Here is a 253,345-nt window from a genome sequence, read left to right on the forward strand (position 1 = left end):
AGCCTATCCTGTGTAAGGCCTAATGGGAGGTCACCGTCCTCAGTCTCAGACTCCTCTGAGCTGCCGTAGTCCACCAGACGGAGAGGGGGAGTAGAGGCCAGGGCAGTTGCACTCCCTGAAGGCAGACATAAGCTGGGCTGCAGACATGGAGCTGGCTCTGGGTCCACGATGGTAACTGATCCTCCAGAATGGCTGGAAGTAGACACGCTTCCACGAGAGGCACACAACGACTGCTGGAGTTCCTCTCTCAGGTTGTCCAATAGTTGATCGTCTTTCTGGCTAATCTTCCAGCTCAGTTTACACCGGTCCGACCCATCTATCTTCTGACAGACCATTCGGAAGCCTTCCCAGTCGTCCCGGAGGTGTTTTAGGTAACGGACAAAGTACTCGAGGAAGCAGGTTTCCGTTGAGATGAGGAAATCGAGGAGAATGCTGTGGTCGAAGGAGATGTTGCGGAGGAGGAAGAGAAAGTGACAGTGGGGGTTGCCGCCGACAACACACACAGCATCAGCTTCCAGGTCAGAGGACACTCTGTAGGAAGACAGACAGAAGAGTCAGACATCTCAAGGACATAATAGGCTTGTTTCCCGGACACAAAATAAGACTAATCCTGGATTTGCCAGCATCTGCATTGAGCATTGTTTTTAGTCCAGTGTCTGAGAAATTGGTCCAATCAGGTTCTCAACCTACTCCTTTATGTGGGTGACTGATCTTAGATAATCAGAGATATCAAAATGTCAGATTTTCATAAGCAGAATCAAACCAACCACTGACAAAACTGCAATTCAGAAATTAATCTAAAAGAAAGCCACACAGAAATACTGCCTTTTGTCCATCAGCCAGTGTTTCAGTATTATAAACCAGCCATTCTACTCTTACTGTTCAGCCATGTTGTCCGGACCTCTGGCAGTCTCTTTGGGGGTACCACGGGGTTCAATTCTTGGGCCGACTCTTTTCACTGTATATATCAACGATATCGCTCTTGCGCGGGTGATTCTTTGATCCACCTCTATGCAGACGACACCATTCTGTATACATCTGGCCCTTCCTTGGACACTGTGTTAACAAACCTCCAAACGAGCTTCAATGCCATACAACACTCATTCCATGGCCTCCAACCGCTCTTAAAATGCTAGTAAAACTAAATGCATGCTTTTCAAACGATCGCTGCCCACACCGGCCCACCCGACTAGCATCACCCAACTAGCATATGTGGACTACTACAAATACCTAGGTGTCTTGCTAGACCTTAAACTCTCCTTCCAGACTCATATTAAGCATCTCCAATCCAAAATGAAATCTCTAATTGGCTTCCTATTTCGCAACAAAGCCTACTTCACTCACACTTCCAAACATACCCTCGTAGAACTGACTATACTACCGATCCTCGACTTCGGCGATGTAATTTACAAAATAACCTCCAACACCCTACTCAGCAAACTGGATGCAGTCTATCACAGTGCCATCTGTTTTGTCACCAAAGCCCCATATACCACCCACCACTGCAACCTGTATGCTCTCGTTGGCTGGCCCTCGCTGCATATTCGTTGCCAGACCCACTGGCTCCAGGTCATCTATACGTCTTTGCTAGGTAAAGCGCCGCCTTATCTCAGCTCACTGGTCACCATAACACCCAACCGTAGCACGTGCTCCAGCAGGTATATCTCAAGGGTCATCCCCAAAGCCAACACCTCCTTTGGCCGCCTTTCCTTCCAGTTCTCTGCTGCCAACGACTGGAATGAATTGCAAAAATCGCTGAAGCTGGAGACTTATATCTCCCTCACTAACTTTAAGTATCAGCTATCTGAGCAGCTGTATACAGCCCATCTGTAAATAACCCATCCAACTACCTACCTCATCCCCATATTGTTTTTATATACTTTTTTTTTGCTCTTTTTCACACCAGCATTTCTACTTGCACATCTATCACTCCAGTGTTAATTTGCTAAATTGTAATTACTTCCCTACTATGGCCTATTTATTTTTTTATTGTGTTATTGACTGTATGTTTGTTTATGTGTAACTCTGTTGTTGTTTTTTGTCGCACTGCTTTGCTTTATCTTGGTCAGGTTACAGTTGTAAATGAGAACTTGTTCTCAACTAGCCACCTGGTTAAATAAAGGTGATCTGGCCTACCTGGTTAAATAAAGGTGATCTGGTCTACCTGGTTAAATAATGGTGTTCTCAACTGGCCACCTGGTTAAATAAAGGTGATCTGGCCTACCTGGTTAAATAAAGGTGATCTGGCCTACCTGGTTAAATAATGTTGATCTGGTCTACCTGGTTAAATAAAGGTGATCTGGCCTACCTGGTTAAATAAAGGTGAAATAAAAAACATAATGAAGGTATGTATTAGGTGGTATGGTACCTGTGATGGAGGTATAGTAGGAGTAAAGCCTTTGCTGCTTCCATCATGTCGTCGTCCTGCTCTCCAAACACCAAGGACACCCAGCAGCAGGAGTGAGATCCCTGCTTCAGCTGGACCCCTCGCTGCCTCAGGAACAGCAGCAACGCACTTAAATAGCCATGGATGCCTATGGTATTACATACACCTGTGGGACCAGAGACAAGTGAATGGTCAAAGTGGGTAGAAGTTGCTTCGATTCCAGATCAGATATTTTCACAGCCATAATGGTTAAGGTTTGGATCTGGGTAGGGTAATCTGATTCTAGACCTGAGGTTAGGGTTCCTGAGGAACTTTTGCCTTGAAAGAGACAATACTTAGAGAAATACTGTTCTTGTGTGTTATGTGTTGGGAAACATTGCCCCCTATTGCATACATCTGTCTAAATTATCGTTCCTGTCATCATGATGTTTTTCTCCTTCTGATTATTTGAGCTTTAGAAACTAGTCATGTTAAAGTTAGACTCAGCGATATGACAGATGCAGAAAGTAAACAGCATAGTGGGTCAATTCCTGCAACAACTTCCACGAGGCTCAACATCGCTGTTTTGGTACCGTGGCGACCAGGCTCAAACAGAGCAAAGCGAACCCGCGCACAGATACTGTGTATGACTGTGTGAGAGAGAATTCCTGCATGTCTCTCTTCTCAATATCTGCGGTGTTGCTCGTGGCAACATCATTTCGCTGAGTCTACCTTTAAGGTAGAATACACATTGTGCCTAGTGTAGATATGGTTAATAACATTTACAAATAGTCCTATGTTACCTTTCCCACCAGCGGATTGGATTTTGTATTCCAGTGACTTGAGCACAACTAGACTAACAGCCCTCAGCATCACATGATCGAACGCATCACTGCTCCCGCCACACGATTGGCCTGTCCCTCCAAAGAAAATGGCCGCCGACTCCACTGGAACACACTGTAACCAATCAGTGTGCACTGCCTGCAACACATCATCAGCCAGTGTAAGAATGTCACTGGTCATGTGATCATCTCCATGCGTTAGGGAGGATGCCTCGCCAAAACCCATGTCCTCGCCTGCCTTCTGAAGGAGAATCCTCTTTAAAAGCAGAAGCACTTGCTTCTTCACAAAGTAGTGGACATGAGAGTCGACTATCCGCAGTAGCGCCGATGCCTGTACGAGGGAGAGCCTTGAGCTGGTGAAACAGACACTGGTGCTGCTTAGTTTGAACCTGGCTGCAGTGAGCACTTCCAGTAAGTCTAGGAGGTTAGTCAGAGTTGTAGCCCAGTCTGCCGTGTTACTACTGGGGTATGACGCAGAGTTCCCATGGCCCAGACTCTCTACAGGGACAAGCTGGGAGTAAGCAGCAGTGAGAGCTGTGTCGAATGTGGCAAGAAGTTTCTCCACAGTCCCTGAGGGGAAAAGAAAGAGAAGGCCCCACTGTGGCTAAAACCAATGTACATTGTATTGACATGGAAGATGCATAGGTAGGTAGAATACAATTACAATGTCAACACTCATAGCCACACTGTAGTTACACTATTCCAGCCTATGTGGCCTAACTACCACGTAAATACATGGTAAATACATAGGATTTGGCACCAAGTGGAACTTATTTGGAGTCAAATAAAAGACACATGTTGGTACAATTGATGGATGAATTGTGTTTCAATACCAGGTTTATATTCTGATGTTTCTTTTAGAACTGCTTTCAGGACAGTGGTAAGTGACCATGTGCATGCATCCAGTTCGTTGCCAGAGCAAGGGTTCTGGAGCACTTGCAAGCACTTCCATTCCCAAATCTGGTTGACTGTATTCTAGTCAAAAAAAAGAGAGAACTGAATGTAAGAATCTGCTTAAATAAAGCCTGGTAGACCTGTGTGTCAATAGGATTTTACAGTATCAGGTGACAGATTTGGGTTCTCTAATGTGAGACTGTCTGATGCACACAGAACTCCAAGAGTTAATTGACTAGTATTCAATATATAGTCATAAATCACACAAGACATGAGAACAATCAGAAAACTCACAAAGCAACGCAGCTCAAAAATAACATAGGAGGATACACTCTTTGCAGCTAGATGAGACAGCAACCTGTCCTTGCAGCAGGCAAGGTGAACCTGTGGGAGGTGGAAACAAAAATGTTATTACTATAAACAAACCCAAAGGACAATACAAATATATTTTCCAATCATATGCAGGAAACCAAACTCACAAGTTTGGACATAAAATCCATATACTGGAATAATACTGTAGAAACATCTTTGAAGTAAAGGTTGGTTTCTTGAGACAGTTGTTGAGATGTCAGTTTGGAGCTTATTTTCTCCACCAGAGTCAACACAAGACAAGCCAGTTCAGTTCCATTTGGGTTTGGAGAATATTTGGAGGACATTAGGAGATCTCTGGACTGGTCCTGATGCTGAGAATGAGAACCATCACTGGCATCAAGAGTCAGTTCACATACACATGTGAACATGGAGGATGCCAACTCATGGCTACTCATTTTGCTGGGTGATGTTCTCGACAATAAACTTCTGTAAGCATCATTTAGGACATGAAATTGTTCATTCATGTTGACACAGCGTTTGGGTTTTCAATGATCACGGGGGTCTTGGCAGTGGTCAATCTGAAAAAAGAAAAAGTAGCAGAGTTTTTCGGATTTTGATTAGATTTCTGCCACGCGATCCACATTCTACACTTTACTAAGCGTGAATAAAATAAATTGCAAGGATGGTATTATACATGTTTTCTGTACACTTTTGTATAACGCAACACTGAATATTAAAATGATATCCCGCCGCAATTAATGTATCTTTTGAAAAAAAAGCATTCTTCGACTTTAGGCCGACCATCTCGAAACAATTGTAAACATCTCTTCCTGTTTGGTTTGCGTTGCATGCTGTGACTTGTAGTGCGATGTATAATGTACAGTTAAATCACTTTAAATGTTGTCATACATCCTAACGCTTCTGGACCGAAAATGACCAATTTAGTCTATATTGTATTTAAAATATCAATTTGTCATTTTCTTTTTTAAAGTATTATCTTAATTTTAGGTTCTGGCTGTAGACAGTGCACCACGTGACTGAACACGGAAGTGTAGCGTGCGATAACATTTAGTAGAAAATTGGAAAGGAGTTCACTCATTCTATTGTGTCAATAATGAGAAGAATTATAGCCATAGAAACCGTTGGCCTACTTTGTTAGAAATCGAGCTAAACAGACTGTTCATAAAGTTTTGCAGAAGGATGCTGATTTGACAGCTCAAATTCCTCGCTCCTTGTGCCTGATTGGCTAAAACAAGCCCGTTGAAATTGGGGGTTCGCATCGGTGGAGAATGGCTAACAAGCCTGCTAGCTTCGTATTTTAAGTAAGAATAATGCATTAATTCATCAAAGCTAGCTAACACCTACCTTGTGTAGTTGAAGTATGGTTGCCTTCTCGAGTCGTGCACATGTTCACATAGCTATTAAATTGTTACAAATGTTTTAAAACTCTGAAATCCAATGCATTCCTAGTAGCTTGAACAACTGGGTAACGATTTAGGCTAATTGCTAACCAGCAGTAGTTGATCGATTAATTTCTTCATTAAAAGGGAATTGTGTATATATAGCAATATATCAGCGCAGTGTACCGTAGTATCATGCCGTAGTTTGTGGGCATGTAGATATATAATTAAAATAAGTCAGAAAGGAGTGGAACAAGTTGAGGTCGCAGTACTAGCTAGCTAACGTTAGCTAACATTCCATTGTTTGAGTGCATAGTTAGCTAACTATTAGCTGGCCAGTGGATACTTGGATAACTAGGTTGCTGTGGATTATTTTTTACTTAAACTTTGTCTGAAATGCATTGTCTAGTCTAGCTTTAAAGAACACCGCTATAGCTACAACATTGCCCTAATTTGGAAGACGAAAGGCAGCAGCCGACCTTCCAATACAGGTAGCAATCTAACTGTTAGCAAGTAAGCTAGCTAACCACTACTAGTTAGCTTTTGTTTGTATCGTATTATAAGCAATTCGCCTACTAGCTTGCTTGTTTTTACATTCAACGTTATCTAGGTAGTTATAGCTGTCATACCGCCATCCCATTTGGATAGAAGCTAGCTGCAGGTATAGCTAACATTACATTTATGTAAAATGTTTAGCTATTCCCATTTCTCATTTGCTGTCATAATGTTATGATTGTCAATGCAGTATGTTTTTTTTAATGCCTTCTATTGAGTAATATAAACTGATGAATGTGAATACTCATTAAATTGTCTTTGTTTTTTTTTCAGAGTCCGTGCTAGCCCACAATCCATTTGAGTGGAGTTCTTATCTGTCTGTCATACTGTTGCGCAAGAGAGACACATGAAAATTGTCTTAACTACATAATCAAGCTTGACAAAAGGTGAACATCTATCTGCTGCTGTTCAGTATGGAATACCATATGGTCCATAAAGTATACAAGTGTTGTGCGCACCTAGAAGTGGTGCTGCGGTGGTCACCAACTCTGGTTCCTGCCAAGCATCAAATAGCCTACCTGTTTCAACTGATCACCGGAGCTGGTGACCACTGTGGTATAGTGCAATGGGGACCCCCAGTTGTCTAACAGATTTCCTCTATTCCACCCGAGCACCCCTCAAGCACTTGGTTCGTTGAATGAGATGTGCTAGAACTAGAATGTGCAACGGCTTTTGATCCCAGCGGAACAGTTGGATTTAGAAAACCTGCTAATGTATAGTCGGCTGATTTATACCAATAACACAAATGTATCCATGATGATGTACTGTTATCAAAACGAAGGCCTAGCTATTTTTTGACTAATAACCCAAATTAAGTGATGCAGCTTACGTGTTTACTGTCTCAACTCTCCAGACAGAGGACTAGGTGTGGATGACCCCTCCCCTTACGAGATGTAACAGGATGCTGAACCATCACTGTAGAAGGAACCCCGAGCTTCAAGAGGAGCTGCAGATACAGGCAAAGACACTTAATACCAAGACGGTCTACTCTACTGTTAGCATTTCCCAATGGTAAATGACTGCTTATGCTAAAGATGAATGCTAATGCTCTTGGCTTGTACTGTCTTTGCTCCAGGCTGCAGTGGCAGCGGGGGATGTGTACACTGTCAGGAAGATGCTGGAGCAAGGCTACTCTCCGAAGATCCGTGATGCCAACGGGTGGACCCTGCTCCACTTCTCCGCTGCCAAGGGGAAGGAGAGATGTGTCCGGGTCTTCCTGGAGCACGGAGGTGAATACGGGGGTCTGGGGTTTTGGTCCACAGGAGGTTGGGCGCACCTTAATTGGATAGGACGGGCTCCTACTAATGGCTGGAGCGGATTCAGTGGGATTGTATCATACACATGGTTTCCATGTGTTGGATTCCATTTGCTCCGTTCCAGCCATTATTTATTTTTATGAGCCGTCCTCCCTTTAGCAGCCTCCTGTGCTGTTGTCACACGTTGAATGCAGTGTTCCGCCTTCTTTCTTTTTTCTTGGCAGAGCTCAAAAAGCCCCCAAGGTTATAGTCAGGGCTAAATTGAAACCAATGGAGGTGAAGTGTTAGTAGAGATGGGTGCTAGGGAAAGACTTTTCACAATTGGCCTGGTGACAAGGTCGATGAAAGGATTTGTCAGAATCCATGTTCACAAAGAAAGGGAGACTAGCAGAGGAAATGGTTGTCACGCATCAAGGGTCTGCCATATGATGCTCCATGCATCCATTCAGTGGCTTTATATCAGTAATCTAATCACATATTTGTTCATAATGATTATCCTTTCACATGTGCTGTTTGTTTAAGATATATTTCATATTGGTGCACCATGACAGTGCAACCTGAATCAAACTCCACCTTTGAATTGTTGGTCTATAGATGGCAGTATATAACCAGTCTGGGAATGGCAGCTGTTTTATCTTCTCCACAGCTTCACTCCCAGGTCATTCTAACATGGTATAGAGGCTGTAGGGTGAAGTTGACCCTAGATGCTGATCTTGGGTCGGTTTTACATTTTCCCCACTAATGGTTAAGGTTAGGACTGGGGAGGGGGAAGCTCATCCTAGATCTGTACCTAGAGGAAACTTTACCCTACAGCAGTTTAACATTATGCTTCTGAGCAGAGTGAAAATCATGTTCATTTTGTGAAATGATGATGGAATAGTGTTGCAGTCATTTATTGTTTTTATTTAATGCTATTCAAATGTCTACAGATTTAGATTCCAAATCATGTAGATGCAGTGATCATTACATCAAGTCCAGGGGGCGCTGTAGACCAAGTCTCTCAGTAACTGTTTTTCTCTGAAGAGCTCATTGGACGAGTCAGGGGTTTATTTTGGATTATGCGCAGAAAAATTGAGACTGTTGAAATGTATGCATAACCAACAAAGCAAGAGAGTATTTTGTTACCCTTGACTTAATTGTCTAAAATAATTTAACGATACGCTAAAAATAATCTCTTTGATGGTCAGTCAAACAGCCTACCTAATGGATTTATGTTGGATAAGAGGGGAGTCAGCCATTTTTAACAAGGCTGTTTGAATGGAAAATTCCCCTCTGGATTTATCCTAGGCCCTAGCAGACACTGACATGGTCATTACCTGCACTCCCGGCCTTGGCTAATTGAAATAGCAGGACTTTAACCCCTGACCCCGCTTTCACACTCTAATGTCTCACTGATGCTAATTGTTCTAATGCTCCAGCATCTGCCTGCCCACTCTTTCCTTTCACACCACAGCAGACTTTAAAGTGGCAATCAGCAGATGAAATAATAGCACAGTGGAATCCCCGCTCCTGTTTTGGTAAAAAGCTGAGAGGTGGGACTGTAACCACCCTCAAATTCATAGACTGAGCTATGGATGCAAGGACTGACCATCCGTCATATCAAAGTATAGTTTAAACCATTTTTTGAGGCTGTGTAGCGATTGTTTACATTTACTTTGTTTACAAACATTGGAGTAAAACAAGCTTATATTATTGGTTCTAATGGGGTGTGATAGTTGAACTGCGCTCATGAGGCGTAAGTTATATTCTTCAAAAATCAATGGAAACATATCATTAATTTGTAAGTTCAGAAATGGATGTAGTAGATTGTCCCTTTAATGTTTTATGCAGCTGTCACTCAATAATCCATCCTCTTGTTTCTCCTCTCTCTCTCACGCTCTGATTGTTATTTGTTAGTGTTTTAACTGAATGTGCCATTTTCTGTTGTAATAAAGAGCCTGTAGAAGACAGTTCCCCTCACCCCCCCTTGTCCCCTGTCTATCTCCCCTGCAGCTGACCCCACAGTAAAGGACTTCATCGGCGGCTTCACGGCGCTCCACTATGCCGCCATGCACGGCCGTGCGCGCATCGCCCGCCTCATGCTGGAGTCGGACTTCCGCAGCGACATCATCAATGCCAAGAGCAACGACGGCTGGACGCCGCTGCATGTGGCTGCCCACTATGGCCGCGACTCTTTCGTGCGGCTCCTCCTTGAGTTCCGCGCCGAGGTGGATCCCCTCAGCGACAAGGGCACCACGCCCCTCCAACTCGCTATCATCCGTGAGCGCTCCAGCTGCGTGAGAATCCTGCTGGACCACAGCGCCAACATCGACATTCAGAATGGCTTCCTGCTGCGCTACGCCGTCATCAAGGGGAATCATTCCTACTGTCGTATGTTCCTGCAGCGGGGTGCGGACACTAACCTGGGTCGCCTCGAGGACGGGCAGACCCCGTTGCACCTATCGGCACTAAGAGACGACGTGCTGTGTGCTCAGATGCTTTACAAGTACGGCGCCGACACCAACACAAGGAACTACGAGGGCCAGACTCCCGTGGCGGTGTCGTCGAGCATGTCGGGCATCAGCCGGCCCTGCCTGGACTTCCTACAGGAGGTCACCAGTAAGTCTTGGGCAGGGAGGGGCACCGTCTGGGGACACTGGGCTGTTAGTAGTACTAGTACCGTATCACTAGTGGATATAAACACTGCTTTTAATATAATGTCATGGCTTGACTGGGACTCAGCGTTTCCCCTAGATTGCTTTATCAGACAGGCAGAAGGATGACGCCCTAAAATGAACATCCGAAGATGAGTTAAATATAATTGCCGATGTATCAATACAACTTAACATGTTCGTTGTTGGTTGTCAACACATTTATACACATCAGACCAGTAAAGTAAATGAGGGCTTTCTATGAGCCTGAACAGAAACATGGAGTCAACACATTTGTACACATCAGACCAGTAAAGTAAATGAGGGCTTTCTATGAGCCTGAACAGAAACATGGAGTCAACACATTTGTGCACATCAGACCAGTAAAGTAAATGAGGGCTTTCTATGAACCTGAACAGAAACATGGAGACAAAACAGGACCGGGTGATGGAAACGCTGCAAGTCCGTTTCAGGAAGTGTTGGAGCGAGATTGTAAGTTGAGAGGAGAAAAAGAACCTCCAGAAACATAGGGACAGGGAGTGTTGTCATGGTTTTATAATGACCAGTCTTCTGTTGGGGGGGCACGATGTTACCTGAAGCAGAAATCATTTTAGAGAGGCACAATGCCCTGCTGCATTCCTCTGTGTTTCTCACTGAACTTTGATATGGAGATATCAAAGAGCTCTGGGCTGCTCCCAAATGGCACCCTATACTGTATATTCCCCATAGGGCTCTGGTCAAAAGTAGTGCACTATGTAGCGAATGGGGTGGCCATTTGGGACGAAGACCTGCTGTGCTATTTCAGACTGACAGCCATGTGAAGTCAGACCCCTCTATTCATTCAGACCGTAGCAAACGATCAGCCAGATCACATATCCCCCCTTATTGATTACACTGACTACCTCAGTGGATGAACCCATCTGCTGCGGCTAGCAGGGCCTTGTTGAAGGATGAATGGCACCCAGCTCTTATGAAGCTCATTGTATATTATGCCATAGATGTATGGTGTTTCCCGTAGGTTGTTTCTCAGGTGGGTTGGTTGGGGAGCAGAGCGTCGGCCCCCTAGCTACATCCAGGGCTGTCGCTGCCAACACTGACATCTCAACTAGATAGATGTAGAGAGATGAAATGGAAACCAGAATGTCTTTTAAAAGTTGAAATACAACCAAACATTATTTCACACTTACCTTGGCTGAAGTTGGTTCACCAACACTGATATTTCACCTGTAGTCTATAAATGATTGAAGCCTTTGGTTTGTAAAGGAGAAGTGTGACTCATCTTCCGTATGGTTTGTCTTTATTTAGAGAGTGTGGAATGTGGATGAAGGGGTAGCCTATAGTTGAAGAGTGGAGAAAGCACTAGCACTGTGCCGCGCTGTCACACCGGTTTGAGATTTTTAAACCAAACCTTTAGTTCAGTTTCACCTGGAGAAAGGAAAGGACAGCTTAGTTCTGGAGACTGCAGAGGGACACAGAGAGGACAGTATGGTTGTGGTGACGGGGAGAGATGAGGACAGTATGGTTGTGGTGACGGACGGGGAGAGACGAGGACAGTATGGTTGTGGTGACGGACGGGGAGAGACGAGGACAGTATGGTTGTGGTGACGGACGGGGAGAGACGAGGACAGTATGGTTGTGGTGACGGACGGGGAGAGACGAGGACAGTATGGTTGTGGTGACGGACGGGGAGAGACGAGGACAGTATGGTTGTGGTGACGGACGGGGAGAGACGAGGACAGTATGGTTGTGGTGACGGACGGGGAGAGACGAGGACAGTATGGTTGTGGTGACGGACGGGGAGAGACGAGGACAGTATGGTTGTGGTGACGGACGGGGAGAGACGAGGACAGTATGGTTGTGGTGACGGACGGGGAGAGACGAGGACAGTATGGTTGTGGTGACGGACGGGGAGAGACGAGGACAGTATGGTTGTGGTGACGGACGGGGAGAGACGAGGACAGTATGGTTGTGGCGACGGACGGGGAGAGACGAGGACAGTATGGTTGTGGTGACGGACGGGGAGAGACGAGGACAGTATGGTTGTGGTGACGGACGGGGAGAGACGAGGACAGTATGGTTGTGGTGACGGACGGGGAGAGATGAGGACAGTATGGTTGTGGTGACGGACGGGGAGAGATGAGGACAGTATGGTTGTGGTGACGGACGGGGACAGTATGGTTGTGGTGACGGACGGGGAGAGACGAGGACAGTATGGTTGTGGTGACGGACGGGGAGAGATGAGGACAGTATGGTTGTGGTGACGGACGGGGAGAGATGAGGACAGTATGGTTGTGGTGACGGACGGGGAGAGATGAGGACAGTATGGTTGTGGTGACGGACGGGGACAGTATGGTTGTGGTGACGGACGGGGACAGTATGGTTGTGGTGACGGACGGGGAGAGACGAGGACAGTATGGTTGTGGTAACGGACGGGGAGAGACGAGGACAGTATGGTTGTGGTGACGGACGGGGAGAGATGAGGACAGTATGGTTGTGGTGACGGACGGGGAGAGATGAGGACAGTATGGTTGTGGTGACGGACGGGGAGAGATGAGGACAGTATGGTTGTGGTGACGGACGGGGACAGTATGGTTGTGGTGACGGACGGGGACAGTATGGTTGTGGTGACGGACGGGGACAGTATGGTTGTGGTGACGGACGGGGACAGTATGGTTGTGGTGACGGACGGGGACAGTATGGTTGTGGTGACGGACGGGGACAGTATGGTTGTGGTGACGGACGGGGACAGTATGGTTGTGGTGACGGACGGGGAGAGATGAGGACAGTATGGTTGTGGTGACGGACGGGGACAGTATGGTTGTGGTGACGGACGGGGACAGTATGGTTGTGGTGACGGACGGGGAGAGACGAGGACAGTATGGTTGGGTCCTGCCCTTGTGTGAGAGATATTTAACATTTTTCTCTAGCCCCATTCGACTGATAACACTCCAGAGCTAGCTTCCTGGATGCTAATAGATTCCTAAACATTTTAAAACTGCCAATAAGAGGGTGTTTGGCCTTGAGCTGCCTGATAATTTGGGAAACATGTTTTGAAAGGCTCATTATTGTCCCATTTCAAGTGTGGAATAATCTAACGTCACAGTGAGAGGGAGCTTACTGACCAGCTGCTTGTTTCACTTTGATTCAGAGTCAAACGTAATGAATCAAAGTAAAAGGAGCAAATTGACACTAGACATGCTTGTCTGACTCACCCTGGCTCTCCTGTAACAGCGGGACATCCAGTCTTCTGTTCACCTTTTACATCCTCAGTCTTTTGTGCAAGATTAGTTATCAAAACGCGCTTAACTTCAACCTTTTATTTCATACACACCATTGGTAGAATGAGCTGTTCTTACTGTCCTTTTGTGGAAAAGGGCGATCTGCTTTGATCTCTTTAACAGATGTGTTGTATCTTTTCAGGACAACCCAGGACCTTGCAAGACATGTGTCGGATAAACATCCGGCATCACATAGGCCTCCAGAGCTTGACGTTTCTGGAGGACCTGCCCATTGCCAAGGTCATGAAAGACTACCTAAAACACAAGTTTGACAATGTGTGATGACAAGAGTTTTGGTTTTTTATATACCACACGAACCAGGCAGACGGAGAACGTCATTCTCTCCTTTCATCAGACTATGCAAGCATTGTGCTACCTTCTGTTGTCTGAAGCCTGGAGGAGGTGCAGGACCAGGTTTTTGTACAACCTCCAGAGGTCACTTTGTAACCTCAGTTAAACACGTTGCCGGATGGAGACGGAGTTTCTTTCTCTCTCGACCGTGTTTTGAACCGCGTTCGCAGCATTACGTCTTTGGATGGACGACTGAATTGGATGGATGGGAACAGGTGGCAATGTTTCAAGTAGGGCTTTGTTTCAATCATGATGAATGGTTGATGAAGTGGTGCAGTCCTACTTCCTGTTGTGGAATAAAGCTTGTTTTGATAGAAATTAGATGACTGGCGATTCGTTGTTGTCATGGTACCCATAATGTATGTCACATGTCAGATTTCAGTCCACATCATGCCAATGATTTTTTTGTGGAGATGAAGTGTTCCTATTAGTTTTCATGAAGACGCCAACATTTCTTTGCTTTGGTAAATCTGGGCAAGTTGAGCACGAGAGAGAAAGGTTTGTCAGACTGACTTATCTGGGCAAGTTGAGCACGAGAGAGAAAGGTTTGTCAGACTGACTTATCTGGGCAAGTTGAGCACGAGAGAGAAAGGTTTGTCAGACCGACTTATCTGGGCAAGTTGAGCACGAGAGAGAAAGGTTTGTCAGACTGACATTCTTTTTTTTTTATGTGTAAAACTTGTTGCAGAATGGGTCAATCTTGTGATACAGCATTTCAAATAATCAGGTTATCAAAACCTCTTCCTATTCAAGTATTATAAAAGCTCAGTGTTGAGTTAACTCAAGCTTGAGTTGGCTAAAGTAGACCCGTTTTGACTAGATTTATTGATTGAAGGATTCACAAGTGAGTGATACCGAGGAGGGTTTTCAGTAGAGGGAAGGCCTGAGTTTTCTACATTTACAGTAGGTGTTCACAAGATGAGTGAGTGATACCGAGGAGGGTTTTCAGTAGAGGGAAGGCCTGAGTTTTCTACATTTACAGTAGGTGTTCACAAGATGAGTGAGTGATACCGAGGAGGGTTTTCAGTAGAGGGAAGGCCTGAGTTTTCTACATTTACAGTAGGTGTTCACAAGATGAGTGAGTGATACCGAGGAGGGTTTTCAGTAGAGGGAAGGCCTGAGTTTTCTACATTTACAGTAGGTGTTCACAAGATGAGTGAGTGATACCGAGGAGGGTTTTCAGTAGAGGGAAGGCCTGAGTTTTCTACATTTACAGTAGGTGTTCACAAGATGAGTGAGTGATACCGAGGAGGGTTTTCAGTAGAGGGAAGGCCTGAGTTTTCTACATTTACAGTAGGTGTTCACAAGATGAGTGAGTGATACCGAGGAGGGTTTTCAGTAGAGGGAAGGCCTGAGTTTTCTACATTTACAGTAGGTGTTCACAAGATGAGTCATCCAGCACGGCTCGGTGAAGTCTGTCTGCAATGGTTACCATGTACAGACATAAACATCGTTTAAAAAAACACATGTAAATAATTGTCATATATGTACAGCAGATATTTTTCTAGAATTATTTAAGCGATGATCTTGTATTAATGTATTGGAGTTTGTTGGATGGTATTGTGTGCTGTTGATGTGACCCATGTATTGTTTTTCTATGTGTATACATGTCTTTTAAGAGTTTTAGAAGAGACGCACGTGTATTTTTTAAACTAAATATTTAGTTTAAACTTTTTACTTTGTGGGAGATGGAACGCGTATTGGGTTAAGAATAAAATAAGTGAATTTGTGTTTAAATGTCAATGGCCCTGTTTTTAAATCACATTTGTTCACATTTTTTCCCATCCCATTTTCCCATCACTTTGATTGTCACTGATATTAATGAATGGTGTTTACATAGATTTTTGCATGATTTCAAAGACAGTATTTGCATAGTTTTTTGGCCGACATTTCAAAGTGATGTCTGCGTTGTAATTCTGAACAGACATAAAGAGGTGGTAGAGGTCTTCCTCTTGCTGATGCAATGTTTTGTTTCATTTGCATCTGGCCTGTGGTCAAACGGCAGTACTCTGCTCCCTTAGATTTGATTTAGATTTGAATTATAAGCGCAGACTTTTCTAAGTCACTTTGAATACTTTTCGACAGCACATTATTCTGTTGCAGAGACTTTAAAACAGGGGTCGGCAACAGGGCTGCGAGCCCTCAGGATTTTCCTTGGTCAAAAAAGACAAATTAACAGGAATTTAGCTAAAAACAAATTTAATTTAGGAAATCAGTTAGTATTTCCATAAATAAATGATTGTGTCTCAAGGTATGAAATTGTACTTGAAAATAACTTTCTTTTTGGGATTAGTTGTGTTCAATTTGCAGTGCACAAATGATTAGAAAAATGTTCTGGTGTTGCCACCATCCGCTCCGACAAAAGTCAGCCCGCGGTTCGAGTTGCCTACCCCTACCTCAACCAACTGGTAGAAATGTTGAAATGCAGGTTGATCCTCATTCCTTAGTTAATGAAAGGAGTTTGTTTTTATTTATATGTGTGTGTGTGTGTGTGTAGTACCAGTCAAAAGTTTGGACATACCTACTCATTCCAGGTCCGTGGGGCGACGCACAATTGGCCTAGCGTCGTCCGTCCGGGTTAGGGAGGGCTCGGCCGGTAGGGATCTCCTTGTCTCATCGCGCACCAGCGACTCCTGTGGCGGGTCGGGCGAAGTGTGCGCTAACCAAGGTTGCCAGGTGCACAGTGTTTCCTCCAACACATTGGTGCGGCTGGCTTCCTGGTTGGATGCGCACTGTGTTAAGAAGCAGTGCGGCTTGGTTGGGTTGTGTATCGGAGGACGCATGACTTTCAACCTTCGTCTCTCCCGAGCCCGTACGGGAGTTGGAGCGATGAGACAAGATAGTAGCTACTAAAAAAACAATTGGACACTATGAAATTGGGGAGAAAAAGGGATAAAATACTTTTTTTTTTTTAAACTATAAAATGACACGTGGTAACCAGAAAAGTGTTACATCTAAATATATTTTATATTCTTCCAAGTAGCCACCCTTTGCCTTGATAACAGCTTTGCACACTTCGTATTCTCTCAGCCAGCTTCATGGAATGCATTTCAACAAGGCATTGCCTTGTTAATTTGTGGAATTTCTTTCCTTCGTGTGTTTGAGCCAGTCAGTTGTGTTGTGACAAGGTAGGGTTGGTATACAGAAGGTTTCTTCAAGTGCAGTTGCAAAAACTATCAAGCGCTATGATGAAACTGGCTCTCATGAGGACCGCCACAGGAAACGAAGACCCAGAGTTACCTCTGCTGTGGTATGATGAAACTGGCTCTCATGAGGACCGCCACAGGAAAGGAAGACCCAGAGTTCCCTCTGCTGCAGAGGATACGTTCTTTAGAGTTACGTGGAGGTGCTTTGCTGGTGACACTGATTTATTTAGAATTCAAGGCACACTTAATCAGCATGGCTACCACAGCATTCAGCAGCGATACGCCATCCCATCTGTTTTGCGCTTAGTGGGACTTTCATTTTTATTTTTCCACAGGACAATGACCCAAAAGCACACCTCCAGGCTGTTTAAGGGCTATTTGACCAAGGAGAATAATGGAGTGCTGCATCAGGTGACCTGGCCTCCACAATCACCCGACCTCAACCCAATTGAGATGGTTTGGGATGAGTCGGACTGCGGAGTGAAGAAAAAGCAGCCAACAAGTGCTCAGCATAGTTGGGAACTCCTTCAAGACTGTTGGAAAAGCATTCCAGGTGAAGCTGGTTGAGAGAATGCCAAGCGTGTGCAAAGCTGTCATCAAGGCAAAGGGTGGCTACTTTGAAGAATCTCAAATATAAAATATATTTTGATTAGTTTAACACTTATTCCACAATGTAGAAAATAGTAAAAAATAAAGAAACTCTTGAATGAGCAGGTGTGTCTAAACGTTTGATTGGTACTGTGTGTATGTGTGTGTATATATATATATATATATATATATATATATATATATATATAAAAACACCGCTTGCTATTGATCAGCATCATAGATATGGACAAGTGTTTTTCTGACCATCTGCTTGACAAGGAAAAACAATGGGCTGGGGTGTATTCATTATGCCAATTCTGTTGCAAAAAGAAACAATACAGGGAGGGACCAAGCTGAATTTGTCCAATTGAAACTCTGGTTTTCACTGTTTGGACTAATGATTACACCCCTGATATTTTAAGCCCATAACTAGCGCCCCAAGGTTTTCCTGGCCAAGTCATGTAGTCAGGAAAAACTATTGGGCCAAATCACAGAATTTAAGCTGACAGGTAGACTAATTCTAGAGTTAGTTTTTAGTTCTGTCATTAGTTGTTCCTCCCACAACCACACTTCAGTTGCATTTCCTGTGGTTTAATGTCCTCTTTCTGATTTTGGATTTTTTTTTAAATTGTATGACGGACTGTTTATATACAGTGAGCAGAGAGAGAGATTGTTGTATGTGATTCACAGCATATCCTGGGTCTTGTTCATTAGGGCATGCAATGGAAAGTTTTTTTAATATGATTTCTGACAGAAACCAAAAATGTGTGTTTCTTATTGGACAAATCCAAGTAGTCCATCCCTGTTTGAGCCCATTTTCTTCAGTCTGGTACGTAATGAACACCACCCTGCATTGTGTGCCTCCACAAGCCTCGGGGGGGGGGGGGGGTCAATACACTCTGGGTCTTTACAGTCAGGGAACAGTTCATACATGTCTTATGTTGTGTTGGGAGTAGGGTGTAGTTGCCCCTAGTCACTGATCTTGGGTCAGTTTTACATTTCGCCCAGTATTGGTTAGGATTTGAAGAGGGGAAGCTGATCCTAGATCTGTACTTAGGGGAAACATCACCCCAAAGCAATATGTTGCAGGGCTAGGAGTTTTACCTGGACAATGGGATCTGACCAGGAAGATACCCAAGGCCCCTGTGTTTTTACCAGCCAGGTTACATGGTTTATGGCCCTCAAACTCAACTCTGGACCTCGAAGCCAGTTCCACTGCTTTTTTTCCCCCATTGTTCCCTTCAAATCATGGACTGATTTAGACCTGGGACACCAGGTGGGTGATTCCCCTCTAATCATGGACTGATTTAGACCTGGGACACCAGGTGGGTGATTCCCATCTAATCAGGGACTGATTTAGACCTGGGACACCAGGTGGGTGATTACCCTCTAATCAGGGACTGATTTAGACCTGGGACACCAGGTGGGTGATTACCCTCTAATCATGGACTGATTTAGACCTGGGACACCAGGTGGGTGATTCCCATCTAATCAGGGACTGATTTAGACCTGGGACACCAGGTGGGTGATTACCCTCTAATCAGGGACTGATTTAGACCTGGGACACCAGGTGGGTGATTCCCCTCTAATCAGGGACTGATTTAGACCTGGGACACCAGGTGGGTGATTCCCATCTAATCAGGGACTGATTTAGACCTGGGACACCAGGTGGGTGATTACCCTCTAATCAGGGACTGATTTAGACCTGGGACACCAGGTGGGTGATTACCCTCTAATCAGGGACTGATTTAGACCTGGGACACCAGGTGGGTGATTACCCTCTAATCAGGGACTGATTTAGACCTGGGACACCAGGTGGGTGATTCCCATCTAATCAGGGATTGATTTAGACCTGGGACACCAGGTGGGGTAGTCCCCTCTAATCAGGGACTGATTTAGACCTGGGACACCAGGTGGGTGCAATGAATTATCAGGTAGAACAGAAAACCAGCAGGCTCTTGACATCGTAGGGTCAGAGTTGAATACCCTGGTCTATGGGATCTGACCAGGAAGATACCTAAAGCCCCACCGAGTTCTTCCCAGTCAGGAGAAACTACTGGTCCCTCCTATGTAGCTCTCTAATGGATATGTCTTCCACAACATCAACTACTGAATGTACATAATATGCAGATTTGTAAATGTAAAAATGTGTGAATAAACAAATGTCATAATATTCTAGTGGTTGTGTTGTCTCTGAAATGGGAGAGAGACAGCTGATAGTACATTCATTTATAGATGGGTTTTGCAATTGTGAAATATCATTGATGATACTGGGGGGGGGATGTTTTGTTTTTATGTGCATTTGTATATAGAAACATCTTTTGTCATTTTGACTATAGAATATGGCTCTACAGTGCAGCTTGTCAAACTATTTTCAACATTAAACATCAATGGAGAACGTAATTGCAGACGGGGCATTTAGTAGTTTGAATGGCAGAAGTGGTATTCCACTCAATCATGTATTTGTTGCTCTATCATGACCACCATCTCTTCCTGACTGTTTCCAGGCTGTAAGAGGAAGACATTGTGTCCTGTCTGTCATGTCCAAGCCTGTTTCAGGTGAGGATTTCCTACTGCTTCATTTCAGATTGTGTGTGTGTGTGTGTTTGTGTGTGTGTGTGTGCACACGCAAGAGGGGAGATTTATAATATCATCGGTCCCTTTCTATTTGACCACACATTCAAATAAATAAGCAGATAATCAGAAACAACTCAATTCTAATAGCTGCATATAGATTTCTAAGAGGGAACACCTGGAATCACCTGAAATTGTCAGCACTCTTTCCTGAGACATGAATCCCTTACTTTACGACGGGTGTTTTTCGCCCTTCATAACCCCATTCCCTCGTTCTCCTTTTCTCCCAGAATGCTGTCTTAAATAAAGTGGTTTCTACTTTGGTCCCGCTGTCCTCACGTCAGGACTCAGGCCAACATTGACTGGCGCAGGGGGTGTGGCCTAATAGCATTTGTGATATATTTATGTCTAACTTTACCAAACATGGAGTACTATCGTTGATCAGATCACAGGTAGCATTACAGGATAACACAATGCCATCCCTCTTTAGCCAAGCAGGCCCACAGACAACAGGAACAATGCTGCCTTTGTAAGGAAACCTATACGTGTCCTTGTCATGTCTACAAAATACTAATCCCTCTTTCCACTCCTCTGCTATCTCATGTCCTTTCTTCTTCCTCTTCTCTCTCCCTCCTCACCTCTTTCCTCTCTCTTCCCTCTCTCTCCCTCCTCACCTCTTTCCTCTCTCTTCCCTCTCTCTCCCTCCTCACCTCTTTCCTCTCTCTCCCTCCTCACCTCTTTCCTCTCGCTTCCCTCTCTCTCCCTCCTCACCTCTTTCCTCTCTCTTCCCTCTCTCTCCTGCCTCACCTCTTTCCTCTCTCTTCCCTCTCTCTCCCTCCTCACCTCTTTCATCTCTCGTCCCTCTCTCTCCCTCCTCACCTCTTTCCTCTCTCTTCCCTCTCACTCCCTCCTCACCTCTTTCCTCTCTCTTCCCTCTCTCTCCCTCCTCACCTCTTTCCTCTCTCTTCCCTCTTTCTCCCTCCTCACCTCTTTGCTCTCTCCTTTCCTCTCTCTTCCCTCTCTCTCCCTCCTCACCTCTTTCCTCTCTCTTCCCTCTCTCCCTCCTCACCTCTTTCCTCTCTCTTCCCTCTCTCTCCCTCCTCACCTCTTTGCTTTCTCCTTTCCTCTCTTCCCTCTCTCCCTCCTCACCTCGTTCCTCTCTCTTCCCTCTCTCCCTCCTCACCTCTTTGCTCTCTCATTTCCTCTCTCTTCCCTCTCTCCCTCCTCACCTCTTTCCTCTCTCTTCCCTCTCTCTCCCTCCTCACCTCTTTGCTCTCTCCATTCCTCTCTCTTCCCTCACTCTCACCCTCCTCACATCTTTCCTCCTCTCTTCTCCTCTCAGGTAGGGTAACTCAGACCGTGCTTTCCTCTCTCTTCCCTCGCTCTCTCCCTCCTCACATCTTTCCTCCTCTCTTCTCCTCTCAGGTAGGGTAACTCAGACCGTGCTTTCCTCTCTCTTCCCTCGCTCTCTCCCTCCTCATATCTTTCCTCCTCTCTTCTCCTCTCAGGTAGGGTAACTCAGACCGTTCTTTCCGCTCTTTGCTCTCTCTCTACCTCTGTGGAAAAGGAAAAACCCAGGAGATAAAACACGAGTCTTTCTCCATGAGGCACTCTGTAAAACAGACTCCCCGACAGATTTGTAGAAGTTCTATTGTCCTATCTTAGATAACAGATATTCAGAGCTGCTGCTAAAATCACTGTCCTCTGCAGCACCAACACAGTCCTGTGTCCAGGCCATTTCAGGACAACTGTGCTAAGATGACCGTATGGGTTATCTCTTTACTGAAATACGTTATTACTTCCCACAAGCTTGACTCGATGCAGTGCCTTGCTTAGAGGATGAGACGTATGGACCATCTATTCACTAACATGCTCTGCTACTCTACAACAACAAATAAAAGAGTCAATTCAATGCAGGATTTACTGACTGTCTGGCACAGAGGTCTTTATTTTTTGCCATTAATCTTCTCAAGTAGGTAGTTACAGCTATGAAAGAAAACAAATACCATTACTGATTTCCCAATATCCCAAGTTGAACTGCAATTACGTGCTTCATCTCTGGTCTCCTAAGCCACTCCGATGTCTTGAATTAATTTCATCCGAGCATTTCTTTCCCTTGATTTCACCCTTTATTTTGTCTGTTACTTAATGTGATTACAAGCTTTAGGAGAAATCCAATATGTGATTTAGAAACAGGCCCCATTTACGTTGCTGGAAGGGTGCCGACACGCCAGAGAGAGGAGGAGGAAGAGAATACAGTATGTTTATTGTGCCGCACGTTAGATCCTGGGAATAACACCCTTTTGGTTCTGCTTCCATTTTGGCGAGAACTGACAGCCGAATTCCTCTGAAATTTGATCCAATGGATATTTATTTATCAATATATAATAACAAAGCAGAGATCAGTTAACAAAGATGTTTGAGCAGAAGTGTAGCAGGGAGTCATAGGCTAACAGTTGTACACAGAAAAACCAGAAGTGTCTATATTGTCCTGTTGCTGCTTAGCTTTACAACCCTTTAGTTTCTTTAACACTGTAAATACTAGAACATTGGCCAACACTGGTGATTGTTGCATTCACTGGTGTAAATTGTTCAAAATCAACTCAGGGTACATTTTTAACTCGTATTAGTTGACTACCGTTGTGTAGGCCGTCATTGTAAATAAGAATTTGTTGTTAAATAAAATCCATGAGTAAAAGGTGTTGAAGCTGACATCTGGGAAACAGCATCACTGCTCCTACAGCACGTCCGTCAGTGGTTTTGTTCTGATGTTGAAACAGAGAGGAGCATCCAGCATCATGCATGTTTTTATTGCAGTATATACGGATGTGGCTGTTTCACCCTACATATCCCATCCAGCATCATGCATGTTTTTATTACAGTATATACGGATGTGGCTGTTTCACCCTACATATCCCATCCAGCATCATGCATGTTTTTATTGCAGTATATACAGATGTGGCTGTTTCACCCTACATATCCCATCCAGCATCATGCATGTTTTTATTGCAGTATATACAGATGTGGCTGTTTCACCCTACATATCCCATCCAGCATCATGCATGTTTTTATTGCAGTATATACGGATGTGGCTGTTTCACCCTACATATCCCATCCAGCATCATGTATGTTTTTATTGCAGTATATACGGATGTGGCTGTTTCACCCTACATATCCCATCCAGCATCATGCATGTTTTTATTGCAGTATATACGGATGTGGCTGTTTCACCCTACATATCCCATCCAGCATCATGCATGTTTTTATTGCAGTATATACGGATGTGGCTGTTTCACCCTACATATCCCATCCAGCATCATGCATGTTTTTATTGCAGTATATACAGATGTGGCTGTTTCACCCTACATATCCCATCCAGCATCATGCATGTTTTTATTGCAGTATATACGGATGTGGCTGTTTCACCCTACATATCCCATCCAGCATCATGCATGTTTTTATTGCAGTATATACGGATGTGGCTGTTTCACCCTACATATCCCATCCAGCATCATGCATGTTTTTATTGCAGTATATACGGATGTGGCTGTTTCACCCTACATATCCCATCCAGCATCATGCATGTTTTTATTGCAGTATATACGGATGTGGCTGTTTCACCCTACATATCCCATCCAGCATCATGTATGTTTTTATTGCAGTATATACGGATGTGGCTGTTTCACCCTACATATCCCATCCAGCATCATGCATGTTTTTATTGCAGTATATACGGATGTGGCTGTTTCACCCTACATATCCCATCCAGCATCATGCATGTTTTTATTGCAGTATATACGGATGTGGCTGTTTCACCCTACATATCCCATCCAGCATCATGCATGTTTTTATTGCAGTATATACGGATGTGGCTGTTTCACCCTACATATCCCATCCAGCATCATGCATGTTTTTATTGCAGTATATACGGATGTGGCTGTTTCACCCTACATATCCCATCCAGCATCATGCATGTTTTTATTGCAGTATATACGGATGTGGCTGTTTCACCCTACATATCCCATCCAGCATCATGCATGTTTTTATTACAGTATATACGGATGTGGCTGTTTCACCCTACATATCCCATCCAGCATCATGCATGTTTTTATTACAGTATATACGGATGTGGCTGTTTCACCCTACATATCCCATCCAGCATCATGCATGTTTTTATTGCAGTATATACGGATGTGGCTGTTTCACCCTACATATCCCATCCAGCATCATGCATGTTTTTATTGCAGTATATACGGATGTGGCTGTTTCACCCTACATATCCCATCCAGCATCATGCATGTTTTTATTACAGTATATACGGATGTGGCTGTTTCACCCTACATATCCCATCCAGCATCATGCATGTTTTTATTACAGTATATACGGATGTGGCTGTTTCACCCTACATATCCCATCCAGCATCATGCATGTTTTTATTACAGTATATACGGATGTGGCTGTTTCACCCTACATATCCCATCCAGCATCATGCATGTTTTTATTACAGTATATACGGATGTGGCTGTTTCACCCTACATATCCCATCCAGCATCATGCATGTTTTTATTGCAGTATATACGGATGTGGCTGTTTCACCCTACATATCCCATCCAGCATCATGCATGTTTTTATTGCAGTATATACGGATGTGGCTGTTTCACCCTACATATCCCATCCAGCATCATGCATGTTTTTATTACAGTATATACGAATGTGGCTGTTTCACCCTACATATCCCATCCAGCATCATGCATGTTTTTATTGCAGTATATACGGATGTGGCTGTTTCACCCTACATATCCCATCCAGCATCATGCATGTTTTTATTACAGTATATACAGATGTGGCTGTTTCACCCTACAAATCCCATCCAGCATCATGCATGTTTTTATTACAGTATATACGGATGTGGCTGTTTCACCCTACATATCCCATCCAGCATCATGCATGTTTTTATTGCAGTATATACGGATGTGGCTGTTTCACCCTACATATCCCATCCAGCATCATGCATGTTTTTATTGCAGTATATACGGATGTGGCTGTTTCACCCTACATATCCCATCCAGCATCATGTATGTTTTTATTGCAGTATATACGGATGTGGCTGTTTCACCCTACATATCCCATCCAGCATCATGCATGTTTTTATTGCAGTATATACGGATGTGGCTGTTTCACCCTACATATCCCATCCAGCATCATGCATGTTTTTATTGCAGTATATACGGATGTGGCAGTTTCACCCTACATATCCCATCCAGCATCATGCATGTTTTTATTGCAGTATATACGGATGTGGCTGTTTCACCCTACATATCCCATCCAGCATCATGCATGTTTTTATTACAGTATATACGGATGTGGCTGTTTCACCCTACATATCCCATCCAGCATCATGCATGTTTTTATTACAGTATATACGGATGTGGCTGTTTCACCCTACATATCCCATCCAGCATCATGCATGTTTTTATTACAGTATATACGGATGTGGCTGTTTCACCCTACATATCCCATCCAGCATCATGCATGTTTTTATTACAGTATATACGGATGTGGCTGTTTCACCGTACATATCCCATCCAGCATCATGCATGTTTTTATTACAGTATATACGGATGTGGCTGTTTCACCCTACATATCCCATCCAGCATCATGCATGTTTTTATTGCAGTATATACGGATGTGGCCGTTTCACCCTACATATCCCATCCAGCATCATGCATGTTTTTATTGCAGTATATACGGATGTGGCTGTTTCACCCTACATATCCCATCCAGCATCATGCATGTTTTTATTGCAGTATATACGGATGTGGCTGTTTCACCCTACATATCCCATCCAGCATCATGCATGTTTTTATTGCAGTATATACGGATGTGGCTGTTTCACCCTACATATCCCATCCAGCATCATGCATGTTTTTATTGCAGTATATACAGATGTGGCTGTTTCACCCTACATATCCCATCCAGCATCATGCATGTTTTTATTGCAGTATATACGGATGTGGCTGTTTCACCCTACATATCCCATCCAGCTTTAAGTAACGTTTTGCAGAATAAACATATAGAGTTGATTATCTTTCAACACTGTAGGGTGTAAACTTCAATTAGTAGTAAGCCTAGATGCAATTGTAGTTTATGTAGAAAAGGTTGTAGTAGTCCTAGTCATGTATAGTCTAATCTGTAGCCTACAGTATTATAGTAGTAGGTGGTGAAAACCACCATCCTCTCTTTCCCTTAGTTGGCGTCGACACTTTATCCCTTTCAGCTGTGTGGAAAGGAAGTCATTACGCAGTCATCACACTTACTCAGTGTATCTTATCTGTTTTTAACTTGTTAAATCCTCCTAACAGAACGACAGGAGAATGCCTAGTTCAGGGCCTACGTGCTGTGGAGTCGGTCTCGATGAATGAAACGCACACTCGTATTCCAGGAAATGAGACGGCATTCCGCAGAGGCGCAGGATTGGCCCTTTTCCATATTGGTCGTTCTCAAGGGACTCTTTATCTTATTGCCTCAATCCAGGAGACATCAGAGTATCAACTGGGTCAGTAATGTGACATTGGGCCGGCCCGCGCTGCTCTGTCGCAAGTTGGCAAAAACAAAGAGTCCCTTCTTGACGGCCACTGTTCCTCTCTTACGGTAAGCAGCTGTTAGGGGCTACATTTTTTCTCAAGTCTTCATTTGGTTGGTGAAAGCTCCCGGCTTGACAGACAGATGCACAGGTTACTGGGGCAGAACGGAGGAGCGAGAGAGGCCATGGAAGGAATGCCCTCCTGCTGGGACAATCTCACATGAGAGCCTTGACACTGCCCAACCCTGTCCCAGTCCAACCCAGGCCTGCTCAGGTTCAGGTTCAGCTTGACCCAGACCTAATCCTAGAACCAGACCCAGACATTCATGTTCATAGACAGGAGTTGTTTTAATTTGCATTGACCTCTATCCAGGTATTTTTTTATTTACAATCTTCCGTCTTGAGAATGAACCATAGTCTTTAATGGGCGTAGTTCAGTGGTCTGTACAGGTGCAGCACACCAGGAGGTGGAGTCGGCTCTGAAAAACATGCAGTAGCATAACAAATAGTATACACATGTCTTCTCTTTAGAAGGACAATGCTAAGCGTTTCACTGAAAGTAGATAATACATGTAGTATCACTTGTTAATACACATTAGAAATAAACGTCTGAAGAAGAGTGGTGGGGGGGCGGGGGGGGGGTTAAACCATTAACATCTACCCCTCACTAGTCTACAGGTGCACCTCCAGCAGCCAGAGAACCATAAGGCTGAGTGGCCTGTCATTAACAGGGGGAGACAGACCTCCCGTCCTGGGCACACAGATGTGTGATTCCAACTGGCACTGGGCCCCCGGTGATACGATGTTAACGGCCGCTGTGTAATGAGAAGGTCAACTGCTCGCACTAAAATAATTAACTGTAAACAGCTTAAGTCAATTAAGAAAATACCTGAGTGCTTTCAATTGAATAACACTTTGTTCCAGAGGGGATTCCTTTGTTTTGGTGTCTTATTATGGAGTCAGTTTCCCCCCTCCTTTATTTTTCCATTTTTCTCGATCTCTTTTCATTTTTGTCCCATCATAGTGGACCAATCATAACCTCGATACATGAAGTCCTCTGAAGGAGAATTCAGCTGTTGACATCAACATTCAGGGCATTCAGAAAGTATTCAGACCTCTTCCCTTTTCCCACATTTTGTTATGTTACAGCCTTATTCTAAAATGTGGTAAATAAAATTAAAATACATCTAAATCAATCTACACACAATACCCCACAATGACAAAGTGAAAACTGGACTAACACAAAAACAACCCTTTAATACAGTTGAGGGTTTGCTTAATTATCTCGACCACAATCCAACCCTGTTTAACTCCTGCCTCTTGACCGCAGGAACCAGTTTCTCCACCTAATGGAACAAAAACAACTGTTTTCCTGTGAGAGGGGAAGTAAATAGAGGGGACACAACAGAGGTAGAAGTAGTGGCATACGCTGAGACTTGTCCCGGCTTCCTCTGGGCACAAATGGCCCTGTTCAATCAAGGATCATTTGCTGTGTGCGATGTAACAATGCCTTGTGCATGTGTTTCGAATCAAGTGTTTCCACTGGCATTCCTATCTTCGTCTCTTGACCTCCTCTCCACGAGAACTCTCCCCTTCTCTTTTTCTATCCCTCTCTGAGTAATAGAATGTGATTTCCTCAATTCCTATTGAAGAGAACCTGACGTGTTCTTTTTTTAGCTCTCCTCTGAGTTTCCCATGCTGGGCCAAGTGCTTTTATTCATGCTTTCTCCTACTTTTACATGACATCTATTTGCAAGCCCCTACATTCCTACACAGAAAAATACATGTGCTTGATTATTCCCCTTTCCGCACAAGTGTGTTTTGTTTGGTCTCGCCAAGCGGGCCCTGACTAAATACCCAGTGACATTAAAATGTGATGGCCTCTAATAAAATACCCTGCATGGAACTGGGGTTGATGGGGTCTGGACCTGGGAGAACGGGGCGAGAGAGGGAGGTAGAGGGTGAGAGAGGGAGGTAGAGGGAGAGGGGGAGAGAGACAGGTAGAGGGGGGGAGAGGGAGGTAGAGGGAGAGAGAGGGAGGTAGAGGGTGAGAGAGGGAGGTAGAGGTAGAGGGGGAGAGAGACAGGTAGGGGAGAGAGGGAGGTAGAGGGAGAGAGGGAGGTAGAGGGTGAGAGAGGGAGGTAGAGGTAGAGGGGGAGAGAGACAGGTAGAGGGGGAGAGAGGGAGGTAGAGGGAGAGAGGGAGGTAGAGGGTGAGAGAGGGAGGTAGAGGTAGAGGGGGAGAGAGACAGGTAGAGGGGGAGAGAGGGAAAGAAAGAGAGGGGGAAGAGAGATACAATCCAGAACAAAAAGAGGGAGAGAGAGTAAGAGCGAGAGATGGAGAGAGTTAAGCAAGAGAAAGCGCAAAAGAAAGAGAGAAAGAGGGAGGGAGAAAGAGAGCGAGGGAAGGAAGGAGAGTTGGATGGCTGTCAGCTGAGTCCTGGGAGCTGTACGACCGGTCAGACAGACCACACTATGAGCAATTATCCAGGACACTCACTCATGCAAGCAGAACGCTTCTTGCTGCACAGCCGGGCAAGGAGAACAGGCCGGCCATACTTGATGGTGAACCAGCCCCTGAGATAGCCCCGGTTTGGGGTTTCCACAATCCACACAAAAGGGCGTATTGATTCCGGATGCATGGAAAAAACACAGTGTTTTTTTGATGGAACGGAGTGTTTCTAGTAGCCTCTGAGATATACCAAAATGGAAGGGGAGAGAAGTTGATATGGTGCTCTGTGTTTTTGAAGTGTGGCTACGCTATTAAGGCATAGTGTTTCTCAGCAGTAATTGACACCCGTGAGTGTGAGTTGTGTGTGCGTGTGTGTGTGTCTTCCTAAAACAGTTCCACATTAAATAAGTGTAGGCCGTCATTGTAAATAACAATTTGTTCTTAACTGACTTGCCTAGTTAAATAAAGGTTAAATAAAAATGAATTCTTCACTATTAAACCCTGGTATGACTGGCATTTGAATACTCCGACAGAGGTAGAACATCTAAAGTTTTAACACTCTTGTTTTTCACAGAGGACATTTCCTTCCCCTCGGGACGTGGCCTATAAGTGAATATTGTGTTTGCTGTACCAGCTCTTTCTACTTGATCTTCATCTCATTTTACACTGCAAAGCTCTGTGCTTTGATCTGCTGAGTTGTCACAGGCAATGTTTTCAGCCCAAAGGCCACCCTATTCCCTAGATAGTGGGCCCTGGATAAAGTAGTGCACTGTATATGGAATAGGATGCCATTGGGGAGGCAGACAATGCCTGTTGTTTTATTTATCAGGTTGTCTTGCTCTTTACACAGCTGTTGGTTTGATAGCTAGCTGTATATTAAATCGAGTCATGCTTTATTCAGGATGGAGATGCACCAAAGTGTAAATCATTTGTAGGCAATTGTGTTTAAAGACCGGGTTGTAAAGTCAAAGCCTGGCAGACATTTAGCCTGTTGGTGCCATCTGATTCCACTGTGTGAACGCAGCCTGTTGGTGCCGTCTGATTCCACTGTGTGAACGCAGCCTGTTGGTGCCGTCTGATTCCACTGTGTGAACGCAGCCTGTTGGTGCCGTCTGATTCCACTGTGTGAACGCAGCCTGTTGGTGCCGTCTGATTCCACTGTGTGAACGCAGCCTGTTGGTGCCATCTGATTCCACTGTGTGAACGCAGCCTGTTGGTGCCATCTGATTCCACTGTGTGAACGCAGCCTGTTGGTGCCGTCTGATTCCACTGTGTGAACGCAGCCTGTTGGTGCCATCTGATTCCACTGTGTGAACGCAGCCTGTTGGTGCCATCTGATTCCACTGTGTGAACGCAGCCTGTTGGTGCCATCTGATTCCACTGTGTGAACGCAGCCTGTTGGTGCCATCTGATGCCACTGTGTGAACGCAGCCTGTTGGTGCCATCTGATTCCACTGTGTGAACGCAGCCTGTTGGTGCCGTCTGATTCCACTGTGTGAACGCAGCCTGTTGGTGCCATCTGATTCCACTGTGTGAACGCAGCCTGTTGGTGCCATCTGATTCCACTGTGTGAACGCAGCCTGTTGGTGCCGTCTGATTCCACTGTGTGAACGCAGCCTGTTGGTGCCATCTGATTCCACTGTGTGAACGCAGCCTGTTGGTGCCATCTGATTCCACTGTGTGAACGCAGCCTGTTGGTGCCATCTGATTCCACTGTGTGAACGCAGCCTGTTGGTGCCATCTGATTCCACTGTGTGAACGCAGCCTGTTGGTGCCATCTGATTCCACTGTGTGAACGCAGCCTGTTGGTGCCATCTGATTCCACTGTGTGAACGCAGCCTGTTGGTGCCATCTGATTCCACTGTGTGAACGCAGCTTGTTGGTGCCGTCTGATTCCACTGTGTGAACGCAGCCTGTTGGTGCCATCTGATTCCACTGTGTGAATGCAGCCTGTTGGTGCCGTCTGATTCCACTGTGTGAACGCAGCCTGTTGGTGCCATCTGATTCCACTGTGTGAACGCAGCCTGTTGGTGCCATCTGATGCCACTGTGTGAACGCAGCCTGTTGGTGCCATCTGATTCCACTGTGTGAACGCAGCCTGTTGGTGCCGTCTGATTCCACTGTGTGAACGCAGCCTGTTGGTGCCATCTGATTCCACTGTGTGAACGCAGCCTGTTGGTGCCGTCTGATTCCACTGTGTGAACGCAGCCTGTTGGTGCCATCTGATTCCACTGTGTGAACGCAGCCTGTTGGTGCCATCTGATTCCACTGTGTGAACGCAGCCTGTTGGTGCCGTCTGATTCCACTGTGTGAACGCAGCCTGTTGGTGCCGTCTGATTCCACTGTGTGAACGCAGCCTGTTGGTGCCATCTGATTCCACTGTGTGAACGCAGCCTGTCTTGACATGAGGATCTTTTTTGTTTTAATTAGTGGCTGTTATTATGGTCTTGGTGCTGTACTGGGTTCTGAAGTATTTATTGGGTATTTACTTACAACAATACCTACATTTGTTCTCCACAGTGTCAGCAACTATAGTACACTGTTCCTGTGTCATTGTAATCCAATCATCCACTTGAGGTGTGTGGTTGACTGAATTATATTCAGAGTTATGGTTCGCATTTATGGTTTATAAATGATGAACCAAGAGGCAGGTTCTTGACACGCACAATAGAAGCTGTCACGTAAAATACATTAAGAGTATCTCTCTCTATCTCTCTCTATCTCTATATCTCTCTCTATCTCTATATCTCTCTCTATCGCTCTCCATATCTCTCTCTATCTCTATATCTCTCTCTATCTCTCTCCATATCTCTCTATATCTCTCTCTATCTCTCTCCATATCTCTCTCTATCTCTATATCTCTCTCTATCTCTATATCTCTCTCTATCGCTCTCTATATCTCTCTCTCTCTATATATATATCTCTCTCTATCTCTCTCTATCACTCTCTCTATATCTCTAACTCTCTCATGGCTCTGCCACAAGAGAAGGTCATCACGGTGAAGATTGGGGTCTAACTTGAATGACATCATGAGATCTCTGTCTCTCTGTACCTTTATAAATGGTCCTAACCTGACAGGAGATCCGTCCGTGAGGAGAAAGGAAGATGATTATTTAACAACCCACAGATTCCCCTAGAAGTGTGTCACCGGCCCATCAACATTTTATTATCCTTAATTCCAAAACCCCACAAGACTCGGTGAGGGTTTCATCTCATAATACTGCATAACTACTCTCCTCTTACACCACTTCTCTTCTTTAATAACAAACATTCATTTACCTTTTCATTATGCTCATGGGGGTAATAATTTAGACCGATTACAAACGTAGCCTTGTTGGTGTAATGACAATGTCAGGCACACTAAAGATGCTTTGTTCCACAAAACTGGTGTTGCTAATATAAAGCACTCCCTCGTTCCCTAGTGTCCCCCACTCCGTGGCCCTCTACCCCTCGATCCCTAGTGTCCCCCACTCCGTGACCCTCCCAGGGCCAAAAGGGAGATGTAAACATTGTTCGGTCATTCAATCCTTCACATTAGGGCCAGTGCTTTTGACAAGAAGCCTTGCATCTCAGGGACAATGCGGACCACGTTCTTCTCTCTCCCCCGAGCGGGGACGTCGGTTCTGACTTCTACCTCATCTGTGATACACTATATCCCAGGCTGCATTTCACCTCAAACAGTCAGCCACTGTAGCCACCAAGCAAGAAGACACATTTAGCGAAAAAGCAAGCCGCGCTCCATTGCTGAAAGATGGAGGGGATGGTAGAACAATTATTAGATAGTTTGTTAACTCGCACTAAACAATTTTTTAAGTCGTTCTGATTTTTCTTTAGCTTTATGCATTTCACCCAAACCACCTGTGGCCACCAAGCAAGATACACTTAGATAAAAGATAAAGGGGAATAGTCAAATAGTGTTATTGTAGCCTATTGTTTGTTGCCTGTAAATTGTGAATATGATTTCAAATTGTGGAAAGCTTTGTCTATGGGTCCATTACTGTTTCCCTAACTCTCTACCATGGTTAGTAACAATTTCATTAAGGTTCTGTGTATAAGCTGCTTGTAAAACATAGTTCTACTGTTTCCCTAACTCTCTACCATGGTTAGTAACAATTTCATTAAGGTTCTGTGTACAAGCTGCTTGTAAAACATAGTTCTACTGTTTCCCTAACTCTCTACCATGGTTAGTAACAATTTCCTTAAGGTTCTGTGTACAAGCTGCTTGTAAAACATAGTTCTACTGTTTCCCTAACTCTCTACCATGGTTAGTAACAATTTCCTTAAGGTTCTGCGTACAAGCTGCTTGTAAAACATAGTTCTACTGTTTCCCTAACTCTCTACCATGGTTAGTAACAATTTCCTTAAGGTTCTGTGTACAAGCTGCTTGTAAAACATAGTTCTACTGTTTCCCTAACTCTCTACCATGGGACTGTCACTGCAAATGGCAATTGTTAAAACCAACACTTTAAGTACAGTATAATGGAAATGACATATCATAGTGTTAAGTGTTTTATAGGCCTATCCCACAGGAGGCTGCTGAGGGGAGAACGGTTCATAATAATGGCCGGAAGGGCCTTTATCATGTGATTTGATCAATCATTTTTTATAAAATGTCCTTTTGTCTTTCTATAAACTATGTAACACCTTGACATATCTTAAGGCTTCGCATGAAATTACCAAGTGAATCATCAAATGAAAAACATAATGAAGAGAGAGTGTAGACTCACCAGAGTGTAGACTCACCAGAGTGTAGACTCACCAGAGTGCAGACTCACCAGAGTGCAGACTCACCAGAGTGTAGACTCACCAGAGTGCAGACTCACCAGAGTGCAGACTCACCCGAGTGCAGACTCACTCGAGTGCAGACTCACCCGAGTGCAGACTCACCCGAGTGCAGACTCACCCGAGTGACGACTCACCCGAGTGACGACTCACCCGAGTGACGACTCACCCGAGTGACGACTCACCAGAGTGCAGACTCACCAGAGTGCAGACTCACCAGAGTGCAGACTCACCAGAGTGCAGACTCACCAGAGTGCAGACTCACCAGAGTGCAGACTCACATTAGCCCGCCTTCAATGAACATTTGACCCAGTAAGAAGTTGTCATGGGTGTTGCATTTTTTGATGGTGTTTTTTATAATGGGGTAACACCAGTGACATGACATTGAGGAACGGCTATTCCCTGTCAAATATTGATATTATTCAGTTGATATTTTAGTTTTTAAAGTAATCCACTAAGTAACTAGAATCATTTCCTTTGTATTATGACATATATTTTTTTACAAATAATATGCCACTAAACCACGACTTCTTATCCAAGGGACAAGCCTTTGTTTTACAATATATAAATACAATTACATATGGTTGATGAAGAAAAAACACACTTAAATGAAAACAAAAACATAGAGTTTGTGTCATTATCTGAGGTTTTGAAGAGGTTTTCCTGGTGGTTAAGGTGAGGGACAGGAAAGACAACATAATAATAATAATAATGACAACAATAATAATAATAATGACAATAATAATAATAATGACAACAACAATAATAATAATAATAATAATAATGACAATAATAATAATAATAATGACAATAATAATAATAATGACAATAATAATAATGACAACAACAATAATAATAATAATAATAATAATGACAATAATAATAATGACAATAATGACAATAATAATAATAATAATAATAATGACAACAATAATAATAATAATGACAATAATAATAATGACAATAATAATGACAATAATAATAATAATAATAATGACAACAACAATAATAATAATAATGACAACAATAATAATAATAATAATAACAATAATAATAATAATAACAATAATAATAACAATAATAATAATAATAATAACAATAATAATAATAATGATGACAACAATAATAATAATAATAATGACAATAATAATAATAATAATAACAATAATAATAATGACAATAATAATAATAATAATGATGACAACAATAATAATAATAATAATGACAACAATAATAATAATAATAACAATAATAATAATAATAATGACAATAATAATAATAATAATGATGACAACAATAATAATAATAATAATGACAACAATAATAATAATAATAACAATAATAATAATAATAATGACAATAATAATAATAATAATGATGACAACAATAATAATAATAATAATGACAATAATAATAATAATAATAACAATAATAATAATGACAATAATAATAATAATAATGATGACAACAATAATAATAATAATAATGACAACAATAATAATAATAATAATAATAACAATAATAATAATAATAATAACAATAATAATAACAATAATAATAATAATAATAACAATAATAATAATAATGATGACAACAATAATAATAATAATAATGACAATAATAATAATAATAATAACAATAATAATAATGACAATAATAATAATAATAATGATGACAACATTAATAATAATAATAATGACAACAATAAAAATTATACGTTGATGGGTGCTTATATTTGTCCGATTTCACACATTTACTAGTGTGTCTTAATTATTCATGTATTTATCTTACTATGTATTCGTCTGTCTGTCTGTCTGTCTGTCTGTCTGTCTGTCTGTCTGTCTGTCTGTCTGTCTGTCTCTGTTGATAATGTATTGTGTTGACTGTTCTGCTGAAGACACTAGCACCGTACACACTCAAGTTGTACAACTTATGTTCAGTGCATTTGGTGCACAACGGTTGTGATACGACAGTCAGTTTTTCAGCAGAAAATTATTAGACAACCTTTGCGTGTGACAACGCACAACGACAACGCACTAAGGTTGTGTGAACTTGTGTGTGCAGGCAAACTCTCTGTGATTTATTACTATATGGATTATTACCTCTTTATAATGGATGCAAGTTTGTTTTGGAAGAGAAAAGGAAACTACCTCCCATTGTCAGAGTTAATGTTAAACATATAGTTGAATGTATAGGTGGGCTTGGAGATTGGTTATCGTGGTGAAATTCACTAAAGCCTTTTGAGCCTTTTGTTGACAGCGTTCAACACCATTACCACGATTACCACAGATAGACATACGGTAGCATTTCAATTTCAATTGCCATAGAATGCAGTTATATTTCAAATAGTTGTACAACTGTTTTGAATCATCTGAATTCAAATGGAATTTTACCTTGAAAAATGTTTTCATACATTTTTAATTGGTCCACTTTTTGATAAAGTCCCACAAAATGATGAATTTCAACATTCACATTTTCAAGATACTGTATATGGCTTTCAGTCTTCCGATGCTTCATATAATCTACACGTTTGCTCTGAGAACTGACTAAATAATTCAAGATGATTTGCTTGTCTGTATATTTGTCTATTTGATCCGTTTTATACTTCTTGGCCAGGTCTACCTTGCAAAATAGGTCTTCTGACATCAATTGTGAATTTCTGGTTAAATAAATGGTAAATATACAGTATATATATATATTTTTTATAAAAATGTAGCCAATTCAATCTAAAGTGCACCTGGTGTGTAAATAAGGTCTCTCTCCACTGCACTACACTGTAGAATGGTCAAACTGGCTCTGGACTGGTGATATGTCATCAAGTGGGAAAGTAATCTACAGACGGAGAGAAACGACGATGATGGATTCTATATCTAAGCTTCCTTTGTTTCACGGTGTTCCTCAATGAGCTTGCAAATTGCTCTGATCTTAAACACAAAGCGCTCTCTCACTCCTTTTAACTGACTGGATAAGCGGCCCGGCGGGACCCCGGCAGGACGATGTGAATCGGTGAGAAACGACAGAGGATAAGAATCTCTTCCCTACATCAAAGGCTGAGTCACCTCTTTCATTCATGTCTACTCTCTTAGAAAAAAATTGTTTGACTGTCCTCATAGGAGAACCCTTTGTAGAACCCTTTTTGGTTCATGTAGGACCCTTTCCACAGAGGGTTCTACATGAAACCCAAAAGGGTTCTATGGGGAACCAAAAAGGGTTCTCCTGTGGGGACAGCTGAAGAACCCTTTTAGAACTCTTTTCTCTTGGTCTATCAGAGGTAACACCTCTCCTTCATTTGCATCTCACTGAGTTTTACCTGTATCATATCTGCTGTTGTATCATATCTGCTGTTGTAATTTGGACACAATCTCCCATTAATTAAAGTTAGAATCCTTAATTGAAACAATAACAAAGTGGCCTCCCCGCCCGTTTGGCTAGGGGATGGGGCTGGAGAAATTCATAGACAGAGCTATGGATGTAAGGACTGACAATCCATTATAACACATGTATAATATTAACGTATTAATGTTTTGAGGCTATACAGTGTTTGTTTACATTTATGTTGTTTACAAACATTGGAATAAAAAAGCATATATTTTAGGTTCAGATTAGGTACAACCTTTGTACTAAGATCATGAGGCATTTATCAGTTATATTTTTGAAGAGTTAATGGGTAAATATAATTTATTTATGTCCAAAAATTAATATAGTGTAGCAATTTAGGTCTCTATCTTTAAGGTTATATATACTCAGTAACAATTCCTGATCAAGTGCATGAACTACAGTCTTTGGGCTAATCCCAAATTGACCCATATACCCTGTGCCCAATGCACTTGATCTAAGGGGATTGGACAGGTGTAAGCAATATGGTAATAGCACTATTTGCATTTAGGGAAGCACATCTTCAGAATTACAGATAACAGTACATTACTTCACACAGTAAAATGTACCCTGTAAAGTTTGATATGAGTGGTTTGTATTTCTAATTCCATAGAATTAGAATGACTTAGTAAATAATACTTTTTTTTGTCATTTAGCAGACACTCTTATGCCGAGCAATTTACAGTAGCAATTAGTGTTAAGTACATTGCAGATTGGCAGATTTTTTTTCTCACCTAGTTGGCTCCGAGGATTCAAACCAGCAACTTTTCGATTACTGGCCCGACACTCTTAACAGCTAGGCTACTTGCAGTGTACCCAGTTTGACACTTGATCTTGCCTTCTGTATTAAATACGATGTCATTGTATGTTCATGGTGGATTCTACTCTCTGCACTATTAGGATGTTGTGCGCCTGTTCCGGCCCGGAGATGTCAGTCAGGTTCATTGTTAACGGAGTATCATAGAAGTTATACAACGTCCTTTAGAAATCACATCATCACATAATAACTTCACACACTATGGCAGTTCATCGTCAAACAATAGGAGAAGCTGATAGCAGGGTCTGTGGGATAGCAGCTCATCATGTATGGGACTTAATATGCCTCTAAAATGGCACCCTATTCCCTTTATAGTGCACTATTTTTTACCAGGGGCACCTTGTCCTCTGGATAAAACTAGTACACTATAAAGCGAATGGGGTGCTTTTTGGGACGCAGTTTCATCTATGACCTGAACTATGGGCTCCATTAATAAAAGGGCTTGTTATTGCCAACGAGAGCTCACTTGATTGCCTAGGCTTTCCTCTCACACATATTTTGCTACTGTAGTACAACCATCTGCCTGAGTTTGTTCTCTCCTTCCCCTCCTGTATATTTTGCAACAAGCGGAGGGAGGGTTCTTTCTCATCGGAGTGCTGAAAAGAGTCATTGTCTGGGCCCCTGAGCACCTGGACAGAGTTATCTCACTGTGGCACTGGCCCTCTCTCTACCTCTCTCTCTTTCTCTCTGCCTCTCTTTCTCTCTACCTCTATTTCTCTCTACCTCTTTTTCTCTCTACCTCTCTCTCTTTTCCTCTCTTTTTCTCTATATCTCTCTCTACCTCACTTTCTCTCTACCTCTCTCTACATCTCTTTCTTTCTACCTCTCTCTCTACCTCTCTCTCTACCCCTCTTTCTCTCTACCTCTCTTTCTCTCTACCTCTCTCTCTACCCCTCTTTCTCTCTACCTCTCTTTCTCTCTACCTCTCTCTCTACCTCTCTTTCTCTCACTGGATTGCTCTCTTCCTCCGCTCCACATGCAGGAAATGCTCTCTCTCCCTCTCTCCAAAAAATATTGTGCAAGTTCAGATAACAGCTCCCTGTTTCATTCCATTTTGCACACGGTTTTATACCACTCCCTGTCTTCTGAACATGAACCTGTATATGTGCTGGGTAGTGGAGATTGGTCAGGTTGCAGGGGTGGTGGATTATCATACTGCAGACTGGCTGTTCATATATTTTCAATTCCAATTGATATATTTCAGTCCCTGGTACAATGATATTGAAATCCGAGGCATCACATAGTATAGACAGGTGTATGATTTAAAATACATTTTGTCAGTTTCACATCTACCTCCGCTCCCCCTCTCCTGAACCCGACTTCACCGGTCTACTAACCACCGTCCCTGGTAACCCTCATTACACATAGCTGGCAACCCATCATTACACACACCTGGCAACCCTCATTACACACACCTGGCAACCCATCATTACACACACCTGGCAACCCATCACTACGCACACCTGGCAACCCTCATTACGCACACCTGACAACCCTCATTACATACACCTGGCAACCCTCATTACATACACCTGGCAACCCTCATTACATACACCAGGCAACCCTCATTACATACACCTGACAACCCTCATTACATACACATGGCAACCCTCATTACACACAGCTGGCAACCCTCATTACGCACACCTGACAACCCTCATTACACACACCTGGCAACCCATCATTGTGCACACCTGGCAACCCTCATTACGCACACCTGGCAACCTATCATTACGCACACCTGGCAACCTATCATTACGCAAACCTGGCAACCCTCATTACGCACAACTGGCAACCCTCATTACACACACCTGGCAACCCTCATTATGCACACCTGCACCCCATCATGAGGCACACCTGGACTCCATCACTACCCTGATTACTTCCCCTTTATCTAGCACTCCTTTGTTTTCACCCACCAGGCAATATCGTTTATGTTTCCATTTTAGACACTTTCTGTTTTGTACTGTTCCATGTCATCATTAAACTCACTAATTGCACTTGCTTCCTGACTCTCTGAGTCTAAGTTACAGTCAGGGTGTCCAAATTCGCTGTGATTATATAATCATATTGCTTAATTTATTCGTAGTCCATTCATATACATTCTTTAGGTCCAGTTTCCCGTACACAGTTAGTCCTGGATTAAAAAGCACTTTCAATGTAGATTCTCCATTGAGTTGACTTGTTATTGCTGGACTAGGCCTAATCTGTGTACGGGAAACTCTCTCACTACATAAGGACAAAAAATTGCCAAAGTGTTTAAATCATATTCATCATAATTAAATGGTTTCATAATTCCTGAATTCATACCTACATTATCTTGTCAATAGTCTCCTATTAACACATGCTGTTACCACAATTAGCTGTCTGGGTGTGTGTTGAGTCTAAGTGGTGTTGAGCTGTGGTGGGGTAAGACTTGACCTCCATTAGAAGGTGTGGAACCCCAATTAACCATCCAACCCTGGAGGAGCACAGCACCTGGCCACACCTTCTCACTACACATCTGGACCATTTCTGGATGTTTTTCACATCACCTATCGCCATCTACCACCAGAGCCATACAACTGTAGTTATTGTGTCAAGTTGTGAAGGAAAATTCTATACATTTTTTATTTAACATTTATTTCACCAGCTAAGATCCATTAAGGTTAAAAACCTATTTTGGGGGACAACCTGGCAAGAAGGAAAAACAGGGACAAAGCAGTGTGTACATAAAATATGACAGAAAAATACAGAATACACACAAAAGACAAAGTGTCACAATTTCCAGATACATTTGAAGATTAGAAACAACTTGCAGCTATCACAAATGGTGTCGTCGATCAGAGTCTTAAAAACAGGCAAGGACACTAACTGCCCTAACTTTAATATCTTTTGAAGCATGTTCCAGGATAACGGGGCATTATGGGAAAACGATTATTTCCCCATCTCAGTTCTAGCCTTAGGAACAGACAAGGACAGCAGCGACTGTGAACAAAGATCTAGTGATGATAATAACAACAATCAACTACAGTACAGTTCAACTATCTTGAGCATTATTGAATGTTATTATAAGATGCCATTGCTAAAAGATGCATTGTTGCCTTGCTTTTGCCACTGTCAGGCTGACCTATGACATATGGTTCCATTGCAAGCCATGCAATTACAACCCATATGGAGTAATCTGTAGGCCTACTTTAGTTCCTTCTTTGCATGGAATTCCTGATTATCATCAATGTCTCCAATCCTGATGCATATCATATCTACATTTCCAGAGCATTTGAAGCCTATTTGCATAAACAATTTAAATAGGATGAGCCCATGACTGCAAAGTACCGCAAGCAAAGCAATGTGTCTCGCAATAACTCATTTAGTCTATAATCTTAACTGATCTGTTTGCTTTCCCTTCTTTGTTTTTAATCTCACTCTCTCTACAGTATCTCTCTCTCTCTCTCCATTCCTGCTATGGCTTTCCTCTTGCTCAGTCTCTCTGGGTCTCTCTCTCTCTCATTAGGAAGTGTTAGAAACTTGCTGAAGTGAGAAATGCACCGGCGAGAGCTCGTTGTCCTCATTAGAACAAGAAGACAAGAAGAGTGACAAGAGGCAACGAAGGGGAAACAATGGCGACAGTGTTTGATTGTCGAGCCCTGAGCCGGTCGACGGCTTTGTCCCCCCGGAGAACAAAAGCATTTGTTTGCATGTGTTCAACTCCATTCAACTTCACCACGTCCAGGTGCAAAAACCAACTTGGCGAAGAACATCACAACTCATCACACCTTTGCACGGCTGATGACCGGCCAGCAGTCTCCCCCAATCCTCCGGCTGTGGCTGATCAAAGCTCTTGTGTTATAATGTAAATAATGTGCGGACAAATGAATTCTCACTCATTACTTGCATGGCTTTGACTGTAAAGACACAGACAATCATTTGGTGGTAGGCCTACAGTAATCTCTCTCTCACACACACACACACATACACACACACACACTGGCGGTGTTAGAATGATTTAATGCCAATCAGGTTTGGTGATGTTGTTTGTGAACTTGATCTTGGGAACCATTTACAGTAACAGTCAAAAGTTTTGACACGCCTACTCATTCAAGGGTTTCTCTTTATTTTGTCTATTTTCTACATTGTAGAATAATACAACTATGAAATAACACATATGGATTCATGTAGTAACCAAAAAAGTGTTAAACAAATCAAAATATATTTTAGATTTTAGATTCTTCAAAGTACACCTGCCAACTTTACCCGGAAGCCAGCCGCACCAATATGTCGGAGGAAACACCATTCAACTGACAACCAAGGTCAGCCTGCAGGCACCCGGCCTGCCACAAGAAGTCACTAGAGAGCAAAGTCGCTAGAGAGAGATGATTCAAGTAAAGCCCTCCACAGCGAAACCCTCCCCAACCCAGACAACGCTGGGCCAATTGTATCCATCCTACGGGACTCCCGGCCTCAGCCGGTTGTGGCACAGCCCAGGAATAAACCTGGGTCTGTAGTAATGCATCTAGCACTGCTATGCAGTGCCTTAGACCACTACGCCACTCGGGACGCCAGCCAAAACTATTTTCTGTGCTTGTTACTGGATACTGGTGCACTTGTAGTCAGAAATACCCTTTTTTGGTTTAGGCAACAATAGGTCTACATTATTTTCTTCATAAAGCATTTCATACTTTGTGGAGCCTACATTACACAATTTTCTTCATAATGCATTTAATACAAACCTCAACTTTTTAGTGTATACTACACCATTTCTTTCATAATGAATTTTATAAAAGGCTATGTGGAACTGTCTTGGCATAATATGGACTTGGTCTTTTTCCAAATAAGGCAATCTTCTGTATACCACCCCTACCTTGTCACAACACAACTGATTGTCTCAAACGCATTAAGAAGGAAATAAACTCCACAAATGAACTTTTAACAAGGCACATCTGTTTTTTTAAATGCATTCCAGGTGACTACCTCATGAAGCTGGTTGAGAGAATGCCAAGAGGGTGCAAAGCCATCATCAAGACAAAGGGTGGCAACTTTGAAGAATCTCAAATATAAAATATATTTTGACTTGTTTAACACTTTTGTGGTTACTACATGATTCCATGTGTTATTTCATAGTTTTGATGTATTCACTATTATTCTAAAATGTAGAAAACAGTAAAATAAAGAAAAACTCTTGAATGAGTGGGTGTGTCCAAACTTTTGACTGGTACTGTGTAACCCCTACCTTGAGTTCAGTCTTCGCCAATGAGAAACAAGAGGGCCCTGGCTTCATTAGATCAGAACAGGATGGATCAACACTGATTCATATTACTGAATTGCATCCTAAAAAATTATAGTTGTGTTTTGCTGCATAACACACTTACATTATTTGTTGACCCATATTTTTTATTTTATGATATTAGGGATCCCCATTAGCTGCTGCCAAGGCAACAGCTACTCTTCCTGGGGTCCAAACATATTAAGTATTTAGTCAGCCACCATTTGTGCAAGTTCTCCCACTTAAAAAGATGATAGAGGCCTGTAATTTTCATCATAGGTACACTTCAACTATGACAGACAAAATGAGAAAAAAATCCAGAAAATCACATTGTAGGATTTTTAATTAATTTATTAGCAAATTATGGTGGAAAATAAGTATTTGGTCACCTACAAACAAGCAAGATTTCTGGCTCTCACAGACCTGTAACTTCTTCTTTAAGAGGCTCCTCTGTCCTCCACTCGTTACCTGTATTAATAGCACCTGTTTGAACTTGTTATCAGTATAAAAGACACCTGTCCACAACCTCAAACAGTCACACTCCAAACTCCACTATGGCCAAGACCAAAGAGCTGTCAAAGGACACCAGAAACAAAATTGTAGACCTGCACCATGCTGGGAAGACTGAATCTGCAATAGGTAAGCAGCTTGGTTTGAAGAAATCAACTGTGGGAGCAATTATTAGGAAATGGAAGACATACGAGACCACTAATAATCTCCCTCGATCTGGGGCTCCACGCAAGATCTCACCCCGTGGGGTCAAAATGATCACAAGAACAGTAAGCAAAAATCCCAGAACCTCACGGGGGGACATAGTGAATGACCTGCAGAGAGCTGGGACCAAAGTAACAAAGCCTACCATCAGTAACACACTACGCCGCCAGGGATTCAAATCCTGCAGTGCCAGACGTGTCCCCCTGCTTAAGCCAGTACATGTCCAGGCCCGTCTGAAGTTTGCTAGAGAGCATTTGGATGATCCAGAAGAAGATTGGGAGAATGTCATATGGTCAGATGAAACCAAAATATAACTTTTTGGTAAAAACTCAACTCGTCGTGTTTGGAGGACAAAGAATGCTGAGTTGCATCCAAAGAACACCATACCTACTGTGAAGCATGGGGTGGAAACATCATGCTTTGGGGCTGTTTTTCTGCAAAGGGACCAGGACGACTGATCCGTGTAAAGGAAAGAATGAATGGGGCCATGTAGCGTGAGATTTTGAGTGAAAACCTCCTTCCATCAGCAAGGGCATTGAAGATAAAACGTGGCTGGGTCTTTCAGCATGACAATGATCCCAAACACACCACCCGGGCAACGAAGGAGTGGCTTCGTAAGAAGCATTTCAAGGTCCTGGAGTGGCCTAGCCAGTCTCCAGACCTCAACCCCATCTTTGGAGGGAGTTGAAAGTCCATGTTGCCCAGCAACAGCCCCAAAACATCACTGCTCTAGAGGAGATCTGCATGGAGGAATGGGCCAAAATACCAGCAACAGTGTGTGAAAACCTTGTGAAGACTTACAGAAAACGTTTGACCTCTGTCATTGCCAACAAAGGGTATATAACAAAGTATTGAGATAAACTTTTGTTATTGACCAAATACTTATTTTCCACCATAATTTGCACATAAATTCATTACAAATGCTACAATATTATTTTCTGGATTTTTTTCTTCTCATTTTGTCTGTCATAGTTGAAGTGTACCTATGATGAAAATTACAGGCCTCTCTCATCTTTTTAAGTTGGAGAACTTGCACAATTGGTGGCTGACTAAATACTTTTTTGCCCTACTGTATATTATACATAAAACAAAATTTAAAACAGTACATCATATAAAACTGTCACACCACCACATATACACAATACAAAATATATGATACCACCATACAACAATATTACAATGTATGTGTGTAGAGTGTGCGTGCTAGCGCCCGTGTGTCTATGTCTGTCTGTACCTGTGTGTGTATCTCTTCACAGTCCCCGCTGTTCCATAAGCTGTATTTGTATCTGTTTTTTAAATCTGAATCTACTGTTTACATCAGTTACCTGATGTGGAATAGAGTTCCATGTAGCCATGGCTTTATGAAGTACTGTGCACCTCCCATAGTCTGTTCTGGATTTGAGGATTGTAAAGAGACCTCTGGTGGCATGTCTTTTTGTCACGCCCTGACCGTAGAGATCCTTTTATTCTCTATGTTTGTTTGGTCAGGGTGTGACTCGGGTGGGAAACTCTATGTTCTTTGTTTCTATGTTTTGGCCGGGTATGGTTCTCAATCAAGGACAACTGTCTATCGTTGTCTCTGATTGGGAATCATACTTAGGCAGCTTTTTTTCCTTTTGTATTTGTGGGTAGTTGTCTTTGTTAGTGGCCTGTATATCCCTAGTAAGCTTCACGTTCGTTTTTGTTGTTTCTTGTTTTGTTGGCGACGTTTATAATAAAGAAAAATGTACGTTGACCACGCTGCACCTTGGTCATTTTCAAGACGACGTCCGTGACACTTGTGGGGTATGCATGGGTGTCCGAGCTATGAGCTAGTAGTTTAAACAGCCACCTTGGTGAATTCAGCTTGTTAACACCTCTTACAAAAACAAGTAGTGATGAAGTCAATCTCTCCTCCACTTTAAGCCAGGGGAGATTTACATGCATATCATTCATGTAAGCTCTCTGTATACATTTAAGGGCCAGCCGCGCTGCCCTGTTCTGAGCCAATTGCAAGTACCTCTTTGTGGCACCTGACCACACAACTGAACAGTAGTCCAGGTGCAACAAAATTAGAGCCTGTAGGACCTGCCTTGTTGACAGTGTTGTCAAGAAGGAAACATTGAGCTTTATTATGGACAGACTTCTCCCCATCTTAACTACTATTGTATCAACATGTTTTGACCATAACAGTTAACAATCCAGGGTTACTCCAAGCTGTTGTAGTCACCTCAACTTGCTCAAGTTCCACATTACTCATTGCACTATTTAGTTGAGGTTTATGGTTTCGTGAATGATTTGTCCAAATACAATGCTTTTCATAAAAAAAATATTTAGGACTAACTTATTCCTTGCCACCCATTCTGAAACTAACTGCAGCTCTTTTTAAGTGTTGCAGTCATTTCAGTTTGTCACGACTTCCGCCGAAGTCGGCTCCTCTCCTTGTTCGGGCGGCGTTCGGCAGTCGACGTCACCGGTCTTCTAGCCATCGCCGCTCCACTTTTAATTGTTCCATGTCTTGTTTCCCCGCACACCTGGTTTACATTCCCTAATCACACTACATATATATTCCCTCTGTCCCCCCCCCCCCCATGTCTTTGTGTGGAATTGTTTTGTTACATGTTTTGTGTGACGCGCCAGGCTGTTTTTTCCCCGGGTACCGTGTTTAACCCGAAGTATGTTTAATCGTTAAACATTTGCATCATTGTGACTGTTGTCGCGCTTTTCACTTTTGCCATTGGTTGGAGGTTTTTTGACACAGTTGCGTCCGTCTGTTGTTGCTTCTGCCAAATAAAGTGTGCGCCTGATCACAACTCTCTGTTCTCCTGCACCTGACTTCTATACCAGTAGCGCACAACCTGACACAGTCGCTGTAATAGATGATGTATACAGTGTTGAGTCATTCGCATACATAGACACACAGGCTTTACTCAAAGTAATCAAAAAGTAAGGGGCCTAAACAGCTGCCCTGGGGAATTCCTGATTCTACTTGGTTTATGTTGGAGAGGCTTCCATTAAAGTGTGTCTGTTAGACAGGTAACTCTTTATCCACAATATAGCAGGGGGTGTAAAGCCATAACACAAGTTTTTTCATTAGCAGACTATGATCGATAACGTCAAAAGCCGTACTGAAGTCTATCAAAACAGCTCCCACAATCATTTATCATCAACTTCTCTTAGCCAATCATCAGTAATTTGTGTAAGTATTGTGCGTGTTGAATGTCCTTGCCTATAAGCGTGCTGATAGTCTGTTGTTAATTTGTTTACAGTATTTACAGTATTGTATCTTGTATCTTGTCAAACACCATTTTTCCCCAAAGTTTACACAAGCTTTACTTGAGCCAAGCTTTACTATTATTGGGTAGTGGAATGACTTTTTTTCCCTCCAGGCCTGAGGACACCCACTTTCAGGTGGGCTTAGATTGAAGATATGGCAAATAGGAATGGCAATATCATCCACTATTATATATATATATTTTTTACCTCTTTTTCTCCCAAATTTTGTGGTATCCAATTAGTAGTAGTTATTGTCTTGTTTCATCGCTGCAACTACTGTACGGACACCGGGAGAGGCGAAGGTCGAGAGCCATGTGTCCTCAGAAACCCAACCAAGGCACACTTCTTCTTGACACAACGCACATACAACCCGGAAGCCAACCGCACCAATGTGTCAGAGGAAACACCGTACACCTAGCGACCTGGTCAGCGTGCACTGCACCTGGACCGCCACAGGAGTCGCTAGTGTGCGATGAGACAAGGATATCCCTGCCGGCCAAACCCTCCCTGAACCCGGACGGCACTGGGACAATTGTGCGTCGCCCCATGAGCCCCCGGTCGCGGCCGGCCTGGGCTCGAACCCAGAATCTCTGGTGGCACAGATGCAGTGCCTTAGACCACTGCGCCACACGGGAGGCCTATCCTCAATTTTTTTACTTCCAATTTTCAATTTCAGGTTATTAGATGTATAAGTTTCAGTAACAAAAGAACACCATGGTTATAATAACACTTTAAACAGGTAATTTAACACTGATAAATTAACGTATGTAAATTGGACAGTCACGGAGGATTTTCGCTGAATAAATGGTCAGGACATACTGTAGCACTTTCTATTCAGCTTCAGGCTACTTTGATGTAAGGCTTGACAACACCTGTAGTAACTACCTCTATCCGTCACACCCATTGTTGCTTATCCATTGATCACAAGATATACAGTTGAAGTCTGAAGTTTACATACACTTAGGTTGGAGTCATTAAAACTCATTTTTCAACCACTCCACAAATTTCTTGTTAACAAACTATAGTTTTGGCAAGTCAGTTAGGACATCTAGGCTAATTGATATAATTTGAGTCAATTGGAGGTGTACCTGTGGATGTATTTCAAGGCCTACCTTCAAACTCAGTACATCTTTGTTTGACATCATGGGAAAATCAAAATAAATCAGCCAATACCTCATAAAAAAAATTGTAGACCTCCACAAGTCTGGTTCATCCTTGGGAATAATTTCCAAATGCCTGAAGGTACCACGTTCATCTGTACAAACAATAGTAAGCAAGTATAAACACCATGGGACCACGCAGCCGTCATACCGCTCAGGAAGGAGATGCATTCTGTCTCCTAGAGATGAACGTACTTTGGTGCGAAAAGTGCAAATCAATCCCAAAACAACAGCAAAGGACCTTGTGAAGATACTGGAGGAAACAGGTAGAAAAGTATCTATATCCACAGCAAAAACGAGTCCTATATCGACAAAACCTGAAAGGCCCCTCAGCAAGGAAGAAGCCACTGCTCCAAAACCGCCATAAAAAAGCCAGACTTCGATTTTCAACTGCACATGGGGACAAAGATCGTACTTTTTGGAGAAATGTCCTCTGGTCTGATGAAACTAAAATAGAACTGTTTGGCCATAATGACCATCATTATGTTTGGAGGAAAAAGGGGGAGGCTTGCAAGCCGAAGAACACCATCCCAACTGTGAAGCACGAGGGTGGCAGCATCATGTTGTGGGGTTGCTTTGCTGCAGGAGGGACTGGTGCACTTCACAAAATAGATGGCATCATGAGGGAGGAAAATTATGTGGATATATTGAAGCAACATCTCAAGACATCAGTCAGGAAGTGAAAGCTTGGTCGCAAATAGCTCTTTCAAATGGACAATGACCCCAAGCATACTTACAAAGTTGTGGCAAAATGGCTTAAGGACAACAAAGTCAATATATTGGAGTGGCCATCACAAAGCCCTGACCTCAATCCTATAGAAAATGTGTGGGTAGAACTGATAAAGCATGTGCGAGCAAGGAGGCCTACAAACCTGACTCAGTTACACCAGCTCTGTCAGGAGGAATGGGCCAAAATTCACCCAACTTATTGTGGGAAGCTTGTGGAAAGCTACCAGAAGCGATTGGCACAAGTTAAACAATTTAAAGGCAATGCTACCAAATACTAATTGAGTGTATGTAAACTTCTGACGCACTGGGAATGTGATGAAAAAAATAAAAGCTGAAATAAATCCTTATCTCTACTATTATTCTGACATTTCACATTGTTAAAATAAAGTGGTGATCCTAACTGACCTAAGACAGGGAATTTTTCAGGAATTGTGAAGAACTGAGTTTAAATGTATTTGGCTAAGGTGTATGTAAACTTCCGACTTCAACTGTATCAACTGTATCAATGTAATTACACCCAACACAATGTTGAAAACCAGAATGCTTCCTAACACTAGATCACATAACTAGACGTGAGCTGAATGTGATCCCAACGCTGCCACCAATACAACAGAAGAAAGTGAAAGCTGCAACAGGGACTCTAACCAGGGCTCATTCGTGGCAAAGTCAACTCTAAGGGCTGCTACCATGAAAGCCTAGTAGGCCTCGGGCAGAGGCAGTAGGCCTACAATGCTGGCATATGCCTTGTTACAATAGCCTGAGTATATAACATGATTGACACGACCGTAATAATAATCATTAAACAGCCTTGGACGTGTCATAAGTGTATGCCAACATAATTCATTATTTTACATTAACCTGTTTAACTGCATTGATATGGCTTAATTGATAAAAGTCCAGACTCGTTATAGACGCAAATACCATGCAGTTGATTCAGGGGGATTTAAACAATTTTTTTTTTTTAGGTCTTCTTTTTCCCCACCTTTGTTGATGAATTCATTTCCCATTATGAAAATGTATCCCCATTCCCCAATCAAATACCTTCATCATATCACCCTTTTTGTTGTTGTTGACAAATACAGCTTTTAACTCCAATTTGGCAACACTTATAAAATCCGACATAGCACCAGTATCCCAAAGTATTAAGCAAAAACATATTATATTATAAGTATTTCGGGTGACAATCTGGTTGATTAACAATATTGGGTTGTTAACATGTTTTTTAAAAATATGTATATAAATAAATGTGGGACACAAAAAAGGCAGTGTGGAGCACCATTTGCCCAAAATGCATTGCTCCAATAACTTTTAAAAGATTGTTCTGAAGTTTTCCCCCAAAACTGTTTTTTTTTAAATCTACGAACGAAGTCACACAAAAATGTGTGTTATATTCCTACGAATTAAGTCTCACAAAAATGTATGTATTTTCACACGAATTAAGCCACACAAAAACGCACAAAATCTGCTGAAATACTTTTTGTACATATTTGCACGAATTGTGTGTTGGAAATGTATACACTTGAACGTACTGCTGTCCGTGTTCTACAATTTTTCCATCTGTAGTCTAAAAGCATCCACAGTAATTAGCATCCATTTGACACCTTGCACTTTCCCCAATAAATAAGTTGACACGCAAAAATTGTACCTGCCGCACCTGTCCTTGGAGTAGCCGACCGTCAATATAAAAGCGTATGTCATTATATCTTTATCCTGTTACGTTAAGCATTCCTATTAAAAACAATATTCCAGGAGGCTTTTGGTTTATGATTCCATGCTGCAGATACTGGGGCCTGATATTTTGATAAGGGCAGAGTTGGGTTACCCTCAGCTGCTCTGGGGAGCTGGCGAGAGAGAGAGAGAGGGAGGATTTTCGCATTCTTATAAAGACCGCTGGATGCGCTTGTAGTGCTCAGTAGACAGTAGACAGACACACAGAGAGAATACAGTTGTGGCAGGACTGGACCGGTAACGCAGAATGGCTCAGAACGGAACAACAGAGAACGGGGTGACCGGGGCGAATGGCGATGGGAGCCCTCCCATGCCTTTTCCCCAGCCCGTCAAAGTGCAAGAGATACGCCACACCAAGGTGAGACGCACGTCTTATTAAGTAACATAGCAGCAATCACTGAATAGTGAAAATGTAATGTGAAAAAAAATATTAAGCCGAAACATCTGAAACACCAGTATGCACAAACAACTGTTTAACTGTTTTGAACTATATATATAGTACTACTGCATTGTTGGGAAAGAGCATTCAAGAAAATAATTTCATGGGCTAGTTAGTGCACGTACTGTACTAGTTAGTGCACGTGACCATAAAAACGTGAAACTTGAGTGTAAGGTATAAGGTATAATATAATGTCATGGTACATGTTTAAGACATCATAAACCAGGGGAGGTGAATTCCGTCAAGTTATTGTAATGCATGTTAGTCTGTAGCCTGTGCACAGGCTAGAGGTGGTGGTGTGCCTGTTGGTGTGCTATCCATGTCTTCATATTGGAGTTGGATCCAAAAGACTGCGTTCAAAATATATTTGAAAAACAAAAAACACACTTGAGTTATGCTCCTGTGTTATATTGCTTACTGATCGTAGCCTAATGAACAGGTGCGTTGTAAAACAGTCTTTTTTTTAAACAGCTCTTTCTTTGTGTCCAACAGATTTTTATCAACAATGAGTGGCACACCTCTCTCAAAGGAAAGACGTTTCAGACCTTCAATCCTGCAACAGGTGTCAAAATCTGTGAAGTGGAAGAAGCAGACAAAGTATGTACCTAAAACATACATTCATGTTTGATTAGGCCAATGTCTTAATTACTAAGTTGACTTGAGGAAATAAGGAATGTTTGCTAAATCAAATGAACAGAATTGTATTACTACTACTGCAGTGATCCTGTCTTCTCTCTTCATCTGGTTCTGATTGGGTTCCAGGGACTGCAGGGGGTCTGCCAAAATATATAGATATATATACGTTTTTTCTCCATTGTTTTTATGGATATCGCTAGCAACAACAGAATAAACACATTTTTAATTACATACCTACAGTAGAAAATAGGATAATATTTTAACTTTATTTGCCAACTCCTAATATTGAGCAAATTACACTCATTGGAGCTGATACACTGGCTGGAGTGTCTGACATAGGCTTTGAAAAAGCACCAGTCAATAGGCTACCTGTCAATAGTCTACCTGTCAGTAGGCTACCAGTCAATAAGCTACCTGTCAAAAGGCTACGAGTCAATAAGCTACCTGTCAATAGGCTACCAATCAATAGGTTACCAGTCAATAAGCTACCTGTCAATAGGCTACCTGTCAATAAGCTACCTGTCAATAGGCTACCAATCAATAGGTTACCAGTCAATAGGCTACCTGTCAATAGGCTACCTGTCAATAGGCTACCAGTCAATAAGCTACCAGTCAATAGGCTACCAGTCAATAGGCTACCAGTCAATAGGCTACCAGTCAGTAGGCTATCTGTCAATAGGCTAAAAGTGTGGCAAATGCCGTTCACTGCTGGTTAGCTTTCTTGACTTGGACATGTCTGCTAAGACATGGCTAACCTTAGTTTAAACAGCTAAAACTCTTAGCGAAAATCTGTTTGGAGTTACTACCTTTCTAGCTAATAGTCTGTTAAAGACTACACTTCCTCTTCCAATTATAATGTGGGGAGGTCAAAATAATTAAAAGTATTTACCAAATCTATTAATTTTAAAATGTTGATTACTTCTCATTATTATTATTTAACTAGGCAAGTCAGTTAAGAACAAATTCTTATTTTCAATGACGGATTAGAAACGGTGGGTTAACTGCCTGTTCAGGAGCAGAACAGCAGATATTTACCTTATCAGCTCGGGGATTTGATCTTGCAACCTTCCGGTTACTAGTCCAACGCTCTACCTGTCGCCCAAGACATGAAATAAATGTTTTTGCTAACGTATGATGGGGGTCCCTGGGTCGCCAGTTTACCTGGGAGGGGATCCCTGGGTCGCCAGCTTACCTGGGAGGGGGTCCCTGGGTCGCCAGTTTACCTGGGAGGGGGTCCCTGGGTCGCCAGTTTACCTGGGAGGGGGTCCCTGGGTCGCCAGTTTACCTGGGAGGGGGTCCCTGGGTCGCCAGTTTACCTGGGAGGGGGCCCTGCGTCGCCAGTTTACCTGGGAGGGGGTCCCTGGGTCGCCAGTTTACCTGGGAGGGGGTCCCTGGGTCGCCAGTTTACCTGGGAGGGGGTCCCTGGGTCGCCAGTTTACCTGGGAGGGGGCCCTGCGTCGCCAGTTTACCTGGGAGGGGGTCCCTGGGTCGCCAGTTTACCTGGGAGGGGGCCCTGGGTCGCCAGTTTACCTGGGAGGGGGTCCCTGGGTCGCCAGTTTACCTGGGAGGGGGTCCCTGGTCAATTAAAGGTTGAAGACCTTTGATCTTGGCCTACATGTTTAATTTCCTTTTACATAGCCTTTAAAACCAAGAGAGTGACTGTCTATCAACTCAATGTCAAGGTCTTTTATTAGGCTACAGACAAAAATACATTTTTGTGAATTAATTAGGCCTATCAATTATCATTAGCCTGCTCATAATTGTAACTTATGCAAAACAATATTACCCATATAAATGTTTTAGGTGGGTTGTCAGTTGTCTGTGTGAAAGCTGTTGATGTGTACCTGCAGGCAGATGTGGACAAGGCTGTTAAGGCTGCCAGAGCGGCCAGCCAGAGGGGCTCGCCGTGGCGAAGGATGGACGTGTCAAGCCGGGGGCGACTCCTGCACAAGCTCGCTGACCTGATGGAGAGGGACCGGGCACTGCTAGCGGTAAGCTGTGGATGTAACGGCCTACTAACCTTATTTGTCTTTAGACTGTAGAAGGCTACAACTAGCAGCCTATTGGTAAACTTGACATCTGTCACCTGCGTTGTGAAGGTAGCCTATCATCTAGTTTGGGTGTCCAGAAAGAATTGACAGCAGCAGCGCAGTGCGCAATGCACCAGACGCTGAAGGTGCATGATCTGTGATTGAAAATCTTTTCCATGCTAGTATGTCGCGACTCGAGTAATATATATTTTTCAGTTCTACACTTGTTGCTATATAATCCCCACACAACCTTGACATTCATTCTAATATTGTTGGTGAGTGTCTGTGTGCCTGTGTGTGTCACAAGATTAAAAAAAAGTTTAACTGACATGGAATTGTATTGACAGTGGACTAATGGACAAAATACCAAAATATAGTTTTGGAGTGTAGTATTACTTTAACCTAAAAAAATAGAACAGCCTTTTGTCAATAATCAAATCATTTCCATACAAAGCATCTATCAAAAACATATGTTTAAGTTGATATAGACTGACCAGGTGAATCCAGGTGAAAGCTACTGTATGATCCCTCATTGATGTTACTTAAATCCACTTCAATCAGTGTAGATGAAGGGGAGGAGACCGGTTAAATGAGTTTTAAGCCTTGAGAAAATTGAGATATGGGTTGTGATTGTGTGCCATTCAGAGGGTGAATGGGCAAGACACAAGATTTAAGTGCCTTTGAACGGGACATGGTAGTAGGTGCCAGGTGGGTGCAACTGAATATTAGGAAGGTGTTCGTAATGTTTGGTATATTCATTGTATAGATGAGTTAGAACAATGTTTTGGCCAACTTAAAATGTGAGGCTTATGCAACACTTATCATTTGGTGGGTGTTTATATTTCTCCTATTTCACATATCTGCAAGTGTCTATTAATACGCATGCATGAATGTGTTTTCTGCATACCGATATCCCAACTCTCCCTGAGAGAGGGTCTGCCATAATTAACAGCAACCCCTGGAGCTATTAGGGTTAAGTGTCTTGCTCCAGGCCACATCAACAGATTTGCGGCTCAAGGATTTGAACTAGCAACTTTTTAGTTATTGGCCCAACGTTGAAAAACACAAGGCTACCTGCAGCCACTTCTCCAAAAAGTTGGGTCAACTCAAAAAGGCTGTGGAACTAATGTAGTTACTAAAAGATCTTGAGTTGGGCCACCTTGGATTATTTTAGACAGTGTAAATCAGATATTACAGTGGTGGGTGATCCAAGCCCAGTTCCAATGCCTTCTCACGTGTTCCAATGCCTTTTCAATTGAGTTTCCAGATTGCATTAGGAGTCAGATTTGTAAATGAAACATTACAGATGAGAGTGAAGTCATATTATGGGATTGCATGTGGCTGCTAATTGAAAACATGTTTTGGGAGGGCTGCTTGTGCTGGGGTATCACTAATTACGCTAATCCCTGTTCTGTTTGTGGGGGAAATAAAGACCAGATTTAGCATTTAGCTCAATGAATAGATACAGGAGAAATCTATTGGTGTTCTAGCTCTGTGGCAGTGCTTCGTCTCTCATTATCTGTCCATTTGTAGTGGGTTGAATTAGATCTTATTGGTCAGATAGCCTACATATGTCATTTTGGGGCCGCACTTGATCTGGTTCTCCCATAGAGATAGATAGAGGACTCTAGTGCCCAAAAGTCTGATTTAGTATTGGCAGTGTCATTGAGGCCTTTCACCATTTTGAAGTAGCCAAATCGGTGGGAATTCCAATGGGTTAAGGAAGGAACACAAAATTATGTAGCAGATCCGCACTCAAAAAGGAGATTCAAGGTTTCTTTATAGTATTTTGTTAATTCGGGGGAGGTAGATAGACAAACATTTCGGCCTTCCTAAGCCTTCGCCAGTGTAATTCACAAGGATCACATAATTCCATCAGGGTCATCAGGAGGGATCAGCTAATGAACTATACTTGTAAGCAAACATTCTGCAGGTGGCAGTAAATCGCCAGCTTTGACTTGATACCTGTTCAGACAACACACTCCAGGTGACAGTATGCAGCCTTTCAGTTTGATTAACAACTCATAGAAGTAGTACTAGAAGAAAATTGACTACTTCAAAATGGAGATGCCAGTGCGCTCACAGATGCCATAATAGGACTGATACAAAGTCCTCTATCATTTTCTATTGGTTCTCCCAAACCCCAAGGTAAATCAAGCGCACCTCAAATACTTTCAAGTAGGCTTATTTTAAAGTATTTGACGTGTGTATTTGCCCCAGGTTTTTAGTAAACACTTGACTTGTGTCTCCCTTGAGACAGTCAATCAGAGAACTTGAGTATCATAGCACCGTATAAGTGTACAAATCATGTTTGACACAGTGGGTCTCACCATACAATATTTTTCTCTTCCCCAACACATTCGGCATAGTGGTTTCAAGCAGCTTGTGTCTGTCAAAGAGTTTAGTAACTTACGTACAGTCGCTTTTTGAAATATTGTCAAACGCACGACGTCATGGATTGCTTTTGTCGAGGTTTTTGTCCACCCCTCTGCTCTATAGAAATGATTGTTCATCTAGATTTGAAAAACATTTGATACGACATTCAGATTCAGATGGATGTGTTGTATTTTCTGGTCATCTAATGTTCCAGCTCACTGCAGCCATGGCTACACAGAGAGACAACCGTGCTAGCGATGTCAGCGGTGCCGAACCCTGGCCTCTCCTCAGCCTCCTATTAGCATTATTATTATTAGCATTATTACTTTTCTTTCTGAACCCATGAACTCCCACAGCATATTCACTTCTTGGCGCACGTCGAGGGCATAAAACCTTGTTTTGTAGCAACCAAGGGGTTGATGGTGCTGTGCTTGCAGCCGACTGAGTACAAGATGACAGAAACGCTCAAAATAGATTTTTGAGAACATATATTATTAGTTATTTTTTGTTCCACAACAGCTATTTTATTCTCCTATTGAGATGATTCTGCCTCAGGTTCCCCAGAAGTTAGGATAGCCTGCATTAACGTGTCCTTAATGCACTATGTTCAATGTTTCTGATTCTTTTTTTACAGACTATGGAGACTATAGACACTGGGAAGCCATTCCTTCATTCTTTCTTCATTGATCTGGACGGCAGCATCAAAACCCTTAGATACTATGCCGGTTGGGCCGACAAGATACATGGCAAAACCATGCCTGTAGGTAAGTGTCTCTGTGCTGCTTTAAAACCTTTTAGATTGCCAGGCTACTACTTTCACCTACAGGTATAGTGCATTATGATTTGTTAAATGCACGTAGGCTTACAACCCCTTATAACGTCTCATTATCATCTCGTAATAATCCAGTTATTACCATTTCATACATTTATAATACAACAACATTTCCAAACAGTGTTATTATATGCTTATCACAGGTAATAATGCATTATAACAGCCAGCTTTTATTAAAGTATTTCCCAAAAAGGTCCATGACCTGTCAATCTGATCAAGCTGTTTCTCAACAATCACTTGTCTCTCTCCTTTGTGGCTTAATGGCTCACATAGACTTTCTGTCCACTATATGATTAGCCCACTGGTTCCGCCCAGTCGTCAAGAAACAAGTTAATTAGCGGTCGAGTCACTCAGCCAATCCATCAATTGTCCACAGCCCTGGGTGGCATCTCGTCCGTCCTCTTAATAGTTCCCCCTATCGCAGTGTCAAAAACCATCCTCGGCCGCCACGGCAGGACGTCAGATAGACAAAACAGGCTTCCCTATTTCCTCCTGATTAGATTCCAATGGGGCAGTTGAGAGACGAAAGGCTGGCGAGGACAAAGGAAGAGGAAGAGGGGGCTGATGGTAATCAGCGAGGTGCAACAGTCTGTGTCGGGATTAGCTGAGAATCAGACACTCCAGATCAGTGCCTGATCAACGCCTCTGAGTTAGCCCCCCTCTCCTCTCCTCTCTCCTCTCTCCTATCCCCTCTCTTCTCTCTACTCTCTTCTCCCCTCCTCTCCTCCCCTCTCTCCTCTCCTCTTCTCTCTCCTCTCTTCTCCCCTCCTCTCCTCTCACCTCTCCCCTCTCTCCTCTCCTCTCCTCTCCTCTCCTCTCCTCTCCTCTCCTCTCCTCTCCTCTCGTCCCTTCTGTGTCCTCTCCTTTATCCTCTTCCCGCTCTCTGTCTCAGGAGCAAGTCACTGACTTAGATCATTATTTTCCTCTGGTAGATATCTGCAAGGCCCTCTCTCCTCTATCAGCATTTGTCAGTAGCAACTCCCAGACTAAGATGACTATCCCCTGGTATAATAGTCTGTATACAGTCACTCTTCTACCTGTCAGGAACAACTCCCAGACTAAGATGACTGTCCCCTGGTATAATAGTCTGTATACAGTCACTCCTCTACCTGTCAGGAACAACTCCCAGACTAAGATGACTATCCCCTGGTATAATAGTCTGTATACAGTCACTCCTCTACCTGCCAGTAGCAACTTGGTGACTTATAAACAGCTCTGGGCCCGGAGTCTGGTCGAGCAGGTAACGCTCTCACCTTTAGAACCATATATATACCCCCTGAGATGGGGCTGCTGGTTCGATCCCCACATCAGCCCTACATATTTCTGCTCTCTCTACTCTGTCTCTCTACTCCTAACCTGTCATGAAAATAATACAAATACGAAAGGAGTTTGGAATTCCTCTCTCCTTAAAAAAAACACACACAAAAAAACGCTCTGGGCCTAAATAAGCAAAGGTGCACTGCTCAAAAGTAGTGCACTACATGGGGAATAGGGTGCCATTTGGGACACAGCCTAATTCTCTCTACTCTACTGTATGTCCCATGTCCACTCCCCTGGCTATGGAAATGGAACCGTTGATAAGCTGTAAAGTGTGGGATGAGTGGGCTCACCCAGGACACAGGGAGATAATTGGTCCTGGGTGTGTAGCAGTCTGTCTGGCTGTAATCACCACATACATCAATAAAAGAAACAAGACAAGGTCACGGAGTGAGAGTGTCAGATTGAACCCATTATCTAGGCTATCAGCTGGGCTTTTGACATGTCCGTGTGTGGAGGTGGAGGGGGATCATGCAAAATGTCACGGAAGGAAGTAAGGTGCCAAAAGTAGAGCACTATATCGGGAATAGGGTGTCATTAAGGCAGCATTGGAGTCAGTAAGTTGTTCCCGCTAGTTGCTATGTCAGAAGGATGGACCTTAGTTGCACAGATACTGTGGTACAGTAGTGAAAAAGGATTTTGGAATGTCTTGTGTTGGTGTAAGTTCATGTTACTGTGCAGTATTATACATGTATTTTTAAAATAGACCGTTTCCTGTCTGTGTTTTATGGCGGCCTACCTTGGAGTTGTGCTGTTAGAGTTGAGGGCACTAAACACTTTGGTTGCACCGCAGTAGACTATCGGTGGAACAATTGCTGCAACGCATGTGCAACATGGCACACTAACATGTTGTAACCACAGTTGTTGGTGCAGGGTTTTAACAAAGCTTTCAGTACCCGCAACACCCCAAGTAAGTACATTCTGCTGAACAGAGTAGTTTAAGGTCAACTCTATCGCATAAACATTCCAACTTAACTTATTTATAGTTCAACTGTATTTACCCTAAAAAAAGCCAGTTGACTGCTACAGAGAACGAGGAGGGTGGGACATTGCAGCAATTAAATGGAGGGGGGGGGGGGGGGGGGGTGTTAGAGATGGGGGACGCTTTTAATTGCCCCTCCATTCCAAGAAGGTCAAGGGTGACATTTCACTCTGAACAATAGAGGAGGAGCAGGGCACAGGGACTTTTAGAACGGGCAGAGGAGGAGCAGGGCACAGGGACTTTTAGAACGGGCAGAGGAGGAGCAGGGCACAGGGACTTTTAGAACGGGCAGAGGAGGAGCAGGGCACAGGGACTTTTAGAACGGGCAGAGGAGGAGCAGGGCACAGGGACTTTTAGAACTGGCAGAGGAGGAGCGGCAAAATGACTGTGTGCTCCCCATTTATATGGAGAGGAGATTTTTGACCATCATTCGAAAATGCAAATGCAAAATAAATGGGAAAGGATGCCACATTTAAATAGACTGTAAACTAAATAAATGAGAAAGGATGCCACATTTAAACAGACTGTAAACTAAATAAATGAGAAAGGATGCCACATTTAAACAGACTGTAAACTAAATAAATGAGAAAGGATGCCACATTTAAACAGACTGTAAACTAAATAAATGAGAAAGGATGCCACATTTAAACAGACTGTAAACTAAATAAATGAGAAAGGATGCCACATTTAAACAGACTGTAAACTAAATAAATGAGAAAGGATGCCACATTTAAACAGACTGTAAACTAAATAAATGGGAAAGGATGCCACATTTAAACAGACTGTAAACTAAATAAATGAGAAAGGATGCCACATTTAAACAGACTGTAAACTAAATAAATGAGAAAGGATGCCACATTTAAACAGACTGTAAACTAAATAAATGAGAAAGGATGCCACATTTAAACAGACTGTAAACTAAATAAATGGGAAAGGATGCCACATTTAAACAGACTGTAAACTAAATAAATGAGAAAGGATGCCACATTTAAACAGACTGTAAACTAAATAAATGAGAAAGGATGCCACATTTAAACAGACTGTAAACTAAATGAATGAGAAAGGATGCCACATTTAAACAGACTGTAAACTAAATAAATGAGAAAGGATGCCACATTTAAACAGACTGTAAACTAAATAAATGAGAAAGGATGCCGCATTTAAACAGACTGTAAACTAAATAAATGAGAAAGGATGCCACATTTAAACAGACTGTAAACTAAATAAATGAGAAAGGATGCCACATTTAAAAAGACTGTAAACTAAATAAATGAGAAAGGATGCCACATTTAAACAGACTGTAAACTAAATAAATGAGAAAGGATGCCACATTTAAACAGACTGTAAACTAAATAAATGAGAAAGGATGCCACATTTAAACAGACTGTAAACTAAATAAATGAGAAAGGATGCCACATTTAAACAGACTGTAAACTAAATAAATGAGAAAGGATGCCACATTTAAACAGACTGTAAACTAAATAAATGAGAAAGGATGCCACATTTAAACAGACTGTAAACTAAATAAATGAGAAAGGATGCCACATTTAAACAGACTGTAAACTAAATAAATGAGAAAGGATGCCACATTTAAACAGACTGTAAACTAAATAAATGAGAAAGGATGCCACATTTAAAAAGACTGTAAACTAAATAAATGAGAAAGGATGCCACATTTAAACAGACTGTAAACTAAATAAATGAGAAAGGATGCCACATTTAAACAGACTGTAAACTAAATAAATGAGAAAGGATGCCACATTTAAACAGACTGTAAACTAAATAAATGAGAAAGGATGCCACATTTAAACAGACTGTAAACTAAATAAATGAGAAAGGATGCCACATTTAAACAGACTGTAAACTAAATAAATGAGAAAGGATGCCACATTTAAACAGACTGTAAACTAAATGAATGAGAAAGGATGACACATTTAAACAGACTGTAAACTAAATAAATGAGAAAGGATGCCACATTTAAACAGACTGTAAACTAAATAAATGAGAAAGGATGCCACATTTAAACAGACTGTAAACTAAATAAATGAGAAAGGATGCCACATTTAAACAGACTGTAAACTAAATAAATGAGAAAGGATGCCACATTTAAACAGACTGTAAACTAAATGAATGAGAAAGGATGACACATTTAAACAGACTGTAAACTAAATAAATGAGAAAGGATGCCACATTTAAACAGACTGTAAACTAAATAAATGAGAAAGGATGCCACATTTAAACAGACTGTAAACTAAATAAATGAGAAAGGATGCCACATTTAAACAGACTGTAAACTAAATAAATGAGAAAGGATGCCACATTTAAACAGACTGTAAACTAAATAAATGAGAAAGGATGCCACATTTAAACAGACTGTAAACTAAATAAATGAGAAAGGATGCCACATTTAAACAGACTGTAAACTAAATAAATGAGAAAGGATGCCACATTTAAACAGACTGTAAACTAAATAAATGGGAAAGGATGCCACATTTAAACAGACTGTAAACTAAATAAATGAGAAAGGATGCCACATTTAAACAGACTGTAAACTAAATAAATGAGAAAGGATGCCACATTTAAAAAGACTGTAAACTAAATAAATGAGAAAGGATGCCACATTTAAAAAGACTGTAAACTAAATAAATGAGAAAGGATGCCACATTTAAACAGACTGTAAACTAAATGAATGAGAAAGGATGCCACATTTAAACAGACTGTAAACTAAATAAATGAGAAAGGATGCCACATTTAAACAGACTGTAAACTAAATGAATGAGAAAGGATGCCACATTTAAACAGACTGTAAACTAAATAAATGAGAAAGGATGCCACATTTAAATAGACTGTAAACTAAATAAATGAGAAAGGATGCCACATTTAAACAGACTGTAAACTAAATAAATGAGAAAGGATGCCACATTTAAACAGACTGTAAACTAAATAAATGAGAAAGGATGCCACATTTAAACAGACTGTAAACTAAATAAATGAGAAAGGATGCCACATTTAAACAGACTGTAAACTAAATAAATGAGAAAGGATGCCACATTTAAACAGACTGTAAACTAAATAAATGAGAAAGGATGCCACATTTAAACAGACTGTAAACTAAATAAATGAGAAAGGATGCCATGGAGAGAGATTGATAATGAGCCTCTCGTTGTTGTGTTGTTGTTTCTCCAGATGACACGTTCATGTGTTTCACCAGACATGAGCCCGTAGGTGTGTGTGGAGCCATCATCCCAGTAAGTAGGACCAGTGTTTTGTGTTTGTGTTTGTGACTGTAATAATTATACATGTAGAATCTGCTGGCAGGATGTGCACAAGTAATAAACACATACTACAGCTGTACTACAGCTAAACACAATGACCTGGCAAATAGAAGTGGTCAATTTCACCTACATTGACTGAAAAATGCATGCGCACACACACACGCACCCACCCAACGACCAGAGGTGTACAGTGCAGTGAGTTTACCTTCACTGTATCAGAATCCCCACAGACGATAGCCATGGGACCCAGATACAGTACAGGCCTACACACACACACGCACCCACCCAACGACCAGAGGTGTACAGTGCAGTGAGTTTACCTTCACTGTATCAGAATCCCCACAGACGATAGCCATGGGACCCAGATACAGTACAGGCCTACACACACACACGCACCCACCCAACGACCAGAGGTGTACAGTGCAGTGAGTTTACCTTCACTGTATCAGAATCCCCACAGACGATAGCCATGGGACACAGATACAGTACAGGCCTACACACACACACACCCACCCAACGACCAGGGGTGTACAGTGCAGTGAGTTTACCTTCACTGTATCAGAATCCCCACAGACGATAGCCATGGGACACAGATACAGTACAGGCCTACACACACACACGCACCCACCGACCAGGGGTGTACAGTACAGCAGACTGTTGGAGATTTACAATCGTGATGGATGAACGTCATGTTGGAACCAAAACTCTCCTTTATTCTAAAGACAAGGGAGAATGTTATCGTGCATGCATGTGTGCGTGCGTGCGTGCGTGCTTGCATGCGTGCTTGCGTGTGTGTGTGTGTGTGTGCCAAACACAAGAGCCGTTCCTCATGCTTTTAACTGTCAGTGCTGTCACCCCAAAAAACATATTATTCTGTGCCTCAGCTCCAAGGGCATTACGTGTCCCTGGCACATACAGAAATATAACTCTTAGCATGCGTGTTGACAGTCATAGATCAGTGGAGCTGCAGCAATAACGAGATAGTTAAATCAGGTTACGCCCCAAATGGCACCCTAGTACCTACATAGTGCACTACTTTTGACTGAGCACTATAGGCTGTAGTACACTATATAGGGAATAGGGTGTCATTTGGAATGCATTAGAATAAATTATCCCATTATATTCTCAGGTAACATCTTTCTTGAAAGTGAATTTTGAGGTAAATGCAACTTTATTTGGAATGCTACAAAAATGAAGCTTTGAGTTTGGATTGGTTTAAAAAAAAAAACTGCATTTTACCTAAGGTTCTAACTTCAACTCCATCTGAGGGTGAAATAAAATCTGGGACATGGACTGGAAATGTAATCCTAATCTCTACCTTTCTTCACAAAGCATTCTCTCTCTTAATCCAACTGAAGTATACCGTTACAGGAACATGACTGTTTACAACTATACATTAAGGTCCCAAATGGCACCCTGCGCCCTATATAAGGCACTACTTATGACCAGGGCCCCCCACTATATGGCAAATAGGGTGTCATTTAGGATGCTCCCTTACAGATCCAAAAACACATCCATATTTCCTTTTTGATGATATTAAGGTCAGATAGCTTGGGGTGGGATGGTGATCCATGTGGGTTAGAGTAAAGGCTATCACATTGCACCGTGTTCACTAGAGTCTAGACCAGACTGGGGTATCATTTCTATTCCTACATTTTGACTGACTGAATGCGGCCGATGGGCTTTCTCTGCTAGCATAAGTATATATCTTCTTATGTTGCTCCGGCAACAAAGGAACAAGCAGGCTGTTGTTCCACTTGGGAGATTATATCATCAAAATGAAATTTATACTGAAGGACGTCGTGTAATTACTAAAAGCACCACTGGCACTCACGCAGACCATGAGTCATCGCTTAGGAAAAACAGGAAGCTTGTTTTTAGGGTTACACATCCCAAAAAATCCCTAATTGTGGCGGGCTGTATCCAAAGCATTGTAAAAGTTAACCATGCTTAAACAGTAAACATTAGGATTCTTACACGTGTTTGCTGTCTAATTTGTGTTTGAGGGTCCGGTTATTTGTTCATTTCTTTCATTAAGTTCTCTGTAGGGAGAAGAACAGGGCAGAGAGAAGAGAGGTTTTTGAAGCAGATTGTTTGAATCATCACTTTATAGAATGACAGCACAACGGTCTTGATTTGCTCTCTAATCAAATCATCACAGTACATCTCTGTACTGAAAGAGATATATCTTGAAAACTTAGCTGCTGACATGCAACAAATAAAGGCATCATATTAACACTGGACTAATGAAGAAAATACTAAAATATCGTTTTTGAGTGAACTATCCCTTTAAGTGTTCAACCTGCCTGTCAAATATACACTTGTTTTGTGTCTCCTAGTGGAACTTCCCCCTGCTGATGTTCATGTGGAAGGTGGCCCCGGCGCTGTGCTGTGGTAACACTGTGGTCATCAAGCCAGCCGAGCAGACCCCTCTCACAGCCCTGCACGTAGGATCTCTCATCAAAGAGGTGAGAGAAACTTTTAAGAAGAACAGGGGCCTCCAACTCCGTTGCTGAAGAGCTATACTGGGTGAGCATGGTGCAGACTGAAGGGGCTGTGATTGGTTGATTATTTGGAATGGTCAGGTGTGCCAGTGTTGGATTGGTTGATTATTTGGAACAGTCAGGTGTGTCAGTGTTGGATTGGTTGATTATTTGGAACAGTCAGGTGTGTCAGTGTTAGATTGGTTGATTATTTGGAACAGTCAGGTGTGTCAGTGTTGGATTGGTTGATTATTTGGAACAGTCAGGTGTGTCAGCGTTAGATTGGTTGATTATTTGGAACAGTCAGGTGTGTCAGTGTTAGATTGGTTGATTATTTGGAACAGTCAGGTGTGTCAGCGTTAGATTGGTTGATTATTTGGAACAGTCAGGTGTGTCAGTGTTAGATTGGTTGATTATTTGGAACAGTCAGGTGTGTCAGTGTTGGATTGGTTGATTGTTTGGAACAGTCAGGTGTGTCAGCGTTAGATTGGTTGATTATTTGGAACAGTCAGGTGTGTCAGTGTTAGATTGGTTGATTATTTGGAACAGTCAGGTGTGTCAGCGTTAGATTGGTTGATTATTTGGAACAGTCAGGTGTGTCAGTGTTAGATTGGTTGATTATTTGGAACAGTCAGGTGTGTCAGCGTTAGATTGGTTGATTATTTGGAACAGTCAGGTGTGTCAGTGTTAGATTAGTTGATTATTTGGAACAGTCAGGTGTGTCAGTGTTAGATTGGTTGATTATTTGGAACAGTCAGGTGTGTCAGTGTTAGATTGGTTGATTATTTGGAACAGTCAGGTGTGTCAGCGTTAGATTGGTTGATTATTTGGAACAGTCAGGTGTGTCAGTGTTAGATTGGTTGATTATTTGGAACAGTCAGGTGTGTCAGTGTTAGATTGGTTGATTATTTGGAACAGTCAGGTGTGTCAGTGTTAGATTGGTTGATTATTTGGAACAGTCAGGTGTGTCAGTGTTAGATTGGTTGATTATTTGGAACAGTCAGGTGTGTCAGTGTTAGATTGGTTGATTATTTGGAACAGTCAGGTGTGTCAGTGTTACATTAGTTGATTATTTGGAACAGTCAGGTGTGTCAGTGTTAGATTGGTTGATTGTTTGGAACAGTCAGGTGTGTCAGTGTTAGATTGGTTGATTATTTGGAACAGTCAGGTGTGTCAGCGTTAGATTGGTTGATTATTTGGAACAGTCAGGTGTGTCAGTGTTAGATTGGTTGATTATTTGGAACAGTCAGGTGTGTCAGTGTTAGATTGGTTGATTATTTGGAACAGTCAGGTGTGTCAGTGTTACATTAGTTGATTATTTGGAACAGTCAGGTGTGTCAGTGTTAGATTGGTTGATTGTTTGGAACAGTCAGGTGTGTCAGTGTTGGATTGAAAGTAAAGCCGGCACTCTCTGTAGCTCTCCATGATCGGATTTGGAGAATCTTGCATTGCAATGAAGAGAGATATTATATTATTATATATTATATAACTATATAACTATCCTTTATAACTGGACAGAAAAACAACAGGCGGCAGGGTAGTTAGAGCAGGGTAGTTAGAGCGTTGGACTAGTAACTGGAAGGTTGCAAGTTCAAACCCCCGAGCTGACAAGGTACAAATCTGTCGCTCTGCCCCTGAACAGGCAGTTAACCCACTGTTCCTAGGCCGTCATTGAAAATAAGAATTTGTTCTTAACTGACTTGCCTAGTTAAATAAATAAAAAATCTATTGGTCCTCCTCAGGACACATTGACTATTACGTCTGTCGCCCAGGAGACTCACCTGAGGTCAAACTATAGACCCTTCTCCTATCCTTTCCTTTCCTTCCTTCTGTCCTGTCCTTTTCCTCCCTCCCTCTCATCTCTCCTCATCCTCTCCTTTCCTGTTCTGTCCTGTATTGTCCTTTTCCTCTCCTCTCCTCTCCTCTCCTCTCCTCTCCTCTCCTCTCCTCTCCTTTTCGCTCCTCTATTACAAACATCTTGATCTTTCCCTTTACTCTGCTCCTCATGTCGGGGCTCAGGAGAGCAAATATCAATGTCTTCAGCGTAGATCCTACATCAAAGGCAGGGGATTACCCCACCAATACTGTGTGTGTGTGTGTGTGTGTGTGTGTGTGTGTGTGTGTGTGTGTGTGTGTGTGTGTGTGTGTGTGTGTGTGTGTGTGTGTGTGTGTGTGTGTACAGTATGAAATGAGACTGTAGTAGTGCCTCGCAGGTCATGAGACGTTTGGTTTCAAACCTATTTGGCTTCTCTTACCGGCCATTAGTCCAAATGATCCCGGGCTGTTTTATACCCAGAGGAAAGCCCTGGTCTTATGTGATTAGACCAGTTCGCTTTTATCATGTCGACGGTAATGATTTTGAAAGGGAAAGAGTTCTGCTTCTAATCATTGGGTATATGAGAGTTGTTCAGCCAATCAAAGACGACACTGGAAATTGAATAGAAAAAAATACTTATTTATTATATATATATAAAATAAAAAGCACCAGAGTAACTCTCTCATACTCACACACTGTGCTCCTTAAAGGGACATTTCACTCTTAAATGAAAGTTTGTCCTATATTTCCAGACCTTGAGAGTAGTCCAATGTTAAGGTGAAACCATGTCCCACAACATGGGTTTTGTGTGTAGATCCTGATAACTTTGATTTAAAAGTGTAATGTATCTTTAACTCATCCATGTTGACTGGGTTAAGAAGTAGCGAGTAGCGTACCTTATTCCCTTGCACATGGTTCTGATCACTAACATTGGTCGTCGGGTTGCCATGATAGGCCGGTTTCCCCCCCGGAGTGGTGAACATCGTGCCAGGGTTCGGCCCCACAGCAGGTGCAGCCATTGCTAGCCACATGGGCATCGACAAAGTGGCGTTCACGGGTTCTACAGAGGTACGTGCATGTTTGGAAGTATGCATAATGCTGGAAGCGACTGGCAAACTGGTTGGAGGATTGTTTTTTTTTTGGAACTGTTCAGTATTTATTCCAAAATGAACATACCTGGGTTCAAGTAGTATTTTTCTTTCAAATAGTCTGCCTGGAGTGTCAGATGGGTGGGGTTTGCACTTTTGGGACTAGTTTGTGTGTTCCATTGTGCCAGACAAGCTCAATCAAGTGCAGCTAAAGTATCCAAAGGAAACAAATACTATTTGAACCCAAGGCTGAAAATAAATTATTTTTCAGAGCCAAGAGGGGTACAGGATTGTAAAAGAAACACACTAAAATGTTCAGAAATATACTGAGGGTTTTATAATAAATGTCACATTTATTTGACACTTGTTTAAAAATGTTGGTATCTCTCTCATTTCGGCATGCAGTACATGTATTCATTAACAATCTGTCTCACCGATACCAGTCCCTCGGGCCCTATCAAATCCCAATGTACATTTAAAAAGAGTATTTGTTTGAACTGAATTTGCCATATGACACATTGTTATATGACTTCCCCCTGTGATCCGTCCTCGCCCTGTTTGTCTCCCCAGGTAGGCCAGTTGATCAAAGAGGCCGCAGCAAAGAGTAATCTGAAAAGAGTGACCCTGGAGCTGGGTGGGAAGAACCCCTGCATTGTCTTTGCTGACTCGGACTGTAAGTGATGTGGTTTCTGTCTCTCTATTAAACCAACAAGGCAGAGAGAGAGAACAAAGACAGCAGCTCTGCTCGGCGCAGAGGAAAGGCCTTTCACACAGTGTGTGTGATCAACAGTGTGCTTGTAAGCAATAGAGATGGAGACTGATTGCGAACTGTGTGATGGTTATCATGACGGACATTGTATCATCGTGGCTCCTAGCCTATCCAACATATCAACAATATAATATGATAACCCAGCGGGCTAAACTGGTTGCAATGACGTCTTTACAACGTCTCTGAAAACGTCGTGGTCAGGTTGTATACAGGTTGTAAAGAGACAGGGTTTCTTTTAAATGTGTTTGTGACCAGAAAAATACATGTTTACCTGGCTCTAATCTTGTTATCTGACGTCTCTACGACCAGAAACCAAGTTTACAACCAGAAAATTATGCCATTATCATGCCAAATCTTGCCCTCAGGGAAGATCTGGCCAATTGTTATGTTATTACTCTGAGGGACTCTTAGGCATTTGGCGACAGCCTTCGTCAACATCTATCCTATGTTCACTAACAGTGCAGTTGGCAGTGGAGGAGACCCAAAAGGGAGCCTTCTTCAACCAGGGCCAGTGCTGCACGGCCGCGTCGCGTGTCTTCGTGGAGGAACAGGTCTATGAGGAGTTTGTACGCCGCAGCGTCGAGAGTGCCAAGAGTATCGTCATAGGAGACCCCCTGGACCCACGTACATCACATGGACCACAGGTGTCTCTTCTCTCCTCTCCCCCTCTCTTCACTCTTCTCTCTTCTCTCCTCTCCTCCTCTCTTCTCTCTTCTCTCCTCCTCTCCCCCTCTCTTCTCTCTTCTCTCTTCTCTCCTCTCCCCCTCTCTTCTCTCTTCTCTCCTCCTCTCTTCTCTCTTATCTCTTCTCTCCTCCTCTCTTCTCTCTTCTCTCTTCTCTCTTCTCTCCTCCTCTCCCCCTCTCTTCTCTCTTCTCTCCTCCTCTCTTCTCTCTTCTCTCCTCTCCTCCTCTCTTCTCTCTTCTCTCCTCCTCTCCCCCTATCTTCTCTCTTCTCTCCTCTCCCCCTCTCTTCTCTCTTCTCTCCTCCTCTCTTCTCTCTTCTCTCTTCTCTCCTCCTCTCTTCTCTCTTCTCTCTTCTCTCCTCCTCTCCCCCTCTCTTCTCTCTTCTCTCTTCTCTCCTCTCCCCCTCTCTTCTCTCTTCTCTCCTCCTCTCTTCTCTCTTCTCTCTTCTCTCCTCCTCTCTTCTCTCTTCTCTCTTCTCTCTTCTCTCCTCCTCTCCCCCTCTCTTCTCTCTTCTCTCCTCTTCTCTTCTCTCTTCTCTCTTCTCTCCTCTCCTCCTCTCTTCTCTCTTCTCTCCTCCTCTCCCCCTCTCTTCTCTCTTCTCTCTTCTCTCCTCTCCCCCTCTCTTCTCTCTTCTCTCCTCCTCTCTTCTCTCTTCTCTCTTCTCTCCTCCTCTCTTCTCTCTTCTCTCTTCTCTCCTCTCCCCCTCTCTTCTCTCTTCTCTCCTCCTCTCTTCTCTCTTCTCTCCTCCTCCTCTCTTCTCTCTTCTCTCTTCTCTCCTCCTCTCCCCCTCTCTTCTCTCTTCTCTCTTCTCTCTTCTCTCCTCCTCTCCCCCTCTTCTCTCTTCTCTCCTCTCCCCCTATATTCTCTCTTCTCTCCTCCTCTCTTCTCTCTTCTCTTTTCTCTCCTCCTCTCCCCCTCTCTTCTCTCCTCCTCTCCCCCCTCCCCCCTCTCTTCTCTCCTCCTCTCCCCCCTCCCCCCTCTCTTCTCTCCTCCTCTCCCCCTCTCGTCTCTTTTCTCTCCTCCTCTCCCTCCTCTCTTCTCTCTTCTCTCCTCCTCTCCCCCCTCTTGTCTCCTTTCTCTCCTCCTCTCCCGCTCTTGTCTCTTTTCTCTCCTCCTCTCCCGCTCTTGTTTCTTTTCTCTCCTCCTCTCCCCCCTCACGTCTCTCTTCTCTCCTCCTCTCCCCCCTCTCGTCTCTCTTCTCTCCTCCTCTCCCCCTCTCGTCTCTTTTCTCTCCTCCTCTCCCCTCCTCGTCTCTTTTCCCTCCTCCTCTCCCGCTCTTGTCTCTTTTCTCTCCTCCTCTCCCCCTCTTCTCTTTTCTCTCCTCCTCTCCCCCTCCCCCCTCTCTTCTCTCCTCCTCTCCCCCTCTCGTCTCTTTTCTCTCCTCCTCTCCCCCCTCTCGTCTCTCTTCTCTCCTCCTCTCCCCCCTCTCGTCTCTCTTCTCTCCTCCTCTCCCGCTCTCGTCTCTTTTCTCTCCTCCTCTCCCCCTCCCCCCTCTATTCTCTCCTCCTCTCCCCCTCTCGTCTCTTTTCTCTCCTCCTCTCCCCCCTCTCGTCTCTCTTCTCTCCTCCTCTCCCCCCTCTCGTCTCTCTTCTCTCCTCCTCTCCCCCTCTCGTCTCTTTTCTCTCCTCCTCTCCCCTCCTCGTCTCTTTTCCCTCCTCCTCTCCCCCTCTTGTCTCTTTTCTCTCCTCCTCTCCCCCTCTCGTCTCTTTTCTCTCCTCCTCTCCCGCTCTTGTTTCTTTTCTCTCCTCCTCTCCCCCTCTCTTCTCTTTTCTCTCCTCCTCTCCCCCTCTCTTCTCTCCTCCTCTCCCCCCTCCCCCCTCCCCCCTCTCTTCTCTCCTCCTCTCCCCCCTCCCCCCTCTCTTCTCTCCTCCTCTCCCCCTCTCGTCTCTTTTCTCTCCTCCTCTCCCTCCTCTCTTCTCTCTTCTCTCCTCCTCTCCCCCCTCTTGTCTCCTTTCTCTCCTCCTCTCCCGCTCTTGTCTCTTTTCTCTCCTCCTCTCCCGCTCTTGTTTCTTTTCTCTCCTCCTCTCCCCCCTCACGTCTCTCTTCTCTCCTCCTCTCCCCCCTCTCGTCTCTCTTCTCTCCTCCTATCCCCCTCTCGTCTCTTTTCTCTCCTCCTCTCCCCTCCTCGTCTCTTTTCCCTCCTCCTCTCCCGCTCTTGTCTCTTTTCTCTCCTCCTCTCCCCCTCTTCTCTTTTCTCTCCTCCTCTCCCCCTCCCCCCTCTCTTCTCTCCTCCTCTCCCCCTCTCGTCTCTTTTCTCTCCTCCTCTCCCCCCTCTCGTCTCTCTTCTCTCCTCCTCTCCCCCCTCTCGTCTCTCTTCTCTCCTCCTCTCCCGCTCTCGTCTCTTTTCTCTCCTCCTCTCCCCCTCCCCCCTCTATTCTCTCCTCCTCTCCCCCTCTCGTCTCTTTTCTCTCCTCCTCTCCCCCCTCTCGTCTCTCTTCTCTCCTCCTCTCCCCCCTCTCGTCTCTCTTCTCTCCTCCTCTCCCCCTCTCGTCTCTTTTCTCTCCTCCTCTCCCCTCCTCGTCTCTTTTCCCTCCTCCTCTCCCCCTCTTGTCTCTTTTCTCTCCTCCTCTCCCCCTCTCGTCTCTTTTCTCTCCTCCTCTCCCGCTCTTGTTTCTTTTCTCTCCTCCTCTCCCCCCTCTTGTCTCCTTTCTCTCCTCCTCTCCCGCTCTTGTCTCTTTTCTCTCCTCCTCTCCCGCTCTTGTTTCTTTTCTCTCCTCCTCTCCCCCCTCTCGTCTCTTTTCCCTCCTCCTCTCCCCCTCTTGTCTCTTTTCTCTCCTCTCCCCCTCTCGTCTCTCTTCTCTCCTCCTCTCCCCCTCTCGTCTCTTTTCTCTCCTCCTCTCCCCTCGTCTCTTTTCCCTCCTCCTCTCCCCCTCTTGTCTCTTTTCTCTCCTCCTCTCCCCCTCTTGTCTCTTTTCCCTCCTCCTCTCCCCCCTCTCGTCTCTCTTCTCTCCTCCTCTCCCCCTCTCGTCTCTTTTCTCTCCTCCTCTCCCCTCCTCGTCTCTTTTCCCTCCTCCTCTCCCCCTCTTCTCTTTTCCCTCCTCCTCTCCCGCTCTTGTCTCTTTTCTCTCCTCCTCTCCCGCTCTTGTTTCTTTTCTCTCCTCCTCTCCCCCCTCTCGTCTCTCTTCTCTCCTCCTCTCCCCCCTCTCGTCTCTCTTCTCTCCTCCTCTCCCGCTCTTGTCTCTTTTCTCTCCTCCTCTCCCCCTCTTCTCTTTTCTCTCCTCCTCTCCCCCTCCCCCCTCTCTTCTCTCCTCCTCTCCCCCTCTCGTCTCTTTTCTCTCCTCCTCTCCCCCCTCTCGTCTCTTTTCCCTCCTCCTCTCCCGCTCTTGTCTCTTTTCTCTCCTCCTCTCCCCCTCTTGTCTCTTTTCTCTCCTCTCCCCCTCTCGTCTCTCTTCTCTCCTCCTCTCCCCCTCTCGTCTCTTTTCTCTCCTCTTCTCCCCCTCTCGTCTCTTTTCTCTCCTCCTCTCCCCCTCTCGTCTCTTTTCTCTCCTCTTCTCCCCCTCTCGTCTCTTTTCTCTCCTCCTCTCCCCTCCTCGTCTCTTTTCTCTCCTCCTCTCCCCCCTCGTCTCTTTTCTCTCCTCTTCTCCCCCTCTCGTCTCTTTTCTCTCCTCCTCTCCCTCTCTCGTCTCTTTTCTCTCCTCCTCTCCCCCCTCTCTTCTCTTCTCTTTATTTTCTTCTGGCGCCTCTCAGACAGGTGTTTGGATAGCAGAGCAGACACAGTTTGTCAGAAAGTCTCCACTGACACAGAGCAAGCCGTCCAAACTCCACAACCCTTAGTCATTGTGCCTGTGATACCGCCAGTAGAAATAAATCTCAAATTTGTCAACTTACAGCAAAATGCTCAAATATGGGGCAACAGACAGTATACAGTATTCAATACCAATACCAGATCAATGTGGAGCTATATACAGGAAGTACCAGTACCAGATCAATGTGGAGCTATATACAGGAAGTACCAGTACCAGATCAATGTGGAGCTATATACAGGGAGTAGCAGATCAATGTGAGGCTATATACAAGGAGTACCAGTAGAGGTAGATATGTACATAAAGGCAGGGTAAAGTGACTAGGCATCAGAATAGATAATAAGAGTAAAATTAAGAACAGAGTAACTGCAGCATGTGTATACATGTGTATATATAGTCTAGTGAGTGTGTATATAGTGTATATATATATAGTCTAGTGAGTGTGTATACGGTGTGTATATATAGTCTAGTGAGTGTGTATATGGTGTGTATATATAGTCTAGTGAGTGTGTATATATAGTCTAGTGAGTGTGTATATTTAGTCTAGTGAGTGTGTATATATAGTCTAGTGAGTGTGTATACGGTGTGTGTATATGTAGTCTAGTGAGTGTGTATATATAGTCTTGTGAGTGTGTATATATAGTCTAGTGAGTGTATATATAGTCTAGTGAGTGTGTATATATAGTCTAGTGAGTGTGTATATAGTCTAGTGAGTGTGTATATATAGTCTAGTGAGTGTGTATATATAGTCTAGTGAGTGTGTATATATAGTCTAGTGAGTGTGTATATATAGTCTAGTGAGTGTGTATATAGTGTGTATATATAGTCTAGTGAGTGTGTATATATAGTCTAGTGAGTGCATATATAGTCTAGTGAGTGTGTATATATAGTCTAGTGAGTGTGTATATATAGTCTAGTGAGTGTGTATCTAGTGTGTTTATATAGTCTATTGATTGTGTATACAGTGTGTGTATATATAGTCTAGTGAGTGTGTATATATATAGTCTAGTGAGGGTGTATATATAGTCTAGTGAGTGTGTATATATAGTCTAGTGAGTGTGTATATATATAGTCTAGTGAGGGTGTATATATAGTCTAGTGAGTGTGTATATATATAATCTAGTGAGGGTGTATATATAGTCTAGTGAGTGTGTATATATAGTCTAGTGAGTGTGTATACTGTGTGTATATATAGTCTAGTGAGTGTGTATATATATAGTCTAGTGAGGGTGTATATATAGTCTAGTGAGTGTGTATATATATAATCTAGTGAGGGTGTATATATAGTCTAGTGAGTGTGTATATATAGTCTAGTGAGTGTGTATACTGTGTGTATATATAGTCTAGTGAGTGTGTATATATATAGTCTAGTGAGTGTGTATACTGTGTGTATATATTGTCTAGTGAGTGTGTATACTGTCTGTGTATATAGTCTAGTGAGTGTGTATACTGTGTGTATATAGTCTAGTGAGTGTGTATACTGTGTGTATATATTGTCTAGTGAGTGTGTATACTGTGTGTATATATTGTCTAGTGAGTGTGTATACTGTCTGTGTATATAGTCTAGTGAGTGTGTATATATAGTCTAGTGAGTGTGTATATATAGTCTAGCGAGTGTGTATATATATTGTCTAGTGAGTGTGTATATATAGTCTAGTGAGTGTGTATATAAAGTCTAGTGAGTGTGTATATATAGTCTAGTGAGTGTGTATATATACAGTGCCTTGCGAAAGTATTCGGCCCCCTTGAACTTTGCGACTTTTTGCCACATTTCAGGCTTCAAACATAAAGATATAAAACTGTATTTTTTTGTGAAGAATCAACAACAAGTGGGACACAATCATGAAGTGGAACAACATTTATTGGATATTTCAAACATTTTTAACAAATCAAAAACTGCAAAATTGGGCGTGCAAAATTATTCCGAATACTTTCGCAAGGCACTGTAGTCTAGTGAGTGTGTATATAGTGTGTATATATAGTCTAGTGAGTGTGTATATATTGTCTAGTGAGTGTGTATACGGTGTGTATATATAGTCTAGTGAGTGTGTATATATAGTCTAGTGAGTGTGTATATATAGTCTAGCGAGTGTGTATATATATTGTCTAGTGAGTGTGTATATATAGTCTAGTGAGTGTGTATATAAAGTCTAGTGAGTGTGTATACGGTGTGTGTATATAGTCTAGTGAGTGTGCATATGGTCAGTGCAAGACAGAGTCAGTGCAGATAGTTTGGGAACCATTAGTTGACTATTTAGCAGTCTGGCTATTCAGCAATGTTATGGTTTTGGGGTTGAAGCTGCCTTGGAGCCGATTGGTCCGAGAGCCGATGCTCGGGTACCGTTTGCCGGATGGTAGCAGAGTGAGCAGTCTATGGCTTGGGTGGTTGGAGTCTTTGGTAATTATTCACGATTAGATCAGTTCCCAACTTTGGACCAAATCCTACAGATGTAGGAGCTTCATTTGAGCCAGTTTGCTACGGCAGGGAAATAATCCTGCAGCAACAGGAAATGTGAATTATAATGTGGATTTGGTTAATGGACATTTTTGTAGGGGGTTGACACATTTTTCGTAAGGGCAAATCAAGTCTGACATTTCTAAGTGGAAATTACAAACTTTAGAAGCCTTTTTAAAACTCCAAAAGTTTGCATTTCCTGTGGTGCAGGAAAATTCTCAGTAACAAAAAAGTGATCAAATAAAGATCCTATATCTGTAACTTGAGAGCTCTGTGCTTAGCTCAGATATTCATGTAAGTCATGCAGTGAAGTCAATCCAATATTATCTTAAGTTAACCGTGCAGGCCACAATTTAGGATTCAGTCCTTTACTTTTAGTCTACAGCTGACAGCATGAGAAGATGTGGGACAGTTACAGAACGTATCCTTCAGGTCTTGTCTGACAGAAACGTAGTTTCCATTACGCCGGTGGTTATCAGCTATCAGTATGGGTTCACTAAAGATCACTTGTGGTGGGAGCAGAAAATCTCCCATTATTTTTCTAGCTGTTCTTTCTTTTGCTCCTGTGCCAACTTTGGATGTGTGTAAATGAATACTCCCTTTATAGCCATTACTTTACCTTTTGTGTAATGACATCACCCTGCCTGCCTCCAACTCCAACTCCCTCCCTCCCTCCCTCCCTCCCTCCCTCCCTCCCTCCCTCCCTCCCTCCCTCCCTCCCTCCCTCCCTCCCTCCCTCATCTCCTCTCCTCTCCTCTCATCTCCTATCTTCCCCTGTTCCTCCAGATTGACCAGAAGCAGTTTGATAAGATACTGGAGTTGATTGACAGCGGGAAGAAGGAGGGAGCCAAACTGGAGTGTGGGGGCGTGGCCATGGAGGACACAGGCCTCTACATCCAGCCCACCGTATTCTCCCATGTCAAGGACCACATGCGCATCGCCAAGGAAGAGGTGAGAGATCCAAATTCTGATCTATGGTCAGTTTTGTGATTTTCTTGTCAGATGGTTAAGGTTAGGATTGGGGGATGATGCTTCCGTCCACCCAACGCTGCCTGAAGAAGACTCTAACAGTCGAAACCTGTCCTGATATTAATTATAAACTGGGTGGTTCGAGTCCTGAATGTTGATTGCCTGACAGCCGTGGTACTGTATATCAGACCGTATACCACTGGTATGACAAAATCTTTATTTTTACTGCTCTGATTACATTGTTAACCAGTGTATAGTAGCAATAAGGCACCTCGGGTGTTTGTGAGATATGGCCAATATACTACGGCTAAGGGCTGTATCGAGGCACTCCGCGTTGCTTCGTGTGTAAGAACAGCCCTTAGCCGTGGTATATATACCACACTCCCTCTGACCTTATTGCTTAAATATACCACAGGCAGATCATTCTGTTCTCTGTATATAATACCTGTAAATAGTCACCTGAACTTTTTCTGCATCGTACTGTGTCTTTGTTCTGTGATTGGAGGAAGGAAAGCTGATCCTAGATCTGTGATCTGTGTCTATGGGAAACTTCTACCCAGAGCTAGGGGTTTCTAATGTTGGCTTTACAGTGATTTCATTCATAAAAATGAGAACGCCACCACTGGTCCAGGCAGTTTTGTTGTATACCACTGCCATCTTCTGGTGGTGTGGTTGAAGTGCAGGTTCAGACAACTGTATATCTATGGTTCAAACAAGGTCATAGTCACGGAAATGGATGGAGGGCGCTTCTTTACATCTGTGGCATAATGGCTTCTGTGACAGCATGGCCAGCGCCATGTAGATCTTTCTCCAATTGAAAGTAGTCAATTTATTCTTGTTTTTCTTCTATGAGTCGGTAGACAAACTGAAAGTGTGTACACTGCCACCTAGTGTGTGTTTTCTAAACAGGCATAAAGCCATGGTTGGTGATTTAATGCCGCCTGCCATTCATTGGCTGATCCCTCCTGCTGACCTGGATAGAATTCTGCCATCCTTCCTTAACCCATAGAAAGGTCCACCCAATTGACTACTTTAAAATGGTAAAAGTGCTCAATGGATCTGCCCATGCTAATACTGGCTTTGTGGTATTAGAGCTGTCTATCCAAGTCTATGGTCATGGTAAAGCAGGATCATATCATAGAAATACATAGAGGACTCTAGTGGCCAAAAGCCGTTTTAGCATGGGCAGCGCTATTGAGGACTTTCACCATTTTTATGTAGTCAATTGGGTGGGACTTCCTATGGGTTAAGGAATGATCACATAATTCCATCCAGGTCATCAGGAGGGATCAGTAAATTAATTATAATCGTGAAAAAACATTCCATTACTATAGGTGGCAGTAAATTGCCAACCTTGGCTTTATATCTGTTCAAACAACACACTGCAGGTGAAAAGATGTCGCCGAAGAACATGGCTGACGTTTTATATTCTCCCAACCAATTGTGATATTTATAGCCTCGTTATTGTTATTCTTATTGTGTTACTTTTTATTCTTATTTTTTACTTTAGTCTATTTGGTAAATATTGTCTTAACTCTTCTTGAACTGCACTGTTGGTTGAGGGCTTGTAAGTAAGCATTTCACGGTAAGGTCTACATTTGTTGTATTCGGCACATGTGACTAATAAAGTTTGATTTGATTGGATTTGAAGTATGTAGCCTTTTAGTTTGTTTACCAACTCATCAAATTAGTAGCAGAAGAAAATGTACTACTTAAAAATGGAGATGGCCTCAATGGCACTACCCATGCCCCCACATGCCCCCATGCCCCCACATGCCCCACAGACCAATTGTGGCAGATGCAATGTTACATCCTATACATATCTCTATGGGTTGTATTCACTAGACACCAAACGGAAGAAAATGGACTGACACAGGGAGGAACCTGAACCTGTCAAATAACAAACGCTTGTGTTTTTTATTATTAATACCACCCAAGGCTGTTCTGATTGGTGCTGATTGATCCTACAGACATTTATTTGGACACAACACAACATTGACATGGTTCAGCAGTGAAGTCATTGCATTTTTTAATATAACATTTTCTTCACATTATTCATCAAATCCAAGTCAATCTAAATTGGGCGTTGAACTGACATCTGTGGCCTGTGAGGCTTTGCTTTATCCTTCTCCTGCTGACCATGGCCTGTTTGATTACATAACAAACCTACCTGTCTCTCCTCCTTGAGGTAATCACTGATCCAACAAACTGATAGGTGTAAGCAATTACCAATTACCAGCCATGTCACATCAGGGATTTCTTCAAAGGAGGGCAGTAGGAAGGATGCATTTGAACAGGGCATGTAATCTTCTCCATGACCCCATCCAGATCTTCGGCCCGGTCCAGTGTATATTCCGATTCAAGAGCCAGCAGGAGGCCATAGAGAGAGCCAACAGTACGGAGTACGGCTTGGCTTCTGCCGTGTTCACACGCAATCTGGACCGGGCTCTCTCTGTGTCTGCCGCCCTGGAGACTGGCACTGTCTGGTAGGTTACTGTTAACTCCTGAACAATGGTACCTTGCTAGTATCACTACATATGACTACAGCAACAACTATTAGCTGCTACTATTCCCATCCTAACAATTCAATACTAGTACTAATATCCAAAATAGTGTAAGGATGAGAACTGGATGCTAGTGATTGATTAGTAATGTCTGACAAGTTCCTATAAATACTGTAGGTTAGTCCCATAGAGATAGATAGAGCACTCATCTTTGTATCTGTTACAGAATGGGCAGCGCCATTGAGGCTATCTTCATTTTAAAGTAGTCAATTTGGTTCTTTCCGATTGGCTGAACCCTCCTGATGACCCGGTTGGACATGACTCCAACAGGGTCACCAGGAGGGATCAGCCAATGAAGTTGGAATTGCCAACCAGTTGACTACATTCAAATGGTGGAAGCCCTCAATGGCGCCTCTATAATTCTCTATGGTTAGTCCTCTCTCCTGCAGACAGACTAGTTGACATAATGCTCGTTACAACCACTACTACTACCACTACTACTACTACTAATAATAATAATATTACTGCTACCACTTCTACTACTATTACTACTGTTACCATTGGCCCAAAGCCAACCACTACTCCTTACCATTACTACTTTATTATTCATTTACTCCATGTGCTGCTAACTACTACTTTCTACAGTACAACTTCTATTAGCATTTTACCCATGTACTCCCTATTCACTCTGACTCCGTATCCCCTACTTATACCTCTTCATGTGAGAACGCAGCTGTAGCTGCACCTTGTGGCCACAAGATAGAGCCGGGTAGATAGGTAGGTATCCCAGATGAAGCTCCTCTGTGTGGCAGTGAGAGAAGGACAAGGAGTGGGAGAGAAAAAGGAAGAAATGTTTTTATTTCACCTTTATTTAACTAGGTAGGCTAGTTGAGAACAAGTTCTCATTTGCAACTGCGACCTGGCCAAGATAAAGCAAAGCAATTTGACACATACAACAACAGAGTTACACATGGAGTAAAACAAACATACAGTCAATAATACAGTAGAAAAATAAGTCTATATACAATGTGAGCAAATGGGGTGAGATAAGGGAGGTAAAGGCAAAAAAAGGCTATGGTGCGAGGTAAATACAATATAGCAAGTAAAACACTGGAATGGTAGATCTGCACTGTAATCTGTACTGTCCTTAAACCAACAGGGTTTCCTGAGTGATCATAGACCTCAGTCTGAACGTTTATGTTACGTCATGGCAGGAGGGTAGGACCATCAGAACATGAGGTTTGGGCCACATTAGGATTGTACAAATTAAGGTTATGACACTGGATGGGTATGACATGCTATCGCTTCCCTGGTTAATTCTGGGATGGAACTGAAGTTACTGTAAACAAATACATGACTCTGCTTATTCTCCTCTCTCTCTCTCTCTCTCTGTCTGTCTCTCTTTCTCTCTCTCTGTCTGTCTCTCTCTGTCTCACTGTCTATCTCTCTTTCTTACTGTCTCGCAGTCTGTCTGTCTGTCTCTCTCTCTCACTCTGTCTCACTTTCTGTCTTTAAATCTTTTTATTTCACCTTTATTTAACCAGGTAGGCCAGTTGAGAACACCTTTATTTAACCAGGTAGGCTAGTTGAGAACAAGTTCTCATTTACAACTGCGACCTGGCCAAGATAAAGCATAGCAATTCGACACATACAACAAGACAGAATTACACATGGAATAAACAAAACATACAGTCAATAATACAGTAGAAAAAAAGAACAAAGTCTATATACAGTGAGTGCAAATGAGGTAAGATAAGGGAGTTAAGGCAATAAATAGGCCACGGTGGCGAAGTAATTACAATATAGCAATTAAACACTGGAATGGTAGATGTGCAGAAGATGAATGTGCAAGTAGAGATACTGGGGTGCAAAGGAGCAAGATAAATAAATAAATAAATACAGTATGGGGATGAGGTAGATAGATGGGCTGTTTACAGATGGGCTATGTACAGGTGCAGTGATCTGTGAGCTGCTCTGACAACTGGTGCTTAAAGCTAGTGAGGGAGATATGAGTCTCCAGCTTCAGTGATTTTTGCAGTTCGTTCCAGTCATTGGCAGCAGAGAACTGGAAGGAAAGGTGACCAAAGGAGGAATTGACTTTGGGGGTGACCAGTGAGATATACCTGCTGGAGCACGTGCTACGAGTAGGTGCTGCTATGGTGACCAGTGAGCTGAGATAAGGCGGGGCTTTACCTAGCAGAGACTTGTAGATAGCCTGTAGCCAGTGGGTTTGGCGACGAGTATGAAGCGAGGGCCAACCAACGAGAGCGTACAGGTCGCAGTGGTGGGTAGTATATGGGGCTTTGGTGACAAAACGGATGGCACTGTGATAGACTGCATCCAATTTGTTGAGTAGAGTGTTGGAGGCTATTTTATAGATGACATCGCCGAAGTCGAGTATCGGTAGGATGGTCAGTTTTACGAGGGTATGTTTGGCAGCATGAGTGAAGGATGCTTTGTTGCGATATAGGAAGCCGATTCTAGATTTAATTTTGGATTGGAGATGCTTAATGTGAGTCTGGAAGGGCAGTGATCGATTGAATAGCATGCATTTAGTTTTACCTGCATATAAGAGCAGTTGGGGGCCATGGAAGGAGAGTTGTATGGCATTGAAGATCGTCTGGAGGTTCGTTAACACAGTACCCAAAGAGGGGCCAGAAGTATACAGAATGGTGTCGTCTGCGTAGAGGTGGATCAGAGAATCACCAGCAGCAAGAGTGACGTCATTGATGTACACTGAGAAGAGTCGGCCCGAGAATTGAACCCTGTGTCTCCCCCATAGAGACTGCCAGAGGTCCGGACAACAGGCCTTGTGATTTGACACACTGAACTCTATCAGAGAAGTAGTTGGTGAACCAGGCGAGGCAATCATTTGAGAAACCAAGGCGGTCGAGTCTGCCATGCCAATGTGGTGATTGACAGAGTAAAAAGCCTTGGCCAGGTCGATGAATACGGCTGCACAGTAATGTCTCTTATCGATGGCGGTTATGATATCGTTTAGGACCTTGAGTGTGGCTGAGGTGCACCCATGACCAGCATAGCGAAGAAGGTACGTTGGGATTTGAAATGGTCGGTAATCTGTTTGTTAACTTGGCTTTCGAAGACCTTAGAAAGACAGGGTAGGATAGATATAGGTCTGTAGCAGTTTGGGTCTAGATTGTCACCCCCTTTGAAGAGGGGGATGACCGCGGCAGCTTTCCAATCTTTGGGAATCTCAGACGATACGAAAGATAGTTTGAACAGGCTAGTAATAGGGGTTGCAACAATTTCGGCAGATAATTTTAGAAAGAGAACAGTGTTTCCTAACCTCAGAGCAGTGGGCAGCTGGGAGGAGGTGCTCTTATTCTCCATGAACTTTACAGTGTCCCAGAACTGTTTTGAGTTTGTACTACAGGATGCAAATTTCTGTTTGAAAAAGCTAGCCTTAGCTTTCCTAACTGCCTGTGTATATTTGTTCCTAACTTCCGTGAAAAGTTGCATAACACGGGGGCTATTCGATGCTAATGCAGAACGCCACAGGATGTTTTTGTGCTGGTCAAGGGCAGACAGGTCTGGAGTGAACCAAGGACTTTATCTATTCCTGGTTCTAAATATTTTGAATGGGGCATGCTTATTTAAGATGGTGAGGAAGGCACTTTTTAAAGAATAGCCAGACATCCTCTACTGATGGGATGAGTTCAATGTCATTCCAGGATACCCCGGCCAGGTCGATTAGCAAGGCCTGCTCGCAGGAGTGTTTTAGGGAGCGTTTGACAGTGATGAGGGGTGGTTGTTTGATCGCAGACCCATTACGGATGCAGGCAATGAGGCAGTGATCGCTGAGATCTTGATTGAAAACAGCAGAGGTGTATTTGGAGGGCGAGTTAGTTAGGATGATATCTATTAGGGTGCCGGTGTTTACGGATTTGGGGTTGTACCTGGTAGGTTCATTTATAATTTGTGTAAGATTGAGGGCAACAAGCTTAGATTGTAGGATGGCCGGGGTGTTAAGCATGTCCCAGTTTAGGTCACCTAGTAGCACGAGTTCAGAAGATAGATGGGGGGGGGGCAATCAATTCACATATGGTGTCAAGGGCACAGCTGGAGGCAGAGGGTGGTCTATAGCAAGCGGCAACGGTGAGAGACTTGTTTCTGGAAAGGTGAGTTTTTAGAAGTAGAAGCTCGAATTGTTTGGGTACAGACCTGGATAGTAAGACAGAACTCTGCAGGCTATCTTTGCAGTAGATTGCAACACCACCCCCTTTGGCAGTTCTATCTTGGCGGAAAATGTTATAGTTAGGAATGGAGATTTCAGGGTTTTTGGTAGTTTTCCTAAGCCAGGATTCAAACATGGCTAAGACACCCGGGTTGGCAGAGTGTGCTAAAGCAGTGAGTAAAACAAACTTAGGGGGTAGGCTTCTAATGGTAACATGCATGAAACCAAGGCTTTTACGGTTACAGAAGTCAAGAAATGAGAGCACCTGGGGAGTGGGAGTGGAGCTAGGCACTGCAGGACCTGGATTAACCTCTCCATCACCAGAGGAACAGAGGAGAAGTAGGATAAGGGTACAGCTGAAGGCTATACGAACTGACTGTCTAGCATGTTCGGAACAGAGAGTAAAAGGAGCAGGTTTCTGGGCAAGATAGCATAGATTCAAGGCATAGTGTACATACAAAGGTAAGGTAGGATGTGAGTACATTGGAGGTAAACCTAGGCATTGAGTAATGATGAGAGAGATATAGACTCTAGAGATGTTAAAAACCAGGTGATGTCATCGCATATGTAGGAGGTGGAACAACATGGTTGGTTAAGGCATATTGAGCAGGGCTAGAGGCTCTACAGTGAAATAAGACAGTAATCACTAACCAGGACAGTAATGGACGAGGCATATTGATATTAGAAAGAGGCATACATAGCCAAGTGAACATATGGGTCCAGTGAGTGGTTGGGCTTCTACTCCCGTACCGGCAGTAGAAGGGGTCCGGATATTGTAGCCCAGGAGTGGGCTTCGGTGGTAGCCCAGGAGCCCTAGCCGGGCTAGCTTCAGGCTAATTTGTGCTTGCTCCGGGATGGAAACGCTAGCCAGGAGTAGTCACCCGTGATTGCGATTAGCTTGTTGCGAAGATCCAGATGAAAAGGTTCAGAGTTTGCGGAAGGAATCCGGGGATAGAAAAATAGGTCCGTTATGCTCTCTCACTCTCTCTCACTTTCTGTCTCTCTCTCTCTCAGGGTAAACTGCTATAACGCCCTCCATGCCCAGGCACCATTCGGAGGATACAAAATGTCAGGCAATGGACGAGAGCTGTAAGTCACTTCTCTTCAACACTATGTGTGATGGTTTGGGTTTACTAGTTTGTTTACCCACACATTTTGCACATTTTTAACACAATGTGAATGATTAGAACAATACAAATGATTTAGTATTTATTAACCTTTGTATTTTGATTCCTCAGGGGTGAGTATGCATTGGCAGAGTACTCTGAGGTGAAAGCTGTGACCATCAAACTGACTGAGGCACTGTGAGGGACACAGGAGAGACCACAAACCACTACTAGAGCCCAGCCCAGCACTACTCTGTCATCAACTCAGGCTGTGTCCCAACACTCTGAAGCCACTCCCTTTCATCATCTTCTTGTCTCCTTTCATTTATCACCTTTGGTCATAAAGAGTTTGATTTGTGCGTTTGCTGTGCTCAAATCCTATTCAACGCCTATTTCACCTATCACTCAAAGTCATAAGGTGAAAAAGCCAAGGAAAGGACGCCATCGAAGGGTGTTGGGACACTGGAGTGGCTTGAAGTGGCTTTCTTTCCTTGGCAAATTAAAGGAAACAAGGTAGAGGTGGCCAATCTGGAAGTGAATTGGGACGCAGCAAAACCCTATTAGCGTTTCAGACCCTCCCACAGCTCTATTGCTCCAGGGATGTATTCATAGGAACCAATTGGAAGCAAATGGGACGAAATGGGAGGGACCTACCTGAATTTGTCCAATAGAAATTGCTACGGTTCGCAACACTTTACACTAGTGAATACACCCCAGCCTTTTACAATACCACAGCACTTCAGAGCTTCACTAATAATAACAAATAAAAAAATGTGTTTCTTAATTTGGGGTTTTCTGATATGAATGTTCTTCTCTCATTTTGAGGAGCATTTTCTCCCTTTTCAAATGGTGGAATGAATTTTAATTCCCGTTCCAAACAAGGTAACGTTTACCTCTATTTTTAACTTTCTAATGCCCAGAAGAAAGACATGTTTTTAATCCACTACAATAACAATATATAGGTCTAGTACTGTACTAGCAAACCTTAACTGGCATTTTAACACTTTTAAACACTTTACATTGCATTGCATTTGGATCTGTGTACAATATCTTTCAGAGTTGCTCATCTATAAGGTCTTGACCAGCGTGGCAACATTCTGCTAACTTTACTACAATTCCCAGGTTTCACAGAAATACTGGTCAGATTCAGGGATTGATGGAAAACCTGGGAATTGTCTGAAAGTGAACAGAATTTTGCAGCACTAGTCTTGACTCCTGAGTACTGTTATTAACATATTGTTATGTCTTGGGTGACGATACCCCTGATGATTTTTGTATGCTTTGTGGTTTTATTGAACTAAATGTAGGAAGTTTTGCAAATGGTTTGATGTAATGTATTTCTTTGCAATACATATGGGGCTGGTTTCCCAAACTAAAACAACATTTCAATGGAGATTCTCATTTGAGATTTGTGTTTAATCCAAGCACTCGGGTTAATCTGTGTCTGGGAAACCGGAGCCTAATTCCATAAAGTAAAACCTGGGGCTTGTGTCCTATTGGTGTTTTTAATGGTATAACAATGCTACTGAAAACTGCCATTATGTTGAAAATACAAGTCATTTGGACTCCAGTAATGTCTCCAATGGGAGGTAAACCATTCCTTGTCACAATATGCACCATATGTGAGATGTTACAATGTATAACAAACCACAAGGAAACAAGTCATTCTGTTTGTTTCATTTGCTAGACTCTCACTTTTTATATGGATATTTAAATACACATTTTAAATAAAAGGAAATGGAATGTGTTTGTGATTCGTTTGGATTTTCATGTCATACAGATAAGATTGTAACACCTCTTGGAGAAAAGCAGTTTCTTGGAATATGGTTACCAGCAACTGCTAGTTAAAAAGGGCAAGTATTTGTTTTATTTAAATGAAGGATTCTGTCTGTCTATCCATTCTAATTTCCTTTTAGAAGTCATTGAGTGCTGCTGTATCAAATTCCATTACAGTCCAAGGCTAAATATACCACATTTATTGACAGTTCAGAATTATCACCAAGAAAACAGAAAATACAGAGTGAAACATTTTCCTAGACAAAGTTATCAAATAGCAGAAATGCTTTCAACTAGTTTGACCTCACTCACTCACTCTCACACACACACACACACACACACAGGTTTTGCATGACACTAGTATGGATTGGCTGGCTTTAGGACCACTGCACTGTTGGTTAAGGGCTTGTAAGTAAGCAGTAGACTTGTTGTATTCGGCGCATGTGACAAATTTTGATTTGATTTGCTCCGCATTATGAATGCCCTGACTTTTGCAGAGGCCATATCACCTTAAATGCTGCACGGCCAATGCAGACATCGGATTGACCAGAGTGGCAGTTTGCTTTGCCAGTCAGTCCTTCTGTGTCACTTTCAGAAAGTAGAGACCGCACCAGTTTGCGTTGCCAATCAGCCGTTAAGGCAGTGAGCTGATTCATGCTTTGCCAGTCAGTCGTTAAGGCAGTGAGCTGATTCATGCTTTGCCAGTCAGTCGTTAAGGCAGTGAGCTGATTCATGCTTTGCCAGTCAGCCGTTAAGGCAGTGAGCTGATTCATGCTTTGCCAGTCAGTCGTTAAGGCAGTGAGCTGATTCATGCTTTGCCAGTCAGTCGTTAAGGCGGTGAGCTGATTCATGCTTTGCCAGTCAGTCGTTAAGGCAGTGAGCTGATTCATGCTTTGCCAGTCAGTCGTTAAGGCAGTGAGCTGATTCATGCTTTGCCAGTCAGCCGTTAAGGCAGTGAGCTGATTCATGCTTTGCCAGTCAGTCGTTAAGGCAGTGAGCTGATTCATGCTTTGCCAGTCAGTCGTTAAGGCAGTGAGCTGATTCATGCTTTGCCAGTCAGTCGTTAAGGCAGTGAGCTGATTCATTTGATGTCAGCACTTTGAACTCGGCCTTGTAAACTTTGTTGTAATCCGATAGACTTTTTGATGACCATTTGAAACCAAAAGTTATTTTATTGCTAGAACAATAAAGGCTGTGATAGCTGTAGGTCTAATTGATATGTTCATTCATTTACCCAGTAGGCTAGAGCAATTTTGATTTCATGTATTGGTATGAAAATAAACACAGAGCATTTCCCCAAAATACACGTTTTTTGGCTTCAAATACAATAACAATGGTTGTCTTTTCTTACTATAGACCTATTTGATCATCATGCTCTGCCTGCATCTCTAATCCCCATCTGTAGCATACCTGTATCTGGTAGAATACATTTACACCTTTCTCTCTCCATCAGTCTTGCTTGTCCATCTTCCTCAATATTTCAACAGATCAATCTTTCTGTCAAAACGTCATTAAATATTGGTAAGTTATTTAGCTATAGTGTAGATGTAGGACTGTTTCTTTACTAATTACACAGACAGTGCCACTACTGCAATAATATCAGACAGAGAGAGACAAGCTGGCAGAGGGGGAAATGTGAGAGCCGCCCCTTTTGTAGGCTGCTATGTTGCAATCAATATTCTCGGTGCCGTCTTGTTTAAACAAAATGTTTCAATATTCTCCGAGCAGCCTCGTTCGTTGATACAATGTTTAAATGTTCTCCGAGCCACCTTGGTGATACAATGCTTCAATATTCGCAGAATGTTTCCTTCCCTGGTGAATAATGCAGACAGGCAAATGCTAAAATTAGCGGGAAGCGCATGAGCTAATGCCGGCGGGAAGCACAGGAGACACTGACACTGTCATAGTTCACTGTGTGCACCGGTCCACAAGGGTGGCTTCATATAGCCTATAGCAGGAGATTGGCAAACTTTTTCACGTGGAGTGCCAATTTACAATTGATCCTACCATTTCTAAAGATCTGCATGATGACTTTCATAAGCACTGCAGGCTGCCTAACTGTGCCTCAAAAAAAGTCTAACTGCCAACAACTAACTAATTACAATGAACAGAAACATGTAATGTGTTGGTTCAGTGTTTCATGAGCTGAAATAAAATATCCCAGAAATGTTCCATATGCACAAAAAGCTTATTTCTCTCAAATTTGGTGCACAATTTGTTTACATTGCTGTTAGTGAGCATTTCCCCTTTGCCAAGATAAGCCATCCTGACAGGACTGGCATATCAAGAATATGATTCAACCGCATGATCATTACACAGCTGCACCTTGTGCTGGGGACAATAAAAGGCCACTCTAAAATGTGCAGTTTTGTCACACAACACAATGCCACAAATGTCTCAAGTTTGGAGGGAGTGTGCAATTCGCATGCTGACTGCAACATTGTCCACCAGAGCTGTTGCCAGATAATTGAATGTTAATTTCTCTACCATAAGCCGCATTCAACATCATTTTAGAGATTTTTGCAATACATCCAACTGGCCTCACAACCACAGACCATGTGTATGGCTTTGTGTGGGCGAGCAGTTTGCTGATGTCAATATTGTGAACAGAGTGCCCCATGGTGGCGGTGGGGTTACGGTATGGGCAGGAATAAGAAACGGGACAACAAACACAATTACATTTTATTGATTGCAACTTGACTGAACAGAGATTCCGTGACAAGATTCTGAGGCCCATTGTCGTGCCATTCATCCGCTGCCATCACCTCATGTTTCAGCATGATAATGCACAGCCCCATGTCGCAAGGATCTGTACACAATTCCTGGAACCTGAAAATGTCCCAGTTCTTCCATGGCCTGCATACTCACCAGACATGTCACCCATTAAGCATGTTTAGGATGCTCTGTATCAAAGTGTATGACAGCATGTTCCAGTTCCAGCCAATATCCAGCAACTTTGCTCAGCCATTGTAGAGGAGTGGGACAACATTCCATAGGCCACAATCAACAGCCTATTCAATGTGTTGCGCTGCATTAGGCAAACAGTGGTCACATCAGATACTGATTGGTTTTCTGATCCACTCCCTTATATTTTGAAAGATATCTGTGACCAACAGATGCATATCTGTATTCCCAGTCATGTGAAATCCATAATTGAGGGCCAAGTGAATGTATTTCAATTGACTGATTTCTTTATATGAACTGTAACTCGGTAAAATCTTGTAAATTGTTTCATGTTGCTTTTATATTTTTGTTCAGTATGTATAGTTGGCTAATAGACAGAGGCGCTGTCCATTCAGCACCATGCCACGGAGCTCCACTAAACCTACCTGTACGGAGACGCCGTCCATTCTGCGGTTCTGAATCACGGGCACGGACTTAACTCACTTTAAAAAGTAATGTGTAGATTTTCCTTTTGTATTTCGTGATTTTCGTCATTCTTTGGTCGAGTTTGTTTGTCTTCATGCGTCCTTGTCGATTGTAGGCCTGATGTAGGCTATTATACATTTGATTTCAATGCCTGTCTAGGATTTATCTGTCGTAGTTGGTATTAGTGGTCAGCTGTTTTATACCGTGCTTCCTTTCACCTTGATGTCCGCATTTGAAGTTGGGATGGTTGTGACTTGATAGCGTGTATTATGCATCTATTTCATGTTCACTGTTTGCGCGATTCCACAAGTAAATTAGTCAATTCATGATAAGGTTGAGTAGTGGTTGACATTGTAGCCTACACGCAGTTCCACATTCCTTTAAAACAAATATTGCAATGATAATTAATGCCTGGGGTAATTTGTATGAGTTTTAGCTGTTCTCCAAAATAGCATTTTAGAGTTGAAAAAGTAAGTATAAATGCAGTAAATGAGCTTCAACCATAGGTTTAGCAGAACTAATGCAACTAGTACAGTAGCATACAGTCATTGTACAGTAGGCTATTCCCATTTCCGGGTTATGAGACAGACAGCGTGGTAGGCAGCATCACAGGCTGGAAGTGTTTGGTTTGATGAAATCAGGAAGTTGACGTTTTTCCTTTGCAATCCGTGCTTGTGTGTGTTCCTTCGGCTATTTTGTCTTCGGTTAAACTTTCACTTGTGGATGTACCGAAGTTTAGCCTGTTCAATGCTTTAGAAGCGCAAAATCAGTACCATTCGACAGTGCTTGAACACTGCGGACAATGCGGTGAGTAAATATTCCTTATCAACCACACTCATTAACGAGCAACAAGTGCGCACGTTTCGCAAACAAATGTGTCTACTTGCTGTCACTGGACGCACGTTTGGCACGTTTCAGAGTTTATAAGCCTAATAAAGTCAACTTGTTAAAGAATCAAGACCATGCACACAGTGTGTGGTTTTAAAGATGTGGCATCTGTAAACCAAAGTGAATTAACTGAAGTGTCGTGTGTGTTCAAGGCCGTCAAAAATAGTAACGTTTCTGTTTTTATAGTTCTGGCTGTAGACTAGTGTGTGTTCAAGGCCGTAAGAAATAGTAACGTCTCTGTTTTTATAGTTCTGGCTGTAGACTAGTGTGTGTTCAAGGCCGTAAGAAATAGTAACGTCTCTGTTTTTATAGTTCTGGCTGTAGACTAGTGTGTGTTCAAGGCCGTAAGAAATAGTAACGTCTCTGTTTTTATAGTTCTGGCTGTAGACTAGTGTGCGTTTTACACAGAGATAATTTAAAAATACAAATTCACTAAATTAGGCAACTGTGTCTGGGTGGGTATAATTTGTGGAACGGGGTGGGTATAATTTGTGGAACGGGGTGGGTATAATTTGTGGAACGGGGTGGGTATAATTTGTGGAACGGGGTGGGTATAATTTGTGGAACGGGGTGGGTATAATTTGTGGAACGGGGTGGGTATAATTTGCGGAACGGGGTGGGTATAATTTGCGGAACGGGGTGGGTATAATTTGCGGAACGGGGTGGGTATAATTTGTGGAACGGGGTGGGTATAATTTGTGGAACGGGGTGGGTATAATTTGCGGAACGGGGTGGGTATAATTTGTGGAACGGGGTGGGTATAATTTGTGGAACGGGGTGGGTATAATTTGCGGAACGGGGTGGGTATAATTTGCGGAACGGGGTGGGTATAATTTGCGGAACGGGGTGGGTATAATTTGCGGAACGGGGTGGGTATAATTTGCGGAACGGGGTGGGTATAATTTGCGGAACGGGGTGGGTATAATTTGCGGAACGGGGTGGGTATAATTTGTGGAACGGGGTGGGTATAATTTGTGGAACTGGGTGGGTATAATTTGTGGAACGTTCCAACAGGAATCTGTTCCAAGAGCTTTGTAAAGTACAAGGATGTCAACAAACAACCCATTCAAAGTAGCACGATCACTTCACATAGCTGTTTATTGTATATGGGTCTGAAACAATAACACGAGAAGTCATAAAAGTTGTAGTATAAAGCTTCTCGTACTAGACACAAGTACATTATTCTAATTAAGGCATCTCGACAACTATAGTTGTAAATGTTGGGTGGCAATTTGTGTATCCATTAACTTGTTGTTATGCAATGTGAGTGTGTGACTGCTTTCACTTTCTCTAGATCAAACCTATGTCTGGCTGCCTGCATGACTGGCTGTGTTTCGCAGGGATCTGACTAATGGCCTCTCCCTCTGTCCTCCCTCCTACCACAGCCCATCTCTGACCAGTGTCTTCCACCACACCAGTGACTCAGACTGGGACCAGTCCCACTGACCACCACCACCCTGTGCTGGTGCTAGTTCAGTCCTGCCCTGCTGTGGAGGAGGAGGCATGTCCTACTGGTCAGTCGGCCTCTCCAAGGCCACTGGAGACACACAGAGCAACAACATGGAGGAACAAGAGAAACACGATCTTGAACAAGATGGTGAGAGAATTCACTTTTACTGTATTGTACTTATCTCAGTCTTTTCCTTATTCCTTACATTGGAGGAGAATGTCCAAGGTCCCATCAGACCTTTAGAGAAGGATATGAGTAGAAAGAATGCAAGGAATCAAGGAAAGGCGGCTTGATAATGAGCCATAGGCTGGTTAATGTGTTTTCCCTGGTTGTGGTTAGTACTGGAACATTCTTTGTGTGTCTGTTTCCAGTTCAACCCTCTGCCAAAGTCCTGTGTCACTGTGTCTTGTTGCAGTTCCGCTGACAATGTAGCATTGTTCAATACATGACCAGTGTGGCTCTCAGGATACTGGTGAAACATAGAGATACTGTATCTGTGTGTGTGTGTGTGTGTGTGTGTGGTGGCAGCAGCACTACTGTATCCTATGTTACTACTGAAGTCACTGCAGCACTGTCTGAAACAACAACACCACTGGGTTCAGTCAAGTGGTGGCAGCAGCACTACTGTATCCTATGTTACTACTGAAGTCACTGCAGCACTGTCTGAAACAACAACACCACTGGGTTCAGTCAAGAGGTGGCAGCAGCACTACTGTATCCTATGTTACTACTGAAGTCACTGCAGCACCGTCTGAAACAACAACACCACTGGGTTGGTGGCAGCAGCACTACTGTATCCTATGTTACTACTGAAGTCACTGCAGCACTGTCTGAAACAACAACACCACTGGGTTCAGTCAAGTGGTGGCAGCAGCACTACTGTATCCTATGTTACTACTGAAGTCACTGCAGTACTGTCTGAAACAACAACACCACTGGGTTCAGTCAAGTGGTGGCAGCAGCACTACTGTATCCTATGTTACTACTGAAGTCACTGCAGCACTGTCTGAAACAACAACACCACTGGGTTCAGTCAAGTGGTGGCAGCAGCACTACTGTATCCTATGTTACTACTGAAGTCACTGCAGCACCGTCTGAAACAACAACACCACTGGGTTCAGTCAAGAGGTGGCAGCAGCACTACTGTATCCTATGTTACTACTGAAGTCACTGCAGCACCGTCTGAAACAACAACACCACTGGGTTCAGTCAAGAGGTGGCAGCAGCACTACTGTATCCTATGTTACTACTGAAGTCACTGCAGCACCGTCTGAAACAACAACACCACTGGGTTGGTGGCAGCAGCACTACTGTATCCTATGTTACTACTGAAGTCACTGCAGCACTGTCTGAAACAACAACACCACTGGGTTCAGTCAAGAGGTGGCAGCAGCACTACTGTATCCTATGTTACTACTGAAGTCACTGCAGCACCGTCTGAAACAACAACACCACTGGGTTGGTGGCAGCAGCACTACTGTATCCTATGTTACTACTGAAGTCACTGCAGCACCGTCTGAAACAACAACACCACTGGGTTGGTGGCAGCAGCACTACTGTATCCTATGTTACTACTGAAGTCACTGCAGCACCGTCTGAAACAACAACACCACTGGGTTGGTGGCAGCAGCACTACTGTATCCTATGTTACTACTGAAGTCACTGTAGCACTGTCTGAAACAACAACACCACTGGGTTCAGTCAAGTGGTGGCAGCAGCACTACTGTATCCTATGTTACTACTGAAGTCACTGCAGCACTGTCTGAAACAACAACACCACTGGGTTCAGTCAAGTGGTGGCAGCAGCACTACTGTATCCTATGTTACTACTGAAGTCACTGCAGCACTGTCTGAAACAACAACACCACTGGGTTCAGTCAAGTGGTGGCAGCAGCACTACTGTATCCTATGTTACTACTGAAGTCACTGCAGCACCGTCTGAAACAACAACACCACTGGGTTGGTGGCAGCAGCACTACTGTATCCTATGTTACTACTGAAGTCACTGCAGCACCGTCTGAAACAACAACACCACTGGGTTCAGTCAAGTGGTGGCAGCAGCACTACTGTATCCTATGTTACTACTGAAGTCACTGCAGCACTGTCTGAAACAACAACACCACTGGGTTCAGTCAAGTGGTGGCAGCAGCACTACTGTATCCTATGTTACTACTGAAGTCACTGCAGCACTGTCTGAAACAACAACACCACTGGGTTCAGTCAAGTGGTGGCAGCAGCACTACTGTATCCTATGTTACTACTGAAGTCACTGCAGCACTGTCTGAAACAACAACACCACTGGGTTCAGTCAAGTGGTGGCAGCAGCACTACTGTATCCTATGTTACTACTGAAGTCACTGCAGCACCGTCTGAAACAACAACACCACTGGGTTCAGTCAAGTGGTGGCAGCAGCACTACTGTATCCTATGTTACTACTGAAGTCATTGCAGCACCGTCTGAAATGACCTTTTATAGTTATGGGCCCTGGTCAAAAGTAGGGCACTATCCGTAGGGAATAGGGTGCCATTTTGGACGGACACTACGTAAATATACTGTAGATGCTTTAGAAAGGCTCTGTGGAAGAATTGACACCTCCATGTTTTCATTCAGAAGGGCATTTTCTCGTCTCATAACATGTTTTTAAATCATATTGATTGTGGAATTTGAAACTTTGACATTTAGATGGTTCATAAAATTGCTTGTTTGTCGGTGATGTGTGGAACAGCAAAATCAGTGTCTAGAAGGGCAACTGTGTCTTACTCAGTACCAGTGGCAGGTGTGATAGACCACATATAGGTTGTGAGAGTATGAAAAATGGCGTGTGTGAGAGAGCGAATGAAAAAGCATGTGTGAGAGAGACAGAAACTTTTACTCTTCCTCTCTCTCTCTCCCCTTTCTCTCTCTTCCTCTCTCTCTCTCTCTTCCACTCCTCTCTCTCCCCTTTCTCTCTCTCCCTCTCTCTCTCTGTCTCCCACTCCCCTTTCTCTCTCCCTATCTCTGCCTCTTCTACTCCCCCCTCTCTCTCTCTCTCCCACTCCCCCCTCTCTCTCTCTCTCTCCCACTCCCCCCTCTCTCTCTCTCTCTCTCCCACTCCCCCCTCTCTCTCTCTCTCTCTCTCTCTCTCTCTGTCCCACTCCCCCCTCTCTCTCTCTCTCTCCCACTCTTCCACTCCTCTCTCTCTCGCTCTCTTTTCCACTCCCATTTTTCTCTCTTTCCCCCTTTCAATTCAATTGAATTTATTGACATGGCAAGTTCATTATTACTTACATTGTCAAAGTATACATATCGAAAAATAAATATATATTTGTATATATAAAATATATATATTTATAAATAAATAAATGTGGGATCAACAGTAATAGTGGTAGTGGACATGGGACTCCTCTCTCTCTCTCTGTCTTCCACTCCTCTTTCTCTCTCTCCTCTCTCTCTCGCTCTCCTCTTTCTCTCTCTCTCTCTGTCTTCCACTCCTCTTTGTCTCTCTCGCTCTCCTCTTTCTCTCTCTCTCTCTCTCTCTCTCTCTCTCTCTCTCTCTCTCTCTCTCTCTCGCTCTGTCTCTCTTCCACTCTCCTCTCTCTCTCCCACTCCCCTTCTCTCTCCCTCTCTTTCTCTCTCTTCCACTCCCCTTTCTCTCTTTCTCTTCCACTCCCCTTTCTCTCTCCCTCTCCCATGTCTCTCTCTCTCTTCCACCCCTTTCTCTCTCTCCCTCTCTCTCTGTCTCTCTCCCACTCCCCTTTCTCTGTCTCTCTCCGTCTCTCTTTTCCTCTCCCTCTCGCTCCCTCTCTCTCTGTCTCTCTCCCACTCCCCTTTCTCTCTCCGTCTCTCTTTTCCTCTCCCTCTCTCTCCCTCTCTCTCGGTCTCTCTCCCACTCCCCTTGCTCTGTCTCTCTCTCCCACTCCCCTTGCTCTGTCTCTCTCCCACTCCCCTTTCTCTCTCTCCCTCTCTCTCTGTCTCTCTCCCACTCCCCTTGCTCTGTCTCTCTCCCACTCCCCTTTCTCTCTCTCCCTCTCTCTCTGTCTCTCTCCCACTCCCCTGTCTCTCTCTCTGTCTCTCTCCCACTCCCCTGTCTCTCTCTCCCTCTCTCTGTCTCTCTCCCTCTTTCTCTCTCTGTCTCTCTCTCTCTCTCTCTCTCTCTCTCCCTCTCTCTCTCTCTCTCCCTCTCTCTCTGTCTCTCTCCCACTCCCCTTTCTCTGTCTCTCTCCATCTCTCTTTTCCTCTCTGTGAGGCTGTGTGCTAAGTGAAGTCTATCCCGGGAGAAGCAGGCAGAGAAGAGAGGTGGAGGGTTGGGTTACACTCTGCAGGGATGGGTGGTGGGGTAGAGATCGATAGGGGATAAAGACTGAGAGGCAGAGACATATCATCATTACCTTTCCTTTAGGACACTCCGGGAGGAGGGAGGGAGGGAGGGAGGGATGGAGACTGGTGGCTGGGGCCGCCCCCCCCCTCCTCTCTGACACTAGCTCTGAGTGCAGCCAGCTAGCCAGCCAGCCACAGCCAGGGAGGTAGAAGGAGGGATGCAGAGAGAGCCATCGGCCATGCAGACAGGCTAGAGAGAGGCTCCTTGGATGCATAACACACTACAGAGGGAAAGGCTGTATGAGAAAAGAAACAAGCGATCTGAATGCCATGGGGAGATGGGAGACTAGAGAAGGGTCCAGTCTCATAGTATGAACAGGTATGCTACAGGACATGTGGCTGATGCCCTAGCCCAGAGTAAAACTGCTCACTGTAGTCACTGTGTAGCTGATGTAGCTAGCTGGGTGAATATAGTCTTGTTTACAGTCTGGAGCATATGTACAGGGCATGTTGTTGTACGTGTGGCTAAAGCTAATGCTACATCAGATTAGTGGTAAATCTGTGGGTTTAATGTACTTTAGCTGTGATTGACGCTACTGTGAGCCTGTAGGATCTGAATGTTTACCTGTGCAGCTGTGTGTACTGTGGGCTAGTAGAGGAATGTTTTTAATTCAGAGAGAGATGGGGACCCTGAAGATTTAATTTTCACTCTGACTGACTGGGTTTCGGAAAATCTATTTTTATGCTTGTGGCTATACACTGTGACTATACACTGTGACTATACACTGTGACTATACACTGTGACTATACACTGTGACTATACACTTTGTGGCTATACACTTTGTGACTATACACTTTGTGGCTATACACTTTGTGACTATACACTTTGTGACTATACACTTTGTGACTATACACTTTGTGGCTATACACTTTGTGGCTATACACTTTGTGACTATACACTTTGTGACTATACACTTTGTGACTATACACTTTGTGACTATACACTGTGACTATACACTTTGTGGCTATACACTTTGTGACTATACACTTTGTGACTATACACTTTGTGACTATACACTTTGTGGCTATACACTTTGTGGCTATACACTTTGTGGCTATACACTTTGTGACTATACACTTTGTGACTATACACTTTGTGGCTATACACTTTGTGACTATACACTTTGTGACTATACACTTTGTGACTATACACTTTGTGGCTATACACTTTGTGACTATACACTGTGACTATACACTTTGACTATACACTTTGTGACTATACACTTTGTGACTATACACTTTGTGACTATACACTTTGTGGCTATACACTTTGTGACTATACACTGTGACTATACACTTTGTGGCTATACACTTTGTGACTATACACTTTGTGACTATACACTTTGTGACTATACACTTTGTGGCTATACACTTTGTGGCTATACACTTTGTGACTATACACTTTGTGGCTATACACTTTGTGGCTACACACTTTGTGACTATACACTTTGTGGCTATACACTTTGTGGCTATACACTGTGACTATACACTGTGACTATACACTTTGTGGCTATACACTTTGTGACTATACACTGTGACTATACACTGTGACTATACACTTTGTGACTATACACTTTGTGACTATACACTGTGACTATACACTTTGTGGCTATACACTTTGTGACTATACACTTTGTGGCTATACACTTTGTGACTATACACTTTGTGACTATACACTTTGTGACTATACACTTTGTGACTATACACTTTGTGACTATACACTGTGACTATACACTTTGTGGCTATACACTTTGTGACTATACACTTTGTGACTATACACTGTGACTATACACTTTGTGGCTATACACTGTGACTATACACTTTGTGACTATACACTGTGACTATACACTTTGTGGCTATACACTTTGTGACTATACACTTTGTGACTATACACTTTGTGACTATACACTGTGACTATACACTTTGTGGCTATACACTTTGTGACTATACACTTTGTGACTATACACTGTGACTATACACTGTGACTATACACTGTGACTATACACTTTGACTATACACTTTGTGACTATACACTTTGTGACTATACACTTTGTGGCTATACACTTTGTGACTATACACTTTGTGACTATACACTTTGACTATACACTTTGTGGCTATACACTTTGTGACTATACACTTTGTGACTATACACTTTGTGACTATACACTTTGTGGCTATACACTTTGTGGCTATACACTTTGTGACTATACACTTTGACTATACACTTTGTGGCTATACACTTTGTGACTATACACTTTGTGGCTATACACTTTGTGGCTATACACTGTGACTATACACTGTGACTATACACTTTGTGACTATACACTTTGTGGCTATACACTTTGTGACTATACACTTTGTGACTATACACTTTGTGACTATACACTTTGTGACTATACACTTTGTGACTATACACTTTGTGACTATACACTTTGTGGCTATACACTTTGTGACTATACACTTTGTGACTATACACTTTGTGGCTATACACTTTGTGGCTATACACTTTGTGACTATACACTTTGTGACTATACACTTTGTGGCTATACACTTTGTGACTATACACTTTGTGGCTATACACTTTGTGACTATACACTTTGTGGCTATACAGTTTGTGGCTATACACTTTGTGACTATACACTTTGTGACTATACACTTTGTGGCTATACACTTTGTGACTATACACTTTGTGGCTATACACTTTGTGGCTATACACTTTGTGGCTATACACTTTGTGGCTATACACTTTGTGACTATACACTTTGTGACTATACACTTTGTGGCTATACACTTTGTGACTATACACTTTGTGGCTATACACTTTGACTATACACTTTGTGACTATACACTTTGTGACTATACACTTTGTGACTATACACTTTGTGACTATACACTTTGTGGCTATACACTTTGTGACTATACACTTTGTGACTATACACTTTGTGACTATACACTTTGTGGCTATACACTTTGTGACTATACACTTTGTGACTATACACTGTGACTATACACTTTGTGGCTATACACTTTGTGGCTATACACTTTGACTATACACTTTGTGACTATACACTTTGTGACTATACACTTTGTGGCTATACACTTTGTGACTATACACTTTGTGACTATACACTTTGTGGCTATACACTTTGTGACTATACACTTTGACTATACACTTTGTGACTATACACTTTGACTATACACTTTGTGACTATACACTTTGTGGCTATACACTTTGTGACTATACACTTTGTGACTATACACTTTGTGACTTTACACTTTGTGGCTATACACTTTGTGACTATACACTTTGTGACTATACACTTTGTGGCTATACACTTTGTGACTATACACTTTGTGACTATACACTTTGTGACTATACACTTTGTGACTATACACTTTGTGGCTATACACTTTGTGACTATACACTTTGTGACTATACACTTTGTGACTATACACTTTGTGGCTATACACTTTGTGACTATACACTTTGTGGCTATACACTTTGTGACTATACACTTTGTGACTATACACTTTGTGGCTATACACTTTGTGACTATACACTTTGTGACTATACACTTTTTGACTATACACTTTGTGGCTATACACTTTGTGACTATACACTTTGTGGCTATACACTTTGTGACTATACACTTTGTGACTATACACTTTGTGGCTATACACTTTGTGACTATACACTGTGACTATACACTGTGACTATACACTTTGTGACTATACACTGTGACTATACACTGTGACTATACACTTTGTGACTATACACTGTGACTATACACTTTGTGACTATACACTGTGACTATACACTGTGACTATACACTTTGTGACTATACACTTTGTGACTATACACTTTGTGACTATACACTTTGTGACTATACACTTTGTGGCTATACACTTTGTGACTATACACTTTGACTATACACTTTGTGGCTATACACTTTGTGACTATACACTGTGACTATACACTTTGTGGCTATACACTTTGTGACTATACACTGTGACTATACACTTTGTGGCTATACACTTTGTGACTATACACTTTGTGACTATACACTTTGTGACTATACACTTTGTGGCTATACACTTTGTGACTATACACTTTGTGACTATACACTTTGACTATACACTTTGTGGCTATACACTTTGTGACTATACACTTTGTGACTATACACTTTGACTATACACTTTGTGGCTATACACTTTGTGACTATACACTTTGTGACTATACACTTTGTGACTATACACTTTGTGGCTATACACTTTGTGACTATACACTTTGTGACTATACACTTTGACTATACACTTTGTGGCTATACACTTTGTGACTATACACTTTGTGACTATACACTTTGACTATACACTTTGTGGCTATACACTTTGTGACTATACACTTTGTGACTATACACTTTGACTATACACTTTGTGGCTATACACTTTGTGGCTATACACTTTGTGACTATACACTTTGTGACTATACACTTTGTGACTATACACTTTGTGGCTATACACTTTGTGACTATACACTTTGTGGCTATACACTTTGTGACTATACACTGTGACTATACACTTTGTGGCTATACACTTTGTGACTATACACTGTGACTATACACTTTGTGACTATACACTTTGTGGCTATACACTTTGTGACTATACACTTTGTGACTATACACTTTGTGACTATACACTTTGTGACTATACACTTTGACTATACACTTTGTGGCTATACACTTTGTGACTATACACTGTGACTATACACTTTGTGGCTATACACTTTGACTATACACTTTGACTATACACTTTGTGACTATACACTTTGTGACTATACACTTTGTGGCTATACACTTTGTGACTATACACTTTGTGACTATACACTTTGTGGCTATACACTTTGTGACTATACACTTTGTGACTATACACTTTGTGGCTATACACTTTGACTATACACTTTGTGACTATACACTTTGTGACTATACACTTTGTGACTATACACTTTGTGACTATACACTTTGTGACTATACACGTTGTGGCTATACACTTTGTGACTATACACTTTGTGACTATACACTTTGTGGCTATACACTTTGTGGCTATACACTTTGTGACTATACACTTTGTGACTATACACTTTGACTATACACTTTGTGGCTATACACTTTGTGACTATACACTTTGACTATACACTTTGTGGCTATACACTTTGTGACTATACACTTTGACTATACACTTTGTGGCTATACACTTTGTGACTATACACTGTGACTATACACTTTGTGGCTATACACTTTGTGACTATACACTTTGTGGCTATACACTTTGTGACTATACACTTTGTGACTATACACTTTGACTATACACTTTGTGGCTATACACTTTGTGACTATACACTGTGACTATACACTTTGTGGCTATACACTTTGTGACTATACACTTTGTGGCTATACACTTTGTGACTATACACTTTGTGACTATACACTTTGACTATACACTGTGACTATACACTTTGTGGCTATACACTTTGTGACTATACACTTTGTGACTATACACTTTGTGACTATACACTTTGTGGCTATACACTTTGTGGCTATACACTTTGTGACTATACACTTTGTGACTATACACTTTGTGACTATACACTTTGTGGCTATACACTTTGTGACTATACACTTTGTGGCTATACACTTTGTGACTATACACTGTGACTATACACTTTGTGGCTATACACTTTGTGACTATACACTGTGACTATACACTTTGTGACTATACACTTTGTGACTATACACTTTGTGGCTATACACTTTGACTATACACTTTGTGACTATACACTTTGTGACTATACACTTTGTGACTATACACTTTGTGGCTATACACTTTGTGACTATACACTTTGTGACTATACACTTTGTGACTATACACTTTGTGACTATACACACTATACACTTTGTCACTATACACTTTGTGACTATACACTTTGTGACTATACACTTTGTGACTATACACTTTGTGACTATACACTTTGTGGCTATACACTTTGTGGCTATACACTGTGACTATACACTTTGTGGCTATACACTTTGTGACTATACACTTTGTGACTATACACTTTGTGACTATACACTTTGTGACTATACACTTTGTGACTATACACTTTGTGGCTATACACTTTGTGACTATACACTTTGTGACTATACACTTTGTGACTATACACTTTGTGACTATACACTTTGTGGCTATACACTTTGTGACTATACACTTTGTGGCTATACACTTTGTGACTATACACTTTGTGACTATACACTTTGTGGCTATACACTTTGTGACTATACACTTTGTGGCTATACAGTTTGTGGCTATACACTTTGTGACTATACACTTTGTGACTATACACTTTGTGGCTATACACTTTGTGACTATACACTTTGTGGCTATACACTTTGTGGCTATACACTTTGTGACTATACACTTTGTGACTATACACTTTGTGACTATACACTTTGTGACTATACACTTTGTGGCTATACACTTTGTGACTATACACTTTGTGACTATACACTTTGTGACTATACACTTTGTGACTATACACTTTGTGGCTATACACTTTGTGACTATACACTTTGTGACTATACACTTTGTGACTATACACTTTGTGGCTATACACTTTGTGACTATACACTTTGTGACTATACACTTTGTGGCTATACACTTTGTGACTATACACTGTGACTATACACTTTGTGGCTATACACTTTGTGACTATACACTTTGTGGCTATACACTTTGTGACTATACACTGTGACTATACACTTTGTGGCTATACACTTTGACTATACACTGTGACTATACACTTTGTGGCTATACACTTTGTGACTATACACTTTGTGACTATACACTTTGTGACTATACACTTTGACTATACACTTTGTGGCTATACACTTTGTGACTATACACTTTGTGACTATACACTTTGACTATACACTTTGTGGCTATACACTTTGTGACTATACACTTTGTGACTATACACTTTGTGGCTATACACTTTGTGACTATACACTTTGTGGCTATACACTTTGTGACTATACACTGTGACTATACACTTTGTGGCTATACACTTTGACTATACACTGTGACTATACACTTTGTGGCTATACACTTTGTGACTATACACTGTGACTATACACTTTGTGGCTATACACTTTGTGACTATACACTTTGTGGCTATACACTTTGTGACTATACACTTTGTGACTATACACTTTGTGACTATACACTTTGTGGCTATACACTTTGTGACTATACACTTTGTGACTATACACTTTGTGGCTATACACTTTGTGACTATACACTTTGTGACTATACACTTTGTGACTATACACTTTGACTATACACTTTGTGACTATACACTTTGTGGCTATACACTTTGTGACTATACACTTTGTGACTATACACTTTGTGACTATACACTTTGTGGCTATACACTTTGTGACTATACACTTTGTGGCTATACACTTTGTGACTATACACTTTGTGACTATACACTTTGTGACTATACACTTTGACTATACACTTTGTGACTATACACTTTGTGGCTATACACTTTGTGACTATACACTTTGTGACTATACACTTTGACTATACACTTTGTGACTATACACTTTGACTATACACTTTGTGGCTATACACTTTGTGACTATACACTTTGTGACTATACACTTTGTGACTATACACTTTGTGGCTATACACTTTGTGACTATACACTTTGTGGCTATACACTTTGTGACTATACACTTTGTGACTATACACTTTGTGGCTATACACTTTGTGACTATACACTGTGACTATACACTGTGACTATACACTTTGTGACTATACACTGTGACTATACACTGTGACTATACACTTTGTGACTATACACTGTGACTATACACTGTGACTATACACTTTGTGACTATACACTGTGACTATACACTGTGACTATACACTTTGTGACTATACACTTTGTGACTATACACTTTGTGACTATACACTTTGTGACTATACACTTTGTGACTATACACTTTGTGGCTATACACTTTGTGACTATACACTTTGACTATACACTTTGTGGCTATACACTTTGTGACTATACACTGTGACTATACACTTTGTGGCTATACACTTTGTGACTATACACTGTGACTATACACTTTGTGGCTATACACTTTGTGACTATACACTTTGTGACTATACACTTTGTGACTATACACTTTGTGACTATACACTTTGTGACTATACACTTTGACTATACACTTTGTGACTATACACTTTGTGACTATACACTTTGTGACTATACACTTTGACTATACACTTTGTGGCTATACACTTTGTGACTATACACTTTGTGACTATACACTTTGACTATACACTTTGTGGCTATACACTTTGTGGCTATACACTTTGTGACTATACACTTTGTGACTATACACTTTGTGACTATACACTTTGTGGCTATACACTTTGTGACTATACACTTTGTGGCTATACACTTTGTGACTATACACTGTGACTATACACTTTGTGGCTATACACTTTGTGACTATACACTGTGACTATACACTTTGTGACTATACACTTTGTGGCTATACACTTTGTGACTATACACTTTGTGACTATACACTTTGTGACTATACACTTTGTGACTATACACTTTGACTATGCACTTTGTGGCTATACACTTTGTGACTATACACTGTGACTATACACTTTGTGGCTATACACTTTGTGACTATACACTTTGACTATACACTTTGTGGCTATACACTTTGTGACTATACACTTTGTGACTATACACTTTGTGACTATACACTTTGTGACTATACACTTTGTGGCTATACACTTTGTGGCTATACACTTTGTGACTATACACTTTGTGACTATACACTTTGTGGCTATACACTTTGACTATACACTTTGTGACTATACACTTTGTGACTATACACTTTGACTATACACTTTGTGGCTATACACTTTGTGGCTATACACTTTGTGACTATACACTTTGTGACTATACACTTTGTGGCTATACACTTTGTGACTATACACTTTGACTATACACTTTGTGACTATACACTTTGTGACTATACACTTTGTGGCTATACACTTTGTGACTATACACTTTGTGACTATACACTTTGTGACTATACACTTTGTGGCTATACACTTTGTGACTATACACTTTGTGACTATACACTTTGTGACTATACACTTTGTGACTATACACTTTGTGGCTATACACTTTGTGACTATACACTTTGTGACTATACACTTTGTGGCTATACACTTTGTGACTATACACTGTGACTATACACTTTGTGGCTATACACTTTGTGACTATACACTTTGTGACTATACACTTTGTGACTATACACTTTGACTATACACTTTGTGGCTATACACTTTGTGACTATACACTTTGTGACTATACACTTTGACTATACACTTTGTGGCTATACACTTTGTGGCTATACACTTTGTGACTATACACTGTGACTATACACTTTGTGGCTATACACTTTGACTATACACTGTGACTATACACTTTGTGGCTATACACTTTGTGACTATACACTGTGACTATACACTTTGTGGCTATACACTTTGTGACTATACACTTTGTGGCTATACACTTTGTGACTATACACTTTGTGACTATACACTTTGTGACTATACACTTTGTGGCTATACACTTTGTGACTATACACTGTGACTATACACTTTGTGGCTATACACTTTGACTATACACTGTGACTATACACTTTGTGGCTATACACTTTGTGACTATACACTGTGACTATACACTTTGTGGCTATACACTTTGTGACTATACACTTTGTGGCTATACACTTTGTGACTATACACTTTGTGACTATACACTTTGTGACTATACACTTTGTGGCTATACACTTTGTGACTATACACTTTGTGACTATACACTTTGTGGCTATACACTTTGTGACTATACACTTTGTGACTATACACTTTGTGGCTATACACTTTGTGACTATACACTTTGTGGCTATACACTTTGTGACTATACACTTTGTGACTATACACTTTGTGACTATACACTTTGTGGCTATACACTTTGTGACTATACACTTTGTGACTATACACTGTGACTATACACTTTGTGGCTATACACTTTGTGGCTATACACTTTGACTATAACTTTGTGACTATACACTTTGTGGCTATACACTTTGTGACTATACACTTTGTGACTATACACTTTGTGGCTATACACTTTGTGACTATACACTTTGTGACTATACACTTTGTGACTATACACTTTGACTATACACTTTGTGGCTATACACTTTGTGACTATACACTGTGACTATACACTTTGTGGCTATACACTTTGTGACTATACACTGTGACTATACACTTTGTGACTATACACTTTGTGGCTATACACTTTGTGACTATACACTTTGTGACTATACACTTTGTGACTATACACTTTGTGACTATACACTTTGACTATGCACTTTGTGGCTATACACTTTGTGACTATACACTGTGACTATACACTTTGTGGCTATACACTTTGTGACTATACACTTTGACTATACACTTTGTGGCTATACACTTTGTGACTATACACTTTGTGACTATACACTTTGTGACTATACACTTTGTGACTATACACTTTGTGGCTATACACTTTGTGACTATACACTTTGTGGCTATACACTTTGTGACTATACACTTTGTGACTATACACTTTGTGGCTATACACTTTGTGGCTATACACTTTGTGACTATACACTTTGTGACTATACACTTTGTGGCTATACACTTTGTGACTATACACTTTGTGGCTATACACTTTGTGACTATACACTTTGTGGCTATACAGTTTGTGGCTATACACTTTGTGACTATACACTTTGTGACTATACACTTTGTGGCTATACACTTTGTGACTATACACTTTGTGGCTATACACTTTGTGGCTATACACTTTGTGGCTATACACTTTGTGGCTATACACTTTGTGACTATACACTTTGTGACTATACACTTTGTGGCTATACACTTTGTGACTATACACTTTGTGGCTATACACTTTGACTATACACTTTGTGACTATACACTTTGTGACTATACACTTTGTGACTATACACTTTGTGACTATACACTTTGTGGCTATACACTTTGTGACTATACACTTTGTGACTATACACTTTGTGACTATACACTTTGTGGCTATACACTTTGTGACTATACACTTTGTGACTATACACTGTGACTATACACTTTGTGGCTATACACTTTGTGGCTATACACTTTGACTATACACTTTGTGACTATACACTTTGTGACTATACACTTTGTGGCTATACACTTTGTGACTATACACTTTGTGACTATACACTTTGTGGCTATACACTTTGTGACTATACACTTTGACTATACACTTTGTGACTATACACTTTGACTATACACTTTGTGACTATACACTTTGTGGCTATACACTTTGTGACTATACACTTTGTGACTATACACTTTGTGACTTTACACTTTGTGGCTATACACTTTGTGACTATACACTTTGTGACTATACACTTTGTGGCTATACACTTTGTGACTATACACTTTGTGACTATACACTTTGTGACTATACACTTTGTGACTATACACTTTGTGGCTATACACTTTGTGACTATACACTTTGTGACTATACACTTTGTGACTATACACTTTGTGGCTATACACTTTGTGACTATACACTTTGTGGCTATACACTTTGTGACTATACACTTTGTGACTATACACTTTGTGGCTATACACTTTGTGACTATACACTTTGTGACTATACACTTTTTGACTATACACTTTGTGGCTATACACTTTGTGACTATACACTTTGTGGCTATACACTTTGTGACTATACACTTTGTGACTATACACTTTGTGGCTATACACTTTGTGACTATACACTGTGACTATACACTGTGACTATACACTTTGTGACTATACACTGTGACTATACACTGTGACTATACACTTTGTGACTATACACTGTGACTATACACTTTGTGACTATACACTGTGACTATACACTGTGACTATACACTTTGTGACTATACACTTTGTGACTATACACTTTGTGACTATACACTTTGTGACTATACACTTTGTGGCTATACACTTTGTGACTATACACTTTGACTATACACTTTGTGGCTATACACTTTGTGACTATACACTGTGACTATACACTTTGTGGCTATACACTTTGTGACTATACACTGTGACTATACACTTTGTGGCTATACACTTTGTGACTATACACTTTGTGACTATACACTTTGTGACTATACACTTTGTGGCTATACACTTTGTGACTATACACTTTGTGACTATACACTTTGACTATACACTTTGTGGCTATACACTTTGTGACTATACACTTTGTGACTATACACTTTGACTATACACTTTGTGGCTATACACTTTGTGACTATACACTTTGTGACTATACACTTTGTGACTATACACTTTGTGACTATACACTTTGTGACTATACACTTTGTGACTATACACTTTGGACTATACACTTTGTGGCTATACACTTGTGACTATACACTTTGTGGACTATACACTTTGTGACTATACACTTTGTGGACTATACACTTTGTGACTATACACTTTGTGACTATACACTTTGTGACTATACACTTTGTGGCTATACACTTTGTGACTATACACTTTGTGACTATACACTTTGTGACTATACACTTTGTGACTATACACTTTGTGGCTATACACTTTGTGACTATACACTTTGTGGCTATACACTTTGTGACTATACACTTTGTGACTATACACTTTGTGGCTATACACTTTGTGACTATACACTTTGTGGCTATACAGTTGTGGCTATACACTTTGTGACTATACACTTTGTGACTATACACTTTGTGGCTATACACTTTGTGACTATACACTTTGTGGCTATACACTTTGTGGCTATACACTTTGTGACTATACACTTTGTGACTATACACTTTGTGACTATACACTTTGTGACTATACACTTTGTGGCTATACACTTTGTGACTATACACTTTGTGACTATACACTTTGTGACTATACACTTTGTGACTATACACTTTGTGGCTATACACTTTGTGACTATACACTTTGTGACTATACACTTTGTGACTATACACTTTGTGGCTATACACTTTGTGACTATACACTTTGTGACTATACACTTTGTGGCTATACACTTTGTGACTATACACTGTGACTATACACTTTGTGGCTATACACTTTGTGACTATACACTTTGTGGCTATACACTTTGTGACTATACACTGTGACTATACACTTTGTGGCTATACACTTTGACTATACACTGTGACTATACACTTTGTGGCTATACACTTTGTGACTATACACTTTGTGACTATACACTTTGTGACTATACACTTTGACTATACACTTTGTGGCTATACACTTTGTGACTATACACTTTGTGACTATACACTTTGACTATACACTTTGTGGCTATACACTTTGTGACTATACACTTTGTGACTATACACTTTGTGGCTATACACTTTGTGACTATACACTTTGTGGCTATACACTTTGTGACTATACACTGTGACTATACACTTTGTGGCTATACACTTTGACTATACACTGTGACTATACACTTTGTGGCTATACACTTTGTGACTATACACTGTGACTATACACTTTGTGGCTATACACTTTGTGACTATACACTTTGTGGCTATACACTTTGTGACTATACACTTTGTGACTATACACTTTGTGACTATACACTTTGTGGCTATACACTTTGTGACTATACACTTTGTGACTATACACTTTGTGGCTATACACTTTGTGACTATACACTTTGTGACTATACACTTTGTGACTATACACTTTGACTATACACTTTGTGACTATACACTTTGTGGCTATACACTTTGTGACTATACACTTTGTGACTATACACTTTGTGACTATACACTTTGTGGCTATACACTTTGTGACTATACACTTTGTGGCTATACACTTTGTGACTATACACTTTGTGACTATACACTTTGTGACTATACACTTTGACTATACACTTTGTGACTATACACTTTGTGGCTATACACTTTGTGACTATACACTTTGTGACTATACACTTTGACTATACACTTTGTGACTATACACTTTGACTATACACTTTGTGGCTATACACTTTGTGACTATACACTTTGTGACTATACACTTTGTGACTATACACTTTGTGGCTATACACTTTGTGACTATACACTTTGTGGCTATACACTTTGTGACTATACACTTTGTGACTATACACTTTGTGGCTATACACTTTGTGACTATACACTGTGACTATACACTGTGACTATACACTTTGTGACTATACACTGTGACTATACACTGTGACTATACACTTTGTGACTATACACTGTGACTATACACTGTGACTATACACTTTGTGACTATACACTGTGACTATACACTGTGACTATACACTTTGTGACTATACACTTTGTGACTATACACTTTGTGACTATACACTTTGTGACTATACACTTTGTGACTATACACTTTGTGGCTATACACTTTGTGACTATACACTTTGACTATACACTTTGTGGCTATACACTTTGTGACTATACACTGTGACTATACACTTTGTGGCTATACACTTTGTGACTATACACTGTGACTATACACTTTGTGGCTATACACTTTGTGACTATACACTTTGTGACTATACACTTTGTGACTATACACTTTGTGACTATACACTTTGTGACTATACACTTTGACTATACACTTTGTGACTATACACTTTGTGACTATACACTTTGTGACTATACACTTTGACTATACACTTTGTGGCTATACACTTTGTGACTATACACTTTGTGACTATACACTTTGACTATACACTTTGTGGCTATACACTTTGTGGCTATACACTTTGTGACTATACACTTTGTGACTATACACTTTGTGACTATACACTTTGTGGCTATACACTTTGTGACTATACACTTTGTGGCTATACACTTTGTGACTATACACTGTGACTATACACTTTGTGGCTATACACTTTGTGACTATACACTGTGACTATACACTTTGTGACTATACACTTTGTGGCTATACACTTTGTGACTATACACTTTGTGACTATACACTTTGTGACTATACACTTTGTGACTATACACTTTGACTATGCACTTTGTGGCTATACACTTTGTGACTATACACTGTGACTATACACTTTGTGGCTATACACTTTGTGACTATACACTTTGACTATACACTTTGTGGCTATACACTTTGTGACTATACACTTTGTGACTATACACTTTGTGACTATACACTTTGTGACTATACACTTTGTGGCTATACACTTTGTGGCTATACACTTTGTGACTATACACTTTGTGACTATACACTTTGTGGCTATACACTTTGACTATACACTTTGTGACTATACACTTTGTGACTATACACTTTGACTATACACTTTGTGGCTATACACTTTGTGGCTATACACTTTGTGACTATACACTTTGTGACTATACACTTTGTGGCTATACACTTTGTGACTATACACTTTGACTATACACTTTGTGACTATACACTTTGTGACTATACACTTTGTGGCTATACACTTTGTGACTATACACTTTGTGACTATACACTTTGTGACTATACACTTTGTGGCTATACACTTTGTGACTATACACTTTGTGACTATACACTTTGTGACTATACACTTTGTGACTATACACTTTGTGGCTATACACTTTGTGACTATACACTTTGTGACTATACACTTTGTGGCTATACACTTTGTGACTATACACTGTGACTATACACTTTGTGGCTATACACTTTGTGACTATACACTTTGTGACTATACACTTTGTGACTATACACTTTGACTATACACTTTGTGGCTATACACTTTGTGACTATACACTTTGTGACTATACACTTTGACTATACACTTTGTGGCTATACACTTTGTGGCTATACACTTTGTGACTATACACTGTGACTATACACTTTGTGGCTATACACTTTGACTATACACTGTGACTATACACTTTGTGGCTATACACTTTGTGACTATACACTGTGACTATACACTTTGTGGCTATACACTTTGTGACTATACACTTTGTGGCTATACACTTTGTGACTATACACTTTGTGACTATACACTTTGTGACTATACACTTTGTGGCTATACACTTTGTGACTATACACTGTGACTATACACTTTGTGGCTATACACTTTGACTATACACTGTGACTATACACTTTGTGGCTATACACTTTGTGACTATACACTGTGACTATACACTTTGTGGCTATACACTTTGTGACTATACACTTTGTGGCTATACACTTTGTGACTATACACTTTGTGACTATACACTTTGTGACTATACACTTTGTGGCTATACACTTTGTGACTATACACTTTGTGACTATACACTTTGTGGCTATACACTTTGTGACTATACACTTTGTGACTATACACTTTGTGGCTATACACTTTGTGACTATACACTTTGTGGCTATACACTTTGTGACTATACACTTTGTGACTATACACTTTGTGACTATACACTTTGTGGCTATACACTTTGTGACTATACACTTTGTGACTATACACTGTGACTATACACTTTGTGGCTATACACTTTGTGGCTATACACTTTGACTATAACTTTGTGACTATACACTTTGTGGCTATACACTTTGTGACTATACACTTTGTGACTATACACTTTGTGGCTATACACTTTGTGACTATACACTTTGTGACTATACACTTTGTGACTATACACTTTGACTATACACTTTGTGGCTATACACTTTGTGACTATACACTGTGACTATACACTTTGTGGCTATACACTTTGTGACTATACACTGTGACTATACACTTTGTGACTATACACTTTGTGGCTATACACTTTGTGACTATACACTTTGTGACTATACACTTTGTGACTATACACTTTGTGACTATACACTTTGACTATGCACTTTGTGGCTATACACTTTGTGACTATACACTGTGACTATACACTTTGTGGCTATACACTTTGTGACTATACACTTTGTGGCTATACACTTTGTGACTATACACTTTGTGACTATACACTTTGTGACTATACACTTTGTGACTATACACTTTGTGGCTATACACTTTGTGACTATACACTTTGTGACTATACACTTTGTGGCTATACACTTTGACTATACACTTTGTGACTATACACTTTGTGACTATACACTTTGTGACTATACACTTTGTGGCTATACACTTTGTGACTATACACTTTGTGACTATACACTTTGTGGCTATACACTTTGTGACTATACACTTTGACTATACACTTTGTGACTATACACTTTGTGACTATACACTTTGTGGCTATACACTTTGTGACTATACACTTTGTGACTATACACTTTGTGACTATACACTTTGTGACTATACACTTTGTGGCTATACACTTTGTGACTATACACTTTGTGACTATACACTTTGTGACTATACACTTTGTGGCTATACACTTTGTGACTATACACTTTGTGACTATACACTTTGTGGCTATACACTTTGTGACTATACACTGTGACTATACACTTTGTGGCTATACACTTTGTGACTATACACTTTGTGACTATACACTTTGTGACTATACACTTTGACTATACACTTTGTGGCTATACACTTTGTGACTATACACTTTGTGACTATACACTTTGACTATACACTTTGTGGCTATACACTTTGTGGCTATACACTTTGTGACTATACACTGTGACTATACACTTTGTGGCTATACACTTTGACTATACACTGTGACTATACACTTTGTGGCTATACACTTTGTGACTATACACTGTGACTATACACTTTGTGGCTATACACTTTGTGACTATACACTTTGTGGCTATACACTTTGTGACTATACACTTTGTGACTATACACTTTGTGACTATACACTTTGTGGCTATACACTTTGTGACTATACACTGTGACTATACACTTTGTGGCTATACACTTTGACTATACACTGTGACTATACACTTTGTGGCTATACACTTTGTGACTATACACTGTGACTATACACTTTGTGGCTATACACTTTGTGACTATACACTTTGTGGCTATACACTTTGTGACTATACACTTTGTGACTATACACTTTGTGACTATACACTTTGTGGCTATACACTTTGTGACTATACACTTTGTGACTATACACTTTGTGGCTATACACTTTGTGACTATACACTTTGTGACTATACACTTTGTGACTATACACTTTGTGGCTATACACTTTGTGACTATACACTTTGTGGCTATACACTTTGTGACTATACACTTTGTGACTATACACTTTGTGACTATACACTTTGTGGCTATACACTTTGTGACTATACACTTTGTGACTATACACTGTGACTATACACTTTGTGACTATACACTTTGTGGCTATACACTTTGTGGCTATACACTTTGACTATAACATTGTGACTATACACTTTGTGGCTATACACTTTGTGACTATACACTTTGTGACTATACACTTTGTGGCTATACACTTTGTGACTATACACTTTGTGACTATACACTTTGTGACTATACACTTTGACTATACACTTTGTGACTATACACTTTGTGGCTATACACTTTGTGACTATACACTTTGTGACTATACACTTTGTGACTATACACTTTGTGGCTATACACTTTGTGACTATACACTTTGTGGCTATACACTTTGTGACTATACACTTTGTGACTATACACTTTGACTATACACTTTGTGACTATACACTTTGTGGCTATACACTTTGTGACTATACACTTTGTGACTATACACTTTGACTATACACTTTGTGACTATACACTTTGACTATACACTTTGTGGCTATACACTTTGTGACTATACACTTTGTGACTATACACTTTGTGACTATACACTTTGTGGCTATACACTTTGTGACTATACACTTTGTGGCTATACACTTTGTGACTATACACTTTGTGACTATACACTTTGTGGCTATACACTTTGTGACTATACACTGTGACTATACACTGTGACTATACACTTTGTGACTATACACTGTGACTATACACTGTGACTATACACTTTGTGACTATACACTGTGACTATACACTGTGACTATACACTTTGTGACTATACACTGTGACTATACACTGTGACTATACACTTTGTGACTATACACTTTGTGACTATACACTTTGTGACTATACACTTTGTGACTATACACTTTGTGGCTATACACTTTGTGACTATACACTTTGACTATACACTTTGTGGCTATACACTTTGTGACTATACACTGTGACTATACACTTTGTGGCTATACACTTTGTGACTATACACTGTGACTATACACTTTGTGGCTATACACTTTGTGACTATACACTTTGTGACTATACACTTTGTGACTATACACTTTGTGACTATACACTTTGTGACTATACACTTTGACTATACACTTTGTGGCTATACACTTTGTGACTATACACTTTGTGACTATACACTTTGACTATACACTTTGTGGCTATACACTTTGTGACTATACACTTTGTGACTATACACTTTGACTATACACTTTGTGGCTATACACTTTGTGGCTATACACTTTGTGACTATACACTTTGTGACTATACACTTTGTGACTATACACTTTGTGGCTATACACTTTGTGACTATACACTTTGTGGTTATACACTTTGTGACTATACACTGTGACTATACACTTTGTGGCTATACACTTTGTGACTATACACTGTGACTATACACTTTGTGACTATACACTTTGTGGCTATACACTTTGTGACTATACACTTTGTGACTATACACTTTGTGACTATACACTTTGACTATGCACTTTGTGGCTATACACTTTGTGACTATACACTGTGACTATACACTTTGTGGCTATACACTTTGTGACTATACACTTTGACTATACACTTTGTGACTATACACTTTGTGACTATACACTTTGTGGCTATACACTTTGTGACTATACACTTTGTGACTATACACTTTGTGACTATACACTTTGTGGCTATACACTTTGTGACTATACACTTTGTGACTATACACTTTGTGGCTATACACTTTGTGACTATACACTTTGTGACTATACACTTTGTGACTATACACTTTGTGACTATACACTTTGTGGCTATACACTTTGTGGCTATACACTTTGTGACTATACACTTTGACTATACACTTTGTGACTATACACTTTGACTATACACTTTGTGGCTATACACTTTGTGACTATACACTTTGACTATACACTTCGTGGCTATACACTTTGTGACTATACACTTTGACTATACACTTTGTGGCTATACACTTTGTGACTATACACTGTGACTATACACTTTGTGGCTATACACTTTGTGACTATACACTGTGACTATACACTTTGTGGCTATACACTTTGTGACTATACACTTTGTGACTATACACTTTGACTATACACTGTGACTATACACTTTGTGGCTATACACTTTGTGACTATACACTTTGTGACTATACACTTTGACTATACACTTTGTGGCTATACACTTTGTGGCTATACACTTTGTGACTATACACTTTGTGACTATACACTTTGTGACTATACACTTTGTGGCTATACACTTTGTGACTATACACTGTGACTATACACTTTGTGGCTATACACTTTGTGACTATACACTTTGTGACTATACACTTTGTGGCTATACACTTTGTGACTATACACTTTGTGACTATACACTTTGTGACTATACACTTTGTGGCTATACACTTTGTGACTATACACTTTGTGGCTATACACTTTGTGACTATACACTTTGTGACTATACACTTTGTGACTATACACTTTGTGACTATACACACTATACACTTTGTGACTATACACTTTGTGACTATACACTTTGTGACTATACACTTTGTGACTATACACTTTGTGACTATACACTTTGTGGCTATACACTTTGTGGCTATACACTGTGACTATACACTGTGGCTATACACTTTGTGACTATACACTTTGTGACTATACACTTTGTGGCTATACACTTTGTGACTATACACTTTGACTATACACTTTGTGGCTATACACTTTGTGACTATACACTTTGTGACTATACACTTTGTGACTATACACTTTGTGGCTATACACTTTGTGACTATACACTTTGTGGCTATACACTTTGTGACTATACACTTTGTGGCTATACAGTTTGTGGCTATACACTTTGTGACTATACACTTTGTGGCTATACACTTTGTGGCTATACACTTTGTGACTATACACTTTGTGGCTATACACTTTGTGGCTATACACTTTGTGGCTATACACTTTGTGACTATACACTTTGTGACTATACACTTTGTGACTATACACTTTGTGACTATACACTTTGTGGCTATACACTTTGTGACTATACACTTTGTGACTATACACTTTGTGACTATACACTTTGTGGCTATACACTTTGTGACTATACACTTTGTGACTATACACTTTGTGGCTATACACTTTGTGACTATACACTTTGTGACTATACACTTTGTGGCTATACACTTTGTGAATATACACTGTGACTATACACTTTGTGGCTATACACTTTGTGACTATACACTTTGTGGCTATACACTTTGTGACTATACACTGTGACTATACACTTTGTGGCTATACACTTTGTGACTATACACTGTGACTATACACTTTGTGACTATACACTTTGTGACTATACACTTTGTGACTATACACTTTGACTATACACTTTGTGGCTATACACTTTGTGACTATACACTTTGTGGCTATACACTTTGTGACTATACACTTTGTGACTATACACTTTGTGACTATACACTTTGTGGCTATACACTTTGTGACTATACACTTTGTGACTATACACTTTGTGGCTATACACTTTGTGACTATACACTTTGTGACTATACACTTTGTGACTATACACTTTGTGACTATACACTTTGTGGCTATACACTTTGTGACTATACACTTTGTGACTATACACTTTGTGACTATACACTTTGTGACTATACACTTTGACTATACACTTTGTGACTATACACTTTGTGACTATACACTTTGACTATACACTTTGTGACTATACACTTTGTGACTATACACTTTGTGGCTATACACTTTGTGACTATACACTTTGACTATACACTTTGTGACTATACACTTTGTGACTATACACTTTGTGACTATACACTTTGTGGCTATACACTTTGTGGCTATACACTTTGTGACTATACACTTTGTGGCTATACACTTTGTGACTATACACTTTGTGACTATACACTTTGTGACTATACACTTTGTGACTATACACTTTGTGACTATACACTTTGTGGCTATACACTTTGTGGCTATACACTTTGTGACTATACACTTTGTGACTATACACTTTGTGGCTATACACTTTGTGACTATACACTTTGACTATACACTTTGTGACTATACACTTTGTGACTATACACTTTGTGACTATACACTTTGTGGCTATACACTTTGTGGCTATACACTTTGTGGCTATACACTTTGTGACTATACACTTTGTGACTATACACTTTGTGGCTATACACTTTGTGGCTATACACTTTGTGGCTATACACTTTGTGACTATACACTTTGTGGCTATACACTTTGACCCGTTGATTGATTGTTTGATTTAATATTTGGCATTGGGGGGGGGAATATATACATCCCTATATTGGGGTCGGGTTCATTTTCAAGAGTGGTGACACTTTAGTAACATGTTGGTATTTCACTTTACTCCCTGAATTGACTGAGTTGAAAAGGAATCCCCCCCAACCCTGCTACCTGTATAGATACACTATTTAACTTGGATCTAAAGTGCAAGGCTTTTAGATAGAATGACAGTAAGTGGCAGATGTTTGTCAGAATTCAGCCAGTGTTGGGTAGATCATTGATTTGACTTGATTAAATCACTGACTAGTTCATCAGTATTACAGTGTGAAGTGTTGCTGTTGTTGAATCTCCAGGCTTAATTGAAGGTATCAACGACACTGAAACAACCGTTTTTCATCTATTCTAGAGTCGGTGCTGAGCCCGTCACATATGAACTAACTAGGTTATTGTACGTAGACTAGTAGGCTACAGCATTTTTAAACAAGACATTGAAGGCCTGATGGGAGTGTTTGGGTTCTTGATAGAAAATCAAGGTGTCCTCTAAAATACTTATGAGACATGGAAATCTTTCCATGGTGCTGGAACTGTAGCTCTCAAAAGAAACATCTCCATATGTTGATTATCTTGTTCTTTATTGATCATCAATGCCATTGGGCACCTTTGCCCTTTGTGTATTGATGGTGCCTTAAATTGTCATCTCTACATTACACTCTGACAGTTCCAGGTTTCCCTTCAGAAAGACTTGATTTATCTCAATGGGGCTTCCTGGTTAAATACTGTATCTTAGTAATACATCCCAGTGGTACAGGGATGTATGAGAGACTACATCATAAACTCCTGTTCTGACTTAATAACGGACATGAATGTGACGGATCTTATGGGGTTTATACCTTTAAACCTACCTACCTCAGGGGGGGAACAAGGGCAGAAGGGTGGAGGAAAATCTTTTGAAATGGAATGCAGCCCAGGATGGCTCCCCTCCTGTCCAATCACAGAAATTAAATGATTAAGGATCCTGCTACACAGAATGAGCCAATCAATCAGCAGATTACTGAGATTGCTGTCACTCTGCAGACAATGCATCCCTATAGTAATGACAGACACACACTGATCCAATGACCAGCCCTGTCTCTATGGGGGCGATTGTATCGCATGTCCCTGTGCATCCACGGTGACTTATTCAAATGCAATTCATCTTCATTGAGACAGGAAGTCCCTTTGCTTAACACCTCTTCAATGCAGTAAAGGTGAGATTTCCTTCAACTATAATCCACATTTGTTGAAAAGCGCCACATTTCTCCCCAGCGCCTTTTATGTTGATGAAACTAAAGAGAAGAGCATCCGTAAAATATATTCTGCTGTTCTGTCACGCTATGATGTCAGAAGGGAAAAAACTGTGTTCACGGTTTCAAGTCATCTGTTCCTTTTTTCAGTTTCCTAAAGGGACGTGTCAGTTTCACCTAATAGGTCACTTTAACGAAGAGTAGAGTTGAGACACTGCCTGATCCAATACCCAATCTACTAACTAGGGTTACAACATTCACATCACTTTCCCCAAATTCACAGGGTTTTCAGAAATACTAGTTGGAGGATTTTGTATTTTCTGCATATACCCTTCTGATTCTGGGAATCTTTTTACAGGGATTTGTGGAGAACCTGGGAGTTTTGGAAAAGCTACCATCGTTTTGCAAGTCTACCTATACGTTCCTATATGGGTCAGCTTGTGTCATACACAGACACTAATATATCTGTATCTGTGACGTCATAGGCCTACATCTTCACCTATCAGGAAACATTCTGCACATTGTGATGTGATATTATGGGACACATCCCCACACGGATAACACATTTAGCTGGAGGAGGTGGAGAGGTGCGCTAGCTATTCTTGTGTTTACTGTTGGTGATGGACACATTTAGGAGGGGGAGGACTCTTCCTTGTTGTTCTGTCTATCAGATGGACACATTTAGGAGGGGAAGGACTCTTCCTTGTTGTTCTGTCTATCAGATGGACACATTTAGGAGGGGGAGGACTCTTCCTTGTTGTTCTGTCTATCAGATGGACAGATTTAGTAGGGGGAGGACTCTTCCTTGTTGTTCTGTCTATCAGATGGACAGATTTAGTAGGGGGAGGACTCTTCCTTGTTGTTCTGTCTATCAGATGGACAGATTTAGGAGGGGAAGGACTCTTCCTTGTTGTTCTGTCTATCAGATGGACAGATTTAGGAGGGGGAGGACTCTTCCTTGTTGTTCTGTCTATCAGATGGACAGATTTAGGAGGGGAAGGACTCTTCCTTGTTGTTCTGTCTATCAGATGGACAGATTTAGGAGGGGGAGGACTCTTCCTTGTTGTTCTGTCTATCAGATGGACAGATTTAGGAGGGGAAGGACTCTTCCTTGTTGTTCTGTCTATCAGATGGACAGATTTAGGAGGGGGAGGACTCTTCCTTGTTGTTCTGTCTATCAGATGGACAGATTTAGGAGGGGAAGGACTCTTCCTTGTTGTTCTGTCTATCAGATGGACAGATTTAGTAGGGGGAGGACTCTTCCTTGTTGTTCTGTCTATCAGATGGACAGATTTAGTAGGGGGAGGACTCTTCCTTGTTGTTCTGTCTATCAGATGGACAGATTTAGTAGGGGGAGGACTCTTCCTTGTTGTTCTGTCTATCAGATGGACAGATTTAGTAGGGGGAGGACTCTTCCTTGTTGTTCTGTCTATCAGATGGACAGATTTAGGAGGGGGAGGACTCTTCCTTGTTGTTCTGTCTATCAGATGGACAGATTTAGGAGGGGGAGGACTCTTCCTTGTTGTTCTGTCTATCAGATGGACAGATTTAGTAGGGGAAGGACTCTTCCTTGTTGTTCTGTCTATCAGATGGACAGATTTAGGAGGGGAAGGACTCTTCCTTGTTGTTCTGTCTATCAGATGGACAGATTTAGTAGGGGAAGGACTCTTCCTTGTTGTTCTGTCTATCAGATGGACAGATTTAGGAGGGGAAGGACTCTTCCTTGTTGTTCTGTCTATCAGATGGACAGATTTAGTAGGGGGAGGACTCTTCCTTGTTGTTCTGTCTATCAGATGGACAGATTTAGTAGGGGGAGGACTCTTCCTTGTTGTTCTGTCTATCAGATGGACAGATTTAGTAGGGGGAGGACTCTTCCTTGTTGTTCTGTCTATCAGATGGACAGATTTAGTAGGGGGAGGACTCTTCCTTGTTGTTCTGTCTATCAGATGGACAGATTTAGTAGGGGGAGGACTCTTCCTTGTTGTTCTGTCTATCAGATGGACAGATTTAGGAGGGGAAGGACTCTTCCTTGTTGTTCTGTCTATCAGATGGACAGATTTAGGAGGGGGAGGACTCTTCCTTGTTGTTCTGTCTATCAGATGGACAGATTTAGGAGGGGAAGGACTCTTCCTTGTTGTTCTGTCTATCAGATGGACAGATTTAGGAGGGGGAGGACTCTTCCTTGTTGTTCTGTCTATCAGATGGACAGATTTAGTAGGGGGAGGACTCTTCCTTGTTGTTCTGTCTATCAGATGGACAGATTTAGTAGGGGGAGGACTCTTCCTTGTTGTTCTGTCTATCAGATGGACAGATTTAGTAGGGGGAGGACTCTTCCTTGTTGTTCTGTCTATCAGATGGACAGATTTAGTAGGGGGAGGACTCTTCCTTGTTGTTCTGTCTATCAGATGGACAGATTTAGGAGGGGGAGGACTCTTCCTTGTTGTTCTGTCTATCAGATGGACAGATTTAGGAGGGGAAGGACTCTTCCTTGTTGTTCTGTCTATCAGATGGACAGATTTAGGAGGGGGAGGACTCTTCCTTGTTGTTCTGTCTATCAGATGGACAGATTTAGTAGGGGGAGGACTCTTCCTTGTTGTTCTGTCTATCAGATGGACAGATTTAGTAGGGGGAGGACTCTTCCTTGTTGTTCTGTCTATCAGATGGACAGATTTAGGAGGGGAAGGACTCTTCCTTGTTGTTCTGTCTATCAGATGGACAGATTTAGGAGGGGAAGGACTCTTCCTTGTTGTTCTGTCTATCAGATGGACAGATTTAGGAGGGGGAGGACTCTTCCTTGTTGTTCTGTCTATCAGATGGACAGATTTAGTAGGGGGAGGACTCTTCCTTGTTGTTCTGTCTATCAGATGGACACATTTAGGAGGGGAAGGACTCTTCCTTGTTGTTCTGTCTATCAGATGGACACATTTAGGAGGGGGAGGACTCTTCCTTGTTGTTCTGTCTATCAGATGGACAGATTTAGGAGGGGGAGGACTCTTCCTTGTTGTTCTGTCTATCAGATGGACAGATTTAGTAGGGGGAGGACTCTTCCTTGTTGTTCTGTCTATCAGATGGACACATTTAGGAGGGGAAGGACTCTTCCTTGTTGTTCTGTCTATCAGATGGACACATTTAGGAGGGGGAGGACTCTTCCTTGTTGTTCTGTCTATCAGATGGACACATTTAGGAGGGGAAGGACTCTTCCTTGTTGTTCTGTCTATCAGATGGACAGATTTAGTAGGGGGAGGACTCTTCCTTGTTGTTCTGTCTATCAGATGGACAGATTTAGGAGGGGAAGGACTCTTCCTTGTTGTTCTGTCTATCAGATGGACACATTTAGGAGGGGAAAGAGGGAGAGCACTCTGCTTGTTGTGCCGTCTGATCTGTGCTCTGCTTTGCCCTTCAAGGTCTCTTCACACACACAGACTGGCCAGGAAGACGGTATTGACGCATTGGGGTGCAGGCAGGTCTAATGGCTACAGTCCCTCTGGCTTTCTCATACAGCCTTTATAGCCCAGTCAGACTCTCACCATATTAATTATACATACATGTAGCAGCAGCAGCAGGCCCACTTCAGAGGGCTGCAGAGATGCTCAGGACTGCAGAGACGCTCAGGGCTGCAGAGATGCTCAGGGCTGCAGAGACGCTCAGGGCTGCAGAGACGCTCAGGGCTGCAGAGACGCTCAGGGCTGCATAGACGCTCAGGGCTGCAGAGACTCTCAGGGCTGCAGAGACTCTCAGGGCTGCAGAGACGCTCAGGGCTGCAGAGACGCTCAGGGCTGCAGAGACGCTCAGGGCTGCAGAGACGCTCAGGGCTGCAGAGACGCTCAGGGCTGCAGAGACCCGCATGGTTTGTTTGAAGGGACCCGCATGGTTGGTTTGAAGGGACCCGCATGGTTGGTTTGAAGGGACCCGCATGGTTGGTTTGAAGGGACCCGCATCGTTTGAAGGAACCCGCACGGTTACAGGGACGAGGGACCCGCACGGTTACAGGGACGAGGGACCCGCACGGTTACAGGGACCCGCACGGTTACAGGGACCCGCACGTTTACAGGGACGCGCACGGTTACAGGGACGCGCACGGTTTGAAGGGACCCGCACGTTTTGAAGGGACCCGCACGGTTACAGGGACGCGCACGGTTACAGGGACCCGCACGTTTTGAAGGGACCCGCACGATTTGAAGGGACCCGCACGGTTACAGGGACCCGCACGGTTACAGGGACCCGCACGTTTACAGGGACGCGCACGGTTTGAAGGGACCCGCACGGTTTGAAGGGAAAGACATGGCTACAGTCTCTGAGTCTCTATATTAGATCACACACAGGAATTGATCTTCTCAAGATAACCTCAGAATCCCATACATACATGCATACATACATACATACATACATACATACATACATACATACAGAAGACCCCATATTGACGAGTGATGTTTTCAATGCAAAGCCTAAAGAAAGGATTGATAGTGGCCACCTCACAGGTTCTGGAGAAGAGAGAGGGGGAATAGGTATATTGGGAAAAAGTGTCATCCCAGTGGTAGAATAAGGAGCCAGCATCAGACTTGATGAGTACTTCTCTGTTGTGTTGTAAGTGGATTCAAACCAATCCAGGGTTGTGTATATTAGGGCACACAATGGGAAAAACAATGAGTGTTTCTTATTGGACAAGTCCATGTAATCCCTCCCTGTTTCAGTCTGTTTTCCTCTTGTGCCTAATTAACACGATTCATGCCTAGTCCTTTAAGGTCACCAACTCAGGTCAACTATAATCTATATATACTATAATCTATAGATACCAGGGCTGGGATTGATTCAATTTCAGTGCATAGGATGAATGGACATGTTTAAATTGCCCATTGTTTTTCTATGTGGATTGTTCACCCCATGAACTGACCCACTGTGTGTATGAAGACCAGCATACTCAAGTGATGTTCAATCAGGGCTTGTGAGAATCTAGGTAGGATTTACCACCTGCTCTAAAGCTCTGGTTGATGACAGACATTATTACCACACTGAAACCACTGAAGTGAAGTAATACTGACCTGTGTTGAGATATCAGTTCACTCTTTCCAAAGGATGATACATCCCAGGTTTATTCATTAGTGCAAACTGATGTTTCGGAATGAACATGAGAGCTTCTTATTGTGTGTGTGTGTGTGTGTGTGTGTGTTCACTCCAAACTCCAACACTAGTCCAGTATCCAGAGAGAGAGAGAGACTGCATTCTTTAGCAGGGTGACCTATTTCTTACTTGCCACCGGTGCTCTGTGCACGCCTACTACCCCAATATTCTGTTACTGTGTTAGACTGCAGCTGGTCTGATCTAATGGAAGTATGTTCCGTTTCTCCTCTCTTCTGTCTCCTCTCTTCTGTCTCCTCTCTTCTGTCTTCTCTCTTCTGTCTCCTCTCTTCTGTCTCCTCTCTTCTGTCTCCTCTCTTCTGTTCTCTTCTATTCTGTTATCTTCTCTTCTGTCTCCTCTCCTCTCTTCTGTCTCCTCTCTTCTGTCTCCTCTCCTCTCTTCTGTCTGCTCCTCTCTTCTCTGTTCCTTCTCCTCTCTTCTGTTCTCTTCTATTCTGTTATCTTCTCTTCCTCTGTCCTTCTCTCCCCAGGTTCTTTGGCAGTGGAGGACATGGGAGCCAAGGCGTCTGCGATGGCCAGCGGTGGAGCCTCCTCTCTGGGTCCGTCTCCAACCCTGGAGAACATCCAGGCAGCGTACGGGGAAGGGGAGAGCAGCAGGGCCCGGGAGCTGATCCAGCAAGCCTGCTGTGTGGAGTGTAGTGCAGCTAGTCCTCGGCTGGAGGGGGTGAGTGGAACAGAGGGGGCGAGTGGAACAGAGGGGGCGAGTGGAACAGAGGGGGCGAGTGGAACAGAGAGAGACAGACCTGTCTCGAAAATAATACACGCATGCACACGCACACAAAATCCAAGACGGATCTGTCTCACATACACACCTTCATATCCTTGCACGCACAAACATTGTCACACACACACTAAATGAGAGCGCTTGCCATGTGGAGGCCGTTGTGTTTCTAGCCTAATGCAGATATGTGCTGTATAATGTGTGATGTGTGTTACAGAGATTGTTTTGGTGTGACTGTAACCATCTAATGTGTCATATGCTCCTGGTGTGGGACAACAACATGTTTACATTCATTTACGTGTGTGTGTGTGTATTTACATGTCACTGTGTGTGTGTGTATTTACATGTCACTGTGTGTGTGTGTGTATTTACATGTCACTGTGTGTGTGTGTGTATTTACATGTCACTGTGTGTGTGTGTGTATTTACATGTCACTGTGAGTGTGTGTGTGTATTTACATGTCACTGTGTGTGTGTATATTTACATGTCACTGTGTGTGTGTATATTTACATGTCACTGTGTGTGTGTGTGTGTATTTACATGTCACTGTGTGTGTGTGTGTGTGTATTTACATGTCACTGTGTGTGTGTATTTACATGTCACTGTGTGTGTGTGTGTGTATTTACATGTCACTGTGTGTATATTTACATGTCACTGTGTGTGTGTGTGTGTGTATTTACATGTCACTGTGTGTGTGTGTGTGTATTTACATGTCACTGTGTGTGTGTGTGTATTTACATGTCACTGTGTGTGTGTTGACATGTCACTGTGTGTGTGTGTGTGTGTGTGTATTTACATGTCACTGTGTGTGTGTTGACATGTCACTGTGTGTGTGTATTTACATGTCACTGTGTGTGTGTGTGTATTTACATGTCACTGTGTGTGTGTGTGTGTGTGTGTGTGTATTTACATGTCACTGTGTGTGTGTGTGTTGACATGTCACTGTGTGTGTATTGACATGTCACTGTGTGTGTGTGTGTAAATACACACACACACACTGTGTGTGTGTGTGTATTTACATGTCACTGTGTGTGTGTGTGTGTGTATTTACATGTCACTGTGTGTGTGTATTTACATGTCACTGTGTGTGTGTTGACATGTCACTGTGTGTGTGTATTTACATGTCACTGTGTGTGTGTGTATTTACATGTCACTGTGTGTGTGTGTGTGTGTGTATTTACATGTCACTGTGTGTGTGTGTATTTACATGTCACTGTGTGTGTGTTGACATGTCACTGTGTGTGTGTGTGTATTTACATGTCACTGTGTGTGTGTTGACATGTGTGTGTGTGTGTATTTACATGTCACTGTGTGTGTGTGTGTGTGTGTGTATTTACATGTCACTGTGTGTGTGTTAGTGTGTGTATTTACATCACTATCACTGTCACTGTGTGTGTGTTGACATGTCACTGTGTGTGTGTGTGTGTGTAAATACACACACACACACTGTGTGTGTGTGTGTATTTACATGTCACTGTGTGTGTGTGTGTGTGTGTGTGTGTGAGTTTATTTACATGTCACTGTGTGTGTGTGTGTGTGTATTTACATGTCACTGTGTGTGTGTATTTACATGTCACTGTGTGTGTGTGTGTGTATATTTACATGTCACTGTGTGTGTGTTGACATGTCACTGTGTGTGTGTGTGTGTGTGTGTGTTTACATGTCACTGTGTGTGTGTTGACATGTCACTGTGTGTGTGTGTGTGTGTGTGTGTGTGTGTGTGTATTTACATGTCACTGTGTGTGTTGACATGTCACTGTGTGTGTATTTACATGTCACTGTGTGTGTGTGTATTTACATGTCACTGTGTGTGTGTGTGTGTGTGTGTGTGTGTGTGTGTGTGTGTGTGTGTGTGTGTGTGTGTGTGTGTGTGTGTGTGTGTGTGTGTGTGTGTGTGTGTGTGTGTGTGTGTATTTACATGTCACTGTGTGTGTGTGTTGACATGTCACTGTGTGTATGTGTGTGTGTGTGTATTTACATGACACTGTGTGTGTGTATTTACATGTCACTGTGTGTGTGTGTATTTACATGTCACTGTGTGTGTGTGTGTGTGTGTGTGTGTATTTACATGTCACTGTGTGTGTGTGTGTATTTACATGTCAGTGTGTTTGTGTGTTTACATGTCACTGTGTGTGTGTGCGTGTGTGTTTACATGTCACTGTGTGTGTGTTTTACATGTCACTGTGTGTGTTGACATGTCACTGTGTGTGTGTGTGTGTGTGTGTATTTACATGTCACTGTGTGTGTGTGTGTGTGTATTTACATGTCACTGTGTGTGTGTGTTGACATGTCACTGTTTGTGTGTGAATAAGAGATGTGTAAGGTTGCATCATGGTATGTTGTTGATCAGTCCTACTGCCCCTCATGGTCCTACAGCCCCTCATGGTCCTACAGCCCCTCATGGTCCTACTGCCCCTCATGGTCCTACAGCCCCTCATGGTCCTACAGCCCCTCATGGTCCTACAGCCCCTCATGGTCCTACAGCCCCTCATGGTCCTACAGCCCCTCATGGTCCTACTGCCCCCCATGGTCCTACAGCCCCTCATGGTCCTACAGCCCCTCATGGTCCTACAGCCCCTCATGGTCATACAGCCCCTCATGGTCATACAGCCCCTCATGGTCATACAGCCCCTCATGGTCCTACAGCCCCTCATGGTCCTACAGCCCCTCATGGTCCTACAGCCCCTCATGGTCCTATAGCCCCTCATGGTCCTACAGCCCCTCATGGTCCTACAGCCCCTCATGGTCCTACAGCCCCTCATGGTCCTACAGCCCCTCATGGTTCTACAGCCCCTCATGGTTCAACACCACTGAAGTCCCACTGCCTTGACATAAAGACAGCAACACCCCACATGTCTGTGGCTTTGACTTGGTCCTGTACTGTGTGTGTGTGAGTTTAATTTGCTGCTGTAGTTGTTGATGTTAGATAGGGGTGTTATCTAAAGACTGTGTGATTGTGTGAATGTGTGTGTGTTCTCTGAGTGGTACTCTAGTTATGTGATAGTTTGTTGATATTCTAGAGTGGGTGTACTGCGCTTGTTGTTTTGGAGTGGATCCCAGCCTGCCAGACACAGTGTCAGGAGACAAGTGGCCTAGTTCTGCCTTTCTCTCTCCTGCCTCTCCATAAGCACTATGAAATACTCCCTTCAATACAGAACCAGTTCAAGTACTGATTCCATGTTTCTTTATTACCTCTGTTCTACTGACACATCACTTATTTACGTAGATTACAGTAATCTCATTACTGTATGGATCATTATGGGACAGTAATCTCATTACTGTATGGATCGTTATGGGACAGTAATCTCATTACTGTATGGATCATTATGGGACAGTAATCTCATTACTGTATGGATCATTATGGGACAGTAATCTCATTACTTTATGGATCATTATGGGACAGTAATCTCATTACTGTATGGATCGTTATGGGACAGTAATCTCATTACTGTATGGATCATTATGGGACAGTCATCTCATTACTGTATGGATCGTTATGGGACAGTAATCTCATTACTGTATGGATCATTATGGGACAGTCATCTCATTACTGTATGGATCGTTATGGGACAGTAATCTCATTACTTTATGGATCATTATGGGACAGTAATCTCATTACTGTATGGATCATTATGGGACAGTAATCTCATTACTGTATGGATCGTTATGGGACAGTAATCTCATTACTGTATGGATCGTTATGGGACAGTAATCTCATTACTTTATGGATCGTTATGGGACAGTAATCTCATTACTGTATGGATCATTATGGGACAGTAATCTCATTACTGTATGGATCATTATGGGACAGTAATCTCATTACTTTATGGATCATTATGGGACAGTAATCTCATTACTGTATGGATCGTTATGGGACAGTAATCTCATTTCTGTATGGATCATTATGGGACAGTCATCTCATTACTGTATGGATCGTTATGGGACAGTCATCTCATTACTGTATGGATCATTATGGGACAGTAATCTCATTACTGTATGGATCATTATGGGACAGTAATCTCATTACTGTATGGATCGTTATGGGACAGTAATCTCATTTCTGTATGGATCATTATGGGACAGTCATCTCATTACTGTATGGATCGTTATGGGACAGTCATCTCATTACTGTATGGATCATTATGGGACAGTAATCTCATTACTGTATGGATCATTATGGGACAGTAATCTCATTACTGTATGGATCGTTATGGGACAGTAATCTTGCGTGTGTGTGTATGTGTGCATACGGTAGGTTCCAAACACCCATGCTGCCAAACCCACTTCTCCTTTCCTAGAGTGTTCAGTGTTGCCCTTGGTTACCTTTATCTGCTTGTCTTCCTGTCATTCAGGAATAGATTTGATGTGGGGCTCACAGTAACTTAACATTTGACACACCAGCATATGTTCCGGCTATTATCGGACGAGTTCAGCTAGTACCGCCAGGTTTCACTGTGTTTCAATACGTTTTCTCCCTAATGAATACAACCCAGTTACTGCCATGTTCCTGAGAACTGGTTATACAGGTTGACTGGAGATGTGGAGACCCAGTTACTGCCATGTTCCTGAGAACTGGTAATACAGGTTGACTGGAGATGTGGAGACCCAGTTACTGCCATGTTCCTGAGAACTGGTAATACAGGTTGACTGGAGATGTGGAGACCCAGTTACTGCCATGTTCCTGAGAACTGGTAATACAGGTTGACTGGAGATGTAGAGACCCAGTTACTGCCATGTTCCTGAGAACTGGTAATACAGGTTGACTGGAGATGTGGAGACCCAGTTACTGCCATGTTCCTGAGAACTGGTAATACAGGTTGACTGGAGATATAGAGACCCAGTTACTGCCATGTTCCTGAGAACTGGTAATACAGGTTGACTGGAGATATAGAGACCCAGTTACTGCCATGTTCCTGAGTACTGGTAATACAGGTTGACTGGAGATATAGAGACCCAGTTACTGCCATGTTCCTGAGAACTGGTAATACAGGTTGACTAGAGATGTGGAGACCCAGTTACTGCCATGTTCCTGAGAACTGGTAATACAGGTCGACTGGAGATGTGGAGACCCAGTTACTGCCATGTTCCTGAGAACTGGTAATACAGGTTGACTAGAGATGTGGAGACCCAGTTACTGCCATGTTCCTGAGAACTGGTAATACAGGTTGACTGGAGATGTGGAGACCCAGTTACTGCCATGTTCCTGAGAACTGGTAATACAGGTTGACTAGAGATGATGTTAAATTCATACATGCCTATAAAACAATTGTGTGTCAGATTGAAAAAGCAGAACTGTTTTTTTTAGTTGGCATCTGTTCTTGTACCCTAAAATACCCCGACGCTTGATTCATACTGCTACTTTTAGGCTTCCTCACAACGTCGGCCAGTGGTAACCAGGAATTATAGATGAACGAGGTCTGTGTGCTTGAAAGCAGCTTGTCAACTCTCTCCAGGGCTTAAAAAGCCTTTAAGTAAGAAGTAGGGCAACACAACAGTGTGCAGAGTGCATGGTGCCCAAAGGAATGGAAAAGTATTCCGTTGGTCGATACAGTTAATATATATCAACATTTCAAACAGTTACCCTGCCATCCAGTGCTTGTCTACAATACAATCACAAAGCTCAGCATTGGAACTGTCTGAGGTTTCTGTGGAATGAGAGCAGAGACCAGGTCCAACTCTGGTCCTAGAGAACAACAGTCAGTGAGCACAGTATTCTATTAGTCGACTGGTCAATTGTTTGGTCATTTGGCTGTTGATCGGCCAGAGATTGTTTTAGTCAAGCAGTAACATGTATGAGAAGAGAAGAAAAAATGTGTCCACTAAAATAACATAACATTTATCAGAAATACAGTGTAGACATTGTTAATGTTAGGCGCACAGAGGCCCATTATCAGCAACCATCACTCCTGTGTTCCAATGCCACGTTGTGTTAGCTAATCCAAGTTTTTCATTTTAGAAGGCTAATTGATCATTAGAAAACCCTTTTGCAATTATGTTCGCACAGCTGAAAACTGTTGTGCTGATTAAAGAAGCAATAAAACTGTCCTTCTTTAGACTAGTTGAGTATCTGGAGCATCAGCATTTGTGGGTTTGATTGCAGGCTCAAAATGGCCAGAAACAAATACTTTCTTTTGAAACTCGTCAGTCTATTCTTGTTCTGAGAAATGAAGGCTATTCCATGTGAGAAATTGCCAAGAAACTGGAGATCTCATACAACGCTGTGTACTACTCCCTTCACAGAACAGCTCGAAGCTGTTGTCCTGTGAGCCGTCTATCACGCAAGCTGTTGTCCTGTGAGCTGCCTATCACGCAAGCTGTTGACTCTCAGAAACTGTTCTTCTGATTCTGTTGTGGCTTTGGGTCTGTGTGACTCAATTGCGGCGCCTTCAGAGGCATGCAAAGGCCAAATCCAGCGCTGTACCCCGTCGCCATGCGCTTTCCACATGTTGTAACAATGCAGTGGGTTCTGTGTCTGCATTGACACGGTTGATTGACAGTAGGTGGAGGCGGCACATCCTGTAGAAAACACAAACTCACTTCCTTGACAACAGCTCTTGTGCTTCGTGGAGCAGTGCAGAAGTATGAACGCCCCGACTCCTGCTGAGGCCGTCACAGCGTAAATGCTGCATGGCCAATGCAGCGCCCAGATGTACATGCACTTCTCTCTACAGAATGCGCTCTCTCCCGCCAATTTGTGCACATTCATTGTTTCATCAATTCATTGTGTGAATTGTTTGCGTTTGTTAGTTTATATCACTTCTCCATTTACATATCACCAGTAGTACAATGACCGTAAATGAATATAATGTCTCATCTACCATGTCTGTTCATTTGGTTATGGTCATTTCTGTTAATGCATTCAATATTATTATTCCAGTCTTCCTGTTCTCATTGTTGGTGTGGACACATTGTTTGCAGATGCACAACCTATGCTGCTACACTTGTGAGATACAAGTTTTGGTTTATTTCATTCCATTTACAAGTTTTGTCAATTTAGTCATTGTCTTTTGTTCGGAGCGCTGCTGTCAATGTTGAGTAAGGACGCTCACGCATAGAAGTAGGCCTATACGCTACCTGGCCTGATTATACATAGAAGTAGGCCTATAGGCTACCTGGCCTGATTATACATAGAAGTAGGCCTATAGGCTACCTGGCCTGATTATACATAGACGTAGGCCTATAGGCTACCTGGCCTGATTAAACATAGAAGTAGGCCTATAGGCTACCTGGCCTGATTATACATAGAAGTAGGCCTATAGGCTACCTGGCCTGATTATACATAGACGTAGGCCTATAGGCTACCTGGCCTGATTATACATAGAAGTAGGCCTATAGGCTACCTGGCCTGATTAAACATAGAAGTAGGCCTATAGGCTACCTGGCCTGATTATACATAGAAGTAGGCCTATAGGCTACCTGGCCTGATTATACATAGAAGTAGGCCTATAGGCTACCTGGCCTGATTATACATAGAAGTAGGCCTATAGGCTACCTGGCCTGTGCGCAAATGTATATAAATGTGTCCATTTGGGGATCTGATAGTATTTCTGATTGGCTTAACGCACCACCACGAATGACCTGTGGAGCTTCTCAAAGTGAAGTTTTCTTCACCTTAAACAACAAGCAAACAAAGTCTGTTTTTATATTATTGTGAATTACAATAGTTCCTTAATGTATTTGAAAAGTCTTTCCAGCTCTCTCCCTTTCAATAACCACTCAGCGTGAAAGGGAACAATGTCCTGCTCTGATCCAGTGGAAACGGCATAAAATAGGCCTACCTGATTACATCTTATCAGTGCTTGACTTGGACTCAAATAGGTTCGGGTACTCATTTTGTGTGCTGGTACTGTTTGGCTTTATGTAGGCTATTTTTACATAGTTGGCAATGGCAATAGAATAATTTTGATTAAACATGACAATGATTTTGAGATATGAAGATATTATAAATTAAATGAAACTGCTTCACGAAAATGTGTTTATGAAAAACATAACTGGCACGCAGATCGGTAGAAATGGTAAGATAAATCGGCATTCCACATGAGAAAGGTTGCCGAGTCCTCCTGCAGCCTATTACCGGCAACTTCAGGAGAGTAACGGCATAATCTGCGAAAGCCAGCAGGAGCGGGAGGAGAATAGTTGGGTCAGGTTAAGGTCTTCTGGTTATCTAGATCTCTGGTGCCCTCTTGAGGCATTTCTTATTTCATCAAACCGTAAGCTTAAAGCATCAGACAAACTCAATACATATAGTTGATTTTATTAAAACACGTAGGGTGTGTCTATAAATGGAAAAATACAGGCTTAAAATTTTGACAAATCGATTGGTCAAAAGAACAAACAACTTTCGGTCAACCAATATTTTTCTTTAATTGAGGACAGCCCTAATTCTATTTCAGCCAAGCACTAACACCTTATCCAGGTGTTGTAGAGGTAGCCTCGTTCCATACTGGATGTGTTGTGGCTAACTCATCTATTGGTCGCCTCGTTCCATACTGGATGTGCTGTGGCTAACTCATCTATTGGTCGCCTCGTTCCATACTGGATGTGTTGTGGCTAACTCATCTATTGGTCGCCTCGTTCCATACTGGATGTGTTGCGGCTAACTCATCTATTGGTCGTACATTGATTGCCCACCTGATGGTGCCATTACATCAACTTTGATGCTCATGTTCTTACCTGGTTGCAGACATTGTTGCCAACATATATTCAGTGAGAATAGCTATTAGCTCCTTGATTTGTCACTAGATGCCATTTTGCTGTTGCTGCAACGAAGTCACAGCACCAATTTGCTGCAGAATTGAGTGGGAAAAGTTACTAAATGCAATCAAAACCATAGTAACCCTTGGTGTCAAAACTTCCTTAAAGGTAGTTTTCAATTCCAATCAATTCAGAAACAACACCAAATTCCAATTCCAAATGTTCCTAATTGAAAAACATTGAAGAGAATTGGAATTTCAGTGTACTTCCTGGATTGACTGTGATTGAAATTAAATGTCCCCCTGCTCCCAACTGTACAGCATGACAGTGAATGAAGAGTTGGCTACAGATCAGCTAAGTGGAGCCTATGGTAGAGGTGGAGAGGTGGACTTGAACAAAACTTGACTATCTGCTAATATACTAACTTGTCCTATTCCCGTCCCTTCCTCAGCTGCGTCTCCTGTGTGTGGCCACCCAGCATGGTGATGCGGAGAGCGTGAGTTACCTCCTCCATGAGGCCCGTGTGCCCCTGCCCCTGGAGCCATCAGAGGGAAACCCCGCCATCCTGGCTGCACACTATGGACATGTCAGCCTGGTCAGAGAGCTGCTCGACTCAGTACCAGGTGACAATGCTGTGTGTGTGTGTGTGTGTGTGTGTGTGTGTGTGTGTGTGTGTGTGTGTGTGTGTGTGTGTGTGTGACATTTTCCACCTGTGTTTGTGTAGTAGTTAATCGATAGTAACAGATTGCATGTATTGTTTTGAAAGTGTGTGTGTGTGTGTAGTAATCATAGTTAGTAGATGATAAACAGATTGCATGTCTCTCTCAGGTCCGTGTGTCCACAGAGATCTGCTGAACTGGATGTTGGTGTCGGCGTGCCAACAGGGTCACCTGGAGGTGGTTAGAATGTTGGTGCAGGGTTACCATGCCGACGCTGAGGACTGTGCCATCCACCAGGAGGAGTTTGCTGTCATCACGGGGCTGCCTCTCTACGCTGCTGCACGCGCAGGTAGACAGCAAGACACACACTGCACATATACTCCACATACTGTACATGTGCACACATACACTAACGTTCAAAAGTTTGGCTTCACTTAGAAATGTCCTTGTTTTTGCAAGATAAGCACATTAAAATGACATAAAATTGATCAGAAATACAGTGTAGACATTGTTAATGTTGTAAATGACTATTGTAGCTCGAAACGGCTGATTTTTAATGGAATATCTACATCTGCGTACAGAGGCCCATTATCAGCAACCATCACTCCTGTGTTCCAATGGCACATTACTGGCCATTTTGAGCCTGTAATCAAACCCACAAATGCTGATGCTCCAGATACTCAACTAGTCTAAAGAAGGCCAGTTTTATTGCTTCTTTAATTAGTACAACAGTTTTCAGCTGTGCTAACATAATTGCAAAAGGGTTTTGATGATCAATTAGCCTTTTAAAATGATAAACTTGGATTAGCTAACACAACGTGCCATTGGAACACAGGAGGGATGGTTGCTGATAATGGGCCTCTGTACGCAGATGTAGATATTCCATTAAAAATCAGCCGTTTCCAGCTACAATAGTCATTTACAACATTAACAATGTCTACACTGCATTTCTGATCAATTTGATGTTATTTTAATGGACAAAAAAATGTGCTTTTCTTTCAATTACAAAACAAGGACATTTCTTAGTGACCCCAAACTTTTGAACGATAGTGTGTATATACCTACACACACAAACGAACACAGCCTACAAATACCTCACACATAAACCACACACACACACACGCCTCACACATAAACCACACACACACAAGCCTCACACATAAACCCCACACACACACATGCCTCACACATAAACCACACACACACACACGCCTCACACATAAACCACACACACACACACAAGCCTCACACATAAACCCCACACACACACATGCCTCACACATAAACCACACACACACACGCCTCACACATAAACCACACACACGCCTCACACATAAACCACACACACAAAGTAGAGAACACAGTCAAGTATAGAAGTTTGCACTGTATCTTGCGTTTTTAGTTTTTTGTAAAAATGATTTCTCGCATTATTGGATGTTACTGCACTGTTGGAACTAGGAACACCAGCATTTTGCTACACCCACAATAACCTCTGCTAAATATGTGTATGTGACCAATAGAAGTTGATTAGATTTGATGTACGCTTACATATTAACCACTTCGGACCAAATGTTAGAGTTAGACATTCCTACTGTGGTGTGTTGTCAGGCTGAAAACAGCAGACGGGGATTTCCTCCTACTCTACTGTGTCTCCAATTCAACCTCCAATCCAACTCACTTCCTTATTCTGGCTTTATGATGTAGTGTAGGATCAGCTTCCCCTACGCTTAACCATTAGAGTGGAAGATGCAAAACTCACTCAAAATCAGTGTCTAGGAGCAACTTCAGCCTACTCTGGGCATATTGGTGGAGAGATGAGGAGCACTTCCTGTTATCTTAGACCAGGGGTCTGTTCAGAACGTCCGGACATCTAACTGTGTTCTATGTAGGTAATGAGGAGATAGCTAGATTCCTGCTGCAGAATGGCGCTGGGCTGTCCTCCTACACCCTGATGGATTATCCAGCCTTCAGCAGACTGCTCGTTGAACAACGACTGGTAGAAGAAGCAGACACGCACACAGAACCAGCGGGAGAAAAGGTAACTGAGGGGAGGTGTGTGTGTGTCTGCGTTTGTTTGTCTGCTTTTGTGCGTTTGTGTGTCTGCGTTTGCCTGCGTTTATGTGTGTGTGTTTGTGTTTGTGTTTGTGTGTCTCCATTGTGTGTCTGCGTTTGTTTGTCTGCTTTTGTGCGTTTGTGTGTCTGCGTTTGCCTGCGTTTATGTGTGTGTGTGTGTGTGTGTGTGTGTGTGTTTGTGTGTCTCCATTGTGTGTCTGTGTATGTATGTATTTTTCTCTCTGTGAATGTGTTATGTTTTACCCCGTGTGTTGGTCAGGCCAGGTGTGTGTGTGTGTGTGTGTTGTGCACCATAAAAGCGTCAGCCAACATGTTGTTTCCTCTCTCCCCCTCTAGCTACTATGTGGCCGTTGGTCAGGTCTGAAGCTGCCGTGGTTGGAGCTGGACTGGTTGATGGACGTGTCGTCCCGTATCTCCCACCTGGACCTGTCCTGTAACAGCCTCAGCTCCCTGCCCTCCGTGGTTCCCTGGGGGCTCATACAGCTCCGGACCCTAGACCTCTCCAGCAACTTGTTCAAAGAGCTGCCCACAGCACAGAGCTCACAGGAGATCATCTGCTCCAGGTGCTGCTCCACTTTCACAGATAGGTTGTAGATGTGTAGGTGCAGATACACACACACACATAAACAGGGTATGGTTAGAAAGGTTAACATCTCCTCCATTACAGTAAAATAATATAAATGTGTGTTTCAGTCTCCAGGTTTAACATCTCCTCCATTACAGTAAAATAATGTCTCAATGTGTTTCAGTCTCCAGGTTAACGTCTCCTCCATTACAGTAAAATAATATAAATGTGTGTTTCAGTCTCCAGGTTTAACATCTCCTCCATTACAGTAAAATAATGTCTCAATGTGTTTCAGTCTCCAGGTTAACGTCTCCTCCATTACAGTAAAATAATATAAATGTGTGTTTCAGTCTCCAGGTTTAACATCTCCTCCATTACAGTAAAATAATGTCTCAATGTGTTTCAGTCTCCAGGTTAACGTCTCCTCCATTACAGTAAAATAATGTCTCAATGTGTTTCAGTCTCCAGGTTTAACATCTCCTCCATTACAGTAAAATAATGTCTCAATGTGTTTCAGTCTCCAGGTTAACATCTCCTCCATTACAGTAAAATAATGTCTCAATGTGATTCAGTCTCCAGGTTAACGTCTCCTCCATTACAGTAAAATAATGTCTCAATGTGTTTCAGTGTCCAGGTTAACGTCTCCTCCTTTACAGTAAAATAATGTCTCAATGTGTTTCAGTGTCCAGGTTAACGTCTCCTCCTTTACAGTAAAATAATGTCTCAATGTGTTTCAGTGTCCAGGTTAACGTCTCCTCCATTACAGTAAAATAATGTCTCAGTGTGTTTCAGTCTCCAGGTTAACATCTCCTCCATTACAGTAAAATAATGTCTCAATGTGTTTCAGTCTCCAGGTTAACGTCTCCTCCATTACAGTAAAATAATGTCTCAATGTGTTTCAGTCTCCATGTTAACGTCTCCTCCATTACAGTAAAATAATGTCTCAGTGTGTTTCAGTCTCCAGGTTAACATCTCCTCCATTACAGTAAAATAATGTCTCAATGTGTTTCAGTCTCCAGGTTAACGTCTCCTCCATTACAGTAAAATAATGTCTCAATGTGTTTCAGTGTCCAGGTTAACGTCTCCTCCATTACAGTAAAATAATGTCTCAATGTGTTTCAGTGTCCAGGTTAACGTCTCCTCCATTACAGTAAAATAATGTCTCAATGTGTTTCAGTGTCCAGGTTAACGTCTCCTCCATTACAGTAAAATAATGTCTCAATGTGTTTCAGTGTCCAGGTTAACGTCTCCTCCATTACAGTAAAATAATGTCTCAATGTGTTTCAGTCTCCAGGTTAACATCTCCTCCATTACAGTAAAATAATGTCTCAATGTGTTTCAGTGTCCAGGTTAACATCTCCTCCTTTACAGTAAAATAATGTCTCAATGTGTTTCAGTCTCCAGGTTTAACATCTCCTCCATTACAGTAAAATAATGTCTCAATGTGTTTCAGTCTCCATGTTAACGTCTCCTCCATTACAGTAAAATAATGTCTCAATGTGTTTCAGTGTCCAGGTTAACGTCTCCTCCATTACAGTAAAATAATGTCTCAATGTGTTTCAGTCTCCAGGTTAACGTCTCCTCCATTACAGTAAAATAATGTCTCAATGTGTTTCAGTCTCCAGGTTAACGTCTCCTCCATTACAGTAAAATAATGTCTCAATGTGTTTCAGTCTCCAGGTTAACGTCTCCTCCATTACAGTAAAATAATGTCTCAATGTGTTTCAGTCTCCAGGTTAACGTCTCCTCCATTACAGTAAAATAATGTCTCAATGTGTTTCAGTGTCCATACGACCCATTCTTGTTGGTCCAAGAAGTGATTTTTAGTATTTTTTGCTGTGAGTGGCAGGGAGAGGGGATCTGTGTGTGTAAAGAGGGGAAGCGAGAGGTTTCATATATCAGCCAGCCCTAGCGCGCGCACACACACACAACCCCCCTTTGGGAACACACAATTCAGTCTCATTCAAAATACTATTTTCCTTAACCTGAAAACCTAACCTTAACCTAGCTGCTAACCCTAAAGCTAACCTTAACCCTTAACCTAGCTGCTAACCCTAAACCTAACCTTAACCCTTAACCTAGCTGCTAACCCTAAACCTAACCTTAACCACCCTAGAAATAGCATTTGACTAACAAAATGTCCCCAGTTGGTTGTTTTGTTAGTTTACTATTCTAGTTAAACAGGTTCACTGCAGTGTGTACAGTGTACACACACATTTACACTGACTATACCAAACATTAGGAACACCTTCCTAATATGGAGTTGCACCCTCCCATTTTGCCCTCAGAACAGCCTCAATTCGTTGGGGACATGGACTCTACAAGGTGTCGTTCCACGGGGATGCTGGTCCATGTTGACTCTAATGCTTCCCACAGTTGTGTCAAGTTGGATGTCCTTTGGGTGGTGGACCATTCCTGATACACATGGGAAACTGTTGAGCGTGAAATACCCAGAAGCATTGCAGTTTTTGACACAAACCAGTGTGCCTGACATCTACTACATATCCTGTTCAAAGGCACTTACATGTTATGTCTTGCCCAGTCACCCTCTGAATGGCACACATACACACTCCATGTCTCAACTGTCTCAAGGCTTAAAGATCCTTCTTTACCCTGTCTCCTCCCCTTCATCTACACCTACTTGAAATGGATCAATAAGGGACCATATCTTTCACCTGGGTTCACCTGGTCAGTCTGCCATGGAAAGAGATCTTCATGTTTTGTCCACTCTGTGTATCTAATATATGTAGTCTGCTGTTCTGCTGATCTCTGTTGTATTGTTAACCTCAGCATCTCACTTAATCTTGACGTGTGTGTGTGTGTGTGTGTGTGTGTGTGTGTTCGTTCTCTGCTCCTGTCCTACTGTAGACTTCACCAGGTGAATCTGTCTCAGAATGAGTTGACCAGCTTGCCGTCCGGACTGCTCCATCTCACCAAAGTCCAGAGGCTCTCTGCTGCTAAGAACAAGCTCACCTCCCTGTTTGACATTCCTAATGGTATGATCCACCGCATGTCAGAGTGGTCTTTGCTCTTTGTCACAAATGTATATCAGTATGTTCTTAGAAGGGTTCTGAGGATTTTATTCTGATCTCAAATTGTTTCTCTGCTATCTATTTTGTCTTTATTTGTTAATGTGAAGCACATTGTATTGCTACCTTGTACAAAATGTTATGGTTTCTACAAATGAAGATTGATGAATGAATTGATTGCCCTCTTCTGTTCCTCCTCAGGTACTAACTGGATAGGTCTGCGTAAGCTGGAGGAGCTGGATGTGTCTGACAACTGTCTGACCAGTCTTCCCTCTGCTGTTCTTCACTCTTTCAAATCCCTCACTTCCCTCAAAGTCTGCCGGAACAGACTCACCAGCTTCCCTGACCCCTGGGCCTGCCCTCTGGTAGGCAGACACTACACTAGACACTACGGCCTTGTTCCATTTGGAACCCTAGCACCTTCTTTTAGGTCCTACCCTGTTTAGTGTTCTTCTCAAAGATATCTATTCATTGTATCTCTATGGTTCCCCTGGTAGGAATAAACTAGGGCCTGGTTCCTTTTGGTTCCCTAGCACCTTCCTGTATCTCCTGTCCCCTTTTAAATGCTCAGTTCTGAAAGGACTGGATTGGTGAGAGGAATATAGTGGAAGCTCCAATGGAGAGCTGGGTAGAACCATCATACTAGTTGCTTACACCTATCCAGTCCTTCTAGATTTGTGGCCATTGTTGGCGTAGAGGCAAGAAGGTACTAGGTATTGAAATGGAAAGTGGTCATGTCTTTTAAATCATACAGATTCCTCTCAGCGACTCTTCACCACCTCCTTTGCCCTCTTGTATTCAGAACTTGAGTGATGGTTTTGAAACATCTTCTGGATGTTGTGAGTGATTGATTGGTGATTCCCCCCTCTGTAGAAGCACTGTCGAGCCTCATCCAACGCCATCGAGAGTCTTCCCAATACCATCTCCATCTTCTGGAGAACTCAGCTGCAGGAGCTGGATTTCTCAGACAACGTCATCAAGGAGCTGCCCTCCTATATATTCGAGCTGGAGGTAAGGTTGGGTAGCACTAGCATTGTTTGGCCTAGGCTTCAGCTCACTGGGCTAACAGGGTTTTGAGTTGCACATGTAATTAAGGTTCAATATTTGGGCAGTCTGATGCGCAATATTATGCGCAACTCGAAACCCTGTTAGCCCACTGAGCTAAAGCCTAGGCCAAAGCAGCTTAACAACACTGGGAGCAGTGCTTCATACATGGTAGTTCATGACTGAGTCCGTTTGGGCCTGGCTAGAAACATTGGATTTGTTGACTTGATGGGTCTAACCTAAATAAGCCTCCCTAAACCTCCATAAGCTTTACTGTATTTGGGCGACCAGACCAAATTCACATAGAAATGTGCGTTATAGATCTCACTCATTAAAAGCAAGTCTAAGAAGCTGTAGTTCTATTTATGCTATTTATATGCTTCCAATTATTAAGTAAAAAATGTTGGGTTATTGAAAATATATTTCACAGCAGTTTAGATGGTACAATGATTCTATACTCTGATTTGTTTTGTCACATAAACTGAAATTAGGCAAACTATTAGAATTTTAGCAATGAGGAAATGGCTGAGGGATCTCTGCATATTGAACCTTTTTAAGTGGGGCGGCAGAGTAACCTAGTGGTTAGAGCATTGGACTAGTAACCGGTTGCAAGTTCAAATCCCCAGGCAGACAAGGTACAAATCTGTCGTTCTGCCCCCCCACTAGGCCGTCATTGAAAATAAGAATTTGTTCTTAACTGACTTGCCTAGTTAAATAAAGGTAAAATATATATATTTTTAAAGTAACCACTCAGAAGATGAGGATTTCTGTATTAAACCTGTAGTTTACCCAATGACCTCAAGGTGGCACTGCTGTACTACTCTGCAGTCAGTGAACCCCAACTGAAACAATGATTCAAATCAAATCAAAATCCAATGTTACTAGTCACATGCTGCCGAATACAACATTTCACCTTACAGTGAAATGCTTACTTACGAGCCCCTAACCAACAATGAAGTTTAAAAAATATGAATAAGAAATAAGTAACAAGTAATTAAAGAGCAGCAGTAAAAACAATAGCGAGACTATATACAGGGGTGTACCGGTACAGAGTCAATGTGCGGGGGCACCGGTTAGTTGAGGTAATATATACGTAGGTATATGTAGGTAGAGTTATTAAAGTGACTATGCATAGTTGATAACAATAGCAGTGGTGTAAAAGGGGGGGGGGGGGGGGGGGCAATGCAAATAGTCTGCGTGACCATTTGAATAGATGATCAGGAGTCTTATGGCTTGGGGGTAGAAGTTGTTTAGAAGCCTCTTGGATCTAGACTTGGCGCTCTGGTACCGCTTGCTGTGTGGTAGCAGAGAGAATAATCTATGACTAGGGTGATCTATGTCTATTTTTAGGGCCTTCCTCTGACACCGCCTGGTATAGGTCCTGGATGGCAGAAAGCCTGGCCCCAGTGATGTACTGGGCCGTAGGCACTACGGTGCCTTGCGGTCAGAGGCCGAGCAGTTACCATACCAGGCAGTGATGCAACCAGTCAGGATGCTCTCGATGGTGCAGCTGTGCAATCTTTTGAGGATCAGAGGACCCATGCCAAATCATTTCAGTCTCCTGAGGTGGAATAGGTTTTGTTGTGTCCTTTTCACGACTATCTTGATGTGATCGGTCCATGTTAGTTTGCTGTTGTGGACACCAAGGGACATGACACTCTCAACCTGCTCCACTACAGCCCCGTCGATGAGAATGGGGGCGTGATCGGTCCATGTTAGTTTGCTGTTGTGGACACCAAGGGACATGACACTCTCAACCTGCTCCGCTACAGCCCCGTTGATGAGAATGGGGGCGTGATCGGTCCATGTTAGTTTGCTGTTGTGGACACCAAGGGACATGACACTCTCAACCTGCTCCGCTACAGCCCCGTTGATGAGAATGGGGGCGTGATCGGTCCATGTTAGTTTGCTGTTGTGGACACCAAGGGACATGACACTCTCAACCTGCTCCACTACAGCCCCGTCGATGAGAATGGGGGCGTGATCGGTCCATGTTAGTTTGCTGTTGTGGACACCAAGGGACATGACACTCTCAACCTGCTCCACTACAGCCCCGTCGATGAGAATGGGGGTGTGATCGGTCCATGTTAGTTTGCTGTTGTGGACACCAAGGGACATGACACTCTCAACCTGCTCCACTACAGCCCCGTCGATGAGAATGGGGGCGTGATCGGTCCTCTTTTTCCTGTAGTCCACAATCATCTCCTTTGCATCGATCACGTTGAGGGAGAGGTTGTTGTCCTGGCACCACACGGCTAGGTCTCTGACCTCCTCCCTATAGGCTGTCTCGTCTGTGATCAGGCCTACCACTGCAGTCATGAGTGAACAGGGAGTACAGGAGGGGGTCCAGGTACAGAGGGAGGTGTTTAGTCTCAGGGTTCTTTGCTTATTGATGAGCTTTGAGGGCACTATGGTGTTGAACGCTGAGCTGTAGTCAATGAATAGCATTCTCACATAGGTGTTCCTTTTGTCCAGGTGGGAAAGGGCAGTGTGAAGTGCAATAGAGATTGCATCATCTGTGGATCTGTTGGGGCGGTATTCAAATTGGAGTGGGTCTAGGGTTTCTGGGATAAAGGGGTTGATATTTCTTTTTTTTAATTTGACCTTTATTTAACCAGGTGGCCAGTTGAGAACAAGTTCTCATTTACATCTGCGACCTGGCCAAGATAAAGCAAAGCAGTGCGACAAAAACAACAACACAGAGTTACACATGGGATAAACAAACGTACAGTCAATAACACAATAGAATGTGAGCCATGACCAGCCTTTCAAAGCACTTCATGTCTACAGACGTGAGTCCTACGGGTCGGTAGTGTCGTGTCTTTGGCATCATTAAAATGGAAGACTGTTATTTTATCAAATCAATTTTCTGTAATTATTATTATGTGATTAAACTAATCATGTAAATGTAATTAACTAGCAAGTCGGGGCACCAAGGAAAATCTTCAGATGACAAATATATATATACATTTTCAGATATTTTAAAATCTGATCAATTAGTCTTCTAATGAATGAATTATTCTTTACCTCATATTAGTCTCATTCCAAACGTCATAAATTGTTGGTTATCTGCACGAACCCAGCCTTCACTATGAATCATCCATACATCAATTGTCTTAATCATTTATTTACTAATTAACTAAATAATCACAGAAATGCACAAACAAACAAGCAAACAGTAGATGTTTACAAGGAAATGATAGGGAATGTTCCCTAGTGGGCTAAACCGATATGGCAGCTTGGTTGGTTAAGGGAAGTGGGTGTGGACTGAGAAGGCCGGGAAAGACCAGAGTCACTACACAGTTGATAATTATTATAATTGAAATGTTAATCCTTTGCACATGAACGCTCACTCATTCGGGAATAATTGCAATCAATATATATATTTACGCTCAGTGTGTCGTCGGGATCTCTGTTGGAATCGTCCTTCTTTCTGTTGGAAAGTTCCAAGTCTCTCTCTCTCCCATGAAGTCTTTTGTTTTTAGAATGGATACTACAGAGTCCCATTCAGAAATGTTCTTATAGAATAGATCTTTCGGCGGTTGTCGGTCTTTGCATTGTTGACACAAATTCTAGCTGCAGACTAGTAATTATCGAAGATTTGCTCTTATTCTGTCCGTATCGATAGTCTCAGAGTTGAACCATTTCCACCAGTGTAGCCAATGCTCCACGTGGTTTGGTTAGGAATTCAACAATTGAGGAATGCATGGTCTCTACTCAAACCTTAGCCCTCTCGGTAATCAAGGTACGCTTGGTCTGAAGTGGGCTTCTCCAGGTGGGGGTTATATTCGGAACAGCAGAAAAGGCTGTCCCATGATGCCAGATCAATGTCTGTGCTCATGGGGCGGGCAAATGACTTAGTTCACTTTAAAGGGAATTGGATTCTCTTTCATTAAACAGTTTAAAATCACATTACATAATTTCACAAATAGTTTCATCTTTACTCATTCATTTTATATAATAATAAAAAAATATATATTTATTTTATTTTTTTAAATTTTACCCCCCTTTTCTCCCCAATTTCGTGGTATCCAATTGTTTTAGTAGCTACTATCTTGTCTCATCGCTACAACTCCCATATGGGCTCGGGAGAGACGAAGGTCGAAAGTCATGCGTCCTCCGATACACAACCCAACCAAGCTGCACTGCTTCTTAACACAGCGCGCAACCAACCAGGAAGCCAGCCACACCAATGTGTCAGAGGAAACACCGTGCATCTGGCAACATTGGTTAGCGCGCACTGTGTCCGACCCGCCACGGGAGTGGCTGGTGCGCGATGAGACAAGGATATCCCTACCGGCCAAACCCTCCCTAACTCGGTCGATGCTAGGCCAATTGTGCGTCACCCCACGGACCTCCCGGTCGCGGCCGGTTGCGACAGAGCCTGGGCACGAACCCAGAGTCTCTGGTGGCACTGCGCCACCCGGGAGGCCATAACGGAGACTCTTGTATTAACAGAGTTATGGTAATGTGGCTGTATTGTCTCTCATGAGGTCACAAACATTAAACAAAATGGACCGGTTGTAGCTGGATTCTCCACCGACCGTTTACACATTCTCCAAAACATGGATATTGTTCAGTTCTCAAGTTCTGTGCGGTAAAAGAAGTTTCTTTGTTCTACTGTGAACCCACTCTCTATATACTGCATGGCTGGGCGGGGAAGAGAGTCTCCTCATGGAATTTACGACCTGAGATAACAGAGCCTGGGTGTAGGGGGAAGAGAGAGGTGGTGAGAGAGAGGGGGATGGTACTCGCTATACCCAAAGAGGGCCACGTCATGACAGTAGTCATTTAGGCAGGTTACCTTTGTGTTTTTGGGCACAGGGACTATGGTGGTCTGCTTAAAACGTGTTGGCATTACAGACTCGGACAGGGAGAGGTTGAAAATGTCAGTGAAGACACTTGCCAGTTGGTCAGTGCATGCTTGCAGTACACGTCCTGGTGATCCATCTGGCCCTGCGGCCTTGTGAATGTTGACCTGTTTAAAGGTCTTACTCACATCTGCTGCAGAGAGCGTGATCACACAGTCTTCCATAACAGCTGGTGCTCTCGTGCATGTTTCAGTGTTATTTGCCTCGAAGTGAGCATAGAAGTAGGTTAGCTCATCTGGTAGGCTTATGTCACTGTGCAGCTCTTGGCTGTGCTTCCCTTTTGTAATCTGTAATAGTTTGCAAGCCCTGCCACATCCGACGAGCGTCAGAGCCGGTGTAGTACGATACGATCTTTGTCCTGTATTGACGCTTTGCCTCTTTGATGGTTCGTTGGAGGGCATAGTGGGATTTCTTATGAGCTTAGAGTCCCTCTCCTTGAAAGCGGCAGCTCTAGCCTTTAGCTCAGTGCGGCTGTTGCAGGGAATCCATGGCTTCTGGTTGGGATATGTACGTATGGTCACTGTGGGGACGACGTCATCGATGCACTTATTGATGAAGCCATTGATTGTTGTGGGGTACTCCTCAATGCCATCGGAGGAATCCCTGAACATATTCCAGTCTGTGCTAGCAAAACAGACCTGTAACTTAGTATCTGCTTCATCTGACCACTTTTTATTCACTGGTGCTGGTCACTGGTGCTTCCTGCTTAAATTTTTGCTTGTAAGCAGGAATCGGGAGGATAGAATTATGGTCAGATTTCCCAAATGGAGGGCGAGGGAGAGCTTTGTATGTATGCATATACAGTGCCTTGCGAAAGTATTCGGCCCCCTTGAACTTTGCGACCTTTTGCCACATTTCAGGCTTCAAACATAAAGATATAAAACTGTATTTTTTTGTGAAGAATCAACAACAAGTGGGACACAATCATGAAGTGGAACGACATTTATTGGATATTTCAAACTTTTTTAACAAATCAAAAACTGAAAAATTGGGCGTGCAAAATTATTCAGCCCCCTTAAGTTAATACTTTGTAGCGCCACCTTTTGCTGCGATTACAGCTGTAAGTCGCTTGGGGTATGTCTCTATCAGTTTTGCACATCGAGAGACTGACATTTTTTCCCATTCCTCCTTGCAAAACAGCTCGAGCTCAGTGAGGTTGGATGGAGAGCATTTGTGAACAGCAGTTTTCAGTTCTTTCCACAGATTCTCGATTGGATTCAGGTCTGGACTTTGACTTGGCCATTCTAACACCTGGATATGTTTATTTTTGAACCATTCCATTGTAGATTTTGCTTTATGTTTTGGATCATTGTCTTGTTGGAAGACAAATCTCCGTCCCAGTCTCAGGTCTTTTGCAGACTCCATCAGGTTTTCTTCCAGAATGGTCCTGTATTTGGCTCTATCCATCTTCCCATCAATTTGAACCATCTTCCCTGTCCCTGCTGAAGAAAAGCAGGCCCAAACCATGATGCTGCCACCACCATGTTTGACAGTGGGGATGGTGTGTTCAGCTGTGTTGCTTTTATGCCAAACATAACGTTTTGCAATGTTGCCAAAAAGTTCAATTTTGGTTTCATCTGACCAGAGCACCTTCTTCCACATGTTTGGTGTGTCTCCCAGGTGGCTTGTGGCAAACTTTAAACAACACTTTTTATGGATATCTTTAAGAAATGGCTTTCCTCTTGCCACTCTTCCATAAAGGCCAGATTTGTGCAATATACGACTGATTGTTGTCCTATGGACAGAGTCTCCCACCTCAGCTGTAGATCTCTGCAGTTCATCCAGAGTGATCATGGGCCTCTTGGCTGCATCTCTGATCAGTCTTCTCCTTGTATGAGCTGAAAGTTTAGAGGGACGGCCAGGTCTTGGTAGATTTGCAGTGGTCTGATACTCCTTCCATTTCAATAGTATCGCTTGCACAGTGCTCAGTGCACAGCGGACCTGCCTGGTGTGTTCCTTGTTATTCATGATGCTCTCTGCGCTTTTAACGGACCTCTGAGACTATCACAGTGCAGGTGCATTTATACGGAGACCTGATTACACACAGGTGGATTGTATTTATCATCATTAGTCATTTAGGTCAACATTGGATCATTCAGAGATCCTCACTGAACTTCTGGAGAGAGTTTGCTGCACTGAAAGTAAAGGGGCTGAATAATTTTGCACGCCCAATTTTTCAGTTTTTGATTTGTTCAAAAAGTTTTAAATATCCAATAAATGTCGTTCCACCTCATGATTGTGTCCCACTTGTTGTTGATTCTTCACAAAAAATACAGTTTTATATCTTTATGTTTGAAGCCTGAAATGTGGCAAAAGGTCGCAAAGTTCAAGGGGGCCGAATACTTTCGCAAGGCACTGTATGTGTGTGTGGACTAAACGTGGTCCAGAGTTTTTTTGTTGTTGTTTTTTCCCTCTGGTTGCATATTTAACATGCTGATAGAAATTTGGTAAGACTGATTTAAGTTTCCCTGCATTAAAGTCCCCGGGCTAATAGGACCGCCGCCTCTGGATGAGCGTTTTCCTGTTTGCTTATGGTGGAATACAGCTCATTCAGTGCAGTCTTAGTGTGTTAGTCTGTGGCGGTATTTAGACAGCTACGAAAAATACAAAAATATATATCGTACATCAGCTATTTACAAAAATACATAGTCCGCCGCCCCTTGTCTTACCAGACGCCGCTGTTCTATCCTGCCGATACAGCGTATAACCAGTATGTTGATAATATCTTCATTCAGCCACGACTCCGTGAAGCATAAGATATTACAGTTTTGAATGTCCCGTTGGTAGTTTAATCTTCCGCATAGGTCATCGATTTATTCTCCAAAGATTGCACGTTTTCTAGCAGAATGGAAGGCAGTGGGGGTTTATTCGATCGCCTACTAATTCTCAGAAGGCAGCCCGCCCTCCGGCCCCTTTTTCTCCGCCTTCTCTTCACGCAAATGACGGGGATCTGGGCCTGTTCCCGGGAAAGCAGTGTGTCATTCACGTCAGGCTCGACTTGTTAAAGGAAAAAAAGGATTCTGATAGTGTGTGGTGAGTATTTGCAGTTCTGATGTCTAGAAGTTATTTTCGGTCATAAGAGATGGTAGCAGCAATATTATGTACAAAATAAGTTTAAAAAGTTACAAACAATGTAAAGAAACTAACAAAAAAACACAATTTGGTTAGGAATACGTAAAACATCAACCTTGTTCTCAGCGTTAGTACGATGAATCACGGTACGCTTGATTAGGTTTTAAAGATATTAGCGTAACAGTAATAATGAATGGAAACGGATGTTAAGTTTAATTTAGGTTCCTGAATTCCGAGGAGAACGATGGAGTGTTTCATTTACCTCAGGAATGCTATGGGCTTTATGAAGCAATTTTCCAAATATTTGTGAAGGAATTAATGCAAGATTGTTGATTATAGTGGCATTTGCGGTGTTTTATTAGAATAGAATAGAGGAAGAGAAACAGAAGAGTGAGAGAGTGAAGAGAGAGAGTGACGCCAACGGTAGACAGGGAAATGGGGACACTAGATGTAAATTAAGTTGTCATGACCACAGGCCATGCTTTGGTGACACTCTGTCTCTTTCTCCCTCTTTCCCTCCCTCCCCCTTTCTCTCCCTATCTTTCTCTCCCTCCTCCTCTCCCACTCATTCTCTTCATCAGGCCCTGGTCTCTCTCAGACTGGGTAGGAATCAGATCTCCACTCTCCCGGCACCCAACAAGTGGAAATGCTCTCTGCTCAGAACCCTTGACCTCTCCAGGAACCATCTGGGCAAGTAGGTGAAAGGTCATACATCTTACCACTCACACTTAGGCCCCGTCCAGAAACAACTACTAGCCCCTAGAAACTTGTTTAGATCTAAAGGTGCTAGATACTGAGTTCTGCCTGTGGCTATGGAGCCCTGACCTGTTCACCGGACGTGCTACCTGTCCCAGACCTGCTGTTTTCAACTCTCTAGAGACAGCAGGAGTGGTAGAGATGCTCTTAATGATTGGCTATGAAAAGTCAACTGACATTTACTCCTGAGGTGCTGACTTGCTGCACCCTCGACAACTACTGTGATTATTATTATTTGACCATGCTGGTCATTTATGAACATTTGAACATCTTGGCCATGTTCTGTTATAATCTCCACCCGGCACAGCCAGAAGAGGACTGGCCACCCCTCATAGCCTGGTTCCTCTCTAGGTTTCTTCCTAGGTTTTGGCCTTTCTAGGGAGTTTTTCCTAGCCACCGTGCTTCTACACCTGCATTGCTTACTGTTTGGGGTTTTAGGCTGGGTTTCTGTACAGCACTTTGTGACATCAGCTGATGTAAGAAGGGCTTTATAAATACATTTGATTTGATTAGATTCAATGGGATAGGAGTTGTTTCTGGTTGGGTTCTAAGTGTCTAGGGTCTAGGGGCTAGGAGTTGTTTCTGGACGGGGTTTAAGTGTCTAGGGCCTAGGAGTTGTTTCTGGACACGGCCTTAACCTCTTACTTTTAATATTTTCCTCTCACTTCAAGGCCTGGTTCCATTTTTAACTCTAGCTTCCTCCTTACCCTAGTCCATAACGTTTTGGTGTTAGCAACGTTGGGTACTATGGATTAATGAAGGTAATATGGTAGAGGTAGGACTTGGGGGGAGGGGTAGGACTTGGGGGAAGGGGTAGGGGAAGGGGTAGGACTTGGGGGAAGGGGCAAACTACTGTAATGGTACCTGGGGCTATATGCATCAAGCGTCTCAGAGTAGGACTCCCGATCTAGGATCAGGTCCCGCCCTATCTTTATTCAGGCCCCTAATCTTATTCATTATAATCTCAAAGGAAAAACTGATCCTAGATGAGCACTTTTCAGCTGACATGGTAAACAATAAAAAATACAACCAAGAATGCATGAATGTGATGGAAGTTGGAACCGTTTTGTTTCAGGACTGAGGAGGGACCCAAAACCAGGAGGCTGGCCTTCCTGACCACATGGCACCGGAGAGACCCGGACCCAGGTACTGGTTCCGGACTCATGTGGACTGGCGCTGTTGACTGTAGTGTTACTTTAGTGGTCTAACATGGACTGGACTTTTAAACTTGACATGACTGGACTGAACCATAGTGGTCTGTAGTGAACTGGACTTAAACTGGACTAGACCCATCTGTCGTGGTTTGTAATGAACTGTAGTGAACTGGACTGAACTGATCTGTCGTGGTTTGTAATGAACTGTAGTGAACTGGACTGAACCGATCTGTCGTGGTTTGTAATGAACTGTAGTGAACTGGACTGAACCGATCTGTAGTGGTCTGTAACAGGACTGGAGTGTAACTGGATCTGTGGCAGTCTGTACTGGGACTGTGGCAGTCTGTACTGGATCTGTGGCAGTCTGTACTGGATCTGTGGCAGTCTGTACTGGGTCTGTGGCAGTCTGTACTGGATCTGTGGCAGTCTGTACTGGATCTGTGGCAGTCTGTACTGGGTCTGTGGCAGTCTGTACTGGATCTGTGGCAGTCTGTACTGGGACTGTGGCAGTCTGTACTGGATCTGTGGCAGTCTGTACTGGGACTGTGGCAGTCTGTACTGGATCTGTGGCAGTCTGTACTGGATCTGTGGCAGTCTGTACTGGGTCTGTGGCAGTCTGTACTGGATCTGTGGCAGTCTGTACTGGGACTGTGGCAGTCTGTACTGGATCTGTGGCAGTCTGTACTGGGTCTGTGGCAGTCTGTACTGGGTCTGTGGCAGTCTGTACTGGGTCTGTGGCAGTCTGTACTGGGTCTGTGGCAGTCTGTACTGGGTCTGTGGCAGTCTGTACTGTGACTGTGGCAGTCTGTACTGGGACTGTGGCAGTCTGTACTGGGACTGTGGCAGTCTGTACTGGGACTGTGGCAGTCTGTACTGGATCTGTGGCAGTCTGTACTGGGACTGTGGCAGTCTGTACTGGGACTGTGGCAGTCTGTACTGGGACTGTGGCAGTCTGTACTGGGACTGTGGCAGTCTGTACTGGGACTGTGGCAGTCTGTACTGGGACTTTGGCAGTCTGTACTGGGACTGTGGCAGTCTGTACTGGATCTGTGGCAGTCTGTACTGGGTCTGTGGCAGTCTGTACTGGGACTGTGGCAGTCTGTACTGGGACTGTGGCAGTCTGTACTGGGTCTGTGGCAGTCTGTACTGGATCTGTGGCAGTCTGTACTGGGTCTGTGGCAGTCTGTACTGGGTCTGTGGCAGTCTGTACTGGGACTGTGGCAGTCTGTACTGGGACTGTGGCAGTCTGTACTGGGTCTGTGGCAGTCTGTACTGGGACTGTGGCAGTCTGTACTGGGACTGTGGTAGAATAATTACTTTGTTGGTTGTCTGGTCAGATTCTCATTCTGCCAGTTGTGGCATGGACAGAGTTGAATAAACAGCCTATATGAGCAGTGATGCTGGTCACATTTGGGTCCAAAGCCCTTGCTCATGTGGTTTGGAAACCCCTCTATGCCTCTCATCACGGTCATCTGGACCACACAGTCTTAACCCAGTCGTGCTCTTTCACTCTCTTTTCTCTCTCTCCCTCCATATCTCTCTTTTCTCTCTCTCCCTCCATATCTCTCTCTTTTCTCTCTCTCTCTACCTCCATATCTCTCTATTTTCTCTCTCACTCTTCCTCCATATCTCTCTTTTTTCTCTCACTCTCTCCCTCCATCTCTCTTTTCTCTCTCTCTCTCCCTCCATATCTCTTTTCTCTCTCACTCTCTCCCTCCATATCTCTCTTCTCTCTCTCCCTCCATATCTCTCTCTTTTCTCTCTCTCCCTCCATATCTCTCTTTTCTCTCTCTCCCTCCATATCTCTCTTTTCTCTCTCTCCCTCCATATCTCTCTCTTTTCTCTCTCTCCCTCCATATCTCTCTCTGTTCTCTCTCTCCCTCCATATCTCTCTCTTTTCTCTCACTCTCTCCCTCCATATCTCTCTTTTCTCTCTCTCTCCCTCCATATCTCTTTCTCTCTCTCCCTCCATATCTCTCTTTTCTCTCTCTCCCTCCATATCTCTCTTTTCTCTCTCTCCCTCCATATCTCTCTCTTTTCGCTCTCTCCCTCCATATCTCTCTTTTCTCTCTCTCCCTCCATATCTCTCTTTCTCTCCCCCTTCTCTGACCGCTCCAGCAATTAGTAACCCCATACTGTACATCCTGATCCTGCAGTGACTGCTGATGGTCATTGACCGTGAGAGTGTGTGTGTGTGTGTGTGTGTGTGTGTGTGTGTGTGCATGTGCCTTTCCCCTGCTTGACAGTATGCCCAATCGAGTTTCCAGTAATTTTGCGGGATGCTTTGGAAGTGCTTTCCTTGAACGACAACCAGCTGGAGTGTGTGCCCCAGTCCGTGTGTGGCCTGAGAAACCTCATGGAGCTCTACCTCTCCAAGTAAGTGCCCCAAGCCTCATCACACAAGCCTCCTTTCCTTGTCTCTTTTCCCTGTCTCCTATCAATCTCACCCAGCTCTTTCACCACATAATTTCTCTAGTTACGTCCCTAGACTGACTATACTTTTCTTGTCTCCTCATCTGCTTTCCTCACCAAGCTCTCATCCCAATTTAAGTGCCCTAGACTTAGTCCCAATCTCCTTAACTCCCCATATTTCCTGGTCCCTTTCCTCCATAACTTCCTTATACTGAGGTGGGACACAACAGCTGAAAACTAACATGGGGGTCTCAGATGTGTTTGTGCCGTCTGGTAAATCCTGTGGTCACCAACCTAGCTGAACACCTGTAGACATCAACGTAGACATCTGTCCATTCCTGTCATCACACACTGCTAATAAAAAAGCAAAGGAGACAAGGAAAGGAAGCATTTTAGAGTATTTATTACACAGCCCCACTCTCTGGTTGTCCTGTCCAGTCCTTCCTGTTGTGAACTGATTTGGAGGCAGCTGTTGCCAGCTGTTTTCTGTGGGTCACCAGGGTCACTGTTCTCTGTCCACTTCTCACAGTCTTCCAGACTGGAGGCTCCAACAGGAATACACGGGCTATGTCCAAAACGACACCCTATTCCCTACATAGTGCACTACTTTTGACCAGAGACCTATGGGCGTCCCAATGGGCCCTGGTCCAAAGTAGTGCACTATGTAGAGTCTGGTTGTGGCCCAGAGTGTGATGTGGAGGTTTAGCTGGAGATCCTCTTTCCCACTCAGACGTTGTTTTGTTGTCATCCAGTCCTGTGTAATATCGGTCATGGTAGTCCAGGCTAGACTAGTGAATAGAGTTAGTTCTCATCCAGAACAATAAGGCGATGGTCTCACCTTTAGCCTTCTGCCATATGCTTGTTTTCCCAGACACATGATGACTAGTCAGTCTTCCATGGAATAATACCCATTGAAAGTGGTTCTTAGCCCAACATGATGACCAGTCAGTCCTCCATGGAGTAATACCCATTGAAAGTGGTTCTTAGCCCAACATGATGACCAGTCAGTCCTCCATGGAGTAATACCCATTGAAAGTGGTTCTTAGCCCAACATGATGACTAGTCAGTCTTCCATGGAATAATACCCATTGAAAGTGGTTCTTAGCCCAACATGATGACTAGTCAGTCCTCCATGGAATAATACCCATTGAAAGTGGTTCTTAGCCCAACATGATGACTAGTCAGTCCTCCATGGAATAATACCCATTGAAGTGGTTCTTAGCCCAACATGATGACTAGTCAGTCCTCCATGGAATAATACCCATTGAAAGTGGTTCTTAGCCCAACATGATGACCAGTCAGTCTTCCATGGAATAATACCCATTGAAGTGGTTCTTAGCCCAACATGATGACTAGTCAGTCCTCCATGGAATAATACCCATTGAAAGTGGTTCTTAGCCCAACATGATGACCAGTCAGTCTTCCATGGAATAATACCCATTGAAGTGGTTCTTAGCCCAACATGATGACCAGTCAGTCTTCCATGGAATAATACCCATTGAAGTGGTTCTTAGCCCAACATGATGACCAGTCAGTCTTCCATGGAATAATACCCATTGAAGTGGTTCTTAGCCCAACATGATGACCAGTCAGTCTTCCATGGAATAATACCCATTGAAGTGGTTCTTAGCCCAACATGATGACCAGTCAGTCTTCCATGGAATAATACCCATTGAAAGTGGTTCTTAGCCCAACATGATGACCAGTCAGTCCTCCATGGAATAATACCCATTGAAAGTGGTTCTTAGCCCAAGACTAGGTTTAATCTGTGTCCAGGAAACCGGCCCATTATTCCATTATTTAATTTCTCCCAATGTTTCTCTATGTTCACTTATTCACAAAGCAATAGGACATGTTGAGGATGAGAAACACCCTATCCCATTAGCATTCCCCTATGTTTTCAGAGATCATATGATGTAAACTGTTACGAATCCCTTTTGGCCCGACAGTCTAGGGGGGATGGTAATGAGACCCGTAACATAACTCATGCAAATTATAATTGTGACAAAGTAAAAGTGAGAAGGAAATAACCACGACAACTGAAATCTACCGTCAAACTCAGGGTTTATTAATAAACACACGGTAATGGGGGGAGCAGGAAAAGGGGCTGAGCTGGACCCAAGGAAAGAAACAATAAGTATACAAAAACACCCCTAAGCTAGACTAGCCTACTTTAACAACAGCTAACTAACTAACCAAAAATACAGTGGGTGGTCCGCCCAGTTCTAACTAGTGTATTTAACAAAGTTCACCTACGGGTAGTGTATGCCCATGGGCGACTTGTCTTGGTTCCCCCTTTTCCCACCAGCAAACAAACAAACACCATAACCAAAACAATACTCACAGGTGATGACAAAGTGCTATGGAGGTGCTCAAACAAAAGAGAGGTTAATTAATACACAGAGAGCGAGTGAAACACAGAGGTCTACCAACATGGCATTTACAAAGAGATTGAGCTCCAGAGCAAACAAATGATGGGGTTTTTAAACCATGGGGAAGGAACTGTGATAGGGTAGGAAACAGGAGGAGGTGTGTCTTCAGATTGATGATTGATTGTTGACTGATTGGGGAGTGATGATTTTCACCTGTGAGGGGAGAAGGAGAGAAAAGAAACACACACACACAGGATACACACACAGGATACTTGTATCCGTAACATAAACGCATGAACATTCACCCATCAAACTCGTCCTCTGGCTCCCCTGATCTGAGAACAGTAACACAGGTATCCTTGTATGTATAGTACCTAACTCCATCTCTCTCTCCCCTGATCTGAGAACAGTAACACAGGTATCCTTGTATGTATAGTACCTAACTCCATCTCTCTCTCCCCTGATCTGAGAACAGTAACACAGGTATCCTTGTATGTATAGTACCTAACTCCATCTCTCTCCCCTGATCTGAGAACAGTAATCCAGGTATTCGGGAGCTTCCAGCTGAGTTGGGGCAGCTCTCTAACCTGTGGCAGTTGGACATTGAGGACCTCAACATCACTAATGTTCCCCAGGACATCAGGAAAGAAGGTAAAGTACCACCACACTGTGTGTGTGTGGGTGTGGGGGTGGGTGGGTGGGTGGGCGGGTGGTGTTTGTTTTTTAATCGTGTCTCACTGTTCCCCGGGTCAGATGACGGGGATGTGGATTAAGGCAGCCGTCAGCACCTCTCTGATTCAGAGGGGTTGAGTTAAATGCGGGAGACACATTTCAGTTGAATGCATTAATTTGTACAACTGACTAGGTATCTCCCTTTCTCAGGTCCAGCATCAGTGCTGTCCTTCCTCCGAGCCCACCTACGGAAGGCGGAGCCCTGTAAGCTGCTGAAGCTTCTTGTGATTGGTCCTCCTCGACAGGGAAAGACAGCCCTCCTGGGGGCGTTGCAGACGGGCAGGACCTCCCCTTTCTCCCCTGCAGAACGAAACATCAGCACAGCTACTTGGGAACTGGACCGACCCAATGGGGTTAAAGCTAGCGTAAGAGAACACACACATGCATACAGAATACACGCACACGCCCAAGGTACTTCCATCAACTATTTGCTCTGGGGTGGGAAGACCATACTCAATCAATACATATTTTATTTTAAATTAATTAGGAACATTTTCTTTAATTTTTCTTTCACTTTGTAGAGTAAGTTGTGTAGACCGGTAGGACAAAAATCCATTTGAGTCCATTTATAAGATAATATTTTAAGGCAACAAAATCAAATGTGAAGCTGAGCCTGGCTGCCAGTTTGTTTTGAGCCTGGCTGCCAGTTTGTTTTGAGCCTGGCTGCCAGTTTGTTTTGAGCCTGGCTGCCAGTTTGTTTTGAGCCTGGCTGCCAGTTTGTTTTGAGCCTGGCTGCCAGTTTGTTTTGAGCCTGGCTGCCAGTTTGTTTTGATTCTGGCTGCCAGTTTGTTTTGATTCTGGCTGCCAGTTTGTTTTGATTCTGGCTGCCAGTTTGTTTTGATTCTGGCTGCCAGTTTGTTTTGATTCTGGCTGCCAGTTTGTTTTGATTCTGGCTGCCAGTTTGTTTTGATTCTGGCTGCCAGTTTGTTTTGATTCTGGCTGCCAGTTTGTTTTGAGCCTGGCTGCCAGTTTGTTTTGAGCCTGGCTGACAGTTTGTTTTGAGCCTGGCTGACAGTTTGTTTTGAGCCTGGCTGCCAGTGTGTTTTGAGCCTGGCTGCCAGTGTGTTTTGAGCCTGGCTGACAGTGTGTTTTGAGCCTGGCTGACAGTTTGTTTTGAGCCTGGCTGACAGTTTGTTTTGAGCCTGGCTGACAGTTTGTTTTGAGCCTGGCTGCCAGTTTGTTTTGAGCCTGGCTGGCAGTTTGTTTTGAGCCTGGCTGCCAGTCTGTTTTGAGCCTGGCGTGTGTGTGTGGCTGCCAGTCTGTTTTTAGCCTGGGATGGCTACTACGATTATGTCATGTTATAAAGGAACACAAAGGCGGTCATGTTGACCCATTCCTAATCTTGGAAACCCAGAAATAAAATCTGGTGTAATTACGTCAGATGCTCGATTAGGATACCATTTATTTTACGTCGGTCCAAGAGAGATTAACCCTCATCTTGACACAATATTACATCACAACTCCTCCTGTATAGACGTAGGGGTGGAACTGAGGCAGAAGGAGTAGGAATCACATCTCCTCCTGTATAGACGTAGGGGTGGAACTGAGGCAGAAGGAGTAGGAATCACATCTCCTCCTGTATAGACGTAGGGGTGGAACTGAGGCAGAAGGAGTAGGAATCACATCTCCTCCTGTATAGACGTAGGGGTGGAACTGAGGCAGAAGGAGTAGGAATCACATCTCCTCCTGTATAGGCGTAGGGGTGGAACTGAGGCAGAAGGAGTAGGAATTGCATCTCCAAAATATTCATTTTTTTTCAGTCAGTCATTCAACTAAGGTAGGTTTTGACTGTGGTATCATTTTGTAGTCATTTGTTTTGGAGTGTTATACATGTAATGCTTCTTGTTTTAATTCCACCACCGTAACAGGCGGACTCCGTGGCGTTCAACGTGTGGGACATCGGCGGTCCGGCCAACATGTCCACGGTCAACCAGTGTTTCTTCACGGACAAGGCCTTGTACGTAGTCATATGGAACCTAGCTCTGGGAGAGGAGGCTGTAGCCAGTCTACAGTCCTGGCTGCTTAACATTGAGGTGAGGCAGAAAACATGTTAGTCACACTTCAGTGCCATTTAGTTTCTTCTTTTTATTAAAGAAAGACATTCAAAACATATTGACTTTAATTAGACAGTTGGAAATAGAGGGAGAGGCAGGCTAGTGGGAGAACAGTAGGATTGAACCCTGGCCTCTGGTGGGGAGAAGTATATTCTACTGAATGGGAACATACCTGCTCACCCAAAGCCTCTTCATGATTATATTTTCAATTATAAATTTTTTCAATTCCTTAAATGATTTGACCTGAATTGACTCCACTATCTTTTCATGGCTACAACATCTGTCTGTCAATATTCTATACAAATAATTCATTTTATTTTATAGGTGTTATACAACAATGGTAAAAAGTACTTGAGAGAATAAAAGAGCCTCAATCGTATTTTTTCAAATGACTCTGACAGGCGTCAGGGTTTTAACTACAAAGGTCATGTCTATTTCCACTGTGGGAAGGAACGGTAGACGTAGCGGTGGAACTGAGGCAGAAGGACGTGGATGAGTCGTCCGGTCTGGCCACAATGACCTCTGGGATTCTAAATGTCAAATCTGTAGAAGTAAAACATAAAGAAAACTGACTATAACACCTTCATAGCCTGGAAATGACTGTGTCCTCATTCTCCACCTTTCTGAAAACTGACTATAACACCTTCATAGCCTGGAAATGACTGTGTCCTCATTCTCCACCTTTCTGAAAACTGGCCATGACACCTTCATAGCCTGGAAATGACTGTGTCCTCATTCTCCACCTTTCTGAAAACTGACTATAACACCTTCATAGCCTGGAAATGCCTGTGTCCTCATTCTCCACCTTTCTGAAAACTGACCATGACACCTTCATAGCCTGGAAATGACTGTGTCCTCATTCTCCACCTTTCTGAAAACTGACTATAACACCTTCATAGCCTGGAAATGACTGTGTCCTCATTCTCCACCTTTCTGAAAACTGACTATAACACCTTCATAGCCTGGAAATGACTGTGTCCTCATTCTCCACCTTTCTGAAAACTGTCCATGACACCTTCATAGCCTGGAAATGACTGTGTCCTCATTCTCCACCTTTCTGAAAACTGACCATGACACCTTCAAAGCCTGGAAATGACTGTGTCCTCATTCTCCACCTTTCTGAAAACTGACCATGACACCTTCATAGCCTGGAAATGACTGTGTCCTCATTCTCCACCTTTCTGAAAACTGGCCATGACACCTTCATAGCCTTCATAAACATGACACCTTCATAGCCTGGAAATGACTGTGTCCTCATTCTCCACCTTTCTGAAAACTGACTATAACACCTTCATAGCCTGGAAATGACTGTGTCCTCATTCTCCACCTTTCTGAAAACTGGCCATAACACCTTCATAGCCTGGAAATGACTGTGTCCTCATTCTCCACCTTTCTGAAAACTGACTATAACACCTTCATAGCCTGGAAATGACTGTGTCCTCATTCTCCACCTTTCTGAAAACTGACTATAACACCTTCATAGCCTGGAAATGACTGTGTCCTCATTCTCCACCTTTCTGAAAACTGACCATAAAACCTTCCTAGCCTGGAAATGACTGTGGCCTCATTCTCCACCTTTCTTTCCCTTCATCAGTTTAAAATGGACTGATCAAATCAAATTGTATTTGTCAAATGCGCCGAATACAACAGGTATTCTGTGAAATGCTTACTTACAAGCCTTAACAAACAATGCAGTTTTACTAAATAAAATAAAATAAAAAATAAAGAGCAACAATACAATGACACACACACTGTTGTAGGAAATATAGTGGAAACTCACTTACACAATACAATGACACACACACTGTTGTAGGAAATATAGTGGAAACTCACTTACACAATACAATGACACACACACTGTTGTAGGAAATATAGTGGAAACTCACTTACACAATACAATGACACACACACTGTTGTAGGAAATATAGTGGAAACTCACTGACACAATACAATGACACACACACTGTTGTAGGAAATATAGTGGAAACTCACTTACACAATACAATGACACACACTGTTGTAGGAAATATAGTGGAAACTCACTTACACAATACAATGACACACACACTGTTGTAGGAAATATAGTGGAAACTCACTTACACAATACAATGACTCCACACTGTTGTAGGAAATATAGTGGAAACTCACTTACACAATACAATGACACACACACTGTTGTAGGAAATATAGTGGAAACTCACTTACACAATACAATGACACACACACTGTTGTAGGAAATATAGTGGAAACTCACTTACACAATACAATGACTCCACACTGTTGTAGGAAATATAGTGGAAACTCACTTACACAATACAATGACACACACACTGTTGTAGGAAATATAGTGGAAACTCACTTACACAATACAATGACACACACACTGTTGTAGGAAATATAGTGGAAACTCACTTACACAATACAATGACACACACACTGTTGTAGGAAATATAGTGGAAACTCACTTACACAATACAATGACACACACTGTTGTAGGAAATATAGTGGAAACTCACTTACACAATCCAATGACTCACACACTGTTGTAGGAAATATAGTGGAAACTCACTTACACAATACAATGACACACACACTGTTGTAGGAAATATAGTGGAAACTCACTTACACAATACAATGACACACACACTGTTGTAGGAAATATAGTGGAAACTCACTTACACAATACAATGACACACACACTGTTGTAGGAAATATAGTGGAAACTCACTTACACAATACAATGACACACACACTGTTGTAGGAAATATAGTGGAAACTCACTGACACAATACAATGACACACACTGTTGTAGGAAATATAGTGGAAACTCACTTACACAATACAATGACACACACACACTGTTGTAGGAAATATAGTGGAAACTCACTGACACAATACAATGACACACACACACTGTTGTAGGAAATATAGTGGAAACTCACTTACACAATACAATGACACACACACTGTTGTAGGAAATATAGTGGAAACTCACTTACACAATACAATGACACAGACACTGTTGTAGGAAATATAATGGAAACTCACTTACACAATACAATGACACACACTGTTGTAGGAAATATAGTGGAAACTCACTTACACAATACAATGACACACACACTGTTGTAGGAAATATAGTGGAAACTTACTTACACAATCCAATGACTCCACAGAAGAATTGATTTAGATAAACAATCACGTTATAATACTTTATTACTGAACCCCAAAAAATATATTGTCAAAGTCAGTGTGTTTTATTTATTCAGATGAAAATCCCACCAGCTACTGGCTGAGAGGGAGATCAGGGTGAAGTACTGGGCCACAGGGTCAGAGCAGTTATTAGGGGTCATTCCCTACAGAGCCTTCAGAAAGAATTCATACTCCTAGACTTATTCCACATTTCATTGTGTTACAGCCTGAATTCAAAAGGATGAAATAGATGTGTTTCTCACCCATCTATAGACCATACCCCATAATGAAACATGGTTTTCAATTTTTTTTGTGCAAATGTATTGAAATTGAGAAATATCTAATCTACATAAGTATTCACACCCCTTTGTTGTGACACTCCACATTGAGCTCAGGTGCATCCAATTTCCTTTGATCATCCTTAGGATGTCACTACAACTTGATGAGATTCAGTCTAACACAACAAAATGTAGAATACGTCTGTGTGAATACGTTTTAAAAGGCATTGTATATGACCTCTGAAGTTGAACTTTTGACCTGTAGGCGCGTGCCCCTAACTCTGCGGTGGTGGTGGTGGGCACCCACCTGGACCTGATCGACACCAAGTTCCGTACAGAGCGGGTGGCCACTCTGAGGGCCTACATCCTGGCACTATGCAGGTCTCCATCAGGCGCCAGGGCCAGTGGCTACCCAGACATCACCTGGAAACACATGCAGTGAGTCATACACAGAGACCGTAGGACACACACACAGTCTCTCTCACACACACACACACACACACACACACACACACACACACACACACACACACACACACACACACACACACACACACACACACACAGTCTTACACACACACACACAGTCTCACACACACACACAGTCTCTCTCACACACACACACACACAGACACACACTCACACACACACACAGTCACCACACACACACACAGTCACCACACACACACACAGTCACCACACACACACACACACAAAACACACACAAACCAAAACACGCACACAGTCAGGTTACCGCACACACAGTTTCGATTGGTATGAAAGCGCGTGTGTGTGTGTGTGTGTGTGTGTGTGTCTGACTGTGTGTGTGTGTCTGACTGTGTGTGTGTGTGTCTGATTGTGTGTGTGTCTGACTGTGTGTGTGTGTCTGACTGTGTGTGTGTGTGTATATCTGACTCTGTGTGTGTGTGTGTGTGTGTGTGTATATCTGACTGTGTGTGTGTGTGTGTGTATATATCTGACTCTGTGTGTGTGTGTGTATATGTGTGTCTGTGTGTGTATATCTAACTCTGTGTGTGTGTATATCTAACTCTGTGTGTGTGTATATCTGACTGTGTGTGTGTATTCAGTGAGGTATCGTGTAAGACCCAGGAGGGTCTGGATGGTCTGAAGAGGTTGATCTTCCAGGTGGCCTGCTACATGAAGGACAACAGCAGCAGTTCAGCTAGCGGACATAAGCTACTGGGCAGACTGGTAAGTGTGTGTGTGTGTGTGTGTGTTTGTGCACGTGTGTGCATGCATGCTTATGTATAAAGCTCTTCTGTGGGTAACCTGATGCGTTATAACCTCTCTATGAACCCTCTATAACCCTTCATAGATCCCAAAGAGCTACCTTACACTGCAGCAAGCGGTGCTAGATGAGAGGGGTCGGCGGGACACAGAAGACGAGGTCCAGTACCTGACAGACGCACAGCTGGACCTCGTCATAGAGCAGAACCCAGGAAGTGACATCAGAGACTACGAGGACCTGCAGACCGGTGCCAAACCCCTCTCCTTTTTCAGCATTATTTATTTTTCTACATTTCATTAAAGGCCCAGTTCAGTCAAAATGTGATTTTCCTGTGTTTTATATATATTTCCACGCTATGAGGTTGGAATAATACTGTGAAATTGTGAAAAAGATGATAATGCTCTATTAGTATAAGAGCTGAAATTTCTGACAGTTTTGGTGGGGTGGAGTTTTGGCCTTCCATGGTGACATCACCATGCGGTAAATTAGTTAATAGACCAATAAGAAAGAGATTTCCAAACCTCTCTCCCAATAACAGCAAATGTCAGTTCGCCCCTCCCCACTCAGACCACTTCCAGACATTCCTAGCTAAATTCTTGCAGGAGAAATTGCCCTTTGCTAAGAAGCTGTTTCTCTTTCTTTTTGACCGTTTTAATTGAAACAATCGCTGTGAGGTAGGAACATTTCATTAGTCCATTGTTGACATACACAGTTACACATTCTGTTCAGGTTGGCTTTCTCATCCTTTTACATATTATGTAGACCAGGGGCCACTAACCTCGGTCCCCTTGGAGAGGTACAACTAACCCTCCTGGTTGAACTAACTATATCATATCATTGTCCAGACTATTATATAAAATGTTCCTGATGAACGTATTCCTCTTAATTTTCCCTCCCTCCATCTTGACTGTTTTAGTCATTTTTATAGTGCTACTGATCTGAATTGCTGCATTGTTGGGAAAGAGAAAGAAAGGCATTTCACTGTACTTGTGCAAGTGACAATAAGAACTTGAAACTTGATCTCTTCTCTCCCTCTCTCCTTCCCTCGTGCCTCTCTCCAGCCATCAGCTTCCTGATCGAGACAGGCACCATCCTCCACTTCCCAGACACCAGTCACGGCCTGTGTACCCTCTACTTCCTCTGTCCCGTGTGGCTGTCGGACTGTCTGGAGCGGATCATCCACCTGAAGAGCTCCCGATCGGTGGCCTGGAACGGGGTGATCCGAGCGGAGGATCTGCGCATGCTCCTGGTGGGAACGGGCTTCACCCAGCAGACGGAGGAGCAGTACTTCCAGTTTCTGGCCAAGTTTGAGATTGCTCTGCCTGTGGCCAGCGATAGGTAGGGACGGGCCGTTCTCTGAGCTGGGCCCTGGGCCATGTTCAGCAGAGCATAACATTGTGGACCGTTCAGATGGAACTGTGTTATGTAGAACAAGCCTGCCTCTGATTTGTAGAATAAGGAATCAAGTCAGCTCTGTTCATGACATTTCTATCTGCATCATTCCACTACGTTTGCTTACAGAACTTGGCCCAGCGACATGGAGACTGATTCTCAGATATGATGTGCACTATCGTGCTGACCCGAACTGAACTGTTCAGGCTCGTACTTTCTTTTCACAATGCACTTTGTAGCACGGCTTATCTCTCTGAAAGCAAACAGAACTGACCCTATAACATATCTCATATATCTGCCCCACCTCGTTCCCCTTATGGACATCCATAACTACCTCTGTCCTGCTCCTCCTACACCGTTACCTCCTCCCCCACCTCCTGTCTCCTAAACCTGCTATGGACATTCATGGTTTCCTTATATTCCTCCTGTACATTTAACTCTACCTTTTGTCCTCCTCTACAGTTACCTCCTCCCCCACCTCCTGTCTCCTAAACCGGCTATGGACATTCATGGTTTCCTTATATTCCTCCTGTACATTTAACTCTACCTTTTGTCCTCCTCTACAGTTACCTCCTCCCCCACCTCCTGTCTCCTAAACCTGCTATGGACATTCATGGTCTCCTTATATTCCTCCTGTACATTTAACTCTACCTTTTGTCCTCCTCTACAGTTACCTCCTCCCCCACCTCCTGTCTCCTAAACCTGCTATGGACATTCATGGTCTCCTTATATTCCTCCTGTACATTTAACTCTACCTTTTGTCCTCCTCTACAGTTACCTCCTCCCCCACCTCCTGTCTCCTAAACCTGCTATGGACATTCATGGTCTCCTTATATTCCTCCTGTACATTTAACTCTACCTTTTGTCCTCCTCCTACACCGTTACCTCCTCCCCCACCTCCTTCCTCCTAAACCTGCTATGGACATTCATGGTCTCCTTATATTCCTCCTGTACATTTAACTCTACCTTTTGTCCCTCCTCTACAGTTACCTCCTCCCCCACCTCCTTCCTCCTAAGCCTGCTATGGACATCCACGGCTTCCGTCAAGAGACCGCCAACTCCATCCAGCGCCTCTTCAAGATGAGCTTCGTGCCGGCGGGATTCTGGGAACGCTTCATCGCCCGCATGCTCATCAGCCTCAACGAGATGGACCTCCAGGTAACAGGGTTTCACACCCACTCCTGCATGGGCAGTTTAACAGGGTTTCCCGGTGACACCCGCAGGGGCATTGAAAAGACTGTATAGAAGAGTGTAGAACTCAGTCCATTACTTTTGAAAAGATGTGCTACCTGGATTATGCTAGTTGATATTTATGTTACTGTCTGATGCCAGTTATGTAAATAAATGGAGGATATTCACAAGACTGAGTATATAGCATATGTATTTATGCTCTTCAATAAAACGTTTTTCTAACCTATACTATATTCAATAGGTTTTGTAACATTATGGTGGGGGCAGGCAAAAGACACAATGCAAGACAACTGTATCTGTTGTGCTCACAGGCTTGTACCTATTCTTAAAATGATTCCTTTCTGTGTCGTCCTCGTCCTTTGAGCCTAAGAGTAATGCTAAGGGTTCTCTGTGTCGTCCTCGTCCTTTGAGCCTAAGAGTAATGCTAAGAGTTCTCTCTGTGTCGTCCTCGTCCTTTGAGCCTAAGAGTAATGCTAAGGGTTCTCTGTGTCGTCCTCGTCCTTTGAGCCTAAGAGGAATGCAAAGGGTTCTCTGTCCTTTGAGCCTAAGAGGAATGCTAAGAGTTCTCTCTGTGTCGTCCTCGTCCTTTGAGCCTAAGAGTAATGCTAAGAGTTCTCTCTGTGTCGTCCTCGTCCTTTGAGCCTAAGAGTAATGCTAAGAGTTCTCTCTGTGTCATCCTAGTCCTTTGAGCCTAAGAGTAATGCTAAGAGTTCTCTCTGTGTCGTCCTTGTGGTTTGAGCCTAAGAGTAATGCTAAGAGTTCTCTCTGTGTCGTCCTCGTCCTTTGAGCCTAAGAGGAATGCTAAGAGTTCTCTCTGTGCCGTCCTAGTCTTTGAGCCTAAGAGGAATGCTAAGAGTTCTCTCTGTGTCGTCCTAGTCCTTTGAGCCTAAGAGGAATGCTAAGAGTGAGCGGAGGAGGACCACGGTGATCTACAGTTTTGCGGGAACAGGTAGCCAACAGAGGCACCGCTGTAGCACCTTCAGAGTCCGCCGCAGTCAGACCATCTACTGGAGAGAGGGACTACTGGTCACCTTTGATGGAGGGTATCTAAGGTGAGGGACTAAGGGTACACTGTGGTAACTTACTTGAAATGCATGTGTGTGACTCGAATGTTCAAGCAAATCTCCCATTGACACCAATGCATAATGTTTGAGTTAGGATTTGTCTAACCTCGTCCACAGGCTATTGTGCACGGTGCATATAAGCCTGGGATTTCAACAATTCAAAGTTGGCCTTAGTGGGAGTGACCATAGAATTCTATGGCAGTGACCTACTGAGTCAAGTATTTGTCATCATATAATTTTAACGAGTCACACCACTGCGAGCCGTGGGGAGGGTTAGGGGGAAGGTGTTGTGGGAGATGATTGGTTGATAAATTAAGCCGATTTAAGCCAATACCTATGCGCCGGGAGTTTCTCCCGGTCTTTCTGTATTGGCTAATGAAGGCCAAGTTTGACGCGTTAGTCTTCGCTCATTTGGGCGAAAGTGTCTGGGAACGAGATTAGGATTTGGCCCACTGTTAAGTAAATAAATACTGTATTCTTTACTGTATAGCACCTTTTCACAAACACGTGCTCTGTACAACAAGCTGTAGATTTCTCATCCGGCAGGAAGCGTGCCAAACCACAGCCTTTCTCCACCCCAGACCCGGCTAAACGAGCAGGCCTAATTAATCAAACCCAGAGCTGGCTCAGCATTGCATACAGGGCTAATTAGCCAAGCCAGGCACTTAATGATGAGTCTTTAAAAAATGCCTTCAGTACCTTCAGCAGCGCCATCAGGTTCTTCAGAGGGACACTTTCAAGTAACCTTTATAGAACAAAGAACCTTAGGAGAACAAATAACCTTTAGGGAACAAATAACCTTTATAGAACAAATAACTTTTATAGAACAAAGCACCTTTAGAGAACCAAGCACCTTTAGAGAACCAAGCACCTTTAGAGAACCAAGCACCTTTAGAGAACCAAGCACCTTTAGAGACTCAAGCACCTTTAGAGAACCAAGCACCTTTAGAGAACCAAGCACCTTTAGAGAACCAAGCACCTTTAGAGAACCAAGCACCTTTAGAGAACACATCTGGGAATATGAAGAGAGTGTGGGGATTCTCAACTCCTTTCTTCTACGTTGCATTTTTTTGTGTTAACATTTGTATTATTATGTTATCAACTTAATTGTTTACGTTGTCGCATTTTGAGTTCACTAAGGACCTGTTTCCTGGGCACGGATTAAAGGGGAAGTTCAGTAGCTTACAACTTTATGTCAGAAATATCTTCACCCTGAAAGTAGTTTTGAAGCCAGGATGTAATCAATGGTCCGGCTTAAACCACCACCACAAATTTCAGCTAACTTTAGCTGGCCCATAGAATACTTTCCGAGTAGTCATCAAGTAGTAAAATCCTGAACTTCCCCTTTAAGCCAACTACTAGTCATTGACTAAAAAGCATAATGGAGAATCTCCAAGTGATTTTTTTGTCCAGGAATAGGCTTGTCTGGGTCTGAGAAACCAGCCCTACAGGAAGTATGTTACAGTTGCACAGGATTTCATTTGAAGATCAACTTGAGGTCATCTGCAAACCTCAAGCCCTCTGTTAAATTGAAAAGCAGACTGGGGGCGACATTTTAGTAGCGTAAAAGCATTGTGTAAAGTGCAAATATGACCATAAACCTAATTATAATCCCTTGGCAGTGTGGAATCGACTGATGTCAACTGGAAGAGGAAGAAAAGCGGGGGCATCAAGATCATTTGCCAATCAGAGACCAGGGATTTTTCAGCCATGGCCTTCATTACGGACCATGTCAATTCCCTCATCGAACAGTGGTTCCCTGGTGAGGTTTCTCTCTCTTTTGATTCAAAGGGCTTTATTGGCATGGGGAACATATGTTTACATTGCCAAAGCAAGTGAAATGGATAATAAATTAAAACATTTAAAAACAATAACAAATTAACAGTAAACGTTATACATAAAAGTTTCAAAGGAATAGAGACCGTTGTCTCTGTCTATCTGTCTCTCTGCTTCCCCTAACTCAGCATGACAGTCAAAGTCAGTCATATTTCCTGCTGCTCAATCGTCATGTTAATTAAAATAGCAGATTGTGTCTTTTTAATGCTGCTTTAACACAGTGGAGTGTTTATGATTCAGTCATTAGTCCACATTAAACTCCTGATGCTACTTCTAGATTACCTCTCAAATCACAGCACTTAGCAGACTGGTCAGCATGGTGGGTGTGTTGTGATCTGTGTGTGTGCATTCATATTTATGTTTTGGATCCCCGCTCAGCTGGGGCCACTCGTATGAAAATGTGTGCATGACTGTAAATCACTTTGGATAAAAACGTTTGCTAAATGGGATATTTCATGATATATTATTTGTGTTTCTGTAGTGTAGGTGCTGGATGACTGAGTAATTAACGTTGATTGGGGATTTGTTTACACTCGCATGCATGAGTCATTCAGCATGTCTATATTTACATGGGCACAAGGCCCAACTGGGGATTCAAACGTGTCAGATTAATGGAAATGGTATTCACACACGGAAAGTTTTCTCAAGTTAATTAGGATTCAGTCTATGTTGATGTGCGCCTGTCTCTGTGCGCCTGTCTCTGTGCGCCTGTCTCTGTGTGCACAGTGTACTCCTTTGTATCCTCTTTCTTTTTATAAAATAAGATCATCAATTATTTTCCATAAAGGGGAAGTTTGATTGCACCAATACATACACCATCAGTAAATACACAGTAAATACACAGTACTTACACAAAAAGCAACACCTCTTCAATGACTTCAACTTCATGTTGAATGCTGGACTCAGTCAGGATCTTTGTCACGTGTGCTCCCTCTCCGGCCTCTAGGTCACCAGGCTGCTCGTTAAGGCGCACACCTGTCACCAGTGTTATTTGCATAATGACACTCACCTGGACTCCATCACCTCCTTGATTACCTGCCCTTTATATGTCACTCCCTTTGGTTTCTTCCCCAGTCGTCATTGTTCCTGTTTCATGTCGGTGCGCTGTTTGTGTTTCTTGTTTTGTTCATTTATTAATTAAATGTATTCACTCCCTGAACTTGCTTCCCGCCTCTCAGCGTACATCGCTTCACTACCGCCAGACCAGACTCCACGAGACCATTTCTGTATCTCAGTGTTATCTGTCCTCCTGTAGGCCTTACGGCCAGACTCCACCAGACCATGTGACTTTCTGTATCTCTCTGTGTCATCTGTCCTCCTTTAGCCTTGACGGCCAGTGAGAGTGATGGGACCCGATTGATTGAGCAGTACGCCCCCTGTCCCCAGTGTTCCTCCATGAGCAGACAGAACCAGGGGCCTGGGGATCTGGGGGAACCCCCAACCAGGGGGACTGCAGCTGGGAGAAGAGGAGGAGAAGGTAGGGTGGGCCAATATACAGTCAACTTCTGATGGAATAGATAGGGGCTATTGCAAAAGTTTAAATTAAACACCATCAATGCGGACATTAAGCACTAAAACAATGATTTGCTTTAGTGAAAGCATACCCTTATAATGTGTTATTACTTGTTATAAGCATGCATGATAAATGACCAGAAGATGGCGCCGACAGAGGGCTGCCTCGCTTCTAGTCCTTAGGATACTTTTCAGTTTTTTTTTTTTTTTATGGATTATTTCTTACATTGTTAGCCTGGAAAATCGTAAGTGTTATTACATACAGCCGAGAAGAACTATTGGATATCAGAGCGACGTCAACTTACCAGCACTACGACCAGGAATACGACTTTCCCAAAGTGGAACCTTTGTCCGAACCACCCAGGGCATTTGAGCTGATTCCAGAGGCCAACCCAAAACAACGCTGCCGAAGAAGAGGTAGGCGGAGCAATCTTCACGTCAGACTTCAGACGCCCGCACACCACCCACCGCTTCCGAGTATATTACTCGCTAATGTCCAGTCTCTAGATAACAAGGTATACGAAATTAGGGCAAGGGTTGCTTTCCAGAGAGACATCAGGGATTGTAACATTCTCTTGTTTCACGGAAACATGGCTGTCTCGGGATATGCTGTCGGAGTCAGTACAGCCACCTGGAATCTTTGTGCGTCGCGTCGACAGGAATAAACATCTCTCCGGGAAGAAGGGCAAGGGTGTATGTTTCATGATTAACAACTCATGGTGTAATTGTAACAACATACAGGAACTCAAGTCCTTTTGTTCACCTGACCTAGAATTCCTTACAATCAAATGCAGACCGTATTATCTCCCAAGAGAATTTACTGTCACAGCCGTATATATAACCCCTCAAGCCGATACCACGACAGCCCTCAAGGAACTTCACTGGACTTTATGCAAACTGGAAACCATATATCCTGAGGCTGCAGTTATTGTAGCTGGGGATTTTAACAAAGCAAATTTGAGAACTACCTAAATTCTACCAACATATTGACTGTAGCACTAGCGCTGGAAAAACACTGGATCACTGCTACTCTAACTTCCGCAATGCATACAAGGCCCGCCCCCACCATCCCCCGCCCTCCTTTCGACAAATTTGACCACGACTCCATTTTGCTCCTGCCGTCCTATAGTCAGAAACTCAAACAGGATGTACCCGCGCTAAGGACTATTCAACGCTGGTCTGACCAATCAGAATCCACGGACTGGGATATGTTCCTGGTAGCCTCAGAGAATAATACCGACGTATACGCTGATTCGGTGAGTGAGGAGTGGTAGTGGCATACTGTGACTATTAATACCTACCCTAACCAGAAACTGTGGAGAGATGGCGGAACCACCGCATTTAACCATGGAAAGGTGACTAGGAATATGGCCAAATACAAAAAGTGTAGTTATTCCCTCCGCAAGGCAATCATTCAAGTGAAATGTCAGTATAGAGACAAAGTGGAGTCGCAATTCAACGGCTCAGACATGAGACGTATGTGGCAGGGTCTACAGACAATCAGACATGAGATGTATGTGGCAGGGAATACAGACAATCAGACATGAGACGTATGTGGCAGGGAATACAGACAATCAGACATGAGACGTATGTGTCAGGGAATACAGACAATCAGACATGAGACGTATGTGGCAGGGTCTACAGACAATCAGACATGAGACGTATGTGGCAGGGAATACAGACAATCAGACATGAGACGTATGTGGCAGGGAATACAGACAATCAGACATGAGACGTATGTGGCAAGGAATACAGACAATCAGACATGAGACGTATGTGGCAGGGAATACAGACAATCAGACATGAGACGTATGTGGCAGGGAATACAGACAATCAGACATGAGACGTATGTGGCAGGGAATACAGACAATCAGACATGAGACGTATGTGGCAGGGAATACAGACAATCAGACATGAGACGTATGTGGCAGGGAATACAGACAATCAGACATGAGACGTATGTGGCAGGGAATACAGACAATCAGACATGAGACGTATGTGGCAGGGACTACAGACAATCAGACATGAGACGTATGTGGCAGGGAATACAGACAATCAGACATGAGACGTATGTGGCAGGGAATACAGACAATCAGACATGAGACGTATGTGGCAGGGAATACAGACAATCAGACATGAGACGTATGTGGCAGGGAATACAGACAATCAGACATGAGACGTATGTGGCAGGGTCTACAGACAATCAGACATGAGACGTATGTGGCAGGGAATACAGACAATCAGACATGAGACGTATGTGGCAGGGAATACAGACAATCAGACATGAGACGTATGTGGCAGGGAATACAGACAATCAGACATGAGACGTATGTGGCAGGGAATACAGACAATCAGACATGAGACGTATGTGGCAGGGAATACAGACAATCAGACATGAGACGTATGTGGCAGGGAATACAGACAATCAGACATGAGACGTATGTGGCAGGGAATACAGACAATCAGACATGAGACGTATGTGGCAGGGAATATAGACAATCAGACATGAGACGTATGTGGCAGGGAATACAGACAATCAGACATGAGACGTATGTGGCAGGGTCTACAGACAATCAGACATGAGACATATGTGGCAGGGAATACAGACAATCAGACATGAGACGTATGTGGCAGGGAATACAGACAATCAGACATGAGACGTATGTGGCAGGGAATACAGACAATCAGACATGAGACGTATGTGGCAGGGCATACAGACAATCAGACATGAGACGTATGTGGCAGGGACTACAGACAATCAGACATGAGACGTATGTGGCAGGGAATACAGACAATCAGACATGAGACGTATGTGGCAGGGAATACAGACAATCAGACATGAGACGTATGTGGCAGGGAATACAGACAATCAGACATGAGACGTATGTGGCAGGGTCTACAGACAATCAGACATGAGACGTATGTGGCAGGGAATACAGACAATCAGACATGAGACGTATGTGGCAGGGAATACAGACAATCAGACATGAGACGTATGTGGCAGGGAATACAGACAATCAGACATGAGACGTATGTGGCAGGGAATACAGACAATCAGACATGAGACGTATGTGGCAGGGAATACAGACAATCAGACATGAGACGTATGTGGCAGGGAATACAGACAATCAGACATGAGACGTATGTGGCAGGGAATACAGACAATCAGACATGAGACGTATGTGGCAGGGAATACAGACAATCAGACATGAGACGTATGTGGCAGGGAATACAGACAATCAGACATGAGACGTATGTGGCAGGGAATATAGACAATCAGACATGAGACGTATGTGGCAGGGAATACAGACAATCAGACATGAGACGTATGTGGCAGGGTCTACAGACAATCAGACATGAGACATATGTGGCAGGGAATACAGACAATCAGACATGAGACGTATGTGGCAGGGAATACAGACAATTAGACATGAGACGTATGTGGCAGGGTCTACAGACAATCAGACATGAGACGTATGTGGCAGGGAATACAGACAATCAGACATGAGACGTATGTGGCAGGGAATACAGACAATCAGACATGAGACGTATGTGGCAGGGAATACAGACAATCAGACATGAGACGTATGTGGCAGGGAATACAGACAATCAGACATGAGACGTATGTGGCAGGGAATACAGACAATCAGACATGAGACGTATGTGGCAGGGTCTACAGACAATCAGACATGAGACGTATGTGGCAAGGAATACAGACAATCAGACATGAGACGTATGTGGCAGGGAATACAGACAATCAGACATGAGACGTATGTGGCAGGGAATACAGACAATTAGACATGAGACGTATGTGGCAGGGAATACAGACAATCAGACATGAGACGTATGTGGCAGGGTCTACAGACAATCAGACATGAGACGTATGTGGCAAGGAATACAGACAATCAGACATGAGACGTATGTGGCAGGGAATACAGACAATCAGACATGAGACGTATGTGGCAGGGAATACAGACAATTAGACATGAGACGTATGTGGCAGGGTCTACAGACAATCAGACATGAGACGTATGTGGCAGGGAATACAGACAATCAGACATGAGACGTATGTGGCAGGGAATACAGACAATCAGACATGAGACGTATGTGGCAGGGTCTACAGACAATCAGACATGAGACGTATGTGGCAGGGTCTACAGACAATCAGACATGAGACGTATGTGGCAGGGAATACAGACAATCAGACATGAGACGTATGTGGCAGGGAATACAGACAATCAGACATGAGACGTATGTGGCAGGGAATACAGACAATCAGACATGAGACGTATGTGGCAGGGAATACAGACAATCAGACATGAGACGTATGTGGCAGGGTCTACAGACAATCACGGACTACAAAAGGAAAACCAGCCACGTTAAGGACACCGATGTCTTGCTTCCTGTAAAACTAAACACCACCTTTGCCCGCTTTGAGGATAATACAGTGCCACTGACGTGACCCGCTACCAAGGACTGTGGACTTTCCTTCTCCATGACCGACGTCAGACATTTAAATGTGTTAACCCTCGCAGGGCTGCCGGCCCAGACAGCATCCCTAGCTGCATACTCAGAGCATGCACAGACCAGCTGGCTGGTGTGTTTACAGACATATTCAATCTCTCCCTATCCCACATGCTTCAAGATGGCCACCATTGTTCCTGTACTCAGGAAGGCAAAGGTAACGGAAACTAAATGACTATCGCCCCATAGCACTCACTTCTGTCATCATGAAGTGCTTTGAGAGACTAGTCAAGGATCATATCATCTCCACCTTACCTGTCACCCTAGACCCACTTCAATAGGTCCACAGACGATACAATTGCCACCACACTGCCCTAACCCATCTGGACAAGAGGAATACCTATGTAAGAATGCTGTTCATTGACTATAGCTCAGCATTCAACACCATAGTACCCTCCAAGCTCATCATTAAGCTTGAAGCCCTGGGTCTCAACCCCGTCCTGTGCATTTGGGTCCTGGACTTCCTGACGGGCCGCACCCAGGTGGTGAAGGTAGGAAACAGCATCAACACTTTGCTGACCCTCAACACTGGGACAAGGGTGTGTGCTCAGCCCCCTCCAGTATTCCTTGTTCACCCATGACTGCCTGGCCTTGCACGCCTGCAGACGACACAACAGTAGTAGGCTTGATTACCAACAATGACGAGACGGCCTACAGGGACGAGGTGAGGGGTCTGGGAGTGTTGTGTCAGGAAAACAACCTTTCACTCAACGTCAACAAAACTAAGGAGATGATCGTTGACTTCAGGAAACAGCAGAGGGAGCACCCCCCTATCCACATCGACGGGACAGCAGTGGAGAAGGTGGAAAGTTTTAAGTTACTCGGCGTACACGTCACGGACAAACTGAAATGGTCCTCCCACACAGTGTGATGAAGGCGGCACATGGCAACTGCACCGCCCACAACCACAAGGCTCTCCAGAGGGAGGTGCGGTCTGCACAACGCATCCCCGGGGGCAAACTACCTGCCCTCCAGGACACCTACAGCACCCGATATCACAGGAAGGCCAAAAAGATCATCAAGGACAACAATCACCCATTACTGCCTGTTCACCCTACTACCATCCAGAAGGCGAGGTCAGTACGGGGGCATCAAAGCTGGGACAGAGAGACTGAAAAACAGCTTCTATCTCAAGGCCATTAGACTGTTAAACAGCCATCACTACTTTAATTAATGGATCACTAGTCACTTTAATAATGCCACTTTAATGATGTTTACATATCTTACCATGCTCATCTCATATGTGTATACTGTATTTGATACCTTCTATTGCATCTTGCCTATGCCACTCTGTCATTGCTCATCCATATTTTAAAATGTATATATTCTTATTCCATTCCTTTACTTAGATTTGTGTGTATAAGGTAGTTGTTGTGGAATCGTTAGATTACATGTTAGATATTGCTGCACTGTCATAACTAGAAGCACAAGCATTTCACTACACTCGCAATAACATCTGCTAACCCATGTGTATGTGACCAATAAAATGTGATTTCATTTGAAATCAACCTATAATATTGTTTTTGTAATGGGACTGCTGTTAAACAGAGTTTGCACTCTGAAGTCAACTTTATCTTTTGGTCTGATTATCCCACCGCTAGGCAGAGAAAAAGGCGGAGGAAGAGGAGGGCACTTTTTCAACATGGAGGACTGTGTGATCGCTGCCATGGGCCAGGAGTACATAGTGTGTCCCCAGCACACCAACCAGCCTGTGCCCCTTCAGGAGCTGGTCCCAGAGCTTTTCATGACCGACTTCCCCTCACGGTAACCTCTCACCTTTCCCCCTGACCCTTGACCTCTAAACCCTGACCTGTTGACCTATTAGCGCTGCGCGACTGTCCCCCCCTATATAGATGCTGTATCCCAATTCTCCTCCCTTCGCCTGAAGTGTGCACTTGCTCTACCCGTCATGGACATATAAGGATTGGTGTAACTATTGGCTATCAAATCCAATCGCACACTCAGCCAGACTCAGTGTAACTTCACAAGACAGTGAGCCTGAGGAAGGCACGGCACAGATGGGCTAATCTTCTTCACATAGGGGTGAATCATGTCTTTCACTTAAGTCACATTTTCTCTTAGTCATTCATTGACGTCAATGGGAGACTAGTTTAAATGTATTCTCAAGTTGAAGTTAGGATGCCTGACGATTTGTAGATCAGTCATTCTGTGCTGAGCTTGGCTAGAACCGATTCTCTCCAACATGCTATCAAACTTGCGCTCGCACACACACACACCCTCTGAACCACAAACCTCTTATCCCTAACCTTTGGCCCATCATCTGTCACTTTTGACCCTTCACCTGTCACCCACACTCAGGCTGAGCTTTTGGTTATAACTGGGATAGATGGCTCTATTTAGTCAATAGGGACAACAAAAGATTGCCCTTGCACTGGGAGAAAACATTTGTTTGGTTGATTGTTCATTTGTTTCACTCACTTAATGCTCACATTACTGACTAAAATGAAGCCAGGCCATTCTCACAGCACAAAAACACAGGATGTGTCCCAAATGGTACCCTATTCCCTATGTGGTGCTCTACCTCTGACCGGGGCCCATAGTGCTCTACCTCTGACCAGGGCCCATAGTGCTCCACCTCTGACCAGGGCCCATAGTGCTCTACCTCTGACCAGGGCCCATAGTGCTCTACCTCTGACCAGGGCCCATAGTGCTCTACCTCTGACCAGGGCCCATAGTGCTCTATCTCTGACCAGGGCCCATAGTGCCGTACTTCTGACCAGGGCCCATAGTGCTGTACCTCTGACCAGGGCCCATAGTGCACTACCTCTGACCAGGGCCCATAGTGCACTACCTCTGACCAGGGCCCATAGTGCTCTACCTCTGACCAGTAGTATTGTGTAGTACAGGGCCTTGTGGTTGTGGTGTCCTCCTGTAGTATTGTGTAGTACAGGGCCTTGTGGTTGTGGTGTCCTCCTGTAGTATTGTGTAGTACAGGGCCTTGTGGTTGTGGTGTCCTCCTGTAGTATTGTGTAGTACAGGGCCTTGTGGTTGTGGTGTCCTCCTGTAGTATTGTGTAGTACAGGGCCTTGCGGTTGTGGTGTCCTCCTGTAGTAATGTGTAGTACAGGGCCTTGTGGTTTCCTGCTGTGTTGATAGGAGTGTAGGAGTCTCCTTAGGCTCCTCACTGACAGGACTGTGACATGTACAGTATGGAACACACTGCAGACATAGATACGCTGTACACACACACTCGTATACAGAGGTACAGCAATCCTGCGCACGCTCACACACACACACACACACACACACACAGCTCTTCAAGGGTTTGGCTGCGTAATGAGTTTCAGTTGATTTCTCAACAGTGACCGCATCCGTTGATGTATTGTTTACCCTTAAGGCTAACCACACACACACACACACACACACACACACACACACACACACACACACACACACACACACAGTGCTTGAGGGTTGATTATCTCTGTGAAATACTACAGGCCGCTGTCGTATTTACTGTTCATGGGGCAACAATCACTCCCAAATATTTCTGATATCAGGAAACACATTTTAGTGCTGCTCTAAGAATAGAGAGATATTGACTAAATAATCACTTCCTCAAACACTGGTGCCACGAGTTGACATCAGCTAACACCACAGCTATGTAGACACACACACAGGAACGTGCACGCAAACATGGACACAGAACATACACACACAGGAACGCGCTCAAATGCTCTGCTGTGTGACTCTGCTGAAATGCAATTTAAAACATGTTTGAGATTAAATTGACCCTGAATAATGTTTCCCCCAGCCTTACATTCACATATGGGCCCTAGCAGGAAGTCAGCTCCAGGATAGATGGTCAACTCTGAGCAGTTGTGTCCCAAATGGCACTCTCTTCCCTATGTAGTGCACTACTTTTGACTGGCTTCCTGCCCAAATGAGTGCATTAAATAGGGAAGGGGTAGCCATTTGAGACACAGATTTGTGTTCATGATATGAAGAGGAAGCTAATAAGGACTTAGGAATGTTGCTATGGCGACTATAGCTTCAGCCCTATAGCAGAATGCAATACATAGAATCCTTTGTTGGACGTGTATGTTGCAGGTAGAGTTGAGGTTGGGATCAGGGAGGTAGCTGTAGTAATGTATGGTGCAGGTAGAGTTGAGGTTGGAATCAGGGAGGTAGCTGTAGTAATGTATGGTGCAGGTAGAGTTGAGGTTGGGATAAGGGAGGTAGCTGTAGTAATGTATGGTGCAGGTAGAGTTGAGGTTGGGATCAGGGAGGTAGCTGTAATAATGTATGGTGCAGGTAGAGTTGAGGTTGGGATCAGGGAGGTAGCTGTAATAATGTATGGTGCAGGTAGAGTTGAGGTTGGGATAAGGGAGGTAGCTGTAGTAATGTATGGTGCAGGTAGAGTTGAGGTTGGGATCAGGGAGGTAGCTGTAATAATGTATGGTGCAGGTAGAGTTGAGGTTGGGATCAGGGAGGTAGCTGTAATAATGTATGGTGCAGGTAGAGTTGAGGTTGGGATAAGGGAGGTAGCTGTAGTAATGTATGGTGCAGGTAGAGTTGAGGTTGGAATCAGGGAGGTAGCTGTAGTAATGTATGGTGCAGGTAGAGTTGAGGTTGGGATAAGGGAGGTAGCTGTAGTAATGTATGGTGCAGGTAGAGTTGAGGTTGGGATCAGGGAGGTAGCTGTAGTAATGTATGGTGCAGGTAGAGTTGAGGTTGGGATCAGGGAGGTAGCTGTAGTAATGTATGGTGCAGGTAGAGTTGAGGTTGGGATCAGGGAGGTAGCTGTAGTAATGTATGGTGCAGGTAGAGTTGAGGTTGGGATCAGGGAGGTAGCTGTAATAATGTATGGTGCAGGTAGAGTTGAGGTTGGGATCAGGGAGGTAGCTGTAGTAATGTATGGTGCAGGTAGAGTTGAGGTTGGGATCAGGGAGGTAGCTGTAGTAATGTATGGTGCATGTGTTGACGTCCAGGAGGTAGAGTTGGGATCAGGGAGGTAGCTGTAGTAATGTATGGTGCAGGTAGAGTTGAGGTTGGGATCAGGGAGGTAGCTGTAGTAATGTATGGTGCAGGTAGAGTTGAGGTTGGGATCAGGGAGGTAGCTGTAGTAATGTATGGTGCAGGTAGAGTTGAGGTTGGGATCAGGGAGGTAGCTGTAGTAATGTATGGTGCAGGTAGAGTTGAGGTTGGGATCAGGGAGGTAGCTGTAGTAATGTATGGTGCAGGTAGAGTTGAGGTTGGGATCAGGGAGGTAGCTGTAGTAATGTATGGTGCAGGTAGAGTTGAGGTTGGGATCAGGGAGGTAGCTGTAGTAATGTATGGTGCAGGTAGAGTTGAGGTTGGGATCAGGGAGGTAGCTGTAGTAATGTATGGTGCAGGTAGAGTTGAGGTTGGGATCAGGGAGGTAGCTGTAGTAATGTATGGTGCAGGTAGAGTTGAGGTTGGGATCAGGGAGGTAGCTGTAGTAATGTATGGTGCAGGTAGAGTTGAGGTTGGGATCAGGGAGGTAGCTGTAGTAATGTATGGTGCAGGTAGAGTTGAGGTTGGGATCAGGGAGGTAGCTGTAGTAATGTATGGTGCAGGTAGAGTTGAGGTTGGGATCAGGGAGGTAGCTGTAGTAATGTATGGTGCAGGTAGAGTTGAGGTTGGGATAAGGGAGGTAGCTGTAGTAATGTATGGTGCAGGTAGAGTTGAGGTTGGGATCAGGGAGGTAGCTGTAGTAATGTATGGTGCAGGTAGAGTTGAGGTTGGAATCAGGGAGGTAGCTGTAGTAATGTATGGTGCAGGTAGAGTTGAGGTTGGGATAAGGGAGGTAGCTGTAGTAATGTATGGTGCAGGTAGAGTTGAGGTTGGGATAAGGGAGGTAGCTGTAGTAATGTATGGTGCAGGTAGAGTTGAGGTTGGGATCAGGGAGGTAGCTGTAGTAATGTATGGTGCAGGTAGAGTTGAGGTTGGGATAAGGGAGGTAGCTGTAGTAATGTATGGTGCAGGTAGAGTTGAGGTTGGGATAAGGGAGGTAGCTGTAGTAATGTATGGTGCAGGTAGAGTTGAGGTTGGGATCAGGGAGGTAGCTGTAATAATGTATGGTGCAGGTAGAGTTGAGGTTGGGATCAGGGAGGTAGCTGTAATAATGTATGGTGCAGGTAGAGTTGAGGTTGGAATCAGGGAGGTAGCTGTAATAATGTATGGTGCAGGTAGAGTTGAGGTTGGGATTAGGGAGGTAGCATGTTAAAAACATTTAATGAGCAAGCCTTCCTTCTTCTTGGATATTTTCACTGGTATTGTTAACAAACACGCCCACATAAAGAAAATGAGAATTAAAAACAGGTTCGGCCCCTGGTTCGACCGTGATCTGGAGTTATTCCACCACAAGAATTGAATTTGGTGAAAGGCTCTGCACACACATACTCAGGCTGACTGGCTATAGTTCAGGCAAATGATTAATAAGTGCACTCAGGCTATCCGGAAGACCAAAGTGAATTACTTCAAGGAGCAGTTCTCTCTCTGTGGGTCTAATCCCAAGAAGTTCTGGAAAACAGTTAAAGACCTGGAGAATAAACCCTCCTCCTCACAGATGCCCATGTCCCTTAATGTTGATGATGTGGTTGTTACTGACAAGAAGCACATGGCTGAGTTCTTTAATCACCACTTCATTAAGTCGGGATTCCTATTTGACACAGCCATGAGTCCTTACCCGTCCAACATTTCCTCATCTCCCACCCTTTCTAATGCAACTAGTCCCAATGCTCCTCCCTCTCTTCCCCTGCCCCGCTACAAAGTTTCTCCCTGCAGTCGGTCACTGAGTCTGAGGTGCTAAGGGAGCTCCTTAAACTTGACCCCCAAAAAACATCTGGGTCAGATGGTTCATATCCTTTCTTCTTTAAGGTTGCAGCCCCTATCATCGCCAAGCCTATCTCCAACCTTTTTAACCTGTCTCTCCTCTTGGGGGAGGTTCCCAGTGCTTGGAAGGCAGCCACGGTGCATCCTTTATTTAAAAGGGAGATCAAGCTGATCCTAACTGTTCTAGGTCAATTTCTATTTTGCCCTGTGTATCAAAAGTGTTGGAAACTGACTGGCTTCATTGATGTCTATAGTATTCTCTCTGGTATGCATTCACGTTTCCGCTCAGGTTATGGATGTGTCACTACATCCTTAAAGGTCATAAATTATGTCTCTGAGGGGTCTTTGGCCTGGTTTGCTAACTACCTCTCTCAAAGAGTGCAGTGTATAAAGTCAGAACATCTGCTGTCTCAGCCACTGCCTGTCACCAAGGGAGTTTATTTATTTATTTATTTAACCTTTATTTAAAGAGGAGCGACCCAGGGATGTGTGTGCTTTGGGGACCTTTAACAGAATGTGACTGGCAGAACACAAGGGAGTACCCCAAGGTTCGATCCTAGGCCCCACGCTCTTCTCAATTTACATCAACAATATAGTTCAGGCAGTAAGAAGCTCTCTCATCCATTTATATGCAGATGATACAGTCTTATACTCAGCTGGCCCCTCCCCGGATTTTGTGTAAAATGCTCTACAACAAAGCTTTCTTAGTGTCCAACAAGCTTTCTCTGCCCTTACCTTTGTTTTGGAGGTGTTCAGAACAAGGTTAATGTGGTTTGGTAAGAAGAATGCCCCTCTCCCCACTGGTGTGATTACTACCTCTGAGGGTTTAGAGCTTGAGGTAGTCACCTCATACAAGTACTTGGAAGTATGGCTAGACGGTACACTGTCCTTCTCTCAGCACATATCAAAGCTGCAGGATAAGGTTAAATCTAGACTTGGTTTCCTCTATCGTAATCGCTCCTCTTTCACCTCAGCTGCCAAACTAACCCTGATTCAGATGACCATCCTATCCATGCTAGATTACGGAGACGTAATTTATAGATCGGTAGGTAAGGGTGCTCTCGAGCGGCTAGATGTTCTTTACCATTCGGCCATCAGATTTGCCACCAATGCTCCTTATAGGACACATCACTGCACTCTATACTCAACTGTAAACTGGTCATCTCAATGTACCCGTCACAAGACCCACTGGTTGATGCTTATTTATAAAACCCTCTTAGGCCTCACTCCCCCCTATCTGAGATATCTACTGCAGCCCTCATCCTCCACATACAACACCCGTTCTACCAGCCACATTCTGTTAAAGGTCCCCAAAGCACACACATCCCTGGGTCGCTCCTCTTTTCAGTTCGCTGCAGCTAGTGACTGGAACGAGCTGCAACAAACACTCAAACTTTTATCTCCATCTCTTCATTCAAAGATACAATCATGGACACTCTTACTGACAGTTGTGGCTGCTTCACGTGATGTATTGTAGTCTCTACCTTCTTGCCCTTTGTGCTGTTGTCTGTGCCCTAAAATGTTTGTACCATGTTTTGTGCTGCTACCATGTTGTACTACTACCATGTTGCTGCCATGTTGTGTTGCTACCATGTTGTTGTCATGTTGTGTTGCTACCATGCTGTGTTGTCATGTGTTGCTGCCGTGCAATTTTGTTGTCTTTAGGTCTCTCTTTATGTAGTGTTGTGGTGACGTGATTTGTGGTTTTTGTGCTATATTTTTATTTGTAATCCCAGCTCCCTTCCCCGCAGGAGGCCTTTTGCCTTTTGGTAGGCCGTCATTGTTGATAAGAATTTATTCTTAACTGACTTGCCTAATGTAGTTTAAAAAAATAACTGCTGAAAGATGGTGATTACATTAGTGATGGATAGTGAGGCTTTGTGTGTACTGTATGGGGTATACATAGTATCATGTACTCTATGAGGTATACATAGTATCATGTACTCTATGAGGTATACATAGTATCATGTACTGTATGGTGTTTTTGTGTTATATTGGTTGTTTCTGTAGAAGAACCAGCTGGAGTGTGTTTATAAAGTTTGTGTGTGTGAAATGCATAACATAATACTGTGTGTGTGTGTGTGTGTGTGTGTGTGTGTGTGTGTGTGTAGGTTGTTCCTAGAGAAGGCCCAGTTGGAGTGTAGTGAGGAGGAGAGTGATATCCTGGGCCAGGGGGGCAGTGGAACTATCATCTATAGAGCCTGTTACCGTGGCCAACCAGTCGCCATCAAACGCTTTCACTTCAAGAAGTGCAGGCAGCAGACCATCAGCAGTGGTACAGGTAACACACACACACATTCCCTTGGAGTCACACACACATGTAAACAGTGAACACACACACAGGTATATTTGCATACCGTTAAAGGTTTTACAATAGAAAATAAAGAAGTAACTTGCAGGTAGGTGGACATTGTAGAAAGGTCCAGTTCTTCTATGATCTAAGATGCACTTCATGGCCAAAAGTATGTGGACAGCGGCTCGTCAAACATCTCATTCTAAAATCATGGGTATTAATATTTTTTTTAAATTTTCTGCTCTAACACCACTCTTCTAGGAAGGCTGTTCACTAGATATTGGAATATTGCTGCAGGGACTTGCTTCCATTCAGACACGAGCATTAGTGAGGTCAGGCGCTAATGTTGCGTGATTAGGCCTGGCTTGAAGTCGGCGTTCCAATTCATTCCACAGGTGTTCGATGGTGTTGAGGACAGGGTCATGCTGGAACAGGAAATGGCCTTCCCCAGACTGTTGCCACAAAGTTGGAAGCACAGAATCATCTAGATTAGAATGTCATTGTATGCTGTAGCGTTATGATTTCCCTTGACTGGAACTAAAGGGGCCCGAACCATGAAAAACAGGCACTATGCATTCTCTTGGCATCCGCCAAACCCATATTCGTCCGTCAGATTGTCAGATGGCGAAGGGTGATTCATCACTCCAGAGAACGTGTTTCCACAGCTCCAGAGTCCAATGGCGGCGAGCTTTACTCCTCTCCAGCCGACGCATGGCATTGCGCATGGTGATCTTAGGTTTGTGTGCGGCCGCTCGGCCATGGAAACCCATTTCATGAAGCTCCCGACGAACAGTTATTGTGTTGACGTTGCTTCCAGAGGCAGTTTGGTACTCGGTAGTGAGTGTTGCAACCGAGGACAGACCATTTTTACTTCCTACGCGCTTCAGCACTCCGCGGTCCTGTTCTGTGAGCTTGTGTGGTCTACCACTTCACGCCTGAACCATTGTTGCTCGTAGATGTTTCCACTTCACAACAACAGCACTTACAGTTGACCAGGGCAACTCTAACAGGGCAGAAATTTGGTCAACTGACTTGTTGGAAAGATGGCATCCTATGACGGTGCCACGTTGAAAGTCAATGAGCTCATCAGTAAGGCCATTATACTGCCAATGTTTGTCTAAGGTGATTGCATGGCTGTGTGCTAGATTTTATACACCGGTCAGCAATGGGTGTGCAGTGGTGTCCACATAGTTTTGGCCATGTAGTGTATACCTACTATCGCCAGCTTTGAACAAATGGAACTGTAGTGTTGTGTGTGTGTGTGGATATCCTTGAGTTATCGTCTCTCTCTTTAAGGGCCTTGTTGATGGAACGATATTGCAGCTCTTAATCCTGATATCTATTTTCTCATCCTGACACTGTTCTCTTCTCTCTTCCCTCTCTCTCTCCTCCCCGCTCTCACCTCCCCTCTCTTCTCCCCTCTCTCTTCTCTCATCTCTCTTCTCCTCCCCTCTTCTCCCCTCTCTCTTCTCCTCCCCTCTTCTCCCCTCTCTCCTCCCCTCTCTTCTCCCCTCTCTTCTCCCCTCTCTCCTCCCCTCTCTCTTCTCCTCCCCTCTCTCTTCTCCCCTCTCTCTTCTCTCCTCTCTCATCTCCCCTGTCTCTTCTCCTCCCCTCTCTTCTCCCCTCTCTCTTCTCCCCTCTCTCTTCTCCCCTCTCTCTCCTCCCCTCTCTCTTCTCCTCCCTCTCTTCTCCCCTCTCTCTTCTCCCCTCTCTCTTCTCTCCTCTCTCTTCTCCTCCCCTCTCTTCTCCCCTCTCTCTTCTCCTCCCCTCTCTTCTCCCCTCTCTCCTCCCCTCTCTATCCTCCCCTCTCTCTTCTCCCCTCTCTCTTCCCCTCTTTTTACGCCTTCCTGCTCTCTCTCTCTTCCATCACCTCTTCATCTTCTGTCTCCTCTCTTTGTTTCCTTCTGTCTTCTCTGTATCCCTGACAGTGATAAAAGCTTTCTCTCTGCAGGCTCTGACGATTCCTCATGATCTTCTCTTCCCATCTGTTCATCCCTCTCATCCCCTGTCCCTTTCTCTTCCCATCTCATTTCTGCTCCTGTCTTTTCTATCTCCCCAGGCTGTGATAAGGACTGTCTGTGTGTATCCCAAATGACTCCCTATTCAGAGCCCTATGGGCCCTGGTCTGACCTAGTGCACTGTAAAGGTACTAGGGTTCCATTTGGGACACCCCTCTCTCTTCAGGATAAGCATCATCATCATCATCTATCACCCTGGTGCTGCTCTCCTCCCTCCTCTCCTCCCTCCTCTCCTCACTCCACTCCTCTCCTCCCTCCTTTCCTCAATCCTATCCTCCCCCCTTTCCTCAATCCTCTCCTCCCTCTTCTCCTCCCTCTTCTTCTCCCTCTTCTCCCTCTTCTCCTGCCTCCTCCCTCCTCTCCTCCCTCCCCTCCTGCCTCCTCCCTCCTCTCCTCTCTCCCCTCCTGCCTCCTCTCCTCCCTCCCCTCCTGCCTCCTCTCCTCCCTCCCCTCCTGCCTCCTCTCCTGCCTCTTCTCCTCTCTCCTCCCTCCCCTTCTGCCTCCTCTCCTCACACTTCTCCTCCCTCCTCTCTCCCTCCCCTCCTGCGTCCTCTCCTGCCTCCTCTCCTCCCTCCCTCCTGCCTCCTCTCCTCACTCCCCTCCTGCCTCCTCTCCTCCCTCCTCTCCTCCTTCACCTCCTGCCTCCTCTCCTGCCTCTTCTCCTCTCTCCTCTCTCCTCCCTCCCCTTCTGCCTCTTCTCCTCTCTCCTCCCTCCCGTTCTGCCTCCTCTCCTCACTCTTCTCCTCCCTCCCCTCCTGCCTCCTCTCCTGCCTCCTCTCCTCCCTCCCCTCCTGCCTCCTCTCCTCCCTCCCCTCCTGCCTCCTCTCCTCCCTCCTCTCCTCCCTCCCCTCCTGCCTCCTCTCCTGCCTCTTCTCCTCTCTCCTCCCTCCCGTTCTGCCTCCTCTCCTCACTCTTCTCCTCCCTCCCCTCCTCCCTCCCCTCCTGCCTCCTCTCCTCCCTCCCCTCCTGCCTCCTCTCCTCCCTCCCCTCCTGCCTCCTCTCCTCCCTCCCCTCCTGCCTCCTCTCCTCACTCTTCTCCTCCCTCCTCTCCCCCCTCCCCTCCTGCCTCCTCTCCTCCCTCCCCTCCTACCTCCCTTCCTCTCTCCTCACTCTTCTCCTACCTCCCCTCCTCTCTCCTCCCTCCTCTCTCCTCCCTCCCCTCCTACCTCCCCTCCTCTCTCCTCACTCTTCTCCTACCTCCCCTCCTCTCTCCTCCCTCCCCTCCTACTTCCCCTCCTCTCTCCTCCCCTCCTACCTCCCCTCCTCCCTCCCCTCCTCCCTCCTTTCCTCCCTCCCCTCCTGCCTCCTCTCCTGCCTCCTCTCCTGCCTATTCTCCTCACTCCTCTCATCCCTTTTCTCCTGTCTCCTTTCGTTTTTCTCTGCCTTGTCCATAGCAGAGGCTGAATCATCTCTTTCTCTCTCTTCTATCTCATCTTTTCTTTCCCCTTCTCTTGTCTTCTTGTCCCTTAGACAGCCTTTTCTCTCACATTCCTGTATCTTGTACTTGTACTGACATTATCATGCTTATTGTCTACCCTCATTGGCCCTGCTGTATCAATATACCATGACTTTAAGACTTTTTTTGTGCTCATGAAAAGCGCATACAAACTTTAACACGGATTTGATTGTCTGCTCAAGCTACTGAACGTTTATTAAATATTGAAATTATTGAAAATAATTGCCCACCAGAAGATTTCTGTGATATGAAAACATTTTGCTGCTCACGATTGACACAATGGGACTCATTTATCAGAATATTAGGATTGCTTGGGTTGTGTGGACACGTTATCTAAACTGTGACGTTACACAAACGCCTCTGCCACACGTTGGCAAAACTCTGAAAGGTTGCAGACTTTCTCTGTTAGGAAAACAGCAATTGACCAACCACGTCTGGCAACACTGAGAACGCTTACACTTCTTCTGTTAGGAAAATCATTTTGCTTATCACTTGTTGCCAAATAACAGTAACCCAATGTATTGTAACGTCCTCCCAGCTGGTTGCAGCTCCAGCTCTCGTCTGTCTCCATGTTTAGGGGGAATTGTGTTGAGTTCATAGCCAATGGAGATCTGTGATAGGGTGACATCACCAGGGACTCCTAACTGTTACGACATCCTGCTCCATGGAATAAGGAAATGCTGACTCCTCATTTCTGTGTTCTGCCAGTCAGCACATTTTGTTTGTAAAATGTCAGTCCATTTACGAGTGTGTGTGTGTGTGTGTGTGTGTGTGTGTGTGTGTGTGTGTGTGTGTGTGTGTGTGTGTGTGTGTGTGTGTGTGTGTGTGATACAATCAATGTGATCGAGGCCAAATGGTTTAATGTCCCAGGGACAGGAGATGCTCAGTAAGCACTTTTATTTCCCTATTGTTTACAATTGAATTACGTTCTGGTTGTATCAGTCAAGCGGTAAAATTCAATCAACAGCCCCCCCCCCCCCCCCCCCCTCATTCCACAGCTTTCGAAAGAGATCCCACCCCCTATCTTTGCCAAACTGAAAAAGTGCACACCGCCACCTACTGTGCTGGACTGTGTATAGTCTGAGCAGGTATAAAGCCAGGGTTGTCACCTACTGTGCTGGACTGTGTATAGTCTGAGCAGGTATAAAGCCAGGGTTGTCACCTACTGTGCTGGACTGTGTATAGTCTGAGCAGGTATAAAGCCAGGGTTGTCACCTACAGTGCTGGACTGTGTAGAGTCTGAGCAGGTATAAAGCCAGGGTTGTCACATACTGTGCTGGAGTGTGTATAGTCAGAGCAGGTATAAAGCCAGGGTTGTCACCTACTGTGCTGGAGTGTGTAGAGTCTGAGCAGGTATAAAGCCAGGGTTGTCACCTACAGTGCTGGACTGTGTATTGTCTGAGCAGGTATAAAGCCAGGGTTGTCACCTACTGTGCTGGACTGTGTAGAGTCTGAGCAGGTATAAAGCCAGGGTTGTCACCTACTGTGCTGTACTGTGTATAGTCTGAGCAGGTATAAAGCCAGGGTTGTCACCTACTGTGCTGGACTGTGTAGAGTCTGAGCAGGTATAAAGCCAGGGTTGTCACCTACTGTGCTGGACTGTGTATAGTCTGAGCAGGTATAAAGCCAGGGTTGTCACCTACTGTGCTGGACTGTGTATAGTCTGAGCAGGTATAAAGCCAGGGTTGTCACCTACTGTGCTGGACTGTGTATTGTCTGAGCTGGTATAAAGCCAGGGTTGTCTGGACTGTGTATTGTCTGAGCAGGTATAAAGCCAGGGTTGTCACCTACAGTGTTGGACTGTGTATAGTCTGAGCAGGTATAAAGCCAGGGTTGTCACCTACTGTGCTGTACTGTGTAGAGTCTGAGCAGGTATAAAGCCAGGGTTGTCTGGACTGTGTATTGTCTGAGCAGGTATAAAGCCAGGGTTGTCACCTACAGTGCTGGACTGTGTATAGTCTGAGCAGGTATAAAGCCAGGGTTGTCACCTACAGTGCTGGACTGTGTATTGTCTGAGCAGGTATAAAGCCAGGGTTGTCACCTACTGTGCTGGAGTGTGTATAGTCTGAGCAGGTATAAAGCCAGGGTTGTCTGGACTGTGTATTGTCTGAGCAGGTATAAAGCCAGGGTTGTCACCTACAGTGCTGGACTGTGTATAGTCTGAGCAGGTATAAAGCCAGGGTTGTCTGGACTGTGTATTGTCTGAGCAGGTATAAAGCCAGGGTTGTCACCTACAGTGCTGGAGTGTGTATAGTCTGAGCAGGTATAAAGCCAGGGTTGTCACCTACAGTGCTGGACTGTGTATAGTCTGAGCAGGTATAAAGCCAGGGTTGTCACCTACAGTGCTGGACTGTGTATTGTCTGAGCAGGTATAAAGCCAGGGTTGTCACCTACTGTGCTGGGCTGTTTGCTCAGGTCAGGAGTAGCCTATAATTAATTGGCTGATCCCTCCTGCAGACCAGGATAGAATTCTGCAATCCAGTTGACTACTTTAAAATGGTGAAACCCATAAGGGTGCTGCCAATGTTAAAACGGGCTTTGTGGCAAGGGTTCACTCATAAAGGCCTCCTAAAGGCCAGATGAGGGGTTCACTCATAAAGGCCAGACGAGGGGTTCACTCAGTAAGGCCTCCTAAAGGCCAGATGAGGGGTTCACTCAGTAAGGCCTCCTAAAGGCCAGATGAGGGGTTCACTCATAAAGGCCTTCTAAAGGCCAGACGAGGGGTTCACTCATAAAGGCCTCCTAAAGGCTAGACGAGGGGTTCACTCATAAAGGCTAGACGAGGGGTTCACTCATAAAGGCCTCCTAAAAGCCAGACGAGGGGTTCACTCATAAAAGCCAGACGAGGGGTTCACTCATAAAGGCCTCCTATAGGCTAGACGAGGGGTTCACTCATAAAGGCTAGACGAGGGGTTCACTCATAAAGGCTAGACGAGGGGTTCACTCATAAAGGCCTCCTAAAAGCCAGACGAGGGGTTCACTCATAAAAGCCAGACGAGGGGTTCACTCATAAAGGCCTCCTATAGGCCAGACGAGGGGTTCACTCATAAAGGCTAGACCAGGGGTTCACTCATAAAGGTCAGACCAGGGGTTCACTCATAAAGGCTAGACCAGGGGTTCACTCATAAAGGCTAGACGAGGGGTTCACTCATAAAGGCTAGACCAGGGGTTCACTCATAAAGGCCTCCTAAAGGCCAGACGAGGTGTTCACTCATAAAGGCCTCCTAAAGGCTAGACGAGGGGTTCACTCAGCAGGGTGATAGATGGTGATGCTATCTGGATCCTCCATAATGCTTCTTATAAATGGATTTGTCACAATGTGTTACCCAGCAGCTTAGATCTAAGCCACAAAGTGCCAGCAGATCATACAGCCATTCCCTTGGTAAGAAGAGATCATAAGTAATGAGATTAAAGAGGCATCATCTGAAATGAAGCCCCCTTAAGGAAGCAAGGCGAACTGCAACAACGCAGCCTGAATTCAAACAACTCTCCCCCCTCCCCCGCAACCTCAGGGGAGACTTGCTTTTGAGTCTCTTACTTTCAGTTCTGTCCACAAGCTTCACACAGCTGAAAATACTATGTATTGTTATTGAAAAGACATTTGGCAGCGGTTTAGATGGTACATAAACTGAAATTAAGCGACCAATGTAGGGTTTTACCAACCAGGAAATGGCAGCCTTTACCAACCAGGAAATGGCAGCCTTTACCAACCAGGGTGCAGCCTTCCAATTTGACAACAAAAGACAGACCAGCTTTGGTTGAAAAATAGGAAGGCTGCACCATAAGAATGCAAATATGTATCAGAATGCATTTATTATTTTCTACATACATCACTTTGTTTATATTGTGAAACACTTATCATTCCACACTTAAGGCAGACATATTAAGGACATTTTCTAAAATGACAATGCTAAACCTCCACCCATACACACAACCATGTTGAAATAGCAGCCCATTGAGGTGTGTGTGGGTATATCCTGTGTTCATACAGGCGTTACAGAGGGGAGATTTGTGCAGTTTAGCACAAACGTGACCGGAGAGGAGAGTAGAGTACACACTAGTATATCCCATGTCTCCAGAGACCATTATCTACATGTAATTCCAAACAACATTATCCAAACGTTATCCTTTCCTTTCTCTGATGGAGAGGACGTTGGGCAAACGTTATCCTTTAACCTCTCTGTCTGATGTGACAGAACAGTGATATACTGCAGGAGTAAAGTCAGACCATCCATCTCCCCAGTCCTCTCTCTCTCTCCTACCACCATCTCTCTCGCTTCCAGCCCTCTCCCTCTCTTTTGTCTCTCTGTCTTTCCCATTCCTCTTTCTCTTTTCTCCCCCTCTCGCTCACTCTCCCACGCTCTCTCTTTTCTATCTCTCTCCCGCTCTCTCTTTTCTCCTTCTCCCTCTCTCTCTCTCTCTCACTCTGTCCATCCCCACTTTCTGAGGTCAATCCCCAAGGTGATCTGAAATAACCCTGCTGATCTGACTAGACCAAGGGGTCAAGCTCTATTGTTCCAGTCTAGTGACTCTAGACCAGGTCGGACACTCTGCACTGTAGTGGTAAAGAGAGTTTATTAGCCTCCAAAGAGCCATTTGCTTTGCAGCAAGTGGTCAAAAGCCATACAGACATCACACTGTATATGTAACAGTATATCTTCCTTTCCTGTCTGCTCCGAGCTGGGTGTGAACCAGGGGTCTGCTATGCTGTATGTAGGCTGGTGTAGAGCAGGGGTCAACAGGCCATAACCGGCCAGCAAACTGATTTAAATCTGTAAAATCACCAGGAATTCAACAAAAATATATATATATTTAGGCAATCTGTTCACAAGTATTCCCACGAATTAAAAAGAGACATGTAAAAAAATATATATATGTATTTTTGGGCTTAGTTGTGGTCAGTTTGCAGTGTTCAAATTCTTATGATTATTTTCCATCCTCCCGACCATTCGCTCTGACAAAAATCGTCCTGTTGCTGAATCTAGTTTCCAACCCCTGGTGTGGAGGTTGAGTACAGCGCTGTCGAAAGCAGAAACCTAATACTTCTCATTAGCCTTTATGGAAAGAGAGAGGGACCCCGGCACAGCAGGCACCTGTAACCAAAACCATTAACACACTCGTGTCAACACACACACACATGTCAACACACATACAGTGCCTTGCGAAAGTATTCGGCCCCCTTGAACTTTGCGACCTTTTGCCACATTTCAGGCTTCAAACATAGAGATATAAAACTGTATTTTTTTGTGAAGAATCAACAACAAGTGGGACACAATCATGAAGTGGAACGACATTTATTGGATATTTCAAACTTTTTTAACAAATCAAAAACTGAAAAATTGGGCGTGCAAAATTATTCAGCCCCTTTACTTTCAGTGCAGCAAACTCTCTCCAGAAGTTCAGTGAGTATCTCTGAATGATCCAATGTTGACCTAAATGACTAATGATGATAAATACAATCCACCTGTGTGTAATCAAGTCTTCGTATAAATGCACCTGCACTGTGATAGTCTCAGAGGTCCGTTAAAAGCGCAGAGAGCATCATGAAGAACAAGGAACACACCAGGCATGTCCGAGATACTGTTGTGAAGAAGTTTAAAGCCAGATTTGGATACAAAAAGATTTCCCAAGCTTTAAACATCCCAAGGAGCACTGTGCAAGCGATAATATTGAAATGGAAGGAGTATCAGACCACTGCAAATCTACCAAGACCTGGCCGTCCCTCTAAACTTTCAGCTCATACAAGGAGAAGACTGATCAGAGATGCAGCCAAGAGGCCCATGATCACTCTGGATGAACTGCAGAGATCTACAGCTGAGGTGGGAGACTCTGTACATAGGACAACAATCAGTCGTATATTGCACAAATCTGGCCTTTATGGAAGAGTGGCAAGAAGAAAGCCATTTCTTAAAGATATCCATAAAAAGTGTTGTTTAAAGTTTGCCACAAGCCACCTGGGAGACACACCAAACATGTGGAAGAAGGTGCTCTGGTCAGATGAAACCAAAATTGAACTTTTTGGCAACAATGCAAAACGTTATGTTTGGCGTAAAAGCAACACAGCTCATCACCCTGAACACACCATCCCCACTGTCAAACATGGTGGTGGCAGCATCATGGTTTGGGCCTGCTTTTCTTCAGCAGGGACAGGGAAGATGGTTAAAATTGATGGGAAGATGGATGGAGCCAAATACAGGACCATTCTGGAAGAAAACCTGATGGAGTCTGCAAAAGACCTGAGACTGGGACGGAGATTTGTCTTCCAACAAGACAATGATCCAAAACATAAAGCAAAATCTACAATGGAATGGTTCAAAAATAAACATATCCAGGTGTTAGAATGGCCAAGTCAAAGTCCAGACCTGAATCCAATCGAGAATCTGTGGAAAGAACTGAAAACTGCTGTTCACAAATGCTCTCCATCCAACCTCACTGAGCTCGAGCTGCTTTGCAAGGAGGAATGGGAAAAAATGTCAGTCTCTCGATGTGCAAAACTGATAGAGACATACCCCAAGCGACTTACAGCTGTAATCGCAGCAAAAGGTGGCACTACAAAGTATTAACTTAAGGGGGCTGAATAATTTTGCACGCCCAATTTTTCAGTTTTTGATTTGTTAAAAAAGTTTGAAATATCCAATAAATGTCGTTCCACTTCATGATTGTGTCCCACTTGTTGTTGATTCTTCACAAAAAAATACAGTTTTATATCTTTATGTTTGAAGCCTCAAATGTGGCAAAAGGTCGCAAAGTTCAAGGGGGCCGAATACTTTCACAAGGCACTGTATATATATATATACACACACGTGAACACACGTCAACACATACACACATGTTAACACATACACACACATCTATGTATTAATGGGCTATCACTTTTTTGGTAAACAGCTGAGGAATGGGTCTGGAGAAATATAACCACTCATGTTATAAGTGATTCTTGAGCAATGTAAATGGTTATATTTCCTAGATTTTTGTCCAAAAAGGGATGTACCAATCCCAGATGTTCCCTGTTAGAGGCCACAACAGCCCCTCTCTCTAGGCCAGCCCCATTAACAAGGCTAGGGGTGTATATCTGCCCCCAGTAACTGGAACCATGGTTTTCATGGGGTTTTGTAAGCTCTGCCCATATCTAGAGCCACACAGAGGGACTATATGAATACTTTTACAAATCGATCTGTCAATTATGATTTTAAGCAGCATTTACGTTTCAAAGTGGATCTTTATGTTTTGACTCCAGCCACCCGTCATAGACTGTTCTCTCTGCTACCACACCCAAGTCATAGACTGTTCTCTCTGCTACCACACCCAAGTCATAGACTGTTCTCTCTGCTACCACACCCAAGTCATAGACTGTTCTCTCTGCTACCACACCCAAGTCATAGACTGTTCTCTCTGCTACCACACCCAAGTCATAGACTGTTCTCTCTGCTACCACACCCAAGTCATAGACTGTTCTCTCTGCTACCACACCCAAGTCATAGACTGTTCTCTCTGCTACCACACACAAGTCATAGACTGTTCTCTCTGCTACCACACCAAAGTCATAGACTGTTCTCTCTGCTACCACACCCAAGTCATAGACTGTTCTCTCTGCTACCACACCCAAGTCATAGACTGTTCTCTCTGCTACCACACCCAAGTCATAGACTGTTCTCTCTGCTACCACACCCAAGTCATAGACTGTTCTCTCTGCTACCACACCCAAGTCATAGACTGTTCTCTCTGCTACCACACCCAAGTCATAGACTGTTCTCTCTGCTACCACACGGCAAGCGGTACCGGAGCACCACGTCTAGGACCAAAAGGCTCCTTAACATCTTCTACCCCCAAGCCATAAGACTGCTGAACAGCTTATCAAATGGCTACCCAGACTATTTGCATTGACCCCCCCCCCCCCTCCCTTTTTTTAATGCTGCTGTTACTCTGCTGTTACCGTTTATTATCTATACATAGTCACTTTACCCCTACCTACATGTACATATTACCTCAATGACCTCGACTAACTTGTACCCCCACACATTGACTCAATACCAGTACCCCCTGTATATAGCCTGCTTATTGTTATTTTATTGTTGCTCTTTCATTTTTTTCTTTAGTTTATTTTTCTTAAAAGTGAATTTTTGTTTAAGGGCTGGTAAGATTTTGGTGCATATAACAAATACAATGTGATTTGATGTGTGACTTATCTTTCCTCTCCTCCCTTCCTGACCCCCCCCCCCCCCCTCTCCTCACCCCCCTCCCCTCCTCCTCTCCTGACCCACACCCCCCTTCTCCTCTCCTGACACCCCTTCTCCTCTCCTGACCCCCCCTTCTCCTCTCCTGACCCCCCTTCTCCTCTCCTGACCCCCCTTCTCCTCTCCTGACCCCACCCCCTCTCCTTACCTCACTCCCCTCCTCCTCTCCTCTCCTGACCCCACCCCACCCCCCTCTCCTCACCCCCCTCCCCTCCTCCTCTCCTGACCCCACCCCCCTCTCCTCACCCCCCTCCACTCCTCCTCTCCTGACCCCACCCCCCTCTCCTCAACCCCCTCCCCTCCTCCTCTCCTGACCCCACACCCCTCTCCTCACCCCACTCCCCTCCTCCTCTCCTTTCCTCTCCTGACCCCACCCCCCTCTCCTCACCCCCCTCCCCTCCTCCTCTCCTGACCCCACCCCCCTCTCCTCACCCCACTCCCCTCCTCCTCTCCTTTCCTCTCCTGACCCCACCTCACCCCCCCTCCCCTCCTCCTCTCCTGACCCCACCCCCCTCTCCTCACAACCCTCCCGTCCCTCCACCAGACACCATGATGAAGCATTTTCAGTCCATGGACGCGTGCCGGAGCTTCTCAGAGTTCCGCCAGGAGGCCAGCATGCTCCACTCCCTACAGCACCCGTGCATCGTGCTGCTGGTGGGAATCAGTATTCACCCGCTCTGCTTCGCCCTGCAGCTGGCTCCCCTGGGCAGCCTCAACATTGTGCTGGAGGACAGACATAAAGGTATGAAGAAGTAGAAAGGGAGAGAGACAAATCAAATGTATTTATAAAGCCCTTCGTACATCAGCTGATATCTCAAAGTGCTGTACAGAAACCCAGCCTAAAACCCCAAACAGCAAGCAATGCAGGTGTAGAAGCACGGTGGCTAGGAAAAACTCCCTAGAAAGGCCAAAACCTAGGAAGAAACCTAGAGAGGAACCAGGCTATGTGGGGTGGCCAGTCCTCTTCTGGCTGTGCCGGGTGGAGATTATAACAGAACATGGCCAAGATGTTCAAATCTTCATAAATGACCAGCATGGTCGAATAATAATAAGGCAGAACAGTTGAAACTGGAGCAGCAGCACGGCCAGGTGGACTGGGGACAGCAAGGAGTCATCATGTCAGGTAGTCCTGGGGCATGGTCCTAGGGCTCAGGTCCTCCGAGAGAGAGAAAGAAAGAGAGAATTAGAGAGAGCATATGTGGGGTGGCCAGTCCTCTTCTGGCTGTGCCGGGTGGAGATTATAACAGAACATGGCCAAGATGTTCAAATGTTCATAAATGACCAGCATGGTCAAATAATAATAAGGCAGAACAGTTGAAACAAGAGCATGACAGACTGACACGCCAGACAGGGAGAGAGACAGACTGACACGCCAGACAGGCAGACAGGGAGAGAGAGAGATATCCCTAATGCTGAGAATCTTCTCTACACAAGTTATGAAAACATTTTAAACTTGCCCTTTTAACTCCACCCCCCCTCCCCATCAGGCTCCAGGTACATGCCCCTGGGTCACATGCTCACCTTCAAGGCAGCCTATCAGATTGCAGCAGGGCTGGCCTACCTGCACAGGAAGAACATCATCTTCTGTGACCTCAAGTCAGACAACATCCTGGTGTGGTCCCTAGAGGTAGGTGATTAGTATGAAGGGCAGAATTACAAATCGACCCCTAGCCACTATGTCTGGGCCATTCAATTCCAGTCCTGGAAAGCCTAAACACTTCAGTTTGTTGTGTTTTTACCTGGTAGTTAAATGCACTCCCCTGGTGTCCCAGGTCTGAATCAGTCCCTGATGAGAAGGAGAGGATGAAAACCAGAAGTGTTTTGGCCCACCCAGTAGTAACGATAGTGTTGTATAATCCTTCTTGGTCTCATCCTAGGTGTGTGACCCGGTGAATATCAAGCTGTCAGACTATGGCATCTCGCGCCAGTCCTTCCACGAGGGGGCACTGGGTGTGGAGGGCACGCCGGGCTACCAGGCCCCCGAGATACGCCCAGGCATCGTTTATGATGAGAAGGTAGATGATAAGAAGGTCTATGGTGGCAGGTAACCTAGTGGTTAAGAGCGTTGGGCCAGTGGGGCCTCCCGGGTGGTGCAGTCTAAGGTACTGCATCGCAGTGCTAGCTGTGCCACCAGAGACTCTGGGTTCGAGCTCAGGCTCTGTCGCAGCCGGCCGCGACCGGGAGGTCCATGGGGCGACACACAATTGGCCTAGCGTCGTCCGGGTTAGGGAGGGTTTGGCCGGTAGGGATATTCTTGTCTCATCGCGCACTAGCGACTCCTGTGGCGGGCCAGGCGTGTTTCCTCCGACACATTGGTGTGGCTGGCTTCCGGGTTGGATGCGCGCTGTGTTAAGAAGCAGTGCAGCTTGGTTGGGTTGTTTCGGAGGACGCATGGCTTTCAACCTTCGTCTCTCCCGAGCCCGTACGGGAGTTGTAGCGATGAGACAAGACTGTAACTACTAACAATTGGATACCACGAAATTGCGGAGAAAAAGGGGGTACATTTTTTCCATTTTTTTAAAAGAGCCTTGGGCCAGTAACCGAAAGGTCGCTGGTTCGAATACCTGAGCTGACTAGGTGAATTATCTGTCAAGGTGCTCTTGAGCAAGGCACTTAACCCTAATTGCTCCTGAAAGTCGCTCTGGATAAGAGCGTCTGCTAAATAACTAGAATGTCAATGTGAAATGTAAGGTAGTTGTGCCTCCTACACCTGGGGTCAACTACATACATATATTGCAATAGAGACTACAATCTTCAAACTGTCTTTATTGGTTCTATAGGTTGTTGTTTTAGTATAACATACAACTGTATACCTATTTATGTCTGTGTGGTGCTATTTTTATATAGTTTATTTTACCTTTATTTAACTAGGCAAGTCAGTTAAGAACAAATTCTTATTTTCAATGACGGCCTAGGAACAGTGGGTTAACTGCCTTGTTCAGCTCAGGGATTTGATCTTGCAACCTTTCAGTTACTAGTCCAATGCTCTAACCACTAGGCTACCTGCCGTATGTGGTAACTGTGCTGACCAACATTTCCTTGGATTTAGGCTAGTGCTATTGACTGTATTAGGGTAATGTTACTGACTGTATCATTTAGGGTAATGTTACTGACTGTATCATTTAGGGTAATGTTAATGACTGTATCATTTAGGGTAATGTTACTAACTGTATCATTTAGGGTAAAGTTACTGACTGTATCATTTAGGGTAACGGTACTGACTGTATCATTTAAGGTAATATTACTGACTAACATTTAGGGTAATGTTAATGACTAACATTTAGGGTAATGTTACTGACTGCATCATGTAGGGTAATGTTCATGACTAACATTTAGGGTAATATTACTGATTGTATCATTTAGGGTAATGTTAATGACTAACATTTAGGGTAATATTACTGACTGTATCATTTGGGGTAATGTTAATGACTATCATTTAGGGTGATGTTAATGACTATCATTTAGGGTAATGTTAATGACTATCATTTAGGGTGATGTTAATGACTAACATTTAGGGTGATGTTAATGACTATGATTTAGGGTAATGTTAATGACTATCATTTAGGGTAATGTTAATGACTATCATTTGGGGTAATGTTAATGACTATCATTTAGGGTGATGTTAATGACTATCATTTAGGGTAATGTTAATGACTACCATTTAGGGTACTGTTAATGCCTAACGTTTAGGGTAATGTTCATGACTAACATTTAGGGTAATATTACTAACCGTATCATTTAGGGTAATGTTACTAACTGTATCATTTAGGGTAACGGTACTGACTGTATCATTTAGGGTAACGGTACTGACTGTATCATTTAGGGTAACGGTACTGACTGTATCATTTAGGGTAATATTACTAACTGTATCATTTAGGGTAACGGTACTGACTGTATCATTTAGGGTAATATTACTAACTGTATCATTTAGGGTAACGGTACTGACTATCATTTAGGGTAATGTTACTGACTGTATCATTTAGGGTAACGGTACTAACTGTATCATTTAGGGTAACGGTACTGACTGTATCATTTAGGGTAACGGTACTGACTGTATCATTTAGGGTAACGGTACTGACTGTATCATTTAGGGTAACGGTACTGACTGTATCATTTAGGGTAATATTACTAACTGTATAATTTAGGGTAACGGTACTGACTGTATCATTTAGGGTAATGTTACTGACTGTATCATTTAGGGTAACGGTACTGACTGTATCATTTAGGGTAACGGTACTGACTGTATCATTTAGGGTAACGGTACTGACTGTATCATTTAGGGTAACGGTACTGAATATCATTGTCATGGGGTGTGTAACTGGTGGCAGGGAAGTCAAACACAGGAGAGCAGAACTGGGTAAATAGCTGGAGCTGTTTAATGTACATAACTACCGACATACAAAAACACATGGGCACAAAACCCATAATGCACCAGTCACAAATAAGCACACATACTTACAATAAACAATTCCCGACAAGGACATGGGGGAAACAGAGGGAACATATACAACATGTAATTAGGGAATTGGAACCAGGTGAGTGCGACAACCAGACAAAACAAATGGAACATGAAAAATAGATCGATGATGTCTAGAAGACCGGCGATGTCGACCGCCGAACACTGCCCGAACAAGGAGAGGAACCCACTTCGGAAGAAGTCGTGACAATCATTTAGGTATTCCCAAACTGGGGTACGCGCAATGCCGTCGGGGGTACGCCAAATAAGCGAAATAACAACACAACTTTCAAATTCAGGTAGCCTAGTCAAATAATTAACATCCAATCACATTAACCGTTATTCTCTCGCAGGAATTCCACTAACGGTCCATATGTAGCCAAACGTAGCTGCTACTCATTTCCGTTTGCTCGAAAATGTATAAATAATTTGAGTAGTAAGACATGTATAAAAGCAACAGATACCATTAAAAAGCAGGGGCTAGAAGTGTCTTATATCGTGAGCTACTGAGTAGCAAGAACAGGCAAGCCCCATACTATTGTGGAGGACTTCATTCTTCCTGCTACCACAGATGTGGTTGGGACAATACTGGGGGAAAAGGCCCAAAAACTATACAGACAATGCCTTCATCCAACAACACTGTTTCACGACGCATCAGTGACATGGCAGCAGATCTTTTGAAACAATTACTGCTTTGCATACAAGCCAGTGAATTCTGTAGAAAAGATGGATGACTCAACAGACGTGGCGGGCCTGGCAGAGCTCCTGGTATATGTCCGTTACTTTTATGGGAGGTCAATTAAGGAAGACATCCTCTTCTGCAAACCACTAGAAACCAGGACAACAGGGGATGATATTTTTAAAGTACTGGACAGCTTTGTGACATCAAATGGACTCTGGTGGTCAAGATGTGTTGGAATCTGTACTGATGGCGCAAAAGCCATGACAGGGAGACATAGTGGAGTGGTAACGCGTGTGCAAGCAGTTGCTCCCGACGCCACTTGATTACACTGCAGCATCCACCGAGAGGCTCTTTCTGCCAAGGGAATGCCTGACAGCTTGAAATACATTTTGGACACTACAGTGAAAATGGTTAACTTTTTAAAGCAAAGCCCCTGAACTCTCGTGTATTTTCTGCATTATGCAATGATATAGGCAGCGACCATGTAACGCTTTTACAACATACAGAAGTGTGCTGGTTATCAAGGGGCAATGTATTGACACATTTTTTTAAATTGAGAGACTAGCTTAAAGTTTTCTCTACTGACCATAATTTTCACTTGTGTGACCGCTTGCATGATGACGAGTTTCTCACACTACTGGCCTATCTGGGTGATGTTTTTTCTCGCCTGAATGATCTGTATCTAGCATTACAGGGACTCTCCGCAACTATATTCAATGTGCGGGACAAAATTGATTAAGAGCTTGGAGCTCTTCTCTGTCTGCATTAACAAGGACAATACACAGGTCTTTCCATCATTGTATGATTTTTTTTGTGTGCAAATGTACTCAAGCTTACGGACAATGTCAAGTGTGATATAGCGAAGCACCTGAGTGAGTTGGGTGAGCAATTACGCAGGTACTTTCCTGAAACAGATGACACAAACAACTGGATTTGTTATCCCTTTCATGCTCTGACTCCAGTCCACTAACCAAGAGCCTCATCCAAATTGCAACAAGCGGTTCTGTGAAAATGTTATTTAATCTACTGGCAGATTTCTGGATTGGGCTGCGCTCAGAGTATTCTGCCTTGGCAAATCACACTGTTAAGACTCTGATGCCCTTTGCAACCACGTACCTATGTGAGAGTGGATTCTCGGCCCTCACTAGCCTGAAAACTAAATACAGGCACAGACTGTGTGTGGAAGATATTTAAGTCTGAGACTCTCCAATACAACCCAACATTGCAGAGTTATGTTCATCCTTTCAAGCACACCCTTTTCATTAACCTGTGGTGAGTTATTCACAATTTTCTATGACTGTATCGTGTAGGGTAACTGTACTGACTATCGTTTAGGGTAACGGTACTGACTATCGTTTAGGGTAACTGTACTGACTGTATCGTTTAGGGTAACTGTACTGACTATCGTTTAGGGTAACTGTACTGACTGTATCGTTTAGGGTAACTGTACTGACTGTATCGTTTAGGGTAACTGTACTGACTGTATCGTTTAGGGTAACTGTACTGACTATCGTTTAGGGTAACTGTACTGACTATCGTTTAGGGTAACTGTACTGACTATCGTTTAGGGTAACTGTACTGACTGTATCGTTTAGGGTAACTGTACTGACTGTATCGTTTAGGGTAACGGTACTGACTGTATCGTTTAGGGTAACGGTACTGACTGTATCGTTTAGGGTAACTGTACTGACTGTATCGTTTAGGGTAACTGTACTGACTATCGTTTAGGGTAACTGTACTGGCTGTATCGTTTAGGGTAACTGTACTGACTGTATAGTTTAGGGTAACTGTACTGGCTGTATCGTTTAGGGTAACTGTACTGACTGTATAGTTTAGGGTAACTGTACTGACTGTATCGTTTAGGGTAACTGTATTGACTGTATCCTTTAGGGGAACGGTACTGACTGTATCATTTGCTGTAACATAACTGACTTATATTGACATTATTTATTTAATTCCATGCAGTATCTATATACACTGAGTGTACAAAACATTCAGAACATCTTCCTAATATTGAGTTGCACCTCCCCATCAGTTTTTTGCTCTCAGAACATCCTCAATTTGTCAGGGCATGGACTCTACAAGGTGTCGACGCGTTCCACAGGGATGCTGGTCCATGTTGACTTCAAGTTTTCTGGATGTCTTTTGGTGGTTGACCATTCTTGATGAACACGGGAAACTGTTGAACGTGAAAAACCCAGCAGCATTGCAGTTCTGTTACAAACCAGTTTCCCTGGCACCTACTACCATACCCTGTTCAAAGACACTTAAATATTTTGTCTTGCCCATTCACCCTCTGAATAACACACATACACAATCCATGCCTCAATTGTCTAAAGGCTTAAAAATCCTTATTTAACCTGTCTCCTCCCCTTCGTCTACACTGATTGAAGTGGATTTAACAAGTGACATCAATAAGGGATCATAGTATTCACCTAGATTCACCTGGTCAGTCTATGTCATGGAAGGAGCAGGTGTTCCTAATGTTTAGTCCACTCAGTGTACACCTATATAATTAGTAGGTCCCTACGTTACACCATATACAGTGCCTTGCGAAAGTATTCGGCCCCCTTGAACTTTGCGACCTTTTGCCACATTTCAGGCTTCAAACATAAAGATATAAAACTGTATTTTTTTGTGAAGAATCAACAACAAGTGGGACACAATCATGAAGTGGAACAACATTTATTGGATATTACAAACTTTTTTAACAAATCAAAAACTGAAAAATTGGGCGTGCAAAATTATTCAGCCCCCTTAAGTTAATACTTTGTAGCGCCACCTTTTGCTGCGATTACAGCTGTAAGTCGCTTGGGGTATGTCTATCAGTTTTGCACATTGAGAGACTGAATTTTTTCCCCATTCCTCCTTGCAAAACAACTCGAGCTCAGTGAGGTTGGATGGAGAGCATTTGTGAACAGCAGTTTTCAGTTCTTTCCACAGATTCTCGATTGGATTCAGGTCTGGACTTTGACTTGGCCATTCTAACACCTGGATATGTTTATTTTTGAACCATTCCATTGTAGATTTTGCTTTATGTTTTGGATTATTGTCTTGTTGGAAGACAAATCTCCGTCCCAGTCTCAGGTCTTTTGCAGACTCCATCAGGTTTTCTTCCAGAATGGTCCTGTATTTGGCTCCATCCATCTTCCCATCAATTTTAACCATCTTCCCTGTCCCTGCTGAAGAAAAGCAGGCCCAAACCATGATGCTGCCACCACCATGTTTGACAGTGGGTATGGTGTGTTCAGGGTGATGAGCTGTGTTGCTTTTACGCCAAACATAACGTTTTGCATTGTTGCCAAAAAGTTCAATTTTGGTTTCATCTGACCAGAGCACCTTCTTCCACATGTTTGGTGTGTCTCCCAGGTGGCTTGTGGCAAACTTTAAACAACACTTTTTATGGATATCTTTAAGAAATGGCTTTCTTCTTGCCACTCTTCCATAAAGGCCAGATTTGTGCAATATACGACTGATTGTTGTCCTATGGACAGAGTCTCCCACCTCAGCTGTAGATCTCTGCAGTTCATCCAGAGTGATCATGGGCCTCTTGGCTGCATCTTTGATCAGTCTTCTCCTTGTATGAGCTGAAAGTTTAGAGGGACGGCCAGGCCTTGGTAGAATTGCAGTGGTCTGATACTCCTTCCATTTCAATATTATCGCTTGCACAGTGCTCCTTGGGATGTTTAAAGCTTGGGAAATCTTTTTGAATCCAAATCCGGCTTTAAACTTCTTCACAACAGTATCCGGACCTGCCTGGTGTGTTCCTTGTTCTTCATGATGCTCTCTGCGCTTTTAACGGACCTCTGAGACTATCACAGTGCAGGTGCATTTATACGAAGACTTGATTACACACAGGTGGATTGTATTTATCATCATTAGTCATTTAGGTCAACATTGGATCATTCAGAGATCCTCACTGAACTTCTGGAGAGAGTTTGCTGCACTGAAAGTAAAGGGGCTGAAAAATTTTGCACGCCCAATTTTTCAGTTTTTTATTGTTAAAAAAATTTGAAATATCCAATAAATGTCGTTCCACTTCATGATTGTGTCCCACTTGTTGTTGATTCTTCACAAAAAAATACAGTTTTATATCTTTATGTTTGAAGCCTGAAATGTGGCAAAAGGTCGCAAAGTTCAAGGGGGCCGAATACTTTCGCAAGGCACTGTACATATCCTGTTTTATGAGGGTATGTGGTCCTCAGAGAAAATGAGTTTTTATGGATTTATGGGAAGATGGCTGTGTTATTATGACAGGTCACTTCCTCTTTTGGGCATGTCACTTTAGTGTCTGATTAGTAACGTGTGTCTGATTAGTAACGTAACGTGTGTCTGATTAGTAACGTAACGTGTGTCTGATTAGTAACGTGTGTCTGATTAGTAACGTGTGTCTGATTAGTAACGTGTGTCTGATTAGGAACGTAACGTGTGTCTGATTAGGAACGTGTGTCTGATTAGGAACGTGTGTCTGATTAGGAACGTGTGTCTGATTAGGAACGTGTGTCTGATTAGTAACGTGTGTCTGATTAGTAACGTAACGTGTGTCTGATTAGGAACGTGTGTCTGATTAGTAACGTAACGTGTGTCTGATTAGTAACGTAACGTGTGTCTGATTAGTAACATGTCTGATTTAGTAACGTGTGTCTGATTAGTAACGTGTGTCTGATTTAGTAACGTGTGTCTAATTAGTAACGTGTGTCTGATTAGTAACGTGTGTCTGACTAGTAACGTGTGTCTGACTAGTAACGTGTGTCTGATTAGTAACGTGTGTCTGACTAGTAACGTGTGTCTGACTAGTAACGTGTGTCTGATTAGTAACGTGTGTCTGACTAGTAACGTGTGTCTGATTAGTAACGTGTGTCTGATTAGTAACGTGTGTCTGATTAGTAACGTGTGTCTGATTAGTAACGTGTGTCTGATTTAGGAACGTGTGTCTGATTTAGGAACGTGTGTCTGATTTAGGAACGTGTGTCTGATTAGGAACGTGTGTCTGATTAGGAACGTGTGTCTGATTAGGAACATGTGTCTGATTTAGGAACGTGTGTCTGATTTAGTAACGTGTGTCTGATTAGTAACGTGTGTCTGACTAGTAACGTGTGTCTGACTAGTAACGTGTGTCTGACTAGTAACGTGTGTCTGACTAGTAACGTGTGTCTGACTAGTAACGTGTGTCTGATTAGGAACGTGTGTCTGATTAGTAACGTGTGTCTGACTAGTAACGTGTGTCTGATTAGTAACGTGTGTCTGATTTAGTAAAGTGTGTCTGATTAGTAACGTCTGTCTGATTTAGTAACGTGTGTCTGATTAGTAACGTGTGTCTGATTTAGTAACGTGTGTCTGATTTAGTAACGTGTGTCTGATTAGGAACGTGTGTCTGATTTAGTAACGTGTCTGACTAGTAACGTGTGTCTGATTTAGTAACGTGTCTGATTAGTAACGTGTGTCTGATTAGTAACGCGTGTCTGATTAGTAACGTGTGTCTGATTAGTAACGTGTGTCTGATTAGTAACGCGTGTCTGATTAGGAACGTGTGTCTGATTAGTAACGTGTGTCTGATTAGTAACGTGTCTGATTTAGTAACGTATCTCACTAATAACGTGTGTCTGATTTAGTAACGTGTCTGATTAGTAACGTGTGTCTGATTAGTAACGTGTCTGATTTAGTAACGTGTCTGATTAGTTACGTGTGTCTGATTAGTAACGTGTGTCTGATTAGTAACGTGTGTCTGATTAGTAACGTGTGTCTGATTAGTAACGTGTGTCTGATTAGTAACGTGTGTCTGATTAGTAACGTGTGTCTGACTAGTAACGTGTGTCTGATTAGTAACGTGTGTCTGATTAGTAACGTGTGTCTGACTAGTAACGTGTGTCTGATTAGTAACGTGTGTCTGATTTAGTAACGTGTGTCTGACTAGTAACGTGTGTCTGACTAGTAACGTGTGTCTGACTAGTAACGTGTGTCTGATTAGGAACGTGTGTCTGATTAGTAACGTGTGTCTGATTAGTAACGTGTGTCTGACTAGTAACGTGTGTCTGATTAGTAACGTGTGTCTGATTAGTAACGTGTGTCTGATTTAGGAACGTGTGTCTGATTTAGGAACGTGTGTCTGATTAGGAACGTGTGTCTGATTAGGAACGTGTGTCTGATTAGGAACATGTGTCTGATTTAGGAACGTGTGTCTGATTTAGTAACGTGTGTCTGATTAGTAACGTGTGTCTGACTAGTAACGTGTGTCTGACTAGTAACGTGTGTCTGACTAGTAACGTGTGTCTGACTAGTAACGTGTGTCTGACTAGTAACGTGTGTCTGATTAGGAACGTGTGTCTGATTAGTAACGTGTGTCTGACTAGTAACGTGTGTCTGATTAGTAACGTGTGTCTGATTTAGTAAAGTGTGTCTGATTAGTAACGTCTGTCTGATTTAGTAACGTGTGTCTGATTAGTAACGTGTGTCTGATTTAGTAACGTGTGTCTGATTTAGTAACGTGTGTCTGATTAGGAACGTGTGTCTGATTTAGTAACGTGTCTGACTAGTAACGTGTGTCTGATTTAGTAACGTGTCTGATTAGTAACGTGTGTCTGATTAGTAACGCGTGTCTGATTAGTAACGTGTGTCTGATTAGTAACGTGTGTCTGATTAGTAACGCGTGTCTGATTAGGAACGTGTGTCTGATTAGTAACGTGTGTCTGATTAGTAACGTGTCTGATTTAGTAACGTATCTCACTAATAACGTGTGTCTGATTTAGTAACGTGTCTGATTAGTAACGTGTGTCTGATTAGTAACGTGTCTGATTTAGTAACGTGTCTGATTAGTTACGTGTGTCTGATTAGTAACGTGTGTCTGATTAGTAACGTGTGTCTGATTAGTAACGTGTGTCTGATTAGTAACGTGTGTCTGATTAGTAACGTGTGTCTGATTAGTAACGTGTGTCTGACTAGTAACGTGTGTCTGATTAGTAACGTGTGTCTGATTAGTAACGTGTGTCTGACTAGTAACGTGTGTCTGATTAGTAACGTGTGTCTGATTTAGTAACGTGTGTCTGACTAGTAACGTGTGTCTGACTAGTAACGTGTGTCTGACTAGTAACGTGTGTCTGATTAGGAACGTGTGTCTGATTAGTAACGTGTGTCTGACTAGTAACGTGTGTCTGACTAGTAACGTGTGTCTGATTAGTAACGTGTGTCTGATTAGTAACGTGTGTCTGATTTAGGAACGTGTGTCTGATTTAGGAACGTGTGTCTGATTAGGAACGTGTGTCTGATTAGGAACGTGTGTCTGATTAGGAACATGTGTCTGATTTAGGAACGTGTGTCTGATTTAGTAACGTGTGTCTGATTAGTAACGTGTGTCTGACTAGTAACGTGTGTCTGACTAGTAACGTGTGTCTGACTAGTAACGTGTGTCTGACTAGTAACGTGTGTCTGACTAGTAACGTGTGTCTGATTAGGAACGTGTGTCTGATTAGTAACGTGTGTCTGACTAGTAACGTGTGTCTGATTAGTAACGTGTGTCTGATTTAGTAAAGTGTGTCTGATTAGTAACGTCTGTCTGATTTAGTAACGTGTGTCTGATTAGTAACGTGTGTCTGATTTAGTAACGTGTGTCTGATTTAGTAACGTGTGTCTGATTAGGAACGTGTGTCTGATTTAGTAACGTGTCTGACTAGTAACGTGTGTCTGATTTAGTAACGTGTCTGATTAGTAACGTGTGTCTGATTAGTAACGCGTGTCTGATTAGTAACGTGTGTCTGATTAGTAACGTGTGTCTGATTAGTAACGCGTGTCTGATTAGGAACGTGTGTCTGATTAGTAACGTGTGTCTGATTAGTAACGTGTCTGATTTAGTAACGTATCTCACTAATAACGTGTGTCTGATTTAGTAACGTGTCTGATTAGTAACGTGTGTCTGATTAGTAACGTGTCTGATTTAGTAACGTGTCTGATTAGTTACGTGTGTCTGATTAGTAACGTGTGTCTGATTAGTAACGTGTGTCTGATTAGTAACGTGTGTCTGATTAGTAACGTGTGTCTGACTAGTAACGTGTGTCTGATTAGTAACGTGTGTCTGATTAGTAACGTGTGTCTGACTAGTAACGTGTGTCTGATTAGTAACGTGTGTCTGATTTAGTAACGTGTGTCTGACTAGTAACGTGTGTCTGACTAGTAACGTGTGTCTGACTAGTAACGTGTGTCTGATTAGGAACGTGTGTCTGATTAGTAACGTGTGTCTGATTAGTAACGTGTGTCTGACTAGTAACGTGTGTCTGATTAGTAACGTGTGTCTGATTAGTAACGTGTGTCTGATTAGTAACGTGTGTCTGATTAGTAACGTGTGTCTGATTTAGTAACGTGTGTCTGACTAGTAACGTGTGTCTGACTAGTAACGTGTGTCTGACTAGTAACGTGTGTCTGATTAGTAACGTGTGTCTGATTAGTAACGTGTGTCTGATTAGTAACGTGTGTCTGACTAGTAACGTGTGTCTGATTATTAACGTGTGTCTGATTAGTAACGTGTGTCTGACTAGGAACGTGTGTCTGACTAGGAACGTGTGTCTGATTAGGAACGTGTGTCTGATTAGGAACGTGTGTCTGACTGGTAATGTGTGTCTGACTAGTAACGTGTGTCTGATTAGTAACGTGTGTCTGACTAGTAACGTGTGTCTGACTAGTAACGTGTCTGACTAGTAACGTGTGTCTGATTAGTAACGTGTGTCTGATTAGTAACGTGTGTCTGACTAGTAACGTGTGTCTGACTAGTAACGTGTGTCTGACTAGTAACGTGTCTGACTAGTAACGTGTGTCTGATTAGTAACGTGTGTCTGATTAGTAACGTGTCTGACTAGTAACGTGTGTCTGATTAGTAACGTGTGTCTGACTAGTAACGTGTCTGACTAGTAACGTGTCTGACTAGTAACGTGTGTCTGACTAGTAACGTGTGTCTGACTAGTAACGCGTGTCTGACTAGTAACGTGTGTCTGACTAGTAACGTGTCTGACTAGTAACGTGTGTCTGATTAGTAACGTGTGTCTGACTAGTAACGTGTCTGACTAGTAACGTGTGTCTGATTAGTAACGTGTGTCTGATTAGTAACGTGTGTCTGACTAGTAACGTGTCTGATTAGTAACGTGTGTCTGATTAGTAACGTGTGTCTGATTAGTAACGTGTGTCTGATTAGTAACGTGTGTCTGATTTAGTAACGTGTGTCTGATTTAGTAACGTGTGTCTGATTTAGTAACGTGTGTCTGATTTAGTAACGTGTGTCTGATTAGTAACGTGTGTCTGATTAGCAACGTGTGTCTGATTAGTAACGTGTGTCTGATTAGTAACGTGTGTCTGATTTAGTAACGTGTGTCTGATTAGTAACCTGTGTCTGATTAGTAACCTGTGTCTGATTTAGTAACGTGTGTCTGATTTAGTAACGTGTGTCTGACTAGTAACCTGTGTCTGATTTAGTAACGTGTGTCTGACTAGTAACCTGTGTCTGACTAGTAACCTGTGTCTGACTAGTAACCTGTGTCTGATTAGCAACGTGTGTCTGATTAGTAACGTGTGTCTGATTTAGTAACGTGTGTCTGATTTAGTAACGTGTGTCTGATTTAGTAACGTGTGTCTGATTTAGTAACGTGTGTCTGATTTAGTAACGTGTGTCTGATTTAGTAACGTGTGTCTGATTTAGTAACGTGTGTCTGATTTAGTAACGTGTGTGCTGCTGTAAGTGAAATGTAAGGAGATGTGTGTGCGTGTGTTTTACTGTGCAGGATGTCTGGGTACTATATTTTTAAACTATGTGTCCGTAGAGCATGTAGGCATCCATTCCCTAATGCCTGTATGACTGTACTGGACGTACATTCATGTCCCATAGCCTACCCGTCTGAGGTGAAGTGTTCCCGTAAATGCCAGGTTTCTTGTGGAATATATTCTATAGTGTCCTGGAATTTACTCAACTTGCCCTCTGTGTTGGTTAAGTGAAATGGGCAATTAGCTCCTGCTTTTTCTGCTCATTAGCCAATCATCTCTCGTCCTGATATTAATTATCCAATTAACTCTCCCTCTGTGGTTCCTCACCAGGCAATCGACTCCCACTCTGATATGTATTAGTCAACCATGAATTAGCCAACTACGGTATGAAGCCAACCAACCAACTCTGTCTCTGTGTATTTTAATCCTATGGGCTTTTATGTCCTCATTTTAATGAGCCTTTCCAACATGGCTGTCTACCATCTCTGGGCTCCACTCTCTCTAGGGGGTCTAGGCTGGCTTAGCAGGGCTTTTAAGTGGTTTGACACACACACACACACACACATACACACACACACTGGTTTGACTGTTTTTCTAGGGGGTTAAATCTCCTTTAACCCTCCAACTCAATTGAGCATCCTCTCAAAGGGAAGTGAGAGGTGTCTTTAAACCATCACGTCAATACTCTGACTCTGTTCTGCTGTTAAACCCTCACGTCTATACTCTGACCCTGTTCTGCTGTTCTCAGCCAATCATGTCCCTCCTGCCATACTTTAATCCTTTTTGGATTCCTCTTTGATTTAACTTCAAATGAGGTTTCAGGATGTAGTTATTGTAATGCTGCAAGAAGAGATGGAGAGGAAGGAGAGATTGACCATAATGGAAAGACTGAGAGATGGAGAAAGAGAGTGACTAAAATGGAAAGACTGAGAGATGGAGAAAGAGCGAGAGAGAGAGATGGAGAAAGAGCGAGAGAGAGAGATGGCGAGAGTAAAATGGGACGACAGAGAGATGGAATACCAGACATTCTGTGTACTTAACTAATCTATAAACAGGGTATACATAAATAGTGTGTAATATAATAGTATAATATTTAACAACCCATATTTTATTTGGCGACATTGGATTTCCCCTTTCATACCAATGATAGAGATTGATGACAGACGAGGCCTTATAAAAATGTACCATAGAGAATATACCACGGCCTTACCTGTAGCCTCTCTGACCCCGAGGACCACGGCCTTACCTATAGCCTCTCTGACCCCGAGGACCACTGCCTTACCTGTAGCCTCTCTGACCCCGAGGACCACTGTCTTACCTGTAGCCTCTCTGACCCCGAGGACCACGGCCTTACCTGTAGCCTCTCTGACCCCGAGGACCACGGCCTTACCTGTAGCCTCTCTGACCCCGAGGACCACGGCCTTACCTGTAGCCTCTCTGACCCCGAGGACCACGGCCTAACCTGTAGCCTCTCTGACCCCGAGGACCACGGATGTTGAGGATTCTCAGAATAGTTGCCAAGTGATGTCGTTGTGGCGAGGAGCCAGGACTGCTCCCGTAACGCTAACAGAGCGTGGAAACTCACCACTCGGTGCATTTTGGCCCTATCTGTCTGCGCTGTGTTAAATAAACCCTGGGAAGAAAGCCACAGTGGGCTGTTCATCTCAAGCTCATGGCCATTCATAGAAAGGAATTCAACTTGGACTGTTTCTTGGACTGAAAATATGCTGTTTTGTGTTCCATCACCAAGCTGAATGGCCTTCATAGATAACATTAGAGTCTGACTATTACAATGGGATGACTGGTGTGTGTGTGTGTGTGTGTGTGTGTGTGTGTGTGTGTGTGTGTGTGTGTGTGTGTGTGTGTGTGTGTGTGTGTGTGTGTGTGCGCGTGCGTTTCAATTCAATTGAAGAAGCTTTATTGGCATGGAAACGTACATTACCAAAGCAATTAAATCAATATAGATATTTATACACTGAGTGTACAAACCATCCAGAACACCTTCCTAATATTGAGTTGCACCCCCTTTTGTGCTCAGACAGCCTCAATTCGTCGGAGGATGGACTACAAGGTGTGGAAAGCATTCCACAGAGATGCTGGCCCATTTTGACTCCAATGCTTCCCACAGTTGTGTCACATTGGTTGGATGTCTTTTGGATAATGGACCATTTTTTATTTGACCTTTATTTAACCAGGTAGGCTAGTTGAGAACACCTTTTTTTAACCAGGTAGGCTAGTTGAGAACACCTTTATTTTACCAGGTAGGCTAGTTGAGAACACCTTTATTTAACCAGGTAGGCTAGTTGAGAACACCTTTATTTAACCAGGTAGGCTAGTTGAGAACAAGTTCTCATTTACAACTGTGACCTGGCTAAGATAAAGCATAGCAGTGCGACACAAACAACAACACAAGAGTTACACATGAAATAAACAAACATACAGTCAATAACACAATAGAAATGTCTATATACAGTGTGTGCAAATGAGGTGAGGTAAGGCAATAAATTGATTCTTGATACACCAAGGAAACTGTTGTGTGAAAAACCCAGCAGTGTTGCAGTTCTTGACACAAACCGGTGTGACCTGGCACCTACTACCACCCTGTCCAAAGGCACTTAGATGTTTTGTCTTGCCCATTCACCGTCTGAATGGCACACTTACACAAAGAGCAGGTATTCTTAATGTTATGTACACTGTGGATAACATATTAAATCAATCTCTCTCTCTCACTCTCTCTCTCTCTCTCACTCTCTCTCTCTCTCTCTCTCTCACTCTCTCACTCTCTCACTCTCTCACTCTCTCTCTCTCTCTCTCTCTCTCACACACTCACTCAGGTGGATATGTTCTCGTATGGGATGGTTGTGTATGAGTTGCTGTCAGGTTGTAGGCCTGCGTTGGGCCAGCACCAGCTCCAGATAGCTAAGAAGCTGTCTAAAGGGATCCGCCCCACCCTGGGAAACCCAGAGGAAGTCCAGTTCCACTGTCTGCATGGCCTGATGATCGAGTGCTGGGACACTAAGCCTGAGAAGGTGAGGGGCTATGGGCTGGGACACTAAGCCTGAGAAGGTGAGGGTCTGTGGGCTGGGACACTAAGCCTGAGAAGGTGAGGGGCTGTGGGCTGGGACACTAAGCCTGAGAAGGTGAGGGGCTGTGGGCTGGAACACTAAGCCTGACAAGGTGAGGGTCTGTGGGCTGGGACACTAAGCCTGAGAAGGTGAGGGGCTGTGGGCTGGGACACTAAGCCTGAGAAGGTGAGGGTCTGTGGGCTGGGACACTAAGCCTGAGAAGGTGAGGGGCTGTGGGCTGGGACACTAAGCCTGAGAAGGTGAGGGTCTGTGGGCTGGGACACTAAGCCTGAGAAGGTGAGGGTCTGTGGGCTGGGACACTAAGCCTGAGAAGGTGAGGGTCTGTGGGCTGGAACACTAAGCCTGAGAAGGTGAGGGGCTGTGGGCTGGGACACTAAGCCTGAGAAGGTGAGGGTCTGTGGGCTGGGACACTAAGCCTGAGAAGGTGAGGGTCTGTGGGCTGGGACACTAAGCCTGAGAAGGTGAGGGTCTGTGGGCTGGGACACTAAGCCTGAGAAGGTCAGGGGCTGTGGGCTGGGACACTAAGCCTGAGAAGGTGAGGGGCTGTGGGCTGGGACACTAAGCCTGAGAAGGTGAGGGTCTGTGGGCTGGGACACTAAGCCTGAGAAGGTGAGGGTCTGTGGGCTGGGACACTAAGCCTGAGAAGGTGAGGGTCTGTGGGCTGGGACACTAAGCCTGAGAAGGTGAGGGTCTGTGGGCTGGGACACTAAGCCTGAGAAGGTGAGGGTCTGTGGGCTGGGACACTAAGCCTGAGAAGGTGAGGGTCTGTGGGCTGGGACACTAAGCCTGAGAAGGTGAGGGTCTGTGGGCTGGGACACTAAGCCTGAGAAGGTGAGGGTCTGTGGGCTGGGACACTAAGCCTGAGAAGGTGAGGGTCTGTGGGCTGGGACACTAAGCCTGAGAAGGTGAGGGGCTGTGGGCTGGGACACTAAGCCTGAGAAGGTGAGGGGCTGTGGGCTGGGACACTAAGCCTGAGAAGGTGAGGGTCTGTGGGCTGGGACACTAAGCCTGAGAAGGTGAGGGTCTGTGGGCTGGGACACTAAGCCTGAGAAGGTGAGGGTCTGTGGGCTGGGACGCCAATACACTATTCACACTAGTGAGCCAAGCTGTGCTGGCTTGAATATGCTCGTCGAACATCTCATTCTAAAATCATGGGCCTTAATATAGAGTTGGTCCCCCCCTTTGCTGCTATAACAGCCTCCACTCTTCTGGGAAGGCTTTACTATGGAGTTGGTCCCCCCTTTGCTGCGATAACAGCCTCCACTCTTCTGGGAAGGCTTTACTATGGAGTTGGTCCCCCCTTTGCTGCGATAACAGCCTCCACTCTTCTGGGAAGGCTTTCCACTAGATGTTGGAACATTGCTGTGGGGATTTGCTTCCATTCAGCTATAAGAGCATTAGTGAGGTCGGGCACTGATGTTGGGTGATTAGGCCTGACTTGAAGTCGGCATTCCAATTCATCCAAAGGTGTTCGATGGGGTTGTGGTCAGGGCTCTGTGCAGGCCAGTCAAGTTCTTCCACACCGATCTCGAAAACCACTTTGTGCACAGGGGCATTGTCATGCTGTTGCCACAAAGTTGGAAACACAGAATCATCTAGAATGTCATTGTATGCTGTAGCGTTAAGATTTCCTTTCACTGGAACTAAGGGGCCTAGCCCGAACCATGAAAAACAGCCCCAGACATTATTTCTCCTACACCAAACTTTACAGTTGGCACTATGCATTCGGGCAGGTAGCGTTCTCCTGGCATCCGCCAAATCCATATTCGTCCGTCAGATTGTCAGATGGTGACTCGTGATTCATCACTCCGAAGAATGCGTTTCCACTGCTCCAGAGTTTACACCACTCCAGCCGACGCGTGGCATGGTGATCTTAGACTTGTGTGCGGCTGCTCGACCATGGAAACCCATTTCATGAACCTCCTAAAGAACAGCTCTTGCGCTGATGTTGCTTCCAGAGGCAGTTTGGAACTCAGTAGTGAGTGTTGCAACTGAGGACAGACTATTTTTACGCGCTACACGCTTTAGCACTCTGCGGTCCTGTTCTGTGAGGTTGCGTGGCCTACCACTTCACAGCTGAGCCGTTGTTGCTCCTAGACGTTTCCATTTCACAATAACAGCACTTACAGTTGCCCGGGGCTGCTCTAGCAAGGCAGAAATGGACTTGTTGGAAAGGTGGTATCCTTTGACGGTGCCACATTGAAAGTCACTGAGCTCTTCAGTAAGGCCATTCTACTGCCAATGTTTCCCTATGGAGATTGCATGGCTGTGTACTGGATTTTGTACATCTGTCAGTAATGGGGTTGGCTGAAATAGCCGCATCCACTAATTTGAAGGGGTGTTCACATTCATTTTTATATACAGTATCGTATATCTTTGGGGCGGCAGGGTAGCCTAGTGGTTAGAGCGTTGGACTAGTAACCAAAAGGTGGCAAGTTCAAATCCCCGAGCTGACAAGGTACAAATCTGTCGTTCTGCCCCTGAACAGGCAGTTAACCCACTGTTCCTAGGCCGTCATTGAAAATAAGAATTTGTTCTTAACTGACTTGCCTAGTTAAATAAAGGTCAAATAAATCTCTCTCTATTATGCATGGGAATACTGATTTACATTTTCAAAATGGGGCTTGGGGCTGATTTGGTGTTTTTACAGTCTTTTATGTCCATCATTCTTTTTGCTAAGATAAAATCACCAATCCACTGGCCACCAATTGGGGAACCCTGGATTACAGTATGACATAGTGACTGTGTGTCTCTCTCTTGATCCAGAGGCCCCTGGCCATGCAGTGTGTGAGGCAGATGCAGGAGCCCAGTTTCCCATGTCTGAAGTACCTGCTGGCCTGTGACACACACTCCCAGCTCTTCCTGTCCCACTTGCAGGGACACAGCGCTGTGTTCTGGGACGGGGACAAGGACGACAGGTTGGTTTCTCTTTTTGTTGATTTCTGGCCCAAAAAGTGTCAGTGTAGACTTCCTGAGGATCTGAGGGTGTATTTCAGCTGCTTATGCTTGGACTGTCTCATAAAGAGCAGTGGAGGCAGAACACACTCACTCACATACATACTGTGCACATACCTCTCTGAGAGTAACACACTCACTCACATACATACTGTGCACATACCTCTCTGAGAGTAACACACTCACTCACATACATACTGTGCACATACCTCTCTGAGAGTAACACACTCACTCACATACATACTGTGCACATACCTCTCTGAGAGTAACACACACACACACTCCTGTCTCATAAAGAGCAGTGGAGGCAGAACACACTCACTCACATACATACTGTGCACATACCTCTCTGAGAGTAACACACACACACACACATACATACTCTGAACATACCTCTCTGAGGGTAACACACACATACATACTGTGCACATACCTCTCTGAGAGTAACACACACACACACATACATACTGTGCACATACCTCTCTGAGAGTAACACACACACACACTCCTGTCTCATAAAGAGCAGTGGAGGCAGAACACACACACACACATACATACTGTGCACATACCTCTCTGAGAGTAACACACACACACTCCTGTCCTGAAATAAAGCTCCCAGGTGGAAAGTAATTGCTTTAGTGTTGCTCTCCCCCTGTGTGTGACTGTGTGTGCTTTGGGAAGGGAGATAATCTCACCACGATAAAGGCAGCTTTCATCGCTCCATACAGGTGGTGCTAATGACTGCTATTGCCTGCAGCTGTCCTGCTGTTAACCCCATAGATATCCTTTGTAATTCTAATACCCCCTCATAGAGGTATTGCGCCAGGGCTTCCAGCATGGGAACCGACCATGAGAATGACATGATAATTGTCAGCAGGTACTACTCCGCCAGGGGAAGAAGGAGAAAGATTGAATACTGTCCTAACTCTGTGTCAGGGTAACACGGTTAAATGGTGTGTATTGTCTCGGTATGACTTGTTGGACTACTGTGTGTGTGTGTGTGTGTGTGTGTGTGTGTGTGTGTGTGTGTGTGTTCTAGAAACTCTGCAATAGTGAATGTGTGTTGTCTTATAGGAACTACAGTGTGGTAGGGAATGTGTGTTGTCCTATAGGAACTACAGTGTGGTAGGGAATGTGTGTTGTCCTATAGGAACTACAGTGTGGTAGGGAATGTGTGTTGTCCTATAGGAACTACAGTGTGATAGTGAATGTGTGTTGTCCTATAGGAACTACAGTGTGGTAGGGAATGTGTGTTGTCCTATAGGAACTACAGTGTGATAGTGAATGTGTGTTGTCTTATAGGAACTACAGTGTGGTAGTGAATGTGTGTTGTCCTATAGGAACTACAGTGTGATAGTGAATGTGTGTTGTCCTATAGGAACTACAGTGTGGTAGTGAATGTGTGTTGTCCTATAGGAACTACAGTGTGGTAGTGAATGTGTGTTGTCCTATAGGAACTACAGTGTGGTAGTGAATGTGTGTTGTCCTATAGGAACTACAGTGTGATAGTGAATGTGTGTTGTCCTATAGGAACTACAGTGTGGTAGTGAATGTGTGTTGTCTTATAGGAACTACAGTGTGGTAGTGAATGTGTGTTGTCCTATAGGAACTACAGTGTGGTGAACGTAGAGACGGGTCAGGTAGAGGTGAAGAGGATGCCGTGTCCAGGAACCAGGCTGAGCTGTCAGATGAAGATGGATAACACCTTATGGACCGCCACAGAGGTTGGCCAAACAATCACTAACACTGGGGTTGGAGTTGGCCAAACAATCACTAACACTGGGTTTCCTATGGACATTAGAATAGAATACTTATACTTATTCATACATGTTCTTTGCATCTGACAGTTTACTTAAATATGAATTTACATAAACTCTGGGGGTGGGGTTGGCCAAACTATCCTTAACACTGGATTTACATTGCAAGTTTACAGTTTACATAGCCCTCTGTCGCAATGGAACTCAGCATGACATAAAACCTCAGACGTAAAGCCATAAGCCTTCTTAGGTGGATTTCGTAATGTAATCAATGTACATGTTGACACCATGTCAGTACAATTGCTCTCACCATACCATAAGTATGTTCCTCTCTAGTCTAACCTGTGGCTTTGACTTTGTAGTGTGTAGGCTCAGGCTGAGTTGTGTTGCTGTCATGTTACCTGGTGAGGCAGTATAAAGTCTAGTGATAACATGTATGGGGAGTGTCATTGGGAACAGCCAAGAATACACGGGTACTTATGGAATTAGGGTACATGTTAAAGAATAGATGGGGGTTTATATCCAAAATGATCATTGTCAATATTTTTTAAGTATTGCTCTGCCCATGAAATGGAAGCTTATAACATTATCCACCTTGAGTAGATTATGTATATCTGTATACATTTAGTTTCTGTAAGTGTGTGATCGTGCGTGTACTGTACCAATCAAAAGTTTGGACAAACTTACTCATTCAAGGGTTTTTCTTTATTTTTACTATTTTCTACATTGTAGAATAATACTAAAGACATCAACACAATGAAATAACACATGGAATCATGTAGTAACCAAAAAAGTGTTGAACAAATCAAAATATGTTTTAGATTTTAGATTCTTCAAAGTAGCCACCCTTTGCCTTGTTGACAGCTTTGCACACTCTTGGCATTCTCTCAACCAAAGCTGTCATCAAGGCAAAGGGTGGCTACTTTGAAGAATCTCAAATATATAATGTATTTTGACAAATACATTTAAACTCAGTTTTTCACAATTCCTGACATTTAATCTTAGTAAAAAATTGCCCTGTCTTAGGTCAGTTAGGATCGCCACTTTATTTTAAGAATGTGAAATGTCAGAATAATAGTAGAGAGAATGATTTATTTCAGCTTTTATTTCTTTCATCACATTCCCAGTGGGTCAGACATTTACATACACTCAATTAGTATTTGGTAGCATTGCCTTTAAATTGTTTAACTTGGATCAAACGTTTTAGGTGAATTTTGGTCCATTCCTCCTGACAGAGCTGGTGTAACTGAGTCAGGTTTGTAGGCCTCCTTGCTCGCAAACGCTTTTTCAGTTCTGCCCATACATTTTCTATAGGATTGAGGTCAGGGCTTTGTGATGGCCACTCCAATACCTTGACTGTGTTGTCTTTAAGCCATTTTTCCACAACTTGGGAAGTATGCTTGGGGTCATTGTCCATTTGGAAGACCCATTTGTGACCAAGCTTTAACTTCCTGACTGATGTCTTGAGATGTTGCGTCAATATATCCACATCAATTTTCCCCTCCTCATGATGCCATCTATTTTGTGAAGTGCACCAGTCCCTCCTGCAGCAAGCACCCCCACAACATGATACTGTCTCCTCTATGCTTCACAGTTGGGATGGTGTTCTTCAGCTTGCAAGCCTCCCCCTTTTTCCTCCAAACATAATGATGGTCATTATGGCCAAACAGTTCTATTTTTCTTTCATCAGGCCAGAGGACATTTCTCAAAAAAGTACGATATTTGTCCCCATGTGCAGTTGCAAACCGTAATCTGTCTTTTTTATGGCGGTTTTTGAGCAGTGGCTTCTTCCTTGCTGAGCAGCCTTTCAGGTTATATCGATATAGGACTTGTTTTACTGTGGATATAGATACTTTTGTACCTGTTTCCTCCAGCATCTTCACAAGGTCCTTTGCTGTTGTTCTCAGATTGATTTGTACTTTTTGCACCAAAGTACGTTCATCTCTAGGAGACAACGCGTCTCCTTCCTGAGCAGTATGACAGCTGGTTGGTCCCATGGTGTTTATACTTGCCTACTATTGTTTGTACAGATGAACGTAGTACCTTCAGGCATTTGTAAATTGCTCCCAAGGATGAACCAGACTTGTGGAGGTCTTACAATCTTTTCTGAGGTCTTGGCTGATTTCTTTTGATTTCTTTTGATTTGATGTCAAGCAAAGAGGCACTGAGTTTACATCCACAGGTACACCTCCAATTGACTCAAATTATGTCATTTAGCCTCTCAGAAGCTTCTAAAGCCATGACATAATTTTCTGGAATTTTCCAAGCTGTTTAAAGGCACAGTCAACTTAGTTTATGTAAACTTCTGACCCACTGGAATTGTGATACAGTGAATTATAAGTGAAATAATCTGTCTGTAAACAATTCTTGGAAAAATTACTTGTGTTATGCACAAAGTAGATGTCCTAACTGACTTGCCAAAACTATAGTTTGTTAACAAGAAATGTGTGGAGTGGTTAAAAAAACAAGTTTTAATGACACCAACCTAAGTGTATGTAAACCTCCGACTTCAACTGTACATACATGTGTGTGTGTATTTACGTGTGTGTGTGTGTGTGTGTTCTAGGAGCAGGAAGTGTTCATCTACAGTCTAAAGGAGATGTGTCCACTGAGCCAGCCCCAGAAACAGATCTACTGTCCTGCTATAGTCACCTGTCTTTTCCCCGTGCCCGCCAGAGACCAGGTAACTCTCCTGTTGTCACCTGTCTGTTCCCCGTGCCGGCCAAAGACCAGGTAACTCTCCTGTTGTCACCTGTCTGTTTCCCTTGCCCACCAGAGACCAGGTAACTGTCCTGTCCTACTGTTGCCAACTGTCTGTTCCCCGTGCCCGCCAGAGACCATGTAACATACTGTTCACTACTGCCCTGTATGGTTGTCATGATACCAGTATCACAATAATACCATACTCGATTTTCCATGGCGAACACATGAAGCAGACTACTATTTGCTCCTTTAGGAACCTTTCATACAATATTGTGTATAGCTTAGAAAATAAACACATTTGACTCTGGGTGATAACATAATGCTCTTTGTTTCCAAAATTAGGATTGTTTTCCTTTAGAATTGAAATCCGCATCATGTTTTGTTTCCTTGCTACCAGACTTATCGCGATACTGCTACCGTGACAACCCTATCTCAAACCATCTCCTAGACCAGTAGTTCCCGAACCGGTCCACCAGTAACCCCAACAATACACATTGTTGTTGTAGCCCCAGACAACCATACATGATTACACGGATCTCTGTGAGAAAGAATTATGGGAACCCAACCCATCGTTGTTCCGTCATCTACTAAACCCCAATGTAACTCTGATACACTGGATAGTCGGTGTTCTCTTATCTCTGTACTGTAAAGTGTTTATACAGTAACAGAACAGCAGTTGATAATAATACCATCTAACTGCCTTCCAAACCAGCCTGACTGTTTTCACCGTTTGTAGGGGTTTATTAGCGTTCTGACCATCATTAACTAACACCGCTACTGTGGTAAAAGAGGTTTTACGGTCCTCTTAACAGTAGAAATGCCAGTCTTTTTGATGTCAACATTCAAACAGTATAAATCCATTTAATATATGCATCCCGAAAAATGTTCCTTTGGTTGTGTTTATAAAGGTAACATTAGAATACAAATGTGTATATTTTTTAACAAACATAATAGCATTTTCATTGGTATATGTTACTGTAGCCTATTTGTAAAAAGAAAACGAAAAACCGCTAACCACACCCATTATAATTTCATTTTGGCAGGTCTAAAGAAACATTGAAATAAGAAAATGTACATCAAAAGAGCAGAACATATGATGTGTTTTATTATGTTACTAGTCTGTGCTTACTGGCCTGGGTTGTATGCTGCCTCGTGTTCATGTGTGGACTGCATGGACGTGGTTACTCTTGGTAAAAGTGAGATATATTATTTTTACCCCCTTTTCTCCCCAATTTCATGGTATCCAATTGTTAGTAGTTACTATCTTGTCTCATCGCTACAACTCCCGTACGGGCTCGGGAGAGACGAAGGTCGAAAGTCATGCGTCCTCCGATACACAACCAAGCCGCTCTGCTTCTTAGCCGCACCAATGTGTCGGAGGAAACACCGTGCACCTGGTTAGCGTGCACTGCGCCCGGCCCGCCACTCTGGAATGATTGTTCATTTCCAATACAATCTCTTAGTTGTGGTCATTTGCGGTGCACAGATCATTGTAATAATGTTCTGCCTCCCCGACCATCCGACTGACTAAAATGGGCCAGTGGCTGAATCTAGTTGTCTGCTGTAGGGGGATTTTAAAAAGACACTTTTTGTTGCTCCGTTTCCCTCTGTATCAAGTCCAAGCTGCACTAGTCCATCTCTTCATATACAATTTGACTATTGTTAATATTGTCACCCAACAGACTATTGTCCATTTAATCTTGTGTTTAGACTAACTCTATTATTATGTGTAAAATGTATTTCATTATAGTATAGGTGTAGTTTAGATGGGCCATCAGCTGTGCTGTGTTAAATATACTTATTTAGGAAAAGTCAATGGCCAAGTCATTTCAAAGTGTAAATTAGTTTTGTGTCAACATGACGCTTTCAGTGCTTCTAGTGAGCACTGCCTTTTTACAGGAGCACTGCCTGTTTGCCCCCACACCTCCCCTTCACCCCCCTCTCCCTAGACCCTCAGCTGTTTGAAGTGTCCTGTGGCTGGGGTAGTCCAGGTGTTGAGGCTGACCTAGTGGAGCCTGCTGTCTGTCTGGGGATAAGGAGCTAAAGGCTCTCTCACATTATACCTGCAAGGCACTTTGATTTGCTTGCCTCGAAGAAGGGGCGCAGAAGTGTTGGATAGTTCCGTTTGTTTGAACTTTGACAGAAGCAACACCCCCAAAGTACCATAGCTCTATCTAACATATTTCTGACACGTCGGCTGTTCAGGGTGTTACACTGCAGACGTGGAGCCCCCTCTGATCTTTCCCTCCTTCCCAGAAACCCATCCTCCACTGAAGTCAGCTGTACAGGTAGAACAGTCCTGCTGTAGGACAACAGTAGAACAACCGCTGGTAGTTGCTAGGGGGACTGCGAGGTTGTGGGAGGAACAACTCTGGGGAAAACATTCTACAGTGACACTTAGGCGCTGACCTGGTTGTATGACATGTAAATATGTGTTGGGAATGACGAACGCTATCAAATGCATATTTACACTTAAATTAGAAGACCGTACAGTAGATTGATTTACTGGTTGTATTATTTACTGCAGCAGTGCAGTCTTTTTACTGCCCCGCTCTCTATTTTAACTTAGTAAACAAGAATGTTTTCACCTCCGTTCATGCTTTTCATCTAGTCTTCAGTCTTTATCGAGGTTGGGATGTGTTGTTGATATCTTTACTATCTCTGTCTCTCTCTCCCTCTCCACGTCCCTTCAACCACTCTCCATTCCGTATACACCCCCCCAACCTAACATTCTGGTCTCCTCCCACCCAAGCAGACCCAGGCGTGTGTCTTCATGGGGATGTCAGACGGTCTGGTGGCAGTGTACTCTCTAATGGATGACATGCCTGTAGAAGGAGAGACCTACCTGTGTTCTCACACCCTCAATATGACCATGTTTGGGATGGAGGACTCTGACCCCAGACAGAGACCCTACCCAGTCAGGAGCATGGTCCTGGTCCACAGTGGATCCCAGGTTGGAATAGATATATCAATATGCCGATATATCAAAATGTATCTATTTATCTATCTAGATATTCTGATATATTTCAATATACCTGTATACCACAATGTCCAATGATGAAATAGTAAATCATTGTATACAGTAGTGAAATACCGGTAACCTCATTACAATGTTACAGGGTTAAACTCTGGTAATATGAATGGTTATCATAAAGTGTAAATCTTATCTCCACCTTGCTCTTCCTCCCAGCTGTGGTACTCCCATGGTCCAGGCCTGCTGGTGATCGACTGCCGGACCCTCCAGGCGGTGCATCGTCTGGACCCCTACGACCCACCATCCTCCATACAGGCCCTGGCATCCAGCCCCTGTCTGTGGGGGGATGAGGCGGTGTGGACCCTGGACGACCACACCAACACCCTGCAGCTGTACCACGCTGCCACCTACCAGCTCTGTGCCACGTACAGGTGTGTGAGACGTGGGTGGGTGGGGTGAGGTAGTGTTAGACTAATGGGTAGAACACAGCTATAAGATACACTGATGGTAGGTAGGACACATCTATAAGATACGCCGGTGATAGGTAGAAGACAGCTATAAGATACACTGATGGTAGGTAGGACACATCTATAAGATACGCTTGTGGTAGGTAGGACACAGCTATAGGATACGCTGGTGGTAGGTAGGACACAGCTATAAGATACGCTGGTGGTAGGTAGGACACAGCTATAAGATACGCTTGTGGTAGGTAGGACACAGCTATAAGATACGCTTGTGGTAGGTAGGACACAGCTATAAGATACGCTTGTGGTAGGTAGGACACAGCTATAGGATACGCTGGTGTTATTAGGACGCAGCTATAAGATACGCTGGTGGTAGGTAGGACACAGCTATAATATACGCTTGTGGTAGGTAGGACACAGCTATAAGATACGCTTGTGGTAGGTAGGACACATCTATAGGATACGCTGGTGGTAGGTAGGACACATCTATAGGATACGCTGGTGGTAGGTAGGACACAGCTATAGGATACGCTGGTGGTAGGTAGGACACAGCTATAAGATACGCTGGTGGTAGGTAGGACACAGCTATAAGATACGCTTGTGGTAGGTAGGACACATCTATAAGATACGCTTGTGGTAGGTAGGACACAGCTATAAGATACGCTGGTGGTAGGTAGGACACATCTATAAGATACGCTTGTGGTAGGTAGGACACATCTATAAGATACGCTGGTGGTAGGTAGGACACATCTATAAGATACGCTTGTGGTAGGTAGGACACATCTATAAGATACGCTGGTGGTAGGTAGGACACATCTATAAGATACGCTTGTGGTAGGTAGGACACATCTATAAGATACGCTGGTGGTAGGTAGGACACAGCTATAAGATACGCTGGTGGTAGGTAGGACACAGCTATAGGATACGCTGGTGGTAGGTAGGACACAGCTATAAGATACGCTGGTGGTAGGTAGGACACAGTTATAAGATACGCTGGTGGTAGGTAGGACACAGTTATAGGATACACTGGTGGTAGGTAGGACACAGCTATAGGATACGCTGGTGGTAGGTAGGACACAGCTATAAGATACGCTTGTGGTAGGTAGGACACATCTATAAGATACGCTTGTGGTAGGTAGGACACATCTATAGGATACGCTGGTGGTAGGTAGGACACATCTATAAGATACGCTTGTGGTAGGTAGGACACATCTATAGGATACGCTGGTGGTAGGTAGGACACAGCTATAGGATACGCTGGTGGTAGGTAGGACACAGTTATAGGATACACTGGTGGTAGGTAGGACACAGCTATAGGATACGCTGGTGGTAGGTAGGACACAGCTATAAGATACGCTTGTGGTAGGTAGGACACAGCTATAGGATACGCTGGTGGTAGGTAGGACACAGCTATAAGATACGCTGGTGGTAGGTAGGACACAGCAATAGGATACGCTGGTGGTAGGTAGGACACATCTATAATATACGCTGGTGGTAGGTAGGACACAGCTATAAGATACGCTGGTGGTAGGTAGGACACAGCTATAATATACGCTGGTGGTAGGTAGGACACATCTATAATATACGCTGGTGGTAGGTAGGACACAGCTATAATATACGCTGGTGGTAGGTAGGACACATCTATAATATACGCTGGTGGTAGGTAGGACACATCTATAAGATACGCTGGTGGTAGGTAGGACACATCTATAATATACGCTGGTGGTAGGTAGGACACAGCTATAATATACGCTGGTGGTAGGTAGGACACAGCCACCTTTACTGGCTCAAATAGCTGACCAAACAGCCTGTTACCAACCCTTAGTAAACTTTTGGGAATAATTGTGTTTGGCCAGATATAATGCTATTTTACAGTGAACTAATTGACAACACACTTTCAGTAGGACATTCAACAAGCACAGCACTTACACAAATGACTGTGTAAGTGCTGTGCTGGTCGGCTGAGAGAAATTGATGATAAAAAGATTGTGTTGTTAGACTTCAGTGCAGCTTTTGACATTATCGATCATAGTCTGCTGCCGGAAAATGTTATGTGTTGTGGCTTTACACCCCCTGCTATGTTGTGGATAAAGATGTACCTGTCTAACAAAACACAAAGGGTGTTCTTCAATGGAAGCCTTTCCAACATAATCCAGGTAGAATTAGAAATTCCCCAGGGCAGCTGTCTAGGCCCCTTACTTTTTTCAATCTTTACTAATGACATGAATAAAGCCAGTGTGTCTATGTATGTGGATGAATCAACACTATACATGTCAGCTATTAGTTTCAGAGTGGTTGACAAGGAATACATTTGTCGTAAATATTTCTAAAACTAAAAGCATTGTATTTGGGACAAATCATTCACTAAACCTCAACTAAACCTTGTAATAAATCATGTGGAAATTGAGCAAGTTGGGGGGACTAAACTAATACTGGATTGTAAACTGTCATAGTCAAAACATATTGATACAACAGTAGCTAAGATGGAGACATTCATAACAGCACTATCAACAAGGTAGGTCCTACAGGCCCTAGTGTTGTCGCACCTGGACTACTGTTCAGTCATGTGGCCAGGTGTCACAAAGAGGGACTTAGGAAAATTGCAATTGGCTCAGAACAGGGCAGCACGTCCCTTGGATGTACACAGAGAGCTAATATTATGTACACAGAGAGCTAATATTAATAATATGCATGTCAATCTCTCCTGGCTCAAAGTGGAGGAGACATTGACTTCATCATTACTTGTATTTGTGAGAGGTATGTTGAATGCACCGAGCTGTCTGTTTGAACTACTGGCACACAGCTCGGACACCCATGCATACCCCACAAGACATGCCACCAGAGGTCTCTTCACAGTCCCCAAGTCCAGAACAGACTATGGGAGGCGCACAGTACATTGTTAGTACTACATAGAGCCATGACGTCATGGAACTCTATTCCACATCATGTAATTGATGCCAGCAGTGATAAAAAAAAAAACAGATACAAATATATTATGGAACAGCGGGGACTGTGAAGCAACATAAACATAGCCAAAGACACATGCATACACACACATGATAAAATACGCACTATAGACACACATACACATGGATTTAGAACTGTAGATATGTGCTTGTGGTGGAGTCGGGGGCTGAGGGCACACAGTGTGTTGTGAAATCTGTGAATGTATTGTCATATTTTTTAAATTGTATAAACTGGACCCCAGGAAGAGTCAGCAGCTAATAGGGATCCATAATAAATACAAATACACAGCCAAGACACAATTTCACTATGCAGCAGACCATGTGACCAATACATACACATAATACAAATGTAATTTCGTCATTCCAGCTGTGGAGACGCCAACCCTCTCCGGGACGTGTTCACTGTACAGCGACCTGCAGGGGTTACCATGGCTACTAGTCCTGACCTTGACTCAAAGAGGAAGAGTCTAGATGAAGAGGAGGAGGAATGTCCTAATGACAAAGTGACGCTGATCTACAGCGAGGAGGCGGGAACTCAGATCATCCAGCACCAGGATTCGCTGACGGACTACTGCTCCATGTCCTCTGACTCCACCCCTTCGCTGGGATTTGACCGATCCGGCCCCTTGTCAGAGCCGCTGGGATTGGAAAGATCCAGTTCCTGCGCGCTCAGCTCATTGGCTAGTTCCAGCAGTATTCCTTTTTCCACTGAGGAGGAAGACAGGCCTCAGGATCACCCAGACGACCCTGACCCTGTGGTGAACTCTGACCCCACCATAACCTTTACCACCACTCCCCCCCACCTGCAGGCCCTGACTGTGCTGGCTGTCAATGGAACCCTTTGGATCCCCAGGTACCCACAATGCTACACACACAAACCCAGCATGTCACACTGTCTTACAACAGACTTTTTTGCAGTCAAGAAAAGATTGCTGTACCATATTTAGGTGGTTCCTGACGTTAACACTCCTCCAGGCGTTGTGAGATCTGATACTGCAACATTTCCATCTGGTCTGTCTGGTCCTACTCCAATCTGTTTTTGATGTAAGCACTAGTTGTGTTTCCATAGCTCGGGCTGACACTAAAGACGTGAAGAGCAGAATCAACAACCACTGAAATATCTGAACGGTTCCTTTTGTGAAGGAAAAGTTTTTTTAGAAAAGGCCCAAATGGCCCAGTCTGGATCCAGGTCAGGGTCTTTTTCTGGCCCAGAGTAGACTTGTTTTGGGCCAGGCTTCAGAGGGTGAAACACTAAGGTCTATGTCTTTAGGCCAAACACTGTGGTAAAGTCTTATGGTGGAAATATGCCAACAGATGGGACTTAGGTCTGTCCTCAAATCACAATTTAGAGTTTTGAATAAGGTTTGTTATTTACAAAATACTATTCAACTAACCAAGTATGTCAAACATAAAAATAAAAAATGTGCAAAGTGACCATGATAGCTACCGTTAGTTGTTGTGCTAGTCAGCTATAGCTTGTTCTCTATCTAACTTTCTAGTTAATGGTGAGCCAATATATTTTATCATGGCTTTGTCTTGTCCCTCTGCAGCAGACACGTTTTGGGCTTCTTTGTCATTATTGAGCCAATACTCGAATCAGCAAGAAGTGATTTGAATCAGAGTATAATTAGAATCTATGAGTATAATCTACGTGGTCAGCCCCACTGAAACAGTACCTATTTGACTCTGCCAAGAACAGATCTTTAGTCACTACTGTGTTGTGTTCCAGGAGTGGTGGTGACGTGATGGTGATCGAGGTCCAGCGGCAGACAGGACAGCTCAGGGGGCGTGTCATCGCTGTGCTCTGCCCCCCTGGAACTTCCTCTTACGGGTGAGGTCATATCCTGTCAGGAAGGCTGTTTCTCAATAGTCTAAAGGGACAGTTTGAGATGCATCCATTCTTTTTGATAGACAGTGAGGTGTGTAGACTGTCTGTCCAATCAGCTTCCACTATGCTGATGGAACAGCCAGTTACAAATCCACTCCTAGCCCCACTCCCTAGACAATGCTTTTAAATCTGAGAAGTCTGGATAGGTTTTGTGAATATGGTAATAGCCCTCCCTTGCCCTCTGATAGGCTAGATCAGGGCTGCTGCCTTGGAGCGCTACCGTCCTGCAGGGTTTCAGTCCAACCATTATTTAGCACGCCGTAGTTTATTAGCTGCTTACCAAGACCTTAACTAGCTGAATCAGGTATGTCAGGTTAGTGCTGGACTGAGACCTACAGGACGGTATATCTCCAGCAAGAGGGTTGAGCAGCACTGGCCTCAATGATATTTCCTTTGGAATCCATAGGATGTACCCAATCCATAGGATGTACCCAATCCATAGGATGTATCCATAGGATGTACCCAATTGTAGAGTCTACCGTATGGGTTGATGCTCTAAAGCAGGTATCCCATTCCTATCCTTCGAAGGCCACAGTGTCTGTTGACGACAGCTTCTCCTTCAGTAGTAGCCTTTACATCCTGCCGAGCAGAGCCGTACTGGGCTGGCCTGGTTACGTATCCACCATAGTAGCTGTAACCCAGCTGGAAAAGACTGTCTGAGCCAGCACAGTTCCGTTGGGGTCGGCACGATAGTGTAAGATATTATACACCTTTGGCCTTAATGGCAAAGGTGTATAATTACCCCCGTGTATTTACCATAAACGCCTCATTTGGGGATTTTGCGGTATTGTACAATACTTTCTGTTGCTCTTTTTTTTTTCTTTTTTTTTTTTAAACTCTGTTTATTAAGTTTTGAACATACACACACAGACAAGACAAAGCAATATAAATAATATACTAATAATATACAAAAAAAAATACAATTAAAAAAATAGCTTTACAGATACCATACTTTAGACAAGTTAAACACACCAGGCAGAAGGCTACAGAGGTTAAAGGGCAATCTATAGTACAGGGACAGAGCAAACACCTCACCATTGTTCCTGTAAACAGTCAAGGGATAAGGGTGGAGAAATGCAACCACCCACAGACAGTCATGGCCACAGACCGACCATCCACTGGACAAAAAAAAAAGTTTACAATGCTTTAAAATAAAAAAATAAAAATGATTATTCATGTAGGCGTGAACAAAATGTAAAAATAACTGGGAAAAACAAGCTCACACTTCAGTCTCTGCCTGGGCAAGATGAACAAGGCATCTGCGGATCACAATCAATAAGCACATGAACCTTAATACCCCCCCCCCCCCCCCAGCAAAAACACAGAGAGAAGCTCCTCCAACCCTCAAGTCACAGACTTATTTTAGTATTAATTGGAATGCCATCAGAGGATGGACTGTTTAAAGTAAGACCGGAATGGAGACCAAGCCTCATCAAACAGTTTGGGGTTCCCACGTGAATTGAATTAAAAAATGTCTAGTTTCAGAGAGCACAACACATCCCTCACCCAATATTTATAAGATGGGGGAGCTGCCATTTTCCAGTTCTGTAGTATTAGCCGTCTAGCTAAAAGAGTTGTATAAGCAACAGTGTCCGACTGGATTCTTGATAGGGGGGTACCCATGGGCAGTACTCCAAAAAGGGCTGTAAGGGGAGACGGGTCTATAACAGTGTCATACATATCAGAGAAACATTTAAATATTAATTCCCAGAAAGCTGACAGTTTATGACAGCCCCAAAACATATGCAACAGTGTGGCTGGTTCCACCTTACATCTGACACAGGTAGGATCAAAATCAGATAATATTCTTCCAAGTTTGGCCCCCTGACCAGTGGATACGGTGAACCACCTTGAATTGAATGAGGCTGTGTCTAGTGCTAAAAGAGGACGAGTGCACCCTGCGCAGCACAGATTCCCAGGCGTCTTCCCCAAGTTCCTCCCCCAAATCTTTTTCCCATCGAGTCTTTAAAGGCACCAGAGAAGGGTTCTGTAGGTCATGAATGATTGCATATACATCTGAAATTGCGTCTCTAGGAAGCTTGTTCAGCTCCAAGATGCTCTCTATAGCTGTATTCGCAGGCCTATTGGGAAATCCAGGTGTGTTAGCCCTGACAAAGTTTCTAGTCTGGAGATAGTGGAAAAAGTGGGATTGGGGGAGATTGAACTTTTCCTGCAGCTGAGAAAAAGAGGCAAATGTATCATCAAAGAATAATTGGGCTAGCGAGGAGAGGCCTAGTGAGTGCCAAATGCCAAAAGCCCCATCATTCAAAGATGGAGGAAATAAAATGCTCTGATTGATTGGGCCTGATAGAGAAAAGCCTCGGAGGTTAAAGGCTAAACGGAACTGATTCCAAATTTTAAGAGAATGCTTTACAATTGGGTTGGCACACCTTTTGCCTAGGGACACTGGGAGAGACGAGCACAGCACAGAGGAAAGTGCTGCAGGTTTACACGATTCAGACTCCATCTGGGCCCAGAGTGGTCTAGGGCCAGTAGAATCAGTCTGCAGCCAGTACAGAACGGCTCTGAAATTTGCAGCCCAGTAGTATGTCTGAAAATTTGGTAAAGCTAAACCCCCCAATGACCTAGGCTTCTGTGAATGTTTTCTACCAATCCGTGGTACCTTGCCATCCCAAATAAAATGCATGAATGTTTGATCCAGTGAAATAAAAAAAGATTTTGGAATAAAAATGGGTAAACATTGAAATAAATATAAAAATTTGGGCAACACATTCATTTTAATGACATTAATCCTTCCGATAAGAGAAAGGGGTAGCGAATTCCAAAAAGTAAAAGATTGTTTCAATCTGTCTGCTAGAGCAACAAAGTTTTCCTGAAACAAATTTTAATATTTCCTTGTCACTTTTACTCCCAAGTAGGTGAATTGATCCCGGACAATCCTAAACTGAGAACTTGTGAAAGAGCACTTTAAAGCAGCCTTGTTTACCGGAAAAAGCTCACTCTTGCCTAGATTCAGCTTGTACCCTGAGATTGATCCAAACTTTTTAAGAACAGATAGGGCACGTGGCAATGAGGTATCGGGGTTGGAGATAAACAAAAGGAGGTCGTCAGCATATAGCGAGACTTTCTGCTCCCAGCCCGCCCTGATTATGCCTTGAATGGCATCATTAGAGCGTAGTGCAATGGCGAGAGGCTCGATTGCCAAAGCAAACAACAAGGGGGAGAGTGGGCAACCCTGTCTGGATCCGCGGTGCAAGGGAAAATAGTCAGAGGACTATTAGTTATTAGTCCGTACCGAAGCCATGGGGGAAAAATAAATAATCTTTATCCACGCAATGAATTTGGGGCAGCTGTTAGGTAATCCCACTCAACGCGGTCAAACGCTTTTTCGGCATCAAGCGAGACCACCACCTCCGGGTCCTCCGACGCTGGGGAGTACAGTATATTGATAAGGCGCCTAATATTGAAAAATAAATGCCTATTTCTCACAAAGCCAGTCTGGTCAGAGTGTATTACTTGGTGTAGCAAGCCTTCCATACGGATGGCTAAAAGCTTAGCTAGGATTTTGTAATCACAGTTTTTACCGCGCCCCCGGGTAAAGTGTGCGTCCCCGGGCCCTCAGACTCAGGAGAGGGCGGTGATGAGAGCGGGTCTTGTAGGCCGGGTTTTCTAAAAGTCATGCTCTTGGCCTTATGTTTGGTCGACATGCTGACATTCGGAAGCAAAGTAGTCTTGGTTTTTACGGAAAGGGATCACCAAACTAATATTTGAAAATAAATACGGTTCTGCTGCAGAATTCACATAAACTTTAAGAATACCACGGGAGCAAACGGAGAACACGTCAGTCACACATGGCTACCATCCCCTCTGTTGCTTGTTTGTTGTGTCGTCATTAGCACAGTATACATGATCCCAATTCTAGCTCCAAAGACAGCGTCAATTTGAAAAAAATGAAAAAGCAGATTGCGCTGATTTATAGGCACATTGAACCATGTCGCGCGCCGTAGTTTAAAGCCTGGATAAGTGGTCAAACGATGATGTCATATCTGTTCTTCAATCTTTTTTGCACCTTGGCCATTGTCTGGGAAGCAGAACAGAAACCCTCCATGCTCCAGGAAGTGCAGTTGAAGACACCTGCTGTAAATTATAGTCACTTTCAAATAGATTGCACCACACAAAGAATCCCCAATGCAATTATAACATCCAACGAAACAGTGTGGGAAAGTGCTCCATTGATTAACCCATTACAGTCTAAGCCGGGGGAAAGAGGGGGTGGGGGTTCTACTAAGCTATATGGAATTGTTTTAAGAAGGTCATACCAAGGATCATTTAGTTATTTGATTTAGAATTTTAATACAGGGGCGGAACCAAATGTCAGGGCAATGTCTTTCTACCGTAACACCGGCACATTGCCTCGTCCAAGCCACGGGATGCATCCCAAATGGAACCCTTTGCTCTATAGAGTGCACTACTTTTGACCAGAACACCTATGGGCCCTATGTAGGGCATGGGGTTCCATTTGGGATCCAGCCATGGTGTTAACAGTGAAAAACAGGCCTCATTCCAGACCTGTGGAGTGTTGGACCTCTTTATCTGCTGTAGCAAAGTAGGCCAGCAGAACTGTCTGGTATACATCCCAAATGGACCCCTAGTCCATATGTAGTAGCACCCTGTTCCCTATTGTGTGCCCTGGTCAAAAGTATTGCACTACATAGGGAATAAGGTGCAATTTGGGACGTACACACTTTCTGGCACAGCAAGAAAAGGAGCTGGAGATTAATTTGCTGATTCAGCTTCAATAAAGACCCAGCAGAGATCCCTCATCATGTGCTTAACGGGGTTTTTCTCCACTCTGTAATTATTCCTATAAACGTCCCAGCAGCTGTTTTAGCTACAGCAGAAGAGGACTTCTGTCTGAAGTGCATGTGTGTACGTGTGTCAGTGTGTGTGCGTGAGGTTTTAGCAGCAGGCAATGAAAGGGCCACCCAATGCCGAGGTCCTTAATAAGCAGTGGTTGTCAGGGGGTTAGTGCTATCTGGGATCCTTAGGACATCCCTAACCTTAACCCATACCCTAACTTTAACTTTAACATTAACCCTTACCGTAGCCATTTCAATTTCAACTTCAATAGGGTGACGTTAGATCCCATTTAGACTAGTAGCACCAGGGACAGGTTGAGGTCTGGCCATAGGGTCGCAGGAAGACAGGAAAGGCTGTGAGAAACACGCTGGAGATTCTGGGCTTGTTTCACATCCACTGTAGACTGACTGACTGATCAACAAATCATAATGACTCGTTATTTAGGATGCAAGGTGATTTGTAGATCAGTCAGTCACAATTACCCACAATGCACCACATATGTAATGCTATCGAACACGGTCTCTGTATCAATTTCATCCCATTTGAAACAAACTACAACTTCTAAAGGCTTTACAGGGCATTACGAAAGTCTTCATCATTCTCTATGGCGATACCGCTAACACATGACTTGTGTGTGTGTGTGTGTGTGTGTGTGTGTGTGTGTGTGTGTGTGTGTGTGTGTGTGTGTGTGTGTGTGTGTGTGTGTGTGTGTGTGTGTGTGTGTGTGTGTGTGTGTGTGTGTGTGTGTGTGTGTGTGTGTGTGTGTGTGTGTGTGTGTGTGTGTGTGTGTGGCAGGGGGGAAAATATATATTTTTAAATACCTTTACCCCGTAGTGGTCTTATGCTCACCTATGTTTGTAACCATCAGTATTGTAGATGACATGTAACCATCAGTGTTGTAGATGACATGTAACCATCAGTGTTGTAGATGACATGTAACCATCAGTGTTGTAGATTACATGTAACCATCAGTGTTGTAGATTACATGTAACCATCAGTGTTGTAGATTACATGTAACCATCAGTGTTGTAGATGGCATGTAACCATCAGTGTTGTAGATGGCATGTAACCATCAGTGTTGTAGATTACATGTAACCATCAGTGTTGTAGATGACATGTAACCATCAGTGTTGTAGATTGCATGTAACCATCAGTATTGTAGATGGCATGTAACCATCAGTGTTGTAGATGGCATGTAACCATCAGTGTTGTAGATGGCATGTAACCATCAGTGTTGTAGATGACATGTAACCATCAGTGTTGTAGATGGCATGTAACCATCAGTGTTGTAGATGACATGTAACCATCAGTGTTGTAGATGGCATGTAACCATCAGTGTTGTAGATGACATGTAACCATCAGTGTTGTAGATGGCATGTAACCATCAGTGTTGTAGATGACATGTAACCATCAGTGTTGTAGATGGCATGTAACCATCAGTGTTGTAGATTACATGTAACCATCAGTGTTGTAGATTACATGTAACCATCAGTGTTGTAGATGGCATGTAACCATCAGTGTTGTAGATGACATGTAACCATCAGTGTTGTAGATGACATGTAACCATCAGTGTTGTAGATTACATGTAACCATCAGTGTTGTAGATGGCATGTAACCATCAGTGTTGTAGATGGCATGTAACCATCAGTGTTGTAGATGACATGTAACCATCAGTGTTGTATATTACATGTAACCATCAGTGTTGTAGATTACATGTAACCATCAGTGTTGTAGATTACATGTAACCATCAGTGTTGTAGATTACATGTAACCATCAGTGTTGTAGATGACATGTAACCATCAGTGTTGTAGATTACATGTAACCATCAGTGTTGTAGATGGCATGTAAACATCAGTATTGTAGATGACATGTAACCATCAGTGTTGTAGATGACATGTAACCATCAGTGTTGTAGATGACATGTAACCATCAGTGTTGTAGATTACATGTAACCATCAGTGTTGTAGATTACATGTAACCATCAGTGTTGTAGATTACATGTAACCATCAGTGTTGTAGATTACATGTAACCATCAGTGTTGTAGATGGCATGTAAACATCAGTATTGTAGATGACATGTAACCATCAGTGTTGTAGATTACATGTAACCATCAGTGTTGTAGATTACATGTAACCATCAGTGTTGTAGATTACATGTAACCATCAGTGTTGTAGATTACATGTAACCATCAGTGTTGTAGATGGCATGTAAACATCAGTGTTGTAGATGACATGTAACCATCAGTGTTGTAGATGACATGTAACCATCAGTGTTGTAGATTACATGTAACCATCAGTGTTGTAGATGACATGTAACCATCAGTGTTGTAGATTACATGTAACCATCAGTGTTGTAGATTACATGTAACCATCAGTGTTGTAGATGGCATGTAAACATCAGTATTGTAGATGACATGTAACCATCAGTGTTGTAGATTACATGTAACCATCAGTGTTGTAGATGACATGTAACCATCAGTGTTGTAGATGACATGTAACCATCAGTGTTGTAGATTACATGTAACCATCAGTGTTGTAGATTACATGTAACCATCAGTGTTGTAGATTACATGTAACCATCAGTGTTGTAGATTGCATGTAACCATCAGTGTTGTAGATGACATGTAACCATCAGTGTTGTAGATGGCATGTAACCATCAGTGTTGTAGATTACATGTAACCATCAGTGTTGTATATGACATGTAACCATCAGTGTTGTAGATTACATGTAACCATCAGTGTTGTAGATTACATGTAACCATCAGTGTTGTAGATGACATGTAACCATCAGTGTTGTAGATTACATGTAACCATCAGTGTTGTAGATTACATGTAACCATCAGTGTTGTAGATTACATGTAACCATCAGTGTTGTAGATTGCATGTAACCATCAGTGTTGTAGATGACATGTAACCATCAGTGTTGTAGATGGCATGTAACCATCAGTGTTGTAGATTACATGTAACCATCAGTGTTGTAGATGGCATGTAACCATCAGTGTTGTAGATGACATGTAACCATCAGTGTTGTAGATGACATGTAACCATCAGTATTGTAGATGGCATGTAACCATCAGTATTGTAGATGGCATGTAAACATCAGTATTGTAGATGGCATGTAACCATCAGTATTGTAGATGGCATGTAACCATCAGTATTGTAGATGGCATGTAACCATCAGTGTTGTAGATGGCATGTAACCATCAGTGTTGTAGATTGCATGTAAACATCAGTATTGTAGATGGCATGTAACCATCAGTGTTGTAGATGGCATGTAACCATCAGTGTTGTAGATTACATGTAACCATCAGTGTTGTAGATGGCATGTAACCATCAGTGTTGTAGATGGCATGTAAACATCAGTATTGTAGATGGCATGTAACCATCAGTATTGTAGATGGCATGTAACCATCAGTATTGTAGATGGCATGTAACCATCAGTGTTGTAGATGACATGTAACCATCAGTGTTGTAGATTGCAGTGCGTACCAGAGAGGATGATGGTAGTCTTGGTAAGCTACAACACATGAAACAACAGTGTTGTGTAACCATCAGTGTTGTGTAACCATCAGTGTTGTAGATGACATGTAACCATCAGTTTTGTAGATTACATGTAACCATCAGTGTTGTAGATGGCATGTAACCATCAGTGTTGTAGATTACATGTAACCATCAGTGTTGTATATTACATGTAACCATCAGTGTTGTAGATTACATGTAACCATCAGTGTTGTAGATGGCATGTAACCATCAGTGTTGTAGATTACATGTAACCATCAGTGTTGTATATTACATGTAACCATCAGTGTTGTAGATTACATGTAACCATCAGTGTTGTATATTACATGTAACCATCAGTGTTGTAGATTACATGTAACCATCAGTGTTGTAGATGGCATGTAACCATCAGTGTTGTAGATTACATGTAACCATCAGTGTTGTAGATTACATGTAACCATCAGTATTGTAGATTACATGTAACCATCAGTGTTGTAGATTACATGTAACCATCAGTATTGTAGATGACATGTAACCATCAGTGTTGTAGATTACATGTAACCATCAGTGTTGTAGATGACATGTAACCATCAGTGTTGTAGATGGCATGTAACCATCAGTGTTGTAGATTACATGTAACCATCAGTGTTGTATATTACATGTAACCATCAGTGTTGTAGATGACATGTAACCATCAGTGTTGTAGATTACATGTAACCATCAGTGTTGTAGATGGCATGTAACCATCAGTGTTGTAGATTACATGTAACCATCAGTGTTGTAGATTACATGTAACCATCAGTGTTGTAGATTACATGTAACCATCAGTGTTGTAGATGGCATGTAACCATCAGTGTTGTAGATTACATGTAATCATCAGTGTTGTAGATTACATGTAACCATCAGTGTTGTAGATTACATGTAACCATCAGTGTTGTAGATTACATGTAACCATCAGTGTTGTAGATTACATGTAACCATCAGTGTTGTAGATTACATGTAACCATCAGTGTTGTAGATTACATGTAACCATCAGTGTTGTAGATGACATGTAACCATCAGTGTTGTAGATGACATGTAACCATCAGTATTGTAGATTACATGTAACCATCAGTGTTGTAGATGACATGTAACCATCAGTGTTGTAGATGACATGTAACCATCAGTGTTGTAGATGACATGTAACCATCAGTGTTGTAGATGACATGTAACCATCAGTGTTGTAGATTACATGTAACCATCAGTGTTGTAGATGGCATGTAACCATCAGTGTTGTAGATGACATGTAACCATCAGTGTTGTAGATGACATGTAACCATCAGTGTTGTAGATGACATGTAACCATCAGTGTTGTAGATGGCATGTAACCATCAGTGTTGTAGATGGCATGTAACCATCAGTGTTGTAGATGGCATGTAACCATCAGTGTTGTAGATGACATGTAACCATCAGTGTTGTAGATGGCATGTAACCATCAGTATTGTAGATGACATGTAACCATCAGTGTTGTAGATTACATGTAACCATCAGTGTTGTAGATGGCATGTAACCATCAGTGTTGTAGATGGCATGTAACCATCAGTATTGTAGATGACATGTAACCATCAGTGTTGTAGATTACAGTGCGTACCAGAGAGGATGATGATAGTCTTGGTAAGCTACAACACATGAAACAACAGTAGCAGGAAGATAATATGGGGGTGTGTATATGATGCATGGTTAAGCACGCAACACGGCAACAAGCTATGTGGAAGCCTTCCCTCTTCCCAGAGTGTTTGTGTCATGTCCTACATAAATCAGGAGTGGGATGATTTACCTGTTTGTGTCATGTCCTACATAAATCAGGAGTGGGATGATTTACCTGTTTGTGTCATGTCCTACATAAATCAGGAGTGGGATGATTTACCTGTTTGTGTCATTTCTGGAAAGTATGTATTAACCTGGCACTTTAAACACTGATCTAAGATTCTGAGTTAAAGTCAGCTTTTAGGGAAGGTAAGTTCATTCTAGATGTGTGCCTTAGGGCACCTCCTACCTGGAGGTAGAAATCCTATGTAAACAGGGTGTTGTGTGTACTCCTCAGTGTACTCCTCAGTGTCCTCCTCAGTGTACTCCTCAGTAGCCTTCCAGGGAACCTCTTCTCAGTAAAGCCTGGCTACTTCTAGGAAGAATCCACACATACTCATTTCAACGTTTAACTCTCTCTTTCCCTCCTCCCTATTTCACACTTCTCTCTTTCTATTACTCTTCCCTCCCTCTCTTCCTCCCTCTCCCTCGCTCTTTACCCCCTCTCTCTCTCTCTTTACCCCCTCTCTCTCTCTCTTTACCCCTCTCTCTCTCTCTTTACCCCCTCTCTCTCTCTCAGGACCCTGGAGGAGGCTGCACTGGTGGCAAAGGACACGGTTGTGTGTGGCTTTCGCAACGAAAATAGGGCCTGGTGCCTGTGTGTCTGGCGGGGCTGGGGCCCCCGTGAGCTAGAGGTCTTCTACCAGTCCTACGAGGAGCTGGGGAGGCTGGAGACCAGCATGAGGAAAAGAAGGTAGCCGTTGTACGGTGTCCCAGGCAGAGGCTAGCAGTCACAGAATCATAGTTCTCTGAGAGAGAGAGAGAGAGAGAGAGAGAGAGAGAGAGAGAGAGAGAGAGAGAGAGAGAGAAAACACATTCACAGGCCCCCAGTGTTCAGAGCAGGGGGCCACGGAGCTCTGACATCAGAGTGACAAGGAGGGGTGAGGGAGATGTTGATGCAAAAGAGAGGACAGGAGAGATTGGGATATGTTGAGAGGAGACTCAGGGATGGGGGGAGGAAGGGGGGGGGTGCCTCATCCTATCATAGCTTGGGCCCAAACCCCCAGGGACCAGGTCAAAAAAAACATGTGTGCCCCCTACACACCCCACATTTCCCCCTCTGGAGCATCACTAAGATGGATTGACTACCAGTTAAACCTGAGTCTGAAGATAGAAGGGACTAGGGTTGTAATTTTTCGGTAACTACCAAATATGCCAGGTTTTCCAGAAATCCAGTTGGAAGACTCCTGAAATCAGGATTAAGCAGGAAATCCAGAATCTACCAACCAGGATTTGGGGAAGGTTACTGGAGTTCTGCAAGCATAAAACAGATGGTAGGACAAAACGGGCCGTAAAGACACGTGTCCCAGATCTACTGAACACAGAGTGTACTCACTTCACAGGACAGTGGAACGTAACACTCAACTGGGTTGTGTGTGTGAGATATATGAGTAAACAACACGGTAAGCAGTTCTGTTTCCTCATAAGCCATCACCCAACAGACCAAGGACACAGCAGAAAGGACTCACCCCTTCCCTGCAGTATAGAGACTGGGACTGTCTCTAAACCAATGACACTCTCCTATACCAATCTCTCATACTAGCTCAGATAGACATTAGATGAAGGGTTTCTGCTGCTGGGCTAAACTCTGACTTGTGCATTTAACAAGTAACAAAACTGTAGACAGAAGTCAGGGTTAACTATGTGTAGGAGTTTGCCCTTCGGTTTGATGCCATCAGTTTTACTTCAAGTGTTGGCGCTTGAAGTTGCCAGCACTATATTGTGTATTGAGGCTGAATCCCAAATGGCACCCTATTCCCTACATAGTGCACTATGGGCCCTGGTCAAAAGTAGTGCACTGACTAGGGTTCCATTTGGGACATTTGCTAACTTCACTGCTGTGTCAGTGAGATGGTGTTCATTTATGGTGTAATATGTTCAAATCCTCTTCAGTGTAAATATACTGTATTGTGTATATACTGTATGACCATGAATAAACTTCTTCTAATAGTAGAAGCCTGTGTTGAATGGAAGTTTATTGACCTCTTATCCAACCTGCCTGCTGTGTCTATCGAACTAAATGTTGCTTGTAAGAGACTTGCCTGCATCCCCCAATCTCCTACATTTGAGTATCCTCTCCTTCTCTCCCAAGACTCTCTTTCCCCCTCTCTCTCTCCTTCTCTCCCCTTATCTCTCCTTCTCTCCCCCTCTCTCCTTCTCTCCCAAGACTCTCTTTCCCCCTCTCTCTCTCTCCTTCTCTCCCCCTATCTCTCCTTCTCCCCCCCTCTTTCCTTCTCTCCCCCTCTCGCTCTCCTTCTCTCCCCATCTTTCTCCTCACTCTCCTTCTCTCCCCCCTCTCTCTCCTTCTTTCCCCCCTCTCTCCCACTCTCTTTTTCAACCCACCCTCTCCCCTCATTCGGGGAAGGAGGGAATATTCTGGGTAGATTGTGAGAAGGATACAGAGGGATACGGGGGCACATTGAGAGGAGAACGTGGAGAGATGGGGGGTAGGTAGGTAGGTGGGTGGGTGGAGCAATATGGGGAGATAGGGGTAAGTTCTCCAACACAGCCTTGCTGTAACCTGACCGCTGATGAGGGATGAAAGGATGGAGGGGGGATGATGGATTAATGAAGGGAGCGCTGACAGGGGTCCCACCTGGAGGGAGGAATACAGGGTGCTTGTACCATACTATGCCAGGTATTACATATACACACAGAACATTGAACCTACACAAACACACACCAGTGAACCACATGCACACACCATTGAACCTTTACACACACACACACAGTGCAACTCTGGACAACATGTATGCATAGAGTGATAAATGCAACCTCCTAGAAAATATATTGTTTGAAAACCAATGAAGCATATCAGATCAGGTATCTAACCCAGATCAAATCTCTAACGTACTGAATAAAGCTTCCCGGATCAGCAATAGGCAGTAACTGTCTTTCTGACTTCAGAGAGACCCTGGCCTGAACAGAAGCTACAGTACTGATTGAGGTTTTCTTGAATTTGCTCGCGAAACCATTTCGTAAACAAGATGACAGTCTCTGCCAAAGGTTTACTTAGCCCAAAACATGGTGGCACAGAGAAAAAACATGAATGTTGCTCTTGTCATCTAAAAACACTTGACAGTCTGTTGCCCTGATATGAATTAATTTCACTCAAATCTCGGGGTGTCCTCCAGCAACCTCTGGGCCCTGTATACACATGGTCCATAACACATCTGGCATAGCGGCGATAATACATCCAAGAGTTTTTCTGTACAAAATTGCAACTGCTGTGGCGATTTACACAATTGTGTAAAAGGTTTTTCTGCAGGCAAACTGCACTGTATCACTAAAATATCCATTGCATCCCTTCCATTGTCAAATGTGTTCTGCAACCTCAGTGTGTATGGGGCCTCTGAGCTTAACAGTAACTTATGCTTTGCTCCAACACACCTCTGCCCCTAACAGATGAGCCCATAAGCACCTAATAGCCTGCCTCTACTAAAGCAGATTTGGCCTGGATTCACTTACTCATAAAGTGCAATCTTTAGTAGCCTACAGTTTTACACAGAATAGGGTGAAGTTCCCTCTAGATGCTGATCTTGGGTCCGTTTTGCATTTTCCCCACTAAATGGTCAAGGTTAGGACTGAGGGAGAGGAAGCTGATCCTAGATCTGTCCCTAGGGAAAACTTTACGACAGAGCCTTTTACACAGTACATTGCTAGTATTTTAACCTGGGTTAAGGGCTTACAGTGGCTTGCGAAAGTATTCACCCCCTTGGCATTTTTCCTATTTTTTTGCCTTACAACCTGGAATTAAAATGTATTTTTGGGGGGGTTGCATTTGATTTACACAACATGCCTACCACTTTGAAGATGCAAAATATTTTTTTATTGTGAAACAAGAAATAAGACAAAAAAACAGAACTTGAGCGTGTATAACTATTCACCACCCCCCCAAGTCAACACTTTGTAGAGCCACCTTACAGCTGCAAGTCTCTTGGGGTATTTCTCTATTAGCTTGGCACATCTAGTCACTGGGATTTTTGCCCATTCTTCAAGGCAAACTGCGCCAGCTTATTCAAGTTGGATGGGTTCCGCTGGTGTACAGATCAAATCAAATGTATTTATATAGCCCTTCATACATCAGCTGATATCTCAAAGTGCTGTACAGAAACCAGGTGTAGAAGCACGGTGGCTAGGAAAAACTCCCTAGAAAGGCCAAAAGCAGCAATCTTTAAGTCATACCACAGATTCTCAGTTGGATTGAGGTCTGGGCTTTGACTAGGCCATTCCAATACATTTTAATGTTTCCCCTTAAACCACTCGAGTGTTGCTTTAGCAGTATGCTTAAGGTCATTGTCCTGCTGGAAGGTGAACCTCCGTCCCAGTCTCAAAATCACTGGAAGACTGAAACAGGTATCCCTCAAGAATATCCCTGTATTTAGCACCATCCATCAATTCTGACCAGTTTCCCAGTCCCTGCCGATGAAAAACATCCCCACAGCATGATGTTGCCACCACCATACTTCACTGTGGGGTGTTGACAGGTGTTGGGTTTGCGCCAGACATAGCGTTTTCCTTGATGGCCAAAAAGCTCAATTTTAGTCTCATCTGATCAGAGTACCTTCTTCTATATATTTGGGGAGTGTCCCACATGCCTTTTTGCAAACACCAAACGTGTTTGCTTATTTCTTTCTTTAAGCAATGGCTTTTTTCTGGCCACTCTTCCGTAAAGCCCAGCTCTGTGGGGTGTACGGCTTAAAGTGGTCCTTAGGACAGATACTCCAATCTCTGCTGTGGAGCTTTGCAGCTCCTTCAGGGTTATCTTTGGTCTTTTTGTTGCCTCTCTAATGAATGCCCTCCTTGCCTGGTCCGTGAGGTTTGGTGGGCGTCCCTCTCTTGGCATGTTTGTTGTGGTGCCATATTCTTTCAATCTTTCAATAATGGATTTAATGGTGCTCCGTCCCTGAACTGTTTGGAGAGCTCCTTGGTCTTCATGGTGCCAGTTGCTTGGTGGTTCCCCTTGCTTGGTGGTGTTGCAGACTCTGGGGCCTTTCAGAACAGGTGTATATATACTGAGATCATGTGACAGATCATGTGACACTTAGATTGCACACAGGTGGACTTTATTTAACTAATTATGTGACTTCTGAAGGTAATTGGTTGCAACAGATCTTATTTAGGGTCTTCATAGCAAAGGAGTGAATACGCACCACTTTTATGTTTTTCATTTTTTTAACTTTTCTGAAACAAGTCATTTTTTTCATTTCACTTCACCAATTTGGACTATTTTGCGTATGTTCATTATGAAATCCAAATAAAAATCTATTTAAATTACAGGTTGTAAATGCAACAAAATAGGAAAAACGCCAAGGGGGGTGAATACTTTTGCAAGGCACTGTATGTTAAGGATAACAACAACCGAAGTAACAGGCTAAGTGGAAATCCCCTGGCCTGCATAACGTTACACCCCCGCCACAAGCTGTTTCAATGGGAAAGATTGGCACCATCTAATTACATGAAATGTTGGGAACCCTTCAACATGAATCAGTTAATCAGGTAGTCAGACAGAAGAGGGCAGTGTAGAATCCTATACTGATGTAATCTGCAGTCAGTCAAACAGCTCTACTTCTGAATGAAATACACATGGGTCGTGTTCATTAGGGCACAGCAAAACGTTTCAAAATGCATTGCAAGGGAAAATCAAAATGAGGGTTTTGTTATTGGACAAGTTCAGGTAACACCTCCATTTCACTCTGTTTCTGAGTGTTTTTTTCTGTTTCTTCCTGATCAGTTTAGTCTTTTCAGATCACAAGGAATAAGACTGGGAGGACCTGATCCTAGATCAGCACTCCTGCTCTGAGACACTTTAGGGCCAATTCTGACCTAAGTTAAGGATCTGCCCCGTTTTTCACTTTTTCGCCTAAAATGACATATCCAAATCTAACTGCCATTAGGTCAGGCCCTGAAGCAAGGTTATGCATATTCTTGGTACCGTTTGAAAGGAAACACTGTGAAGTTTGTGGAAATGTGAAAGGAATGTAGGAGAATATAACACAAAAGATCTGGTAATAGAAAATACCAAGAAAAAAACAACCGTTCTTTTGTATTGTTTTTGTACCATCTTTGAAATGCAAAATAAAGGCCATAATGTATTATTCCAGCCAAGGTGCAGTTTAGAATTTGGCCACTATGTGGCAGCAGTGTGTGGAAAGTTTTAGACTGATCCAATGAACTATTGCATTTCTGTTCAAAATATTTTGTCAAGACTGCACAAATGTGCCTAATTTGTTTATGAATAACTTTTCATGTTCAAAATTGTGCACTCTCCTCAAACAATAGCATGGTATTCTTTCACTGTACTAGCTACAGTAAATTGGACAGTGCAGTTAGATTAACAAGAATTTAAGCTTTCTGCCAATATCAGAAGTTTTAACTAAATAAGGTTAAATAAAATAAGGTTAAATAAAGTAAGGTTAAATAAAGTAAGGTTAAATAAAGTAAGGTTAAATAAAATAAGGTTAAATAAAATAAGGTTAAATAAAGTAAGGTTAAATAAAATAAGGTTAAATAAAATAAGGTTAAATAAAATAAGGTTAAATAAAGTAAGGTTAAATAAAGTAAGGTTAAATAAAGTAAGGTTAAATAAAGTAAGGTTAAATAAAGTAAGGTTAACTAAATACGGTTAAATAAAGTAGGGTTATTTTAAAAATATATAAACTATAGAATACCACTGGTTTTAACACATGGAAACAGAATTCACAAAGGGAAGTCAAAGTGAATTCACAAAGTGAAGACATGTAAAAAATGAGTTTCTTTAAGGAGGAATTGATGGATTTTACACCTCATTGTTCTCTGTGTGAGTTTCAGTAATGCCTCGTCTCCAAAGGACTTTCTCCATGAGAGAGAGAAACGGTTTGAAAGAAGGTCAGAGAAAGGTAGAGAGAGCAGGAGATAGAGAAAACAAGAGAGAGAGACAGGGTTAAAGAAAAAGGGAAAGAGAAAAGGAGAGAACAAAAGAGACAGACAAAGTCTGAATAATGAATGAAAGTTGAATGATGGTACAAGTAGCGTGGACAGGATGGAAATGGAACACTTATGCCTGGTGAATGGATGTGCAGAGGATTTTAAGGCTCTTCAAGATTCTCCAGGGGCCCTAATTGATTCCAGGGCTCTGGGGTAATGGGATAGACTAGAGGTGAGAGAAGGGAGCGGGGGTGGGGGGGGGGGGGGGGGGGGTAGGAGAGGCAGGGAAGAGAGAAAAAGAGAGGAGGGTAGGAGAGGGAGGGGAAAGACAAAGAGAGGGGGGTAGGAGAGGGAGGGGAAAGAGAGAGGGAGAGAAGGAGGTAGCGAGAGAGAGATAAAGGGAGGGAAGAGAGAAAGAGGAGGGAAATAAAGAGGTAGAGAAAGAGAGAGAAAATGAGTGAGAGAGGGGAGAAGGAGAAGAGTATCCAGGGTCATGGTGGATTGGAGAGGGGTGTAATTGTTAGCTGTTGAGAGGACCATGAGGAGGGGAGCCTGTGGGTTCAGTCCAGGCCACTCCGCTTCTTCAGGGCTCCCGTGTGTGTGTGTGTGTTTCTTCACTCTTACTTTCTCCCTGAGTGTGTTTGCCTCTCCTGCTTGGGTCAATGAGTGTGTGTGTAGTATGTGAGTATGCCTATTTTAGGCTCTGTGTGTGTGTGTGTGTGTGTGTGTATGTATGTGTGTGCTTGTGTGTGTGTCTTTCTTCACAACTTTCCCTCCGTTTGTATCAATGAATGAGTGTATGCCTCCTCCTTCCCGTGTGTGTGTGTGTGTGTGTGTGTGTGTGTGTGTCTAACTCCCTGAGCTTGGCTCAGTCTCTGCTGGCTCATTATACAGAAGGTCTTGGACCGTAAGACTGGATCCTACTGTAACCCCTTCCCCTCCCTCCCTCCCTTTCTCTCTCTCATCCCTGTGCTCTGCCTCCCTCCCTCTCATCCCTGCTCTCTCCCTTCCTCCTTTCCCTGCCTACTTGTCTCTCTCTCCCACCCATGGTCCTCATTCTCTCCCTCGCTAAATCCTTCCCTCTAACCGTAGTCCTCATTCTCTCTTCCACCTCTGTCTTCCTCCTCCTTTGTGTTCTCCCCCTCTCTCTGCTTCTATCTATCCCTCCCTCTCTCTGGTCTGGTCTTGGGTCCTCTCTCCCTGCAGGCTGCGTCCCAGAGAGCTGGCATCCACCTGGAGGTTATCAACCACTAACCAGTCATCAAGTTGTGTGTGTGTGTGTGTGTGTGTGGGTGTGTGTGAGATTCTTTCCCAGCCTTTTCTTTTCCCTTCAGCCTGACTACCATTTCCAAGCTGGACCTTCCAGTCAGCTCTGTGTAGATTCACTAACCTCCATAATGGCAGTGGTTACAAATGGAGAAGAACTGACCCAGAAATATCTCATTTAGGCTCTTCATTAAAAAAAATGGAACAATTTTGCGTGCCACTCCAGTCAGCCCTTTGCCACACACACACACACACAGGAAATCAACACTGCCAAACCTTCAACTCCACAACTATACCACTGACTGAACCATTTACAACATGCTGCCGGCTCCACACAGTAGAGACACAGGGTACTAAAGGACTTCTCCATCGCTGAACGCATAGCAGCCCTTCTGAGTTCATTGGGAATGTATATGAAGGTATTCTCACACTTTGTGTGTGTGCAAGGTGCCTTCCAAGTGAGGGGAAGTAACACCTTTGTGTCAAGTCATATCAATTCCCTCCTGCAACTTTGGATGTAAATACTTGTAGGATACTCTAGGAGAGATGCAGCTATTTAGGTTGTAAATACTTGTAGGATACTCTAGGAGAGATGCAGCTATTTAGGTTGTAAATACTTGTAGGATACTCTAGGAGAAATGCAGCTATTTAGGTTGTAAATACTTGTAGGATACTCTAGAAGAGATGCAGCTATTTAGGTTGTAAATACTTGTAGGATACTCTAGAAGAGATGCAGCTATTTAGGTTGTAAATACTTGTAGGATACTCTAGAAGAGATGCAGCTATTTAGGTTGTAAATACTTGTAGGATACTCTAGAAGAGATGCAGCTATTTAGGTTGTAAATACTTGTAGGATACTCTAGGAGAGATGCAGCTATTTAGGTTGTAAATACTTGTAGGATACTCTAGGAGAGATGCAGCTATTTAGGTTGTAAATACTTGTAGGATACTCTAGGAGAGATGCAGCTATTTAGGTTGTAAATACTTGTAGGATACTCTAGAAGAGATGCAGCTATTTAGGTTGTAAATACTTGTAGGATACTCTAGAAGAGATGCAGCTATTTAGGTTGTAAATACTTGTAGGATACTCTAGAAGAGATGCAGCTATTTAGGTTGTAAATACTTGTAGGATACTCTAGGAGAGATGCAGCTATTTAGGTTGTAAATACTTGTAGGATACTCTAGAAGAGATGCAGCTATTTAGGTTGTAAATACTTGTAGGATACTCTAGAAGAGATGCAGCTATTTAGGTTGTAAATACTTGTAGGATACTCTAGGAGAGATGCAGCTATTTAGGTTGTAAATACTTGTAGGATACTCTAGGAGAGATGCAGCTATTTAGGTTGTAAATACTTGTAGGATACTCTAGAAGAGATGCAGCTATTTAGGTTGTAAATACTTGTAGGATACTCTAGAAGAGATGCAGCTATTTAGGTTGTAAATACTTGTAGGATACTCTAGGAGAGATGCAGCTATTTAGGTTGTAAATACTTGTAGGATACTCTAGAAGAGATGCAGCTATTTAGGTTGTAAATACTTGTAGGATACTCTAGAAGAGATGCAGCTATTTAGGTTGTAAATACTTGTAGGATACTCTAGGAGAGATGCAGCTATTTAGGTTGTAAATACTTGTAGGATACTCTAGGAGAGATGCAGCTATTTAGGTTGTAAATACTTGTAGGATACTCTAGAAGAGATGCAGCTATTTAGGTTGTAAATACTTGTAGGATACTCTAGGAGAGATGCAGCTATTTAGGTTGTAAATACTTGTAGGATACTCTAGGAGAGATGCAGCTATTTAGGTTGTAAATACTTGTAGGATACTCTAGGAGAGATGCAGCTATTTAGGTTGTAAATACTTGTAGGATACTCTAGGAGAGATGCAGCTATTTAGGTTGTAAATACTTGTAGGATACTCTAGAAGAGATGCAGCTATTTAGGTTGTAAATACTTGTAGGATACTCTAGAAGAGATGCAGCTATTTAGGTTGTAAATACTTGTAGGATACTCTAGGAGAGATGCAGCTATTTAGGTTGTAAATACTTGTAGGATACTCTAGAAGAGATGCAGCTATTTAGGTTGTAAATACTTGTAGGATACTCTAGAAGAGATGCAGCTATTTAGGTTGTAAATACTTGTAGGATACTCTAGGAGAGATGCAGCTATTTAGGTTGTAAATACTTGTAGGATACTCTAGAAGAGATGCAGCTATTTAGGTTGTAAATACTTGTAGGATACTCTAGGAGAGATGCAGCTATTTAGGTTGTAAATACTTGTAGGATACTCTAGGAGAGATGCAGCTATTTAGGTTGTAAATACTTGTAGGATACTCTAGAAGAGATGCAGCTATTTAGGTTGTAAATACTTGTAGGATACTCTAGGAGAGATGCAGCTATTTAGGTCCATGTCTCAATCCTTCCCTTGTCTTGAAGTAGGATAAAGTTGACATTAAACACTGATCTATGTTTAGATTTGTGTTTTTTTCCTTCTAATAGATGAGGTTAGGATTCTGGGAGGGTGATCTGATCCTAGATCTGTACCTAAGGGAAGCTTCATCCCATGACCAAGTCTCCTCAGCCTGTTAAGATATAGGCTGAATTCCAAATTGACCACTAACCCTTTCTCCAAAGGCTCTTTCTCTAGATCTTAACCTTACTTTAGTTAACCATACTTTAGTTAACCTTCTTTAGTTAACCTTATTTAGTTAACCTCCTGTACAGTAGTTGGTGGTAAAGAACAACTTTAGGATCCATACATGTGATTGACAGCTCTCTGTGAATTCCAGTCCTCTACAAGACGAGCCCCCATGTATAACAGCAGAGAGCGCAACACTTATTCCACATTTCCTCTGACTGGGGAGAAAGAAGACCAGCTGAAGTATACTTTCAGATTTCACGCATATGATGACAGTAACATGCAATAATGTAGAGCATAACCCTTGCTTTTATGAGACTTGGCATGTCAGCCCTCTCGCTTCTTCCTTTTCTTCTCTCTCTCTCTCATTGCTTTTCTCTTCTCTCTCACGTTCCTTTTCTACTTCGCCTTCGCTCTCTCTCTCGTTGCTTTTCTCTTCTCTCTCACGTTCCTTTTCTACTTCGCCTTCGCTCTCTCTCTCGTTGCTTTTCTCTTCTCTCTCACGTTCCTTTTCTACTTCGCCTTCGCTCTCTCTCTCGTTGCTTTTCTCTTCTCTCTCACGTTCCTTTTCTACTTCGCCTTCGCTCTCTCTCTCGTTGCTTTTCTCTTCTCTCTCTCGTTGCTTTTCTCTTCTCTCTCTCTCATTCCTTTTCTCCTCTCTCTCTCTCTCTCATTCCTTTTCTCCTTCGCTCTCTCTCTCGCTCTCTCTCGTTAATTTTCTCCTCTCTCTCTCTCTCATTCCTTTTCTCCTTCGCTCTCTCTCTCTCTCGTTGCTTTTGTCCTCTCTCTCTCTCTCTCTCTCTCATTGCTTTTCTCCTTCTCTCACTCTCTCTGTATGACTGTTTATGTGAGTTTATCCCTCCTACCTTACTAAAGTCAGATCTCAAGGTGAGACACACAGATGAATAACCCAACTCATCTCCAACCCACTGAATGGATCTCCTGTCCTCATGGTCAGTAGAGATAGGGTAGTATCAACGCATCTTACACAGTGAACTGAAGTCTGTGGTTCAGGGGTTGAATCCCTGCCTTCCATCCACTAGGTTGTGGGCTCAGATCTTACCTCTGGTGCTTTCTGTATGTTTCCACAATTCTCAACGTCAACCATACAAAGAGAAGTGTGTGAAATATGAAGAAGTTAGTGCATCTTACACAGTGAACTGAAGTCTGTGGTTCAGGGGTTAAGTCCCTGCCTTCCTCCACTAGGTTGTGAGTGTGATCCTCATTTGTTGTACGTTACTGGAAATGTCTATTACCCTGTAACTCACCCTGGGGACACTAGGGTGAGTTACATTGGGGACACTAGGTTGAGTCACATTGGGGACACTAGGTTGAGTCACATTGGGGACACTAGGTTGAGTCACATTGGGGACACTAGGTTGAGTCACATTGGGGACACTAGGTTGAGTCACATTGGGGACAGTAGGGTAAGAGAGAGCTTGATGCTCTGTGGCTCAGGTGTAAGGATCTCAACCTATAAGTACAAGGTCGCCTGTTCAAACCCAGTTGCAGCTCTGGATCATGTACTCCGCTGCAGAGTGTAGCAAGGTCCCTGGGAGAGGATGAGTGACTACCGCAAGGCCCCTGGGAGGGGATGAGTGGTTACCACAAGGCCCCTGGGAGGGGATGAGTGGCTACCGCAA

General features: G+C 43.2%; 5 protein-coding genes across 21 annotated transcripts in view; 4 read left to right on the plus strand and 1 right to left on the minus strand.

Moving 5' to 3' along the window:
* Positions 1–5,264, minus strand: part of LOC110517994 (protein Lines homolog 1) — a 5,486-nt gene extending 222 nt beyond the window's left edge. Inside the window, exons 1-6 of one of the 4 annotated variants that reach the window (XM_036981250.1) lie at positions 4,581–5,264; positions 4,396–4,485; positions 4,041–4,182; positions 3,169–3,777; positions 2,369–2,546; positions 1–531 (exon numbers count right to left, since the gene is read on the minus strand). The exon at positions 1–531 is cut by the window's left edge and continues 222 nt beyond it. In XM_036981250.1, coding sequence (XP_036837145.1) covers positions 1–531; positions 2,369–2,546; positions 3,169–3,777; positions 4,041–4,182; positions 4,396–4,485; positions 4,581–4,937 — 1,907 coding nt within the window. In that variant the 5' untranslated portion in view covers positions 4,938–5,264. Of the gene's footprint in view, positions 532–2,368; positions 2,553–3,168; positions 3,778–4,040; positions 4,183–4,395; positions 4,486–4,580 lie in introns of all 4 variants that reach the window. The other 3 variants (XM_036981249.1, XM_036981251.1, XM_036981252.1) reach the window with 3 other exon arrangements.
* Positions 5,265–5,441: 177 nt separating this feature from the next.
* Positions 5,442–15,620, plus strand: asb7 (ankyrin repeat and SOCS box containing 7). Of its 6 annotated transcripts, none has more exons than XR_005052272.1 (7): positions 5,442–5,735; positions 6,642–6,754; positions 7,222–7,326; positions 7,444–7,597; positions 9,617–10,222; positions 13,675–15,180; positions 15,259–15,620. XR_005052272.1 is itself a non-coding variant. In XM_036981259.1 (7 exons), the coding sequence occupies exons 4-7, from the start codon at positions 7,240–7,242 to the stop codon at positions 13,812–13,814; spliced, it is 987 nt and encodes a 328-aa protein (XP_036837154.1). In that variant the 5' UTR covers positions 5,446–5,735; positions 6,223–6,304; positions 6,642–6,754; positions 7,222–7,239; the 3' UTR covers positions 13,815–15,620. The 6 variants fall into 6 exon arrangements, 3 of the variants coding, with proteins under 3 accessions (XP_036837153.1, XP_036837155.1, XP_036837154.1); XR_005052270.1 differs by having other exon boundaries at positions 13,675–14,475; positions 14,523–15,620; XR_005052271.1 differs by having other exon boundaries at positions 13,675–14,428; positions 14,523–15,620.
* A 35,592-nt stretch (positions 15,621–51,212) lies between these two features.
* Positions 51,213–86,472, plus strand: LOC110511357 (aldehyde dehydrogenase family 1 member A3). Of its 2 annotated transcripts, XM_036981270.1 has the most exons (13): positions 51,213–51,385; positions 51,959–52,063; positions 53,953–54,093; positions 57,143–57,272; positions 62,826–62,887; positions 65,254–65,382; positions 68,168–68,281; positions 68,872–68,974; positions 69,530–69,714; positions 76,739–76,903; positions 79,250–79,407; positions 84,635–84,709; positions 84,859–86,472. In XM_036981270.1, exons 1-13 carry the CDS (start codon positions 51,275–51,277, stop codon positions 84,926–84,928), a joined length of 1,548 nt encoding a protein of 515 aa, XP_036837165.1. In that variant the 5' UTR covers positions 51,213–51,274; the 3' UTR covers positions 84,929–86,472. The 2 variants fall into 2 exon arrangements, with proteins under 2 accessions (XP_036837165.1, XP_036837166.1); XM_036981271.1 differs by lacking the exon at positions 68,168–68,281.
* A 3,950-nt stretch (positions 86,473–90,422) lies between these two features.
* Positions 90,423–242,852, plus strand: LOC110526993 (leucine-rich repeat kinase 1). 7 transcript variants are annotated; one of them, XM_036981262.1, is made up of 39 exons: positions 90,428–90,678; positions 92,145–92,356; positions 126,268–126,461; positions 135,664–135,835; positions 136,041–136,220; positions 137,761–137,909; positions 138,281–138,507; positions 141,378–141,505; positions 141,740–141,903; positions 142,412–142,549; positions 151,107–151,219; positions 152,357–152,427; positions 154,682–154,811; positions 157,758–157,870; positions 158,102–158,316; positions 159,820–159,984; positions 163,741–163,913; positions 164,564–164,687; positions 164,812–164,971; positions 165,786–166,062; positions 167,103–167,274; positions 168,184–168,359; positions 169,994–170,133; positions 171,532–171,684; positions 177,845–178,007; positions 185,173–185,342; positions 197,607–197,804; positions 198,550–198,689; positions 198,940–199,077; positions 214,773–214,967; positions 217,791–217,942; positions 219,586–219,703; positions 222,303–222,419; positions 225,192–225,392; positions 225,630–225,844; positions 229,211–229,696; positions 230,573–230,674; positions 241,417–241,640; positions 241,689–242,852. In XM_036981262.1, the coding sequence occupies exons 2-38, from the start codon at positions 92,263–92,265 to the stop codon at positions 241,592–241,594; spliced, it is 6,201 nt and encodes a 2,066-aa protein (XP_036837157.1). In that variant the 5' UTR covers positions 90,428–90,678; positions 92,145–92,262; the 3' UTR covers positions 241,595–241,640; positions 241,689–242,852. The 7 variants fall into 7 exon arrangements, with proteins under 7 accessions (XP_036837160.1, XP_036837157.1, XP_036837159.1 ...); XM_036981265.1 differs by having other exon boundaries at positions 90,423–90,678; positions 185,173–185,336; positions 225,195–225,392; positions 241,417–242,852; XM_036981264.1 differs by having other exon boundaries at positions 185,173–185,336; positions 241,417–242,852.
* Positions 179,058–182,668, plus strand: LOC118964952. 2 transcript variants are annotated; one of them, XM_036981272.1, is made up of 2 exons: positions 179,058–180,492; positions 181,218–182,668. In XM_036981272.1, exons 1-2 carry the CDS (start codon positions 180,352–180,354, stop codon positions 182,451–182,453), a joined length of 1,377 nt encoding a protein of 458 aa, XP_036837167.1. In that variant the 5' UTR covers positions 179,058–180,351; the 3' UTR covers positions 182,454–182,668. The 2 variants fall into 2 exon arrangements, with proteins under 2 accessions (XP_036837167.1, XP_036837168.1); XM_036981273.1 differs by lacking the exon at positions 179,058–180,492 and adding an exon at positions 180,519–181,197 and having other exon boundaries at positions 181,243–182,668.
* Positions 242,853–253,345: the final 10,493 nt, after the last annotated feature.

The sequence above is a fragment of the Oncorhynchus mykiss genome, chromosome 6 (genome assembly GCF_013265735.2).
Source record: "Oncorhynchus mykiss isolate Arlee chromosome 6, USDA_OmykA_1.1, whole genome shotgun sequence".
NCBI classification, from domain to species: domain Eukaryota; kingdom Metazoa; phylum Chordata; class Actinopteri; order Salmoniformes; family Salmonidae; genus Oncorhynchus; species Oncorhynchus mykiss.

Excerpts from the sequence above, each read along its gene's own strand:
- LOC118964952 (XM_036981272.1), top strand. The coding sequence starts at position 180,352 with ATGTATGGTGCAGGTAGAGTTGAGGTTGGAATCAGGGAGGTAGCTGTA. Across the intron at positions 180,493-181,217 it reads TTGAGGTTGGGATCAGGGAG|GTAGCTGTAGTAATGTATGG; the intron begins GTAGCTGTAATA and ends GGGATCAGGGAG.
- LOC110526993 (XM_036981262.1), top strand. The coding sequence starts at position 92,263 with ATGTCCTACTGGTCAGTCGGCCTCTCCAAGGCCACTGGAGACACACAG. Across the intron at positions 137,910-138,280 it reads CAGAACCAGCGGGAGAAAAG|CTACTATGTGGCCGTTGGTC; the intron begins GTAACTGAGGGG and ends CTCCCCCTCTAG. Across the intron at positions 166,063-167,102 it reads CTGCCTGTGGCCAGCGATAG|TTACCTCCTCCCCCACCTCC; the intron begins GTAGGGACGGGC and ends CCTCCTCTACAG.
- LOC110511357 (XM_036981270.1), top strand. The coding sequence starts at position 51,275 with ATGGCTCAGAACGGAACAACAGAGAACGGGGTGACCGGGGCGAATGGC. Across the intron at positions 62,888-65,253 it reads TGTGTGGAGCCATCATCCCA|TGGAACTTCCCCCTGCTGAT; the intron begins GTAAGTAGGACC and ends TGTGTCTCCTAG. Across the intron at positions 76,904-79,249 it reads TGCGCATCGCCAAGGAAGAG|ATCTTCGGCCCGGTCCAGTG; the intron begins GTGAGAGATCCA and ends GACCCCATCCAG.
- asb7 (XM_036981258.1), top strand. The coding sequence starts at position 7,240 with ATGACCCCTCCCCTTACGAGATGTAACAGGATGCTGAACCATCACTGT. Across the intron at positions 7,327-7,443 it reads AAGAGGAGCTGCAGATACAG|GCTGCAGTGGCAGCGGGGGA; the intron begins GCAAAGACACTT and ends TCTTTGCTCCAG. Across the intron at positions 7,598-9,616 it reads GGTCTTCCTGGAGCACGGAG|CTGACCCCACAGTAAAGGAC; the intron begins GTGAATACGGGG and ends TCTCCCCTGCAG.